Below are 264293 nucleotides of genomic sequence, written 5' to 3'. Positions count from 1 at the left end.
AGGTTGTGTGTAGACCAACATTGGTAAGTATACAGTATCGCAGATGTGCAATGTGTTGGTGATCCACAGGTCCATCAACAGGGAGGTTGAAGTATGAGGGTCTGGACAAGAACATTTATGTGCTACAGAACTATAGAGATGAGAATGGAACGGTTAATCTTTAATATGTTACCAGACTTTAGCCCAGTGAACATTTGTGGGATGAATTTGGACTGAATGTGAAAATTAGAACAGTGAACAGGCACATGATTGTCCAGGCTTTACAAGAGGAATCTCATGTATTGCAGATGTACAGCTTGTGTTGCTCCCTCACACAGTGTAAGCTTGTGACGTTCACAGTAGACATAATTGACCTACTACATAAAATGTCTGTACCTGCTACATTTTTTTCTCGATAAGTTTGTGAATTAGTTACAATTATAAGTGGCTTCTTTTATGGTCAGTATATTATGGAGTGTGTATACTGTGCACTTAAGATGACTCTGCATACAGGGCTTTGCAAGAGTATCCACACCTTGGGTCCCATTTTGTTAAATTTCAAATGATGGGTACACTTGCAAAGTAAATATATTTAATCAGCTATTGAATGCTTAAACTGAACACCTTCATGAGAGAAAAAGATCTGGCTTTAACATTTTAGTATTTTATTTTATGGTGTTTTCTGATAATCATAATTAAAATTGTTCCATTTGAGTGTTAAACATTCTGACAAATGATATTGCCTTAGTCTTGCCACCAGGTGGTGCACATTTCACACTGAAAGCTACCAAAACTCCATAGGTTCTTTTAACAAAAAACATTCTTGATGAGGTTTGTATTATTTAAGCTCTACAGCATTTTGCACAAATCCTAAAAAGGTAATACATTTTCACAATCTACATTTACACAGTTTATATTTCCATGTGCATTGAATTAGATCACCAGTTTAGGGGAGGCAGAAAACAACATAGTTTAAGTAGATTATTACACCACATGATAGTATCATTTTTAAAAAACTTGGACATTTCAAATGCTGAAACTAGGGGATTCTTCCAGGGCAGAATGCAGGTGATTACTTGTGTGAATGATGGATGTTGTCCAGATACACCTTCAGAGTGCAGATGCATTATCTTATATCATATTTTGTCTCATAGGTAATATTTGAACCAGGTCAGGTTTAAAAAAATCTTCACTGTTCATCAAAAGATGACACATAATAGCTGCTTCAGAACATTTTGGGGGGAAAAAAAAAGTCTGAACTCTGGCAAAACGACACATTTTTGCCCTCTCCAACAGATTTTGTTGACTTAATGTGCTGCCTGGTTTGGCTCACAGACACATTTAGGTAGACACTTTTTATGATACATAAATCTCTTCTTGGAAAATTAAGTTTAACACTGTCCTGCTCTTGGATATTTTAAATCCCTTGACCATCAACTACAGAACTGTGTTATTTAGTGCCTTTTGTAACCATGTGTGTCAAGGTGCAATATAATGGCTAAATCACAGAAAGAAATGGGGAAACGTTAAGGCTTATATTTGTAAACATGGTTATCTTTGATAAGGAAGGGTTCTATCAAACATGATGTAGAATGTTTTTTTCCTCATCTGTGAAGGACTGAAAAAAACGTAAAAGATTAACTCCTGCATCATTCATGCAATTTGTTTTTTTTTCAAAGTAGAAGTAAGATATGATCTCGTATAATGAGCTACAGGTGTTAAGCTTCCTATGTAAAAAAAAAACACTGCCAGACAGAATGAAACATCCAGTTTCTTCCCAGCTTGAAGGTTTATGGCATACTCTGACAAAGCCTAAGCCTACCATAAAGAGGCCCAATGTAATTGTCTGGGGAAAAGACTAGATATAGGAACAGGTTTGTAAAATATGCCTCATAAAATTTGATTTTGCTTAACCACTTTTGATTTTTTTGAAAATTAGTTCTCTGCTGTTAACACACAAATAATTTACCAAATACCGAATTCCCTTTTAGTTGGAAACCAAAGCAAAAATAAAAAAATGGCAATGGCAGCCTAAGGGTAGGTTTAAATTGACTCCAACGAGACTTGTAGTGGATATAGTCACTATGCAGACTATTCAGTGTACCCGCTACAGCAGGAACTCCAATCGCATCACGCAACAACTGATTACTAACGTCCTCCCCTCCCCTCTGGAGTAAAACTAGATTGGCTATGTTTACACAGATATCACCGTGAATCTAATAGTAGAAAAAACACTATCATCCTGCTAGTAACACATACTGTAACTGTGGTGAAGGCAAGTTTTGTCGTGGCTGAAGAAATGGCTAAATCAGGGAGACCATTCTGTGAGGGCGATTTTCTAAAGTGGCGCCTGTTAAAAGTCAGTGAAGTAGTGTGTCCAGAGACAGGGTCTGCTTTTGGAAACATCAGTCTCAGTAGAAATACGATGGCTACTCAAGTGGACGAGATTGCTAATGATATACAGGAGGGGCTTTAAGAGAAAGCGACCAAATTTATTGCATATTCACTTACCGTTCAGGATTTATGCCTTTATGATTTTTAGGACTTTCTTGCATCAAAGAAAAGAGCTCAGGTTTCTGGCTTGGCAAAGCAACAGTAGACTAAGTTTGTGACCTATCCTTATTTGTGTGTGTAGTGTGTGTAGACCTATCCTTATTTGTGTTTATTTTTATTTCACTTCATGTATTTATTTCAATTTATTTTGTGCAATATAGTTACATTGCCCAAAATTACCTAAAATGTTTGGTCTTATTTTTGTCTTGAATAAATTTTCTTTTATGAAATGCTCAGCAATATTCTTTAATAGAGGAATACTGAAGCAATATTTTGTTTGTATAGGCTACATTCACTTGCATACAGTATGTAGAAAAATTTAAAATAAAACTCTGACATGATTAAATGTTTTTAGTTTGGCCCCCCTAAAAATGTGTTTGACACCCCTGACCTAGATAGCTGTGCATTATTTAACAAATCAAGGACAGAGAACTACATTTAAATTTGTTTAAATTGTTCACTACCACAGTCTAAAGTTTCCAAACACTTTCTGTGTGTCCATGGACACTGTGCTAAGCGTCAGTACCGGGATGGTACAAGAAAAAGGTGTTTCCTGGTTTAGAAGGTTGCCCAGAGATGACTTGGTATTGTGGAGACTGGTGTTTGGAATGGGTTCCGTTTGATTTTTGTTCTTCAGATTTTCTCTTTGAGGAGACCGAAGCAACCGGATCTCAGGCTTAGAAACATGTTTGTTTAGCTTCTACCTTATAATTTTAAGAAAAATACCAGGGACCTGTAGAAGGTTACCACAGTGAAACCACTGGGTAAACTCAGTTGAATTGCATTGAAGTGAGAGGACGGAATACCTGTCACATACAGTATTTCTGCGATTGCCTTTGACATAGTTCAAACTGATTTTTGGGAACTGCTTACCCTTTTCATATTACAGAAATCGATAGACATTTGCTAAATGCTGATTTATTGCATGATCTTACCTTTACATTGGAGTTTTTGAAATGAAGACCCAATTTCCACCTGTTGACAGGCATTTCTATGAATCACTTTCAGCTCAAAGACTGAGATTAAAGACTTCGGCAAAATTAGATAACCACAGGGCAACATTGTAGTGAACCCATATTTATCTATTATCTCCAGAGTACATATAAACTGGTAAAACACGTTATTTAACAAACGGTAAGCCTGATATTTGGACATGTTATATTTAATTTTTTTGTAGTCCTGGATGCTAACCATTCCTGCTTACTACAATCTTTATTGCCTGATGTCTTGTACTTTTGTTCTGCAATATTGTGCAACTTTACATGCTCCATTGGCTTCATTTTAACAGAAAACTTGCATTACATTTTGCTTGCAATCATTTATGCAGTAGCATATAGCACAATGTAATTTCTTGCAGGTATATACAATGTGACTTTACTGTATATATAATATGAAAGTTGCCCTGATAACAGTAGGGATAAGTTAGAATTAGATGTTACTTTATACAGTATACATGTTTTAGATGTTTAAAATACAGACACTGTATTATCAAATTGACATCAAGTGGAGAATCTCCACTGAAATGGTTCTTTTTAGATATAAGCAATACTTCTATAGTAAACTGCTTGACAATTCATGTGGATTGACTTAAATACACACAGTATACAGATTTAAATGCAGTCATTGCCCATGTAGGTGTAATCTGACCACCTGAATGTTTTTGATACATCTTCTAAAATATCTGAAGTGGAAATCCTGATCTGTTAAGCTGTGATGATTATTATTAATACCCTTTGTACAGATGAGATGGAGTATTGGTCTATAATTCCTACATTTTGTTATAAATACAGATCTGTACCATTAAAAACGTGTGCTTCCAATATTTTCAAAAGTTAAATACATTTCATTTATAACACAAGAAGGAAGTCGAGCACAAAGGATTAGCCAGGAACCTGCGCATTTGGTATTTCAATATAAGGCCATTTTATACTAACGTATAATGCATGTTTCCCACACAACTGACATTACTGACGTTGTAACACATATATCCCAAACATTTAAAGAAATAAGCCTTCAGGGGAATGAAAGGATATTGCAAAGAGGAGGAACCTGTAAACAAATGATACATTAAATTTGTATTTTCTTTAATTTTTGCATGACATGATTTGCTGTGGGATAAGACTCTGCCACACATGAAAGCTTAGAAACTGATCACTGAACAGCTGTGATGACTAAGTCTTAAAACAAAATTCGATTTGCACTCCTGGGATAAACCAGTATAATATCCTCTTTAACAACGGTCATAACTAATATACATTTTCACTTAAGGAGCAAACGGAATCCTATAACCCTCCATTTCCAATTAAAATCAGAAGGAACATTAAAGGAAACTAAGCGACGGTATTTTTAGCTTTCCGATTCCAACTTCTTAAATTGCAGTTGCTGCACAGTGAAATTTTATTTTGTTTTTTGATGCATACATTTAACATGTTTGTATACAATCTGAATTTCAGTCATTTTCAGGTTACAGGTTCTTGACATTTTCATCAAAAAGTTGCAATAAAATAAACAAAATTATTTTTAGGTAAGCGATCCATGTTCAAAATACAAAATTTAACAGAAATGAACACTGTGACCATTTGTGCAGAGTAATTTATTGCACATGGAATAAATTATGATTTTATTCACATGGGTTGTAATAAATTTGAACAAGTATTTAACTTCATATAGTTGGCATACAGTGATTTTAAATTAATTGCATTTTTTAATTCAGTTTATTAAATGATGCAGAAATTTAGAGTGAAATTCAGAAGCAGCTATGCAGGTAACAAGAAACTATGGTTGTCAAAGTATAAAAAAAATAAATCTGGCAATAGAAAAAAAATGTGCTAATTAAATGCTTCTTTTCAAACTATAAAAACATGGAATGTAAAGAAAAACGGGATGTCTTCTGGTCTTGTCAGATGGTCATGGTAGACTGGATGAACTGAAAAAGATAAAAAAAATTAAACTGCTTTAATGCATCTTTCTTTTAAATAGTTACATATATAGACATTTCTACTCTACACTTTTAACAGTTAATTAACCTCTGATCCACGGCCTGCTGAACCTCCATTAAAGTACAGGAAAGATAGTTTCTTCCAGATCTTTAAGCAGAGAATGAGAAAGGAGTATGCTGACAAGACTTATCTGCGGCTCACCCATGATGTTGGGAAGCCATTCATGTCACTCTGGCTGAAGACATGGGTTGCAGTCTGGGTAATAAGGCAGTCACGGTTTAGGGTCTGTGAAAACTAAGTCAGTTTTGTTCTAGAGGGTGTTCTACATGGCTGCACAAGCTGTCAGTATAAAACCAGGTACTCCAGCCCTCCAAGCTCGAACACAGAAACAAGGTATCACCAACCCTTCATTGTAAAAGGGTTTCTATATACACCTGTCAAGATAAGATTAAACACCCTTACATATTTGTCAGAATCCCCCCCAAAAGATTTAATATGATTTAATCAGTATAAAAATGTTCAGTCTTCGGGGCATTTTTGAAAGATTTGTAAATGTTATTTTTGAGGCTCTGGAGACTTCTTCCTGAAGGGAGGAGATCATTCGCTGCCAAAGATGTGGAATAAACTTAACACTCCAGATTCCCTAACAGTTTTTCCATCTGGAATGAAAGGGGTGCATATTTGTTTTGATGCTGCAAAACAATGCTATTTTTAAAGTGGAGTAAAATTCTTTGTATAATCTTGCATTCACAATCTCTGAAAAATATTTCAGCCATTAGTGATTTTTCTGACTTGTAAAGATTTTTCCATTCTTTCCTACTTTTAATATACCAATTTCTATAAATCTGGAATTTCCAAGTACTTAGTCAACTGAGCAGCAACCCACATACATGCAAAGGAGAGATTACAATTTTTTTTGTCGGTCTATCTAAATTGCAAGCCCACAGTGTCAGCGACAGAGCAATAGCATCAGTACAACTGTAACCTTACAGTGCCTGGCCGGTCATAGCAGCTCACTTCCAGTTAGGTATTATACAGTATTTATTAAGAGTTACAGAGGGAAGTAAAGAATTTCTCTTTGTTCACAATGAAAGGACTAATGTCTTATCCCTATATCTTTTAATTTATCCTTTCATTTTAAGTGGACGTCCACTTTCACATTTCCTACAACTTTTAGGTGGAATTTACTTAAAATGAAAGGACAAATTAAAAGATAAAGGGATAAAGATTACTTTAATAGGCTAAGGCACATGCATCTGAATATGTCAGTATGTGCACAGAGAATGTTGCTGATGCCTTGGTGCCACTGTGTATTTGCTGACATGCAGGAGAAGCAGGTTTAATACTTACGTCATCATATGAAAAACTGGCCACACCCTGTTGACTTTGATCCCTTCTTCTAAACACATCTGTACGGAAAGACAGAAGATGTATATTAATTAAATTGTTTCTTGAATTCATTATCAGCATTTTTCTAGAGTACAATACTTTCCCCCAGTGAACATTATCCATACCCAAGAACTAAAGATGACCATGTGGTCAAAAATCTAAGTATACTCCCAAAAGTGTGAGTGAATGAATCAGCAACAAGAAATCAAATCATATTCTAATCAAATCAGATAAATTAAAAGGAACAAGAACAACAAAATCAAATGATTCAATCTAAATATTGTATCTGAACCAAATTCTGCTAAAAGACTGTTTCCCCATCTTCAGCATGTGATAAATCCTTACCTGCTACAAAGCTTTAAGATGGCATTCTAAAAGGTACCAATTTTGTATAAGCATACTTGTAATCTAACACAGCATAAATTTACAACAGATTGAAATGTGAATATCAGTTCATTAATTTCACTATTCTGCTTTAAACATGAATTTTGACTGACAAGCCGCTCAGAGAAACTTTATATCTGCCAATACCTTCAGTACTTTAGATAGTTAAGGTATTTTTTTTTTTAGTTCTCAATACATGTAATAGATGGGTTTGTTTTGAGAGCCACAAAAGACATTATAGATTAGTAAAGACTTCAGACTTGCAAAGACAAAAACTAACATACATACCAGTCAGAGCTCTAATTTTTACGCAGCAAGCCACATAATCATCAAAAGTAATCTTCCCCTGGGTACTGCAACGTTTTACAATTGCAGTCATAGCCTGAGGACTTAGTCTATAACCTGCAGAGATGTAAAATAGACAATTTCAGACATTAAACATCAGATGTATCAAGAGTACCATTTTCAAGCAGATACTGGGAAAAGCTACAGTTCTTGTGCATTTGTGTTTTCAACACAAATAAAAATTAAAGCTGAACAGTTAAATTTTGAAATGCATATAAATAAAAGTAACTTTTTATTTGTTGAAAATTTGGCTAACTTTATTCCATCCTTCTAAACAAGTATGTAAGGTATCAGAACAGAAATTATATTACATTTCTGGAAATTGAAAAGCTTTTTCCACAGGCAAGGAAAATAATGCAAAGTGCCATCTAAAATGTCTCAATCTTTTTTTTTTTTAATACATCTATGGCGACGTGGAAATAAAAGGCACAGAACTGTAAAGCTGAATAACAACCTTCATTAATGGGATATCACTAAATTGATGTCGGATTTTAAAAGGGACTTTTCCCAAATTTGGGGCCAATACTACTTCTCATCTTTATTAATTCGCTTGTGTTTTTGTCTGTCACTGAAGAATTACAGAGCTGCAGCTGTTTGGCATCAGTCTGCAGGCAAAACTGTCATGCTACCCACAATCTCTGTGAAATCTACTTCAACAACTCAAAACAAATGTGAAAAATTAGCACACTTGGAGAAATAAGCATGGGTTCCTTAATACTAACATTCCCACTATTTAATATTTGAATAATTACTGAACACACATGCTTTTCAAGAGATCAAGATTCATTTTGAGCAAGTGTCACTAAAGTGGGATTCCAGTGCCAAGTGATCACTAATAAACCATATTCTCTACTATTATGTTTGTTTTTATAATCATTTCTGTATTTGCATTATTTTTAGGATTTATATTTATTATTGTAATGTTAGGATACAAAGATAATGTCTTAATTGCTTCAAGGTGACAGGTAAGTGTTTCGTATTCAGGCATGTTGGTACAGGACATTATCAAAAAAAACTTTTATGAGCCGACAGAACCTGGCGATTTGTAGGTTGAAAAGAATTCTATCTTCACCATAGAAATTCAATATGGACCCCTACATACCACTCGTGTTGCACAACATGCCAGTGCCATGGTCCTGCAGAATCTTCTACGGCCACATGCATACCATCGGAGTGTAATTATCAAGGTAGCATCTTACAGCAGTGTGCATCAAGTTGTTTTTTTTTTAATCAGAAAATGTACCTTTTAATTCAACCCTAACATGCATGTTTCTTAGAACAGGCCCTCTCTCAATCTTTTCCAAAGCCATTCACTACTATCAAATCTGTGAATGGAAGGCGTTTGGTTGTTTTTGTCCGTGTAATCACTATAAAATATGCAACTCTTAACTAGCAGAATATTCCTGTTGGAGCCCAACATGTCCAGCAGAATGACTTTTGTCAGGATAAGTAGAAAAAGCACAAAATTACTCCCTTGATATGGAAATGTATTTCTAAGAATATATTAGCACTGGAATAAATTTTGTGACTAAGCAGACGATACCTACCCATGGAAGCAACCGCTTGCTGCATTTCTGTGTGGTCTATAGTCCCACTCCGATCTCTGTCCATGCTCATGAAGTGCTGTTTCCAGGCATGCAGTATGCTCCACAGCTCCTTGAATTCATTGAAGCCCATCGTACATGACATGTCTCTCTATACTAAAATTAAGGATAAATCCAACAATGACCTGTGTTCAGTAAACTCAGCTAAATCTTATATCACTAAATACGATCACAATGGACTTTCCCTTAAAACAATTTTATGAAAGCTTCCCTCAACTCATTTTTAAGATCCATAAGGTAATACTGTACTTAAGGTTCTCCTACACACTTAATGAATGTAATGTAAATGAATAATGTAAAATTCAAAACACAAGCCAAAGTATTTTTTGGTAAACATAAGACATGAAAACGGCAACAGAAAAATAAATATTACTTTTCACTTATGATTCAAATCAATGGCTTGAACATGGGATTCAGCACTTCCACGCTTGTACCTTAATTACAGCAAAAGGAAATACAGCAAATCAGTCTTTTAATACTCGGCAATTGTATTCACAACATATCAACATTAGACATTTAAAATCAAATAGAAACATCTCCCAAAGATGTTTGTAGAGATGATTCTCAAGTTATAATTAAACAATTATAGTATGATTAATAAGAACTAACGGTAATGGCCATTATGGCAGGTACCACTTACAGTGGATATAAATAATCTACACACCCTTATTGAAATTGCAGGTTTTTGTGATGTAAAGCCAGAAATCAAGAGAAATCATGTCAGACATTTTTCCATCTTTAATGTGACCTTGCAACCAACAAAATTCAAGAGGAAAACAAATAATTAGGAAAAATAATTTAATCATATTTAATATGGACTATGGGATATTATTATAGTACATTTAATACTATTAAATATGGACTTGCTTTTACATCATAAGGGTAGGCTAGAATGGTAAAATAATGCCTCTAAGCATATCAAAAGGCTTTGACTATTGAAAATGGAAAATGAACTGTTAGATTCATTGTACTTACTATGCAAGACTCCTAAAAATCTTTTATTTCTATCAATTTTTTTTCACATCCACGTTTGCCCCCTTTTAAGAAACTCTTACTCTACACACGCCTGTATGTTTACTTGCGCAGAAAAAGGATACATCCAACATGCTGATCATTAGCCTACAAGTCTCCAGGTTGAATGCTGCAAAAAAAAAATGAAAAATGAGGTTAAAAATGTGAACTCACTAACAGGTAATACTGACCATACTCTATTAATATCAATATTTATAATGTCATCCTTTCTAATTTACAATGCAAAGTGGATTATTTTTGCATCATACAAATCTACGAACCTCTGAATGTTTTAATTTTCAATTCAGCGCACTTATATTCTACATTATATACAAGGGTGACAGATATAAAAATCTCCCTCAAATAATAAACAAAGGAAAAACAATAGCCTTCTCCCCTTTCTCGCACTAAGCAATATGTCAGTCTGTGTCGCCTGCTGGAACACATTTTCCCTCTCAGGGAGATCTAGATCAGGAGAGTTACTTATTTTGGCATATTCTTTTTACCGTTATTCATACCAAGTAATCAATTTGCTATTGAAACTGGTCCAAACAGACCAGAAATGTCCTTTATTTATTGCAATACACTAGGATACATATCATATTTCCATACATAGTATTTTGTCACTTTTTTAGATGATATTGGTGTTGCAAGACTATGTACTAAGTGCTGCATTTCACCCACTGTGGATTTCTATGAGAAACAATTCACTGAAGGTGAATAGGATTCCACCTAACAGAAACTGAGATGTAAAAAGGGTTAGAAACTTACGTTTGTAGCCACCAGAAAAGTTTGCCTGAGTGAGGCATCTTTGGAGCTCTTCAGCATCTATTTGGCCATCCTAAAAATCAAAACATGAAAATAACATTTGAACTCACTATTCTTGTAAATGGCTGACCCTGCACTCTGACCGCAGGCTTCTCTCTCCCCGTCTGTGTGTCTCATGGAGAGCAAGTTGAGGTATGTGAAAAGACAAATTCCTAATACAAGAAATTGTATAGGGCTAATAAAGTGATCTCTCTATTGGGTTAATCTCCCTAGCTGAAAGAACGACAACTTGACCATAAGAATGACCCCCCCCCCCCCACACACACACTTTTCTTATGCGGAATGAGCCAGGGAACTGCTACAGTGGCAAAGATGAGTTGGAAGGAACAATGTGAAACAAAACAGGCAAGTAAGTGATCAAGAAACATGACATTTATACTAAATAGGCTAAAGTGGTCGGGATGAGGGTTTGAGTTATACTGCAAAACTGTTGTCAACACAATGTTGAAGATTTTCTCAAAAATATGCACCTCATATATACTGATAGATATAATTAAGAACACCTGGATTGTGTTAAGAAACATTCTGCAGTATTCTGTATTATTATTATAGACCTGGATCAAATTGCATGTTTGACCTACCTTTTAATTGAAAATTGCAAACCTGGTTACTCTTGGATTTCTTGTTTCTGACCAATAAATGAAAAACCACTGAATGTCGATGAAGCTGCAATAGGTGGTTGTGTAAAATGTCTGTCCCCCCCCCCCCCCCCATCTTTGATGCGAATTTTAAAAAGAAAGAATATTCAAAATTGAACTCATTTATAATCAAGCAAAATAATAAATTTACAAGTTAAACTTTTACATTTCTGAATTCTAAAAATATATGACTGGAATGGATCTGATGGGTAAAAAAAAAAAAGGACAGTCAAATCGCAAAGGAAGTCCAGTAGCTGTCTGACTCATGTGGGCTGTAAAGGGAAGACTGTGAAATGCTCTTACCTGGCCTGCCACACCAGAGAAATAACCAAAAAGAGGGTCCTGTGCCTGACCAGGGAATCCTCCATAGCCAGGGGCACCAGGGGCACCACCATACTGGGGAGACACAGAAGGAGAGGCACTCCATCATCACTGCAGCGGACAGTACGTACTCTCTACAACACGGACGTCCTTCCCATTGAACCTGTAAGCACTTTCATTATATTAAACTGCAGAAGCATAGATGGCTCAAAACAGAAACCTGTTTTCTATTTCAGCCAAGGGACCTTACCCTCTTTTTCTCCTGAGTTACTTTAAGAAAAAAAAAGCCATCTTGAAAGGAGACCATAAAAAACATTCTGAATTCCCTCAAGAGGCAATGTTGTTTAAGAAAATGTCATATAAGATAAGAGTTAAGATCACTTTATTAGCCATATACAATTTCTTGCATGAGGAATGTCTTTTTGCATACCCCAGCTTCCATGAGACACACAGACAGGGAGAGAAGCTTGGGGTCAGAGCGCAGGGTCTGCCATTGTACGGTGCCCCTGGAGCAGTTGGGGTTAAGGGCCTTGCTCAGGGGCCCAACGGAGTAGGATTCCTTTGCTGACCGCAGGTTACAAACCGGCAACCTTCCAGCCACAGGCGCAGATCCTTAGCCACAGAGCCACCTCTCCGCTCGTTGTGTACATTTCATGAGTTAGTGACAAAATATTTTGAGAAAGCTTTTTTTAAATATCTTCTAGTTTACATTACTCTTGCATTGTAAGAGATGTATGACTCATCAAATACTGCGGGTATTTAAAAGTAAAACACTGATCAAAAAGCACCACACTCAAGTAGAATGCTCTGATGTTAATCAGTGAGTGTACCACTGTATCCTGTATGCAGTGTTAGAATTTCTGAATTATGAGGGACAGAATAAGTCACATTATTTTATTTTTTACGGTGTTTCAGTGTGTGTGTTATACATTTTAGAGGTTCAAGCGGGCAGCTGCTTTTGTTTTCAAGTAGGCTAACTCCAAAATAAAAACAGGAAAAAAAATGTTTCAACTGCTGAATCTTCTTTAGGAGTCATCTAAGGAAAGAACGTCGACATCTTCAGATCACACCTAAAGAACACTCAAGTGCATTTTCCTGCTTTCCACTTGCCAATGTGGAATTAACTGCATAGTTTGTCTCATAGGTGCATATTTGCATTGCTGGTGTCCTGAAATCCCCGTTATAGTCACAGAACCACCTTTTGCTTAGCAGAAAATGGTGGATGTTAGGCCAACAATACATTAGTTATTTTTTGTCAAACCAAAGGCAGTTTGTCCTACATTAAATATCCATTAAATCACCCAAGGGAAGACTACAGAATGACATCTCCTCCCCCGTCATTAAAATCAAAATGCACTTTCACCTCACAGCAGCTAAACACTGAAGATAAATTTAAGGGTTACATTTTTTTGCTACGAAACCACCAGTAAACATCACTGAGAAAATCAAGGCCTACATGTTTCAGACAGAACCTGATCCATCACACAAATATGTCCAAGTGAGCATTTCCATGTTGAGGACCTGATGCAAAACTGAAAGATAACTGCTGGATTTTTAATAGGCAGTTTCTATAAATCCAGATGTTATATTAAACCTTAACTCAGTTAGCCACATAAGAGATTTGAAGCATTAAGCAAAAGTGGTAGGAACTGCATGTACTCAATTCAGGCCCACGCAGGGCAGAACATGTTTATGCTGTAGCTAGAGACAACACCCACTCCTTTGTTCTGGAAATGACGTACTGTTTCTCTGGGAGAGGGAGGGAATGAAAGGAAAAACAGAGCTATCATAGAGACAGCAGTGCTTAATGCACAGTGCTTTTTCCATATTTATTTTACAAAAACATACTGATTTTAGCCAAACACTCATCGCCCTCTTGGTGTAGATATTTATCTTTATTAAAAGGTAAAAAAACAAGAGCAGACAATTCAGCCCATCTGGCCCAAAATTATGAATCATATTTGTACAAAAGACTGTAATTGTGAATGTTGTAAGCTACATAAATGTCTAACCTGTAGAAAATAATACTGTCTCAAATGTCTATGTCAAATGGTATAAATAAATATGCAGCTATACACATTTTAAATGACCCTGGGATTAGTTATCACTAGTCTCTAATGCTTAGTGCTTATGGAACTGATGAATAAACAATACTGATGAATGGCATTTAACTCAGCAGCTAAGCTGTGAAGTGAAAATTGGATCAATATATACTGGAATTAAAAGTGTTTTTAACAGGAAAAAAGAACTGACCAAAGCTAAGTTTAAAGGACAAAACAATGGCAGAAAAACCTTCATATCATAATACTATAAATAACACAATAAAAATTCAATGAAGATTGAGAAATCGGTTACATTCAGTTTCAACTGTTACCAACTTTTCCTTCCCTTTTCTATGCTGTTTCTGTTTAATATGTCTGTCCTACCTACAAGTTCTTCAAACACTAAAACTACAGGTATCCTTTTGATCTTGGCAAGTTTAAACAATTTTATTTGAGTTGCTATCAGGTGTACATTTACTTAGACTGCGTACTTCATAAAGAAAAAAAACATAACTGCACTAGGCCTATTTTCAATACACGAACAAATATACAGTACTGTTAGACTTTGAAAACATCACAGTAAGATTCCTTTCTGTTTGAGAGCTACAGGATCTTGCCCAAGTGTTGCATAATGCAGAAAAAATGTTTTATCATTATGTAACCTACCCTCTATCTGAGCAAATTTCCTCAAATTACAAGCATACTACATCTTACAGCTCAAATATTGTGAATCCTCAGATGGATAAAAAAAAATCTCCACAATCCATTTTCCCCCCTATGGAAAGATACTAACATTTTAACAAATGCAAATCAATTCAAAGCAAATTTCACTCTGTTATTTTTACAGACAGACGGTCAGTAGTGTAGCTGACTCCAAACACACAGTGACACTCCTGACACACAAGCCAATCCAACCATCTGCATCCATGATTGAGAGGATCACACTGGACTGAGACGTGTGGGGAGAGCAATCATGATTCAGTTCCAACCACCCAGCTCCCCAACTAAACTGCGTCACTCCTGGTAGAAATCTTTCAGTCTCCTCACTCATCACCGTCACAGAGTTGTTCAGTAAAATGTCTTTTTGTGTCCTGAGCGGTTTGAATCATAGACAAGAAATACCTACTTAGGATACATCCCCAGTGGGGGATAATTGAGGATTACTGTGGGAACAACAAAAAGGTGGGAAGAAGGCTGCTCTATCAGGGAGATTCAAAGCAAAAAAAAAAAGAGGCTTAAGCTAAGAGCTCAGCTAAACAATATTCTCGCAACCCGAGTACCCAAATGAATTTAGGGTGTCTAAGTGCTTGTGTAAAAGATGCTCATCCAACAAACTGGTTTAAGACTTATTTTACAGCATTATTTAAGGCACCGAAAAATGTGATTTTTATATTTGGAGGATGTTTTTATTTTAAAGAGTTTATGCTGCTTTCGTTTCATAAACAGGATTTCAGTCGCTACGTGTTACGTCTCTAAATGGTGGGAAATAAATTGTTTAAGCACCTAGGTGGTTCTGTACACGGTAGAGTGAGTTAATTCAGAGCAAATCCACATTAAAAGATCACCAAGCGATGTGGCAAATGCCTTTGCTTCTCACAAATATCCAGAAACCAGGAGCCGGCAGGTACCCTGTGGCGATACTGGAGATGGCGAGAACTGTCACCAGGTTGGGAAATGTCTTTGGGGTTTGGGATTATTGTGCAGGTATTGACTATCCATCTGGCATCATTTTATCTTTGTGCTCTGTAATTTGTCCCTGTTAATTTTTTTCATTGATGTAGGAGTTAAGCAGGATTAGCAAGACAACGCCTTTTCTTTACCATGTTTTAGATAACTGAGTTGATGTTAAGATGTACTGTGTAACAGTCTTAATGATCAGGTTATAGAAAGCGTAAGCTCCTTTTTAGCTGTTATGTGCTTCTCAATGGCACAATACCTCCATCCATTTTCAAACCGCTTCTTCCAAGTCAGGGTGATGGGCGAGCCAGAGCGCATCCCAGCAAGCAATGGGTGCAAGGATACACCCCGGACAGGACACCAGTCCATCGCAGGACAGACACAGGCATGCCACAATACAATTCTAGCTCTACTGGTACTGCACACATGCTGCCAGTCAAAGGCTTTGAGCGTGTACTTTAAATTCAGGAAACCCACACAAGTAACTTCAACTACTATGACTCCGAGAGGATAGCAACACTGGACTCTTACCAGTAAGGATAAAAAACACACAGGACTTAAAACCTGAACTTCAAGAAACCGTTGTGACCAGTGCCGGATTTTCCATTAGGCACTGTGGGCATAGTGCCTGGGGCCTACGACATTTTTGGGGCCTACGAAGGAAAAACGAGCTGAAACACCACGCTTGCGATCGACTGTAGGGGCTCCAAATCAATAATCATAAGCTATCTAGCGGCTGTTCTAGACACTAGAAGTATCGAAGCGATGGTCGCTCGACTCGCTCCATCAATCACGGGGTTTGGCATTGGAATAGTTAAAAGTGCATCATGCCCATCGATGTAATTTCACATGGCGTTTACCCCTCGTTTTGCACATTTCGGAGTGGAAGTGCCTAGGGCCTACGAACACCAAAAATCCGGCCCTGGTTGTGCCATGGGCCATCTTTCATCTATATTTACTGCCCTGTAGCAAGCAGTTTTTAGATAGTACTACATGACACAAAGGAGCCGATAACGACATTTTGGGAGGGATGTAACTGCAATCTTTCCTGACGTCATTCACTATAGAAAAACAGAAATACTGCGCTGTACTGGAAGTCTTTCCTGCTCCACCTGGCGTGCTGCCCTTGGTTCGCACTGTAGTCGACATGGGGGTCTCGGCCTTTTCTTCTTACTGTCAGGAGGCGAAATTTACAACGACGAAGCCCTCAAAACACCTTTTTTAAAATACATTCAGTTTTGGGTGTTGTTACTCCTGGTACGATGTAAATTAGGGAATTTCTGTCCTGACCTTTCTTCTTACAGACTACTAACACAAGATCGGCCAGCTTCAGCTTCAAAGAAACATAATCCGCCAAGCGCTGAATTTCACGTTGTTAGTAAAGCTTCTTCCGCGATAAAGAATGCAAAAAAAGAGAAAGTACGAAACTCTGATAATTTTCTTTTCAGACGAATTCTTGCTACATCACATCATTACATGTTCAAATAGTGTTATGTGCGTGCAACTTACCCCTCCACCATATCCGCCAGGTGCTCCCGGATAACCTGCGTAAGACATTTTTGTACAGTACAATAACTAACGAGAAAATAAACGTTGTTAGAGACAAGCAGCTGCTAATTGCTCATTCCCACTGCTAGAGGCAGGTGTGGCATCAGTGCGAGTAGGACTGTTCTACTGACCGTACGCATCGGGGGTGAAGACAAACATCGTATTTGGTAGCGTTACTGAAAGAGTGCTGTCTGAAGTTTTAGAAAGATGCATCTTAAAACACTGTGAATTAAGTGAAATGCACTGTGTATTATGTTTGTTTGTTTGGTTTCATTTTATTAGTAAAGGAGTTAATACAATGGTACAACCCAGTATCACTTCCTGTTATGAAAACACGATTATTCCGGAATTTAAGTTGGGGGGAGGATACTAATGACGAAGAAATTAAGTTTGAATTACGATACTTGGGGCGATACAAAAAAGGAACTTTTGTAGCAGGGGTTTTGAATGGATTGAATTATCTGTTGCAGAAATAATGACACTTATCTTATTTTCAATGTGTAATATACTCCCTCGTGTCTCCTTCCGGGTGATGATTTAAATAAAGAAATCCTCTTTAAAGAAAATAATCAACCGTGCCACTGGAAATCTTGGGCTGAGTTTTTTCCTTGTTTGTTAATGTATTTAGACTGATTCGTAAATTGCATTTTGTCAAATGAAAATAAATTCTCAATTTTAAAATGTCGACAGCAGGGCTCCTCTAGAAATGTGAAACCACGCCTTTCTCGTCCCGAGTCCTAACCAAAAGGCCAGGCGTAAAATGGTATTTATTACAGTATATGTTGTACTTTGTACATTCCAGATAATTAAAACATTCTCTGCTGGGGCAGGGATTTAAAGAATTTTATGTTGCAGTTAATTTGATTCTAGGTGATTTGTCCAATACATTACGTCAATACGTCGTTTAGATGTTATTTCATTTGATAGACCCTGCAGGTCTCTGTGACAGGGTGAGGAGCTCGGCGGTAGGTCCTACTGGAGTAGCGTCGCTGCTCCTCTGGATCGGGAGAAGCCAGTTGAGGTGGTTTGGACATCTGGTGAGGATGCTTCCTGGCTTCTCCCAGTGGGTCTGGAGCAGACCCAGCACACTCTAGAGGGGCTGTATCTCCTGGGAATCCTCCAGGATTTGCTGGAGACTCTTGCTGGGGCGAGCAAAGTCTGGTCTGCCCTCCACTGCAAACCTGAGCAGGAATGAGCAGTTAGAAAATTGATGGATAGATCCTGTTAAATAAAATTTGCCAAACATATTGGTCTTTACACAACACAGGGATACAGTCCAGTTATAAAATCCTGGAGTTTTTCCCAAAAAGCTGGATGAGATCCATGGATCAAATAGCTGCTAACAGCAAAATAAGCAAAATGGGTTCAATGGCCTTCTTAAGTTCTTAGATTCTTTCTTACCCAGTCAGATTGGTGTGATGGTGATGCTCCTATTTTATGGTTACGATTCAAAAAATATTTCCCACCTGAGGAGGGTTTCTGTGATGGGGGAGCAAGGAGAGATATTTTGATTGTTTTTCTGTGTTTCTGTGCTTTTTCGAAAGATACAAAATGTAATCACAAACAAATCTTGACAAAACAGCTGTATTGTTATTGACAGTGGATTTAAGTCCTAATCCTTAAATTTTAGTATAGTTTGCAACTTACATTTTAGAAGTACAGTATTTATACAAAATATGGTCTGTTTTACAGGTGGATGTGTATAAAATCATAAAATCCAAGATATTTTTTTGTTATTGTTTCAAATGTCACTTTATCTTTTCTAGTGCCTTCTCAAAAGCAGAATATTATTAACATATATGAAAGGATTTTAAACTACTATGTACACCAATTCATTCTTTCAGGTGGCCCAGATGAAACAATAAGTAACAGGTTTAAAAAAAACATCGTAGCAATAGTTTATCTTAATGATTTTCAATATATTTAATTTAATTTTACATGTTTATTATGCCAAAAATGCATAAAGATATCCAGCAGTTCATCATTTCTAAAAGTAGTCATCCATCCATCTTCTGCCTTTCCAATTCAGGGTCATGGGAGAGCCAGAGACTATCCCAGCAAGCAAGCAGGCACAAACAAAACAAGCACAAGGCAGGATATACTCGGGATAAGACACTAGCCCGTTGCAGGGCAGACAGACGCAAATACAGACATGCACACATCCATACCAGGACTGGTTTACCCAGACACCAATTAACCTGCCAGTATGTTTTTAGACTGTTAGCACTGCTAACCACTGCATCACCATGCTAACCTCAAAGAATGATCGATTTATGAATAATTTTGTTTTCTGTAGCTCGGATTACATTGAAACATTTTATAACTGAGAAGTACTTTCACTTGCATGTATCATGTATGCCACAGTTAGCTGATGAACTTGTTAGAGTGTGATTTCATGAGCAGCTCTGATGTGCTTTTCAAAAATATTAAGGCTCTTGTCCTCTTTCTGCACTTTCTGTTTTGTTATTCTCAGGAAATAAAAAGACTGAAGTGTGAGCCTGTGATTTTGCACAGGCAAAGGTGATGTATGCATGCGTAAAAAGAAACCTGCTTGTGCAGTTTCAGGCACACGGCAATGATGCTGACATAGACATACTGATGCTATCTGAAGGTAGAGTGCGTGACTGGAATGCACCATGTATGTCTACCCTTAGTTTGAACAGAAGAATTGAAATAGAAAAACAACTATGACTTTTCTGTCATGAAAGCATTCTTTTTTTTTTTAAATATGTCATAGCCAAATCATACAGTACCTTTACCCTGCCCAACGCTTACCTTAATACTGCGGATGTGCTCTAAAGCCTTTGTCTGTAGTATCTGTAAACTAAATACGTATGAAGTTTTTGGAAGTTGCTACATGTACTGTATAAATGTCATTTCAAGTACAAAAAATAACCTATCTTTTATCTATTTATTGAGTTCAAGCATGACTTGTGTTTTTCTGTCCTGTTAAATGGTTCTTTTCACAGTGGCACACATAATACTTACATATACAGTACAGGTGCATGTACTTTGCCATTTTCCCAAACGATGCCTGCGCTTAAAGCTTGCATTCAACAGATTGAATGCAGATTGATGTGATTTTCAAGAAAATGAATGAACAAATTTGCAAAATGTTCAATATTTAGCTGTATAATAGTGGTACAATTACAAAGACGTGAGTATGAAGTTGCTCATTACTTAGCAGGCATCTATAAACATTCAAATAACATTCAGCTGACCCACACATTGCATATTTAACATGACAAAAAGTCTTATTGAATGTGTACTTAATAAAAACTGGGATAGAATGCTGAAGAGAGAAAAAACTCAGCGGCCTTCAGTGAATAATGAAACATATCCTGCCGAGATATGAAAACTCTCTGAATCCCTGAACTGCAGGTAAATGGGTAATCTGTGCCTGAAGACATAAAGCATTTCTTTAGAACAGATTTGCCCTTGAATCGTGTTTCAGTCATTTTACGTTTCTTTAGAGTTACCATTACTACAAAGATTTTTCTTTACATTGGCCTTGCTTCAGGCTTTCCTTGCATCGTGTAAACTGCCAAAATGTATCCCATGAAATACCAAACCAGAAAGCATTAAAACCATTATGAAATCAATTTCCCTACAAGAAAAAAAGAGATCTGATCTTTCCATTAAATAGAACAGGAAAGACCTTATTTATTTAAAAGAATTTCAATACCTGATCTGTCACACCCCTTTGGCATCCTGGGTGGGGATATGCTAAAATTAAAACATGATAGAAAAGCACCCAGTTAATACTGATTTTTGCTGTTACATGATCTAAAAGACAGTAAAGACACATACAGTGGCATTTCAGTTCCATACAGGTAACACAATGCTGAAAGAAAATACTATAACATAGAAAATATACCTAATTGTAAGCCATTTACATTATAACTGCTTTAAATGTTAATGTATTCTAAATGCTTAAAAAAACAAACTTTTGTAAAGGAAACAGAATCATTGCTCTAATATTAAAGCAATATTAAAGTATTTTATTGAAGGCCAGTCTTTAGCCTTTCTGCAACAAATACAGTTTCCATGTTTTTCTTATTTCCCTTTTCCTGACAATATAATATGAATGATGAATACCTTTCACAGTACAGAACAGTCACTCTGCACAATGGGTTATCTTATTACTGTCCTTTAGAAGATTGATTAGTAGGGTATTTGTAAACCAGTTCTACATTTAGGGCTTTTAAGGATGGTAGATGTCACTGGACTCATGTGAGTACTAAACACCACAATGTGTCACAGTGTTATTATCAGCTAAGGTGAATCAATTGCTAAACACGAAGAGATGCCCATTAGTGTGGGTAGTGTCACTCCAATAAATCTTAAGGTATCATTTCTCATTACAGAAAACACTCATAGATTACATCAGTTTTAGATTAAATCTCCTAAAGTATCTAACAGTAAAACTGGTATAGTTTAGGAGAGAATTTACAGATCACCAGAAAGGCAAGGTTCAGTGTGTCATGAAATAGTAGCTAAGAAGTACCTAGCTGAGCCAGCAGAGAGAGCCCTTGCTATAGAAACAGAGGGAAAAGATCATTTCTAAAAATACTGTAATTTGAGGGTGAATCGGGATATTGTGTTTTGTAAAAGACTTATCACAACAAAGGCCACAACTAGACAATAAACGAAAAAAAAATCATCTAAGAAGGCACTGTAGTTTAGCCTTGCAATAAGAGTGTACAATAGTTACATTTTGGCAAAGGAAAAAGGCTACATTTGTGAGCAAAAATATTATATTAGATTCAGCAAGGTCTGATATGCTCCAAAGATAAAATTCTTCATACATTTCGCATTGATTAAAGTGGCAGACTAATGTTAGTCCTGTTTGTTCACCCTGAGATTTGATGTCTGAAATGTACAGGGGCCTACTTAAAACACTTTTGGGCTGTTGAACCCAATTGCTTATAATTTCTGTACAACAGTGCCTTCTTGATTGCATTAAGAGCCATGTCCTTTTGGTATTTGGTCCTGGGGTGCATGTCTGAGTCACAATGCCCCCGTTCTCTTCTGTCAATGCCTATGATTATTCTGTGATTAATTTAAAAATTGTATGAAACACTTCAATGGTGTCAGGTCACAGGGACAGAAAGGACAGACTGTATGTACTTTGTGTCTGTGTACTGGTGCATATGTACTGGTGTTGGCACTGTGCTCTGGAATAGTGTGGTTCAGATGCAGTGCATGGGGAGCTATGGGGCAGTGAGGGCTCTTCTTTGTGGAGAAAGGACTAAGCTGAAGTGAGTAGTGGCAGGAGCTGTAATGGTTCAAGAACGTCAGGAACCTACTGTAGGGTGGGGTATTAAAAAGGAATTCCACTCACTGGTCAGGACGTCTCTCATTAGTTAATGCGGGGAGACTTGGTGGCATTGTAACTGTTGTTACATCCGATCCCATTTCCTGTTGTAAAATAAAGGCTGCACGCCCATATTCTAAAAGTCTAGGACTAAAATTTCTATTGTCTCATTCTTCAGGACCCACATGAGTGCTTTGCTGGGATTCAAAATTATATGTTCTGTGTCAGAAAACATGCTATCTTTGCCACATCTGGTCTGAAGTGTGGCTGCTAGTGAAGTATCCATTCAGATGCTTGTCTGACCTGCAGTTGGCAAGTTCTTTAGCCCAGATAGCAAGACTAGTCCACCAGTAGGACTAATTCTGGTAGGAATTTATCTTACAGTGATCTATCTTTCAACATGTGTCAGATTGTAACCTTAATAAAATAACTTTTAGAGAACAGCATTTATTTAATAAGAGAAATTCTGTTCCTTACATGTACAGTAAGAAATTTCAAGACATTACACATATTCACCTTTTCCTGTCACTATTCAGTGCCATTTCTCTGTTCATCCCAAATAATGGCATTTAAGAAGTCATGGGGTTGAATCAAACAATTAGCACATGTGTCGCAGCACATGGTGGATGAAAACACTTCTGAATGATTTTTAACATAAGGCACTAACACTCTTGACTAAGCCTATATTTGTGTGAGGCTATGTGTGATCAAGGACGATATGTGATCCACACAAAAGACACATAACCAATTCTAACACATCTGTTATTCTCCTCGATGCTTTGAAGTATCAATGTCAAAAGCAATCTTCTTCTCAGTGCTTTAGCAGAGGGGCTTAGTTATGTCTTGAGACAGAGCCTTTTGTACTGAACAGCCTTAGAAATCTAACATTACTTAATGTAATATTCCTCCAGAAAAAGAGATCTACAGTAAATTACACCGGGCTTTAATTGTTTAGGGAGGAGTTGTATTTAACACGTGTATTTTAACACTTTTATTTATAATTTACAGTCCAGCCTACCCACGGCAATAAATGATTGTAACATTTAAAGTCAGAAAGGATAAGAAGCTTTAGTTTTATTTATTTAGTTTAAAGGAATTCTACAGAAAATGTTAATAGGCATCCAGGAATGATTTATAAATGGACTTTAAGGTGATTAACATTGTGGTGACACTAAAGAATTAAAACTTATATAACCAATTAAAATTTCATATGTCCCATATCTTCTGCTTCAGTTAAAGTTTAGAATCCATGTAGAGCAAAGGTTTTATCCTCAGAGAGGTGAATGATGTGATAGTCCAAATTTACAACAAACAAGCAGAATATTGCACTAAAAATAGGAAAAGGTAGAGATCCTGTATTTTAACTGTCGAATTGAAAATTAGATTAGTGTCAAGGAGCTTAATAAAACAAAACCTCTATTACTGTCCAAATGTGTTTTACATCTAAATGAATTTATATAAAGGTGAAAATCCCAAAATATATAAATCGTTAGATAATGTAAATATATTAGTCATAAATAATATATAAATCATTGTCTAGCATTTGTCATCTACTGTATATCAGGGATGTCTGCAGTCTAGGAGGGCCTGAAGGTTTCTGGTTTTATTTCCACCTGTGCCCTTAATTAATTTCCTAATTTGATCTATCTTCACCCTTGCAGCAGCTCCCTGGCTTATTCCTCAAAAAGGGAAGAGGGAGGGGGAGGAGGTTTTTTTTGTCAGCCTCGACTTTACTGTCAGGCCAGAATTTCTTCAGCCGGAAGGGTTATGCTGAATTTTCATACGATATCCCTATAATCCTGGGATTTTGTTGCTCTTCTTAGAGTTTGCTCAAACTACTGAAAATATGAAACGGACATATTTTAATCCCATGGTCAATAAAAACAAGTAAGTGCAAAAAGTAAAAACAGTTTTAAGAAAGGTTTTAAAAATATTGTCTTGCAATATTATGTCTGTATTCAAAATGTTTCTGAAATACAGAAAAACATGGCTAAGTGGAGCTGATTTTACTCTTCGATTGTGTTACTCCTGTTCACTTCCAAAAGTTTACTTTGGAAAGTTGAATTATTCTGTCTGTTAAGGAGCTGCCCTCTACAGCGTTTCCGTTTGCAGGCACTCTCTTATTGGTTCTCTGTGCCCTGCGCACAAGCACGAAAAAGAAGAATACAGGGCCAGTATCGCCTCTTTTTGGTGAGAGGTTGCTGTGTTTCATCAATCACTGACCAGTTAACAACAATTTGAAACCTTATGGTCACTGGAGCTGTCGTACATTCAAGCCACCCGCAGGACATTTTAGAGGAGCAATAGAAGTGCCAGGAATATGGGCCCATAAACCACCGGTAGGTCGGAACCTTTTGGTGCTTTTTACATTCCAATTTAAAGAGTAGAGAATGCAGACTGCTCCTGAATGTATTCCTTGTTCACCAACCTGCTTGTGACCTGTTCCACAGTCCGCAAGTCTTGCCTTTCTTTTGTTCACCGGGACATTCTCACCTGTATTTCTTAAGCACATTGAAGATGCAAAAGGCTGTGAGGGTGAATGTGCATCAGGCCTTGTTCTGGGACACTGCCATTTCAAAGATGAGTGTTTGCCACCTGAAATTACCTTTTTTGCTTCGCTCTGAAGTACCGTGGTGTTAGTTATCTCGTCTGCTGAAGTCTTGCAAGCTTGCAATATACTATAACAAGTGTAGTTTTACCATTTATGATAATGTTATTTTTAGTCACTCAGTATTATACCTTGTGTGTGAGAAAGGGATTTACACCCTCTTTCTTGACATGCCATTTTATTTTAGTCATTCCCTTCCTGTGATGTGAGGATTTATGCTTTGTGCAAAGTGCTTCATATTTTCACACCAATGGTGATGAAACCATCTTAGAATTTCTAGCCTAAGTGTAACAGTCTTCATCAAAGTTATATTGCTGCTGTCTTCTTCACTCTTTTCGATCCTTTGCCAACATTTTATAAGGGTGTTGATCTTTAGTTCTTCATCCTATCCTACTGCTATCAATCCTCTTTTGTTTTTTCCAATTAAAAGTTTAAGTAAAGTTACAGGATGAATGAGACAAAGCCATTTAACCCATCTGTAGGTATATAATCAAATACACCGGCAAACAAAAAAACACCCATCAAAAGCCTCACTAAAAAAATAAGCATAAAAAGCATTTGGTATTTAAATATTTCTAGTAACATTTGACAAAAAGTAAACTTTGACTTGATTTTTTATTTTAAAATATATAATATAAAATAGATAAATAATAGTACATACAGTACGCATGCCAAGAGTGTTTTGCATGTAAATACAAATAATGTAAATGAAAGAACTGAAGAGGAAGGCAGGGTGGATCACAGTGCCACTTGTAATACTGAGGCCAGCACTACTGTACATGAAAAGGTAGATTTTATACTGTACCTGAAACAACACAGTTCATTAGGACAGAGCTCATGGCCTCTGTAGTGTTATACAGTCTGGAGAGTATGTGACTGCCACACTGGACTGGATATGTGTCCACAGTATGGATTACCCCCTAGTGCTGATTTCCACTTATACAGCTGGATGGACTGTAGCAGCTGGGATAAAATACCTCGCTCAGCACAGAGAGGGCAAATGAAATTTTCCAACAGGGTAATATCGGACAAACAATGAAGGAGGGTATCTTTTCCCTACTATTTAAAGTGGGGGAGGCTCTTAAAAAACTAGAGGCTAATTATGATGCTCTGCATGGAAGTAAAGATACTGTCCAAGCTCCTGGCAAGCAGGTTAAGGACAGCCCTGCCCCACATAACAAAAAGCGACTAGACATGTGGGGTGGAGAGGTGATCCATCCACTGGAATTTACAGCTCACTTGGGACACAATCGCCTGGGCAAAAGACAATAGAAATATGCCCACATGCCCACGATGGTGTTGAGCCTAGATCAGGAGAAATCTTTAAACACAGTTAACCACAGTTATCTGTTCAGAGTGCTGGAATGCTTCAGTTTCAGAGAGTTTTAGCCGAGATATTGCACTCTGAAATCTGCAGCAGAGTCAACATTGGGGAGTTTACAAGAACTGGACTGAGATAGGGATGTCCATGAGCAGGACAAAAAAATCTCTCATTATATGGATAAAACAACACTGTTCCTGTGCTCAGACAGCTTGAAGAGAGCTTTGCGGGACATGGACCAATTCTCCCAGGCCTCAGGCTCCAAGCTCAATGGGTAGAAGTCCAAACAGTCTCTGGACCCCTGAAGGACAGGAACATGGCCCCAAATGGTCTGAATCCTCGGCAGAGCTCCTCAAGATCCTCAAGATACTGGGGGTTTTGTTTTAGGACCATGACAATGAACCCAAAAACTGGATAGGGAAAATTGCCAATGAAATTGGAGTTATGGCTGAGTAAAACACAGTCACTATCCTTCGCAGGAAAGATGATGGTATTGAACACACAAAATTCCTCTGGCTTTGGTGTTACTGGCAGTGCTGTACCGGCTACCAGCCAGATTCAAACAAGGTTTACAGATGATCATCTTCGTTTGTGGAGGAAGGTATTAGTACATCACCAGGTATCAGATTTGCCGGGCAGTTAAAAAATGGAGGGAGAGATATACCCCATTTCCCCCTGAAGCTGGACTACATCTTCTTCTGCAACATCTGCCAGGCACCACAGAGCACAGTCAAGCATTAGAACACTTTGTCAGGCTGTGGTTCTTAATACCAATGAGACATCTGATCTAGTGGTCAAACACTTGAGCAAATGCAGAGAAACAACCAGGACCACACACTCACATTGTCAAGTAGCACTAAAAACATCAGACCAGCTGACAGCCAGGACTGTGCAACAACCAATACGTTTTGTATTATGAAAATAGGGATGAATTGGTCACCGGAGAGTTTCCAGAGAATTCTGTCAAAGAACGCAACCACAGGAACTGGACAACAAGCTGAGGGACTGGTTGGGAGTCTACAAAACACTTGCAACAAGACAGGTCCTCTACAAGCACTCACTAACTAAAATCCCATACTGCCCCTGGGGCTCTTGCTCAGCTGAGGAAGCACAGGGGCATGTTTTCTGGGGGCCCCCTTTTGCCAAAGAAGTGGGGAGTTAGCACAGTGCTAACTTACAAAGCATAATGATAGGTAGACAAGGAATACCCTCATGCTAAATAACATGGAGTGGGGAGTCAGGAGGTGGAGGGAAAATTCCTTGCAGACTGAAGTAAAATTATTTGCAAGTGGGGATTTTCCACTGCAAAATAAGGTTAGAAAGGACCGGGGGCCCTATAATCCACTCTGTTTGAAGTGGCTCCTGTGAACGATCAGACATTAATAGTTTCAGGATGAAAACAAGTGGAAAAGGACATACCAGTGGGTAAACAGAATCCACAAACAATAGACTCCTGTACTGCAAACATAACAGCAAATGATGCAGGAAGCCAGGGAACACTGTTCTTCATGACATGACATGAACTCTTGAACTCTTTTCATGTAAAGAGAAAGACTTTGTGAAATGACACAGCACGTAACACAAAAACATTTTGTACATATTTTAGAGCGATAATAAAATTTACAACGGCAGTGTCTGCAGTGGGGACACAAACCTACAACCTGTTATGACTCTGAAGGCTTAGTCAATGTGCTGTGCCACTCCCTCACCCCAACAGAAATGTGACATTACTGGACAGCCATATTGGACATGTGAGATTAAGAAAGTGGAAGATATTGTTTTAATCTTAAAAGACTGAAATTCTAATCTCCCAAAGTAAATTCTGTTAAAACTGAACTTAATGGCTTGTAGAAACAGGAGAAAATGCAGTGAAATCTAATGGTTTGATGAAAGGGCACTCCATGTGCTGTACAGTATGTATCAGCCAGTCGGCTAATTATTTGTCATGTGCTAGCTGCCTCAAAAATTTCAAAGTGAGAAGTTAGTTATACCGTTCAGTGAAGAAAAAGAGAAAGGGTTGTAGAGGCAAAATCACCCCTCAGAGCTGTCTTACTTTCGGTACATAAAGAAAAAACCTTTCAAGGTTTAAAGGCCAAGACATTCAATAAAGCTACTTCTTACGAGGCAATTAGGGTCCCTTTGTAAGCTACTGTCTGTGTTTAATATTAGCCTCAGTGACCTATTTCCTCCTTCAGCAAAATTACACTTTCATTATATTCGTATTTTTTAAATGGATTTCCCTATTTTATCTGACAGTATAAAAGGTTGATAAAGGTGTTTTTTGTCGTTATGTTGAGAATAACATCTGACAGAAAATAAATTGCGTTTTATTAATCCTTTTAGCAAGCTGTTCAGAAAGACAGGGACTCCAACACCAGCAATGCCGTGACACTTGACAAAGGGTAATAAAAATGACCACTGCGTTTTTCAACTTTCCAGAAAATAGCTTGGTGTGGGGTACTGAATACTGGTGAAAGCACTTCAGACTTGTAAAGCTTTTAAAGTAAGACAACCTGCAATGCTTTGTGCAACAGGGATTCAGAACAATAGCTTTTTTTTAAATTTCAACTGTAAATATAGTAAAAACTATTAATTTTTAGTACTTAAGTTCATTCTTTATTCTTACGGACAGATTACACAAATACACAGAATAAAGTGAATGAAGAAGCCACAATAAAATGATACTCGAATCCAAAACATTTGCATTAACTAAGAAAACCACACAGTACCAAGTTTGTGTTTTTCATCAGTGCAAAAGCTTTGCATCTATTTAGTTCACAAAGGGCGTAGGTGCTTTCATCTGCAATCTTGTACTATAGGTCACCCCATCAGACACTAGTAAGAACAGCAAGAGAAAACCAGGCGTTAATTAAGGTAGTGGGGGAGGTAGGGTAATTTAACATTATGGTCTCAGATTGGCAGATATCAGACCTGAAAAGAATGCAAATCTGTGTTTGTACAGTATGTGCAGTATTGGAACATCTTGTAAAACTGCTAATGACACACATTAAACAAAACAGTACACACAGAAGATACCTGCCAGTACAATAAAATCATCAGAATATGCCCCCAGTATTTTGTCCATTTACTTTAGAAAATAAGCAAGAGTGAAAAGGAATATGAATTCCTTTCATTAGAGTCTGGTAATTAGGGTATCTACGCTTGAATTTACAGAAATTCTCAGTGTTCCTGACCCACTGTTATGGTAACATATGTGCCTTATCAGAAAACATTTTTTTCTATAAGCTTTTTCAGGGAACAGTAGCTTCCGAAATAACGAAATGACTTGCATTTAAAGTGCACAATGAGGTGGGTAATGAGTATTTGTATTTAATTCTTGGATGCAAATCAACTTAAGAATAAGTAATTGTGTGAAACAAGTCAGTAATTTAAAGACAAAACAGCCAAAATAGATACAATTATATGAATTATTTATAAAATATATTTTTTATAAATAGATTTGTAATTTATATAAAATTATATTTATAAAAAAGTAATGGAAATCCTTTCCATATGGGTATAAACACTTCCTTTATTAGTTTAACTTCATAATTGCCTCCCATTCGTATGTAAAAGTGTAATAAAAAAACTGTGATGCTTATAATATAATTAAATATATTCTAATATTATGAATTAAAATGGGTGTAAAACAATAATACAGGGTCTTGTTAAACTTCCTTACTGATACACGAAGAAGGTGGCAGAAATCAGGAATGTAATATGTCATATGTCGCATATGTCCTGTACTAAAGCCTCAAGGGAATGCTTAAGCAGTCATACAGTACATGTAGCCCAGTATGAGCCAAGGAGCACTGTTGCTCTGTGCATGCCTTCTGGGGAAAGATGATTTTGTTTTCATTAGGCAAAAATGTCAGATAAAAGAATCAGTTCTACAGGTAGGCTGGAATGGAATCTAGTCTTGGATAAAAAAGTTACTGACCAGTATTATTTTATTCATACATGACTATTAAATATGAAAAGACATTTCCATTAGTTATTGGTCTTGCAAACTGTTTGTTTATATTGCTTTGTTTTTTGGTCTATTATTTCATATTGGAAGAATTTAGAATTTAGTGGCTGTAAATTGTTAATAATCTGGTGCTTGGCCAAGCAAATGTATTGTGTGTTTCTAGCCCCAGAGACCTCTCTCCGCCCACTTGCAGAAAAATGCTTTCTAGTTTCCTCTCTTGGACTAGTACTGGCTGTAGTTTTGAAGGGAGAATTTTTTCAGGCTTTTGAAACTTGAGCATTTTGACCTAATTACGAGTAATAAAAGTAGTTAGGTGAAAGATCATGCTGGGTATGACATTTTCTCTTTTTCCTCTTTACTTGAAGTTGAACTAATTAAAGCAAGACTAAAATATCACCTAGCAGAGACCCACTTACTCACAGTCCATGCTATTTTATGACTGGTTATTATTTTGAACACACAGCAGAAGGATCCATAATTTCACTGATGGACAGATTTTATGAAAAAGACTTTTCTACATGTTCTGGTTAAAGACATGACCCTATGTATAATTAATACATTAATAGTCTTTTTCAAATAATGTTAATTAATTTCTTAAGCAGATGGAAATACTCTTAAAAACTGAAAACAATGTCTGAAGTAGAATTAATGGATATTTACTATAACAGTGAACTGATTAAAAGATTATTGCGAATGTTTTAATTTAATGGAATTTTAACATTTTCATTATAATAATTAATTGCTTACACTTATATAGTGCTTTTCTGGACACTCCACTCAAAGCACTTTACAGTACAGGTAATGGGGACTCCCCTCCACCACTACCAGTGTGTAGCCCCACCTGGGATGCATTTCCTTCAAGTACAAAAATTAATTTTATTAATTCATAATGAATTAGGGGCAGGGTTGAATAAAATCTGGGACAGGGCAGATGACATTTTTAAGAAGGATAACTACATTATTACATTGATGTTATGCCATGATTACATTCAGTGCTGAGACTTTGCACAAGGATTGCACAATTAATAATTCTACAATCTATTAGTAAGACCTCATTTAGAATATTGTGTACTTTTTCAATCACCATATCACAAAAATGTATTGCCTCTCTGGAATTATCCCATAGAGGAGAGATAAAATACATGCCGAAACTTAAGAGATCGTCCTGAAAGTGCCAGTGAATCTTTTTAATCTTGAAAAGAGAAGAATTTAAAGGGAGCCAATTTAAGTATTGAAAAACCTTAAAGTCAGCCAGTGGACTTCTAGATAATCAACAAAGAAACAATAATCAGATGATATACAGTAAATGGAAACTAAGAGGAATTTATTCTAAAAATGAGAACAAGGTGTAATTTTTACTCAAAGGGTTGGGGGTGTCTAGAACACAGATTAATTCATTTTCAAACGAACAAGCAGAAGCATTTGGGGCATGTGTGGATCATTTAAAAAATACTATTATCCTAAAGTGTGAACTTCTTATTCCTTCTGCATGATTAGGCTCTGAATACATTTTTCCCTCAGAGAAAATCTTACATGAAGAATAGGTTACATAAGGTTATGCCTCTTCAGCTGTAATGTGGATTGGCAGTGATAATAAAAATAAAACTCAATGAAAAGCACAGATGTTTGTTGGATTGTCCTGTATGCTAGCTCATCTGAACATAATTCTGGCAATATGTGCTGCTCTTAACAGATCTGTCAGATAGATGCCCCTTTCCATTCGCTGACATATGCCAAGTGTTCCTGTTGAGCTAAAAAAATAATCTTGGGTCGTGTGAGGTGGGCCTTCAAATCACTTCAAATGGAAAAAATCCTTCATCCATGGCAGCTCATACCTGGCTGTCAGGATTTTGATAGACTAATAACACCAGAGTCTCTGTGGCTTCACCAATGTTCACCATCTTCTTCTGGATCTGTCTTCACACACCTCAACAAAATATTTGAGAGCTCCATTGCATCACAAATGTTGGTGCTGTCACTGCTGATGAAGTGAGAGGGCCAGGCTGACTCCATGCCTCCATGCAGCATTAATGACTCCCAGCTTTTGTCTGATACTGTTTGCCAGTTAGTGTGAAAATCCTCCTTCTAGAAAGTAACTTGACACCCAGAAATTCAATATGCAGTTTCATACTTTTCAATAGTGTCATTAGCTCAAACATTTTGCTGGCTGCAGTCCCTCAAATGATTATTTAAAAAATAGATTTAAAGTAATGGCAAATTCAACTATTACTGCAGGGTTGCATGAAACATTTCTGGACCATTAGTCTAGTCTAGTCATTTTTTTGTCCTGTACAATATGTTAATGTCATGACAATGAGAGAAATCTAAAATGATTTTTGATGTCTTTGCAACTTTTTAGGGGAGGATCACTGAAGTATTCAAATCTGGACACTACACAGTATGGCATTTCCAGTTCAATAAACTCTCAAAGCTTCAGATAAACTACAATTCCTGACCCAAATAATTTTAAAGATAGATTGGACATTTAAGAATATTAATTTTAGTGGGTTAAACTATGTGCACTTTAACTGGCCTCAGATTACAAAAAACAATTATAGAATTTGCACAAACATAATATGAATTTGTGTCATTGTTATTGTTTTTAGAATCAACAGAACTACAGGCTATTGATACTGACAAGAATATAAAAACAATATCAAAGGCTGTGGTAGATTCTTCACAATTATCTAACCACCCTGTGTGTCCTTTTACAACAGTAGAAGCCTTTAATGGCTTCGAATGGCACTTCAGCTGATAAAAAGTGACCTTTAGGACTGGTCTCATATTTGTGTCCCCTTAGTTGAACTTTATGGAGAGAGTGTTAGTAAACTGCCTTCCATAGGATAGGCTGGAGGAAGTTCAACCAATTGTCCACCTAAATTAAATGCCCTCGTCTGTGATGCAGGGGGCAGAGCATTGTGTCATCCAGGGCAGCAACAGTAGACTGTCCTCCTCCCCTGGAGGTTCTGGCCTCCGTACGGATACCTGCCTTTGGTGATTTGAACTCTATCTCATTTGCCTCTGGGTCATAGGCTGACGAAACCTCTCCCTCACCCCCAGGGTCACTTGGAATGCAGGTATGGGCCTTTTCCAGCTGGGCCATTTCCAGCTGGTTTTGACACTCAGCTATCTTGGATCTCCAACCCAGCTCAGGTCGCTTCACACTTTTCTGAAGTGGCTCCAGCATGACTTCAGTTGCAACAAAAAGGCTTCTGTACTGCTCAGGCTCTGCCTTCTAAGGTTTCGTACGACTTATCAGCCTCTTCGAGGGGGTTCTAGTAGGGGCAGTGTTTCTCTGCTGTGTTGCGTGAGAACGTTTTGTGCTTTCTAGTAGAATTCCTGTACCACTGCTCTGGGCTATGCAAATCTAAGGGAAAATTATATCAAGAGCCTCCCTCATCTCCCTTTGCCATTGCCTCTGCTGCTGTTGTTTTGACAGTCTGAGCAGAAATTAACTTCTCTTGACACTTCCTTTTAGCATACAGTAGTGATTCTATAATTCTTCTACGTGTTCCGACAACACATCATGGATCTGGATCTTTTGTTGCTCAATTTGTTCTTTCAGTTAGAGATTTTCCCTCCGACTTCCCACTTTCCACTTTCCCCTCTAGCTAATCTCCAGCAGGGTTTCATCTCCTCTGTCTCTGCTCAGTAACGTCTTAGCTGAGTTGGGGACTGTAGTACTTTTAGCTTGAACACCTGGTTCTTCACTTTTGCCTCTGTGCTGAGCATCCAGTACTGAAATGCAGGAAACAAACATTTCCTGCTTGTGCTTTGCCATATCGTTTCTCTTCTGAGACTCAGGCAGGAAACCATCTCCTGCTTGGTCTTGAGGCTGCTGCTCTGAGACATTTTCAGCTCATGGCTCACTTCTTTCAATTGCCTTTGAAGTGAACATTTGCTTTGTGTCTCACAGGTGGCCACCTTGAACTCCAGCCTCTCTGCTGTTCATTAGCCTGCAGGGGCTCAATCTTTAAGTCACAGGTCAATTTGGTGCCCTCTTGGCATAGTTTTACAGAGCTCTGCATCTTGCTAGCTAGCCCTCTGTTTTGCATTTTTTGAGAAAGGAGTCTCAAATAGGTGCATTTTCTGACTGTGGAACATCCCTCAGAAAGTCCAGCTGGTTTCCCAGCAGCTGGAGTTGCTCCTGCAAGTGCCAGGCTGGGCCTGGCAGACAGCTGCTGAATCTAGGTTAATTGGTCCTGGCAAAGCCCTTCAGCACAAGTGATTTCATGGTCATGCAAGGTCAGCTAATCTGGAGACTGGGCTTCTGGGACCAGCGTCAGATCTGGTACTTTCATGTTTGGCTCTCTTTCCTTATTTCACCCTAGAGACTCTCACTAAGTGGAGCTCAGTATACTCTGGGGTGGATCTGTGCTTTCCTACTGCCTCTTCCTACTGGCAATTGATCCCCAACATGGAGTTCTTCCCCTTCTTCCTACTCTTCCCAGAGTTGGAGACTTCTGGCCAATGCAAGGAATCTGGGATAGGAGTAATGTGATCACTTGCACTAGACCTGGTCAGGATTCTGGCTGCTGAATTTTAGACATTTTAGATATACAGTTTGTTCAATGTAAATTTAGATACCTCTGCGAGCAGAGCATTACAGTAGTCAATTCGGGAAAACACAAATGTGTTGATAAGCTTTTCAGCCACAGTTAGTGATGACATAGGGCGTAGTCTAGCGATATTTCTGAGGTGATAGGGTCCAGGGCTGAGTACCAATCAACGGTGTGGGCCATGCCAGTCCCTCCTGGCGGGTCAAGAAACCTGAGCACAATAGAAGAGGAAGTATAAATTTTCCATCTCAGAAAATATATTCTTTATAAGCAGAGGGTGACATAATAAACAACCTGTACTGAAGAATAATTACATTTTGGCATCAAAAACCTTATTCTGACTGTAGCCTGAACCATATCCTCAAGTCTAATCCTGCAGTTATTTGTAGAAGGTAGCTTGTTCCACATGCTATACTTTATAAACGTATTACCGGCTGTTTTATTATCTATTTGTAGAGTGTAATTTTGCAACCCCTAAACTAAAGTGTGACCCAATTTTCACTCTGTCGCTCAGCTTGCCTTACGGATAATATGTGAAGCTGTTAGTTTCCCTTGGAGCTGAATTATTTGTAAGCTGTGCTGGCTGCAGCAGTGACAGTGTTTCTGGCCTGTGGGGTGTTGTGTTGCTCTGTTCACTTTTCTGCAGTTTTTTGCTTGCCTGACATTTTTTTCACATCTAAAGTGTCTTTTTTCCAAAGAATCTTGATGGTAATTTGCTCCCAATTTTCAGTTTCTCACTTGTTAATCCATGTTTCAATAGCTAGGCAAATGCCTCCTCTTTGTATATTATATTATTGTTTTAAGAGCTGAAAAACGCCTTAAAATGGCTCCTACTACCACTTCACATTAGTGGCAGTTTTTTAATTTAAACAATTTGTCGAATCTGCTATCTCCCCTGTACTCTTCTGTTTGCATATTTTATACTATATACATAATTGACATGAAACCCATGACCCTGTCCTGCCTTGGTAGTGGTCCTTGTGTGGCCTCTCCTCTTCCGTCTTGTTCCTAGGGTGGAAACTGGGGTGACGTGCATATTCAGGAAATACAGTCAAGAACCAACATGTATCAGCTCTGTGTCTTGAGACAAAGCTGGAACCCCACAGCTTGATGTACTGTATAGTCGCCATGCAGTTACAAACCGCATGTCTCGCCATGGGCGAGTGCAAGAGTGTCTGAGACTTGTGACGTAAAAGCGTCCCTTCCTGCTCACTAGTCACTGTAAGCAAAAAGGGAAACATGGTCTTTTTTGGCTTACTTAATTCATGCAGAGATTTTAAATGATACCCGACTGTTGAGCATGTGGTTCTGCAGAACAGATTGCCTGCACACAAAACAGAGGATAGGATCAGCAGAAAGTCAAACAGTTTCCTTTTCCAAGAGATACACAACTAGCCAAGAGATGGGTAATAAACATGGGCACTGGTGCTGGTCCCATCAACAAGTTTCTCAATGAGATTTAGCACAGTGTGTGAGCGAGTAAGTACAGGTTGTGCAGCAGACATTTCATCACAGAAATGTTCCAATGTTATCTGCATGCGGAGTTAACAAGTAAGTACTATTTGTTGACTGGATTGTTCTATCGCCTATGCCTCTGGAGATCACCCTGGTTTTCTGCATAGGGTCCTCACTACTAATTCCTAACAGTAATAGGGTCATGTTCATGTCACCAGATGTTTTGTTGCCTTGTTCTGAATCACAGACAATGAAGGCAATATGGTGCTCTGCATGCCTGGAAATTTTGTCTATTTTTGATGTAAATTGGACGTTTTACACTTTACTGTGTACTTTGTGCTTTAATTCGGGTTTGAAATGAAGTCACCAATGCTGATTCTTTATAATCTCAAAATTTAAATACTGTATAGTGATGAAATTCCCCTTTAAAGAGCAGACCAATAACACAGCATGACACAAGCTTCTATTGTAGCTTCTAGTATAGTAATCCAGGTTTTGGCAACAGCTACATGGTGGCCGAGTAAAAATGAAGTCCAGAGTTCTTCTTAGGCACCAGAGTGAGATAAGATAAAGAAGAAGATGGGTGAAAAAGGGAGAGACGTTGGATTTGATGTTTTAGAGGAAGTCTGACAAGATACAGGGTGAGAATAATAGCAGAGAAACACAAGACTGATTGTGATAGTCAAGACAAAAGAGTAACAGAGCCAGACAGCATGAGCTTAAATACATGCAAATAAAAAGTGCTAAAAGGGAAATAAGACACAGAAAGACAATACCCAGATGAAGGAAAGCCAAGTGTGATACAGTCAGTGGGAGTGAAGTAATCATTTTGTGTAGGAGCAGAAGTTGTTGTCATAAATCTAAATTCCCAGTGCCTTGCTGGCAAGTGTGTGTAACTCCTGTGCACTATCCTCAAACATGTGTTGTAATGTTTATGTATACAGTACAACAATTTGGTCAGGACAGCAAGAGTGGCAACCAGTTGAAGAATTAAGGGTGAAACTTGCATAAATATTGCCACTTGATGCATATTGGCAATATGTAGACTGTATCCTGTTGTAGGACATCCAAATGCTCCAAGGGAGATTAAAGCCTTGTTTTTGAGAAGTAAGGCTGGAGCCAGTTTGTTTTTCCTAGAGATGTATTCTGTCCAAAGCATTCCTCAAGGATTTGTCAGTGAGATGGAGTGCTGAATTTGTGCCCAAGGAGGTTCCAAAAAAACAGAGGTTAGTGAGACCCTGAACGTCTCTGTGAATGAGTAATCAGTTCAACACAACCAAAAAAAAACCCCAAATAAAACTGATACCTTTATATCATCAAGCATTAACTGATTATTCAGGTTCATTTAACTTTTTACATTTGATTTTTTTTCTTTTACAGTTTTGTAGAAATTTCTTATGGCGCTGCCTGAACTTCTCAACATGAGAAAAAACGTTTTCAAAATATTTACATAGAATATTTATTATAGTACATATTTAGAGTACTGATTTTTCATTTTTAGTCAGGATTTATGACTAGGTGTTCTAAGTAATGGATTTCTGGACTGCAATATATAAGCAGTTCTATTTAGCACATAGTGCTGTGTTTGTTCTCTAGGTGAAAGTAATACATTTTAAAGGAAATTATTTTGACAAAATATTACTTAGAGTCAAGAATGTGATACATGCCTTGAGATTAAGCATTTTCAAATGGATTGGAAATGGAACCTAATAACAGACGTATGTAATCAACCCACTTTATGCCAAAACAAAACTTTGTAACTACTGTCATTGAGTCAAAAGATTGCTTGTGTGGTCACCTACACTCATAATGTAAAACACATGGGCACACTTTGTGAATGCTGGGTGTTGAGGTGTTCTAGCACAGCAAATAGTTGGCTCTCAAAGCATGAATACATTGTGGATGGAAATTTACGTAGTAAGGACAAGCAGTTAAGAAGTATTTTTGCTTTTTACACAGACAGAATTACATATTTTAAATATTTAGACGTAGTTTTCAGTGCAAGAAATATTTCACCTCAATTTTATAAATTCAAACTGTTCAATTGACAATGAACGTTAGGACTGCGGAGAAATATTCCAGGTTTGATGTTCGACGTACAAGGCCTGTACACTCTTGTACATCTCATAAAAAAACATAGACTATAGTAGGTGTACTATGGAATTTTTCTTTTCTGTCTGGTCTTTTTACTATTTATTTAGCTTTTATATTAAAATAATAAACTAATTAATAAGTATTGAAAGCAAACCACAATGCAACTATTTACTGTATATGTACAAAAATGTTGCTTTGCCAAAATATTAAAAATCAGATATTTAGATTCAGAGTTCAGTACTTGAACCATGTTTGTTGTTGCAATTAGTGATTCACCAGTACTATGTCAAAGAACAATCATACTTTTTGCTGGGTGGCAATATCAGACGTCTTTCCTATAGCATACTATGCTAAGGAAAATTTCTGGTCTGCTACTACTTGAGAGTCCTCATTTATAATGGGTTAACCAAGTGCTAGACCGTTACCACTAATTGGGCCACTATTACAAAAAATATAGAAGTCATGTAATATTTGGTAGGGCAATGTACATATGCAAAAAAATCTGATGTTAGTAACAGAAATGTAATAATAACAGACTCATTTTTGGAGGAACACCTTACAGAGCATAGGAAATGAAGACATGATCTTAAAACGAATTTAACAGAACTTCATAACAGGTAGTAGTTTAGATACATTGTATGTGTTCAATAATATTAGAAAAGGCTTCATTAGTAAATATATTTTAATTTATTAAACATCATAAATTAGTGAATAACCTTGGTAAAAGTACAGAGAGATAATATTTATGTCTGAAACTGTACAAAATACATGCAAACTAACATTGGAGAGGATCTACAAATCCACTCTGGACAGGTGTTTTCATGATACATAGCATGCAAGTTTCAAATGAAAATCACCCCTGGACTTTCTTGCAGAAGATATGAACTGTGAAAAAAATCCATCTTAGCAAGTGAATGTGATGCTCATAACCCCGAAGAAATGACAAGAGCTGACAAACAGAAACTTTTGTTTCTTCAAGCTGTGCAGGAGAATTCAGCCTGAATTCAAATCAGCTACTATACAACATTAAAATACTGCAATTAGAGAGAGCAACATTTAATTCATAGCTATGTTTGTCTACCTATCACAGCTGCCTAATAAGACAATTAGAAATCAGATGCACTGTAGGAAAGTTCCCCTTTGCATCAGTTGAAGATCAGATTTAAAAACACTCCATGCAAACTGGAACAATGCCTCTCAGGTGAATAGTGTTTTTTTGCTAGGACATTCAGAGGCCTAGAACTGTTTTTTCATCTGTTTTGTAAAATGTAGTTGTTACATAATGCGTTATTTCTGCTAGTCTTTATGTGGCTCTAACACAGTAATACCTTTTTTACAGGAATCACCCACACACAGCAGTACACATAACATAGGAATCAAGGAATTGTTTTTTTCTGCATTTTCATTATTCTTTAGTCCCAAAATATAAACTGTACCTTTGTCATTGGTAGAAGAGTTTTTATGATGCTACAATGTGAAGGCTTTATTACTACTTGCACATTAAATTATTACTGAAGTACTGTACACCAACAAAGTGAGTACTTGTAGACATATTTATTTTGAAACATACATTATATACATTATGGCATACAGTAAATATAAAAACCATTGCATTATTTCCATGACCACATGACTGTCAAGTAAACACACTTCTGCATGGAATTTCAATGCAGAATTAAGATCAGCATGTAAACATGTATTTTTCCAAACAAATGGAAATGAAAGAGATGTCTTATCCTTCTTATTTTGTGTTCTGATGTTTCTATAGCAAAAATAAGTAATGAAAAAATGTACAAAAGCCATATACTTTATATCCTGTGGTTAATAATCTGGGTGGCACTATCTGATATAAACTAATGATATTTAACTCATTCCTGAAATGTTTTTATTAGCATTCCTAAAAAAAAGTTTATTCTCAAAACATACCATACCAGTGTAACATGTCTTGCCAATATTAGGTGCCAATATCTATTAATTTACATGCATCTTTATGTTTAGAAATACACCAACTAGTGAGTGCTAACAGCAGGCTATTGGATGCCTTTGTAAGTGAAAGTATGCTTTTATCAAGCGCTTTGTGTTGTGATAAATGAATGATGGACTCTAAGCTTCCCAGTCTGAAGACAATTGACAGATAAACAAAGAGGAACCACAGTGATCAAGATGGACAGTTGGAAAATTGGGGACATTCATTCTGTTTCGTCTCTCCATATAATTTGTCTTTCTGTCAGGTGGTTTAAATCCTCATGATATTGTGTCAGCATCTGGGAAGCATACATATATATAAGACGTCACTGAGGAGCGTGGAGTATTCCAGATGTATTTTTCATGGCACTGCATGTGCAGCATTAATCAGGTATGTGTTGCACAGGCATCCCACCATGAAATACATCATGACAGTACTCTAGAAGCTGTCAAACATTTATTAATGCTTCAAGATTACTTTATCGGCAGTGTCATTATTGTCAAGCCCTCTGATTTATCAGCTTCTGGGTAAAAGCCTTCCCTCACCCATGCCCTCTCGGGGTTTTTCAGGACTTCCATCCTTAATATATTTCCTGGCAAATGCCTTGCCTAGCCATGGTTTTACATTTTCAAGGATTTAGTTTTCTTCCAAAAACTGAGAGGGTTCCAGTAGCTGTTTTTAAATGCTGAAGACGTGCCCTCTCTCACTTTAGATGTGCTGCTTTTTATTTATTCAGAGACTGTATGCTTTTTGATTAAGAGTCTGTTGTTTTCAAGATGAATGTTAATTTTTGTATTGATGTGCCTGCAACAGAATAACCAAGGCAGACCAAATAATCTACCACGGTCTGAGCTTAAAAAAAATATTCTTCAATTAGACTTATAGCATCTTCTTAGTGTTTTTAAAAAATAGATTACGTGTTAGGTAAGTCTTTACTTTTTGCAAATCTGAATTGCAACAAATTCAGATTCTCAGCTACAGTATTTATCTCTCGACAATCTATGACATGATGGTTTTTGAAAATAATTATCCCAGTTTTAACAAATGCTATGCATTATGCATATTGAAACACATGGTCAGATTTTTTTTCCTGAAGTATTACTGAGAATCACCATCTACAACTGTATGAAATCATCTACTAAATGAGTAGGCAGTTTAAGAGCAACCTATGAGCAATATCGACCAGAAAGCCTCTTCTCATCAATAATCTTTCTAGTATTCAATTCTCAGTCCTCTGTCTGCCAGCACTTAGTTTTTATTTGTGTCCTCTAGTCATGACTTAATTGTTTAGATTGAAGTAGTGTTCTGGGATGATATTGTCAATTCCTTTCAGGATTTTCAGTCAAGAATCTCCAGAGTCTTCTTTGTCATAGCATAAAGATTTAAAAAAAAAATCTTATCTGTCTTAGAAACAGCTCTCAGAACTGGGAGTAGCAGGTTTCCGTCTGTCCCTCTCAGGAAATACATTTCCGAGCTGAAAGTCTCATAGTTTCAATTCACCATTTCTGGACATTTTCCAACAGTAGCAATATGTTTTCTGCAGTGAGATGACTAGAGCTGGAAACACCATTCTAGATAAAACTGTAGTAGTTCATAATCCATTTTTACCACCCTCATTTACTATACATAAAAAAAATTCTGCAGGTATTTTTAAATGTTTATGTGTACAATTATATATTTCCTTGTAAATTACAGTCAGAAACACCCTGATTCATTCTGGCAGGTATCATTAACATAGTAATTTAATAGAATTTAACAAAGAGCCTTATATACAATGGTACCCAAAAAGACAATGAAGTAAGCTTTAAAATTTTTGTTTCCCTTTTAAGGTACATCATAAGTCAACATATAAAGGTGCAGTAATAATCACTTATTTAAAAGGAAGCAACTTACATTATAGCTATTCAGCAATATACCAAATACATTGTTATTTTTTTATCAAATAATTGATAAATATATCTTGAATCTGCAGTTTTCCTCCATGCAAATTATTATGTTGTATCATAAAGCAGATTTAGCTTAAATCATTTTAATGAGCAAGCATCAGAGATAAATTTAGCGTTTGTTTTCGATCCTCGATTTGCCTTTTAGATGCTAGATTTATCCATGACCAGACATGGTATTGGATCAGCATTTTCCACCTTTCCCCCTTTTTGTAATGTGCATACATTGAATACAGTATTTATGGTTGATTATTTTTTTTAGTCATGTAATTGATGATCAATGAAGCATCTTAACAATACCATTTCTTTTTATGTGTTTTTTAATATAAGTGAGAATTCGGAAAATAGAAAAAAGTGCATCATGTCCTAAGAATCCTGAGAAGAGGTGATGAAATCCAGGCTTGCTTTTGTTCTGATTATTTTTTCCTGCCTTTGCTGCTTATTTAATCTTTAAACACATCTCATATGGGCACAAGGTAAGCCCAGGAATTGCTTCCTGGAGGTTTTTATCTTGTGGCTCTTCTGAACATATCACATCAGAAACCTTCCTCTAAGGTAAGCTTCTCTGTGATCACATTAAATGACTCTAAGCACAGCGGCAATGGCAACAGACTGAAGGGCTTTTGAACATTAAGAAAGTTAGAAGATTGTGTAGTATTCTATAGTACATTGTTCACGAATTCAGAATAAAACAGGGAATAACAAATCTTAAACCATTTATGCAATGTTACAAGAAGAAAAATATAAAAACGTAGCTTGTGTTCAATGTTGGAGTGCTGAAAGTATGTTGTTGTGAATACTGTATAAAAGCTCAGCAAACTACAGGCTATTTCCTGTCTCTAGATATTATATTTTATGTATTTATGAGATCATGTGAGCCTCTGAAGAATGTGCTTCTGTTTAGCTTGCCTAATACATGTTTGTCACATGACTAGCCTCACTGTCAAATATCTAATTCATGACACAAATTATCAGTAACAATGAAAAGAGATCACTTCAGATATTACTGAATTATAGTGCCATGATGGCACCTTGTAGATTTACATATTGTAGCAGTGTTGTGGGCTCACCAGAAACTGAATTTATGCTCAAAGCACACCACTTGGGATGGTCACAAGTTGAAGAAGCAGCATGGAGTGCACCCTGTGAATTCCTGGGCCACAGAGCAGCATCCCACTACTAACACCAATGTAGCACTTAAACATGTTATGGATCCTTCAGAAACCAACTTTTTTCACAAGCTGCTTCTGCTTGATTGATTTATTTAAAGAGATTAAAAGACTCACTCTGTCCCTGGCAGGATTCAAACCACCACCAACTTTGCCATTAACAACCAAACAAGCTCACTGATTGCTCCATAAAGATTCCTGCTTTATTGCAACTGAAGCCACCAACAGAACAAAAGCCACATCCCCAACTCTCACTTCCACAGCTGCTTACACCCAGACTCACCCAGAACTCCCTGCTGGAGTCCCATATAAGTGAGGATGGCAGCTTTACTCACAACAGGGTTACAAATGGGGGAACCTAAATGGGGAGATGAACTGGGGGAAGAAACAACAACACAAAACGGGGAAATACAACACTCTCAGTCCTTTCAAAGCAGCTTCCTGGGGCAGGTGCAGCATACGTAATGCAGTATACTTGTCTGCATTAGCCACCCAAGGCTTCTAGGTGTCACGATACAAACTACACTGTGCTATACACGTATACATGCTGACTGTATGCTGGCAGGCTCTATGCAAGAAACAGTAGCAACATTGACATTATTTAGTTTGATCTTTCTGTACCTGACAGAGCTAAATGTCTTAAAACCTGAACTTTCTTAGCATGTAACCTTTGCTATATTGCTTTCTTTTTGTTCGAAAGACTGAAGAATATAACTTTTACAATCACAAAGATGGCAGAAAACGCACATAGCTCTCAAAAAATCTAAAAGGTTAGAGAAAACACACATAATCTGCCTTTCAGTTCTTTAGACTGTGTTATGTGCAAAATAGATTTCTGAGAGACTCTAATCATCATGCTGTATGATTGTTAGCAAAAGGACCTGATGTGCTTTAAAATAAAATCAGTTATCCTAATATATGCATACTATTATATACTAGTAGGGACTAGTATATGCATTGAAATCAGTCACCTGGGGCATTGGATGGGGATTTAAAATCACAATTTCCACCATATTGAGTAAAGACTATGGTCTATGACATACAGTAGTATAAACAAATTGCCTAGTGGCAGATGTACTCTAATAAAAAACTAAGCATGGGATTTTCAGTTTTCTGGCAGTGGGTGCAGAGCAGGTAGAAGAATTAATTAGGTCCAGAATTAAAACCTCTTGAGTGCATGTTCACAAAACTCTCAGATCGGAATCATCAGCCATTGTTGTTTAAGACTTTGACAAAACAGAGCCAAGCGCGGGCATTGTGTTCTGATGCTAAGGATGTTCATTGCCTGATTTTATTCTATGATCAGAAATTACACTTGTTAGGCTAATGTACAAAGTGCCTCTCTTGGGCAAGGCATGTTTCCAGATTTCTGAGTTAAATCTGATGACTGATCTGACCTAAAATGGCCAGGCTACTCCACACAGTTGTTTTCATGAGAAAGGTGTGTTTCCACATCTATATGGTCAATCACACAGAAGGTGACATGTAAACTACACGGGATATGAACAAAACAAGGAAGCTAAGATGTAAGCAATTAATGTACATGTATAGGATGAAGAGGAACAGGGTCTTTGAAAGTAAAGGTTGGTGCTGAGGCAGTAAGAGATTCAATACATCCAGAGATTGTATCTTGTGTATGAAAACAAATGAAACCCAGCACCTAAAGGACAGAACACACCTGTTTTAAAATGACCCACTTCCCATTCAGCTTGTTTTTCCTTCAAGTGCTAACAAGATGGTTGAAATGGAAGGAAAACATGATATAAGAAGATTAAGCCAGTTAATAATTTATACATACAGTACAAAAAGCCTGACAGGAAGAGGAATCCTCCAGATGAAAGAATCTCTCTGATAATGACTTGCCTGTCCTTCAAGTGAAGAAGGGCAAACAGTGAAATGAGTTGTGAGGGCAGTGCTCAAAGGTAAAAAACTAAGTTAGAGTTAAACCTGATATACTCTGCATACTTTTAAGGCGTTCTTGAGCATGTAAAGATTAAAGAGTTAAAATTATACTTTTTATTTCCAGTTACTTTCTAAAATTATTTTTCACAAGGCTCTGCTTAAATATTAGTCAGCAGTTTACAATGTTCTACCCGTATGAGGAATTTATTCTGGTGTACTTGGTGCTGTAAAATCATTCTACATATACCATACATAAACCAGAATAATAGATGTCATTAAGACAGTGCGCATAGGACTAGAAATTCTGGTTAAGCAAGAAGACTGCCCTAGGAAAGAAACTGTTCAAAAACTGAGTGCTTCTGGTTTTAATGGGCCGGTAGGGTCTTCCTAAGGGAAGTTTGTGAAGCAGGTGGTAACCTGGGTGGGGGGAGTCATCAGCAATCTTTTCTGCCTGCTTCTTTGCTCTCTTTAGGAAAATACTTGAAAACTTTTCAGATCTTCAAGGACTTCTAATTTTACTTGTAATTTCAGTTAGCATGGGGTTAAGGTTACATACCAAAAATGTGTCGGTTCAAATTATTTTTACAGTCTGTGCCCTGTGTGTTTTAAATAATGTGTGCTTTTCTTCCTTTTCATGTTTCAGGGCTTTCAAGGTGTATAAATAAATTACCCTTGTGTGCTGCAGTAAACCACAACTTTGCACATCAAGAAGAAATTTAGTTTTTTAAAGCAGCCTGGAATTAAGGTTACAGCAGGAATGATCAGATTTGAAGGGACAGACCACATATCTGATTATTTTCAGGAAAAGGGCAGTGATGTGGAAAAGCATCACATCAGAGTAAATGGACCCTGATCAAGTTTTAATCATTCAGGTGGAAGTGACATCGCTCTTAATATCCACACCTGAGACCGTGACTTCAGGCTCTTGGCTGAACATTTGAATGAATTCTTATCATGTCCCTTTATACGGGATAATGGTAAGTGGTATAAGCATCTAGTTGATTTTATATTTTAAAAAATACGTCCGTCTTTCATGGGTATATTTGATTAAAAAAAACTAGATCAGTGAAATAGGCTCTAAATGTTTTCCATTTTCATTTCAGCCAGTTGTGTTAAAGATATTTGTCACCAAATCTTGTAGCTGCATGCAAATCAAGAAAAAGACAGAAATAACATTGGCTTTCTGTCTAAGGCAGTATCTAATTGTTTCAGCATAATTTCACCCTAGAATTATATAGCACAATAAAGCCACCCTCAGAAAATTGCTGTAAATTACACTTTCCAGAGCGTAATTCCAGATTTCTCCTACCACACACGTTACCCCTTTTGCTTCTGCTGTCTCTGGTAATGAAGACGGCAGTCCTTTCATTTCTTCTTTTAGTAATCTCTCAAATTTATTCACTTCCTTCAACATCGCACCATTCTTTTTCCTTCACACCCACTCTTGTAATCAACAGCCAGCCTCCCCCCCTTTTGTCCCTAACAATAATGTTACTCCTGCAGTATCTTGGCTCAGCTCTGACATACACGTACATTTAAAAACTAATTTTCCATTTGCACTTTAACTTCTGTCATTTTGTTTAGTTTTAAGCCCAAGTTTCTCTCATTTTCAAATTTTGCTCGGGCATACGGAAGCACTAATACAGAAATGATAGCAATTGTTCAAGTGAACCTCAATGGAAGGACACAGTGCAAAAAGGGAAATCTTGAATGTCTTTGATGTCTATGCATTTACATTGAATTTTTTTGTAATTTTTGTCTCTACCAAACCATAAAAATAAAATAATTTTTTAGCTCGTTTAAGCGATCCATCCAGGGAAATCAATCTAAGATATAATCTAGTTGAAAAATATTTGCAAAATATTCAAAATCTCAAGAATGTCTAGTTTTAAATCACTGCAGCGATTAAATGGATATTATTAACTAAGAACTTACTTAATATAACCTTTTAGAAAATAAAAAAAGAAATTGACAGTGCATTATTTTATTTCCTTTTTAACTTTATTTTTTTAAATACTGTGTGAAAAAAGTAGTAGATAGAAGGCTGAAAATTGGATATCAAAACTCTCGTGCTAAGCAAAGCATTAATACATTTTGTTACACAATATTCAGATAATGTGTACAAAATTGCTATCCACAGAACAGGTGCCCTAAAAGTTAAGTATTTGATGGAAAATGGGATAATGTATTTTAATAGCTGATTTATAATGTAGTATGTTATGTTGTAAATATTTTACATTTAACTATTCAAGCATAAAAAACAGAAACTGCATCTAAATGCCTTTCAATTTTGGAGTTGAAGGGAAAAACAGATTTATAGAGCAATATAGTCATGATTGAAGCGCTTTCAGAATTAAAATATATATATTAAAGAAGTATGACATGCATATGAAATTGAATTGACCAAGATAAATTAAAGTCAGTCAATTCTAAATACATTTCTCACTTTATTAAATAATAAAGGAATCCCTTAAGTTTCTAAAAGAAATATTTAAAAGATTTAAGCAGAATATCTCATTTTAACATGCTTGTAGTAAAATATGAGAAACAATTTGCTTTTACTTCCTCACTAGATGTTGAATCTCTGGTTGGCTGGCCTAGTTAATAGCTGTTTGGTGTCACATTAATGTTAAACTCCAGTCTGCTGCTCTGTATGGGACTGCATGAGGGAAAGATACTGTATAATTGTGGATGTTATCTTAAACAGTGGCTACATAAGTAGAATTTTCTATCATGTTGGGGAACATCTGTTCAGAATATATACTGATTTGCCTTTCTTGGTGATATCCATTATTTCATTCTTGCTAGGATGTTGTTTTACGTGTTGTTTTATATTTTAAGTACTAATAACACTGAGACCAAAATTCACTGCAGCACTGGGACCCTGGGTACAATCCCTGCTGTCTACGTGGAGCTTGTATCTTCTCCCTGTATTCTTGGGAGTTTCTTCTTGGTGCTCCACTTTCTTCCCATAGTCCAAAAACCTACTGGTAGGTTATTAAGTTTCTGGGAAAAATTGGTGTGAGTGTGTGCAGTTTGTGTCTGTGTGTCTGCATGAACTGGCATCCCATCCAGGGTGTAGACTACCTTGTACCTGGTGCTTGCTGAGATAGGCTCCTGCTGTGTGAACCTGCATTGGAAGAAGCAGTTAGAAAACGGATGGAACTATAAGAGAGAATTGCATAATGAAAACTGTGAAGTGAATATACAATCGAGAACTAACTTGGTCATGATTTGCAATGTCGTTGGGCACATTTCTCAGACACGCCACGAAATAATCAGTGCCACATTACATTTGATCAAGCAGGGCTGTGTTTTCATGCGACATTGCAGGAGTGCATAAAATAGGAAATTACATCAGACTTGTGTTTTGATTTTAGTACTCAATGATCAGCATGATTAGTACTGAATTAATATTGCTATATGTTGAAAATATAGGTCAAATATATGGTTTTAGAGGAGCCTGAACTGCAGTACACAAGTAACAGACTGAAAGAGGAAATAGACACAAGATTTCTGTGCTAAAGAAATTGTTAGTTTCAACTGAGCCTCTGCATGAATGTCGGTGTTAGGAAGACACTGACAGCATGCCTTAGGCAGGAGAAACACAAAGCTCTATTTTAAACAGTACTACTATAGTAGAAATGGATGGCTAGGAGTATTAGGGGTATTTAAAATAAACATAGCTCCAGGGCCTGTTGGTACTCAACCAGATGTGTTAAAGGAGATGAAGGAAGTTATTTATACACATTTAACAAAATTATTTTAACAGAAAATCAAGATAATACCCATTGACTGGAAACTTGCTTTAGTAACACCTCTACAAAAAAAAGGAATACAAAACCAAGTAATTACAGACCAATATGTTTGACTTCTATTACTTTTGAAGTTCAAATGATCATTAGAACTAATGATCATTAGAGCTAAATCTCAGGATCATCTCTATAATAATGTGAGACTAGGGGAAAGTTAACATGGATTTAGAAAAGATAGATCCTAATGAACTAACCTGTTACAGTTCTTTGAACAAGAAATAGCAGTAAAAGAAACAGAACATATAATATAATAAGGTATATTTAGAGCTTCAGTAGGTCTTAGAAAAAGTTTAACATATTTTTTTTAAATTGCGGGTCATAGGCATTCAAGATAATTAGTGTCGTACAGGGATCTGTATTAGAACCTCTGCTTTTCTAAACTGATATCAGAGAGCCAGAGTCTGGTATATTTAGTAAACTAGTCAGTTAATCACTTGATAGTAAAACACGATAAAGACAAAAGAGATATATAATATACATATGTAGGTTGGCATGGTGCACAGTGATTAGCATTGCTGCCTCACAATGCTGGGGCCCTAGGTTCAATTCCTGGGGTGCTATCTGCACAGAGTTTGTATGTTCTCCCCATATTCTTATGGGTTTCCTCCCACAGTCCAAAGACTGGTTAATTGGTTTCTGGGAAAACTGGCCCTGGGGTAAGTGTGTGTGTCTGTGTGTGCCCTGTGAGGGCAGATAAATTCAAAACATGACAAAACTCTGATGGCACTTAATGAATACACATACAGACCGTTCCATGCATATACAGCCAACTAAAAAATATAAATGCATGATGCGAAACATCAACCTTGAAGAGCCTTCTTATAAGAATGACTTAGGTGTTTATGTTGACACATTGTTCACATATTCTATACATTTTGTAGCAGCGTTATATAGACTATAGGATACGAACGAACCTCATTTAGGATAATGTAGTTAATTTTGATCGTCACAACACAAAAAGATATTGCTGCTCTGAATCAGTCCAGAGGAGAGAAACCACATCCATTCCTGGGATTAAAGGAATGTCCTACTCTGACAGTCTCAAAGAAGTGAACCCTTTTATTTTTTAACATGTGACGGAATCTGATTCAGCCTTTCAAAATTCTCAAAGGCATTGCTAAAGTCAACTCAACGCACCTCTTCATAATCATCAGTAAAAGATGAACCAGGGAACAGAAACGGAAAAACTAGGGGGAAGTTCACTAAAAACTGAGACCAGCTGGCACGCTTTTACAGTACAGATTGTGGATATCTGGAACAGGCAACCCAGCTATGTTGCTAAACTGAAACCCTGTTTGAGATACAGCTGAATGAGATCCTTAGATCGATTAGCTACTAATAGTGAAATTGGAAGCTTGGGGCAAATGGTCTTTTTTCATTTGCAACTATTCTAATGTTAGAACGTTGAAAACAAGTAACAAACACAACAGAGGAACAACTGTTCTTTATCTCCCATTATATGTATTTAATTCCTACAGTATAAATAGAATAAAATAAGAAATAATAACTGGAAAATACAGTGTGCTGGTCATGGAAAATGGTTTTGTCCCATATCTCTTGTTAATTATCATGCGATGTATTTGCTTTTCTGCCTCAGATGCTCCACAGGTTATCTCTTAAGCTACCCTCTGTGTGTTTGCACATTGTGCTGCAGACTTTGTCCTGTGTCTCCAGGCTGTGGCTCCCATCTCTGGTTTGTTCTTCCTCTATTAGCTTTAATGAGTTACCAGCAACTTAATGCAGTAAACAAGATTCCTGCTTCCTATCTAATTTATAGCAAATTTTGTATTCAGGCTGCATTCGTCTGTTGGAAAGAGCATTTGCAGAAGCTGTTTTGTTTCTATAGCATACTACAATACATACAGTATTTTACACAGAGATGTTGCAATTACTGCTTAATTACCATTTTTAAAAAGGTTTGAAGGTTTCAGTTTAATAGAGCCAATTGTTTGATTTTTAATTTTGCCATTTTTACATTTTATTTTCTAGCAGTAAAAAATAAACAGGTGTATATTTCTCCACTTCATCCATGACAGAGTAGCTCTTTGATGGAATGGCATTTTGTCTAGAGTAGCCCTGCCTTGAGTCTTGTGCTTTCTGTGTTTTTCCAATGCCTACCAGGAATAAGCAGCTTCCTGATGTTGATTGGAAATATTGAAGATCACAACACAATATTATAGCAAATTAAGGGATCTATGAATATGAATAATAAAAAACATGTGGCACTCATTTTAATTACTAGGGACGAGACAACGTATTCTGAGGAAAACATGACATACAGAGATGTGTTTTAATATGTACTGTGAAACAAAAATAACCAAGACTACAAATTAATACTAAGAATTACTACTTATTAGAATAAGAATTTCCTTACTATATATTATTATTTAACTCTGTTTACCACATGGTATGCTAGTGTTAGAGCTCATCTCATACAGCTGCAGCCTTCATCTGCTACAACATCCATTAAGATATTCCAGGTGGCACACCTGTCATCTGTTCTGCCATGAGATTTGGTTGCCAGAGCCCCATTTTCAGTGCACGGAGGATGCAGGAATCCGAACATTACAGCACGCAGGAGTTCTGAACTTAGCCCTGCAGGTGCTCACCCTACATTACTTGTTGTCCCAGGATCCATGGCAAGAACAATAATAAACAAATAATAAGGAATAGTAATGAACAAGGTGGTTCCCTGTTCATGAAAACAGATTGGAGCTGTCATAGTTGGCATCCTAGGCAGCAACAGGAAATGTATTTGATTTGTTTGATGCCCCTAAATATAGCCTTGGGGTAACATAGTAGAGATTCTGTTGTGATGCCCTGACGAGCTCCAGGGTGCTCCTGCATCAGCACCCTCAATCGCCACAGCGCATTCCACACATGCAAGGAGCTCGTACTTTTTAACTGTGATTCGACTGAGGCCAGGGGTTTCTGTGATCAGCCAGGTTTCGAGGTGATTTTAAAATCCTGCTGAAGTTCAAGGTGCCGCGTGCCTGGGCTCCTCCAGTATCTAGCTGAGACGCTATCTGCTTACTCCCCTGCACGTGACCTTTGCTCACCTGTTTCTGGATTGTTATGCACTCCCACTTTCCATTTACACTCTCGGGGTGACAGGTCCTGTTGTTGCTGGGCCTCAAAACCTTGGAGCACCAACCCCAAAAGAAATTTGGTGAGTCATCTACTTTTAGTCTAGACTTAAAACTGGCTTTCTCAGGGAGGCATTTTTTTTTATTATTTTATCTTTCATGTCTTTACTACTAGTACTTGAGACCCGCCCAGTCACTGCCTAACTTTTCCTGTGGTAAGATGAGCTCTGAGGTGGGCTTGGGCCAACCAATCCTCCCATTGTGTTAATGCCCAACTGTGTACAAAGCCACCTCTGTACGGTGAGCATGCGCTTCAGGTACCTACAGTAGCTACTGGTAACTCCTCCAATTCTGCAAAGTTTGTGGTGTAGCAGAGATCAGCAGGCTGTGGCTCAAGGCCATGGATATTCCATTTACAGTATAAGCAAGGTTGCATTCAGCCCATTCAGACCATTCAGCGTATCTACCGTAGCTCATTTGGTAGTTAGTACCTAATTTATTCAAGAATATTGCCATAACCCTTTGGGTAGAAAAGAGCCTCCTGTTCTCAGTTTTAAATGCACTTCCTCATAGTTTTCCACTTGTGCCATGTGGTTCATGGTTCAATGCTCATTGTGAAGAAATCCACTGTGTTGATACTGTCAGTGCCTTTGAGGATTTTGATTACTTGTAACAGGAGGTGTCCAAGTATCTGACAGTTTACAGATGAAGTCTCCCTGGATGTTTTTCCACCAGAAAGCCAATCATCCTGCAAACCCTACACTGCAATGGCCTCATACGGCTATCTGTTCTCATCTATTTATTAAGTATGTTTTTAACCTAGCAAAACCTTAGAAAAAATAAGTATTCAGTTCATTTATAGATCATAAATGAATATTCTACATAAAAATAAGGGTAAAATATGAATAATATTAAAAACAGTGTATATGATCAATGCAGAAAGTACTTAAATACTAAATGTGGAAAACAAAATAAAATTTGCAATACCAGTTTAAAAAAACTACAATAAAATTTTAATTAAAAAACATTATTTCTAATTTTATTTTATGCTTGTATGTAAGGTACTGTAGGTTAGTCTTAATACATGTATTTTCAACTGAAATAGACAAGACAAAGCTAAATTGTTTTAAACAGCAATCAACAAAAAGTCTTCCTACTGCTAGATACTTTCTGTCTGTACAACACCAATCTGCATCTTCAGTAGTTATATTCTTAATGTGTGAATACTTTAGGGTTCATTTCTGCAAAAGTGCATTAATCTATTAGTGATACAGGGCGCAATAATGTACTTAAAATAAGTGAAGGGCTTTGTAAAGCACACTTGACATTAAAACTGAAGTGGAGTGTTTAATCAGGCCTCTTTCCATGGGGCTGGTGGTAGTAGCAACAGGAACTGCTCTGGTATAATAGGTCTGAATAAGACACTTTATTATATATTTTTCATTGAAATAACTTTCTATTTAATTTTCTCTTTTGAGGGAAATGCAACAATAAATGCTAAGCTAGAAGCACAAAGGGAAATACTACACATTCTGAAATAACTTTCTGAAGTTTCTTCTGTAGTAAGTTTCACTAAGTCAGGAGGACTGGGAAACGTAAAGATCTATCTAGCTTCATGGGTTTATGTGCTATGAGTATATTATATTGAACTCTTTGGAGCCTCAATAGAATATTCAGAACTATAGGTTTTTTATCTTTTATATGCAAAGCTTTACTTAAAATGCATTTTAATAAGTGGCTCATGGTGATTCATAAGCTGTAAAGACGATAAAATTAATTAATTTCTTACTGTATTTTGCCATTGCTTTGAGTCACACATTTTCAGTTTTGAAATCTGCATATATTGTTACAAACTGTTTTTTAGGCTATTAACAAGTGGCTTTCACGGATGGTTTGTTAACCACAATGTTCTCCTTCATCAGAGAAAACTTTCCAGTGTTTCAAATTCCTGTTTTATTGTTGTCAGTTTGAATCTGGTCAGCACCTTGAAAAGTGAGAATCCTGAAAAGCTTTTATTACTTAAATATTCTGCATATGAGTCTTTTTACAGTGTATCAGCATGTCCAATTGTATTTTGTCTCTTAATGGCAAAATCTAGTTTATAATGACATGCAGTGTTTCCTCTTCAATGTTATTCTTTTTTGCATTCATTACATTTCTCTGGGGTGACACTGTGGCATGGTGCTCAGCAGTATTACCAGTGCTAAGCCAGGTTAGCTCTTTGGGCCATGTGTTCATTTGCAGATGTGGGCACATTCACAGTAGTCTCAGGGGGTTTCCCCCTTTTTTTCCAGCTTTCTTCCACCTTCCTTCCAGCACAGAGGCATGCTGGCCTGGTTAGTACTGTAGGTGTCACTAAAATGCCCCTTTTGTGCTTTTCCTTGCATGTGTATTTGTGGACTGTGAAAGACTGGTGTTCCATATGAGGTGTGCCCCTCGTCTTACCCTTTGTTTCTGGGACAGTTTCTGAATTGACAGTTTTTTTTACCGGGAATAAGTGATATTTCTGATTAAGCCTTAATGGATTCTTACTCTTCACTTTCTTGTATGTAACAAACCAAGAAAGAAAAATCAGGTAATAACTGATCAGATAAAAATAAGCTAAAATTAACATTAGTAATAAGTAGGAGATCCAACAATTGAGTAATATTATGAATGGCACCACCAGGAGGCATTTAATGTATAAACTATGTTAGCTTGGTAAAATGAGATTGAGGAACACATTTCTGACCTTGTTTGTAAAACTGATTCAATATATATATATTATTAAATGCTTTATTAATATATTCAACACCGTTTTAAAGCCTTTAAAAATGAATACTGTATATCTCACTATGATATAAAATGTTTCTGACAGTGCATTCTGTTGTAACCAAAATGTGAACACAGTGCTATTTCTCAGTTGATATCAGAACTTGTCATGTTATTACTATTCACACTTCCATGCTTTTTATTTCTGTTCATTTTTGTTATGTTTAACAGTGGCAAAAAGGCCCTCCTGAGGAAATACAAGGAGATTCAATATTAATTTACAGACAGTATTTATTTGCATCAAGCCAGAGATCAATTAATTTGTCCTGTTATCCAGGCAGGTTAAGTAGATTTATTAAGAGAGAGAAATTAAATTAAAATGAAATACTCTATTGCCTGCAGTTATAGTGAACTCGTCAACAGCAATCATTTTTTTACTTCTATTAATCAGAATGTCTCACTGAAACATAACTTAATTGACTTCGTTTGACGGTATGCATTTGCTACAATTATCAGGATTCTTTTCAAGTTGTTGTTCAGTGAAAAATATAATATTTCTTCTTGCTTTTTTAGTGTCTGACTATATAAGGAACAGCCTCTGTTTCATGAAATGGAAGCTAACTACTTTAACACTGCGGAGAGTGAGATTTTGCTTTAGTTTTTTTTCCTGACTTGAGAGTGGAACTGTATACCTGATATCACACCATGTGGAAATTGCTTTAATTTTAGTGGCTTTATCCAAGCGCATCATTTCATAGTGTTAAGACTCAAAGAAAACCTCCGGCTGTCTTTGCTGTGGTGTTGACATTGGCTGATGTGACAAGTGAATTAAAGCAGTTCACACAACGAAGGAGAACAGAGAGGATTATAAAAGTATGGAGACAGGAGATGTGAAGAAAAATGGAGAATTGTTATTCTCCTTGACTGTAATTGTCTCCAGTTCTGTTAACCAAAATAAGCAGAGTCTTATAAATCTTTCTTTTTATTCATATCTTCTTTTTGTTTGTTAACACAGATGGGATAAAAAAAACAATTGCAAGCCATTGAAATACAGTACAACTCAGTTATGTAAAAAAGAGAATATTCCATGTCCTGTTGACCAAAAGTAAACAGTGCAGTTTCTTCTTCTCTCATTTAGCACAACATGTTTTCACGTTTATTAATATTATAAGGTCCTGGGATCAATTCCTAATTTGAACAGTTATCTGTGGATTTAGTGTGATTTTTATTCAGTAGCAGCCATATCACCCTGCAACTCACAACTGGCAACCCACTGAAGCTAAGCAGGTGTGAGCCTGGTCAGTACCTGGATGGGAGGGCTCCTGGGAAAAACTAAGGTTGCTGCTGGAAGAGGTGTTAGTGGGGCCAGCAGGGGGCGCTCACCCTGCGGCTCATGTGGGTCCTAATGCTAATGGGTCCTAATGACGGAGACACTATACTGTAAACAGGCGCAGTCCTTCGGATGAGACGTAAAACCGAGGTCCTGACTCTCTGTGGTCATTAAAAATCCCAGGGCGTTTCTTGAAAAGAGTAGGGGTGTAACCCTGGCGTCCTGGCCAAATTTCCCATCGGCCTTTATCAATCATGGCCTCCTAACAATCCCCTTCTATGAATTGGCTTCATTACTCTGCTCTCCTCCCCACTGATTGCTGGTGTGTGGTGAGTGTTCTGGCGCACTATGGCTGCCGTCGCATCATCCAGGTGGGGCTGCACACTGGTGGTGGTGGAGGGGAGTCCCCATTACCTGTAAAGCGCTTTGAGTGGAGTGTCCAGAAAAGCGCTATATAAGTGTAAGCAATTAATTATTATTATTATTATTATTATTATTATTTTGCCTATGTTCAGGTTTCTTTTCACCTCCCCTGGCATACAGGTTATGTTTGACTGACTATTCTTAAAAGGGAACTGCAAAGCTATTTTTATACCTTGGAATTAGAAAGAACCAGCATTGATGACTGCATTTCAAACCACAATAAAAGTAAAATGTACACAGTAACTTGTAATGTCTCCAATTTACACCACAAATGAAATTTCCAGGTATGTGCAGCAGATATTCTGCGATTTAGAACAGGACATGATGCAGCCCTATTACATTGTAAACAAGCAGGCTTGTGAATTAATCTCCTTTAATCTGAAATATTGCTCTTGACTTCAAGAGGGATTTGCTGATAAATGGAACTGTATTTATCAGCAAAAGCACAACCTGTATTTATTCGCACATACATTGCATTGCATTAGTCATTATGGTGACTAGTGAGCAGAAAGGGCCACAATACAGTACCTCACAATTCTTGTGAAGTCTCACTCTCGTCCTTGGCAAGACCAGTGCTTTTAAAGTTGGAAATTTCATCTTGTGGTGTAAATCTGGTTTGAGAAATTTGGACTGCAGTTCCCCTAACTGCCTGTTTAGAGTGGGTAGGGTTTGAGGAATAGTCCTGCTTTGTCCTGCTTTCCAGGGATTTGTTCATAGTACAGCCAGTACAGACTATAAGATTACAGAGTAACAGAACCAAATAAGAATGATGGAGGAAATGGTTTTCTTCTTTGTGGCCTTTCTGATGTTTTTTTGATATTTTGAAGATATGATATTTCTATAAAAAGAACATAACGTACTTGTTTTTAAAAAATACATTTTTATACGTGCGAATGCTTAACACAATAAGTAAGATTTTCTACTGTAATACGGTGCACTCTCTATAAGCTGTATAAAATGTTTTCTTTCTGAGGTACTGTAAAGCAAATGTTTTAATAGTGGCCAGTTCAACAGTAAACATGAAAAAGCTGCAACATGTACATACACAACATAGCTGCACATTTTCACTAATTTGAGTTTCAGGATCCAAGATATACTGTATCAATTGTAAAGGCAGGATTCAGAAAATGTTCAACAGTAATTCATAGAATTAGAGTTTTTCTGTTCTCGGAGTCCTTGATGTTTGGCGCTTTGACTGATCTCCTCTCCCAGCCCTGCCGGATTCTTGTGACCACTCTGTCCACACAGGGCGTTATCAGAATGAATTTGAGGACCAGGACAGTGCAGGGCACAATCAGGGAGAGCATATAGGCTGGAGGAAGATACCATGGGTAAGAGGAAGGATTCAGGAACTTGGTCCAGCCATAGAGAATGGTGTGAGCTGTGCACAGCAACAATGTCATGTGGCCTAGTTTGGACTGTGAAAACAAACAAAAAATAAACACGCTGTTTGAAGTTGAAGTTGTTACCACAGAGCATTTAAAAACATCCATCAATGTAGAACTATTAGCATTTATGATTTATAGTTTGATAGTGTTGCTAAGCAGCCCTGTGTCAGTTGGGGGTCTTACCTCTCAAAATTCAGGTTCCTACACACATGATGATGTTTTTGAAAGGTTAATGATTTTTAAATCACATTTTTGATGAACACCATAAAAATACAAAATTACTATTCATATTTATATTTTCTTAAATTAAAGGAATGTGCTTCAGTTTACAAATTTTCCAGTGTTCATAAAAATAACGGCACTAAAAAAAATACAGCTTGTTCACTTCTCTCACCAATTCCAATGTCTTTTTGCTTGTTAACACCCTTATGTGATTGAAAAATTAAATTAATAAAAAGTAAAAATTATGGAAAATTACTATTATCATTACATACTTAATAATTTGTTTCGAAAGGTTATTTGAAATTAGTTAGATTACTAGCCTAATTTAATACTAACAAATCAGTGCCTCAGCATGCATGTGATGGTTGCTCCTGTATCTGTAATATTGTTTTGCAGAAACACAGTTATTCTCCCTTATCTTTCTTATGCACCCTTTTGAATGTGCATCATTGGGCAGAATCTTTGTCACATTAGCATATAGAACAATGTTTTGCACTGTGATACTGTACCTGAACAAAGCGAAACTCTCTCCAGTTGACTGCATTACTGACGGAAGGAAGAGACGTTATTCCTAGCAGGACATAGAGACCAAATCCCAGAATACCACAGGAAAGATATGAATCACTGTACCAGGCTATAGTATTGTCAAATATGTCCGTTTTGTTTTCCTTAATCTGAAAAAAGAAAAGTCATTCTGATGAGCAGAGTAAACAGTATGAAAATGTACATGTATACATTGTCTTTTATCACTAAGAGAGAATTATGAATTTAATTTTAAACTATGGATCAATACAAAGTTGTGCATAGGAATGATCTGCCCTCTGCATTTAATATCTTTCAATCAATGCAAGTTATTTTTTTGTCCTCGTCCAGCGAAATGTTCCCACATGTTCAGAGGGAGAGCATGCAAATTCCACAAAGAAGGCGAGAACGAGAACGAGAATGAGAACAAACCTTGTTCTTTTCTACTACAAAAATTCCAGATGTATTTATTCTGTTTAGACACAGCTACCACAGAAAAAAGAAAGAGGTTTTCACATGTTGATTTGTTCCTACCTGAGAAGCGGTGTAAAGTGTTATGCGGTATCTCACATAGTATCTTATGGGGATGATTAATGTATACAGCACATGAAGTAAGGCAAAGGCCAAAGCCACCAGACCAAGCTGCTTTCGACAGAGCATCCATTTGTCCAGCCAGTTTGGAAATCTCTTGTACTTTGTGCCATTGTAAAGCTGTAAGAATCCTGCAATCACGCCTGGCAGGTAGCACAGAGCCAGCATGTTCAAGGACACAATCGGAAAAACCCGGTTGGTGAGGGAAATCATGATCCGGAATGAGTTGTCTTTTCCTTTAGTGACACGAGTATAGACGATATCTCTTATGACACAGTATATGAACAAGCCTGCAGTAAGGCCTGTGGCAATGTAGATGGGGATTCTCCATAGTGGAAAGAGGTGCAGGGGGAAGTCTTCAATTTCCTTGGCAGCCAGGAGAGATCCTTTGTCTAGGGCCGTGAGACCGAGGCTGCGGGCAATGTCACTAACCAAGTGCTTGGCTTCATCATCATCTCCACAAATGAACACCTGCATGAGAAAGGACATGACACGTTATTGCATTATACTTAGGAGTCTTTCAACACAGCAACCTGGTTAAGGCATAGCTGTTTAGTGTGCAAGGTTGCCAACATGATCACAGGTCTGCTGATAGAGCTGGCTTAGAAATCTTTGCATAGGATCTAGGAAAGAAGGAAGCTGAGAGAGTTTCCCCCACAGACAGAACAAACAAAACTTGTCACCATAGCAATATAAGGTGATAAACTGATCACCTCAACATTGCTACAGCAATACAAGATGATAAACTGATTGACTCCACATATTAGTAGGCTTGATATGGTTAAAGATTTAGAAATATGATTAAATTGAGAAGAATTAGTGATCTACACTACTTTCAGCAAAAATGATAAAGACAAAAAACATTTGAATGTATAATTGTCATACCAAATATCAGAAAATATGAATCTGTATGGTGAAATAAGACAAGAAAGCAAAACACCAGCATGTACTATAACAGAAATGCTGCTTTCTTGCATAAGTCACAGTGCTTTTGCTCTTGTGTCTCCGCTGGGGGTTGTCTGGGGCTAATTACTACCATTTTTGAGGAAGCAGTTGCTCTTTTTTTAGTCCAGCGGTTCCTCTTGGATTCCCACGAAAAAGAAACGGTGGAAAAATATGAAGTGAAGTAACTTTTAATGTGCTGCATTTACACCTCTGCAAATGAAAACGGAGGGTGGTGTCACCTTTGTCAATTCGACAGCCTGGGCAGCAGAAGTCATTGCAATTTGAGCATTCAGAGCTGTGACCAATGAACCAATTGGCAAGAGCTTTTTGTCCAAGGGTGAAGATTTTCTTTTTATGCTTGGATTTTGCCATCAACTAAAACATAAACCCAATATTCAGCAGCGGTAGGTAAAAAGAAATATGTGCTAAGTTGTGTCAAGATACATTGCTCCCATCATGGCTGGTAACCACTGGGCTACCACTGCTTCACTCATTTATTATCTTTATCTTTCAATTGCGCATATGGGAGGTTGGCCTCACTATTTCCTCTCTTCATGATCTCTTTTTCACTGCTATACTGCTATTCACCTGCATTCTGAAAACTAAGCTATTGGTTAAGATAAGATCAGATAAGATCACTTTATTGGCCATATACAATTTCTTGTATTATGAATTTGTCTTTTCACATACCCCAACTTGCTCTCCATGAGACACACAGACAGGGAGAGAAGCTGGGGGTCAGAGTGCAGGGTCAGCCATTTATATGGCACCCCTGGAGCAGTTGGGGTTAAGGGCCTTGCTTAGGGGCCTAATGGAGTAGAATTTCTCTGCCAGCCACGGGATACAAACCGGCAGCCTTCCAGCCACAGGCGCAGATCCTTAGTCACAGAGCCACCGCACCGCCCCTAGGTCAAGACGTAAATGCTGCTATGCTGTTAATCCTACTGCAGCCAAAACATTAGTGTATTTTTTTAAAAAGCTGACGTCAGCCGAGTTAATGTGCTTCTTTTAGATTTTATACCATTACTAAGAAAAATCTCTGCAAATAGGTGAACAGCAGCCTCTATTATACTGTTCTCCTGACCCAAATTTGATATTAAATGATGCAAAGTAAAACTGAATAGAAAAAGATTATTGCTACAGTAAAAAGTGAAGCATACATGCATGGGAGCCAAAACTGAGTAAACTGTTCTAAAATAAGAACGTGAGAAGGGTTACAAACTAAAGGAGACTATTAGGCACATCTTGCTCAATGGGCTGCTAAATGTTCTAAGAATTCTAACTAGCACTTTCTTGTTAATTACTTGTTTCTGTCTTTTTGCTCACTTGTAATGATTACTGTGTGCCTGTTTGTGTGTTATTGGAGACTCGTGTATTCACTGTACATTTGTGGGTATGAGGAGGAACCTGTGGCATGCTGTTCAGGAGTCTCAGGTCTCCTTGATATGCTATGCCCCAATGAGTGGCTATTCTTAATAAAAATTCTGCTGCCTTATTTTTCTGAATCCAGACAAGCACTTGTAAATAACAAATACATTTTGTTGTGTTACCTGTGTAAATTTATGCTGCTATCAATAAATATAAGATTTATATTTATTGATAGCAGCATAAGTTGAAATCTACTTCCATTCTCTATTGTAGAAGTAATAACCGGGTAAACTGTAGTGCTTAGCAAAGAAATATGTGAATCTGCAGTCCTTAGTGTGATTTTACTGCTTAGGTTTGAACTCAAAAATGGCAAAAAGAAGCAATGTATTACCTCTAGCACATGGTAAATAAAGCTGGCCATCTGACCTTCCATTATTTGCCTAAAGACCAAGTAATTTATTCCATCTGTGCAAAGTCATGGCATTAGCTGTCAATAATGACAATAATGCATGTAGGGGAAGAATCCAAACAGAACTAGTCTGTCACTATCTAAGCACAATCAGCTAATGCAAATACAATCTATTGACAAGTCTAAGGCCTCCCTTCTTAGGGTAATAACCCCAGATCTGTGATGTAATATTCAGAATCCTCATCATGCCTGGGTCTCCGGTGGAAGACATGCTGTCCCTTGCATAAAGTTACAGGAACAGCTGGCACGCGTACAGTAAAATACAAATGCAGGTTTGCAACTTCTTTGGGGGGAGTCTGAATGCCATGCTGTTTTGAAAATTTTAGCTTATAATTGTACCAGAAGTGCTTGGAAAAAAAAATCAGCCTAACTACCGCGTGAAATGAAGTATTGTGAAGTGCGTCAGCAAGTACTAATGGAAGGTCTGATACACTAATTAAAAAAGGATGTCAAATGTATGAGGATCTTGACGGGCTGTTGCTGATATTTTTTTTCAAGTGGAAACATGACAACAATTGACATAAACATGACTGCCTGGGGATATCAACACCAGCGTCCTTTGATAAGCTTATAAAGGGATGCCACACTAACATCATTACAAACAGCTTGCTTCTTAAGAAAGAAAAAAATATATACTGAATTAGCATTCAAGGCTGAGGAGAGGCAATTCTTCAATGACAGTGCAGGTAATTCTTCTATGACAATGTACTCTGTAATGAGTTTTTATTTTCTCATGTTAAACAGCAGCTCATCTCAAGGGGCCCTGGTACCACCTGCAGACAGCTGATTCTCAAGGCAGTGTAAACCCTTGCAGTTATTTTGTAAAAGAAGCTGCTGTTTGTCTTTGTGCAACTTAATGATACTGTCTTAAGGTGGTACAGCGCACTGTATGTCGCTTGCTAGCAATCTAGAAGAGTATACAAAACATTAAAGGAATAAAACACCTGCAGCACTAATTATTCTAAGTGACACCACTCAATTTGCAGTTTTGTTTCTTGATATATTTAATTTAGACATAAATCTTAAAATACTTCAAGCATTACTTTGTTCTCTAACAACTATAATATACCAAAATAGTCTTGGTTATGTCAGAGACAAACATCATGCATGGTGTTTTTATGAAATCTTTCATTACTTATAAGATAAGATCACTTTATTGGTCATATATAATTTCTTGTATTAGGAATTTGTCTTTTTTCACATACCCCACCCAGCTTGCTCTCCATGAGACACACAGACAGGAAGAGAAGCTTGGGGTCAGAGCACAGGGTCAGCCATTTATACAGTGCCCCTGGAGTAGTTGGGGTTAAGGGCCTTGCTCAGGGGCCCAACAGAATAGGATTCCTCTGTCAGCCATGGGATACAAACCGGCAACCTTCCATCCACAGGCGCAGATCCTTAGCCACAGAGCTACCGCACCGCTCAACAGTTTATGGGATAAAACACTACCTGTCGGTTTGCATCCAACCCTCCAGACTGTAGGGCCCATGCTGAGACTGTGTTGAATGCCTTAACCACATTGGCTGCCGGAACCAGTCTTTTCAAGTGCTCTGCATTGGACTCGGGGTACTGGTTTTTCCTCAGGTTGTTGCTTACGTCCACAAGCACTTTTCCCGAAAGTTCTTCGGAAAACTGGCTGAGGAATTCGTAGTTTTCTCGATGCACAGCTATGAAAATGACCCTGGACATCTGTGCTGCATCCACATGGTTCAACACCTGAGCCCCTTTGGGAAGCAAGCTGGAATTTTCTGGTTGGCGGCTTCCAAATACTACAGAATACCCTGCCTGCAGTAAACGCAGCCCCAATGATCGGCCAAAGTCACCAGTTCCAAAAATACACACAGTTCCAAGTTGATGATGGGTTCCTGGACTGAGTGGGGTCATGCTGATGGAGTTGTTCTTCATGTCTGCAAAAGAATCAAGCGCACAAGAGGATGTGAAAGGACCAGGCGTACTCAGTGGTGATTTTTTACCGTTATACCCGATTCAAAGGGAGCAAATCAGCTGTTGTACGTGGATCACAAAATTTGGCTGCTCTTCTTGCATATTAACCAGAAAGGAGGAAGGACTAGGAAAGACTTAAGTGATTTTTAAATTGAAAAGGAAAAATTGTCAAAACAGTTTGAAATGAAAAGTAAAAGTTCTGCTAAACTAAAGACTAAAAGACTAAAGACTAAAACATCGGAGATTCACAAGTTTCGCATAAAACATCTAGTTTTTATTTCTAAAATATGTGACTTTTATTTATATTGGGACTGTTATTTTTTCAGTTATAGTTTATGTATCTGTAATGCATGCATGCACAGCTGAATATACTTTTTATTTTTCTTGTTCTTCTTATTTTGTTATTAAAAGGACTGATGGGGGAAAAAAGATATTTAAAAATGAACTTAAAGCCTTTTTGTGTATTAATAGATTGGCACAAATCTTCACACACCACTGTTAGTGGTTATATTAGTCAAAAAATAAAATACCATTAAATCTATATCATATGGATATATTGCTGGGATACACAGAATAGAATAGTACTGTTTCTGTATTTTACCTTTTAACTTCCAGGAAACGATTACACTATATATATTGCTTAACCAAGGCTGATATAAGAAGATAGTTTTACACTTTTACTAACTCAAGAATATACATTTTGCAATATTTAACATGCTGGTGATTCCACAAGTGTCCAGGATGGGTTATGATCTAAAGTATATAAAATTGTCTCTTGGATCTTAACTGGAGCTCAATTACATTACCATATGTGGAGAGTTGCAAAGCCTCCAGGAAAAGAGATATACTGTAATGTAATGACAAAATATAGGGAAGGATATTTGGTAAGGGAAATTGCACTAACGATTTGCTTAAAAGATTTACTACCATAATTCGTAAAACTAGAAAAAAACATCAATGCATAATAAAGTAGGCAAAATGAAAAGGAGCAACAAAAAAGTATTATATAATGGTTCAAAATGCAAAACAATTTATTTTAGTGCTTCCTAAAGTACTGTTTCATTCACATATAAATTTTGAGATTCAATAGAAAAGATACAAAGGAAGAAATACATTGTTTAAAGATTAATAGTATCTTTAGGGTCTCTTTTAACTAAAAACACTAGCACGATAGTGCAGCTTCAAAATCTTTGTCAGAAAAGCAAACTCATTCACTCCTGGAATGGTCTTTAAACCATAAGGATTGGTCAAAAATGTATTATGCTCTGTAAAACCCAAGGATTTACAATACAGTTGCAGCAACTACTACAGTATGTTTACATGGTGTTCCATTAAATCCTGATGTAAACATTGTCCAGTAAAGAGTGCACAAATAATCAGTACAGCGCTTGTGATAAAAACTGGCGTGACAAGAATGGAAGGTCAATTTTTCTTTTCACAATTAAAAGACTACTGTATGTCTGTGCCTAAAATGATGTATCACACCAACTACAAAAGTTGCACCATACTGGAAATAAATCTCAAACTTTGAGAAACTTATACAATGTTAGATCACATCAGGTTATATGTGTTTTCTAAGGTCTGAAAGATACACAGAAGCACGGTCAATCTCAGATGAGTCTGCGTACTTTGGTTTCATGCTTGTGTCGGTTAAATATAGCTGGAAATGCGCCAGAGCGCAAAGGAATGGGTGCACTAAAAAGGACTGTGAAATCCTAATACAGTACATTCCTATTCGTACTGGATTCTGCAACCAAAGTAAGGCAATATGACAAGTGCAGAACTCTTTTCAACAGTGATATCAGTGCAGACACATGCATGTCTATTATCTTAATAATGAAATAAACTGCCCCACCCTTCTGAGTATCTCCTAACAAGGCAAATGTGTGATCTCCAGGGAGATGTCGAGTGCAAATGATTGTCTCCACATTCCTATGCCAGCTCATCAATTAGTGTCTCCCTGGAGACAACACACCTTACTTATTTAGAGGGCCTTAGATAAAAAATTCTGTATTATCTGAAACAAGTTATTTAGTCTGCTAAAAGCTTGAATATATCTGTAGTGTACAGGAGGGGTTTTGTAACTATTACAAATATCTGTTGGAAATCTGACAGAAATTAAGCTAGTTTCAACATGAAATATTATTATTTATTTTTCAATGCCATTATTAGACAACATTGTTATTTGCTTATTAATTAATTCACTCCTTAATTCGAATGTATTCAATATTTTATTTGGAATATTATAGGCACATGTCCTGTTTTTAAAACTCAATTATTGGTCAAAATGACTGTTCTACAACTTTATTTTCAAGGACACAAGTATGGGTAAGTTTTGACATGTGTTGAGTTATATTCCTTTGAGCTTGCAAAGGACTTTACACGTAAATGCAGTTTATATTTGAGAGCTTGTATCAGACTTGGCTGACAAGAACAAACTTCACATCTCTCCTCCTCCAGTTTTGCTATTGCTAATGTCATTTATATTTAGAAGTAAGTCTCCAGGAGAGAACATCATGGAAACTGAATAAAAAGCAAATTCCTTTCCTTTTATATTTAGAGTTAGCTATTGTCGGAAAATTTTAATTTACACAGGAAACTATGTGAGAAGAAACACAAGGAAGATGTTAAAGTAATGTTTTGAAATGCAGGTAAGTGGTTTAATTTAGAAAGATTAGGTTTTAGAAAGAATGCGCTTTGAAACTAGTGTTCTGGCTGGTCCAGAATGTTGTGTGGAAGATGATCAGGACTGAATGTGCAGAAACAGATACAGTAGCAACACACTCTGTTTTCTGGAACAGAAGGACTTAAATACAGCTTTTTAGGCTATGTGTACTATGTATTGGATATGTTAACGTGTTTTGTTAAGATATTGGACATTATTCTGATTTTGAATGCAGAAAATAAACTTTATTATAGTAACCTAATTTTATTTTTTACCGAACATCTTATCCTGATAGATTATGCACACAAAACAATGTTTTGCTGATAAAGTTTTGTAGTAGTGCACTAACAAAATATAGATAATATGATGTTAATTCTTCTTACATCATTGAATTTCAATAAATTATCCTCACAATTTCCCACCATTGTATATACCTGTACATAGCTTATTCTCTCTGTTGATAATTTCCAACACTGTTTCTAAATATTTCCATTTCTCAACCAACAGTAATATTAATACAACATAGTCTAAAAGTAGCAAATGGAAAGTGAGTAAGAACTAGTAAACAAATTCAAATCCACAAGAGGTAAATATCATGGTCAAGCTGAATATTTAATGTTAATGCTGGAGATCATTAACTGAAGCAGTTATGTATAGTATATATACTGTATGTATCATAATCAATGGATAAAGACTTACTTTCCAATTAAGAAATTCTCCTGGAGAATTGTGATATCCTTCAAACAGTCTTCTCATTCAATACTGACAGAATAAAAAGTTCTCAGATGAGAGTCAACACAGTAACGTCGTCTGCGCTGGAACACTGTTATTTAAATCTGAGATTTGTCCTGCCTCTCTCTGGAGGACTGCCTACTGGAAGGGTTCCAGAGTTGCATGTGTAAACCAGGAAATTCCCAGTGATCCTCAGGGCAAACGCACTGTCCCAAACAAACTGAAAAAACATATTTTTATTACTTGAAGGTTTTAGCCAGTAGTTTCTAAGCCAAACAAAACAACAAAATAGAACTCCTGCACTCTTGTGTAAACACATGTCTTTATTCTAAATTTTGATTAAGGTTAATTAATACAAGTTTTTCAGTATTGCCACAGCAAGAAAGCAGTAAATGCCTGTGTAGTAATAGGGGGAAACATACAGATGATGAAAGAGAAAGGGCTGATGTAATAAATTAATATTTCACTCAGGTGTTTACCAAGGAATAAATCAACAAGCCTCAGGTCAAGGAAAGACACAATTTCACATTAACAGCATTAGCATAGAAGAGGCAGAAGTGTTACAGATACTCAAAGCACTTATGATAAACAAATCTCTAGGGCCTGTTGTTATTCTACCAATTGTACCCAAGGAAACAAGAGATGTTATTCACAGGCCTTTAACAAAACGCTCCCTACAGTCAGTCAAGACACACCCACCCTGGAAAGGAAAATTGTTAATGTACTATCCATCCACATAAATGGTGACAAAATTGAGTAATTCTACACAAGTAAGTCAACTTCCATTAGGCGTAAAGGCTATGGAAATGATAATTATAAATGTAAGGATTGTCTATATGGAAATAAGTACTGAGAGAATAGTCAATATGGATTTAGAATAAGCAGGTCTTACTTAACTAACATGTTAAAGCTCTTTGAACAAGTAACAGCAGCAATGGACACTAACAGAGTGTACAATATAATTTTTTAAAATATTCCAAAGGCTTTTAATAAAGGTCTTCATAAAGCTGAATTCTAAAAATATAGACGTTCATGATAATGTGTTTCTTCCGATCGAAAGCAGTTGAAACGCGTAGAAAAAAAGAGTATGGAAAGCACACAAATTAGCGTGATGTAATTAGATGGAGTACCACATGGTCTTTATGAGAACCACATCTCTCCCTAATTTATACCAGTCTTATACTGTAGATTCTGGTATAGCTAGTAAACTAGTGAACTTTGCAGATGATACCAAGATAGGAGGATTAGCAAACACTATAGAGACTGAAATGGAAATTCATATAATCATAGACATAAGACAAATAAAGAAAATCCAATCAAAGCATCTCTGAAATCAATAAATGGAAAGCAAACAAATACATAAAACTGGTTTATATGGCCTTCCCTTTTTTTCTTAACTTTTTTGTAAGCATGGATACACTAACTGCAGCTCACTTGTGAGCTGGCTTTCTGATCTTTGTCTCTCAAATAAGTTCCCTTCCAATTTGGAACTGAAAATATTTCCCTTCCAGAAGGAACCAGACAATTATTTTTCCATTCCACGTTACGTGGAAACTTCAGGAGAGTTGAAGTGTCACATGTTCATCCTGCAGACAGGTACAGCACACTGCCAAGATCTTATGTTATTCTAAGACCATTTAGGAGCCTCCCATGTCCTATTCCCCTTTTAGTTCTTGTTTGTGAATAGGAATGCCTAGTATTCTCACAGCTCAGAACTGAATACAGGCAAAGGTTGCTCCTTCTGAACTGCTGGGCCTTTTTGTGGAAGGGCAAGTGTTACAGAAGCCTACTCCAGGGCTCTAAGTTTCTGTCAGTCTGAACCTGAGGTGAATGGTTAAATGAATTTCATCAGTGAAAATAATAGTAAGTCTATCTTAAAAAAGATAAAGCTTGCGACCCTGTAGAAGAATTAATTGTTCCCACATAAATAGTTTGATTACAGTATATAAATTCGGCGATAAAGAATCCAAGCAGGGTTCTTGTCAAGGATGAGGGCAAATTATCAGATCTACAAACTACTGGTTGAAAAAGTGATCATCTCACTGATGGGCTGCAAAAACATTTCTTTGTTGCTGATGACTTCATGATGCCTTTTCAAGATTATAATCTTCCAGACACCTGTAAACGTGAATGTCATCCCCAGATGCTTTTCATTAAAGTCTTAGAAGCACCTTTTAAATGACAGCATTACTTCTTGACATCACTGTCTATTTCCATTAAGCATGGTAATCATCACACCGAAATGATGTGTTTCACACTGTGTTTGTAATTACCTGCAATTATTCTTGGTGACTTTGCTGCATTACTATGCTGGTCAAAAACCACTGTTGCCTGTGACATCATTCCCAGTTGTATCCTATTTGTTACATTCTGTCTGTTTGCCTGGAAATCTCAGTGTAGCTGGATAGAATTGAAAATTATTTTAGATTGCAAAGTTTTATGTAATAATTTGATAAACTTTATTTTATTTAGCACCTTTAAAGGTAGCTTCTCAAAGCGCTTTAAAGAATAACAACAACAATAAGAAAATACACAAAATCTGCACAATGAGAATACACAGTTATTGTTACGGCAAATATTATGGACCTCTGATGGAGTCCGAGGTGAACGAGTCAGAGAAGGGCGAGGCGGGAGAGCAGTCGATGGGTACAAGCTGGAAAGGGATCCGAGAGCGCAAGATGTTGAAGGTTGTCAGTAACAAGAGCTTAGGAGGTGACAAGATTCCTAATACCAAGCAGTGAAGAAGGTGAGCAGAGGGTTTAAGTAGTGAGGGAAGGGGTGTGGTACGGTAATTGGGTAATGGGAGTTAATTAGGGCCAGCTGCGCTCGTAACAATTATAGGAGACAGTAGATGGTGGTACTAAATACAGCAGGAGCAGAGGAGTAAAGACCAGAACCAGTTAAGTAAAGGCTCTTCTAAAAAAGAAGGTTTTGAGTACTGTATAAAAACCTACCACTACTATTTTTTATTTACTGTGTTTGCTGAAATGTCACCATTATCCATTAGGGAACTTACAAATATACAAAAATTATAATAATGTTTAATTATTGTTTAATGCAAGTACCACCAGGTGTTTATCACATTTGTTGCTTTTCTTCATTATTATGAACCTGTTTCTCCTTCATCAGCTTTGAAAGATGAAAAAATGAACTGCAAGGAGTAGAAGAATGAATTGTAATACATAGAAGACATGAGCAGCAGGAAAAAAAAAAACATCAGTCCTTAATGCTATATGAGCATAATTCTGGTGGAGTCACGATGTTGTTATAATGACCAGTGTGCCAGGTTGCTCTTCTTGAAAAGTGTGTTACTTCAGCCAGGGTTCAGTTAGGGCTGTAGGCTGGTGTTTTACAATTCTGGGAATATGCAGCTCTTATTTACAGAAAAGATAAAGGGGGTATGAGCAGTATTTGGATTGTGATAACTTATCTGTTTCTTATACAAGTTTAGCATAGCTCTTGTAGTCAGTATTTCAGAAATCAAACCTGTTTTATTTGTATGGACTGGGTTCCATACATTTAGAATGTTTTTCTTAGTTTTCAGGTCTATTAAAAATATTTTTTAATGCAATTAAAATTATAAGTCAATATGTTTGGGGTTTGCAGTCAAACCTTTATCTGATCCTTCTCTTAAGAACAACTCTGATGTACAATTGAATGCATTATACAACATTTTGATCTAGGTTGGGAATGCATTGACACATAAATGTGCAGAATAATTTTACCAGCATTTGTATTGACATAGGATCTGGGTGAAAATACACAGTGTGGTGACTAATTATTTTGTCCATGAAATCATTTTAGATTTGTAAATAGAGTCAAATTACAAACACATAATATTTAATTAGTATCTTGACTTTCATGTACACGGTCTTGCTACCAGAACTTAATTTCTAATCTGCACACATCTATTAAGTGTTAGACAATACATTGTGTATTTTTAGTTACATGTAATTGCACAATAATGGGAAGCATTCTTGTAAGGTATTCAAATTATTTTTTAAAGTCAAACTGTGTATGCCTTCAGATGTTTCAGCAATTTGGTGATGAAATGCATCACCACTAAAGTATATTATACCAGCCAGAAAACAAAACACAGGGAAATCATGGAGTTAGGAATATTATAATGGATGTAAACAATGGTTTGATAGTTCAGCAGCTCTGTTAAACTAAAAAATCGTCCAGTGGTTTCTTAAAAGTACTCAGTGTTCAGACCTCAGCCACCTGGCTGGAAATCCTGTTCTACATCTCTGTGTGTAAAGAAAAGGTTCCTTTGCTCTCTCCTAACTGAATTTCTTTTGAGTTTCCAACTGGGAAACCTTATGTTCTTGTTTCATTACTGAGTGTGAAATAGTCCCCTGGGCTATCTCTAGAGCCTTTAGATCATATGTACATGAATCAAATCTTCCCTTAATCTCCTTTGTTCTCGACTGAAGACATTTAGCTCCCATAATCTGTCTATATTTTACGATGCCCTGAGGCCAGAATTCATTCCTATTGTTCTTCGTTCTAAGGTTAAAAAATCTTTAGAGGTATGGTGATCAAAACTAAACACCATATTCTAAAATAGGTCTGACTAGTGTGTTGTAAAAAAATAAACGTTTTCCCTGGATTCACACATGGTTTCACACATTTTTATGTATACCCCAGCCCTATACATTTTTCTATTGTTTTTTTGTGACTAATACACTAAAAACAAAATGTATTGCTTTATGTGTTCTCTTATCCAAGCTGGCATGAGGTTGTCTTTCGTCACAGCAGACAATAGCAAAGTTTTGTCTCTAGGGATAACTGTCTGTTGGACAGTTTAATGTAATTAATTTATGAAAACAGGTGATTGGCACCTGTGAATGAATTCTGCTGATATTGTAAAATACAATCAATTGCCTAAAATTTTACAATATAATTTAATAAACGAATCCATGTTTTCAAGCTTGTAACAGCTATTATATGGTTTTTTGTGCCATGTACTGTAATACAGAAGTTTAAGCCAACTGACTACCACTACATCTAAGACGATTGCTGGTTTCACAGTTCCACAATGATCAGTGTGTAGACTAGTTTGCCTCAAGATATGTCATGTTTTAGGTAGGCTTTCCTCCATGAAGAAACCAAACATTTTGTTTGTTGTCTTCATGGAGGGAGGCCCACTGAAAAGGCATGGAACATGAGGTACAGTACATATCAGATTTTGCAGAGACGAACTGATAAGGAATTAAAAAAAATAAATCTAAAAATGTAGGCACACGTTTGCCTTGTGTTTATTCAGGTAGTATGTTCTTTTTGATACGAGATCGGTTGGTTTTCTCCAGTACACTGAGATAGACTTTCTAAATCATGGCATGTATTTTGTACAGTTTTTGTCACATTCAGAAACCCCTCCTCTTAAGGAAGCTCCAGCCCTTCCTTGTTTTCTATTCATCTCCCACACCTGCTCCCTGTTCCAACTCCCTTTTCAGTTCTCCTTAAAAGCCTGGCGCTCACTCTATTCCAGGCTCTGCCCTGGTTTCCGTACCAGGCGAGTCCGGGACTTGGAAGCGCCTGGTCTCATCAAGTTTTTAGTTCCTGTTCCTGCAGGTTCCGAACCGATTCCCGCTTTTATTCTGTTCGTCTTGGATGGACTGCCCGGTTTTGGATTTTCACCTTCTCTTGGATTCACACTTGGACTTATTCCTGGATTGTTTGCCTCGCCCACATCTCCTCCGAACACCAGCGCACCATGGACACGCCCCCTGTTTCCATTCCCGACCCCCGCACGCTTTTTCCCCGTGTTTTCCTCACTCTACCCTGGATCGTGTCGTCTGCATAGGGTCTGGAAAGAACACCTTCGTTACAGTTTTGGCTTCTTACATACACCAAGATGTATACTGACTGCCATTTTATTCTTGTTGATACATATCTAGGCATCTTTTTACGCCACAACATTAACTTATTGCAAATAAGATTATTTTTCTGTAAAGTCAAATTGCTTCTGACTTAGGAAGCATTCCGCCAAATGAATTGAAACTCAAACCTACTTCAGATGTGCATTTCCAAGGTTGCAAAGATACATTTGTTCCCCACACTGGTTCATCATGTGCTTGGCATGTTACAGAAGATGACATCACACCCTTGTTATAGCACTGAATTCACCTGCAGCAGAATCCACTGTTTGTGTATTGTTCTACTGCTGTTCAAAACTTGTTCCAGCTACTGTACCTTGCTTTTTTGCAGCATTTCCTAACATACAGTAATGTAACATATTCTTGGTAGGAAGCCTAAAAACCTGCATGCAGTTTTTAGTTTTTAGTGCAGAATTATCACTGCTGAATTGCATGCAAGTTAGAACAGTAGCTGCCTTCATTGATGAGCTTAAAGACAGTGCCAGTTTTTTTACCTGTCATCTCAAACTTATGCTGTTATGCATCTGATGCTCTGGAATGTGCCTGGTCAGTCCAATTAGCCTGAAATGTGTGAAGTCTAATCATGAATAGTTGCAGGTACAGCACAACAAATCCTGCCTAAATGTTTTGAACCTGACTCCTCACTATTCTTGCTGCTAAATATATATTCTGTAAAGAGTTCATGCTGATACAGGAATGCTTTAATGAGTTCAAGCATGAAGGATTAGTCTGAATGGAAATTAAGCCCCTGAAATTAACCACATTACATGATAAGTCTTGAATTATATTTAATATTATTATACCCTAACCTCATGGCTTTACTACTCATATACATTTGCAATATTCCAATATTCACTCACAGTTTTGTTTCTTCAGACAGAAAGAAGCTGGAATCTGCTGTTTAAATCAAGAGAACCTGATGTTCTTTCAGCAAACATTCCACAACTGTGAGAGAAATATTGCACAATCAGGAAATTCCCAGATTTTTTTCTGCATTAATATTTCACAACACTTCAGTATAAGGTTTTTTTTCTGGAGTTATTTTACATTGTCTGTGTTGCCTACAACAACTTCTTTATATTTTTTTAGAAAAATATTCAAATCTAAAGTAAGTTGTGCAGGACCTGCTCCAGTTATATACAATATGCACGTACAGTATGTAAGAATTTTCATTTCCATTTCACATCAGTGATGAATTTTGTGGCAAACATATCTCTTACACAAACATTTAGAGAACTCTCATTTAATTTCAATTACAGAAATTGGCAAGGGTGGATTTGACTTTGTATCCTTTCATAACTAAAGAAAAAATCCTAGCACATTCATTATTCCCAAATCTATAGTACAGACAGAAGGGGGAAATCATGTTTCCAGCAACCTCCCTCAAAAACATCAAATGTTTCTAAACACGTTTCAAAGTTTACTTTTATTTATACCTCAGTGAGTACATAATGTTAAGAAAATGAAAGAACCAGTGAGTTAGGTTTATGTTCAGAGCACACTATTATTCTACTTACTGTCCTTTTTTTTAAGTTGAGGTATTTGTATCTTAAATGCATCACACATACAGTATGTATATGCATGTAGTTTTAAATATTATTTTTTTCCCCAGGAAACTCATCCATTTGCCATTTTGCAGACTGTATTCCAGACTGTATTCTTGTATTTTTACAAGCTGAAGCAAAATGCACCATGCACCCTTGTCTTTAACATAGAATAATATTTTTTCTGTACCTGAACCCACTCCTTACATAAATTAATTAATCAAACTGAATTCTCCACTGCATGGAGGCATCTTATGTTTAACTGTTTAATAATATTACCATAGCCAGCTGAGCAGAAACAGCAGCAACCAATCTAAACATGAACTGTGACTTAAGAAATAAGGAGGGAACTAGGGTGTGCAGCTGATGGAAAGTATTCTTTCTTACAGTAAAGTCAAAATCTGAAAAACTCCTAAAAATCATAAAGATTTTACTATATAAATGCCATCTCTGCACTGCATCTGCTAACCAGAGGTCTGCATGGAATTTTAATTAAAATGTAATAAAGCCGAAGACTGCAAATGTTCTTTCCCAAACTATTTTGGAGCATGTGTTTGGGTTCAAAATTTCTAACTGTCTAGAAACTCCATGGAAAAAAACTGAATGGCCTGATCTTGGTGTTGTGCCCAGGTCCTGTTAACCTGATTATATTTCTCCTGTTCTTCACCACTGTATCCCAAAAGAAGACAAAGTGGTATGCATAAACCTAGAACATAGTTTACAGTATTAGTCTTGAGCATTTTAATGTGCAAAAAATAAAATCTCCCTTCTATTTTAATGAGAATCCTAAACTAATTCATGGACTTCCTGTAATGCTATGTGTCATTGTTTGTTTTCAACCCTGAAAGAATAATCTTTTGTTTTTTTTTGTAATTAGAAAAGCATGGATCCATAAAGCTGTCTGGATTAATTAGAGTACAGAAACTGGGAATTTGGCACAGTAAACAAATAAATCCTGCCATTTGTATAATTTTGAAAAATTGGAAATGCATGTTTGTGTGTAGGTTCATAGAAAAGGGCAGCTCTGATCCCAGCACAAAGACTCAAACTATATGAAACCTGATGGATTAATTTGTTAATGATTTGGCATCATGTTTCTATGTTGTATAATATGTAAATATTACATATTAACTTGAGCAAATATCTTGATATTCACTTCTACGCAGAATAAGATTTAACAGGAAGACTGGATTGTACTGTTCCAACAATTATATAGTTGTACTACTTCCAATCTTTCGTAATCTATACTGAACAAAATTGATGTATAACAGTTATTCATCATAATTTTGAAAAATGGTAAATCAGGATAACAAAGCATCTCGTCAAAAGAACACACCTTGTTATACATTTAAATAATACTATAGAAGGTGTTTAGTAGATAATTATGTTTGAGAAAATTGGAATATTTTGTGACATTAACTTCCTAACTACCCAGTGCTTAATGTGTAGCCTGGGATGCATTCCAAGAACATGACAAAAACGGAAAATAGTGTTGTATTCCTACCTTACTTTTGATTTAATTCAGTGCAATGACAGTTAACAAGCCAGAATACTTACAGAGATATTTACCGTAAAAGTGTGTTACATGTTACATCAGAAATGTAAGACACATCTTGCTGATTACACAGCTGTAATTTTGTGATTTTGCAGATTAACAAGTGCAAAATGATTTGAATGCTGTAATTAGAAATCCAGTTTCCCAGCAAAAACTTACATCATTTCTTGACATTAGTCCAAACTCAGTCTTATTGCAGCCAAAAATACTTAATAACTTTAGAAAATTGTGGGATGGTTGAAAAGGGTAAAGCTTATTTATAATCTGTATTGATGAGAGTTGTAGTTATTTTATGTGTTACGCAGGGGTTGTAAAATTGCTTAGTATATATTGATTTACTGTATACAATCATGGGTAAAACTATATGAAATCTAGTTCTATTATGTTTCAGGCTACTGTATAATCCTCAGTATTTTGAAATAAAGAAGAATTTTTCTTTTGTGTTTTGTATATCCTTGTTCATAATAAGATGAACACTATATTTTGGGATCATAGGTAAAATACACTTATAGTCTTGAAGGATACAGTGTTTGGGGTCTAAAAGCTCATCTTTCCCAGCTGTTTTTAAAAGAAGTAGATGTTTTGGCTTCAGGAACACGTCTAAGTAGCCTGATGCAGACTAATACAAACCTTTGTGTAATGAAGTGTCTGCCTTTTTAGTTTTGATGTACTTCAATTTAGTCTATGTCCTCTAGTTGTCATGTTTTACTGTTGATTCTGAAGATGTCCAGAAGTTTTTATTGAGCAATATTTAAATAATTGAATTCAATTATTTATTTTCTGTTTTTTATTAAAATTATGTTCAGTTCAGTTCTTTCAGCCCATCACTATTGTATACCTGGGTGTTATATCTGGTTGCTCTTCTATAGACTGATTCTAGCACAGTATTATTTTGTTATACAGTGACCAAAACGTAACACAAAGCATGGGTTTTTTATGAGCGCATTGATCAATTTCAACATCCACTAATTAAAAATACTATGTTTTTAACTATATCATAAAATACTGTTGGCATTTTCTGCATTCCTTTTCATGATTGTTCTGTCAACAGTCTTAAAGTTTCTTCAGACTCAGTGGTTCCTGTTTTATATTTAATGCCTGTATTTAATACTCTTCACGTGTCTACATAAAACATTATCTGCCAGATGCTTTCCAATCTATATCTAATCTATATTGATCTATATCATTTTAAATTATCTTTGTAGCTTCTACAACATTTTTTAATCCTGCTGTTTTGGTACCATCAGTGAACTTGATTAGTTGTGCCTGCTAAAGCTAGAAAGAACAGTGGTCCTAGTACATATCCATGTGGTACACGGTTACATACAGTACATGTCCCCAATTTGAGCATTCATCCCTTTTTGTGGAGTCTTTTTTGTTATGTCATGCAATTCCTTCATAAAGGGTCCTTCTTGCCCTGCATGACCTTTCACTGTCAAACCAATGAAAACAATACGTGTTCAATACCTTATTCCCATTAAAAAGCATACTGGCTTTTTCTAGCTATTTCTTGTTAAAGTGAGGTTCTCAAGGTGAGTGTGGTGATCATTTAAAATATGGACTGTGATTTTCACAGGTAAACAAGTGAATTAAAAGCAAGATATACACACTGCCATCTTCATTGTGATTTTGTTGACCTGTTTAATCCCAATAAGTTATGTAAATGTGTTATTTACCAGTCAGACCACTCCAGACACCTGCTATCCCAATTTATACTTGCATGTCATATGTATCATGTATCTTTTCAGTTCTTTCTGCTCTAAAATTATTTTTGTCAGGATGTGTCAACTAAATTATTAACCTCTGCTACTTGTTTTAATAATACAACTCATTCATTGTAAAAACTCTCAAAAATGAAATACATTTTTTTACTGATAGCTGCATTTTGTACGAATGGCCAGCATGTTTGGGTGAACATTTTTATTTACTGATGTGTTTTTTCAAACTCTCATCATGTGAAAAAATGTTTTTTCAAATTGGCTTTTTGTGCAGTCTTTATCTACCTTTATTCACCTGAATGGGCCTCAGAAACATACCCTCCCTAGATTTACAGTAACTGTTACACATTTTTTCCCCGTCTCATTTTTCCCACTTGAGAAAGAAATACTTATGACCTGTCTCCCCAAGCAGTGCTATTATATTGACTCCCTAGATGAAATTCCGTCAGTCCCAGCAGTTGACTTGATTTGCAATAAAGTTCCTACTGTCATTGTGGGGCTTCCTCCTGGCACAAGGTAACTTTTTGTGAACCCTCAAATTAGATAAAAGCTTCAATACTTCTGATAAATGAGGTCACTGATCAAGCTTCAGAGCCCAGAAAATGATATACCTTTGTTCACTCTTTTTCCATCAAGCCATATTGAAGTGAGAGATGTACGCTGGGGTTTTTAACTTCAGGCTCTCACCATGTGGGCTGTTATGAAACAGTACGTGACTTGCTTTGACTTACCATACAATCACCATGCCCCAGAAAATACATTATGTATATCTGAATCTTTTCGGCGTTTCAACATTTAATGAGATGTTATGCATGCATTTACTTTTGCGAGTTCCTCATATTTCACTAACCCCTCCTTTTCCAATATGCTCAAAAAACGCAAATTTCAAAATAAAAAATTACTAAATAATTGGGTTGTGGGGAAGCAACTAACCAACTTGCCAAGAGTAAAAAAACAATATGATATAGTGTGTAAATCTTGCATCTGCTTTAATGAGTGCTTTTTCGGGCTATGTTAATGTATTTTCAAGTCCTGTTTTATGCAACAATGGGACATTTTGATAGATTTCTGTGACCATGTTTTTTCTTATACAGGTATATTGTTCAGTGATAAATAATTAAGGCAACCATGGAAAGAAAAAAAGAAATATAGTACATTTTTCCTACTGGGGAGTCTCCAGGCGTTCAACTGCAAATCACATGAAATACTCCAGATGCATTCACCAGGCAACGTCTTCAGTTTGAAAGTGTGACTGGGTCTCATTCAAGCAGATGAAGTATTAGCTAAAATAAAGAGCTACACAGCCTTCGTGTTTTCACTTGCACCAGTCTCACAAATTCCTTGCCTGAACAGATTATGGTCTTTAAGGAAAACTGGATCTTTAGTCACCTATAAAGGTTGAAAGACAGGTTCTTCAGGACCAGGTCAGAAAACACTCACAAAACTATCCATGAACATGGTTATTTAAAGCATACAGTATATCCATAAGAGACAGCCAGTAAAGAACCCTTTGCTGTGCCTCCTAATGGAATGTGGAAAACAACTGGAGCTACCTTGACAGCTCAAACAGCTGGAATATGATTAAATCAAGGTGGAATTAAAAGATTTAAGGAAAAAGATCAGCCACAAAAGTAGATTAGCCTGGACAGAAGAACAAAAAATGTAAACACATTGACATGGGTAAAGGTGTAGTGGTTAGGCAACAGTCTGCGAATGAGGCCTGAGGTATTAATCCCATAAAAGGGAAATAAAAGGGAAGGCTTTTCTATCTTATTTTTCTTTAAAATCACCCATTACTTTTTGTGATATGCACACAATCTGGAAGAGCTGTTTGCTTGATTTTTTGCAATAAGAACCACATATCCCCAGACACTGGAGACCAAAGAGGTGCAGGCAGAGTCCTCTGTCCTTCCTACCTTGTCTTTAAAAATGTCACAGGTGACTGATGCGTTCTTCACCAGCAGGTCTGGATTTCTGCAAGTACCCGGGAGACCCACACTACACTATTGGCAGAGTGTCAGTTCTTGAGGAATCTTGGCCACAGTCACATGACCCCCTTGAACCCATGATCACAGGCCGCAACGTGAGCACATGTGAGAGTTCTTGCCCTTCTATATGGAAGCCATATACCATTTACATTCATTTTCATACTGCTCGCTATTTGTTACTTGTGCATAGTTTGTTGAAATCCACAAGGATTTATATCGTATCCACAAGGATAGCTGGAAAGGCAGTTACTGTAATCCTGTGTCCCATCTGGACTTAGAAAAATCATGGTCTCAGGATTTGTGTCATTGGCAGAGGTTGGCAATCTGTTTTTGTGTGTGGACCTGATCATGAGTTACATGGTCGGGAACAGCCCAAAATCCCACAACTAAGTTATCAAATTATATGTTTGTGTGAGTCTTGAACAAGCTGCTTAGGTCATGTCATGTCATTTGCCAAACCGCTTCATACCATACGGTGTCACAGGAAGCTGGAGCCTACAAGGCAAGCAACGAGCTCAAGGCAGGGAAGCTGCTTAGGTATGTTGTTAAAACCGGTAACTTGGCTGCCTTCAGAAAAGCAAACCACCTAGGTGGCTTCTCTTTTTTGTAATTAATCTTCATAAACTGTATGTCTGGAAATGTTACACCTTTCACTCATACGCTTGTTCTAATGTAATGCCTTGTGATAGACAAAAATGCCTTTAAAAGTGTATATGTATTAGTTTTTTTATTAGACATTACGTTTGATTGTTATTCATTCATTCTGGTGTCAGCAGAAACAGTTAGGCACAGTTCAAATGCTGTTGCTGTAAGTCTCTTTGTTACTAGGGTGACTCTGTTTTTCTATGGGCTGAAATCCAAATCTTTATTACACTGGAACTTCCAACACAAAGAATTTAGATATAGTAATTAACTTGGATTTAAAGTACGTTGACAGGATTTATTACTTGAAAATACTGTGATTGCAAAAAGTCTTTCTCAGTTCATGTCCTTTTGTAATGATTCAGTATGTTGGATTGCTCATGAAACACATTAAATACTAATTAAGTCCTGCCTCACCACCTCATCATTTACAGCAATTTATCTTTTTGAATATGGTTACTTTTACTGTTTTAGAATATACAAAAACTGTAAAGAACAACTGTTTATTTATCGTGCTTTTTTTTAAAGTGCTAAATCCCACATGCATAAGTATAACCATTAAAAAGTTGCAAATTAAAAAAAATATTTAAATACTAAACTTTTTTGAATTTTTATTCCATTTCTGGTATAGGTGTTTGTTATAGGTAAAATAAGAATTGTTTAAATGGATGTTTTTTAATCCAAAATAATTATATTACCTTCATTAGAGAAATGTTCAAGAATGAAGTGTGTTGAAATTCAGTTTGAGGAATTTGTTTTTGTTTTTTTTCTCAACGAGAAATCTATTTTAGCTACATAACTGAGTGAATGCAGCCAATGCAATTGGACTGACAAACAGAAAATGCCATCATTACTGAAACAACACATTAGTGTTGCCTGTGGGGTGCTGTGGTCTCACTTTATATGACCTACTTACAGAGTGTTAGTGAGTTAATACTCATATATTCTGTGATGTTACAGAGAAAAATTCATTTATGTTAAAAGCATTTTCTTGTGGAGCGTGTCTGATAAAATACTTCAGTACCAAATTACTCCTGGAAAATCCCTAGTGCCAGTTCTGATTTATTTTCAAATACTGAAGACGCATTTCTAGTATTGCTTAATAATTCTCCCTACCAGTGTGTTTTCCACATAGACCTTTTCATTATTTTAGTGATGTCCCAAAGGGCACTGGCCCTAAACAGATCATTTGTAATTCTGAAATTATGTAACTACATTTTACTATTAATACATTTAAACACAAGAAAGGTTGCAAAGGAGGAGAGACACTCAGACCATCTTGCTCATTTGGTTGCTATTATTAATCAAAGAATTTTCAATTTTAGGGAATTATCGTCAAATCCCTGACAGGTTGTTCCTAACCCCAACAATCCTTTCTGTAAAGACGTGCTCCTTCTTATTTTGTTGCTTGCATTTCAGCACAAATAAAACCAAACCTGTATGGTAATATACCTGCATGCTGGCAGATTCAGTGATCAAAGACGGTATACCTGCACACCTTGCCTTGTATTGATATGATTATTAACCACAAATGCAATCAACTAACCAAAGGAACTTCATCTAAACTGTTCTTCTCACGAAAATGTGCTGTCCTATTTATAAAAAAAATGAAAATATACCCACAGACAAGATGTAGCAAAGAAAGGGATGTTGACAAAGCACAAATTAGTAAATGTAGCCTGTGTCGTTTGGAAAAGAAATGGAGAGATTGGGTTCTGGAGACCACAAAAAGCCTGAAAAAGCCTTGGTGACCTGAATACATTGAGATTTTATATTTTCAGGGCCTGCTTAAATATGATACAAGAAGTAGCACTGAATGCCAATAGTTGATCCAAGTCCTTTGAAAATGGAAAATTCAACTGTTTGTGAAAACACTTTCAAAACATTTTGTAAACATTACTAATATGTGAAAAATGTCTATAAGATATAACTCATCAGTGCAAGAACAGCACATTGGATAGAAATAAAAGACTGGAATTAAAGACATGGGTTATGAACTGAATTGAATTTTAATTCCTCTTTCATGTGTGTTCTGAACCTCATTACACATTCTTTGATGAATGGAACTTATTTTCTTTTCCAAAGCCTAAGCCAGTCATTTCTTGATTAAGAACATGTGGCTGCCTTTAAATCCCCATTTTTAAACAAGAACATTTTGTGCTCTCCTTTAGACTTTACTCTCACCGTAATACTACTTTTAATACTGCATTTTTAAAATAAAAATAAAGTACTTAACTACTTGTTTCAAACTTTCATTAATATGGCTTGTCTTTATGGTTATTTATCAGAATTTTGGAAGGAGGTCTAAATCTTTTTTTGCACTTCACTCTCCTATGTATAAATACTCATTGGCTGCAAACAACTCTGCACACATCTTTTTTAGCTCCACTCCTTCCACCCTAACTTCATCCTTGCAGCTGCCTCCCTGGTTCATTCCTCATAAGTAAGAGGAGTTGTACCAGCCAAACGAGTATTAATCGTTTAAGTATTAAGTATTAATTGGGTTTTCCCTTTACATTCATACACTTGTTTCTTTGTTATTAGAATTTGACCAAACTACTGTACTGTAATATTCACAACCATACTTTATGTTTCACAGAAGAAAGGTATCTTTTAATATGTATTTTTAGCAACCTGAATTTAACATTTCCCAGGACTGTTTCACCTTAGACTTAGAAACATGACAATGTGAATGTAAGAGCAGCCCATTTTTCCAGAGTCAAGTATATGTTACTGGCAAAGTATGAAATTAGGTATAGTGTGCATGTACTAGGTATTCTATACAATGCCTAAAAATCCTAGGCAATCTGTTCTTCCATAGATTGCCTAGGCATTTTATGTAATGCCGGCTTTGTTTTCGCCTGTTCATGAAACAAGAGTTGTTTCACCCACACCCTCCATTTTGGCTTATTCCTAGCACACGTGGAGCATATGTCACTTACCTGTACATGTGCAGTACTAATATTTTTTTGTAGCCTTAAGTACCCAAAATGGAGAAAGAAACAACTATTGATCACATCTCTGCAATGAAAGAATGGTTTTATATCAAATTATTTGAAACACAATAATTCGTTATTATGGTTATTGTTACAAATGTATTGTTGGACCAAAAAGTGTTTTCCTTATGGATGAATGTTATCACCACTTAGTAGCCGAAGTGGCAAATGTTAACAGTGCATGGAAGAAGTAACCTCAGCACTACTGCTTACTGAACAAGTTCAACGTTATGGCTGTAGAACAGAAAAATAACAGCATTGAGTTGATCAAGGAAGGATCTGATGCAGTCCCAGCATACTACCACCAGACAGCCCCTAAACCTCTGGTGCCTTCCTTATCCACTTAGAGGAGCCGTATATCAACCAGACATTATTAACCAACCCCGCTGTGCCTAGTAGTTTTCCATCACTACACCTCCCCTCCCCAAGCCTACTTAAACCCTGCTCTCAGTCCTAACTTTGCTCAGTATTGGTTACAACTCGTGAGCTCCACATCACATCCTCCTCTATATTTCCAACCCCTTGTTGGAAATTTAGATTTTGGCCTGCCTTTTGACCTTGATTTCTGGATCTTGTCTTTGGAGTTTTATGCTTAGTCTCTCTCCTGGATTTTGGACCTTTTGCTAGTTTATAGATCTCGGCCCCGGATTTTCCGAATTTTTCGGCTTGCTGATTTATCTTGATCTTGTTACCCAAATAGAGTCCATTACTTTGTCAATTGAGCGGGTCCCCAGCCTAACAGGATCAAGCCACGTGCTGTGGCTATAATTTTAGTGAGAATGAGGAGGAGGAAGAAGGATTCAGGTTACACGTTTTGTTGCTTCTGTGTACAATCTGAACCATTCCTGCCGATGACCGAGGTGCGACACTTCGAGTTCCTGTTCCTGAGGTTGAGAGAGGTAGAAGATATGCTCACAATGTTTTGACCTTCATCATGGGTGTTTGAAGTGATGGGTTTTATAAGTTGTGTAATTCTTTTAATTTTTCAATGCTTTTGTAATCATTTCGATTCTTTAATACAGTATATTAATATATTATTTAATTAATATGATGACAACAAACAACATTATTTACATATTTAAATAATATTGAGTCATTAAATATTAAAAAGCCACATATTTTGCTTTATGATACTTACGTTAATCTTGGTGGTCCATATAATGCCTAGGTATTTTATGTAATGCCTAGTTAAAGGATTGAACATAATCTGAAAATACATTTTTTCATAGTTTTCAGAATATTCTCAAGGATTTTACAGAATGGTTAGGAATTTTACACATTGCCTGTTTTCTATACTTTTCTAATAACACAAATATTCTTTTCCCTGTTCTTCCTTCTGGAACATTAGAAAAGATAAGAAAAAATCATTTTCTCCTTTAAGAATGCATCCTATTTGAGATGTTTACAGATATGCTGTACAGATATTTACATATCTAGCTAGACAGATATTCCTTATTGACTCCTAAATGCTAGAAAGAAATACATTTGCAGCTTCAATGCCAAACTCTATTTGAAGAAATGATCAATGAAGTCTATAAACTGGCATTTTGTCAGGTGTAATTAAAAAAATCTTTCTTCCTCATAAGTTCGAAGATGTTCAGGATTTTGTAGTGACAAGCATCACCTCCTGTTACAGTGTTTGCTTGGAAACAGATATCCCAGAATGAAAGAAGAGTCTAAAAGCTTTCCTTCATGGTCCAAACTCAATAATCTTATAAGCCTTTGCATAATCTAATTCATAATTAGAAGAAACAGCACATTTCATCTGTAGAAACTTCACGTTGTATTTTGTTTTCTGATCGTTGTGTTTGGAATTAACCTCGGCTTGTTCCATTGTATCCCACAGTCCAGAGCAGCTCCCCGCTCTAATCAATCCGTCCATCTGTGTACTTGCAATATTTCAACTTAATTACATAAAACATGTGCTTGATGAATGAAGTAAGCTTCTTCCAGGACTGAGAATTATGAGCTACGATCACAGACATGAAAAATTGTGCCTACAGCAGTAGGCAGCAGCGGAGAAGAGCCTTGATTGAGGACTTTGACATTTTTAAAGGAACAAATAACGCTGTCCCTGCAATTTTTCAAACTCATGACATAGAGAATAAATAAATTTGGTCCTGAAAGGACCAAAACTTCATTCCAGTTTGCAATGCCTAAATCCAAAAATGTCACTCAATGGCAGAGGTCTGTTTGCTTGAGGCCTGTGGCATCCATATAAAGGCAATACTGTTTACAAACCAAGCACTGGTCCAAGGCTTGACCAAACTAAATTCTTTACATAATACTGGACTTACTAGAATATTTAGAATCGATTAAAATTGAAGTAACTTTTAAATTTACAGGGAGGTGTCCAAAAGCTAACGTTGATTTTCACAGAAATTGCTCAGACTTCCACATTGTCCTTTTTGTTGCCCTGGTCTTCTACTTTTTATTTCATACTAGACCCAGAGGTCACTGTTAGTTATTTTAACGGCAAGCAAAAAATGTTTTGAATATGATTTTTTGATAAGTGACAGGAAAAAAAGGCAAAAAGATATTTTAAAGAAATATATTTTGGGCAGTACAAAAAAAGAATGGAGGAAGCTGGCTTTGATCTTCTGCATGCTTTTTAAAAACGGCATGATGATTAGTTTCAGGGGTGATATAAAGCAGATCTGACATTCTCACTTTATACTGTAAGTACAAGAACTTGTTTCTGAAGATCACAGAAAAACATACGAAATAAAATTTCATTCATTGGATCTCAAAATAGCAGCAAACCTACAACTTATTCAGGAAACATAAGGCACATGGTGAGATGACAAACTGGAAGATGTGGAACGCCAGTCCGTAGCAGGGCACACACTCACGATCATGCAGTGCCAATTTAGAGGCACTAATTAACCTAGTCAGCATGTGGGTGGCAGGTGGGAGGAAACAGGAGCACCCAGAGAAAACATTGCAAGCTCCACTAAGAAGGAGCACCGCTATGGAATCGAATGCAAAACCCAGTGCCAAGCACTGCTACTGTGCCACCCATTTCCTACAAACATATACTTACAGTGAGAAGCATTAAACATGCAGTAAATTGCCTTTTTACTGAGTTATGGTTGAGTATTGGAACGAACAGCATTTGTTGTGTTTTTAATATAAAAGATCAAAGAATGACCACACTTCTATTAGCTGGCTTAATGTTTCAGGTATTTTTGGAGCCAAGAGGCCAACAGCTACTGCAATTACACAAATTACATAATTCAGAGCTCCTATCACCCGTAGTTCAATTGAGTTTATTATGACGGGCTCCTTTCACTTCATGTTGTAAAAATGTACCTCCCCACCTATAATAACAAATTCAAATTAGCTTCAGAAAGAGAAAGCAGCCATCTGTGGCCATCAGGTGTGTGAGGAATATTAATTATATTCTTTCATTTAAATTTCATTCCTGATCCAGACACAACCCTGAATCCTTTAAATAGAAAATCTGATTTTTCTATGACTCCCAACACATATGGTACATTCAGGATTTTGAGTCTCATTTATTCCTTATCTTATCATGACACCATTTCATTCCTGTGCACAACATACAGTAAAACTGTATAGATGCACCATTTTTTTTTTCTTATAAAATATACTTTATGCCGAAAAAAAAACATCTCAAAAGGAACATCTCACACATATTAACACTCTATGTAATAAAAACAACGGTGGAACGGCGTTAATTGTCCGTTATCAGTCCTTGCAAGTGTGGGCGGATTTGCGCTATTATGAGAGTCCCTCCAAACCCTACCACTTGCTATTTTCCATTAATCCCTGTAGAGGGCCCAAAGTCCTTTCCAGCGCTCCCTCGCCGTAGGGAAACCCCATTTGGGGACGTCACGCTTCATCCTCCTCCTGAGGTCCGCCAGGATCCTCTCCTCCAGCTCCCTCGCTCCCCACTTGATGTTGTGCCGGATGAGATTGTTCCTCGCGTCCCACAGGCCTTTTTTTGTGAGGGACAGCAGCAGCCACATCAGGAACTGCGTCCCCTTGTCCAATCCGGTAGGTGCCAGCCCCAGCAGAATGTACTGGTAACTGAGCACCGCACCCGTTCCCAGGAGTTGCATAATGTTGTCCATTCTGCCCCACACCGCCTTGGCGAAGGGGCAGCTCCAGAACACGTGCTCCTGAGTCTCCTCGTTGAAACGACCCGGGGGGAATGCGGGTTCCTGGTGAGCGAGTGTCTATAGAGGACCTCTCTGGTAGCCAGTCTCTTGTGTACGGCCATCCAGTTGAGGTCCTTCAGTTGGATGTCCAGTTCTTTAGGCTGCGTCCTTTTCCAGACTTGTCTAGGAACTTGCAGCCTTTCGTCGGCGACCAGATGCCCCCTCACCTCTTTGTACAGGGCTCTGTGGTTACACCATATACAATACTTGCAATGTATTCAAGATGTGAAAAAGTATAAGTGTTTTGGTCTGAACTCTATAGAAAGCAGATCTACTTGTACAAGCAGTTTTACAGACTATGGTGTGTATTATTTTTCAGTGCAGAACCATTCTTAATTGTTAGAGACCCACATTTTTATATTTATTGAGAAGTATCACCATAATCTCTCAAAATTCTATGCAAATGTCTGCCCATCGAAATGCTGAAATTTAAATTTAAATACTAAAAATCTAGGTAAAGTAGCTGATTAGGGAAGTCGTGAGTGCTATGGAATTTTAAAGTTGGTTGTAGGAGTTGTTCAAGGTACTGCACTTATATATCTTATATATCCTTTGCTCAGAGCTTCACTCAGATCTCTCCAGTAAAATATCCAGCTGTTTAAATAGCTGCAAATGTAACTCACTTTGAAGAAAAACATCAGCCAAATAAATTACTACTAGATCTGGTTTCCATAGCAAATTGTGTCTTTAAAATTCCCTTACAGTGAATGACGGGCTAATAATACCGTCCTCTTTTGAAAGTCTCATTTTTTAGATGAAGGGTTTAATATCAATTTCATGAACTAAGGTTAATTGTTCATTTTGAAAGATCTAAACCCATTTTTTTTTCTTGCAGGACTTGGATTTTATTGGAACCCATTTCAAAAGCGTAAGAAAGGAATGTCTTGTTGACCTTTCAAAGAGCTAGATAGCATAATTAGCCTTGCAAATCATTTAAACCTCACAATTCAGAAGAAACTTTCAATCACCTCTTGAGATATATCACTGCATCTAACCTGAGGCTAAATAGATGCTGATGGACTTAATACATAGAAAATTCTGAAAGTTTTTTTTCCAGAAATGTCTCTTGCCAATCTGAGCTCTCAAAGTTGGCACTGTATCATTATCAGTTACCATAGCTGACAGCTTGACTTGCTGAGGATTCTTAAAGGAATGTACACTTTTATCTGAACTGCAAAAGGATTCAGTCCTAAATTGCTAAAGCTTTTTTTTGTAACAGTACTGATTATCAAAATAAGATTTTTTCTATGTTTTAGGTGTCTTCATTACATAAACTCACTTCCTTTTAGAGATTAAATCTTAATTCAAGGGGAGAAGCAGGGGTGAGTAAAGTAGAGAAAAGAGCATCCGGACCGCACTGGGGGGAACCCAGGTGGCCGACTGGTTTGGCTGACTCGGCAGCCTCCGGGGCAGGAAAATCAGAGAGTCGGTAGAGAGGCAGTGCCTCATGACTGGGAGCTAGGCCCTCAGGGGTAGGGAAGGAAGAGGAAGACTCCCCTGACTCGCTGAGAGTCGTTTTGAGAGGCGCTGCCTCATGACCAGGCTATGCCCTCAGGGGATACAAAGGGAAAAGGAAGACTCCCCTGACTCCTTGAGAGTCACTTTGAGAGGCCATGCATACTAGCAATAGATAATGAGTAGCTGAAATGCCTGAGAGAGTGGTGTTGATGTACTGTAAAGGTGGACTGCAGAGGAGGACGACTGGCCCGTTGTTTATATAAATTGAATATCCAGGATAGCTCGGGCGGTGGAGGTGGCAGCTCCAATTCTGAAGAAACGAGAAGAGTAAACTGAGGGTTGAGACCAGCGTTGGAGATTGAAACTCATAGCTGAGGAGAAAACATGTACAGTATCTGGGTACTGAAGTATCCACAATGAAGTGTATCGGACTAGCAAAAATGAGAGGCTGAGATACAAGTCAGGTCATTCAATTCTGGAATCGGAATACAGACAAACTGGTGAATTGCGGCTCTTAGAATCTGGGGCAGTCAAACACATTGCATCCAGAAGAGCATCCTTGAAGGGGTAAAATGGCCTTGTCTCAGTTAATGATTATATCTGTGTCTTGTAAGTATCACACAAAGTAGGTAGGTGAATATTTTGTACAGTTTGTAAGAAAGGTAATATTATTAAAATTTCTGTTTGCAATCTCAGAAGGGTTTAGACTTTTACTACTCCTTTTACCTCTATTTCTATTACTACTAAGTGACCATATAATGATTTTAAGGTTTTTCTCAGGATTAACAAATTTCAAGGCATTACCAAATCATTATCTGAAAGCAACAGGAAATGAGTTGAAAGAGAGACTGAAGGCCAGGCCACCAGCAACTAATGAACTTCAAAAGCATGACTAAGCATTCAGGAATGTTTCTTTCACACCAAATAATATTATTAGTATCAAGAGATAACCAATATTTTTTAGCAGATTTTTTTCTGATTTCCTTTACAGCTGATAAAAAATATAGCTAAGGGTATACAGTTCTATAGTTAAAAGAATCTTTAAATCCACGATCAAGCATCTATTATCAGCCTTATTCTTTTTTTTCCTTGTTAATGATTCCATGTTATATTATAATCTTTATTATAAGCCTTTCAGTATATACCGTTATGTATAACTATATCCTTGGTTAGACACCAGTCCATTATGGAGCATTAACTGTGACATTTTAAAGGTATCAGTTATCCTAACTACCATCTGCAGTCTCTAGCAGATGGGAGAAAAGTGGAGCCCCAGCGAATACCCCCAAGAACACAAGGAGTACCTGCAAACTCAAATTAAAACCTAGAATCTTAAAAACCATGGGGCAATATTGCCAGCCACTGCACTTTTGTTTTTCCTGTAATTTCTGTAATGGTGCAGTAAAACTCACTTTATAAATATTTTTAATAACGTATCTGATTCTAAAACCGTTTCATTGAGAGTTATGTAAAAGTTTGTATTTTCACAACAGTTTTGTGCACACACAGTACAATTTAATTGAACGATACTGACTCCTATGTTTCTGATATTAAACTGCTTATTTTGATTACAAATGGACCACACACAGGGACGTAACAACCATCCACTTCTTTTAAGTCAGGGTAACTTCCAGAGTGTGCCTTAGTTGCTTCTTCCAGACTCCTTTATCCATTAATGTAAGCAAAGGCTTCAAGCCTGAAAGCACTTCCTTACAGTTCTACTTACTGTATGTTCTCTGGTTCGAATTTTGCTGTTGATGTTGAAGAAGAAGTCCAAATGGGTTTGCCATTTGTTGACTCCACTAAAAAATGAAAGATATTCAGCGGACTCAGTTTAATTCAATTCAGATTTTAAGGGAATGTTTTAACTTTAACTTTTGATTTTTTGGATGTTGAAATGAAAATATCATGAAACATCAACATTCCTTGTAACTTTGCATTTGAAATACATAACAAGATACCCTGCAATTGTCTTGACCTGTTAATCCATTATCTCTTTTGATCTATGAATCAACCTGTGAAATGTAATTGAGTTTTGGGTGAATTAATGTTATCTCCTCAGATAAAACTAAACATTATCACGAGAAGATAGACCAGTTATGGAGTTTTCACGCAACCAGTGTCAAATTGCTGCTATCAAGGCTCAGTTGTGACAGCTTCCCAGAAAGATGAAATGTTGACTCAGAAATGTTAACATACACCTAATTTATGAAGTAATGTATTAAGCAATTTGTGTGGTAAAAACAATATCTGTTTCACCATCACACAGGCAGAATCATTGTGTTCTGAAGGCTTACATTTTCTTTAACAATTCTTTTGCTAGCAAGAAAAAGCTATAGTTTGATCTATTAAAGTATGCTTATGTAGCAGCCTTCACCTGTTTTTCACCCTCATGTGCCTATGACCTACTGTACACACATTTTTTAAGGTGCTGATGTACCTTTGCTCTAGGTGAAGCATGAGATGATTTTACTGTACACTAAATAATTGGTCTTGTATTTTAAGTGTTTGATGGGCATGAGTATACATGATTGGTGCGAATTTCAAAAGATTTGTCATTATTAAATTAAATAAATGAAAATGACCTAAATCTCTGATTTACTTTGTGAATACAGTACATTATTTTCATTAATTTATATTGTTAATTAATGCAACATTAAACAAACTTGAGGCCGTGGGAGCCAAGAGAGCTCAATCAGCTCTTTTAGGCATTTTCTTTCTCTGTCATCGGAATGTGAATTGCATGGTTAAGGCAGAAAATACAGCTGTAATAACACAACAATAAATTAAAGCCAAATGGAATCATTTGTCTCTCAGAAAATAAGGAACAGAACTAAGGGTTTCCAAGGCTGGTTTAAGAATTCAGCATTCTGTTTCTCTAAAAGTTACCTCACATTAGACTTATTCACATACAGTAGCTACTACTAATACTTCTTTGCTGTTAGATGATTATGAAAAGTTTGGATGACTCCAAAAATAATGGGATGAAGCAGACATAGCGAGTTTAAAGTGACAACAAGCTTTATTGAACAAAATTAGCATCTGGTTGCTCTTTTAGAATGCCAGTGTGTCACGATTATAGTCCCCCCTCCTAAAGGGTGCTCCAGCCCTTTCACTCAAGACTTTATTCTCTGCACCTGTTTCCCATTCCCAGCCCACCTTAAAAGCCAGGCGCTGACGCTCATCCGGGCTCTGCATCTGATTTCCATATCGTGCGAGTCCGGGACCAGGAGGCGCCTGGTCCCGTTAAGGTTTTAACCTCGGTTCCCGTTCCTGTTCCCTGTCCGCCGGTTCCGGCCCGGCCTTCGTGTTTTAATTCCGCGTTTTGATGGATCTCCTGGTTTTGGACTTACCTTTCTGTTTTGGATACTCTCTAAGGACTTCTCTTTTGGATTGTTCGCCTCGGCCACACCTCCCCCGTGCACCAGCGCACCTTGGACACGCCCCCCTGTCTTCAGCCCCGTATTCCTGCATGACGTTTCCCTAGTGTTCCCCCCACTCCGTCGGACTGTGTCGTCCGCATAGGGTCCGGAAAGAACTGTTCGTTACACAGTGGAGTGACTCTTGGGCTGCTCACATCCTCTACAGCAGCTGAATGAAAGTAGCATGCTGCATGTGCCAACCAAATGCAAAAACCATTTGCAATGACAAAACTCACCCACCACTACACTCCAGTCAATTACACGGCAAGAGTTTTAATGACAGTCCAGGTCAGGAGTTGGTTAAGTGATCCATCTGACTAGAACCACAGAGAGCAGTATCTACTTATTTGGCTTACACACTTGAGTGACTAGGAAATGAATCATGACCATGTGCAAGTTTTAACCCTGCACCATACTGTATTTGTATATTAATCCAAAGTCACTACTTGGATTAAAAGTATGGAATCTGTACATTATATTTTTAGAGTGCTCAAGTTGCAGGGGATGATGTTGTAATGGCAGCACAGTCCTGACTACCGTGACCACAGGCAGAATGTAATTGCAGAGTCCTAGTAGCTGTCATTACAAATTCTGTTTCATTACTGGGAATGTGCATTTCTATGTAAGCAACATTACTGAAAAAAGACAGCACTGACAGTGAAATTTAAGCCTACAATTTAAATGTTAGGTATGCAGTGGCTTTTTGATGTGCTTTACAGTATGTGGTAAAGCACAAGTATGTGTGATGTATTAATGTTTTTCTTGACAGGTACTTTTAGAAAAATGTGATGTGTTTTCTGTGCATTTCGTATTGTAACTTTACTGATAATAAATCAAATGTATTCATTAATATACTGTACTTTCCAGTCTGGCATCCGGATTCCTTAAATGGAGAATTCGGAAGTAAAGTTTAAAAAGCTTCTACTGAACAAATTCCTGTTTAGTCTTGGACTGTAAGACTTGAACACCAAGAGGTTTTGTGCCTTCATTGGTAGAGCACATTAAAGGCTCACATAAAATATATATATATCAGTCACAAAAAGATGAGTTGCAATATATAATATTTATTTATTAATATGTTGTAAATTCTACTTTTGGTAAAGTTCCATTTAATTAAAACTGGAATTTTGTAGCTCTGAATAGGTTTAAAACTGGTTGATCAAATCTATTCTCTCCACATTCTCTCCACCTTCATTTCTTAAAGAATGCTTTTATGTTTCTATAGAAATTGGTAAAAATAAATTACTTTAGGCACAAGGACTTCTCTTAAACGATAAGAGATGAAACTGTTCACATATCTTACTTAATGTAAGTATAAAAATACAGTAGTGCTTCATAGCAGTTATAACCTGAGCACAGAGAGGAAATCTATAGTATGTATTTCAAGTTTAATATAGCCCCTGCTGAACTCTAGAAAGTAGAACAACAAAGTGACTCAGTTCACCTTCAATTTCTGCCACTTGTCATTCCTGTCATGGACTACAATGAGAGCCCTCCCTCACTGACAGATTTTATGAAAAAGACTGCTAAAAGCACAGTGTGAAACCCAGAAAGAAATACTTATGATACTTTGCACTGATTCTGTGATAATCTGTGCAATGTATTTGAATTTTTCTTTTAGGCAATCCTGGGAGATATAATAATGTGGAAAAAACTATGTGTTTTATAATGAAAGTACTGTATATATACAGTTATGTGGTAAAGTGTCCAGAATTGGCTAATGGCCTTTCATTATTATCCTAATGTGAATTTAACGTGTATTATTATGCTAGTAAGCAAATAGTCACGACAGATACCAAGTATTTTAGTTTATGTGTGTGAGTTCAAGGCCCGTGTAACACATATTGTGTCTGTCATGAAAGAAAAACAGTTATCATGATGAACATACAAGAAGTTAGACATCAATACCTGTGTGATAATAACGCCTTGAAATTGAAAGTGTACACTGAACAAATACACTACTCATTTATTAATTTGAGACACATCTGTTTTCCTATTTTAATTTTACCTAAAACTGTGGTCTATACTGAGAGACATCTGAGGAAGTGAGACCATTGTGAGGTTAATATGTGTGTTTGGGTACATTCCTGAAACTGAACACTCAACCAAAGCAAAAATATTAATTAGGGCAGAAATTAAGAATGAGATAGTCACAAGGGGGAAACTTATCAAACTCATAATTAATTTGCAGTACGTATATATTGCAGTTTAGTTGTGATTTTGTTTATTTTTAATTATGACAGCTACACTTACAAGGATAAATATACAATTTATAATAGAAATTACATAAACCAGAAATATAATACTGTTGAAAACCTGAATGTATGAATGTGACTATCAGATGAAAGTAGAATTAGAAGCATAAAAAAGAAGTGTACGAGAGTATAATTAGTTTGCAATTCCTTTATGCTGTTCAAACTAATTTAGAGATGTCTCTAATGGCACAACATGGGTAACAAATCACAGCATGGTATCATCTGCTATGAGCCTAGGCTTCCATCAAGCTTGATAACATCACTGATTAGATTTATTGTAAAAAAGATAAGAGGGAGGTGGTAAGGAGGATCTTGTGAGATTGCATGATAGGGAGACAATCATGAATCTAAAGTAACATGCCATTTAGACGACAAATTTAACAGTAAGCAGGAGTCAGGCATATTATTATTATCAATGGAGATTTCTTCAAAACTGAATCAGGTGCCTGTCATTCAAAGTATATTTTGCTTGTTGTAAAAATAGGGTGGTTGAAGGAAGAAGAATATACAGTAAGGAGAAAATATGATAGATAATATTATCATTACATGGATATGTGGAAAGTAACAGAAATTTAAATTATTCTGACTAAATAACTAGAAATTGTTTCCAGACATGATCCTGCATTTCTTAATCATTATAGTCAGAGATAAACAGAAGCATCCACTTTCTTCTAAACAGGGAATTTTAATATATGTACAGCAATACTCTAAATATATACTATATATTAGCAAACACATATATGAATGGGGAATTAAAGATAATATAATTAATCACAGATTATTTTCTGCTGACACAGGCTTTGATTTCTTACAGAAGTCTTAAATGTGCAATAAGAAATGATAAATGCTAATATTTCCATGTCTACAACAGAAAGCAATTTCCTAGAACTTTTATAGTTTACTATTCCCATGAAGAACAGTTGTAGAATGTTGAATGTTTACACTGCAAAAAAACAAACAAACAAACAAACAAACAAACAATGATTTTCAAATGTAAAGATACAATTTTATTTAAATTGATGAGCAAAATGAGTAGCCTCTTTTTTGTGGAATTTTGATTGTATAATATTTTTACAGTTTTACAGTTAGTTTGCTTGCATCTTTTCTATGGTTACAAAGCCCTGCCTGTGTCACTATTGAAGGGGTGTTGGTCAGAAAGTATTTCAAACCCCCTGAAATCACAAGCCTTGATTTGCTCTGATGGCCTTGTCTAAATACAAGAATGTCTGGCCCCTTGTAGTTGATATACTGTATATGGAAGTGTAGCGGAGCTAGTTTGGATACGGTGACGTCATCGCCCTGCCTGGGCTGGGGGAGGTCTCCTTTAGCTCATGCGGCTGGTTCCCTGTTGCATTATGCCAGAGACAAAACGGGTGGCGGAGTGCACGAGTCTGCGCGGAACAGCGATGGTCACAGAAGCACAAAGCTAAGACTGAACAGACTGAAAAGATAAACAGAGAAAGGAATAGGCTCTGCACAAGGAGCTAATGGATGCATCTGCCCCATTATTTTCATAAAGTCCATTGAGAACAAATTCTCATTCACATCACTGAACTGGAGGCTCATTTATTCCGCAGGACCACTTTGAGTGATCTACAGTACATGCTTAGGGGTACAAGAAAAACGTATTACACTTGGGATTTGAACCCGCAAGCCACCAGTCTAGAGCCCTAACCACTGCACCACAGCATAGCCATAACCAACCCTTTTAAACAGCGCTTTGTCAGGTAAAGGGAAATTGCCAGTCTTATATCTGCAGCGGCTCCATTGCCATGAGGTAAGGGGCAGCAGCTTGGATATTTAATGCCAAGTGTAAGAGGGATGAGAAGCCTGCGGTTACTGTAAATTCTTACAGGAACTGGGTTTGTTACGGTGACATTTTTGCAATCTTAGGGATTACGAAGTGCATGAAATGAGAAAGAGACCAGACATGTTTGCTAAAATTAAATCGGAACAAGCCAGCTCAGATTTTCCACTTAAAAATTTATCAATTCTGTGGGGGATTTCACAGTATTTATTTCATCTCACCCAAGTCTTAGCATTGCAAACAGGATGCATATGTCATGTCAGGGTTACCCAGGGTACATTAAAGCTGCATTACAAAATAAAGGTGAAGCTAGTCAAAAGGATCATTTTATGAGTAACATGCTTTAAATCTGACCAATACAGAGCTGTGATAGTTAGATCAGCTTCCCAGGGGATTGTAGGAGAGAGAACTGAAAGGGCTTGTGAAGTCTCTTCTGCATAATATATGAATTTCCTTTTCATGTGGGCTCATGTGGGACATTGGTGAGCTTTAAAAGTCAATTGAGTTTCCATCAAACCCACATCAGCTGTCATAACTCCTGACAGTAAAAGCTCATTTTTTGCACCATTTTTTTCCTTTTCAAAAGTGGTATTATTTTACCGAAGGCACGCATTCAGCTGTAACTGCACACCCACCCAGCTCAGCACTGCAAAACACTCACTAACTAGATGACTGGTCCAGAAAATCTTGTTACTTTATTTATAGTGTGTCATTGTCTGTGATTATTCTAGGTACTCTTACAGCAGTTTCAACTCTCAAACCCCTCTTTCATAGTGATGAAGATCACAGCCTTAAATAGCAGCAAGACTTAAAAGGATTTGATCTGTTAACAGTTTTCATTTTGATTTAGATCATTTTGATCATCACCTGTTTTATTTTGCGGAAGGTTGTTCTGTGCATCCTCCTCATGTATTTCTGCCATTTAACATTAGAGGTCAGACTTTAGCTGTACTTAGATTTCCTACTTGTTTGAACTGATGAAATTTAAAATGATGTATTTGGGATAGTGAATCTGTAATTGCACACACCACACACCTAGTAAATAAGAACATACTGTCACAATGAAGGAAATTATAAACATTTCTCAATGACCATCTCTCACCGAAAAAAACATTAAGAGAATTAAGAGAACCATTATGAAAATCAGCATACTGTGTATTATACAATGCTGTTTCTGTTCTCATTCACACCCCTACCGCCATTTTATGGAAGGACGTAATGATTTTGTTTGCCGGTAGTTAAGATTTAGGAAAAATGCAAAAGATACATTTTTTAAATGTTCAGGTTTAATGATATAATACATTTTGTATTATCTTGCCATAGATGGGACAAGACACCTGAAAACAAAGTAAAGAAAAATGAAATTTTTTAATTACCCATGAAGTTTTATTGGGCCGTCTGTTGCTTGTGTTATAAGGCTTTTTCTTGTTTAAACTCAGTGATTTCAATATAATCCTAACATTTCTGAAGTGCCAGTCCAACAGTTACTTTCAATTTCCAAAACTCAATTTAATAACAGTGTATTGACAGTCCTGTGGTACAGTACTAATCCTACTACTAAAGGCAATAGTATACCTATTCATCCATTCATCTAACTGCTTCATTTAGCTCAGGGTCACTAGGGTGTTGGAGACTATTTCAGCAAGCAACTGGAGCAGGCAATAGTATAGTAACATGCAATTACGTTTTGCATGGCTCCTCTATAAAGCTAAAATGCTGTGTTATACTAAACTTATTCAAATACACATTTTACATTACATTACCGGAATGTATTTTGAGAAATTGTCATTTGACAAAAATATCTTCACTTCTTTTTAATGTACAAATGAAGATTAGAAAGTTATTTAGGGAAACATTTACTCATTGGCACCACTTTTTCTAAATAATCCAAAATTATTTATAAAAATATCCAATTTTTTCCCGTATAAATTGCAGAAATATTTTGATGGCTCTAACAGGAGCATAAACTCAATTTATGAGACTGCGAAAAAAACCCCATTTAATTCTACATGTATTCTGCATAGCATATTTGTTCTTTAGACAAAGAACAATCTTGATGATTTGTATTTAATATAAGGCACCAAAAGGGGAATTTGAACTTCAGAGTTTCATAACTGCTTCAAAATTGTAATCATTTAAGCATTTGTTTTGTCATGAACAGGCTATATTTAAAAAAAAAACAGGTAGGTGCAGAAATAATAAATATTAATTAATGCAGCCTACAGTACATACAAAATCAAATGTTCTGCAGACTGTAAAACATAAGAGCCATTTTGAATTGTTCCATTGTCTATGTACCATACCTTACTGAAGGTACTTAGGATGTTTATTAAATAGTATTTCATAAAATTCTATTTCTAACTTCCATCTGAGAGTAATACGTTTTTATTTTTTATGATAGAGCACATATAAATAACATATCTTGGCAACATTAGTGTTTATATTGAATGTAATGCTCTCTTTTTTAAGAAACAAAAATAAGTGGAGAAGAACAAGAGAGTAATGTTTTTCAGTTTAGTCAAATTCTTCTCGTGGCTTTTAAAATAGATTATAATTCCTGTCGCCTTCAAATCATTTCACTTCACAGTGGAATGAGAAAGAAACAATACCTACAAATTCAATGAGAAATCTTGTATAAATTATTATATAAGTTTATTATCCCTCTTACAGTTTAGCCCTTTCCTAATGATTCTTATGTTACAAGAATGTATTTGTAGTTATATAAGGTATTGAGGAGTTTTGTATTTGTCACATGAACAGTCTTAAGTTTAAAACACATTTTCTCTAAAGCTCAGCCCTGTTCTTACTTAAAGTTGCCCGTGAAGCTTGCATTTAAGCAGACTGGCATACACATCTTTTCATCTTTTTGTGTGGAGTTCCTCTAATCCCTTTTTACGATACATAGGATTAAAAAATGGAGTACATTCCAAGTTTTCCTTGAACACACAGAGAATGGAATGTTGGATGGTCTTATTATGTACTGTGTAGGTAAAAGTAACATATTTTGTACCAACTGAATATTAGTTTACTCATAGAAAATGTTCTACTGAGGTTAAAGAACACTCAAACACTGATGTGATACTATACATGAAAAACCTGGATTAAATCAGAATTTTGACTCACACGTGAAACACGGTTTCCTTTTCTCTAGCTAAAAGAAGGGTCCCCTCAGTCAAACAGAAAGCTGACAAAAAACAGCATGTGCTTATCTGTCACAGTTTTTCTAAAATTTTATCAGGGTACACTAAAATAACTATGTAACAGATAGAAACGCATTTGCCAAACTCTTCTCATTATAATTCTCTGTTGGCAATCTCTTTAGTGTAACTATAAATAAACAGTGGAGTCTACACAGTTGCAAAGTGCAACTGTTTCCACAATCATGTCTGGTCTTATGAGATGAGTCCACAAAACATTGACATATTATATCTTGGAGTACCAGCTAGAACATGGATCATAGTTGTTTATAAATTAGCTAACAAATAAGAATTAGTGTTACTCTCTTAACAGTGTTGAGAGAGTCTGATCATTTGTCTGAATCTGAAGATTATCAAAGCGTGGCTTTTGCACTGAAATCCTTGAAAGGACATAGAGTCTGATTTAACAAAAACTGAGCAAAATCTGTTGAGCTCTTGGTTTAGCTGCGTTTGACTGAAAATGTACCAACTGACTTAGATAATCTGCTGCAAAGCCCAGCAACATGATATCAGTTTATCTTTGAAAACAGTGTAAAATAAAATGACGATAACCTGTGGATACTCTCAATAGCTCTTATAAGTATACAGAAACAGTAGAGTATTTCGTAATTAAGAATGGTGAAAAACGAGAGGAGACCACTTCACCCGTCTAGTCTGTTTGGTAGTGAGTAGTAAATTGATTTGAAGATCTCATCCAGTCTCATTTCTTGAAAGAAGCCAGGTTATGGGCTTTAACAGCATGGCCAGGAAGCTTGGTCCATACTCCTACAGTCCATAGTCCTTTGGGTAAAGATTCAGTTCCTTCAGCTTGTCGGTATAGGGTATTCGCTTACTGAATTGATTTTAGAGCAGCAAAATATTTTCTGTAATGTAGTGATGAGAACTGTACACAATATTCTAAATGAAGCTTTTCTAGTGAGTTACAATTTTAACATCCCTTGATTTTAATTCTACACTTATAACGATATATCCTAGCATTCTGTCTTCATAATTACTTCCATTCCTTCCCCACATTGTCTAGAATATGTAAATAATGTGTCAACATAAACACCTTGTCATGTTGTTCCTTTTTGCGGCTACTATCATACAGTGGAGCTATATAGATCCACCAAAGCTCTATAGTGCACCTGTAAGTGATATAATATATAAGAAATTTCACTTTTGCCATACAAAAGTTCCTCATGTATAACATTTTATATATGAGGAAAGCATACCTATATATATGCTTTGAAATACAGTATCATGGTATAGGATTACCATCTCCAGGAGCAGACAGAACACATGAGGAAGGACATTGTCTACAACAGCACATACACTCAGTACAGAGAAGCAGGAGCAGTTGTTGTACAGGTAGAATTTAAAACAATTATCCTGCTTAATTTCATGTATCCAGAAACCTGGCATTGCATGATGATGATTCCTGTCTTACTGGAAATGAAATTTCACGGTGATTAATTTCAGGTGTAGGTGTTCAGGCAAAAGCTCTTGAGGAAGTCTGCATTTTTAATGAAATCTTTTCTTGTACAACACACAAAAAAGAACTGTGTCACAGACAAGATGTAATATTTAGTACAATTACTGCTGACAGCAGATTCTTGCCACTTTAAATATCTGTTCTTTATAAAAAAGTGTTTTAAAACCTTGCAAATGCTAATGAAAACAGATTGCTCTTTCTTTCAACGTAAATCATCTTAGAAAGATGGCACTGCAGAACAATTTCTTTCAGAACATGGTCTGTGAAATATGATAACAATAACCAAAGATAATCTTTTCTTTATTCTTGTTTTTATACACTAAATAATCTGTTACTCTTTCCTTGTGACATCAAAACAATTTCTGCATTTTGCTATTTTTATATTTAGATTATTTAAAGATCCTGCTATCAGCTATGAATTGGCTTCATTACTGTGTTCTCTCTCCCACTGAGAGCCGATGTGTGGTGAGCATACTGACACACTTTGGCTGCCGTTGCATCATTCAGGCTGTTGAGACACACTTGTGGTAGTGGCAGGGAGTCCCCATTGTAAGGAACTCTGATGTTGTGGTATCTGATTATTAAGGTTTCAAAACAATAAAGTCAACACTGCATTTTTCTACATTGTGGAAATGCAAGTATTGTGGTGCCTAAATCTGGCTTGTTGTGCACATACATCATATGTACTAAATTAATGTTCTAAAAGCAAACAATGACTTCAGGCTTTACTGGGATAACATTTAAATAAAGCATTTGTCGCTGTTGTGTTAGAGAATATTCCTTAAGGATGTTCACAAACCAGTAAAAAAACACAAAATGCCCATTTTGCATTAGAACTATATATATTTTTTCAAATATCTCTTCATTGTGCAGAGCCTGCATCAGTAAAAAAAGCAACACATGCAAAACAGCTCATTATCTAGATAAGCAATTTGAATACTAAGTGAAATAGGTCCAACTGAAAACTGAAGTTTTTGAGCAAGAGCAGGAGATTCAACTAAAGATAGGCTTCCGCTGACCAGACAGCGGTAATATCTGTGATGTCAGTCTAGAAATTCTTTCTTCACTTACAATCCTATGAGAGGTAATCTGTAATAAGACAGTCAAATGCATGGGTTCATAGCAACCAGCTGCATCCCTAAGGAACGCATGTATACTTTAATCTTTCTGACAGAAGAAAGAGTAGAGAATAAAGCAAGACTTTTTTTTCTTTCTGATATGAGACTCTTGAATTAAAACATTTTCAAATAGAGAGTATAGTAGAGATCTGAAGATTATAAACAGAATGAAATATCTAGTTTTGGAGTCCTTACATTTTTAAATTCTGGCAAGGATAGAACCAGTGAAATGAATCATGAATATTTGATGAGTAAGTGTTTTGTTACTGAAAGTGCTGAAAGGTTTAAAGTGGAAATTGTGATTTTACAACCCAAAATATCCAAAGAATTGCAGTTACAACACAAGCATTGTAGGAAAGTGCATCAAGGTAATTCATCACTATTATTCGTTAAGTACCAAGGTCTGCCGTTATAGGAGGAAACACCACAATGAATGTATTCCAGCTTTTCCACAGTTATTTTCTTCCTGGATGTGTCAATATATACATTTTTGGATATTTTAGAATAAAAGTTTCACGTTGTTTCTTAACCCTGGTTGTGGTACTGTAGTTGTGCATACTACTTACTAGAGTGTGAACATAATTGAATTATTCTCCCATCCTATCATCCCTAAGCTTTCTTAACTACGACATCCATATACTGTATACTGTACTGCATCAGAAAGCTGCTTATTCCTGGTATGATTAGCTGTAGCCTAGAACCGTAGAAAGGACCAGAGTGATGGGGTTCAGAATTGTTATTGAAGGCAGTGTGTCCAAATGCCAGGTGAGACACTGCTGTTGTACCTGAGCAATGATCTTCACCTGAATTGTTCCAGCAAATACCCAATCGTCCAAATGGGTGCAAATGGAGGCCTTTTGAATAAAATAACTTCATCTTGGAAAGGATGTTAGTCCATTGCAGGGCACACTTTGGGGTGGGAGGAATTGGTGAACAGGCAAATCCACAGGTCCAAGAGCTGTGAAACAGTGCGATCAGTCATGTCACCATGCTCTCATAACTAGGACACATAATAGAACATCGTCGACTTCCTGGTTCCAAACATCACACCTGAACACCTTTCCACCACATGTCTTGTTTCAGTAAAACACCTGGTTATTGTTTGAGAAAAGGGTTGGTTTTGCTTTGTCAATCCTTTTTCATAAGTTTGTAATTCACTGAATAAAAAAACAGCACTTTCATGATTTGTGCTTCTTAAACTTTCCAAAGACAAAAATTAAATGTGATGCTGGTGTTTGTGCAATATATTTAGGTCAAATGTGATAGGTATAATGACAAAAAAGCAAACATTCAGCCTTTGTGTAAGCAATATAGTCAAACTGCACATTGTGCTTAGAGATACTACAGTTCCCAAACTGATATTAAAAATGCTGCTCAATCTGCAAAAACAATTAATTACAGAATAAAATAGGCACTAGGTGCCGTACAAAATTTCTCATAAAATACTTATTTGAGTTGAAGAAAACATTGTAACATACTGTAGCTCAGCGGTAAAAGTGCTGGGTAAAAGTAGTTCTAACAGCGTTATACATTACTATTGGCCCAACTCTTTTGTGTTTTTATTTCACCTAGTTGTTCCTGAATTCTTAGTGTACAGAATATTAAATACAGTATAGATTCACATTGTGGCATATGAGGAATGGACATACTCATTATAAAGGATTTTTTTTAAAACACAAAAAACATTCTGTCTCAATTAAAAAACTAACAAAATAAAGTGCAAAAAGGTGTTTTGCTTTAAAAAATGTCCATGGGTGCTTGAGATATTCTGAAATTAAATGTTACTTTAATGTTCTATGACAGCAATTTATGAAATATTGTCTTCCATTTATGCTCCATCTAGCTGTGCAAAACGAGTTCCGCTTACAGACAAAAGCAATTTTCTTCATCTCTTGCATTACTTTAGATACTGCAGGGTATAAATTATCCTCAATCAGTTTTGGCACTACAGTATGCTTGCTGTTTAGATAAAGCCTTTCTTTGACGTTTATTGCAAAATGATACCTTCTGAAGTTCACGACTCAAAGGAATCGAATCTGGAAAATCTTGAGGCACCTGGTCATGGCTCTTCTCAAGTACTACAGAATAATTATCTTTCACCATGATGTAGTGTTTCATAGCCGTTCAGGGACGCCAAATATGTAATCATAGTGGCTCTCTGAAGGCACCAGTTCTGTAGGGTTTGGGCATTTACTGAGACAATTATTAATTGTAGCAGTAAATCACAAAGTTGATTCTTTTGATGGCTTTAGAATCCAACCACGCGACATAACTCAAACAACGCGCACACACAGGTACTAATACACGAGGATAAATTTATTAATACATAGAATATGCATATAAACCTAACAGATCTTATCGAGAGGGTTATCAGAATACAAAAGGTATATATTCAATCAGTTACGAAGTGTTACACATCAAGAGGACATACGTTCAGTATATCATTCATTAAGACCGTTTCGTAAAGTGAACTTGGTTACAACTTCTACATTAGATACTCAAAACAAGTACATAACCCTTAGGAATTAAATTGATATCAACTGGTTGGGATAGCAATTGAATTCTCGAGCTGTAATGCATTGAAGTTGAATACTCATCCAATTTCTGGGGATTCAGATCTCCTGCAGGCACAAACAATCAGCTGCAGGCTTGTTGCTGTCCAATCCGCGCTCTCTGGCTCCGTGCCAGGCTGTGCTGTGCGGCTTGCGACGGTGCGCTGCTGATGCTCACTGACCGGCTAGTTAGTGTTGGCTTTAACTAGCAAAGTTTGTGCACAGGAGAAAAGATGACTGTGGATCCCAGCAAGTCAGGAAGAGGACCGGTTCGTTCCTGATGAAGAGCTAGTTCTGAATAGTGATTCAGCTGTCCACAGTTCCGATCTGTTCACGAGGCCTGCTGCTGGTTACTCTCTGGCAACCTCCACTCTAGACTCTTAGAACAAAGGAAAGTTCTGGCACTCGGACACACTGGCCGTTCCGTGGTTGTCCGGGCTGAGTCTCAGGATGGTCAGGAGGCGCGCTGCGAGAATGTCCTGCCCTTGGGAGCCTTCTGCTCCTGGGCCGTCCTGCCCTGGAATTCTCCTTTGAACTCCCTTTAGAACAGTCCACAGAATCCTCTCCAGAATCTTACTGAATCTCCCGAATCTGAATCTCGTTGAATCTGAATCTTGTTGAATCTGAATCTTGTTGAATCTCAATCTCCAGGCCTGTGTTGCCTGTTTTTACCTGGAGGAACTTCAGCTTGTTGATTGGCTGAAAGTTCCATGGGCATCAGAGTCCCACGTGGGTTACTCAGCCCTACCAGTCCCTGATTGGTTGATCAAGGTGAGATATGAGTCACTTAGTCCTGACACTTAGTAATGCAGTCCAGATGTCCATCCGGCACTCCCTAGACTGATAGGCGCCAGTGGATGACCATTGATCATGATAGCCAGGCTTAGCTAAGTGCACCCCCCTTTGGGAGCTGTCCTAGGAAACCTTAAATCACCCTAATGGTCTCTCTGTGGCTGCACCACAGAGATGAACAGAGAAATGGGGCCTCATTTGGGAAGCTCAGAAACACTTAATTCTGCCTTATTATTAAGCCTCGCCGCTACAATGATAATAGCAATTTCACCTTAAAGTCTATTTTCGAAGAGTAAATTAAATTCTGCCTCCATAAATTGAGAGAGGAATAATAATGTTTATGCTTTTTGAGCACCCTTTTCACACTCTGTCCTTAAATAGAGGTAAAAAAGCTGTAGTCACAGGAGGAAACAAGAAAGAGTCACTGCATAGAAGAATTCTCCCCTGTAGTAAGTTAATGATGTTCAGAATTGGTTACCTAATTTTCAAGGTTAACCACCTAGTAGGTAAACGAACAATAAACCCACTCTTTGGGTTACTTAAGGGGTCTGTTCTGCAAATCGTTATGGAACCCGGAGTTGTTGCAACTCAGAAGTAAGATTTTCTTTGTGGTTACCCCAACACAGAGAGAGAATTACCCTTCATGATATTGCAGCAATCCTTATTTTCCCTAGCTGTGCTGGCGAGTAAGGATGGAGGAATAGGAGAGCAGAACTGCAGGTTCACCTGGGTTTATTGTCCTTTAATGGTTAACAGGTACGTTATGTGTGCTGATGACAGGGGGGAGTAGAAAGCAAGAGAGTGTAACAGCAGTTCCACATGAGGTGGAGAGAGAAACGAGAGAAACTTCCCCGGTCTATACATAGAGAAAAGACATAACAATGAATAAAAAAAAATGTTTGAAAACCATGATTAGCATAATTAAACATCAAATACAACATACATAAAAAATACATGTGTATGCTATATTTAGTGTTTAATTATTTCTGCATTTATAAATAATTTAGAAACACTCTGTATTTAACAACCCTATTCTCCACCGCTCAGTCATTAAACACAAAATGAAATACACAGTTAATAATAAAAATAACACAATGAGGTGTGTGCTTATCTGGCATGAGTTCAATACAGGTTACCCACATCTTTCAGTGTAAAAGCAAGAGATAATATGCAGAGTTTGCCACGTGTGAGGGAAAACAAAGTGTGGCTGTGTGGAAAACAGAGCCCTGGTTGATGCTGGTGATGACCACATAATACTCCGCACTATTCATCCGTGTTACGTCCCAGTGTGTGGCCCATTTGTGTTTTTGTTGCTATGTTCCACACTCCCTGTTTTTGATTGTTCTCCCTCCCCCATTGGTCCATCATTACACCATTGTTTCCATATTACATCATCTTTCACTTAACTCTAGACCAATTAGAACTCAGCTTATTCAGTATATAACTTGGAGGTTATCAGAATGAAGTCGTTTGACTTCTGTTTTGTTCGTCTCCTTGTACTTTCGTTTGTTTGTGTTATTCTTTAGTTCACCTTTACCTTGCCCTAACTTGTTATCAATCTCTGTGTTCCTTTGTACCCTATTCCTTGTGGCTACTCTCGTTTTCCGTTATTTATATTTGTGTGAACTTTTGTGTAGAGGGTTACTTTAGGTTGTCGGGTACATTTTGTACACGTACAGTAGTTGGTCTTTATATTGGTAACAATAGTTAGGATGGGTGAGTGCCCTTTGTCTTGTATGGGTTTTGGGTAGTCAGTGAAGGTTAGCTAGGGCGTTTGAAGACGCTGAAGACTGAGTGTTTCAGGTTTTCTTTTGTAGTTAAGATGTTACACCCCTTTACCCCTAGACACTTGGGGTCGGAACAATCCGCAGCACAAACCTCCCACACTACCTGTATGTGCTCTTAACACTTGTAAAATATCAGCTCTCATTAACTTGAAAATTTTGTGATGGGATCCATGAGACGTCTTTACGTAAGTTGAATTTACACAAGTCGAGTCATTCCCGGAGCGAGTGTACACTGAAACATGCACCAAGGGTCATACAGTATGCGCAGTTAGTCCCCAGAGGCAGTACGGAACGCAAACTCTCCGGTGTCTCTTAACACCTGAGGCCACATAGCCCCCATTGGCTGCAAAACCTGCCACCTATCCCAGCAGGTCCCCCGCAAAGTTCCAGTACCAGAGTTCTGAACCAGCTTACGTCAAATGATCCTCTGTTACATAATTTTTTCTTGCCACTAAAATGAAGAACTGTTCAGAACTGCACAGCAGTGTGCAAGTAATAGTACAAGACGGTAGCACCCTTGTCAGGCAGTGAAGGGGCATGGAGCAGACAAGCAGCACCTGGGAGAGCATGCTGGGATAGATGGGAACTTTTCAGGGATAGCTGGGAATTATAAGACACACTGCTAACTCCTGGGATCTGGGGGGATGAAGTTTGTGTACATGGTATGCAAGTGCAGATTGAGAGAGCAATTACCTTCTTAAATACACTTGTAATATAGTAGAGATTGCATGACTTGTGAGAGTGTGTCCTTATTGTAAGATGTCTAATATAAATAACATATTTTGGTAAAAAGAAAGGATTGTGAAACAATACCATTTTAATTAGTAAAAGAGCATTTCAGTTCCTTTTCTTCTGTGTGTGTATTGTCCGCGCTACTATTTGTATCGCAATACACTATATTAATGTTTATTTTGTTATACGAGTTGTAGTATAGTGAAGAACCTGCACTCTAAGAAATGCATATTCAAACAGCCAAAGGTGTTAAAAATTTTAATTTGAAACAATTCTTTTCAATGACGTTATAGTTATATGACAGTTATAAACCAAATGGGTGTTGGAATTTCCTGTTTGAACTGTTAATTTGTCTGACTTCTTGCCAGTACTCATCGAGAGCTTTCAAGTTTTCACTCATAAACTGTGATTTTGTGAAACTATACCTGAAACTGATGTGGTTGAGATGGTTAACCCAGTTGGTAAAGGCACCTAGAAAGGAAGTTGTGGTTCTTGATAAAGTCTTAGGAAACAACCATGACACAATTAAATGAGAGGATACTGTATACTGTAACTGAACTACCAAAAATGATGTGCATAATACTGTATAGTAACTTTTAATTTAAACTTTAAGTCTTTAAATCCTGAGTCTAAAATAAATGATTATTTATATTGTAAAAGCAGAATGTAAAGGAATGAAGCAGAACTTAAGTGGTGAACTGGAAACAAAAGAAATAAGTTTGTTTCATAAATATAATGTTAAAAGTTCAAAACAAATGATTCCTTACACCAGATATGTCAGTCTGGGAGAATAGGACCTAAAAGGATGGAAAAAGGTGTAGCTGAGCTACAGGCATGGCTGAGAAGTAATAGATAATGGATTTACAAAAATGATTTTACCTCTAGGCCACAACATGGGTGACTTCTAAAACTGGCATCTCAAGTCTTGAATGGATGTTAAAAATAATTGCACGTTCTGTTCAAAATGTTAGACATCAGAAGCAAATTTTAGAAAATGCCACAGTTAGAGAGCTTAAATCAATTAGCCTGTTACTAAGAACTTGACTAGAGCAGCAACAGGAAGATACAGGGGTCCCTTTGAACCAGGAATGGTAGACAATGGGGGATTACTATTGGCGTGCCAGTTCCAGCTATTTTTGCCTTTAAGACCTTACTTGAACTGATGCATTTTTACTGAGCTCAGTAAAACTCTTAAGTCTTACAATTAGGCTCTGCTGTGTATAATCTCCAGAGTGCTTTCAGTAAAAAAAGAAGTATTGGCTTTTTATCTGTTCTCTGATGCATTTAATGTCTTCATATTGTGATCTCCAACACAGACACGCACTACAGACATAAAAAGAAAAACAACAGTGCTTTACATTTTCCACTGGGGTTTAAAAAAATATTTTAAATTCCTCTCAGTCCAAATCTCATGGTTACAATTATGATGTTGGGGTTTAAAAACTTTTAGGATAAATGAGATGAGCTAAATTCATCTAATGATAATTGGCCTCTGAAAGGCCAACAGTTCCTTTTAAATTGACATCACTCAGTTGACCGCACACAACGGCCAGTTTATAATTTAAGAGCATCAGTGTGTTCAAAAGAGAAGTGTGGGTTCAGAGAAGGTCTTGACAAACTTACAGTACATGGAACAGCAAGATCTGGCACATCCCTAGAGTATAAGGAGATTTAAAAGTTATAGTAAATGTGCTCAATGAATTGTTCACACAGAAGACAAATTATATGACCAGTGTTGTAGAAGGAGCTCTGTAAGCATTGGCCAATTTTAGCAATACTGATACTGAGGATCTTCAGGGGCTAGGTGGGTTTTAAACCAAAGCATCTAACACCCTCAGAGTCTGGTGGTATTTTTCCACTTGAAGTTTAGGAAATGAGGGATGTTCTTCACATGCCCTTAGCTTGGATATTTCAAATCACATTTTATATAGCAGCTACACCTGATTTAGAAGGGAAGGTTTTGTTCAACTAACATACTGGAATTATTAAGCCCATCGCATGATAGTTAGATTTCCCAAAAATTTAAAATCAAAAGCCATAGTAATTCCAGATATTGAACAGTGCCCTCAAAAGGATGAGGAGAGCAAAGGCAAAACTGTTATTTGTGCTTTACAGTCAAGTCACTTGTATTTGTACAGTAGTTATGAGATTAATGTGAGTAATAAGTAGTTTTTGGGTAATTCCATGCATAAGTTTGATCATATTACAATAAAACGTAACATTCATTTAAAGTAAAAGTATTGGGATGCATTCACTTTAAAGTGAATTTCACATTTCGGAAAAATAATTAAATTGACCTTTTAAGAAGCAAATTACATTTGCTTTTTAAATCATGCTACATTTTGTATTAAAGTATGAGACATTCAACCATGTTTTTATACATACAGTAGATCTAGAACATGAGAAAGGTTATATATGAATTGGCCATTTAGAGATAGTAGCAAATTGGCTGCCTCTTTCATACTCCCACAACTCTATATAAATCAACACTGAATTCTTATTATTTCAAAGGTAGCTGAATCAGCCATTTCTGGAACATTTGAAACTTTGAAATGAATAAATAGTTTGCAGCTATTTCTGTGGTTAGATAAACAGGAGTATGGTCAGATCCCATCTTTCTTATTCTAAATTCTACACCCCAGACATCTAATATGACCTGCAAAATTGTATAACATTTCCCTAATCCCTTTATTTAACTTATCTGTCTCCTGCAGAGGCATTTGTCTGAAATTTATCTGACTTTTTAGTGCCAATTAAATCAGCTCCTACTTTCAGTGACACATAATGCCATTGAGAAGAGTTTATTTAAAAATATTAATACTGCTGTTACATCTTTATTATCAAAGATCCTGCACTTTCTGCAAACTACAGTATCATCTAATCTCTTTGATTTGCTTGATGCCAAACTGTTTGCTAAGGTCCCATACTGAGACTTATATAACCATGTTAGTACACCACTGTAATAATCTAGCTCCAGGGAGCATCACTAAGTCATAAGGGTTGAGATATTGAGGTTATTTATTAAAGAAATATTGAGAAACTGTAATGAATAGGTGGGGTGACCCAGTGTTAAGGTTGATGTAAAAGTGCAGTTCAAAAGAAAAAAAATGTATAAATAGTAGATTTATTTCAAAAAAACATTTACATCTTAGATGATAAGGACTAGTAAGGACTATGAATATGCTTTCTGGAGACAACTAAAAGGAAAAAAAAGATAGAGGCATAAAGCAGCCAGAATAGCTTTAGGTACAAGACTCAGTCCAGCAAAGGCTTATGATCCATCTGCCCTAGCCTAGTACAGCCTGAACTCATATACTGTAGGCTTCAAACCTCACACACTGGCATACACTACATTTAGGCAAAAACTACTTATGTACAATATAATTATATATTAAAGAATCTGACAAGAATATATGTAAAAACAAACCTAGAAATTACAAAGAAAATGCAACTGAAAAACTCCCTAAAGAATAAACAGTTTCAGAGTTACAGTAAGTCAAAATCAGACTGACCTCCCTGGGGTGTAAATTCTATATCCCAACTCTGGGTCCTCCTGATGTGAAAGGCAAGATTCCATCAACCCAGACAGAGTCAGAATCTGTAACACCAGATAGACTGAGGCAAATGGGCAAATAGGACAAGAGACAAGATGATGAGATCACAGTACATAGTATAAAAAACAGACAACGTCGAATGATACAAAGGAACACAGATGAGAATGAACATGTACGTCTGTAAGGCAGTGTGTACCATCTATCCTTCACCTCACAAGAGGTCATGAGGTGAAGCCAGAGTTTGTCTGCATCACAACCACAATCAGACAGGCTTTCAGAGATCAGAGAGGGCCATGTATTTGATAATGTTTCCTTCTGTACCTCTTCACATGAGGCTACAGACCCGTCCCCTTGCCATAAAAATACAGCGTGTATGATTGACTTGAATATTAAAATCTATTGCAGATACAATATCTCTTACCTCTCTGCCTGCTTGCTTGAATGTTTTTATTTTTATGATTCCTTTTTTAAGGCCTGGGACAGAATGCATACTACAATTTCTAAATTTATAAGGAAAAGTAAGTGATGACATATTCTCAATTTTTCAGAGTTGAAGGTGCGCCCGGCTAGACTTAGAATTTTATTTCTGCTGATTTGTTTTGCTGTTCGGTTTAATCCTGACATTTTTGTGTCTTGACATCCACTTGAAGAACGTCTTCTCTGGCCATGCAGTCTTCGAGATTTAGTACTGTAAATACTGGAGCAACCACCTGAGACTTGTTGTACATTGTGTGTTTGGTGCAATAATTACGCACTTAATTACAGCTTGGTGTTTGGTGGAAAGATTCATGTGATCCCAGAAAAAATGGCATTTCCACTCTCCTATTTTCAGTAGTCATCAACTCTCTCCATTCCTCAATGCATACCTGTAATGTGCCCTGGGGAGGAGGGGGTGAAGTTGTCTATTTACCCAGTATAAATTCTGCTGTGCCTCCTCTGTTTATGTTTTTCTGTTAGAGGATTCATATAAGCCTTTAGCAGCTGTTACCATTTAAAGGTGGGATTTCCATATTAGAGATGAAGTTCCCGGGAGAACATTTGGGACAATATAAGTTTGGCTTAAAAAAGATCTGCTCATCCAATATGATTCATTTAAATGTTTTAAGAAAGAAGGGGCGTTTAAGGATTCTTTGTAGATGCTGTCACATGAAACATTTGCCTACCGTGTTGTTTATACTCTATCCATGAGGCACCTTTGAACTATTTTTACAGACTTCCATTGTGTGTGGAGTGTCCACAAGTGACTGCAATTTTGGAGAAGAAAAAAAAGTATTGCTCTACCCAGAGGTCCTGTTGAATGATAATTAGATGTTATTTCTATGTAATTTTCTATGCTCATAACTCTGTATTGATATATAGTGTTTTGTGGAGCACTGTTGTAGATATGGCCAGGATATGCCATTTGGAGATACCAGTGATGGAGGTAGTAGTGGGGGTGTTTTCACATATATTGTACAGGTTTTATTTACTAATAATAATATATGTTCGCAAGTGTTAAGACCCCAAGTGTCTAGGGGTAAAGGGGCATAACATTTAGGATGGGATTGGATGCAGGTGGGTTTCTGGTGTAGTACTGGTACGTGTTTACAGGACACAAGAACACACAGGGAAAAGGCATTTGAAGCATTATTGAATCTCATTTAATTGCCAGAGCTGTCACGGACGTCCAAAGGGACTAACCGTGGGGAGCAGGAGAGCGGAAAAAGACCCATATGCGTAGCGGCGAGACGGGAAAAAGACCCAGGCTCATTAGTGCAAAGAGTTCAGGAATGCCGTATAGAAACTTATGCCCTCAGGGAGCGGACGTGGGGGGCCCTGGTGCTAGGCGGGTCTCAGGACATCCGAACGTCAATGCTGAGTGAGGGCAGAGTGCAAGACCCGGAAATATATAGCCCAAGGGAAAGAGAGGGACCGGAAGGACAGCAGGCAGGAAACTAGGGACAGGACAGAGAAGGAGCGCCCTCTGGCTGCAGAGGGCGTGACAGTACCCCCCCCTTCATGGGCAGCTCCTGACGCCCATACAAATAAATGAGCTGCCCAGCACTGGGGGGAGGAAAAACCTCATTTAACTGAAAGGAAACCTCCGGGAGTCCACGGCTGAGAGCTACCCCCTCCTCCGGGGTATAAACTATTGGGTGGAGGAAGGGGGGGTCGAGTAGAGCTCCAGAGACTTAAAACAAAAAAGTACACATGCACAACCACAACAGACAAAAACCTGGGAAAGACCAGGGAGACAAACCACACAAAAAACAGATAGGAACCAAAGTTCCGAGATACAAGGAGCAGGGGGGGAGGCAAAAAGGAGGGGAAACCAGGAAGAAAAAATCAAAACAAAAGGCAAAAGCATGAAAAAAACACAAAAACCCCGGGGAAAAATACCGCAGACTGGGCAATAGGCACGTTCACATTCTAACGCTGATATCGGAGAGAGCAAGACCAGGAAGAGCCAGGCACGAAAACCCGCTCCAGACACAGAAGCTCGGAGTGATATCCAGCAATAAGAATGGAGGAACGGCAGAAAGCTTACCATTCTATCACTGATATCGGAGAGAGCAAGACCAGGAAGAGCCAGGCACGAAAACCCGCTCCAGACACAGAAGCTCGGAGTGATATCCAGCAATAAGAATAGGAAAGCCAGCTCAACATTCAATCACTGATATCGGAATGAACAACCTGAGGAGATCCAGGTACGAAAACCCGCTCACAGACACAGATGTTTGGAGTGATATCCAGCGATTAGAATAGAGGAACTGAAAAAAAAACAGCCCAGAGAACAAGAAAAAACTGCGGAAAAACAAAAAGCGCCGCTCGCGGGGTCGAAAAAATGGCTCAGCATTCTGTCACGGACGTCCAAAGGGACTAACCGTGGGGAGCAGGAGAGCGGAAAAAGACCCATATGCATAGCGGCGAGACGGGAAAAAGACCTGGGCTCATTAGTGCAAAGAGTTCAGGAATGCCGTATAGAAACTTATGCCCTCAGGGAGCGGACGTGGGGGGCCCTGGTGCTAGGCGGGTCTCAGGACATCCGAACGTCAATGCTGAGCGACGGCAGAGTGCAAGACCCGGAAATATATAGCCCAAGGGAAAGAGAGGGACCGGAAGGACAGCAGGCAGGAAACTAGGGACAGGACAGAAAAGGAGCGCCCTCTGGCTGCAGAGGGCGTGACAGAGCTTTGATCGACGGTTGATTGTTTCCCACTCATGCCTTTAGGTTTGGGAAACATGTCAAAATCCGATGTCCAGAGAGGCTCAGATAAAGGTAGCGGAAATGCTCAGTTGACACCCCAGGTAGGGTTAGGGTTAGCATTCACCCTCTACTTAGAAAATTCTTAACCTCAGTGCTGGATTTTGGGACCCAAGTCAGTTTTAGGACGGGTGTTTTTTTGGCCTTATCTTACATTTTTTTTTCAGAAACTCTGTAGGGCCTAGGTGGCGTGGTGCACCATGCGGTAGTTGTATCCCAAAACTGAGTCGGTGGGATCAAAAGTTGCCTCCAAGCATTATTGAATCTCATTTAATTGCCAGAGCTTTGATCAATGGTCTTGATTGTTTCCCACTCAAGCCTTTAGGTTTGGGGAACATTTCAAAATCCAATGTCCCATTGTTTTTATCATTTCCTCTAGATGCTTTGGTTTTCTCTCACCGTCCAGAGACATACTAGTAGGCGAATAGGATTCTGAGAAATCTGGGCCTAATGGGAGTGTGTGTGTCTGTGTTTGCCCTGCGCTGGACTGGTAGCCCATCCAGGGCAAAGAGTCTTGTGCTTTTTGACTGCCAGGATAGGCTCTGGATATCCTGCAACCCTGTATTGGATAAAGACGTTAACAAATGGATCAACGGGTACAATCAGTTTCAGACTTAGCTTTGGCTTGTTTCTTAGCTTAGTTTTGGTGTTATGAAGACGCTATTAATTAACCTAATTAAAATATAGCCATAAACTACAAGGCTTGCACATGCACGCTTGTACCCCAAACTTATTTTCATTTGACATGTTGTTCTGGCAGTCTTTAAAAATCACAGTACTTGAGAAAACAATGTCATATAACCCAAGGCACAAGTTAAAAACAGTTTCAGAAAACGGCAATTTCCTCAATAGGTTACACATGGCCAAATCATATCTATCATTCCTCGACATCCGAGAACTGTGTAAGAGGGATATAACCTGGCAATCTCTTATCTGTTTGTCTTCTTTATCTGAGCAAAGAAATACTCATAAAAAAGTTCCTGAAATGAAGTCTTGATGCATTACAGCTTGCACATAGTCCTTTCTGACATAATTCTGGGAAGCAGAAAATAAGCTGCCAAGCCACAATTCATTTAAGCAATTTCTGTCAGTTTTCACTCAGTAAGTCCAGGGAGTCATTGACTCCAGCCCAGGCTTCTAGATGATTATGTCACTCGGCCTATCAATACTGCCATGGTTTTGTATCTGACATTGGAGAAAAACATATTCTGCCATAAGAAAAGCAAAAATACCCAGATATAAAAGAAAAATGAATTTAAATTGAGGATTAACCCCAGAATATCCAGAACCACATACAGTATCTGTAGTATCTTATTTTCCAGTCAATAAATATTTATAATGCAAGTAAAAATAAATAATTGGCAACATACATTTTACACAATAAATAACATGTGTGTGTACTGTAAATATTAAAGCTTTGATTTAAGTCTGAAATATACTTAATGTATCAGTTTCATTTCGGTTTAATTCCTGAGTACTTACTGTATTGAGCAGTTCAACAACCCATTAAACTACTGCCATAGCACTACCATGCTTCTATTATAACAGTTTAATAGTTGTGAAAAGTATGTAACTGACTGTAGTGTAAAGTAGTTAATTAATGTTTTATTTAATAAAGAGATATTCAATAAAAGTCTAAAAAGGGAAAGTGCTCTGAGTACATGCTGCAGTGTAAAATGTTTTATTTGACTTTTAGATATAATAAAATGCAGTCTCTGTAGTTTTATTGTTTTTCCCAGAACATTTATTGGCTTTATGGTTTTCCTTTCCATCCTTTCCATGTTATCTGTCACTCAAAGCATTAGTGATAAGCCATTGGCATTTCAAACTAATTGGACTTGATGATATTAAACCCTGAATTACCCCAAGATGCTTTTTACATCTCAATGCACATGGACAGACATGGTTGCCGATTTGCTGAACTTTAGGTTCATGTAGTATCTTAATGGATTTGTAGGCTATGCTGCAATGTCACTCTAGAGATCACATGCAAAGAGCATACACTGTAAATTAGCAAAAGAAAAGTTTGATCTGTAATGACTCCCACACTGCAGAAAATGCCCTATTTATAAACCATGCTTAGCGTTTTCTATATATTCGAGCTGCAAATACAGAACAGTTGTGTGCCTGTATATGTTATGACCTTCATGGACTGCAAGATTTGCAAGAGGCTTACCTGCCATAAACTGAATAGATTTCGGTGTTTAACCAAGGATAACATGATACAAAACAGCAATGCTTAAATGCAGCCTTTTGTTATATAGTTAGAATGCAGTATTACATTCAAATGAGCAGATGACATTGCTTTACTCTGACACATGACTGTAAATGAAAAGGATTTAATGTTTTCTTTTTTATTTAAATGTCTATTCTGAACAGATTGCAGGTGTTCAGTGTATTAAAAGCAGTGGAACGAATGACTCCTAGGATCAATCAGAAGCTGGCTGAATGCTAAGATTTGCTTCCTTGACCTTCACTTTATGTATTTTTAGTAAGTGCAACTGGTGTACCAATAAAAATCACACTTCAAACCTTATTGAAGTTATAACCTGGGGATTTTTCTCTCATTGCCTTCATCTACACAAAGGCTGTAATGAAATTCCAAGGTAGTGCAAACGTAAAGCCTTTCAGGGCCACAACAGAATTAAATTCTTTAGCTCAAATCTAGTCTCTTATCAGGTGGGATTGAGTAAAGCCCCACAAAGCTCCATGCTATGATGCTGAAATCCACAGGATGTGAACAAAGGGCTGGGCACAAATTATCTAGATATCCACAAGCTGGGCAACAAATAGCTTGAGCATGGATCCTTTGATTCTGCTAGGTCAGCGGTAGATTCAGAAGAATCAGAAGAATCAGAAGAGCCTTGCATAGAGAAGAAAGGGCCTGATACAGCAGTTCATCAAGGTGTTTAGTCATTCTTAATAGGGTTCTCCCTGTATGCATTGCTGAGCCTCAGGAAGCCTTATTAGAATTTTCTAGTACTGATCAGTTACACCTCACTAACATCACTACCTTTATCAAACTGCAGTGGATGACTCTACAGCCGGTCTTTTCTAAATCATGTCCTTTTGAAGATCACCTTCCCATTTCAAGCAGAAAAGCGTTTTCACGCAAAGTTAAAAATGAAATGTTGCGCAGTTTAAGGTTGAATCTGGCTTTATAGCTGGTGATAATGCTTTAAACTTAGGCTTTGCACACCTCAATGGTTACCGCATTTGATAGTACAAAACTTTCCCTCATTTATTTTAAAATTAAAAACATTTAACAATCTAAAACAACAATGCTCCAGATACACCAACAAATGCATACGTTTTTGAATAATGCCAGTTTAAGTGAGAATGAGAAAAGAACCTGATGTTCATTCACAAGTGACAAAATAATTGATTTTCATAGAACTGCTCCCATAATTACTCATGTATGTACAAAAAAAACTTCAGTTTACTGGTTGTAGAATTACAGTTTATATATGGATAATGAGCCAACTGTTGATACAATTTTGAAGAATGATATACTGTATGGAACAAACCTGCTTCTGCAAATAAGTCTACAGTTAGGTTAAGGATGTGGTCTAGGATATGGTGAGGATCAGGGTTTTGTTACTTTTTCATATTCATGACACTATTAACATTCAGTTTATGAAATATTTATTTATACATGGCTTTTACAAATACTAATCTAAAGTGTTGCTAAATATCCTATCTGGTAATGTCATAAATAGTAAATATGATAATAGCAATAAAAAAGATTACGAAAGAAAGGAGTCCATTCAGCCCGTCTTGCCCATTCGGTCGGCGGTAGTTAAAAGTTGTTATCCTACTTCTGTTTTTATCGCAACAATTGTACACAAAAACTCTTGATAAACCTCAGAATGATTTGTTGATGACTGTTGTTTTTGTTCTTTCTTGTCCTGCTAGACATCTGAGCTGACTTTAATCTTCTCAGCAAGATCGTGTGATCAGCAGGTTCGAGACAGTTGTTGGTACTGCCACACTGCTGTGACGTGGTACATTTTCACATAGATTTGACTGTTGTGGTGCTTTACAACTGGATAAGAGGCCTTGTTCATTCTGCTTCCTTTATTTACCCCAAGGGCTTGGTGGGTTGGTAAGAATATGCTCGTGATGTTTAAACCATTTTTTGACATTATAATTCAGAGAAATGTCAAAAGTTGAATTGCTCAGCGGTCAGGGGTCAAGGCACCCAGGGACAGGGTTTCTTTTCAAGAAGGAGATCCTTTGCTCTGCTCCTGTATCCACACAGCTTTCTGCCGCACAGACATACTGTATTTTGCTCTCTGTTCCATTAAACCATTTATATGGGTTGAAGGTGGGTATGATGCATGGTGCTTACACCAAATTATACAGTAGTTTTACATTTTTTTTAAATATATATTTTTTATATATACTGTATGCATGTGATGGGGGCCATGGTAGCTCAGACGGCAAGGGCATCTAGTTCCTGACTAGCGATGGACCTTGCTCTAATTCCTTCTAGACAGCTCCCAGGGCCACTCAGCCTGCTTTCCAAATGAGTACCAGGGGTTTATCCTTCCGGGGGTAATAGGCCGGCTGGAGCGTGATGCTGACCACATCACCTCCACCTCCAGTGTCGGATGGTTGAGAAAAATGGTGGCCCTTGCCCCCCTTTCCCCATGGGCCTTTATGGCCTGAAAAGGGACCTACCTGCCAATGTACTGTATCTTGTGAAAGGTTTTGAAGGTTATTAGAATGCCAGTTCTGGTGTCAATGACATCAATTGGATAAGGATCCCCACAGAGGCTGTACCTAGTTTAATAGCAGCAGAAGTGAGCTACAACTTTGTCTTGGAACAGCAGGAAATGTTCAGGTGAATTACTTGGTGGTGAATGTGAGGCCAACAAACACTAACCCTTTTCTGGCTAATGATCCTGTTTTTGTTTATTCTGATCAGTTGTTTCTGTTGCAGCCTTGTTCAACAGAGTGTATTGTTTTTAAAACAACAACCATAGACTCTCCTGCAAGGGTAGGATTAGAAAGAGTACCAAAACCCTTTCATTCATTGTTGCCAGAAAGTATACAGACCGCTACATCTATAACAGTGGAAACCTGTTCCAACTTTCCAGTTTTAATATAACATTTCTATATAACAGTCTGAAGTGGTCCCTGGTACTACACATATGAGCTGCTGCTAACAATCTCATTTGACTTTGACACAGACCTTAACATGTCCTTTGATCCTTTCAGCAGACTTCAGTAAGAACAGATTTGTTTCAAACCACACAGAAAAGGTTAGTCTCACAGTTTTACAAGGAGGTCACATTTCATTTCCGGTTAGATCCCCAAGTCTTGAACTCTGTTAGTTGGAAAAGGACTTCTGTTTTAACCCTTGACATGCCTTGACCCACTCACAACAATGTTACCCTTTCATGTTGGCTGTGTTGTTGACTTGCCCTGTCATCTGAGTTGCATAAATTGACCTAATGGGCACTGTGCCTTATTAAATCAATAAACTAGAGAACATGGAAAATCAAACTCCATCCTATAGACTACAGTATAACACAGAACCTGTAGTTACTCCATAATGCCCAAGCAGATTCTGCTCAATACTTGGAAGTACAGAAAAAGGAAAGTCACACAGATTGCAGCAAACTACCAGGACATAGAGGCTTGCAGTTCTCCTGTCTCCCTGTATTTTATTACAGACAGTACCCGAAGCCTTATCAAACAAACGACACTGACTTCATCGTGGGCAGGGGTCAGAACCGTTCCAATCAATATCAGACATTTTTGGAGAAAAAAAATGGCAGTTTTTCCACAGGCCTGCAGGATAATGGGCAACCTTTTTATATTATGGGGTGGATTTTTGGTTTCATTGGATTTGCTGGAAAAACTCTTCTTTCAAAGTTTGTTTTCAGCTAACAACTGGGAATTTAAGAAAAAAAATACTTTCACTGCCTTATTGGTGTCTTCCAGCAAGGACAGCGAGTCTGTGCACGGACAAGTTGCTGATCCCTGACTGTGGGTCGGGAATAGATTCCACAGAAGGAAACAAAAAGACACTACATTCCGAAATTGTGTTTAGATACTGTATAACTTGGTGATCTGTAATCACCTTTAGTTGTGTAATCTCATGTTTTAAAAATTACCACTAGCATATATTTTTGTATTTAACATTTCTGCTATCCTAGTGCCTGAGGGCCAATCCTAAGCATTTTATACAGTAAGTACATTTACAAAGATACCTGGAAAAACAGTTAACCTGTTAATGTTAATACTCTGATGAGTCCAATAAAGTCTTTCCCAGCTAGAGTGTGGCTCTGCAGGCCCTACAGTGTTCACTGTGGGGTTTGGTGTACAATAACTGTCTCCAGCTCTGGTTTTAGAGAGCTATGGTATCAGCTATAGAGAGAATCTGGTTGTTATTCTTGGGTTATTATTCCTCTCAGATGATTTTAAACCAATGACTTGCTTGACATAGTCATGTCTGCTTCTGGTCCTGAAGGATCAGTGCGTCTGTCAGAAGGTTTCCTAGATTTCATTAAAGAACCAACTCCTGAAGAGCTGGGAAAAACCCACCAAGTAAGCCAACAATAAGCTGGATAATGTCATTAAGAATTGAGTTGGAACACAATCCTATTGACACATAAGCGCTCCAGGACCTGGATTAGATAACACTGCATTAGAAGTTTAGCTGCAGGACTCAGAAGCCCCAGGCTAAAGAATGCTTGTGAAGCATCTTTTTAACTTTTTCATACAGTAGTATTGCGGTTATTCGTGAGAGCATGGACAAGTAAATATTCAGTGAAAGCTTTTTTATCCTTCATAACCTATTTTACTCGCATGCTCTTACATTTTAAGTTTCATACTTTCTATTGTTTTTTTAAATTTTGTTTCCAGTCTTGAAAATAATTATACAACAGATCTTAATAAAACCACGTGACATTCAAACAAGTACATTTTGGCTCTGTTATTATAGTTTCTGAAAAGTTTGTAGTTGCCGATGGTGAAGATAATTAAATCATGATGTGGATCAAGAGAGGCTGCCTGTAATTTAGTTTAGATAAGGTTGCCCTTTGCGTATCTCTTTATCTGCAACTTGAGATCAGTTGCTTTACCTATTAATTGGCATAACTCTTCCAAACCATTACAACATTTATAGGAAATGAATGCATGTTAGATTTCTCACATGGTGCAAAGTGATTGAGCCAGTTATGAAATCCCAATGGCAGAACATAACGAAGGTTGCAAATGGGTTGAGGCCATTTGACCTATCTAGTGCATCTGGTTTAATATAAGAAAATTCAATACCATTGAAAGTGAAGATTAGAGGACAGTCTTACTCAATTTTAGATGTTGCAATAATGCTGGATGTCTTATCTCAACAGAGCGTGTTAAACCTGTGTCTTGTCCATTCTCCAAAAATGGAATTCTGCTTATCTCAGATTACTGTTTTCTTTTTCATCTATTTTTTTTCTAACAAAAATCAGTCACCTACTCGATGTGAGATCAATGTGCAAGATCAAGATCAACGCAAAAAACACAGTACCACACAATTCTTTTGGGACCTGCTGTGCCTCCAGCAGTATGATTTATCAGCTTGTGGACTTGCAGTGAGACAGTGATCTTGTGCATTTATGGAAATCTTTTGAACAGATAAGAGGAAGAAAGAGAGAAAATATATCTAAATTGGGAAATAGAAGAGTTATACCAGGATCGGAGTTACTGATCAGTGAGCCTTCCTGAAGGTGCTTTAGCCTTCTCTAGAATCCTGTGTAAGGATTTTGTTTGCTACTAAAGAATTCAAATAAAAATATGTAATACAGAAGACATATTCGAATGTTCTATAAGGGATACTTGGTGCCTATTTTTTGTATTTCAACTATCCTTTTAATTTCTGTGTTGTCAGGTTTTGTAACACTCACAATATGTTTTATTTTGTTGAAAATAAATCATATTTATACAGCATTTAAGTGTTGCAGTGCCAGAAATATTACACAAACTAGCAAGCAAGTGAAGTATTTTTTTCCCTCTAGTTTCACTTATGCCATTCTCTACAAAAACAACAAAAAGTCTTGTGTTTGCAGAAACATATTTAATTTGGAATTGTGTTGTATTCATTTTCTTTCTTAAGATTGTCCAATAATTTAAAACAGGATATTGCTTTAGTGTCCTGAAAAAAATTTCAATACATTTTTTAAATCAAACCAAAATTTATTTCGTGACCTTCCTATGATCCTATTAGCCCATATGGTTAACTGCACCTACATACTTTTACACAAATTAATTGTGATCATTGTTAATATATGAAAGCACATGGCTTGGACACTATGTTTAATTAAAAAATGATGTAAGAATTTTTGAAGCATGACTAAAAGTAGATTTTAAACTTTGACTTTGCTCTTGGTATAACGTGTATAAAGGAACTCAATAAAAACATTCTATCTAGAGATCACTATAATGAACTGATGAACTATAATTCAAGGTTGTCTTTGATCCTTTCAGCAGTGTGAGTCTGCGAAATTCAAACAGGGTAAGGTAAAGAACTTGTTAATATACACTGAATGGTTCACCAATTTTCTGAATCTCCAATATAGAAAGCACAAAGCAGAAGGTTCTCTCAGTCAAGTGGAGACAATTTAAGAGGCCTCATCATTAATAAGCTCCTCGTTAGGTTATTAATAAATTGAGTTGACAAAAGTTGCTTTTTGTAGAATGAACTTCTGTGCCTTAAAAAAATCTTTTAAAAATGATCAGTAAACAATGGATAGCATGAAGATGTTATTTGAAGTAAAATGCCCTACTGTGCTGGACTAGGAGAAGTAAGTTTGTAGCTTCCCTGATAAAGCCTCTGCGTGATTTCCTCTTTCCCAGACAGACTATTAGTTTTAGAATCTTTAGAAAGGTCAGCGAGTCTCTGGAGTTGTTATTACTTTCCCTATTTGACATTTATTGATCTCATTACTTTTATACTCATATTTCAGGAATTTTTGTAACCCTTTCTTGAATGACAGAATGGCTGTTGTGCAGACAAGATGCTTTTAATTAAAATCAGCTTTGTGCACGTCACTCACTGTACACCCCCCGGAAACAATATGTTTAAATATACTGTATAAACCGCTTTATCTTTTAGTGCTAATAAATTGTCCTCATTGTAATTATGTAGGAACACTGCAGTAAATTTTCACTACATTTACATTTAGATTGCAAACTCTTCTATTGCTATCAATTCAGAAAAAAATCTGTCTTCTGAATACATTGTTTTATCATGATGTGGAATCTGTATGGCCATTTATTGTGGTTTAATTTTCTTATCATACATCTTCACACCATAGGAGTATGATAATAAATAGAAGTAGCAATTGTTCTCCTTACACCCACCACTTAATACAACCTCTCAATAAAACATAAACTAAAATACCCTGCAACCCTCACCAGAGCAAGGTGACTTAAATGAAGGAATGGAAGGAAATTTCCTGTCTATAAATTAAAAGAATTATTTCTGATTTTCTGCTATGACGAAAGTGCATTTTTGTTTTCTTTTTGTCCAAAATCTGACAATATACTAACTCGTAAAAAAATTGACATTCAGGACTGTTCAGCTTTGACTCCTCTTAAAAGACCTCTCAAATTATATTATATCAGCAAACCAAGTACAGTAGTTAACTGTTCAAAAGTGGCTTAGGTTACTGAGACTGCATGTATGTTAAGGTATTCTTGTAGGGAGATTACTTTAATCTCTTTGTAGCTTTGATATCGAGAAATGTCTTGGAGGATGTTTGGTATTAAAACAGAAGAAATGACATGAAGCTATGCGATAGTACATTTTGAAGTAAGTGTGATTTTACAATAAAAAGAAAATATATGCCCAATGACTAAATTTAAAAATTTATTGCATTTTAAAGCCTATTGAAGACGTTAGAAACCAGAGGGAGAAAACTGCAAATAATAGATACAACTCCAGCAGTATTTGCTTTCCATTTTATACTGGAAATATTCCTCTTACAATTATGCCACCACAAGCACGTTTGTACAAAAAACAAAATATGGAGAATTAATTCAGGCTAGTCAGAAAAGCATGCAGTATTTCACAAAGAAACTGGAATAAAAATATAGGAAGGACATAAGCAGAGCAAATATAGCTGATACTGGAGGAACGTGATGACTTTCTGATTGAAACTTAAAACATATTTAGCTCAGGGTTGCATATCTTCTAGTAAGCTATTTCAATCTAAAAAATCATTTTAAACTCATTTTAAAACAACCCTTTAAAATATATACAGTATATGTTTAAATCTATCTATGACTTTACATTCACAAAGCTGAGGGGCCTAAAAATACAGAAAAAGCTGACTACTGCAGCTAACTTTGACTTTCCATGTACAAAAAGCATCTGAATTACTGTAGAAGTGTCTTTGGAAGGTTCCACCCCACTCATGCATTGTGAAATGACATGCTTCTCTGTACTGCAAGTTGAAAGTCACTCATTCTAAACAAAAAGAAAGCTGCAGGCCCTGACCATGTAAGCCCTGCTGTGTTCAGCCATTGTGCCTCTCAGCTGGCTCCAGTGTATACAGCTATTTTCAACAACTCTCTTAGTTTATGTGAAGTGCCACAATGCTTTAAAGTGCCAATGATAATTCCAGTACCAAAGTCGTCCAAACCAAGTTGTCTCAATGATTATAAACCTGTTTCCCTAACATCTGTGGTTATGAAGGCATTTGAGCGTAATGTCCTAGCCCACCTTAAGTCCTGCACTTCCTCACGGCTTGACCCACTCCAATTTGCCTACTGTGCCAATAGGTCTGTGGAACACCCCATCAACCTGGCCCTCTGCTATATACTACAACACCTAGAGACACCAAACACCTAGGCACGCATTCTGTTCATAGACTTCAGCTCTGCTTTCAAAACTATTAATCCTCTAAAACTTTTCAATAAACTAATCAATATGGGTATCGACCCTGCCATGTGCTACTGGCTGCTGGATTTCCTGCAATGCAGACGTCAGTCAGTCAAGGTGAATGAGTTTACCTCCCATCTTCTGACCATCAACACAGAAGCAAGACTGGGTACTCTCCCCGCTTCTCTTCTCCTTGTTCACAAACAGCTTCACATCACATCACAGTACTGTCAAAATCCACAAATACACAGATGGCACCACCATCATCGGGCTCATTATGGAAAACAATGATGCACAATATCGGCTGGAAGTAGATAGAGCTGTCACTTGGTGTGCTAACAATGACCTACAAATTAACACATCCTCACAAGATCTCAAATCCCCCATCTCCATCAATGGTCAACAAATAGCCATAACCGACTCATTTAAATTTCTGGGCACCTGTATCTGTAGTTCTCTAAAATGGCACATCACCACAGACCATCTCATCATGAAGGCACATCAGAGATTGTACTTCTTCAGACAATTAAGGAAGTTTGAAGTCTGTCAACACTTCCTTGTCCGATTGTACACAGCCATTATAGAGAGCATTCTGTCATCTTCTATCTCTGTGTAGTATGGAAGCACGGACATCCTAACAAGGAAAAGACTTCAACTCATTTTTACAAAGGCTTCGAAGGTCACTGGCACTGCTCTCTCCTCAGTCAAATCCTTGTACACCCAACGTACCACCATAAGCACTAACAAGATTATTGCGGATCCATCTCACCCCACATACAACTTATTTCAGCTGCTCCCCTCAGGTAGATGTTTCAGATCACTGACATCCAAAACTTCACGTTTCAAGAACAGCTTCTTCCCGACAGCTGTTGGGCTGCTCAACAAGTAATGTGCCCTCGACCATCAAAAACTTAGTATTGTGCTTCATGACCTGTCTCACATTTAAATTGCACAGATTTGTCTGTGTTTACATTTGTCTATTTGTCTGCATTTACATTGTAGGGCATCAACTCTACTTTTTTTTGCATATTCAATTATAGAGTGAATTTTTATGTTCTGTATTGTGTACTGTCTCTCATCGTCCTGTATTGTAATAATATGTATTGTACATTGTGCATTCTGGTCCTGTATTTATATTCTGTATGTTATTGTCACATGTCAAATGTCTGTAGCAAAGCTGTACCAACAACAATTTCCACCGGCCTCGGTCGTGTGGCAATAAAGATTCTATTCTATTCTAGATTCTATTCTATTAAAAATATTAAACTTTTTTCAGGGCCTTTTGGTTCTTCTCCTGCTGTTTAGAGAGAAATATAACAAATACTTTTACATTTCATTCTAAACAAGATTATGAAACATCCTGAAATAGGTGATTATCTGTCTATCAATCTTGTACCCTTCATTTGTAGATTGTAATTGAAACACAATAACAATCAATAGCTGGGCTCAATTTAGAATTTATGATTTAACAGAGTCCTCCTACTGTATATTAGAATTTAATGATATATGATAATTGAATGTGATTTGCTGTTTAGGGTACATGGATACAAAACAGAAAGTCCACATAATGGGTGTGGCAGACCCCAAGGATATGTCTTAAATTGTTTATAGCAGTTCTCTTTCTAATTCATATCAATGATCTAGATCCTGGTATATTCCAAAAACTAGTCAACTTTTATAGATGATACCACAGGAGAATCTGCAAACACTAAAGAACTTGCAAGGAAAATTGAAAAAGATAAAGACTGAATTCAAAGCTGGGAGAACATCTGGAAGATGACATTTATTAGAGATAAGTGCTGAATGTTGTGCGCAGGTAGCAGAAACAAACTAGACATTAAAAATGTCAGATGCTGAGCTTGAAGAATCTACTTGTGAAAAAGTCTTTTTAATTTTTTGGTCTACAGTATGTGGCAAATAGAGTGTTAAGATATATAGTCTAAAGCATACTGTAGCATTTCAATCTACCCTTTAAAAAAGGGATGTTAAAATTGCCATGTACTAGTAAGACCATATTTGGAATGTTTTGTTCAATTTCGGTCTACATGATATAAAACATGCTGTATATTGCTACACTGTTAAAGAGAAGAGCACCCAGTGCACTCCCAAGCTCAAAGTAACATCCTACTGTGACCGGCTAAAAGAATATAATATTTTTACTCTCAAACTGAGAAATGTATGAAGAGACCCGATTCAAACATTCATAATTCATAAAGCATTTATAAAATCAACGTAGTGGACTTCAGAATCAACAGTAAAACATGAAACAGCAGAAAAAAGTGGAAACCATAGTGAAAAGCATTTATACCATAAAGTAGGAGGCACTTTTTTATACAGTTTTGTGGGAGTCTGGAACAAACAACTCAGGTACATTGTTGAAGCTGACATTATTTCTTCCTTCAAGAAGTGACTTAAATGAGGTTCTTGGATGAATTAGCTTCTAAAAACCGAACATGCAAGATGGACCACATGTCTTCCTCTTGTTTTTAGAAGGACTAGTAATACCAAGCAGGAGCAACAACTGCACATCAAAAAGATCGCAATAAAATAAGTGAGCAATTAAATAATGGGGTAATTTGATTAAATTTACTACCCCTTTAGGCTTGTGTTGTTAATTAGACAGAGTGGTTTGTTGCTTCCGTAACTCTGGGACTATGAATGGTCCTGTGGTGCCTTTTGTCCTAATGCGTAAGATCAGAAGACCAAAGAAGAAAAGCAAAGAAACACACTTTTCACTACTTTAATTAATGAATCATCTTTATTGATTAAAAAGAGCTTAAATGCCTTGGAAAAATAGATTTTTCCAGCCCATAGGGTCTTTTTCAAAGCCTGAAAGCAATTCTCCTCTCTTCTGGTAGATTTCATGGGTATATCTAGTATGTAATTGTCTCTGCAGTTTTTTTTAAATCCTTCATTTAAAGACTCATATGAAATATTCATAATTATGCAGTAGGAAAGCAAATGCTTTACACAAATTTGAAGGAATTCAAAGATAAAACAGTACAATCCACTTCATCTCTGAAACCTTTAGTTTGAGAGTTTGTGATGCACAGATTGAAAAGAAGTTATCTTGCAGAGTAACAAGTCTAAATTGCTTCGTCTCTTACTTGGATAAAGCTTTTCTATCGCCCATGCTTGAGCAAGCATGATAATACTATGTTGCTATTCCACAACAGCATAAGTGACATATTTTCATTGAACTGTGCTTCTCTTTTGCTTCAAATGTTTTTTTTATCGCCATAACTACTGATGAAATACTGACAGGTCAACTTTCAAAGCATTTTGTTCCATTGTAAAAATTTGATCCACCTTGTTCTGTCTCTTAGTAGAGCACATTTTATGATATACAGTACCATGAAGCACTGGAGAAAATAAAGGTGTTTTTTTTTTTAATTCCAAAAGTGTGTTTAAACGTAAAACATGATTTTCCCCACCTGTTTTAACTCCAGTTTAAATGGCATTATCATGTGCTGTTAATGCTTACATATGCATACCTTAGTAACCATTAAGTGTATTAGCATATGTAATTAAAAGGCTTTTAAGACTTCAGGCACATGATTATTTGTGTGTATTCTTAATGGTTGGTCTTATTTTTAAATATTGCTTTATGAACAAAATCCCAACTAACTACAGCAGAATGACAACAAAATAATTAGGCTTAACTCCAAAGACAAGGTTTATTTTCTTGAAGATAAGTTGGCAGGGACAAGGGGCTTTGCTCAGCAATGTATATACCCAAGAGCTTGTGGCATGGACAACATATTTCCTTTGTGAGCTCTGGGATTTGCTGTCCTGGTATCATGAGAAAGTGAGCTCAGCAGCCTGAGATACTGCTTGAAAATTGAAATGGAAAAAGGAATTACAGGAGCTCTGAAAGAGTATGTAGTGAGGCAGAGACCTTTATTAAGGTATTTTCAAGGTAAATTAAAAATCTTTTCATTTTTATAGATAAAAAGTTACTTTTCTTAAAGCAGCAAAAATAAATGTCTCCCAGTGTAGTGCCTGTATGACAAGTCATTTCTTCCCCATATTACAGACTGTATCAATCACTAAAATTCTCCTTGATAGTCTTGCCATTTTGTATAGAATATAATTTACTATAAAAAAGGTCTTCTCAAAGAAATTTGATAGCGACAGCCATTATTCTCTTACCTTCCTATACTATGTACCACCTGCATGACACTTTATTTTTCAGTATATTAAGTGCCTTTCTTTTTCTATTATGTTGTTCTGATTCCAAGAAGGACTGATAGAACTCCTTCCACCTTAAGGTATTTCCTGGACTCTTATCTTACACACATACCTTCTTACACATCATACACTCTTGATCTTTTGTTCTCCTGCACACACTGTACATTAAACAATGGAGTATTCCCTCCATTTCACTCCACAATATCCACTTCATTGTCACACATCACTAGGCGTTCAGTTATCATCCAATATATGCTGTGCCAACCAATTCTTTTTCCTTCACTAATTCTCTTCTTACTTCTCACTTTTGTCACAATAATCTCACTCTTAAGTTATTTCACCTATTATATCTTCACAAGGATGATCCTGTTTGGCCAGACACACTTCTCTATAACAAACTCTGGTGTCTGGTTACAGGTTTAAGGTTTCTTTCTCCAACCAAAAGTACTCATCTACTAATCTTTTTGCAAGATACTGTATGCAGACCTTGCAACCTTGTCAGGTGCTCATCCAGGTGCCAACATCATCCAACAGCCCTAATGCTGCAAGCCATTCCCATTCCTCAGGAGTGCATTTCTTCACCTATTCATCAAGCCATCCCAATTCGCCAGATCCCACAGGTCTGTTACCCAGCCTAATCCATTCTTATTAAGAAAGAATAGCAGTAGAATCCTCACTCTTTCTCCTTCCCGGCTCTTTCTGCACAGGCACAGACTGAATTCCTTGCTTCACTGGCCTTGTAAGCTTCCTGATTACTCAGAAGTATGGCCAGTTCCAGAGAAGGCATAACCTTACAGTTGTGTAGTTTCTGGATTTGAACCCAGACCCTCTCCAACCTCAGCATAGTCTGGGGATTTGAACCCACACCCTCAACGATCACAGACCAGCACACTACACAAAAAGCCATGGCGTAGCATATCTTTTCCAGTTCGTGGTACTCCATTTCTTCCAAGCACTCTAAACTCAGGCAGCACAACTGTGTTCTGAAACAAAAACATTAATCTTATATTAAATTTCATATAATAGAACCTATTTTGTCCAATCAGTTGAAGTTTCTAATGCAAATATGAAAAATTTTGAGATTTGTTTTATTTTTCCATATTAAGTCTTTACTGCACTTCAGCACTTGACTACATTCTAGTATAAACAACACTGCATCCAAGGCAACACAAAACTTTTTTTAAAAATATGAAAAAGTTGCATGATGTAGACAGTTATATTGCATGTTACTATTGTATTTAGACTGTTAGAAAATATATTATGTTGTAAGGCCTGTTTGTGTCTGTAGGCCTGCGATGACGTCTTGGAGGGAAATGCTGCTCCTCCAGTAAGAACATAAAAACATAAGAAAGGTTACAAATGAGACGAGCTAGCCCCTCTGGTAGTGAGTACAATGATCTCATCCAGCACTTTCTTGAAAGAAGCTAGAACTTTGGTTTAAACACTATGGCTGGGAATCATGTTCCACAACCCTTTGCGTATAAAAAAGTGCCTCCTGTCCTCAGTTTTAAATGCATTTCCACTTGTATCCTCTAGTTCATGTTTCAAAACGCCTTCTTTTTTTCAATCTGCTGAACTGCAGGGACTTTGAATATGAGTAACAGGTTCCCTTCTAGTCTTCCCAGTTCAGGATTTAAAAGTTTTTTCTGTCTATCTTTCTCTCATTTTTTGCTCTCTATTAGTTTTGGACATTCTTTTAAGTCCCAGAACGCGTCTGGGTGTTTTTCTCTACAGTGATTTGAGAGCAGCAATATCTATTTCGAAATGTGGTGAACAAAATTGAACACATTATTCTAAATGAGGCCTAACCTCCACGTTATAGAATTTTCACATAATACCCCTTGATTTGAATTCTACACTCTTACTGTATATCCTAACATTTTGCTTGCCTTTTAATTTTTCCCTCAGTTTATATGATGCGTAAATGATCTGTCAGCATAAACACCCAATGTTTTTTCATATGTTGCCTCTCATAGCTTAGTATTTGCCATTTTGTATTTATAGTTCACTCAACTAGACAATTGCAGTAAAACCCTGCACTTTTTTACATTAAATGTTTCCTATCAGGTGTTCATCTAGTCTTGAATTTGATATATTATTGATATATAGTATATTGAATTTAATTTGGTGCCTCTACAGTGTTTGCTGATTCTTCTGTTTTGGTATGATCTACAATCTTGACTACTTTACTAACTACACCATCTTGAAAACTCATATAAATTAGGAAGAGCAGTGGTCCTAGTACAGTCCCTGTGGTATTCCACTAATTACATCTCCCCTCTTTGAGCATTCACCCCATATCTGTACTCTCTCTTTTCTACTTATTAACCAATTCTCAATCCAAACACACATTTCCCTGAATGCCTATCGCTTGTAAATGGAGAATTAATCTTTCATGAGGAACTTTATTAAAAAGCTTGTAAAAATATAAATACAACGTATTATATGCTCAGTGTGCATCCATTACTGTTATTACTTGTTCAAAGATATCTAACAATTTGGTTAGGCAAGCTCTGCTTTTTCTATATCCATGTGGACTATTCCCTGGGAAATAATTTCCATAGAGATAATCCTCTAGTTTAGTTGTCACGTAAAGTAAGCCAGACATACTGATGTATAAGTACTTGAATCACTTTTGTTACTCTTTCTAGTGCACAGGCACTATAGTAGAAATTCTCCAGTTCATGTACTGTACGTTATGAACATAAGAAACATTATGAATGAGAAGAGATCATTTGGCCAGTCTAGCTTGTGTGTTAGTTAGTAGTTAATTAGGATACAAATAAACAATTGGTGTCTCCAAAACTGGGTGGTTATAAAATGAAAGACACCACAACGTGATCAGTAGAAAAGAACTTCAATGATAAATAAAGGATTTGGGGCTAATTTCACTCTGTCGTCATGTCATGTAATAATGGTTAGAATGACCCCAGTGAAGTGTATTTCATGTGCAGAGTTTTAGGAAAAGTAATGCTCAAGTGTTAATACTGTCCTTTCATCTGTTGTTGATCAGGTGATCAAAGTCAAAGTCAAAGTTTATTTATCAAATGCACAATAATACGGCGTGCAGCAGTAGTTGCTGGCAATGAAATGTGTTTTTCTGCGAGCTCACAAAAATCACAAAACTGAGGTTACATTTTTGAAATTGAATAAAACTCAATATGAGTAGAGCTGTTATGTGTCCATGGTGTGTGCAATATATACATGTAGTGCAGTTATGCTGAATACAGTGAAAACTGTGTGTCCATGTAGCCATTACAGGTGATTTGCTAATGGAGCTGCAGGTTGGCTATTTAGCAGTCTTATTGCCTGGAGGTAATTGTTCAAAATGCAGATTTCCCAGTTTTGAATCCTTTTGACTACCGGGGGGATACAATATGCAGCAAACTGATAAAAGGAAGCACTTTTTTTTACAAAAAGAGATGGAAGAGTCTTGAGTCAACTATCCTTAAATGTTGCTGAAGCTAGTACATGAACCTGCCTTCAAGAAATGACAGGATGAGATCCTCTCAGATCTATCACCTAACAAGCTTGACAGGCAGAATGACCTCTTCTTATTTGTAACCTTATTTGTAAATCTTATGTTCTTAAAGTGCCAGACACAAATGTGTCCCCAAATTCAATACAGTTCAGGAATGTAACCTTACATTACTCCTGAACAGTATACCTGTCCCGGAAAAAAAAAACACTAAACTGAAAATTCACAGAAAAATAAATTCTAACATCTGTCATCATCACAACGTTATATACTGTACTGCAGGTTGGCTCAGTGCATATACTGTACAGCATTCATGCATTATCATATACAGACTGTACAGTTGTCTAATATAACAGACAAAATATACATGAAAAATAATACATGTTTTTGTAAGGTTATGTTTCTAAGGCTGTTAAAATGTCAGTTTGCTTAATTCCCACAATTCATAGCATTTTTAATTGTTTGACTTCAAGTATACATTGTGCTGTTATTATGTACTATAATATACATAGGACTATTATGACAGAGATGAGTTATGTGAGTTATGTGATAACAGCCCATCATAGAACTGTGCAAAGCGTCCCTCACGAATTAGTCACTTTCAATATATCAGTTTTAGCTGTATATATCAGTATTAGTTGGGTGATATACAGTACATAACGATATACGTGGGTTCCTGAAACCCACGAGTAAAACATGGCGAGAAAGTGAGCAGTGATTTAATGTAAAGCCTTCTGTAAAGCCTACTTTTGTGCGGAGGTATGTGTGAGTAGAAATGAAAATTACTGATAACAGACAATAACAAGATAAGGCACTAAAAACAGTTAGCAGTACAACATAATTACCGAAAAGCTGATTAGTTGTAACAAGGTAAGGAGCAAATTATAAAAAAAAACACACACATCGGTAATGTGTAGTTAGGGGAATTGACAAAATATATCACGAAAAGCATTTTTATACTGTTTTCAGAAACCAATGAATGGCTCAGAAACATTATAGTAGTTTATCTGTGTAAAGCGAGTTAAATTCTTAACAGAGATGTACCTGTACATCTCCTTTATTGTCTGGTTAAACAGAGATGCTACAGTAGCTGTTGAGCTATACTGTAGTAGAGTTTCACTTGTCTGTAAAATAATGTGAGTGCCACTGGACTATTTTCTTAAAAGGATGTTTGTTCAACATCCTAGTGAGTACTAAATGTTATTGATCTTCGGCTTTTCCTCTTTTTTAAAAAAAACAGGAAATTGAAAAATTGAAAAAGTCTTTAATCCTATTTTTTCCTTTCCCCCTTTCACTCTGCCTGTGAAAAATTATACTATTTACATATGTGATTAATTCGTGTTTAATATATGTTTTCTTTTTTCGTATTATATCTTTAAATTATTATTTAGGTGTCGGTAATTCTATTATTAGACAGGTGTTTTTCTCACAAACCCCGAGATCATTTCATAATAGCTTGTACCTTTATTTTGTATGAGAGCACAAACTGCACTCTTTTATTATGTGTGTGAGTACAGATGTAAAAAGTAAGTTACAGTACATAGAAACCTACAGTACGTAATTTCAATTTGATTACCAGTTGAACTATTGCGAGAGAAGTGGTGCCTCATAAACGTCTCTAGTAAATTCGTCTGGTTGGACACAGAATTACTGTATATTAGCATATATTCGGTGCCATTTTCATGCAAACGATACTGATATTTACGAACATTCAAACAAACGGGATGGACTGGCGGAGAAAACCACGTATTTATTCCGCTTATTCTGCTAACACGTTTCTAGGCCATGGACGCGGATACGCGGGAGATATAAAGTCAATGCCTTCGGAGCTCAGTTTTGAATAATAATTATAAATATTGTTACCTTTTTTTTTTAAGAATATACAAAATGTAAACGATGGGATTATTATGGCTCAAAATAAGGTGGGGATTTAACTGCATTCTTGTCTTTATTAAGGACGAGGTACTGCAGATGATCAAGACTAACGAGGAAGTTATGTTCTTCACTGTTCATTCGTTACCCTTGTGTGTTATAAACAATAATAACATTCCCCGCTATCTATTACTTTTGGCGGTTTTGCTAGAAAGGTAAAGCTACATAAAAAGATGCAAAATGAATGACCTGGTATTTAAAAACACACAAAACACAAGTGGCAGAGCAAAGAATAAACAGTCACCCATTGTTGTAAAACAATGCCTTTTATTTCTCAAATAGCACATAGAAGTCAAAGCACTTAGAATAGGAACTTCAAACAGGTGACCATTCTGTTTGAACAGAACCGCTAACAGCCTTTACTGCTTTCTTGACTGTCCCTTATGAAGTCTCTCCTAGAGTTCTCCTCTGTGAGAGGAAGACGGGTTTGGTATGGAAAACGTGTACATTTAAAAGACTTGGCTTTTGCAATTTCATCAGTTTTCTGAAAGACTGAATTTCTTGAATTTAAAGCAGGTGTTTTTCTCACAAACCCTGAGATCATCTCATAATAGCTCATACCTTTATTTTGTGAAGTCTATCCACGGACAATTGCTTCAAGCTTTTTTCCCCCCAGAGAGAACACTCACATACAATATACTGTATGTCAAGAGAATGCCACCCAAACATTTTAATATCCGAATTTCCCTTCAGCTGGAACGTAAAAACAATAAGATTGAAAGAAATTTGTTTATGCTTTCATTTCTAAGTGACAGTGTTTAGGTTATTTGTGAATTCATTTTAATTATTATTTGGTGTCCAGGACAAATTGAGCTGGGTAGCCTTACGATATCTGTTTAGCGAACATTAATATGAACATTCAGTTTCATCATGAAAACACACAATAACTTGTCTTATGATGCTTTTGCGTGTTCAAAGCAACATCATTAAATAGAGAAAAAAAAGTTTTTTAAACGGACCGCGTTCCAATGAAAATAAGCCTTGTCCTTCAGTTTCACAGTGCTGGCGACAAACTTTCATGTTTGCGAGCTAGAGAAGGTAACACAGTGTCGGTGATTGCTCTAGACAGCATCGCATAGAAGCATCCAATAAAACAAAACAACCGTGTTTTCGATGCTTGGAGTGATTTAGTTTTAGCGCTGAGCAAAACCTTTTCGCTTTTTATTTTCCGTAGTGTGCTCCCTAGTGGTGCTGTTTACAGCCAACGAGAAAATCCAGTTAAACGCACAATACCGAGGAGCAAGACAGAGGGGATGATAAAGTGTTATTCTTGTTTCCTGCTTTTATACCCTGTTTGGAGGCTGGATTGATGACTTTCACAAATCCATCTGGGAGCTGCGGTTGATGCCTTGAACAACCAACGACTCACAGAGGTTGGGCTAAATTAGAAGCACGCAGGTACAGTACACCTCTGATGAGACTCGTTGGAAACTACGACGAGACAGAAAATAGTCGGCTCCTGGACATCAAGCGCACGGACTCCCAAGCTTAGGAAGCGACAAGGTAAACGCACACAGACAATTAAATCCCTCTAAAAAGTGGGACATTGACCATGTGCAGATGAAGCTGTCTCTCTTCAACTCCAATTGAAGGCATCAATCTGGGAATAAATACCTGGACAGCTAAAGGGCTTAGAAATCGCTTAGAGAAGCTTTGTTTTTTGAACTCTTTAAGAGATAGTTTGCGGTTTCTGCAGAAAACATACCATTTGTCACTGTTGGATCTACCTGCATTTAAAAGATGGTGTTTTTCTTGTAATATCTGTATTTGTGCCGCTACCTAGTCAGTGGTGTCCGGTGACAAGACCTGAAAAACGACGTCCCACGGCCATTGACAAATCACACAGACTGCTTATACGTTGCATATACATACAGTATATTTCACTCTGACTGCATGCTCAGCTGGTCTGTCAGATCCAGTGCTAACATCACCGTCGACTGTGTGTATATGGGGAAGAGAGGGGAAAGGATTTGCGTATTAATTTTTAGCTCCACGGACAGCATAATGGCAAATGCAAAGATTTCCTGCTGACTGTTTCTTTGAATCGTATTAGCTTTTGCTGCATGTCCAACTGTTAAGGTGGCTAAGTGCTTTCAGCGAAGCACAGAGCTGAAAACAGCAGTTTCTTTGGAGAAAGGCTTCATGCTTACTCCGCTGAGCGAAACTGCCGCTACCACCGAGTCCTCCTGGCTGGTGAGTAACCCTCGCTTGCTTCCAATCTCTACATATGGGAGACACTGGACCGTATGGCGTGCTATTACCTTGTCATCAGCTCCACACACCTCAGCAATGGCCATTTCCGAAGCATTAAGGGAGTTTTCAGAGGTCCCCTCTGCAAGACTGCGGGGAGTGAATCACTGGTAATGTAAATTTGTTTCTTCCATGACTTTCTCTTTTTTTTCAGTTAATGCATGCACTTGATAATGCACTTGCATGTATATACTGTACAGTGTAACGCGTAAGGTTATATGATAACAAGAGATGTAATTGCAGCACTTAAGTTTTCTTTCTTGTGACCTCTAGAATTTTGTAATGGTTTTTTTTAAGTGGCGGTATACTCAAACGTCGTTATCATTCTATTAATTGGTGCCGTGTTGCTATCCTAACGCTGACCGTCCAGCATAACAACTGTTTTTTAATTCGTGATGTAATTACAAAACAATGCTATTTTGAGAATGAACAAGATAAGCTTTTGAAATACAAGCTTCACCCCACGTGCTCCTGGTGTTGTTTTGGTCATTTTTAAGGTATAGCATATGTACTAGAGATTTTATTTTGTGGTCATTATAAACGTGCAGCCAAATGTACTTTACTCACGCAGACCTTTATTAGAGTTTTTAAGTTTGAAGTTTTTCATTGTGCAGTGTTCATTTACTGGTTGTCCAGCACTGATCTGTAGAGGTATTTCATGTAGAATATAAGTGTTTAAAATTTGACATAAGAAATAGTTGCGGATTTTGTGCCTTTATATAGCGAAACCCCTAGGACCCAAGAACTTACAGTAAACCTGTAGTTTTCTCTTAGACCAACGGAGAGTTCTGTATTCGTGTGTACAGTATATTTGTATATGAATTAGCGGATACGTACAGTAAATAAAAAGAGGAAAAAGTCCTTTCTTATAAGGAAAACCACAACTACTGTGTATAACACAATTGTAATATATGTGTAATTCAGGCTTTCTATCTTCATACATTGAATGTGTTGCATTTTAGCTAAAAGACCAATGTGTAATTGACCTGTATTTAAAACTATTCAATCGTGTGCTGGTATTAGCATTCATTTAGGATAAAGCAATGAAGCACAGGTGTTTGCATTTCAGGAATACTGACATTAACAATATCAAAATAGTTTTCCCTTTGGTGGGAAACACTATCAATAGTAGTTCTCAAGGTTGCTCAGACTAGTCTTATTTATTATTTAACATCCATGGTTGCATAATTCCATATTTGAAATGCTCTGTGTTCACTGAGCATGAAATGCAATATGAATTTGTATGTGCTTTCACAATTGGCAACACTGTTGAACATTTTAAACATCTTTATCAAATTTCATGGTTCTGCAAGCAAGACTTGTGCAAATTGGGTTTCTTTGTGCTGTTTATTTAGGTTAATTATTTGAAATGGAATTCCTTGGTTATTGATTGATAACATTGTGTTTAATGGTCTGAAATAAGTAAGTTCATTGGTGCTTTTGCTTTCTGACATTTATAGCACTTCAGGCGCAAACGATACATCATGGCCAATATTTGACTGCACTGAAGAATTGGATTTTATAGGCTAGGCTGAAAAAAATGATTTGGACAAATGGAAGGCGTTTATATCTTGTGATATCTGCTTAGCTAACAAATTGTGATGCAACACATTTAAAGCATCATATACAGTACATTACAAAATAAGACAATGATATCTCTTACATGAAGTTTTGAAGTTTTAGCAGCCTCTGCTATAGTCTCACAATTATATTATATTTAAATATAGCTCCTTAATAATATAGCATTTTCTAGAAATTCTAAATTATGTATTTGGAAGTACAGTTTTAATTACAAAATACATTGGGTATATTTTGTTCTAAATGCCAAGGTGTAATTTGTTGTTTATGTTATTTATATTAAAATATTGATTGGAATAGACTGTATGACCCCCTCCCCAACTCACATAATTTATTTAGTTTATTCAGCAGTCAGAATAACTTTCTGTGAAGTTCTGCTGCCGAAGAACAAGCTATGCATCTTAATCTGGAGTACCCTACTCTGTCTGCAGTTAGTGATTTATGGATGGTTGCTCTGTTAGGATTTGCCTTTACAGTTTGGGACACAGTATACTGTAACTTTAGTGTCCTGCTGCCTTTTCATATAGCATTTAATCACTGCTGCACCATGTGCACATAGCTATTCTATGGGCATTGTCCACCACCAGAGGGCTCCTACCACCTGTGCCTTGCCTGTATTGTGTTGGACCACATGTTGCAAGAATAAAGCACAGGATCTGACTGGCATTTCTGTCCTGCTCATTTAGTACTGCTTCTTCCCTCCTTGTTAGACTGCGAGCTGCTCTTTTTATTCTTCGTACAGAACGCCATAAAAACACAGCAAATGCGATAATGCCTAGAATGGGAGCTCCCACTGAAAAAGGAGAAGGGAGATAAATGAACGAGGCCCGAAAGAGGAAAAAGCATCTGACTGCTGTGTCAGTTTTTTTGTATTGGAAAGCTGAATCCAGTGCTGCTTCTTTCCATAAGAACGACATCTACAAATTAGTGATAATGAAGTACATTTGAAGGGTTTTCCAGTCTCCAACCAATGACAGAGAAGAGGACTGAAACCCATGGTTTTCATGAATCAAAAAATGCTACAATAAAAATTGTTCTAACAGTCTGTAACACCTTATAGTACAAACGTCAGCCGTTACTTTTTCAGCTCCAATGTAAACTGTTTCAAAGGGATAGAGATCTATCCCAGATGAATGTATGCGTTTTTTCCCCCTTTTTGTTTTTTATTTTGTATTTGAGTCTTTGGGCCTGTGGGTAACACAAAATTATATATTCATGTATTTATTAATTTATTGTATCATTTATCAGATCACCAACACATTCTGTAGCTTATTAAGGAACAGAAATGCAGAATGAGTTGTCTTTTTAAAGAAGTGCAAAATCATCTGTGTCTTTTGTTGACATATTTAATTTCGTTGTTTTTTTTTTACAAATCAATCCGTTTCTGTGATTGTAATGGGCTTTGATACAGGAGTTAAAAAGCAGGGACCCAGTATGCTGCATATAAAAGGTTTGCTTTTTCATTAGATTGAGTGTTGTTTTTCTAAATGTGGCAGTACAAGAAATCACATTACAAAATATGAAACATTCATTAAAAAGGAGGCAGCATGAAAAAAATCTCCATCTGCTTCTTTTGCATTTTTCAAAGCTGCATATTCTTTCTAATTTGAATTATTCTAAAATGTTGGCCAAATATAGGTCCCTTTGAAATTGACTGTCAGACAACATTGGTTGACATAAAAAAACATGAGCAATAAAAGCTTTGCAACATTTCACAGCTTCTTTTTTTTAAATCACTGTCAAATGGGAGATGAAAATACGCTTTTCACCCCAAAACACTGAAAGCTGAGATAAAGAACAGAGGCAATACATTAAGCAGGGAATTATTTATGTCATAGTTCTTATAAATATTGCATTACAGCAGGCTGCATTCATTAGTCATCAATATTTAGAGAGGTGAGTATTTTTTGTTATTTCTGCATATTGGAATTTAGTATTTGGTATTTTATAAAAGGTATCAAAGAAGATCATGCTTAAAGTGTAATACAAGCATGTGTGGGCAAAGAGAAGCTTTCAAAAGGAAAATTATAGTAACAGAGACAAAAAGATACTTTTATCAGAATGCACACTTAAGTTAAAGGACTGCTGTGATTAATACCAATGAGTTCTCTTAGTAGTAGTCTAGGTACATTACCCGGGCTGAATTGAGAAGCAGTTTCATTATGTTCATGTCAGTAGCAATGCTTACCTTTAACAGTATTCTCTTCAAACAGGGCTGAAGTGGTGGTTCTGGCACAGCCCAAGTGAATACAGTGAAATACTTGGTGGCAGTGGCATTCTGCATAGTATGTCTTCTGTATATTTTTTGTCATGCTTTTTTAAGCTGTATGTACATTATTTCCTAATTAATGATGACTGGCAATGTAGAGTGAAATCTATTTCATTTTGAAGCCTTCTTGTAGCAAAAGCAGTATGTTAGGTGTTAAACATAGCCATTGCTGACTGTTAGCTCTTTTTGGTAACTTTGTTCTTGTCAGCCTGCAAAATCTGCTGGAGCAGTTCATTGCTGAAGCTTGGGGCCTTCTTCAGGATCTTCAATCACAATTATTCCTCTTGACTAGTGGGCCTTGCAGGAATTATCTTAGGAGCAACTCCACAGTTACTGTTCCTTAGCGGCCATAAACCTGGGGTAATTATGCAACATTCACTGTGAAAAATACTTTATCTTCACTTTGAGCTAATTCACCTGCTTTCTGCTTCATTGGCATAAATACCAAGACAATAATATCCAGATACTAGTTTATTCTATATTATTAGTGGAAACATGACCATATAAGTTTGTCGGGTAACAAAGTAATTGAGAGGCAGACAAATTACTATAAATAATTTGTAAATACAATTACACAATAAATTATCAAATAATTATTACACTCAGATTCAGGGATTCCAATTAAAGCATTGATGTTTAGGATCATTGTTTGATTTCTTTTATTTTACAACTGAAGAAAGAATGCAATGCTCTATATACAAAAAGTAATACAAATCTGATTATTGATCCAGTGGTGTTAGACAAGGAAAATAAAATATACATATAAAAAAATACAATTTCTAAGCTTACTTAGAAAACTGGGTGTATGTTACTCCTTTGAAGAGTTATCACAACTATGATAGATATTGTTTCATAAACGTCGAGTAGGGTTGCATTGCTAATAAAAAAGTAGATGTATTATGTGAACATATAAATACATTGATATTAATCCCATGTTTTATTTAAAAGCTGTTTTTTTTTACAATTAGCTGACCAGTTTTGTGTTTCTAGTATTATTTATTTCAGTGGGTTTTTCAGAGCAGGAAAATATGTGTAGCAAACTTATTAATTTGTACTGTAGAAGTACTTGATATGGATTTACAATATATCACTAACCTCTATGACCAGTTTCAGTTAGAAGACTTGCGTTGGCTGTAAAACAAAAAAGAAACACTGAAAATAAAAAGAGGCTAGAAAATACAGGCATATCTTCATAAACACTGAATGATACAACACCAAGCATAAAAACCATATAGCAAAATAAAATTTCACATAAACACACCACGACCACAGTTAATGAGCTGCATGTGCAGAAAGCCCTTGGCAGCTCTCAAGTCCTTAATGTTCTTTTCTCATTATTTTCACCGGACTCTTTCTACACGGAGTTCTGCTCTTAGCTTTCAGCTTTAGCTTTTATGTCTCATTATGAACCATTCTGAATAGTTGCATGCCTGTAAACTCATTTGCACAAATGGTTTTAAAGGATGATGCATGGTGCTGTGCTGTGTAGTGTTGATGAAGAAGTTATGATGGTGCATTAGCTCCCTTCAAGTCAAGTGCAACTGTTGTACCTAACTTCTACTTGTATTAGTAAAGTGCTTTACTTTATCTACTCTGGTTTATCTCATAAGTACTCTAACAAGAAACACTGTTACACACATGTACATGTCAGAACCTTCTTTTCTTTTAAGTGTGAAAATAATTTTGTATATGCAGTATAAATGAATTTGTTTTTGTACTTTTGGGAATCATGGGTGGAGTTTGTTTTCTAACTCTAAAATGTACAGTAGTTTTCATGGTGCTAGGAAAGTCTGAAAGCCTCGATTCCCCATTTTGTTTTTTGCAATCATAATAAATCCAGGAGAAAAGTCTGAAGAATTGAGCAAAGAAATGCCCGTTCTTTTCCTTCAACAATAGATTTGTGTTCTGTTTTGACCCATATGTTGCATGCTGGCCACATTTTATTCTTTGCGTTGAAGTGTTCAAATGTCGGCAGCAATATACAGGTAAATGTTTTTTATTTGTGATCTCAACATTAATGGGTATCAGTAGTGGCATGTTGCTGAATCAGCTGGAATGGCTGGAATGCTGTCAGGGAAACATTAAGGGATAAAACCAGGCTGAATTTAACATTCAAAGCAAACTCAGGCTTCTACCTGTCCTTAGAGGTTGGCTGTCTGGAACCCTTTGTATTAACCCTGAGATTGATGCATTGAAGGATCACCGATCACTGAATAAGATACCACTGACAACTCTTTCAAGATATTCTGTTCTACCAGTAGGGTTCCTTGTTAAGGCTTATTGTAGAACAGTCAGACCAACTCTGCTTCAATTGCAGGACAAAGCTCAATATACAGACAGTACCATCAGCATTGTCTAAGACAGACCTTTTTATCTTATGTATTTTTTGAGCTGTAAAGTTGTTCCACAAGTAAAATGGACTTTAAGTCTTTTTGCCTTTATGTTAAATAATAGACAGTCTTCATACGTCCTTTACCCGTTTACATGAAATGCAGTTTCATGAGCTACAATACACATACTGTAATAATATCGGGCTCGAAAAGGCACTGCCTGAACACCGGCAGAGCGCTTCTTATCCTTGGTCAGGGCGTAATGTGTGTCGGTGTATAGTGGTCTGGAAGGCCGATCCTTCCTTATTCTACGAGAGGATTGTATATTTAAATGAAGAATAATCATTCAGCAACTGTTTCGTAAACGCTTCAGTTCTACGCTTGAACGCCGGCCGCGAACGCGTGGGGATCTTAAAGCGCAGCCCTGATTAGCCTCAGGTGTGGTAGCGGCGCATTCCCACGCGTCGCGGAGTAGGGAGTGCAGTGGGAGGTGTGCGCCCCTGTCACAATACATAAACACACACTAACAAACGGTTTGGAGATTTTTTTTAGTTGAAGAAAAAGATATTGATGACATTTTGAGATTGTAAATATATATGATGTTACATATGATATAGCAATCTACAAGTTTTTAATACAATTAAGATCTTTCTAATATATTTTGCTTAGCAAGACAGGCAACAGTCTTATTTTACAAAATAAATACAGGAATTTTTCTAACCATAATAAGTTCTGAATAAGGACCAGTGATAGATGGAAGCATGCATTATCTAGTGATTCACAAGGACTTTTACATTCTTGTGAATATGCACATCATGAACATACAGTACATCCATCTCAGGGCTATTATCATTGACTTAGTAGTTATCTTGTGCTCAAACAAATGAAAGGAAACATTAACAGTGTCAATGCTTATGGTATCTATTTATGAGCAGCAGCGTACATCCAGTTTAATTTGACATTTCTTCTTTTCAGTCTTTTACAATACCCTCATTTAGACCAGCAGTTCCACATATAGGTCAATTTGAATATTTTAATTGGTTAAGAAGTGATTTAAAGGTAAGTCTGATGATTGTGTTGAATGACCTATAAAATCTGTTTAACCTGGTTATTGATCCATGACTGCTGTACACAGATGGGCTACTTTTTCTGTGGCTGACTCCTGATAATGGTGTTGAGGAAGCAGATGAATTTAATAAATTAAGCTCCACTGTAGTGTAGCCTTGCCTTTCTCCAATTTCTTTCTGTCCTTTTCATATGGAGTTTTCAGTATTACTCTGGCATTGTGTTCTTTTATAGAAGAGTGGAAAATGGCAAAAGAAATTGTAATATCCGGAACAGATATTCCTTGAAAGAACCTAACATAAACAGGAGTTCTATAGCCTTTGTTTCTTTCTTTTTTAAACATTTACTGTACTTTAAAGTCACATTATCCTGGAGCAAAATGTTGTGGTCACTCTTTTTTTCTCAACGTTCTGTTTCCTGATCTGCATAGCTGGATCCCTTGGCCAAAAGACAGCATGTAGAAGCCAGAATGAGCTGTCGGCTCTTCAGACCTTAGAGAACGAGATAAAAGGTTCTACAGCCCACTGTGTCAACCCAGCTGGGTTGGCTTTGAACTAAACAAAGCAGAACACATTTGTTTATTTCAATACCGTGTCTGTGGGTAAGTTTGTAATGAGCTGTGTGAAGATGAGTTAACAGAGGTGAAACTGCCCAGGCATGATATTTGAGAGATCTCAAACAAGTTTAGCTTCTAATTAAATGCTTTCTCACAGAATGGATTTACTGAGAGACGCAGGTGTTTCATAGTACAGTATTAAATAAACATTTTGGTTCAACATCTGTCTTATTGAGGACACGTTTAACATAAAAACAACTTTTTACACTTTATAATTATCTGAATCTATCTGGAGTATATACATGTGTAAATATCTGTATACATTTTAAAAATTGAAGCCAACATTTACTTCTTTCAAAGTAATATTAATGAAGTTCTATAGAGGAATCAGCTTTCTGTTTTTCATACAGTATTTAGTGTCTGCCATGCTGTGGCATTATTGGCACAGTATCTTAATAATTTTCAGTTTTGTCTCACTATTAGGAAAGTCTTTATTCCTTTAAAAAATATTCCATAATCTACATTTTCCTATACTCTTCCTATAACATTTTCCTATAACTCCTATAAGATTTGTTTTCTTAATTTTCTAGTCTGTTGGTTAAAACTTCCTTTCAGAAAGTTTGGGGGGAAATTTAATTTGACCTAAAAAGCTTTTAAAACAATTCTATCACATTTCATAGCGTAGCCTAAACGTTTTAATGTTTCAAGCAAACATTATGATTACATATATACAGTGAGCATATGATATCATGGGGAATTCTAATATGAACATTGCTGAAGTATTTCCGCACAGGTTTCAGAAACCTGCTCTGGGCATTTGAAAATATGATACTGTGATGGATCAAACAAAAGGATATTAGGTTTGGAACAAGCTTTTCAGCCATGTTTCTGAAGCCAGTTCCCTGAAATGTTTAGAAACATTTCTGGATGAGATGAGTACCAACAACCAGCTGAGCAATATGAGCTGAATGGGCCTTTTCTCATTTGTAACTTTTCTTTTTTTAGGTAATTCTTTCTGTTTTTTCTCCTAGACGTAAACTGAGCCTACACCAAAATTCACTGTGCACTAACAATTGATTACTTAAAGTAAAAACCTTGAGAGAAATCTCAGGTTTACTTTATACTTGCTCTGTACATTCAATACAATTTAGATTAAAGAAGGATGGACTAAATAATATACAGTACGTGATGGAAGAGTGCCTATTATTATATATCAAGCTATTTTGTCTATTTAAATGTTATTTTTGTACTGTATTATTTAGCAGGCTAATAGATAGTTTAAGAAGTGATCATTTATGTGTCCTCAAATAACGGTCTATCCAGAAAGGTTGAAATCAACACGAATGATTCAATAAGAAGAGATATTCAGGTAATGGCTGTTTTACATCTTGAATCAGCACACTCACTGCTCTTCGATGTGCCTTCTGTAGGGCACACTGCAGGCCTTCCTCATCACAGGCAGGAAGTGCAAGTGAGGACAGAGCACATTCTACCCTCTAGTTCTGAAATGTTCTCGTTTTGATGAATAAGAGTAGCCAGAGCTTAAATGTGGTATTATTCTGTTTTAAGCTACAGTATTTCCATGATAAAGCAGATTTTTTTTTCATTTTATTTTTCTAAACATATTTCATGTTTATTTAAAACTTGAATGTAGAGCTACAGTAAAAACACTCTCAGGTTTCATCCCACTTGATCAGGTATTCCTGAACTATCATTGCCTGGAGTGAACAAGACCCATCATTGCACAGTCAGTAACACACTTAGGAATCAGGGCTCCTGTCATATGAAACACATTTGTAGCAAGAATACAGTTTGAATTATTTGTTCTTAGTTACATTTACAGCAGCAAAAGATCTTCACATCTCAAATCTGACCCGATAGGCCATAAATCACACAAAGTGAGTTGGGCCTTATTCAAGGCAAATACCTTGTAGTGCAAGACTGAAATCACTTGGTACTGTAGCTCTCTCTCTGCACACCAGTCGACTTCAGCCCTACAGACAATGGGACAATTCAACAATTCAATCAGACTTGGTCAGCATGTTGTTTGGGAGGTGAGAGGAAACGAGTACTGTACGTGGTGAATATCCACTTGATCTGGGAGAACGTTCAAACTCCAAGACTGGAAACTTACTGTGAGGTAGCAGCACTTACTCCCATGCCACCCTTCATAATATGTCATTGTGTGAGAATGATCTGCTGTGGTATTACAGTATCTGTCTGCGGTGTCTTTAAAACATTATTATTCAAGGAATGTATTCTAAATTCTTTGGCATTGACAAATAGATATTTTTATATAAAACAATCGAAACAGAAAACCTTGAATTAAGAGGTTCATTCACCTCAACCTTTTCCGCTATTGGTACCAGAAGAAACTTCACAGAAGCTGTAAAGGAAAATTGCAACCTCCTGTTCAGAACAGTGATTGCAATTGATCTCAACGTCAAAATTGGCATGGCTTTGGTCTCATTATATCTTTATGCTCCACATGAATTTTTTTAAGAGTTGTATTACTAGACCTACTGGAGATTAAAAAGCATGAAGAAGTGCTGTCACCACGGTGGGGTATATTTTTGAAAAAAACATCCTTTATCTTATTGTAATAGTTTATTCCGCTGAATCATCAGACTGCAAAATACTGAATTACAGTATTTTGGGCTTGAACAGTTATACCTAAGAGACAATGAGCATATCACAGGTATAGATATTGAAAGGCTTCGATTCATTGGCGTAGTTTGGAGGAGCACAGCATCATTAATACAATGATCAGTGTATGACATCAGTAAGGTAATGATCTGTTCTTCTGGACAATATTAGGATTACTGTAAGTAAGGAAAAAACAAAAATTGTAACAGTCTTTTGAGATACAGTATGGGACAGTAAAAATGTGAAACCAGGAACTGAATATTCAACCAGGGGATTCGTGTATTTGCTTAAATATTTAGGGATTTAATGAAATCCCAGGTAAATTATTAAGCAATTTTGTGAAACCCCTCATTTCACCTTCCTAATGTAACATTGCGTACAGGACTTATATTTATTGTTTATATGAATCAATATCTTCTTTATTAAGCATTAATCATTTTGCTTCTTATATTTTGGTGTTTAGCATCTCTCATTTGTTAAAGGGGCATTATTAAAAATGAGTTAAATAATTGAAACACTAGCAGCTCTTAATGCTTTTGAGATCTACTGAAAATTTTGAATCTTGCTTCACAACTCCAGTAGCAGGCCCCTTGATATTCCCGTAGCTTGAGGCTGTGCAAGTGAGTTGTACCTGAGTCACAATACGAGTGTTAACAAACCACATATTCTTGTAAATGAACACTGCTAATACAAAACCTGGGAATTGCAGCACTTAACTTACAATAAAAATGTGAGAGTTCTTTTATGCTATTATTTGGTAGCACTGAGCTATTAAGATTTGTAGAAAGGAAGTATAGAAGAGTTTTAGTCTCATTAAATAAGAAGAGGCAAGATATTTCAACACGAGAGGTTACATTTTGACATTCAAAAAGTTGTCTTACAGCACGTTATTGGCTTGTGCTTAGGGAGTGGTTAGAATGTACTGTTTAATATTTTTTCTTCCCCCAAATGCAGTACCAAATATTACAAAAATTAAAATTGAAAGTTAATTATTATCTGATTTATCTGGTTTCAAAGCAGCAACATAAGGATAGAAGATCCTACCAACCTTGATAGGATCAAGCTACTGTAGACAGGAACAACTTCAATTAACTTTTCCATTCTTCACTGTAGTAAGGTTTAATTTAAAAAAACAGCAGAATATCCACTGCCTTTTTTAAATGCATATTATTTATTTTATTGGGGTGACATCGATATTGCTCAACACTGGCTAAAATCGAGTCTTTTGCCAGGTGAGTTTTATTGCTAGAGAATGAGCTGTGGCCATGCTTTTGATGCCCATCCATTTGCAATATTTTTAATATGAAAGGTCACAGAGAAGATAAAGCTATGATTAACTGCTATAAACCCCAGAAAGCTCTATTGGTGGTATAAATTAATATTTAGTACATTGTTGTGTATAGTTTTGTTTGCTCCATTTTGTGTCTATGTACTGTACGTAGTATTTGTTCAGATATGAGAGTGCCTCTTTCCTTTAGTATGTGCGTGCTGCATTGTGTGATTGTACAGTAGCTCAATTATTCCTTCAGTCACGATTCTACTTTTTCAGGGATTTGAAGGCTGCAGCACATGAAAAACTGAGTGCTGAAAAACATTTTATTTTTGGAAATTTGGTTTGGAAGAAGTTTTTTTAAAGTTAAATACTTTTCAGTTATGTTTGATTTCTACTCTGATCATTTTCAGTTTCACATTAATACCTATGTAATTGCTTATTAGTTATGACAGAAAGAGATGGAAAATTGTGTTCTTTAATTTAATTTGTATATTTTATGAATGTATATCTTCAGAAAAAAAGTAAGGAGAGTAGAATTAGATCATGTACATCCCAGAACTGAGTGAATGTAATTTTAAAATTACTTTATTAAAATATTAATTTAATTGACATAACACTCAATCAGCCATTTCTTACTTTGCATGTTGAAAAATGTTGTCACATAACATTAAACCGTATGTTTGTTTTTGCAGGATATTTCTAAATATCATCATTTGGACAGTTGTGTACAATGAAATTAATTGTTCAACAAACTAAAATCAACTGTGCTCTAAAAGCTATACCTTGGAAACTATTAGTTTCGAAACTTTAAAACTAGTCTTAAAACTATTAAAGACTATAGTCGTGTGGTTTTTTGAGCATGTTAACAAAACTGATACCAGAGTAATAGAGGTAATTGTTAGTCAACCAGAATGCAAACAATATTAAGTATCTTTTGAATTAAAAATGTATGTTTTACATTAAACATATATGTATGCTTTGATATGGCCAAGATTATTGCTCTATGCATTTGTGATATTTTTAATTTTGAAATTAATGTTATTTTGCCCTTTTCTTTTAGTCATTTTTTGACAGGATTTGACAGTATTGTGATACAGGATGCTTTAAAATTTAAAACCCAATTAAGACAGCTACAGGCAATAACTTAAAAAATGTAATTAAAAAGGATGGTCGCATGGCATGTAAATTATAATATAGTGAGAGCTGTCAGAACTAAATTAGAGGCAATTCTGAAAATGGAAGAAGAGAGAGAAGTGTGATGATTTGTGTAGGTGTAAAATAAGCATCTCAAAAATTTAAAATAGAAGTAAAACATTTCTCATTTATGGGGGTTGCAATGATTATTGGCCCAGATTTACAAAGCTGAATTGCTTGTTATATCCATGTTGTAGTCACAAAAATGTAATTATATAAGATACAGTATGAAATACAGTATAATAAGTCATTCTAAATATCCTGTTGAGGTCAACTATCAATAATGCTTAAAATAATGAGAAACTTTATTTTGTATAGCGCATGTAAAGGTGGCTTTCTCAAAATGTTTTGCAAAGTAGCTTTTGAATTTTACATGTTAATATTAATCAGTCTAAAACATGTCTTGTCAGGCCAAAATGTTGTAAAAAGATCTGTGTCTCTGTTAATATTTACTAGTGAAGAAGAGCAGGTGTAGTGGAGGTGTTAGTGTTGGGATATTTGTATACTGATGCTTTTACACCAGCGTTTTGTGCATTGTGCTGTTTGTGCTCTTTTTGTGTGATATGCTTCATGGGATTTGGTCTGGTGTGTACAAGGCTTTTAAGAGGTGGAATTCCATTTTTTTTCTGTATTCTGATAAAACAATAAAACAATATTCACTTATCAATATACAACTCAGGCAAACAGGAGGGAAATCATCTTTCCATATCCACTGATACATGTCTGAAATGACCTTATGTCATGTCATACATATTTAGCACATGAGTAATGATGCTCATCCTGGTCACAACCCCAGCTCAACATATGACTAAAATTCAGTTTATGGCTCTGGGGCTGCTGACTAGAGTGAAGCCATCGCAGTGAAAACTGCAGGCATGCAGCTGAAAACATTCACTTATTAACCTTTAGAATAGTAAGATGCAATCTTTGTCCATGTTATCTCAATAAATTGGTCATGTGTTAAATGGGGATGCAATTGTGTACAAATTACTAATGAGCTTGTCGAAGGTGAGACGTGATGGTGAGAATAAAGCTGAAAGCTGAGGATACTGAATTTCAATAAACTAAACCTGCTGTAGAGCTTCAACACAAGGCCCCTGTTTCTGATTTTCTTCCATAATTGCTAAATCTTGGATAGACTATCCATCCAGGGTAAATGAATTAAAGAGAGATTAATGACTGCTAAAGACTAATTGGGTAGCAAACCATGGTTGGAAGAGTTTCTATATGAAGTGTGTTCTTAAATTAACATCTGGGTGATGAGACTTATATTGCCTGAACTGGATGATCACAGATTCTACTTTAATGTCACAGAAGCTAAAGGATTAAAAAGAATTTGGCTTTCTCTGTTGAAATCAGTGCATCTAACCAGGAGACAGGTGGAGGCAGCCCTTTTCTAAAAATACAGTGTCACGTAAATTATTTGAATTAATTTCAGAGAGGAGGAGGTTTTGCAGACTGTTTAAATGACCTAGTTGTTTATACGGTAGTTAACAGTATTAATTAGGTTAATATTAGTCCTGGGTTTGTGATAATTATCATCTATGAAACCAGTGGAAGAAATACTTTAAAATCCTGTAAATCTATTTGTAGTCTTCAAATAATTATCTGACATTAACCATGATTATACATGCTACTATTGAATGATTTCATTAATTTTCAGAAGTATGACTTTTGTGCTTTGCCATGCTGTTATAATTACATTATAATATTATGACATGATTAGACATTTTTAAGTAAGACACATTATTCAATCTGCAGCTCAGTCTGCAGTGTGATGTTTTTTTTTCCCGTCTCATCTGGAATATCAATAAATCTTGAGGGTACTGTATGTACAATTAAATCTTTCCAAATGGTATACTTTATATGGGAAAATGTGGACTTCGATATATTGGTTTTCTTTGCTTTCATGGAAGGCTGACTGTAGATACAGTACTACAGTAGCCTGCAGCTGCAGAAATTGCATACCTTGTATTTGACCAGACTCACTATTTTTGCACCATGGGGTTCTTTAGCAAACTATAAATACCAAATGTATAGTTTAACTTTGGCACGTGTGATAGAAAGATGTAATCCAGTGCATATGATCGCTGTGGAGTAATGCCTTTGAACCCCCTTTCTCTTTGAAGTGAGCTTTTCTTAATCGCAAGGCATCGACCCTGTGACAACTCTATTGAGAAGCTCTTAAAAATGCAGTACCACTTTTGTAAACAGGCTAGTAAGTTATGGGGGTTGTTCGCCGATATTAGTTTTAGTGATGGCCGGATGCAGTTTAGTTCCAAACCCAAAACCTCAACAGCTGTGAAGGAAAAGTGCCTGTTTCTTCTGTGGATCAGCATACTAAAGCAAATCAGGATAAGCGCATCATTAGTTTGAGAAATGCTTGTCACATTATTCCATCTGTACACATCTGATTCCACATTTTAAACCCCAAATTTTATTTACATGTTTTTTTTTATTTAAAACTGTTCTCCTGTCAAGAAACAATCATTTGCTTTATTTTCCAGTTGTTGGGGTCCTTCTACATTTGATAAATGACAAATGCGTTTTTACTTTCTTTTGCTATTCCATTACCTTTTAAATGTTAGATACTGCTGCTGCCACGGATAATGTAGAAAATAAAGAATTTGATTTGTTTGATGAGAAAAATTCTTGCTTTCACCTCAAAGATCTTCCCCAAAATGCATAATATATAGACAAGTACATATTAAACAGTTTCAGACTGCTCGGAACAACCTCTTGCAGGGTTAAAAGGACACAGGTATAAAAAGTGAAGTAGCTCTTACATTTATTCACTCAGATGCATATTGCTTAGGGGGATGGTGGGTGTTGACTAAATAATGAAAATTCTTATTTGAAAGAGCTTAGGCTAAGCTGATGCATTAAAAAGTCAGAAAGCTTTGCATAAAAAATGGATAGTTCATGTCATGTCAGTTTGCATTATATTATTATAAATTCATTTAAAATAGTAGACAAATTTGATTTTTTTTTGCCTTTTCTCATTGACCAAATAATATCTGGTGTACCAATATTGAGAACCACGTGCCTTCAAAGACATCTATTGAGTGAGTCTCCTTCATAATTATAATCCATTCGGATTGAGTATGTGATGTTGGCCACTTGCATCTGTTAGAGACGTACGCCAGTTTCATGGTTAAGAAGTTAATGAAGCCTGGAAGGAAAAAAATGTCAAAGGCAGCTCAGCACACTCTCAGCATGTTGAAAGTCTTTCTTAGCTAGTTCTCATTTCTCTAACTGATCTGTTGTGGAGTGGATCTGCTGATGTATAGTGGTTTCTGCTGTTGCTCTATAAATGTAACATTTGGAACAAATAAAGGTTTATTCCATGCTGAAAAGAGAGGAAAAGAAACACAACATGTCAGCTGTGGAGCCTTCTTCAGGTGTGTAACATTTTTATAAATGTAACATTATTATAATAAATGAAATATTATAATAAATTTAACATTATTGTAATAAAATTATAATTGCTTACATCTCATTCACCGCATTTCTTTACTGTTCTTGCATTCTGTAGCTTGGTTTTTAATGTAACTTCTCTATCTTCCACAGCACAGTCACATTGGCTAGGTATTGCACACATCAACCAGGCTCAAGAGTCATTTTCAGTACCGCACACAACAACAAAAAAGTCACTCCAGTGTACTGCTGATTGTACTTGGTCTTCTTCCAGTATGTGTTTTCCAGAGTTAAGGTGTTCTACAAAACACAGAAACAAGACATGAGACAATCGAATGTCTGAAGTGGATTGTTGGGCACATACTCTGCAGAAGAGACAACACCAGACACACATTCTATACTGTAGGTTAAGTTAGAAGACACCCTTTTACAGGTCAATCAGAAAGAGCTGATTTTTTCAATATGATAATCCTTTTGATACAATTTGATTTTAAAATATAAGAACATAATAACAAAGGATACAAACCCAAGGAGGACATGTAGCCCTCGTTTTTGTTGCTAGGAGCTAATTGATCCTAGGATCTCATCCATGCATGAAAGAAGGCAGGTTACTGGCTTCATTAATTCAAGTGACGGTGTGCCACCATTTATATGCAATGCATTTTACTTCATTGGCAAATAGACAGCTCAGGAGAGTGGTTTCTCACCACTATACTCTCACTACTTTAGTGGAATATTATGGTAAATGTTCCTTGAGACTGACATCTTTAAGTGATTCTTAGAATATCTATATTTGTATAAACATTGATATACCTGAAGAATTATTCTTCAGTTGTGCTGTAGAATGACAGGAACATAGGCAAAACACTTTAAAGGAGAAAGAAATAAAGGAACCTGGGGCCCAGCACTTGTCCTATAAGAACTACTATGTACTGTGTGTTGTACATAAGATGAGTCAGCAGCTATGCTTATCATCTAAGTAGGAAATACAGTTTATTGCAATTCATAATTTAATGTCTGTGTGAGGATGTTTCTTGTTGCTGCAGAGCATCCTTAGGTGATATACTGCTGAATATTATATAAAGGGTTCAAATATAAATGTGGTGTTATGCTAAGACTAACTCTTTTAAAGAAAATTAGTTGTGACTTTTTAAAAATATGAATTACAGCTGTATACAAATGCTGAATTAAAAATAGGGGCATATGTTTTAGATCCAGGATAGATCATATTGAATCTTATTGAATCTAGGTTTACATATTGAATGCTATGAAAGAGAATTTTGCCATTTATATTAAACACAATTTAAAACAAAATCTTGAGAAGATCTACTGAAGATATACAGTACAGTCCTTGATCAAGAGGAAACAATAAACCCTGTCTTTACTAACTGATAGTAATGTCTTTTTTATTAGCCTTTTCTCCATTACGTGAGTCTGCATGTGTAATTAGGGCTTGGCAGTCCTTTACCAGCTACAGTATGTGGAATGGATTCCTCTGTTTTGTAACTTTTCTATCTTCACAGAAGTACAGTATGAACCATGCTTTCTGTACAACAGATTAAAGGAATTTAATTCAACGGGGTGGGAGAAAATATTGATCTTTGAGGGTGTCCATGTATCTGTTGTTCCTATGTACAGTACTTGCATCCTGTCCAGGGTGAACTCAGAATTGTCTGTAGCTCAGCAGTGTTAGGATTATTTTTGTTGCCCAGGAAGAGGGCACTCAGTACAGCTTCAGTACTAGACTGGAATGCCAGACTGTATCATAGCCTGCTGTTAGGTCGAGGAACATGGAACACAGCAGCACCTGTCTTCCGGTTTTTCTGAAAGCCATTTTCAGTGAAGGTGTTGAGGACCAGTACCTGTTCTGTTGTGATCAGTATTGGCTCACAACAGAACACCCGGTTTAATCTGTACAAGAATGACTTTCCTGAAACCACATTCTGAAAGTTTATATATGCTGATGACATCTGTCTGGCAAATAACACCAAAAAACTCAAACCAAGGTACACAAAAACAGTATCCAGCCTATTCTACCTCCACATTACAAAAGCTACAAAAAAGCTCAATATTCAGATGAAATTGCAGCACCATACTTTTCTAACATACCTCGGAGTGACCCTAGACAGGACACTGTCATTCTGGAATTACTTAAAGACAACAGCTGCCAAGTTCAAAACAAGGAGCAATCTGATCTCCAAACTTGCATGTGCAACATGGGGCACTGCCACTACCACTTTCCAGACCTGAGCCCTCACATTGCCTTCCTTAGCAGCAGAATACTATGCCCTTGTCAGGTCAAGATCATCATATAAAGAATACACACCCAGCTGAATGCCATCATGGGCATCATCACTGGAACTCTACACCCTACTCCACTACCCTGGCTCCCTGTCCTAGCAAACATTGAGTCCTCTTTGCTCCTATGGGATGGAGCAAACTATGCAGCACAACCTAAATTACTGTCCAATCCACAGACACATTGCAGGAGTACACACCCTCAACACAGCTGGACCAGAAGCTTGGCTAAGAGACTTTGCATTCACTAAATAAATTATGTTCAAGAAACGCTCTTTTCTTAATGACAAAGCAAACCGGGCAACAAGCATGGCAGATGTTTTGTCCTTGGCCAAGTTTGTGTTGTGCTTCAGAAATGTTCCAATAACCTGGAAACCACACTAAAGAATAGAGTGTATACATAACAGTCTTCTTTAAGATATTAATTCATTCAGAATATTTGGCAGAGTACTTTGCAGAGTATTTGAGAGTAATTTTATCTGTTTCTTTTTACTTCTGTAAGGTCTGCTGGAAATAGTAAAGAAGCAACACGTTTTCTTGAAATAAATCCCAAGGCAGGCAGATCAACACAAGCAAGCAACTGCATGAGTGCACAGCATGCTGTTTGCAGCAAGCAGCAGAGACAGGCTGGTGCAGTTAAGGAGAGCACAGGCAAGCATGGTCCAAGCAAACAGTCCAGACCCTTAACCAGAGACAAGCAAAGTTAAACCAAGAGTCACAGTACGAAGCCTCAGAGGAGAATCCAGACAACTAAGTCGGAGTATAGCTGGGTCCAGAATCCAAGGAACAGACAATGAGAACTCAGAACTCAGGGCAATGCTTGAGACATAGCAAACTCTATGACAGAGTTGCAGAGCACTGCGAGATCATGGCTTATGTAGTCTCGAACCACCTGAGGAGAGCATGGTGGTAACTGCCTGCAGGTGGTACAAGACTCCAGTTGAATTAATTACCACAGTTATCGGCGCCAAATGGCAGGTAGTCAGCTACCGTGTAAATACTGGTTTGCCCCACTGCTCATCCGCGGTGATGAGCATGACAACTGTGCACTCAGTCCACTCCAGCAATTCAAGTCTGGTGTGAGGATTTACAACATTTATAAGTTAAGACAAGATGCAAAAATGGTAAATCAGAATACTGTATTTCTGCTTTCCAAATGAGCTGTCACTTTTTACTTTTTGAATAGTTATTTCTAATGATGTGGGAGCCAGGATACATGAGCAGGAAAGCCTCCTGAATTCTTTGCTTTAATTTTAAGTTAATAAGAATCAAACAAACTAAGCTTATCAAAATAAATAGTTGTATTCCAGTGTTTCAAAGTAGCTGTGCAACTAATCAGGCATTTGATTTACAGAGCATTTGAAGATGATTAAAAGCCAATGAAATTATCTTTCACTAACAACCAAAGATGTGATCTACTAACAAGATAAACCATTCCTAATTCATTTTTCAATGCCCTGCACCATCAGCCTCACGGTGAAGTGAATAGTGCTGTTTGAAGTCAACAGTTTAAAAAGCTGCAGGAAAATGTTTGATGTTACTATTGCACATTCCTGCTTTCAGGACAGCTTCAGGGAAGCTAGATTTTTTAACTTAAAATTTTAGAATATTATTTTTTATTAATTACAATACAGATGTGCTAATTGAAGATCTTTATGACTATATTAATAGTATGTAAGTATATTTCTATATTCGCATGAACTACTGCCCACTTTTGTGTAGCTATTATGCTCTGAGACCTACCGGCCTTGTCCTATGTTGAAAATTGTAATTATAATCAAGTTGTAATTTGAATTATTTTGAGAATTTTCAAGCTGGATGTTACATTTAATATCCCAAAGGATTCTTTGGAATTTGCCAGGTATGTTTCCAGTTTTTTATCCATTATTTCAGAGTAGTCAGCTATTCATTGTGACTTTTGGCTGCAGTCTGTCACAGAGTTACAGACAACAGTCATTTTTCAGGATGTAGAATATCAATCTTCTTCCTTCATGCTAGCCTACAAGCATTTGTTGACAGAATGGCCCTCTGTAGAGCTGCTCACCCAAGTGTAGGCTGAGCTCCGTGATCACGGGTTCAGGCCTGACAATTGACTGAGCTAATATGGATTAGCTTGTGTGCTTTGTTTTCAGAAGAAGAGCAAGTATTGTCCCAGATGGCATCTCAGTCAGGGTTACCATCCAGCTTGAATCGTTCCATGCCCCATTATAAAGCTAACTGGGAGGGAATTGGAGACTGGAGATGAGACTCGTTGAGAAAAGACAAAACCCCTTGGAGTTACTGCTGAAACAGTGAGATCAATCACTGGCTGAGGAGGTACAGTAGCTTACTGTATGGAGGGTGTTGATTATGTGGTGTAAAAAGGAAATTATAAACGATGCAAAATTATAAGTGTATGACTCATAAAAAGCACAGCTTTTTCACGGGCTCCTTCCAACCACAACAGTAAGGAAATCAATCCTAGTGCTGGTTTTGTAATTTGTATTTGGTCAACTATTTCATTTAATGTGGATCACAATGTATGAAAATATTTTTCGCAAATACAGGCATGTTGTCAAATGCACTGATTGTGCCAACTTGTGGAGCTGTCTATTCATCCATTTTCTAACCACTTCTTCCAATCTGGGGTCAGGAACCAATCCCAGGAGGCAACGGGAATAAGGCAGGGTACACCCTGGATGCTCATCTAATGCCATCACAGGGCAGACACACACATAAAAACATACACGCACACACCTGGGTCCAGTTTTCCCAGAAGCAGTTTAACCTACCATTATGTTTTCAGAGTGTTGGAGTTAAATGGGAGAGAACATACAAAACCCACACAGTTAGCACCCCAGGTCCAGAATTGAACCAGACCCCCTGCACTATAATATAGTCATGCTGACCACTGCACCAACATGCTGCCAGTTTGGGACTGTATCAGTTGTAATTGTCACATTAATAGTTATATTAATTGTCACCCTGCATGAACATGTGATATGGAGCTTTGCCCATCTTTCATACTGCACAAGGCATTCAGCCTGTAAGTTTTTTTGTTGTCCTTTTGCCTGTATATTTTAAATATTTAAATGTTATTTAATGTAATTATTCTTATATGAAACACAGATGCATTACAGTTCTTGCTGTCATCTACTCATTTATTTGAATGGATTGTTTCAAATAACTCCCATTACATTCAATGCCATATGCATAATAAAGGAACTGTCTTTTTTCACAAAACCTGATCTTCACCACTCATGATCTGTATTATCTAACTGTAAAAGGTTAATAAGAGGGCATTAAACAATTATTAATACATTAATCACCACTTGATTATGGAAATAATGTGTCATAGCTAGTTGACTGCATTGAATTAAGGGCACTCTAAACTGTTCAGATAATTTTCTTACATACTTTAAAATTCAAAGAGCAAATTAGAAAACTACAGTAAATCTGGCAGACTGAAAGCTACAGTATGATGAACAACAAAGGAATATAAGAGTCTGTTTCTTATTGCATGCGTTGCATAATTTCCAATTCATTGTAAGCAATGGAAATGAGAATCTTCCCAATCATAAACATTTTTTCTGTTTGTCCTTATTTAAATGGAATAATTAATTCATCTAAAAAATAAAATTAGTTGTTCTTGTTTTGAAGTTTGCTGTATGTTTCGCTATGCTTAAAAAACAGCAATTTCTGGTTCTGTTCCCTGGTTACTCACTCATTAAATGAGCTATATCATATGCCCCCTGTGTATGATAATGAAAGCGATATAATAATTATTTTTTGATACCCTGAACCTAGCAAAAGCAAATTGGGAATACATAAAGCCTAATTGCAGATTCAGATGCATTTTGAGTTAGTCTTGTGTAAAATCACTCTGCATAAAGTGTGTGATTGCTCACATAACCTAATGTGCTACAGTTTAAATCCCAGTCTGTCAGTGTAATATCCTTTTAGTTAGACAAAAGGTCAGTAAAGAAGCTTGAAAAATGTGTTTGGGGGGTGGGGGTAGGTAGGTAAACAGTTTTACACTGTTAACATTTTGATTATGAAAAACTTATGTCCTTTTGCTAAATTTTATTACAATCTTTTCAAATAAAACATTTTCATGACTGCATATATCGGATTATTTTCTGTGTACACAACATTATGCCAATTTGTGCAGCATTGTTAAAACATAATTTCACTAATTAAAACAGCTAAAGAATTGACCTAACAAAGTCACATGACCCAATTTTGTGTTTTTGTTCTGGTGAAAATGAGAGTAATTTGTTGAAAGTGGTACTTTGATTAACAGTCGTCACTAAAACAAGGTTATGTGATTAAAATGCATGAGCGAGGGGGCCAAATCATGGGACACAACTCAGACAACAGACAATGTAGTTATAAAATGCGACCCTCCATACAACAGATATGACTTCAAGTTGCCAGCAGGTATAACTATGATATATTATACTGCATAACACAGGGGAGCTTAAGGTCTGATCTATTCATCCATCTATGGCAGGTGAATTCCAGACAGAAGAAACTGCCATGAGAGCAGAACCAGAAAAAAACTTTTACTGCTTCTCACAGCTACTCAAAGGCAAACAAACCGCTCCTCTAAGTCTGTTAAAATTAATCCAGATGTCTTGGGAATGGTTGCATATCCTACTGAAAAATGGAGCTGGAGGTACACTAGTATCTGTTCTGACTTTTTATTGCCTTCATCAGCAATCTCAGAGGGAGACAAGCATAGTCATTTGTCATCTCCCTCACTGAATGTTTTGTTTTTGGTAGCCTGTATAATTGTTTCTGTAATTTTAGCCTGGGCTTGAAGGATAAAAGTTTTTAAGGAATCTTATTGACTTCTGATCCGTCTTCTTTTTTACATCTGTTCTTCTGTTGTCCTCCCATTTTATTCTTATTTTTAAATACTGTGCAGAAGCATAGGTTATACTTAACAACTCATTTTTTATAGTATGTGACAAAACTGTAAATATAAATATAAAGCTGTCAATATAAATATAAAGAGAATAGTGTGCTTAGACCTTCTGTTTTAACTCACCTAGCTGTCCTGGACAGAGATCAGCCCTGTCATAGCCTCCCAAGAGTTACCACCGATCCAGACATCGAACACTGAACTAAGAGTGAGTCAGTTTGGCTGCAGTTTCTTAGGAACCAAGAAGAACATGAATGAGGACAAATTAAAAACGTGTATGATGGTGACCTACGTATGTTTGAGCAAGTGGATTTGGACTGGTGGCAGGACTATTGGCTAGTAGTGGTAGCAGGACCGACTAAGCTTGAGATTGTAATGCTGTGGTGGGCAGCAGAAGATGCTGGAGCTACAGTACCAGAAGAGTAGATTCACATGGAAAACAGAAGAAAGCTACCGCTTGTTGACATCTAGCTGGAGGATAAGAACATATTTCAAGCTAAAGCTCTGAAAAGAGAAAGAATATCAGCTGCGGGAGAGGGAAGGATAGAGGGTTAACACCCACCGGGTGGACTCCAACTTAAAAAAACGAGGGTAATTCTGGGGGGTAGGTTGAACACATTGCTGTAGCGTAGAACTGTGCTAGGGACAGCATGGGGGTGAAAGAGGAAGACTGGAGCTGTGTGCAGACTGGTGCAGACCGACATCATGTCACGATCGTCATCCCTCCTCTTCAGGGCACTCCGACCCTTTTGTATTTTAGTTGAGTATGTGCACCTGCCCCCTGTTTTGTCTCTCATTATTTAAGCCTGGCGCTCTCGCTATTCCTGGCTTAGCATTGGAAGATGGACGCCACAAGGCTTGCCTATTCCCTGGGCTCGCGAGTAGCCGGAGGGCAGGCCTTATTCCCCGGCGTCCTGACCGTCTGAGTCCAGGGCTCGGAGCGCCTGGCCTCGTTACTCTGTTTTAACTCCTTGTTCCTGTTCTGGATCCCGTTCTGGATTTTAACTTTGTTTGTCTCGGATGGATCCCCCGGTTCCTGGACTCTGGACTGCGCCCCGGTTTCCCCCTTTGGACTGTCTGGATTGTTTGCCTTCGCCACAGCACGTTAAAACATTGTGAATGTGTTTTGAGTTTTCGTCTAAAGTTGGATAACAAGTGTAATAAATGTAATGTTTAATTGGAAAATTGCTCTATATGATTTGTACCATTGACTACTATGTCAGTGTACTTATGGTTGTTGATTTTTTTATTGGATGTTATTATTTATTATATATTTATTATTGTTTTTGCTGTATATTATTTATTTTTAAGATGGGTTTTCTGTGGATTCAGATAGTTATTTACAACCTTTGCCCTGAATGTACTGTTGGGTTGGTCACATAAAAAGTTGTTATAATAAATTTCCACGACTAATATGTCATTTTTCTGATTGCTCTTAAGTCAAGTGGTTCACAAAACTGGTCAGAACAGAGATGAGGTCAATGTCTTCCCAGACATGGGACACTTCTGCAACCTTGATAAGGTGACATTGTGATTGAAGGTGTGGGCAAGAAATAAAATCACAGGTCGTTTAGTGTGGCACCTAGAAGAAGATTTGTTTTTATTTAATGTACTGTCAATTTGACATTAATAAACTCAGTCTAAAACATTTTAAATGTTGCCTCAATAGTTGTAAATGGGTGTTATCTCAAAGTAATATTTGTACAGTTGTTAATATGGTTGAATTGTTTTTGGCTCTCTTACATACTTTCACATGTTACAGTTAATTCAATTAAGTTACTTATTACTGTTTATTATATAAAAATTTTCACCCTTTTATGTCTCAAAAATTAGTATAGGGCTGCTTAATTGGCTCTTTAGGAAGTCCCCTTTAACATCTGAATGTTTACGGAAATTATTCTTTAAGGTAACGTAATGAAAAGGGAGAAAAAAGCAGTATGGCATTTTGCGCTAGTCAAGGCCATAGATTACTCCACATTGATTAAAAGATAAGATTCATGAAGAGGTTGTAGGCTTGGTATTGCCTCTGGCTGTAAATTCACAGTACATCAATACATCTTTACTTTTACTGCTGTCCATAAATTACACACTGTCCATGTATCAACGGAGATATGACTCTACAGAATAAAAAGTAACAGTTTTGTTCTTCCCTTTTTGTTACACTGTAACACATACTCTCATGTAATGTAGTCAGATAATGTAGAAAGAAAGGATAATAATGTTTTCTTTGTGGGTACTGCCTTTTCTAGAACATCAGGTATGACAATAATCTAATCAACAATTTAGTAACCTTCACTACACTTCTTTAAGAGATACAAGAGTGTGGAAAAAAGTACCGAGCCATGTTTTTGAAGATGACACCCTGGATTCTTTCAATAAATGGGTGTATGAGATCCTCTGACCAATTAGTTACTAACTACCAAAGCAAACTAGAAGTTCCATTTATTTATAACCTTTTTTACATTCTTAAATATGAGTTCTCTTACTATTAAATTGCCTAGTGAACTAAGAACTACATTTTTAGCTTTTTCTGAATAATAAGATATTTGTTGTGAGGAGTCTTGTAATCACATTTAATTAATGACTCCTAAGACTTGCTATCCAGATCCTCTACGTGTTAGTTTTGGCAATGGTGCTTTAGACATCAGACTGAAGAATATCATTTGAAGAATTCCTGCACTGCCTCTAATCGTAAATGCCTTTTGATGCACTGTGAATAGAAATCTGATTATAGTCAAATTTACTTCTTATTTTTGGGGGCACATGATTAATCAGACTACAGGTAATCTTTGCCTTGCCTGTGTCTGAACAGTGGAATGAAATGAAAATCTTGTTTGCATTACCATCCAGCTGACTGCTGTGAAGTGAAAAAAAAACAATCTCTGTGGGAAATTGCAGGATGCTTCCCTGCTCGTGTGGTAGCATAGAAATAGCTTTCTGTGATCCGTCATTATAAAACCCTTTATGAATCAACTTTGACCTCAGTTTCATGCAGACCTGCTGTAATTCCATATTGTATCCTAGCAATTTGAAAACATCAGAAAGATTGAACCAGACATGCAACAAACAAGATACTCTGAATGCTAAAGAGATTACCTTGTGAATTAAACTCCATTCTGGTATTCACGCTGTTCTCCTTTATTATCTTATTTGCTAGCATTTTGCAGGGAGCTTCTCACTTCATCAAGTTTAGAAGCTTGCTCACAGAGTAGAACATTTGAAATACTGACTGTGATCACAGAGACATGACATCAATGCAGATCTCCTCTCTAATAATTCAGCATCACAAGGATACTGTTGACCGACTGTCCTGACTTCAAAACATTGAATATACTGTATTTTTCTGGTTGAAATAAATCAATCGGGTATCAAGAGCTGGAATCACATGCAGACGAAAAGGAAAACTCAAGTCACTGTGATAGTTCATAATATCCTAACTGTTCAGGTGGGTAGCTGCATGAGCATGCATAGGCTGCAAAGGAAAGAGTAATAGGTTTATTCCTTGTTGAAAAGAGAAGAAAGAAAACACAACGTTTCGGCCTTGGTGCCTTCTTCAGGTGTTATTAAGTTATTAAACTCCATTACAATATAGTTTCATTATACAATTTTACATTTATTATCTGATCTCTGGAAAATATAGAGTGTAAAGATTAAAGAGTGAACGAATACCCCATAGTGTTGATAGAAAACACTACTTGCCATTCAGTAGTTTGGTTAGATACTAATTAAGACACAGACAGAATGTATTTGGCATAGCTCACCTGGCTGAGGTTATTTGGCTGCCTCACTGTAAAGATAAGGCTGCCCAGACTCCCCTCAAATACCGAGGAATGAGTCAGGGAGCTGCTGCAGGGGTGTGGATGTGGTGAAAGATGGGGTATGAGAGAGACCTGATTTGGGAAGTTGTGGGTGTGAGAATTAAATGCACAGGCAAGTGAAAGTGTTCTAGATTAGGATCCAATCTTCCTCACTAATTTCAGTTATAAGTTTGTTATAATTCCAACAGTTGTTTCAATTTCTCCAAATTTAATCTTAACATAATTTAACACAATTTAACACAATTTTGATCTTTTAATTGACAGAACATCAACTGGAGAATTATAATCAACTAAAGAATGGAGATAAAATCAAATCATGGACTTTTTAGTTGTGGATCAGTATCTAGTATAACAAATCCATGGATTATGTCAGAAACAAATCAAGTACAGTATAGGAACCAGTGTTAGTTCATGTTTGCCTTACCTGGAGATCATAAACAGGCAATATATTACACTTGAAGTGAACTTTTTGTAATGAGTGAGGCTCAGCATTTTCAAATTAATACTTCAATGTAGACTACTTATTTTGACAATGAATACTGTATGTAACTAAACTTAAAGGGTTAAAATAGGAAATGTATAACAGGAAACTGATATTGTCTGGTATGTGAATTGTCTGATAATTATAATATATTAAAAATAAATATAGAATTTTATAACAGGTCAAAGTGTTTAATGTGGGAACTTTTTCAAAAATGCTTCAGACGGCAATGGTAAAATAAATGTCTGTATGCTGCATTTCAGAAGTTATATTCATACAAACATACACCCACACATGGTAGCAGTGATTGCATTGCCCATCACATTCAGAAGTGAGTTTAAAAATAGCTTTACTGCAGCAGATGTGTGCTAATTAAGTTTCTTTTATTCTCAAAGTGACATTTTTTATAAATGCAAGTTTTTTCCAAGTCATAAAATTTCAATATAGCAGTATTCAGAAAAAAAACTAATCTCAGTGGTGATGATTGTTTAATTATTTCTTTTCTCTACTTATTTTATCACAACTACTGCCTTAAATGACCACTGGGGCTGCATTTCTCCTATTATTTACAGTGAATGTTCGAAACCGGTATCCTTTTTTGCCTGTCTGTCTATGTATTATTTTCATTTATATAGTTATCTCGGGCCCCCATCTCCATTTTAAAATGATAGCTTTAGTACTTTTTTAAGACTTGTGTAAAACACTACATTTTTTAAGGCATTTGAAATCCATTATACCATCTTTACCTGCCCTGCAGGGGAGGATTAGCCTTTACTAAATTCCCTGTAATCCTAGAGCACAGTGACAATGAGAAAGTGTGGATTTTCATCATTTAACACTAACTCATCTGTTCAGACATCCCACCAAAAGTGTTCTTCTTGGATCAATTATGAATGCTAAACTCTGGATTGTTCACGTTTGTAATACAAAGAAACATTTATGTGGGTACATTGCCTCTGACTAGTGGAAAAAAATAAAATATGTGGAGATGTAAGGAAGTTAATTGGTTCTGTGTGACAGTCATCTCTAGCTGTATGAACAAATACTTTGGAAGGTCCATTACTGTCACGATAGGCAGTTTTTACCATTACGTGCTTGTAGCTAAACTCTTTTTTTTTTGCTAAGACATTGTGCTAAACAGATCTTCTCTTGTTTACAGCTGGTAAACAAGTAGGCAGGTCTGAACTCAGACTTATTCAGGTTCACATTTGTATCCTGAACCAGATCTTCCAGATCAGATGACAGTCACTGTGCTACCGAGACAATCATAATCGTTGTAGCTTGCTACAGGCTACAGGCTGTGGGATACTATTATTAAAGTAACTCCGTTTTGAGCCACAAAAATAATAAAAAATAAAAATGAAAAAACTTCACATTTACCTTGTTTGTTGACAGGCAAGTTCTGACCTGGGTAACAGCAAGTCAGTGATGTGTAAAGTGACTTACATGGTACTTATAAAATGTAATGCTGTCGGTTAGGCCCTAACCACATTATTTTATCAGTGCAAGCAGTTCACTAAGGACTTGTTTGAATGTCTTCAGACGATCTATGAAATATTAATGAGATGGTTTCCCCACTCATTTGCTGCCAGGGCCTTAATCTTATTCTGTTCTTTGCAGGTGCTTTGGGCTGAACAGCTTCCAAGCAGCTGCATAAGTAGATGTAGTCTGCAAATTATTCAGCCATACAATTTTGTGGTTCTGAATTGTCAGTTTATCTATTGTTGCATCCTTGCCATCTTTATCGCTCCTTGTAGTGGCTCTGTAAAGATAATTAAATCTAATTTATTTCTGCTTAGCCTACATCTTGAAGAACAGAAGAAAAAAAAGGATTGCATATATCACTAGTTTGTTGTGAGAGATGTTTGTGAAACTCAGATTTATGGAAGGATTTAAAGAAATAAGTTGTTATTGTGCATTCACTCTGTCAGAGAATGTCACCTTAAAATTATCTAAAGGAAGTAGGTGTATTTTGGTTGGATTTTCATGTTGCTTTCCTATAATACAAAAGCAATATGAATAATAAACAAACTTATTTTAAACTGTTGTATGGATTAGTTCCCCATGTGAGTTTTAAAAATATACATTGTGTTTTATAATCTGATTGATTGTTATACAGTATAAAGAGATATATTTAATGGAATTAGGGCTGCAGTTGTACTTTAGAGTATTTATTTTGGTCTGTAATATTCTTTGCTTACACCATACACCTGTAGTTTGTAGCTACAGTTTAAGTTATCGTGTTTGCAGATAACAAGCAGCTCAAATGATTACATGGTATGAAACAGAAAGACATCAAGGAAGAAGATAAAGTAAAGCAGTGTGTTCAGAATATAGCAGGACAATACAGGACATACAGTACGTAAACTCTTTAACCCTTATTCAATGTGTGACATTCCTCTTAAAGTAACATACTGTACATACTGTATATATAAAAAACATGTAAAAATATGTAACATAAAATTGCACAGTAAGAAAGATCATTTTTGCCAGCAAACAACTGTATTATTTCATGTAGTTTATGCACAAAATGCTGAGACTTCATTGGCTACAGGACGGAACTTTACTAAGCATATATAACAAGTCTAGATTTTTTACATATACTATTTTTTTACAATACTTATTTTTATGAGTATGCATATCTTCCTTGCAAATTGTTTCAACTTCATCAAAGCTCTATACCTAATGTTGTGTAGGGAAGTAACCTACTATTTTCTTATACCTTTTGAAATAGGAGTATTGCATTGGACTTGGTACAGTATATCTGAATAGTGTCTGTACAATTCGTATCTTGCTATGAATGAATCTTGGTGTATATTTGCTGACAGCTGTGGTGAAAGTGAAAGTAGTAGCTACAGTAAATGCCAGATGCACATTCAGTCTGCATATAATATTTCTCAATAGGAATGAGTTGTTTGAGGTGTCTTCATTTACTCCCATAGATCATATGATGCATTGAGTATGTTTTTGATGTGCAGACCTATAGGCTTTCCTTATTTAGAGACCTGCTCTGACAATTTTATAATTAAACTGCCTGATAGACAGGGAAAAGATTGTATTTCCATGGCTCAGGATTCTGTGATCAGATAAGCCTTCCAAACTGAATGGAGAACCAGGGTCTTGATATCAAAATGCCCAAGTACTTAAATTCCAATGAGTATATAAACTGAACTGTCAAATGCACGTGACTAACTCAGTACTTACTGTACAAAGGCAGACCGCCAATTGGAGAAAACATTTTCAGGGAAGGTGAAAGGTAAAATGATGATTGCATATTGACACAGCAAAAGTCCGTCATGTGTTAAGCTTTAAAGAGACTCAGAATTACATTTAGGGAACGGGGCTGCATTTTTCAGATTTGTGGAATTGGCCAAATTGCTCCTGGCAAGGTTTGTCAGTGTTGCTTATAATTAAATGGAGTTTTGTATGAGGACCAAAGATTGTCCCCATTTTCTAAGAGTGTAGGCTTACCTGTAGATGATTTAGTTGTGTATTAAGGTTGGTGAATGTTTGCCTGCAAGTTGCATGCAGTTGTTTTGGGCTTCGGAACTCATTCCAGTTCTACATGGCAATATTAGTTTGTGTCACTGCATGTGTTTTGTCAAATAAATCCTCGTCTTTTAAGTTATTTATTGTTTATTAACCAAATGGGAAATGAAAGGAGTCACATGACCTCACTCTGTATTCCCTGACTAGAAGGGGATGTTTTATTATTAACGTTCATACAGTAGTTTGCTTGTTCTGAAGCTGACATGTGACAGATTAAGAGATAACCACAACAGCTATCAATATGCCTCCCTTTTACATAACAGCATAGAATTATATAATTATAAAATGCATTTGTGTTAGTATACTTGGTGTCATATTGTTTGGATCATTTAAACTAGTTTTTACTTTGTGATTAATTCTGTACTTCATATGCAAGAACTTAAAACAAATTACCTGGTGCCCTGAGATAATTATTTGCTGTCAGTAATGACTGAATTTCTAATCAATGTTTATTGCATGTAAAAGTGAGGAAAGGAAATTGAAAAACAGCTTTGCCTTTACTCTTCAATATTATTCTGTTTTACTGGTTTAGAAAGAGATGCATTTATCCTCTGAATGAATTTGATTAATGAGGCCTCCACACATTCCCATGTAATAAATAAATAAACAAAAATAATTAAGGATAAAAGTAAATAATTCATTAATAAGAAAAGAGAATATTTTAAAATTAGGAGACATGCAGTTTCCAGATCAGCTAGTTGGGGAATTTTTCATGCTTTTGTTTGAATGAATGATGTTGAGGGGTTAATAAAGGGATCCTGTGATTTTAATTTTAATTTTAATTACCAAGCTCTTCCTAAGAAGCACTGAAATGTAGCAAACCTACACTGGAGTAACTGCATTATGCATAGTCCTGCCTTGTATTTTATATAAGTAGTGTTTGTTAGCATGCTGTTCATTACAATTGCAATAACCACAGAGGGTGTTCTACAGAGCCATATTTTTATGAAACAACCCCACTGAGAAACTTGGGTGAGTTCCGAGAGCTTTAGCTCTGCTGCAGATTGGTTTCAGTGCCTAATATTTGAAACAAATAAGACATGTGCTGAGATTGCTATCCTTTAATAAGACACTGGAGTTCCAGTGGTAAGAGTCTTAACTAGAAAAATGAGTCTTCTGTGAGTCTCAGAGTGCCTGGCTATTGACTATTTGGAGGCCTAACATACTTTATGTGGCACCACAAAATTTTCTGTTAGCAGTGGATAGAGGTTTAACAAGCCTCTTTGTACTTTATAGTGTTAGAAACACCTAATAAAAACATCTTAACATCGTATTGTTTTTTTATGGCAGGTGTCATGCTTATTTTTAATGACAGCTTCACATGAAATTTTAAAATGCTTCCCTTGTCATACATTACCAGTATCACATACAATTCAGGTGGGATGTGTTGTCCTGAGGTAGAAGACATGACCTTATATACTGTACAGTACATGTTCTGTTGGCCCTGCAGGTCTCTTTTAATTGGAGAAGGACTCACTTCTTGTTCTTCTGTGACTGCATTTAAACTGAAATGGCTTGTGCTGCAAGATTCTGCCTTCTTAAGCATATGCAATTCTATTTGTGATAGCGTTTATATACAGTATGTGCAATATAGTGTAATATATAATAAAAGGAATTAATAATAAATTGAAAACTACTGTAGCCTGCAACATGACAGCAACTTCATTGTGTGGTCTTGTGTCACTACTCAGTGTGTTTTATCCTCAGCTGATATACATGTAACACAAAAGATTAGACCTTTGAGAGTTATGCGTCCTGCACAGCACTCATTGCAAAGGCTGATGGAATATATATATATAGACATCCATATATTTAAAAAACTGATGTCACGATTCAGTGATTATTGTGCTGTCAACTGCAGTGTCCTTTCCATCATCTTGCTTCCAGGAAAGGGTACTTACTGTACATTCTCATGTTCAGCATTTGTCGAGGATGGGAAGAATCTCAATTGAAATCACTTTTAAAAGCTTCTTCCATTTATTAAAATTGCTTCTAAACATTACAACCTTGAAAAGTGTTAACACTGAAGGATTGGTACCCTGCCTTACCGAGAGTGAGTACCAGATTTACTGTTGTAGCTTTTGTGGCATCTGAAGTCAATTTAATTTTAATAAAGCACCGTCGATTCTCTTTGCAGGCGGTGCATTGAAATGAAAACACATTCTTCACTTGGTATAAGCCTGGTCATGGTAATATGTTACTTGTTTAATACTATTATTTATAGGTTTGTATAATGATTTTTAACTTTTCATATTTGCAGAGGTTATACATCTGAAACCAAACAATGTTGCAGTACAGGCCCAAGACAATGAATATGTTGGATTGATTGGCCTGTGGTATCACACTGATCACATCAGTGAGTATGGGGCCTTTACAGCTGTTTCAAAGAGACTTATTTACATACAAGATACAGACTGCTCAGAAGTTTATTGACACTCATTACATTTTTTTTTTCATTTCACCATTCTTCTGGTGTGTTGTACATTCAGGAGTCACAGAAGTACATTCAGAGCCACATACCTTTTACGTTAGGCTCAGTCATTAAGAGTGAAGCCAGCAGGCTTTTTGACTTATTATACACTTTGATTGAAAATAGCTTTATTGTTCAAAATATCATACTGTGCAGATTTTGACAGTAATTTTTGTATATATTGTCCACTGGTCGTATCTTGAAATGCAATGTCTAACTGTACCTATTGCATATTGTAGTTCCATATTGGTCATTAAGAGTGTAGCCAGCTGTGTTTTTGACTTATTATAAAGTTTCATTGAAAATAGCTTTATTGTTCAAAGTACCATACAGTGCAGATTTAGACAATCATTTTTGTATAGATTTTCCACTGGTCGTATCTTGAAGTGTAATGTCTATCTGTAACTATTCCATATTGTAGCATCCCAGTGAGATCAGCTCCCACAAGCAGGCAGTAGCAGTCTAAACCATTTCTTTTGATTGATTCTGCTCTTTTCTGAAAATTGGAACCTGCAGTTGTACCAGCTCAGCTACGTGCTGTGTAATTGGGGTGAATGTGCTTTTCCAAGCAGCCCCTGTGATCTGCAGGTATGCTGCATTTTAATATGCCTTCTGTGGGATTCTCGGCTTAACACAAGTGCTGGAAATAAACAAGTAGCACATGAAATGGGCTTGATTTCAGTTGTCAGTGAGAAGCGATGTGGTGGCATGCCCAGGTCAAGTAGTGCTGAAGTGATGCATTAGATTGGAGAAAAGAATTCAATCAACTTGAGAGGAATCAAAGAGTGTAAAGATTCTGTACAAATCCTCTGTGTTCAGGTAATACACAGAGAAAATGTGGTTTAGGCAGATTTTTGGAGTTTCCTGATGGTGTTATCATGTACCAGGTATAAAATAAAGGATCTTTTCACAGTGCATTTTCTTAAACTTAGAAAAGCACAGAACAACAAACAGAAACCCCCAATAAACAATCTCAGTATTGGCAGATGGGAATACAGTGTTTGGTAGGAACGTGTAATGTAACTGGAGCATTATTTTAACCAATCTGAAATATTTGGCTTTACAGCTCCACTAAGAATGTGATGACGTAAGCCTGCATCACTCCAGAGTCCAGCTGATTTAAAAGATTGAAATGTTTTGGTTAATCCAATTTTGTCTAGGAAAGTGCACTGGAAGCAGTAATCTGTATGGGAACCTTTAGTAGAAAATATTATATATATCTAGCAAAAAAGACTGAGTGCTTTGTTACTGCTGAAATATGTATGTTAATTAACTGCCACCCAGTATTTAAAAAAAAACAAGTCCATTTCCAGGTGTTGTTATACTGCTTTTTAACCTATTTTTGGTATTCAGCAGTTTCTTATACACCATACAGCTTGTATTTATCTGCACTTATTCAGAGCAACATGAAACAAATATGCATTAGAATTAAACATGCATATACAGTATGAACCCACATTGTAATGTTTCATTGCTTGAATTGGTATTGTCTCTTCCAACAACAACAGAGGTAAACCCCACTTTATTACCTGTAACATCAACACACTGCTACACTCATTGACTACACTCAGGGGAATCATGTCAACCCAAGAATATAGTAGTAGGTGCTAACATTCTGTAGACCATGTTTTTATATTACAAAAATAACTCAGATCAATGGTGTTGTGAAGTCAACAGATGTGCACAATTATGAATTCAGTGTTGGCTACCAAAAGAAACAGATGACAGCGTTGCTCACGATTAGGAAAAATCCAGTGGATTTAAGTTTCCTTTATTATAAGCAATTTGCTTGATCCATATCACCTCTCATAACAAGCAAATAAACTCTAGACTCCAGAAGGAGGCTCTAGCTTGTTTAAACCTCAGGAAGAGAAGTCTATTTTCAGAAAAGGCATTTCAAACTATTTTAATATTATCTGTGATAACAATATTACTAAAATTAATAAATATACTGAAATCAATCTTAAAGTGATGAATCCTGTTTTGCGACTGATGTGTCAATGATCTATTCACCAATTCTAAATAAACAAAATCTAGAAAACTGTGTCACTGTCCCTTAACCCAAGAAATATGTTTTGTTCATCTGTCTTTGAGCTGTCTGTTTAAATGTAAAAATGTCCTTCAAAACATTGTACATCTACAGTATCTTCAAACGTTAAGGCCCGATTTAGCAAAAATAAATCTCCCTTATCAAATGCAGTTGTTCTGAAATATTTTGTTCTAGTAAATGTGCAGGCTTTTATCAGTGCTTGTGCCTGACATTAAGGACTCATCATCATGATGAAAATAAAATCCTACAAGTAATACTACAAGTGCAAACATAAATGAGTTAGCTAGGGTCATATACCTTTTGCACTAAAAGTTTCTTGGGAATTGTAGTTCAAGAAACAGAAAAAACTGTTTCTCATCTATAAATAAAATAAAATAAAAAATAAATCATGGAAGCATGAAGATCAATACTGTATGTTGTTATCAGAATAAACAGTTTCTGCCACAAATTAAACCCTTCATTAGAAAAACAAGAGGAGGCCATTCATCTGTTCACTTTGGTAGCTAGTAACTGAGAAACTCATCCAGCCATTTCCTGAAACATACCAGGGTACTGGCTTTTTCAACAGTTTTAAAGAGCACTTTCAAAATTATTATATACAAATCTTCACGTTAAGGAAAGTACTGACCAGATGTTTGTGGATGCATGCACCATTCCACCTGTCATGCTGTTATTAGTGTTGGCGTGAGAAATATCAATGAAATATTGGGATTTATATAAACTAGTTAAAGTTAAAGAATTACACTTTTAATCATTTGGGGTTTCATTTTACATGACCTATTGCTTGGCTGCCTTATACATCAAATATTTATGCCTCTGCATCCAGTGTGATAAATCATTAACCAGGAAGCAAGAATTGAGAATTCTCAATCTTAATCCAATGCTGGCAGACATTACCATATATTACATGGTAATGTTTCATACAAATTACCTGAAAAGGTTGCTTAAGTGCAGTGTATAAAACACATGAAATGTACACCATGTGAAGCATACTTTAATGAAAAAATTTGATGGTGCTGAACATATTGTGTATTTTAGATGGAATGCAATGTACCAGATTTTATTTTTCTTTTTAACATACATCTTCCTGATGTAAATGTGGAAAGATTCCTGGTCGATAGTTACACAGTTACCAGGAATTATCTAAGACTGGCTTTATTGAACTCCTGCATTCTAAAGCTATTAGTGAAAAAAATGTTGCTTAGACCACGGTCAATATCATTTAGCATACAGTACATTAACGTATATAAAAATACACTGTGACAAAATAACATTTCCATAATACACCATTTCATGAGATATGTTAAACTTGCTTTATGAAGACTGAACCGTTGAGGTGTGGCATATAAATGTAAGAAAGTTTGAGAAGGAGGAGGCCACCCAACATCTTTGGCTTGCTTGGTATTAGTTTTCAGTCCCGGAATATGTTCATTCCAGATCTTCAGACACTGGCGGTTGTGCCAACCAGCTCATGCGTGAACGGGCTCCCCAGCCAGCAGTGGGGTTCTGCTAGAACCAACTTCACTTTTTTTCTACAAAGAAATGGAGCAGGGTGATGGAGGAGCAGCCTGTGATGAACTGAGAATATAATGACGAAAGGAAACAATTCTGGCTTCAGATGAAAAAAGCCATTTTTTCACTCTGTGGAAATGTGAAAAATGCACACTTGCTTACCGATTTACTGTACATGTAACAAGCAGATTGTTCAGTTATCGCCAGATTTTTACCGTATGTTTTGTGTTTTTTAGGCAACATTTAACACAAAAATATTTGTGTATCAATTATAACAAGAATGTTAGTATGTGTGAGGGTGGTTACTTAATATTTACAGTACATTTTGTACCAATAGTCTTTAGCCTATTCTTTCCACTCACCACCAGGAGTGTCTGACTGTTTTCAAGCCCAGGGGACACAGTGAGTAGGAGGGGGAATAGAGAGAAACACCAGCATGTTACCAGCAGGATTCTTTGTTGTTGTTTTTTTAATCCGATTGGAATTTCAGTGAAATTGAATGTAATTTCTATTGTCATTTAAATTATTTTTTAGAATTCTAGTACTGTGAAGAAGAATTACGTGCATACAAGCCTGACCAGAAATATTATTTTCAATTCCAAAGCACAGCCCTATTCTGGACCCTTGTTACATTCATAAATGACAGTTGCAGCCCCTAATGTAAAGTGTCACTAAAATATCTTGTAATTTTAATTTTGTGCACTTTATAATTCTGCTTAAGTATTAATAAGTACAATACGTTACCTAGCTGTACATGGATGAAAGGAAATCTGTTAATGCATATTGTACATAATCTTCAGAATAAAGGGAATTACTTTTCATATTACTATATTTTGCTACTGTATATTGCAGTTATTTTAATAATGGTATGTTGAATGTGGAGGTACCGTATATAAATATGAAAATAATTTATGTTTCACATGATCATTTTCAGATTTGCCCTACATCTCATAGCAGTGTACACCGTGTCCATCACCACTCTGGGGAAAACGCTGAAGATTGACAGTCAGCCAAGGCAGTTTAGATCAGAAATATAGTACACAGCTGTTTGTCTAAAGTAGGTTGCATAGATTATGATGTGTGTGGGGGGGCAGATTAAATCTGGATGGGATGAGACATTGCAGTGTTACTGTATGCACATATTTGAATGAATAATCACTTTAGACAAAATGTTTCTGTACTGTATATGTGTTTTTTGGGGTGTGGGAAATTTACCCAGACTACATTCGCATTCAATTATGATTTTATGTTGTGGCCAAAATAAAATCACATTTAGAAGATGGACCGAGATGTCAGAGATGGACAGGTTAGTACAATTATGCAAAGCAAAGCTTTAAAAAACCTGCTTTTAAGGAGGATACCAAATTCCCTGCCAGCTCGATTAAATTGGAATTTCTGATCTATACACTGCTGCTTAGAATAAAACTCCACATCTGATTTGGGGATTAAAGAATGATACAACGCAAAATCAAGACATCATTTAATTTCTGTTATGAAAGTTCCTAGAAGGGATTTCCATGAACATGCCTTGATTGTCACGATCCGGTTCTTTCCGGGCCCTATGCGGACGACACGATCCAGAATTGTGAAGACACAAGGGGAAAAATGGTCATGCAGGAAAAGGGTCTGGAGACAGGGGGCGTGTCCGGGGAGTGCTGGTGATCTGGGGAGGTGTGGCCGAGGCAAACAATCCATGTAAAGTCCAAACGGGGAATCCAACACAAAAGCAAGAGTCCTTAACCAGGCGATCCATCCGGGGGTTAAAACCATGAACCGGGTCGGGACCGGCAAATGGAGGGGAATCAGGAACTGAAGGTTAAAAACATAACGGAGCCAGACGCAGCAGGACCTGGGCTCTCACGATGCGGAAATCAATGAGAAGCCCCAGATGACGTCTGCATCTGGCTTATAAGGTGGAACAGAAGAGGGGCTGGAATAAGGAACAGGTGTGGGTAATGGGACAGAACGAGGAAGGGCTGGAGCACCCTTAAGAGGAGGAGTAACGATCGTGACATTGATGGAAAAGTATTCAATTCTAATAATATTTAATAATAATGGTGATAAAAAGCAGGCTGATGATGATTCTGATGTTGATTATAACTATAGTTAACACAATTGACTGTTCAATATCATTCTTTGATGAAAGAAAAATACAAAGCTTTTTGTCACAGGGAAAGAAAAGAACACATTGATCACTGTTACTTATAATGGATTGAGTAATCAAATGACCTCCTTTTATTTTGTACACTTTCTTTTGTCCATTGCTATTGGTTAAAAGTGAAATTATAAATTAGGCGGCGTAAATTAGTTGATTATTTGTTTCCATTTTGATCTTCATTTATATACAGTAGGCCTTAATGCAGTGAAATGTAACTACTTGCAATTAGTATGCATGTATAACTAATACAAACATATGTTAAGACCCCTTAAAATAGTTTTCATTCAGATTTATTAAGCACATTTAAAAAGAACTTTCTGATGTGTGTCACTCTCTCGAACTATTTACAGCTTTCATGAAGGTTCTTGCATTGTTGACCTCTTTCTGTGTGTTGCACATTTTACAAGCTCTTTGATTCAAGTACCACAGCCTAATCAACCATTGATGCTTGTTAGAAGTCTCTCTAGCTGGCAGAAAATAAAATCGGGACTGAGCAAACTTTGGATGACTTTTAATCTAGACAAGTGCAGAGTTTCACATGCAGATTGCAGAAACAGATTCCAAAGAAATAAGGTGGTAACAAGGCTGGCAAAAGGCTAAGGCTAAAATCAAGAAAAAAGGCAAAGGTAATGCTAGGACACATTGCAAAAAGTATACAATTTAATTTAGGGAAACCAGAGGGCTCAAGCGGAATCTATAGGAAAGTGTTTTTTAAAACTGAACTGGAGACACGTTTTAACCAAAGGATTGAGGGAGTCATATTGACCTCTAGCCCAGGCCATTCTGTTGTTCAATTTCTGTAATCTGTGCCACCCACAAATGGATTAAACAACATAAATCTCTATTTTTGCAGACAGGCGATTGCACTGGAAGTTGATTTAGGTATTCAGCATCCTGGCACACACACTGTAGGATTCCTAAAACAGTGATTTGAATTCAGTTTTAGATCAATATGGTACCAGCAACCACACAAGCAAGATGGGCTTGTATAGTCTCTTATCATTTGTAACCTTTATATTACTGTTTGTTTATTTGGCTGACACTTCTGTCTGACACATCCAAAGTGCCTTACAGGGGTTTGCAATGACCTATTTTTCTTATTATATTCATACTATGGAAGCCAAGTGTGGAGCAGTCAGGATAAGGCAACCTTGTGAAGCAGTTGTGTTCAGTAGAATTTAGGGCTGTTAAAACCACAGCCCTCCTATATGGAACACAGAACTTCTTTATCTTTTTGGATGAACTTTCAATATCAGACAGACTCACAAAGAAAAGTGTATTTATCAGAGTCCGTATCATCTTTAAAGTGAAATCTCTTTTCACTTTAAAATAAATGGATGTCAACTGTTTGGATTAATGTGATATTAAAACACTTTATTTGATTTAAGCACATTTAAGCTTTGAATCACTTCATTTTGGTTTGTGTATTTAAAGTAACAGAGGAATAGTAAGTAACTTAAATCACAATTTCAAATAGTTATGGTTTTGACAGATGGCCTAGGCACCCCCTCCCAGTATTCAAATAGAAAGCTAGAAACATGAGTCATGAACGTTTTTATAGATCTAATAATTGACTAATTTTAGTGCCTGCCTGATGCATATCTGAGACATTGGTAAAAAGAATTCAGAAGTGTGTCAAAATTACCTTTACAAATACTCAACAAAACATAAAAGAAACTTTGTATATTCACTGTATGATAATCATAAAAAGTAAAAAAAGTAGCAATACAGCAATTCTGTGATAATATGTCCTTAATGTATTTTGGCAGTATATGTTCTGATCTGGCATACTGTATGTTAATCTTGATGTAAGGGAGCTTTGAAATCATGCTTAAAGAAATATACAGTAGATAGCTTAACTGTTATAAGAGGAACTAAAAACTAATGGGGAAGTAGTAACAATGCATTATGTTAAATCCATTGTTAATGTTGAAATGATACAGTATCTTTGAGTTTTAACCCATAGTGGTACAGTATTAATTTTCTGGTAGAACATGTTTTACTGTTTATATCTTTGATCTTGTTTTAAAAATAGTGGTAAGGTAACAATATCAGCTTTAACAAGTGGGGCACCATTTTGATACAGCATGTTGTTTAGCACAGTGAGTCCTGATTTAAATCACAGCAATCTCAAGTAGCATTTTCATGACTCTACCCTGGCAGATGCAAGCCCTCTCGCTCAATGGCCTGCTCAAACATCAAGTAAAACTGTTGTAAAGCAAAGTTACATTTTTCAATGCACAATGAGGGGTGGGTTATTAATGGAAATATTTAGCACAGCCCAGGCTGGAAAACATGCTGCATTTGCATTTGATGACAGTACTGCTCTCAGAAGACGTATAAATAATTTCTAGTAAAGAGGAGTTTTCTATGGCAGCACAACTGTAAAGAGCGTAATGCATCATCTTTTCATCGCTCACTGGAGACAGCTGAAAACCTTATACCAGGCATAGTAATTGCGGTACTAGCCCACAGGCAATCAAGCCTTGTATAAGATAGACCAGGCTAGTGTGCACAGTGTGAGAGTTATTTCATAGAACATGTGGAACACAATAGGTCGCTATTTCTTCCTGTGTAATCGTAACATTTGTTCTCATCACTCTGTGATGAAAGAAAGATAAGAATGTGAATAAGGAGAATCTCATCCTCTGCCTGACAGCTAACAGGAAAAGACAAATATCGGTAATGACAATTTTCTGCTTCACCTAAGGAAGACTGTATGAATTATGTAAACCAGCAAAAGGCCGGAAATGTTTAGTCCCACAGTTTGTGTTCCTAATAAGGATAGATGAAATAAACAACAGTTGCAGAGAAAGTGGAGGTTTAATCATTTGTTTATAATGATCCTACAAGCTCCTAATTAAAACATCACTTCAAAACTCAATGTGTCCAAGAGCAGGCCTGTAACATATCATTTATTATTGTTTTAAGCTTGGAGAAACTGACATTCCTCAGTTCTAGCAATACCATTAGAGATTAGTATGGTCAAACATCAGCTTAATCTTCTGGAAGGGCTCAATCACTGTTAAAAATAAGGATCAGATTGAGCACACAAATGTTTGCAATGACCCTGTTCCCAACATTCAGAAACAACTGAACATGTATTGTATTGTACCCCTGTGTAACTCACTGTGAAGAAGCCGAGACATTAAACTTGTTGCCTGGAATTTTCATCCAATAAAATGACAAGAGCTCTGTAACACTGCAAGTACTATAAGATGCCCTGAACAATATCATTTTCAAAAATGTTCATAACACTATTTACCGATGTAGAAGGCATTCCAATTGATTCATGCTAAAATTTCCTCTTGGCATTTGCACAGCCAGCGTATACTTATCTCTATTGATCGGAACACAAACAAGGTGTTTCTGTGAGTTGTGAGAGCAAAATGTGTGTATTGGTGTTTTTGAGGGTATTCATGGCTGCTCTTTAATGACCCTGGTAATTCAGCACTGGGATGTCTATGCATTTGTTGACTTTTAGCAACTTTAACACCACTACTTCTTTATTTAAGCTTACAAGACATATCCAAGGGTATGTGTTTACTTAATCAGAAATGTACATGCAAAAAACAGCTGCAGAATAATGAACTGAAACTAACCCTGTTTTTTATGGAAAGTAGAATGCGGTTCAAAATTGCGATTAATACATTTTAGAATTAGAAAAAAAACATGAATTTTGCCTTTATGGGTCGAAAATGTTCATTGTTACTGTGAGGATTAAGTTTTCAATTTGAAGATTTCTTTAACTGACATGAGTAGTGCGTTAGAATTTTTGTGTCTGTGCTCAAATCAGCAGGGATCAGACTTTTAATCATACTTTGTTAAATTATGTAAAGGCACTCACATACTAATGTGAATATAATAAAGAATAAAATTAAGAATTTACTCTACAATTGACAGGAGACAGGAGTAGCATGTATGAAGCAAAGTTGATAAAGTCTTATCGAAAAAGACCTGCAGCTGTAATTGCTGCTACATCAGCAATAGAAGAATTACTTTTATCAACTCAGGGTGGTAAATACTTATGCAATCAATATATTTTAGTTTTGTTTTTTTCTTCACAGTTTTAAATGACTTATCTTTTTGCACCCATAAAAATGTTCAGTTTGACATTCTGTTTTTGATTGAAAATATCAACTTAAAAATATACAAGTAATAGGTTTATTCCATGCTGAAAAAAAGAAGAAAGAGAACACAACGTTTCGGCCGTGGAGCCTTCTTCAGGTGTGAGCTCACCTTTGCAGCCTACGCATGCTGACGCAGCTACCCACCTGAACTTAAAAATATGTACAGTATACAGTATATCATTTTTAACTCAACAAAATAATTTGAATAAATTGGAATATTTGGAATCTGCTGTATATTTGAGTACTGCATTTGTATTTAGAAAGCCTTACCATAATCAAACAAGAGATAATGGGACCAAACCGTAACTTAATTTTACAAGAGAAATATCAGACTAAAAGGTTTGTAATCTGTAAAGGAAGACTGTATCCATACGGTATACTAAATGCCATAAAACCAGATTTCCATCGGGTGCAATGTGAAAAACCAAAAATAAGTTTAAAGTTATAGCAGCTTGTATTCCTTCTTTGTTTATTAAAAATGGATATTCTAATTCAGCCTGAACAACATGTTATTCAAGAAATTGCGGCACAGCTACAGAAAGAACCAATTGATATTGTACATCTTATACATTTCAAACAACACTCCTTTAAACTGAGCACCTTCTAAAAGTATTTGTTTTAAACAAATGAAGAGTCATGACCAAATGAGTAAGCATTTTTTACGTAAGCTATACACACTTTCAATCCAGGGTTTATGAGGTTAAAGCAGTGTATTATGAAGACAGAGCAAAAGACACACATGGGAAAAACTAGTACACATACTGTACATCTACGGGGTTGTTTTTCAGAGAAGTGGAGAGCTGTGACAAACAGTGCACTAAGAGGCTGTTATAAGGGGGTCCCAGGAGAGATGAGTTCCTGATAGAGGCATTTTTTATCTGCGATTGAAATATGAGGGCATCATTCGGTTATTGGTAATAGCTCCAGGTTCCAGGTATTATGGGTCAAAAGTGTTTAAAAAAGTGAAAAGGGTGAAAGAGAAATGCCGAGGCAAACAAAATTAGCTCAGACCCTCTGCCTTTCCTCCACTTGCTCTCATTAGCTGAGTGCTTAACATGGAAATGATAACAACCATCCCCTTTTCTTCCTAATATTTCACTGAGCTTAGTTTTTTTTGTTTTAGATTTTTGTGCCTTTTCTTAAAAAAGCATTTTCTTTTCAGAAAAAAGCACTGTAAGAGGTATTGTTTTAATAGGTGTGCATGTAATGTCAATTGGACTTTGAACTTGTGTTCAAGTATTATCCTAGGTAATATGTGACAAATCAAAGTTTCTCATCAGAAAGAATACAGCTACTGCCTATGAGTAAAGCTCCTTTCTTTCCAACAAGAACTTGTTACTCAAATCTACTGTAACATAAGCCAATACTGACATGAACCAGTGCTCAAAAGATATTCTGCATTGTACCTGTATAATTTCCATGTCATACTGTACACACTGGCTTGTTAAAGGACAGATAGGTGAGTCTGTTCTGTCAGTCTTGTGCACGCAGGTGGATCTTGTATGCTTCCTTGGATTCAGAGCAAGCAATAGTCGATCCACAGCACGAGGAGTATCACTTTGACAGAAAACTGGTGTTTTAAACAATCAGTCACTTAGATGTGCTGTAAAAAGCAGACATTCAATGTAAGTGAACACTTTTTTGCATTTTAGCACAAAGGCTGTAGATGACCCCAGAAAGCTTTAAATAAATAATTACATAAATAAATTTAAATAAAAACATCCATGGGTGCTAGACCCTAGCACAGAACAATGAAACCCACAACTATACTGTATATATCTCCAGTCCAGACATAGAGAAAAATAAAATGGATTATAAATATTGCCTTGAAGCTGTGCATTGAAAATGTACATGTGGGTAATCAATAAGTTAGTGTGGTAATTTGAGGGTTAATGTGCTATATGAAGGAAAACTGAATAGTCGCCAGATAATCTTACATAAGGTCATGGATTTTATGTTGTTTAAATGATTGAAGCATTTTAAAAACCAGTGAGACTTACAGCAGTGAAAGTGAAGAATAATAAAGGAATATATAGGAAAACAGTCTTCCAGCCACAAACCTAATCAAGATTGGGATGAGCCGTATAACCGCTGTAAGTACAGGGAGAGGAAAGCCTATGTATTGTACAGCAAATTGACCTTAACTACACACCTCATAAAGACAAATTACAAAATGAAATCAAAGCCCTTGATTCACATGGGTAAATGGGAAAGAAAAAGGTAGCTTTCACATTCGTTCATAGATTTACTCAGTCATAAAATGACTTCTTTTGTAACATGGTAAAATAAATCCTGATAGCACTGTGAAGAAAAATTAGATAAAAGTAAATGACATATTGAGCCCATAAAAACTGATAAAGTGCTGACAGTGCCTCGGGCTATCTGTGCAAACAGCAGACTTAACCTGAGCATCAGCTTTATCTGCTGCTATTTTCACTGGGTCACTGAAGGCATTCTCTGTTCCTTAAAAGTAATTTTTGGTCAGACGAGATAAGCAGAGAAATCTTTTCCAATATTTATGATAGTTTCTGACACAAAGTCATACATTGATTAGTCTGTGGTCAGGTCTAGAGAGCAAGATACTTCATTCCTGAATAAACTTAATAGTTAATGCAGGCCAGGGAATTTGAGCGCATTTCCCTCCTATCTCTGAGATGGGAAAAATGCAGCAAGCTATCATCTCCCTCTATCACATTAAGTTCAAAATAAATATTTTAACGTATAAATAATCTTAGAAACGAATTCACAAAAATGAATGCCGAAGTCTAGGAATGGAAACAAAAATAGCAAGATGAAAGACAATCCTTTCCTTATAAATTATTGTGAGTGGTAAAACAGATGCTTATCGGGTATTGTATATTCTCCAGAGCCTCTTATCTATTGTTATTAAACGAAACGGTTGATAAAGGTTTGGTCATTCAGCTCAAACAGTAAAACTACTGTAGGTGTGGGAGATTTAAAAAGGAAAATGAAAAATCACCACAATGTATCATGCTTTGAAATGTGTTCGTAGGCAATCTGACACAAAAGCTGTTTTTTTGTGGGTGGTTGTTTTTTAAGTAGATTGCATTTTTTTTCACATGACTTCATATTGATGGCTATAACATCACTTAAAAGCATCTGTATTAGCACCACTGCTTTTGGAATTTGTGTCAGTGATTTAGCTTCTGGTATACAGTGGTTAGTACACTAGTCAAGTTTGCAGGTGAAACCAAGACAGAAGATGAGTAAACAGGGTAAATGTTGAAAAGGAAATGACCAAAAAGAATTAGACCAAGTTCAAGAGCAGGCTGTCCTCCAGACAACATTCCCTGTGGGCAAGTCCAAAGTGTTACATGCAGACATCAAAAACAAACTAAAATATACGATGGGAAACAGAGAGCTACTTTTAAGCTACTTATGAAAAAGACGTAAGTGTCTATGTTGAGGCGTCATTTAGATCTTCTAGAAAATGTGGGGAAGGTATAAAAATGACAAACAATATTAAGATATTTAGGTAAAAGTGTAGAATTTGAGTCATCAGATGTTATATAAAATAGTACAATACACTAGTAAGACATCATTTAATATATTCTATACTATTTTGGTCACTATACTACAAAAATATTACAACCCTAGATGAAGTCAAAAGAAGAGCACATAGAAATTATACAATGCACATTGGGAGGTAATGGAGAACAAAGACACTTTTTTACACAATGTGTTGTGGGAATTCAGGAACAAGCAACCTAGCTACTGTACTGTATGTTGAAGCTGAAAACCTGGTTGATAAGCAGCTGGATGAGATTCTCATATCAATTATCTACTAGCAATCAAACAAACATGATGGGCTGATGGGCTCCCACTTATTTATAACCTTCTCATGAAGATAGCAGCATATTTTTAAATAACCGAGTCCTATTTTTTAAAACTGGTGTTGTAGGACTGTGCATAAATTCCTGTCACATCCCCGCCTTTATATTATCAGTAATGTACAGTAGAATGTATGAGCCATAATCTTTAGAGTAGAAATAATTATTGTACCATTATTTTTTGTGTACATTGTACAGTTACTGATTTGTCAGGATTTACTTTACTATAATTTTTACATTTGTTTTACATTATATATATACAGTATCAAAGTAAAGCTTTGTGGTAGGCTTGTGTCTACATATTATACAGCTTAGTACTTATGCTCAGATAAGTCTCAAAGTGAGATGTGACTAGCTGATGCGGCAACTGTTTGGGACAAAAAGATGATGCAATAGGGTGAATGCATGAATGCACATTTCATGTAGAAAATTAGCAATGTGCTCAGTTATAATGCTGAAATCCAGGGCTCTATTTGTGTCACTGTCAGCTCCTCACAGTCTGGAAACAAGGAGATAATGTGACTTAAATCCACCGAACTAAATTTACAAGTTTTTTAAATAAGTATTATGTATATTTTATGTGCATGCATGTGTGTCTAATGCTGCTTATGCAAATCAGAATGTGAATCCTTTTTTATCTCCATTTTCCCACAGTGTAAATGTGTATACCAAAGCTAATTTCTATTGGTTAGGTTATGCAAGATGCTTGCAGCTATCAGATTTACTGTGAATATGTTACTTCAATAAGAATTTGCTGTAGAGACTAGATTTATCAGAATCTCAGTTACGAACATTGAGACATAAGAAGTCAGACGCAGAGGAAGCCTTTTGGCCCGTCTTGCTCATTTGCTTGTTGAAAGATTAATAATTAAAATTGAACACAATTAAGGAGAAAAATTGGCAAACATATCTACCAAATTGATGTGCCAAGTACTGAAACTGCATGTACTGTATTTTGAGGAAAATACAGAACAGGGCATACAAGACATTGCAGAAACAAAGAGAATAACTATCTGCTGAATATGGGCGAAAGGCAAGTCACTGGCTTGATTGAATAGTAGGAGGTAAATGGAAAACTGCCAGACACCTTGCATGAACTGTAGGCAACAGATGGATGAAGATGAAGCACAGAGTGACAACTAAAAGTAAGACTGGATGATAGAATTAAGCTGGAAAAACATGACGGAAGACGTGTGATTGCAATGTCAGGGGGTTTTAACACACTATGGTTCAAATATGGAAAAATCAGCAAACTGAAGGTCTGGGAAACATTGTATCTATGGCAAGTATTTACTGCTCTGTTAATATACATTATCTATTGGGTTAAGGCACAAAGCAGGTGTGGTGACCTGTGAATGGTTTCACCTGCAATCTGCTCTTTTTTCATACCCCAACTTGCTCTCCATGAGACACACAGACAGGGAGAGAAGCTGGGGGTCAGACATTTATATGGCACCCCTGGAGCAGTTGGGGTTAAGGGCATTGCTCAGGGGCCCAACAGAGTAGGATTCCTCTGCCAGCCACGGGATTCAAACCAGCAACCTTCCAGCCACAGGCACAGCTCTTGAGGCACAGAGCCACCACACCACCCTCACTGCAGCGGATTCACTTCACAGCCACTGGAGCGAGGGCTGAAGGGTGGAAAGATGAAGGAAAACTGCAACCAAGGAGGACAGACACCAGAGGAGAAACAAAACAAAATGAGGTGACTGGGCATGTGACCCAGGAAAGTTTTTGGTGCGTTTGGTTCCTTTCTTCTCATCTTCTAACTTGTTTTGTCTTATTCCTTTCTTTTGCCCAGCCCTGCTTTTCCTCTGCTCTTTGGCGTTCCTGGCAGGCACTGCTGCTGTTTCATCTGATTCGTTTCTCGGACAGCTTCTGCTTCTCAGCCAATTACTCTTTGGCATTCTGTTTTTTTCCATTATTACTGATTGTTAATAGAATGCCAGATATCACCCCCCATCAGTTTTCATCACTCTGCTTTCTTATTTTACTGCCTCTTAGTTAACTTGAGCCACCCAAGTTGGTCACAGAGAATATACTGATATCTGATGGCTTAGTTTTTAAACACCATTTGAAGCTTTTGTTACAGTATGTTGTCTACTGTTCCTTGCAATTTACATTACAGCTGCTAATATTTCATTTAGTAACTTTCATTAGCTACTTTCAGTCTACTTACTGCTCATAACCAAAATGAAGCACACCTGCTTCCCTCTCTACAGTACTTTTCTATTCTGTGCTATGACCTTTAAATGAATCAGGGGTTTTAGGAACAGGACATTATTCATTATGAACACACCACTGACAGTTATTAATAAAAAATGTTACTTACATTTTAGGAATTCCATATGAAACTCAAAGTTTCTGGATAGTGCTATGTTGTACTGTTCTGAGATTGTATTAAAGTAAACAATAGTGTGAAAGAAATATATCATATGTTATGTTTGTTCAGTATTTTATATGAAGCTTTGATTCTGAACCTGATTTTCCAGTTGCATTTTCTTTAAAATTAGGATTTTCTACTGATGTTTAATGCTACCAAGCTCTGATTCATCCTATATTTAAGTGGATATCCATTGCATATCAGTTCATTGCCCTCAGATAAGCTTTGTTTGCCACATATAATATATAAATTATCTAATTTAATTTGAATTATAATTTGTAGATGCCATATTTTCAGAGCTGAGTGATTGAACGTTGCAGCAAGCAATGAACTTTATCTACAAAAAAGATGCTCATATCATTCAATTGTGGAATTTGCATCATAAACATCTCTCTACCAATGAAGAGTTTCTCCTCCAAAACACACATCATTCGTCTCCAGATCTGTATTAGATCCTTTCTTCCTATGCTTACTTCCAACATTTCTCTCTTTTACAGAAAAAGTCAAGGATGAATGTGCCCTTAAAGCAAGCTTATACTGTATGTCAATCCTACTGACTCTGACTTTAATTTCTTTAACAGAATTTAAAAATGGTTTTGGGTGGTTTATATACGGACATGCAAAATAAATGTAAGATAAGATCCTTATTGGCCATATACAATTTCTTGTATTAGGAATTAGTCTTTTTCGCATACCCCAACTTGCTCTCCATGAGACACACAGACAGGGAGAGAAGCTTGGGGTCAGAGCGCATGGTCAGCCATTTATACAGCGCCCCTGGAGCAGTTGGGGTTAAGGGCCTTGCTCAGGGGCTCAATGGAGTAGGATTCCCCTGCCGGCCGCGGGATACAAACTGGCAACCTTCCAGCCACAGGCACAGATCCTTAGCCACAGAGCCACCGCACTGCCCCAAATGGAATACCTACAGTAGGTTTAATGAATTTAAATCAAATATTCTAAACGTACTTACTGAGTTTTAAGTATGAAAGATGTGCTATCAAAATGAGGCCATTAAAAATGTATAATCAGGAATGCCCTCTGTGTTCATTAACACAGTTGTGGCACTTATCTGATCAGCCCTTGGATAGGCTACTGTGCGCTGTTCCTGTGCGATTCCACCACTGTTCCTGTGCAGCTGCAGCCTGGTAGAGGATTTTGGTGTGTCCAGGTCATTTCACTGGAGATTCGGGCCTAGAAATCTGTTAAGCTGCTTTGTGTAAAAATAAAACTGAATTAAATGTCTTGTTGATGATACTGGTGAGCGATTTCCAAAGATGGTCTATTGGAATCATCGCAGGAGAAAAGACTGGCCATGACCTTGACATTGTTTTCTTAAAGTTGTGTCATTGCAAACCTACAGTAGTTCTATGTGGTCTGGCATTGTCCTGCTAGAAAATCAACATTTCTGGGGTGGCTTGCAGAAACTTAATGTATCTCAGAGTATTAGTTCTTTTATTATTAGTACTTTTATTTGCATATGATGTGTTCTGATGTCAAAAGAGAATCCTACTCACATTATCACACATCTACTGCCCCATCAGTTGGTTTGAGGAAGGCAACACTGTATAATATTCACTACATCTCCATACACATTTTCAGTCAGGCCTGCTAAGGGCAAAATGGCATTCATCTGTGTATAAAACACTTTACCACCTTCTGTGCTTCCACTTCAGATGTTTTTTTCAAACCCCCAGAAAATGGAGATTTAATCTCTCAGTTGTTGAGGTGTTACCCCTGGATAGCCCCTGAATGTGCAGATCATTTTTATGCATACTGCATGCTGCAGTCATTTGGTTTATACTGTATGTGGGTTATTTCTTCTTGGAATTTCTTACGTTGTAGCCAGTGCAGTCTGCTGGCAGATCAGATGAATGTGATGTTTGTTGAAATGGAGTATCTTGTTCTTTGGGCAGTTCCTCTCACAGACAGACTGACTTGAGTTATGCTGACACCAATTAGGAGATCTTTGTTACTGAAGCACATACACGGTTGTCCTGTCTGCTCAGTCTTTGTGATATAAATAATAATATGCATGTGCCAAATGAGGTATTTGACTGTTGTGTTATCAGTGTGCATCAGTATATATTTATCTGTCACTAATTGTTTTTTTTTACAATATGTGCAGATATGACCTCCATTACTTCCTGTGTTCTGGGTGATCGTAGACTCTTATCGTCAGGTTATTGGGACTTTGCATGTAATACATACACTTAAATATACCACTCAGAATTCTTCTCCTGATTGAAATGAAAATGTCATTGATAATGATAATCAGGAAAAGAAACTTAATGCCAGTCACTCATACCAATTCAGAGTCAATCAAAACAAAACGAAGTACAGTACCTCTCATCTCTCACTTTGTTGTTCCCTCCCCATGCCTCGTCTCCACCTTAAAGCTGTTGCTTGTCTCTAGAGGTAGTTCTTGGCTTCCTGCCTGAGGTGTTTCCTGACTGCAATGCATGTTGTGTAACTCGATTTCAAAATGATTCTATTCAGAAAAATTCATTCAGCTTGTTCTGGACATTTTGGGCGATTGTGTTTTAGCACATCTCCTTATGATAACTCCTCTCCTATTTTGCAGGGTTAAATTATTGAAAAGAAATCGACTGTTTTTCCACTAAGTAGCCAGTAGTGTCAGGGAACAGGACACTTGCTTAACTGCATTGCACAGGTTGGTAATCTCATCCAGCAACACAGCAAGTTATTATTTTTTTCTTGTGTGTTTTTTGGGGAAATTGGATTTACTGGCAGATGAAATGCTTGTAAAATAATTGAGCCAAAAGTAAAAGCCTCATAAATGTCTGCCTACGTTAAGAACCATGTCATTTTAATGGTATTTTTCGAAATGAAGCATTGTTTACTATTGAACACTTCTTGGCTTTATCTAACACTAAAACATCAAAGTCAAGCGGGTACTCTTTAGTTGATTAAATTTATAATTAGGATGATAAGCATCCCGAAGCTTAAAGGTTTACTTGAAGATTTACTTAGAGGTTTAGTTTTCTAAACACTCATTCTCACAGGGCTTTGTGTTACTGTAGGTTGTGCTTTGTGCTTGCTTTTCAGTGTTCTTACTTAGGAATTCAAATTTAAACAATTAATTTAAAACACTTTTGCCCATTATCAGGTATCCCTTTGTATTTCTCTTTTCATTTCAAGAATGGTTCTTATATAATTTTAAGAATTACAAATGGAAAAACTTTAATTTGAATGTGGTTATGGAGTTGTTCCTGACTTTACCTCCATTGAAATACTGTACATATTGACAAAGAATAAAGGAGGGTATGCAGAAATCTGTTCAGCAGGAAATTGAGTGATTCAAAACTTCTTGTAAAAGCTAACAAACATGAGTGTTGAATTGGATTTGGAAGTACTGTCCTTGCCATCTTGCCTAATGCCTAAATTGTACAGTATATAACAATAAATAAAAGAAATTCACAAGCATGCAATGTCCTCTAAATGCACTGGGACAACAAAATCAACCCTTATTTTAACTTTACAGTCAAGCAAATTGTATTTGTGATTAAGAGATTCATATAAAAGATAAGTACAATATAATATGTATTTTATATTTGGGTAAGCCTGGTGTGACAGAGGAGCCTGTCACGAGGTACAGGTAGACGGGAAATACACTATTCATTAACCTTCCGTTGAGTGGTTGCTAGATAAGTTACTGAGGGTGCACACTCAGGGCTTGACTAGTAACTTCTATTACTTAATTTCATATACATTCACATACATAAAACACATACTTAAACACAGGTATGAGTGAGTATTGTGGTGTGAACGGAGAGCACTCTCAAAATGGAAGATACTCACTGTTTGTTTGTTGTTGGTACTTCCGGGGTGGGTCAGCCTATGGTGGCCTCAGAAGGCCAAACCTAACCCAAATTCCCATAGAGGGAAATGTTATTGTTTGTATTGTTTATTTTCTGTATTGTTTATTTGAACCAGGATCAAAAGAACTGTGTTATTAAGTAATGTGATGTTCTTTTGTTAGAAAGGAATTAATTATGAATGTATAATTTGTAATAATTGTAGTAAAGTGATATATATATAAATAATTACAAGTAATAGTGCATCAGATGGGTCTACCCCATTTTCCTAAGTTGTATTAGTCACCCGGCTGTTATAGTTTTGGCGCAGAAAGCAAAGGAGAAAACCTGGAAGAACTGGGGAGCTTGAGGTCAGTTGGGGGGAGCTAGCATGAGAGTGAGAGGTTGGATCGGTAGTGTAATGTTCTGTACAAGCAAACTTCACTTTAATATATAGCTCATTGTTCCACACCCGCCTCCCTGTCATTCTTTGCTTCATGTGAAGATACAACAATTATGAATTGGAGAAATGGTTTGTTCCAGAGGTGGAGGGGCTTTTATGCTATTTAGGGGGGGGGTTGTTGTTGTTGAGTCAGGTAGTGTGACTTAAATCAGAGAGAAAGCAATAAGAAAAGGAGGATTTGTCTTTATTTGAAGAATTATTTTTGTTCCTTTTTGGGGTTTTGTTTTTCTGGTGTGGGGGACTGAGAGCACTGTAAATAAACTGCACTTATTTTACTTGAGTGCTTTGCGGCAGAGCCATTCTTTTATAAAACAGACCTATTTTGGCCTTCCTCAGGCCATTGTGTGACACCTGTATTTGCATTTCATTATGTTAGAAAAACATACATTTGTATTCATCCCTGTGCTTTCAAGTGTTCAAGTGAGTTAGTATTAGGTCGCCTTATCTTTAAAGAACTTTCACAGTGTAAAAGTCAGTATATCCCTTGTATATCCCTTTGAAGAAATAACTCAAAGATGTCTGCAATCCACCGAACTCAACAAACTCTTTGTGCAATGATTTGAGATGCCTTGCTGAATTCAATTTGAGGTTGTACCTATTATTGGAGTGTTCTGATTTCAGTTTTTTCTTTCAGCATGTTAAATGCATGCACAATAGGATTTAAATCTGGAGAACTGGCCAGTCTAAGATTTAATATTTTCTCTAGATTCACTCCTTGGTTGCACTGACTGTACGTTTTGGGTCATAGTTAGGCTGCATAGTGAAGTGCAGTCCAATATATTTTAAAAAAATGTAGAATAAGCTGGATGAAGTCATCATGTCAGCAATCAAGAACAGATTCATTAAGCAAACAAATAAGTAAAAACCAACACTGATCCCTTAGTATTATATGCTATAGTATTTGTAGAGGAAAAACAAAAAATAAAAAAACAATTCACTTAAAAAAACACTTATTGGCCAGGTAATAAGAGGTCATAACAGAAAGGATACCTACTGTAGTAGTTCTTAGGCTAGCCATTTTGGTAACTCTTCCTGTATTTCCTCTGTGTATTGTTCCAGCCTATCATGAAGGAAATATCAAATCTCCTTTTTTCCATTGTAGTAATTTCAGTTAAGAAATAAGGGTGTTCCTCTCAGAGGAATTTCACTTTCTGAAATTTTTGTAAAGTAGGATGGATTTGTTTCTGACCCTATAACATAACAGCCTCTGCAGCATTTAACAAGTTGTTTATCACAATAGGGCTTTCATGACATAGTAAACACTAAATATTGCAATCACAAAATTCTGAGTGGTTACTGTATCATTGTTTTGCCCATGTTTGATAAAGGAGCTACAGTACATGCCTTATTTTGTTGGTTAAGATAACATCTATAAAAACTGTACAAAAAACATCAGAAATGTAGAAGAAAGACCAGTCATCTTCAATATTTAGTCTCCTAGATATAAATAAATCTTAAATTGACAGATTTTTTGACATCAGGTGACAGCACATGTATAAAGTACTCTTGGGCATGAGACAAAGACAGCAGTATCATAACAGGTTATCTCCAGGCAAACCTCACTTAAGAATCAGTTTATATATACACAGTACTGTTATATTCAAGCCATGCTTTTTCGGAACCATTTAAATTAGAGGACTGTAATGCTGTATTCTTTTTAACCCAGCTTGTCAGATTTCACTGTCACAGTAAAATACAGTAAGAAAGCAAATTGCTTGATGGTATGGTAAATATCAGTATCTTGGAAATGAGATGAAAGTAGATAAAAAAGCTGAAGACTCAATTCAAAATATCAACCCTTCAGAACCCACTTTCAATCCTCAATATCTTTATTTCATGAAGTCATTTTTGTCTTGATGTAATTTGATGATGGTGAAAATTGATTTAGCTTGTATTACCCCTTGACAAGCTGTAATAGTCATGACAATTATAGAATTTTTCTTCAACTTGAGTGGCAGTTTATGACAGAAAAGCAATATTGGGCATAACTGGGATGGCATAACTAAATGTGGTTTGGGCTGGAAAAAATAGATGGAGAACAGGAACATCTCAGTTCTCTGGCTTTTCAATTTCTATTAAAAGGAAAATAAAGTAGGACAAGTAAATTAAACATGCTCTGAGAATATCATGATCACAATGCGGTCTCATAATAGATAGCTGAACCAAGAAACTTCTCTGTTTTGAATTTTGAAAATGAAACTTTGCATAAAATGCCTTTGCTCTAAATACACAAAATCAGAACGCTTATTGTGTTTATCTGCAGAGGCCTATTTATAGTGTGGATCTTTGACAGATATAGATACAGCTAAAACACAGGGAAAGATAAAAATAGTGTTTTATTTATCACATAAGCATATTTTTTGTTGGCATTATATTTTAATTTCACTCTCAATGTTAGAAGTCAGGAAAGGTATTTCTGGACAAGTTCTTGGGTCAAAACTATTGCTTTCAAATACTTCAGTCATTGTTAGAATAATATCTGTAACCCATTATGTATTGTGACAGGGCCTGGGGCAGAGCTGGCTAAAGGGGCTAGATTTGGGCACTATTTCTTGTTAGCCTTTTGTCCTTTCCAAGCTTTCCCAAGAACAACTGCTACTGTATCCTCCTAGGAAATGAGCTTTTGATTTCATGTCACAAGTACCATTTGATTTGGTGGGGGAAGTTGCAGTGATAGACTGCACAAATAAAATCCGACTGGTTAATAATAAAGCACTTTCTTGGGTATTACTCAAGGGCCGATGAGTAGTTTTTAGTTTGGATTTGGTCACCCACGCACAACAATCAGTCTCTAAAGCTATCTTTGTACCTGTGAATGCTGCTGAGTTTAAAGCTGTTTAGGTGGTGGAACTCACATAATTCTGTCACATTCAGCTGCTCTTTTTATCCTCTTCTATGCAACAGCACTCATCAAAACCCTCAAATGAATCAGAATAACATTTCTAAAACCTAAGAGTCATCGCTGAAGAAAATTGCTGTGGGCTGAGAATGATCATTACAGTGGCACAGAACATACAGATCACTTAGTTGTTATGAATATATTTTGACTAAAATAATGAGGAGCTATTCTTTATGACTTTTGTTGCATAAATACTCATTTTGTTTGGACTGAAATGTTTAGGGGTTGAGAAGTATTGTAATCATAAAGCACAATTGTTTATGTAAAAAAAATCCTACATGAAAGGAAAATGAAATATTGTTCAAACATAGGCTTGACCTGAGCAAATAGAACCCATATCTAGAAAGGAATTGTTTTATGTTGGCATCATACAGTACATGACAGTGCCAATATACTGTATGAATATGGATCATTTTTTGTAGCACTACCTGTTTATGCAAGACAGAAACTTTGAGCTGCTGTACAGCACTGACCCCTGAGAGAGTCTGTATGAGAGTTTCAAGAAGTGGATTTCTGGGTATGCTTTAGCAGGGGTTGTTGGATGGTCAATGTCTCAGCTCGCGTTAGTGTGGTTATGTGAGTCATTGGGACTGTGCCACCTGGTGATCAAAGAAGTTACTGTATAACTTCAAGACTCAGCAAAAGGCATTTCTACTTGTCTAAGCCAGTCTTTACAAACTATGAAACATTTCTACAAAAAAAGGAGCTTGAGAATATGAATTCCATGCAGTGCAAGGAAGTATAAACAGGATACAATTCTCTTCCATAACTTGGCCAGTAACCAAATATATATCTTACAGGGTATGTGTCATCTGTCTTGAACCAATCCATGGGAAGATGTCTCTGCTAACCCATCTCCTGAGATTTGTTAATACCGACAATGTATCTTCTGCACACAATGTGAGCATTGTTCTTCCTTAAGGCAAAGGCCAGCATGTATTAACTCAGTGCTGTATTAAGTATTAACTCGGAGGGTTATGTGTATTTTCGCAAACAGAACAGGTGTTCTTACAAACACATCTATTTACTTATATTCCTCTACAGTGGCGGTGCATCCTGCCACCACATCCCGAGACATTTAGAACCAATATGTTTTAGAAAAAATAATCTAAAACAACTTCTTACACTGACCTTTTTATGATAAAACATGTGAAGTGCTTTGCAGTAGCAATATTCCTTAAAGCATTAGTACTGTAGCTTCAGCCTTTGACTATACAGCAAAGATGTCATTTTTGCTGGATAATATGTAATGTTGCATATGTTACTGAGAAGTCAGTAGATAAATGTGATCATCTGAAGTTTTTTTTTCTATTTTTATGGGAATGGCTACAGTGCTTTTTATACTAGCAAGTAAGATTGAAACAGGAGCAAATGTGAATGAACTCCCTCCTCACCCACACATTGCCTGCTTTGTGTCCTCCCACTGAATTGTGAATTAGATGTGTGATTATGACTGTGTACCTTGTGTCCCCTCTCATCAGCAGTCGTGACTTCCATCTGTCGCCCGTCTCCTGCAAATAGTGTCATTCCTCCTGCTACTCGAACCTTATGTGGCACTTTGACCTGCAGAAGGGTTTTTCCTTCAGTGGTCCTAAGGCCTGTTGCTCTGGGAGGCTGTGTATCCCCAAGTCTCCTGTCCTGAAGGCGCGGAGTCATGCTACCACTAGAACTGATACCCTGTCAGAGGTTGCTGGGGCAGTATTAGTTTTCTCCCTGAAAGAACCCTCCAGTATAACTGATAACCATATTTTTCCTTTCATGCAAATGTCTTAGTTCTCGCACTGACACAGGGCTTCCTTTCCGCTAGCTGTCTTCCAGGAGCTATCCCTTCCTACCTCCAGTTGTTGGGAGCACTGCCTTTTACCAAGGCAACACAAGATTTCCTAGCAGATACCACTTTTATAACTAGGGAATTAATGCCTTACAGGTGCATTTTCACTTCCCCTCAGTCAGCCCTCAAACCCCTCTGAAATTTGTAAACCTTAAACCTTCCCCTTTCAGAAACTGGTCTCTGCTCTCCCTTTTACTTTTTCAACCTTCAACCTGCCCGGGTGATCCTGTTGGGCCAGGGATGTTTCTCAATAACCAGCACTGGTACAGTACGTCTGGCACAGCAGCACTCGGGTTTGCCGTTGTCTCCTTCTCAAACTGGACTGTTCGGTTGAAGCTTTTTTTACGTCTTTAACCACCAGTTACACCAGAACAACCTGTTCCTTCTCACCTCTTGGGAACGTACCATCACTCCTAACCATGGAGTAAACATGGGGAGAGCGAACCATGTTTCTTCCTTTCCGACTTCTCTTTCGGTCTTAACCAAAATCTAACCAACAAGAGTTTAATGAGAAACTCCTTTAACCTATTTTAAGAAAATCCTTGTTGTAAACAGCTGCAGCAGATTGCTCTGCTTCCAGGTCATATAAATGCCTGCAGTCAACCTGTGTATAAATACCCACTTTCTCTTTAAATCATTCAAACATTAAAGCTGCTCTCTAGACACCTAAAACAACAAAGACCACTCAGGGCAACAGCTTCTGACTGTATTAAGACCACTAAACATAGTGTTGAACTATATACAGCAACAATTGCAAACCGATTCTCATTAATAATGCTGCTGCAAAGCTGATGAATTCTGACAATACTGAGAAAGTGTTATGTCTCTCTATGGGATGGTGAAAGCAGGCTCATGTCAAGGGACTGCTTTTGCAAGCTTAACAAGATGTTGCTGGTTGTGATTAGGAGTACTGTTTCTCAGCTCTTAGTGTCATAATGAGAAGCATATCAGAAAAACATAGTTCTTACAGGTATTCTCCATACCAAAAGCTTTACTCTTTGTATTTGTGCTCTCTGGTATACCCTGGAATGTGTCACGTTTGTGTCACTTTTGTTCAAGATATAGATTGATTACACAAAAATGGACTCTATATTTAGGTGATATTTACATGTATGCCTTAATACAAATGTCAGTGCTAAATTAGAATATCTTTAGGACATCATGTCCTGAAATAGCAGCTAACTTATTATGCATCCACTCATCCACTATGCATTCAGTTACCTTGAAGGCTTTTTGCTTCACAGATGTGAATGTAAAGTTGAAAGAACCCTGCCCTTGTTTTAGGGCACTTCTTTATCCTTGGGACTCAGAATACTTTGTTCACAGTAAATATGGTGTTCTCTTTCATGTGTAATAGTGTACGTCTTACGTTCTCCACAGGTGAAAATAGTTAGACCTCAGTAAATTGATCTTACTCTGAAACACCCTCAGGCTTCCGCCTTATATTGAACAAAGCAACCAAATCACAGCTGGCAGGGATCGAGTAAAGACTGGGCATTTACGGTAAACTGTGTCAAATATAGTACAAAGTAGTCTTCCACTGAAGCATTGTATTGCAAATACACCCTGGAAAAAGACCATACAGAAAGTGAAAGAAACCCCACTCCAAAAACTGTACGGTAACACAAAACAACACATTAAATAAAAAGCACAGTTTGAAGTTTCTACATTTATAACTGATATTAGTGCCAGTTTAATTAATGTTGATGGAAGTCATTCTTTCAGTCACTACTCAAAGCTCATCACCACAGGCAAGGATGGAGATGTAGATTGCCCGGAAAAATAAGAGCTCTGTCTGAAAGCTCAGCTCGCGCTTCACCGCCATGGTTTCGGTTCAGCCATCCAAACTACTGCAGCCGCCGCACCAATCCACTGGTCAGTCTCAGAATCCCCTCTACCCTCGCTTGATTCTTAAACTCCCTCTACTGGAGAGAGCAATCCACTTTCCAGCGCCCCAGAGATTATGGTCAGATGAGGCTAGGAGAACATCATCCATAAATAACAGAGATGCAGACCTCAGGTCCCCAGACACTCCTGACCCTGGCTGTGCTGATCATCCTGTGCTACAGTATATCATTAGATAGTTCATTATTGGACACAGTTTTATGATGCCTGCTATCAAGTGGGCCACTTAGCCACATTCCTCTTTATTTACACATGGGCCCAAGCTGCTTGGTCAGGCACAGAAATATTATTTAAAATCTTAAAATAATTTATTTCTAAGTGAAATAATATACCTTGCTTCTACACATTGGTCTCCTCCCACAGTCCAAAGACTTCCTGGTAGGCTTCTGGGAAAATTGACTCTGGTATGAGTATGTGCATGTTTATGTCTGCACGTGAGCCCTGTGATGGACTAGCATGCCAGCCAGGGTGTGTTTATCCTGTATTGGATAAAGTGGTTAGAAAAAGCATAGATGGATAATTCAGAAACAATTACTGGCATTATTGTAATGTTTAGACTGTTACTGTTTTTAAGAGAATAAACACAGACTAAAGGATTTTTCCAAGTTAGTGGACAACTCACTTGCTGTATCGATTTTTATAGGCTGGAGTGACGTGTGCTCAGATGCCACAAGCGTTCCAATACTCATTTATTGTGTTTTTAATGTCTCTCAGTATTATTATAGCCAAATAAATAACAAAGCCATCTGCAAAATCCAACCATTAATAAAATGCACATGCATTTTTGAAAATCTTATTTTTTTAATTCCGAAAAAGAAATGGTTGTTTTAAAAAGAAATCATTATCAAATCCTGTACAGAAAACCAAGGTACCTTACCCATCTCAGTCGGTTATATTGTTGTGTTTAATCTAACAGTCTTTGTCAGATTATTATAGTTTCATATATCAAACAATATTATAGCAACGGAAATATGAAATATTGAAGACAGCTCAACCTTGTGAATTTTCAGCAGGTTTAGCTACAGATTATAATTATATCTAATTTATCAAGATCACATCCCTAATGTATAGGGAAACTAATATTACAAAAAATGCTATAACATATCACAGATGTTTAATTTTCAAAAACTGGGAGGACTCCAAGTTTAAATTTTTTCTCATTTGTTTCTTCACATGACTTTTTTAAAAGCACATGCACAATCCCTGATGCAAAATAACTCATAAATGAAGTCATTTATGAGTTTCAAGGAAATAAAAGGGAAATGAAGCCATCTGTTTACACATTAACTTTCAAACCGTACACAGTTCACAATTAATCCGTTGCATTCCAAAGAACACTATAATAAGGTATGATTTTCTCATATGAAATATTTGAACTTGTCATGCTTAAATTGAATTTGAAACATATTTTGCATATTTTATAAGCATTAATTAATATTTAATTTAATAGAATTAAAATATATTGTAGTTTTATAAATTCTTTGTAAATATTCTTACTATAGTGAAAACTGTCAACACACTATTGCATAATGTGACTGTATACATTGGAGTATGAAATGCGAAACAGGAAAAGACCTTATTGTAGAAGTGGAATTGTGATGAATGAGAGAAAAAGGTTTTGTGTTTGGTAGAAAACCTGAAGGTAGATTATGTTTTATACTGTAGGTAAAGCCTGTTGATTAAAGTAACTGATATATTGTTTTTGGTTTGAGTGTGGAATTCCCAAACTTTCCTCAGGTCAGTAGGTTTGTATTTTGAGACAATATTTAGTGACAGAAATAAAAATGGAAGTTATTATCTGAATGTTTGGATGCATTGTACATTTTATGTAAAGTGAGAAGTCAGGCTGTATTGATTACATGTACAGGTTTTCTGCTTCATGAAAAGGTAACCTTGTCTCTATAATAATCAAATAGTGAAAGATCAGATATGAATGCATTGGTTGATCTGCACAAATGATCAAGTTGCTGCAGAGTGTTTTTTTTTCTTTATGAATGTGAACGATATTGTCCCTGTGTTCTTGGACCAAGTGCTTCATTGGGATTGCATATTCTTCCCTTGCATCATTGTACAGTATATTATTCTTATATTATATATCTGTTTAGATTTATCTGACATCTGTAAAGCAAGCAACAGTAAGCAAGAGTGTTACTGTTCATAGCAAAACCTTTGAGCAGGTATTTGGGAATAATCTGCACACTCCCTTAATGAGGAACCACTATCGTTTGGGGGAAAAAAAACTGGTTTACTTATGTTTTAAAAGCTTTGTGGAGCAAAATTTGTTTAATGTGTAGATGTGGGTTACTGAGGTCACCTCAAATGCTGTGGAGTACATCCCAGTGCTAAAGACCAAGGTTAAGTTTATAATCATTTGGAAATAAAGAAGTGTGGATTCAATGCTCAAATATGACATAATGGCAAGTTACACTGGCTTCTGAGAGTTGGAATGGACTTGTAAAAATAATGGAACAGAAATTCACTCCGACTCCATATTATAATGTTTTAACATGTTTCAGCTTTGAAATAGCATCCAATAAAACTGTGTAGCGGGTATACTGTACATTTAAAATTAATTCAAATCTTTCAAGGGATTGACTTCATAAGTGCATTTATTATTACAGAATGAAACACTTTCTCTCTCACAGTAGAAAGATTAATTTATCATCAAGAAGGAAATGAGAAAGAAATGAAACACATTTTGACTGTGAAGCCTTCTTCATGTGTGAGGGAGAGAGGTAAACGAGCAGATAAATAAAGCACAGGAGAACAAAACAGAGAGCAGCAAAGAAGGGGTGAGGAGCAGGGAGCCAATGGCCATGGAATGAGTGGTATAAGAATGAGGGTCCAAATTCAGGAAGAACAGGAGGAGAGGCATGAAACAAAATCTGCAAATGAACAGAGAGGGTTTTGAAGGAGATGAGTCTGTGGCTGACAGAAGGGGGGAGTATAACCGATGTTTCAGGATAATTTTGGTTTCAGATGTCTTTCTGGAACAGGAGTTCTGAATCCCATCTGTCAGGACGCAGGCTGAGAGATCAGAAATATCATGGCCATTAGAGGTGAAATTAGAGGTGAAACAGCATTGACATGTTCCCTGAAATGTTCTGCCAATGTTCTTCCTGTCTCACTAATGTGAAATACATAATGTCACCTGGGTGACCTGCATTGTCCAGAGGGGCATTTAATTGGCATGGTATTGGATACTTATTTGCAGGTGATGCAGTGGGTTCTGTTGCAGGGGAAAGTGCCTTGTGTGGATGGTGGCTGCTAGTTGTGAAGCTGTGAACGAGGTTGTTCAGATTAGGTGGTCGGTAATAAGGACAGTCAGAAAAGAGGGCACCAGTGTTCAGGTTACTGTGGGATGGAAGTTGTCATTTATGGTCCTGGGAATAGAAAGGGTGTTATGGTGGTAAGGAAGCATCAACGGAATGTGGTTGTGAGTCCAGGGTGTTCCTATTTGAGTTGATGAGGGCACTGTCAATAACATGTGTTGGGTGGCCCCTGTCAATGAAAAAAAGAGTGCATTGTGAGGGCATGGTTAAGAAAGTCAACAGTATGTTGTCACTGCATAGTTGTCAGAGCCTGAGGAACTGTGAAAAAGGGAGAGGGTTTTTAGTATGCAAAGGAACACATAAAATTTTATTCCATGTTGAAAAGAGAAGAAAATAAACAATGTTCGGCTGTGGAGCCTTCTTCGGGTGTCATTTTAGTATTTAGTATGTTTTTAGTATGTGTGGGGTGGAAGGAGCTGTACAGGAAATATCCATGAGTCAGTGGGTTTGTGATAAACAGAGGTTGAAAGTCATAGACTGTATATTCTCATATTCAATTAAAATGAATTTACCTATGTTATGTCTGTTCAATAAAATGTCAGCATGCCCGCTACACAAAGTGTCCTTTTTTATCTGATAAGTTTTTGAATTTGTTGTAACTATTGGTGGTTTCCTTAGATGGTCAATTTATTTTTAAAATTTTAAGACAAAGGGACCGACAGACAGATGTCTGCCTTTTTGTCCTTATCTTTCAACAGCAATCTCATCCCTATGTCTCATGGAAGCTCTGTATAAATTCAGCCTGATCTGTACATCACAGTGTTCTCTAGTAAAAAGGATCTGGATAGAGCGGTACTTTACTCTTGAGACATCAACCAGGTGAGTCTGTGACAAGGACATGATGATATTGTAAAAGCGCTAAAAAGGAGGAAACATTTTGACCTTGTTTAATTTGCGTGTGAGTGATTCTTATGCACATTCTAAATTCTGAGAAAAAAACATAACCGTTCAAGCGGACAGCAAACTGTTAGGCTTGTTGTTTCAGAGGTTTGTGAGCATAAAATCAAAGAAACATTCTACACTCTAAAATTCCACTGCAAATGGACTGGTTCTGGAATTTTTTTTGGAGAAGTGAACCAGGAACCTGTCACATTAATGCCACCTTAGTTACTTCTATTTGTTTTAAAACATTTCAAAACTTTTTTCCATTATAATACAATATGCATCAGGGTCAAAATAAATAGGATTTTTTTTTGTTTTAAATTGCTAAATGTAATAATCCCTGAATGTAACTGTATAAGTGTTAAAGAGTTAATATACATTCTAGGTTTGTCCCTACCTAAAGGTCCAGTCTAATAAAATTATAAATTTAGCGTTTATTAATTTTTATGAATGAAATCGTTGAACTCCAAATGACTTGCCAATATTAAAAATGTTTAATACTCAAACTCATGATATTGTTACAGCTATTGGAAGTGACTATTGAAGTGTCCTTAAGAGTGGTTAATGGTTCCAGTTAACTTATTAACTGTAATAAGTTTTAGCTTATCCCACTTGGTTAAGGGATAGCTTCCTGGCTACGGGATGAGGCCCCTTCAGAGAGAAGAGTTTACTAAGGAGCAGCTGCAAAGGTGGAGATGAGGTGGAGGCAGGATGCATGTGACAAAATGTATGAAGAGGCATTTGTGAGAAAACATATATCAAAAGTCAGTAATGATTCTGATTAAAACAGCTGTATGCAATTGGCTAAGGGTGCCATTATCCTTCCTGATCTTCAGTTAAGCATTCCATTATTAAGCAAAATATTTTCAATTTATTTCTCACTTTTCCATAAAAGAAACACCATATCTTTGTAGCCTAACTCAGTTGAACAACGTTCGTTCCAGATCTTATCTGCTGAGCTAGCCCATGCATTTGTTACTTCTTTCAAGGGTCAATGAAATAGTCACTTTGAAAAGTGACTCTTAATTACCCACTTCCTGACAAACTAGCCTAATTCTTGAAGGGTTAATTATGAGGGTTTCGCTTTCATACAAGTAATGACATACAACTTTAGACGTCTTTATTTTCTCATTATTATAATGATCTTTGGCTGTGAAAGTAAGAGTGGGTCGCTTGTATTATCTCGTTAGTCTCTAGGTACACCTAGCTGTTGTGCCTTAAAAAATTCTGATGTGAGTGAATCATAGTGTCATCAATCAAGAGGCAGCCACACACTAACGGTCTTCATTACATGTAGTATAATATTGTTCTACAGACTGTACAGCTAATCCATAGTAAATACGTCATTAGAAAATGTTCTACTTTGCTGATGGAGCCTGCTTCTCACTATTTTGAGCTCCACTGCACGTAAATCTGTACCACTGTTGGTTTGCTTCCACCTTTTTCCTATAGATAATCTGCTGTATATATCTAATATACATCTAATGTGGATTAGATCAGCCATATAAAAATGTTCTCAACAGCAATGGATTTGTCCAGTTTCCTCAGAGTTCTTTTGCATTACTTCGAAAGGCTGGAATTACGTCAGGAGACCAAACTACCAGATAAGGATGCCTTATTTTTGTGCTTTGTGTCAAATCTGTATTATTGTATGTCATTGCAATTTACTGTCATTTTAATTGTCTTTCTTCTCCAGCACTCTCACTTCATAATGTCCTTCACCGGCTGTTAATAGGTAGTTGATAAAATTGCTCATTACAAAAGCAGGATGCTTGCTGCTACCTTTCTAAAGTACTTCTAAGATTTGATAGAATTCATTAGCTCCCTTTACACTGGATGTCCTCTAGCTTTTGCAGAGAACAAAAGGTGACAGGGCATACGTAACAGTAGGTGTAAATTCAGGTGCACCAGGGTGAGTCTGACCCCTATACTTGTTTGTACGGTGTGTGATCTACAAGAATGATTGCCCAGGATTTTAGCTCTCTATTGTTTCCTGACAAAAGTTTGCCACAAGACAGATGGTAGCTGAGCTGCTCGGATTCCTGGAAGACATTACCTCAGCAGGGATTAGAATATTATTGATGCTCTGCTCAATCTCAAACAATGAGCGGAGCCTACCTCACCAACACTCACCAGAGGAATGCTGTGCTGGAGTCCACTACAGGATGTATTGAGAATTTGATATTTTTATACATTTTTTAACCACTGAAGCTACTCGGCACATTTATATAAAATCATACCCCATGGCTACTGAACATTTATTTAAATCATAACAACAAAAAAAGAACATGTACTGTAGAATACCATCATTTAAGTGTCACGTTCTTGGTTGTTTTATGTAAATCATTAATTAAATGTGCAATCATGCTGTCAAAATACCTAGTGAACAAAGCTCTAAGATTCTTTACCATACTGCAAGAGAAAGGATGATAGTTTGTATCTCTTATTTATAAAAAATTCTCATCTCTGTTTGAAATTAAATATCTGTAGCTCCACTTTTTCCCAGGTAGAAAAAGAAACTTTGTTAGAACTAAGAATACTGTTAGGTATTGATCTCCAAACCTAAGCTTACCACAAAGAAGCAAATATGACAAGAAGGCCTTTCCAATTTTAACTGAAAGAGTAGAAAAAAATCAAACTTATCAAGATACAAAATATCAAGGTACAAAAATGTAAGGTAAAGGAAGACATTCTTGAATTGATTATGCTCTCAGTTGTTGACTAGATGCATGCAAAGCTGATATTTAAAGTTGTGGAACTTCACTCAGAACATCTTTTATTATGTGTGCCTACAAAATTATGTTTCATCTCTAAATTGGATTGTAATTTCATTACAGTTTTATGATTGTAGATCTCTAAATATCTCTACTCAAAATACACTTTATATCTAATTTTGGCACACCATTTTTATAAATCACCTCAGTGTTTTTTTTTCCTTTTGTCTCCTGTTATTTCAGGACTCCCTGCAAGTTCTAGTCTTTTACATTAAACAATTATAGTTAAGGGATTACAGAATTACTTGGAAGTGACAATTATTTTACATGAATACATGAATTTAGATGCATGTGAGAAGTTTAACTTGGATGAAAAGAAATCCACCCCATCTTATTAGAAGCTACATGACAGCAGGAACACTATTAAATATGCTTCTCTTACTTCTATAATGATTTAATTCAGTAATGTTTTTGATTAATACCTGCCTTGCTTGTAGTGCATTTTACAGTCATTTAAAAAAGCATCATTTAAAGAAGCAAGCCAGGAGCTCTGTTGAAAAGATTTTGTGGTATGCTGAATGGTTTTTGAATAGTATTCTGTTCAGATACAAATCACTACGAATCTGCACAAGGAGCAGTAGTGTACATTAAGGAATGAAAGGCACACAGTTCTTCTCCACTCAACCTCTCTTTTGAAGTACAGTATTAGATCAAAGCCCAGTGTATGTGAATGAGGAAGATGGGGAAAAGGGGCAGGAAATACATTAAATATGCAAGTTGCAGAAAGGTAGACTGTGCAGAAATCTAGTGTGCTGTACTGTACATAGGCAGAAGAGGAAAATAAAATTTTATCAGCATTTTTGCAACTGTTCCCTGAAGGAAGGGCAGCCAGAGGTTGTTGTCAGCTGTTCCATCAGTTTGAACTGATTTGTCCTGCTTTCCCTGGCCTTTTCATCTTGATTGCTGCTTTCAGTAGCCAATTTAGGTTATCGATCTGCCAATCAGGAGTCTCATTCCTTAAATTCTCCAGACACCTAATCAAACAATTAGAATCCTATTAGAAAGGTATATGTGAAATCTAGGACATTTACAAAAGAATCAGGAAGAGATGGAAGTTGTGCCTGTGTTGTTGGCTTGCAACCTTTCTTAAAGACAAAGGTAAACATTTAGCCTTTATAAAATTAGAAAATAAAAATATGGTTTTCTCACCTATGCAAATTTGGAATTTCCAGTTACTGATCAGCTCAACCTGTCTCTGTGACCCCTATGTCAAGAACAGAGAAAACAGGGACAGTGAACATCATAAGCACTCTCTTCAGTCATATCCATTATCAAATCCACATACCATTCAATGAGCTGTGAGCTCATCACAGTACATAGTGTCTTCCAGTAAATTTGGCAACAAACGGACTAAGGGTGCATCTCTCACTGATGACATGGAAAGGCCAAAGACACCCAGCAAGTTCAACAGTGTACTACAGTGTTGCAAAACAGGATACCCTCAGCATCTGAAGTCCACCGCATTCACACTGCTTCTTGGGGAATCCTGGTCAGAGCTTGAGGATGACAGTTGGGGCTGGACTGGAAATGCAAGGGCTTTCGGGTTTAACATGAACATGAATTCTGACTGAACTGTGTTTACTGGCAGAGACACACAGAAACCCCTCTGGATTTTAAGTGCTGGCTTTTGCAAAAGGGTGATGAAAAATAGAATGTACAACAGTGATAAATATAGAAAGTAGAATTTTATGGGATTTTATACAGCCTCACCGTTACAATTCCTTCATCAGCCAAAACAAGAAATGTTCTTTGCCTCAAGATTCTTATTAATTTTAAACGCATTTCAGTATCAGAATTTTGAGATGATCAAATGTATTAATAATGCATTAAAAAAAATTCATCATTGAGCAATAAATTAGAAATATGTTTCCCCAGAAACACTAAATCTGATTAAGAAAATAGGACTAACTATACTACAATAACCAATACTACAATGTGATGTGTAAAAATGTTTATTTTTACATTAAGAAATGTCAGTACTTGGTTCATTCTACCTTGTATGAATGATGTTCAGATTTTTGCTTTTCTCTTTTATGAAAAAAGGAAGTGTGAACAAATTGGTTTGCTTTTGTCTCCTTATTTTGCATTTCAAGGATGGATGAGATATAACACCATTAGTGGGAAACTGAGAAACATTAAAGCATTTTTTTTATTTAGGTTTATATGTGGTTATGATATTCTTATGAAATATATTTTGTTCTATGTGTACATGAAGTTTCATCGCCCTGGTTCAATTGATGTTTTTAGCCAGACATCCCTAAATGTAACAAAATAGTTTCTTTGTACTGTATTTCTGAGGTGTTATTCATTAAGATAACTTTTGTTGAAGTTGTGGTACTTGATCCTAAGACTGTTGTTATTTAGTCTCCAATCTATTGTTTGTTTTTTTCTTGATTTTCTTGTCTGGAACTTCGGCTCTCTTCCTATTGAAGGAATGAAGTGAAGCAAAGCCTCAATGTTATGAAACTACCCCAGGGAATCCAGTCAAATATACTGATTCTCTGTGGCCAAGCTGCACAGATAAAAAGACTCAGCTGCATATTATTACAACACCCCAGCACCACCACAAAATAACATAATTGTCATTCAAGAGGGAAAGGATCTTTTGTTTTCTTTTTTCATACTTGGCATGATATCCTGGTATCAAACAGGACTGATTATAACTTGTATACTGTTGTTCAAATAAATAATAATAAAAACTTCATGTTTCTCCTTTGAGAAATCGTGCTTGTTTACTTCCTTAATATTGAGTTTTGTAATTCACCATGTGTCGTGTCATCATGCCTGATTGCTGCTGAAATGACTAGGCTGAGAGCTCAGAGTCGGAGGGTACAGCCCTAGCTTATTACAGCAGCTGTGCAGAAAGACTAATTATTGAACACTTCCCCATGTTTGGATGTAAGCTTACCTCATAATAAGGAAGAATGGTATTTGTGTAGCTCCTCAGATAAATTTTATAAATATTATAATAGTATAAATGCTATATGTACAGTATATACTGTAAGTAAACATTACAATTAGAAGCCCATTCTATTTATAATAATTGTTTCAGTATATACCGTGAAACTAATAAATGTTTTCACTGATGGGGTTTTCGTTGCACAAATGTGAAGTGACTTGACTGAGGTTGTTGGAGTTAAGCTGTCATCTTGCCAGAATTTTTTGCATACATATTACATTGCTTTACATGACTTGAAATATGGCACCGTATGTTATTTGATGTGACATCTTCAATCAGATTCTTCAGAGAATGAATAATCCAAATGAACCTTGCTTAACATTCCTGTGGAAAGGTGGTAGTATCAGATATTTCTCAGGATCAAAAATCAAAGCACTAGACTGATGTGACGGAATTCTACTTCCTTCAGAATTCTCTGAGAATTGTGTTTCCTTATCTGCTACCCTGGAGTAGTCAGAAGGCCTCAGAATGTTTCAGTTCAACTTTCGTAGATAGGGATTGCTGCAGATTTTTAAAACTGTTGCTAAAAGTGTCAGTCACAAGTATTGTCATTGAGCTGGTGCATCTAAGCAGCTTCATTGCAGAATCCAATTAAGACAGGCAATACAGTTACAGCCGTGCTGTATGTTTTAAAAATAATGTATGTCTGCAGTACATAATATATTGCATGGATGTTATACAGTATAGCCAAATACTGCATATGTACAGGTATGTATTTTTATATATTAACATACAGTATACAAGATGTGTCACATAGACACCCCCTGGCTGCGCTCTTCCACAAACACCCAACGCAAGCTTTTCGCCTACCATTATTCTGGCCACATGCATTTCTGATTTTACAGAAAAAATTCCCCTTTAGCAGATTTTTCACCTTAAATCCGCAGTCTGTTTAAGTGAAATCTGTTAAGCAGAAGGTTTACTGTATTTAAAATCCTGGTGAAGGAAATTTAGAACCCTGCCATATTAAAATAAGCACCCTGAACAAAATGGATTTGCCATTTTCTCTCAACAGTTCCTCACTTGTGATGTGTAAATGGTAAGACATACACATGCACATCTGCATTAGTCTCTGTATGACACAGAAGGCCAAGCTGCCAGACCAGAAGAATGCATTAGCTTCATTGCTCTCTGTTCTTTTCTGAGTTTTTCTGAGCCACTGTTCCATGCAGGAGAATTAAAGATAAAAGGCTTGAGCAGAAGGAAGAAAGCAAAAATGTCTAACATCTTGATCTATGTTATTCAGATAGAAATCAAGATTATGGATCTAGCTAAGCTTTTCTGATCAATTTAACACCCAATTAAGATTTAAAAGCATACTAGCATTCCCAAATAGACAAGAATAATGAAACTCAGAGTCAAACCAGCATTTTGAACTGTTACTCAGGAAATATGAGGTTTTAGTTCTTTGTCTTTTTTTCCATATTGAAATGCGTCAAAAATAATCATTTGGAAATTGGTCGATCTCTGGAATGTAGTTACGATTGGTATGTTATTATTACAAGAAATTCCAAACGAGGTAACTATTAAATAAATTAGTGTGATTTTGCTGATGAACTAATCAAGGCATTAACAGCAATAATGAAAACACAAACAATGAATTTTGATTATGCCACACAATTGTATTTTACCTTATTCTATGTTTTTTTTCCAAATATAATGTTATCACGTCAAAATGTCATTAATACTGTCATCCTGTTTAGCAGTTGAGCTAAGAAGCCAATAAACAGGTTTCGAATCAAAACATTACTAGGTTGTATTTCTATAACTATTTTACCTACAGTATCTACAACAGATGTCAAATGAGAGACATAAGAAATATACTGAATAAGCAGTCAGTAGTCTATTCATTATCCTATAGATGTGATATGTGATTAACTGCATTAGATGATTTCAGTTATGATTATGCTGCTATTGAAATTCATTTTTTGTATTGTATTTCTTATTCAGAGATACTTCCATTACCATCGCTATAGTATTAAGAAATAGAGGATCATGATCTCACAAATTATTGTAACTCTACAAATTGAACAAACATTCCCAAAAGACAAATACTTTTGAAATTATGTTAAAAATGAAAAGCCTGCAATTGGATATTTGTTTTCCAGCACTTTTCTGAATTCCACAAATGTCAGCAAATGCTAAAACTAAATTAATTAATTCAATTAATTAACTAGCTAATTAAAAATGTAAGGCTGTTATCTCTAACAAATACAAAAAACAACAAATACTTCAGCATTCTAAATTATCTTTAACAACGAAAGGTGTTATACAAAATTAATAACCTAAAATAAGATTATTTAATTTTATCACATTTTAAAATGTTTTATCTCTCTAATACACATTGTGGCTGTGGGAGCACTAACAGTAACTTACTTTGAAATAATTCCCATTTCCTGTTAGTAACTGGAAACAAAGAATACAGTTTAGTTTAACTGTAATTCTATGGTGTGGAGCAAACCTATTTAACTGCTCCACACCATAGAATTACAGTTAACACCTAAAAGAAGAACAAGATAACTCTGAACCCATCTAATTTGCTGCTTTTTATTTCCTTTGCTGTTTTTTGTTCCTAGTAATGTAGACTATTAAAGAATTTCCAGCAGCATTAAAACTAATACATGCTGAGATGAAAAAAATATATTTGATGTTTTATGCATTAAAGGCAGATGAAAGGTCTTATTTGATTGTAATGTCATAATCTTTAGCAATAAAAATAGTTAATCACAATTTTTATTGTGATTACCACAATTTATTCCCTGTGGAAGCAACTAAAATAGTCTAATTTCATAAGAGCCTAGGAGTAAAAATCTTACCCAAGTTTAGGTGATGACAGCCCATAAAAAAACTGGGACATGCAACAAATTACCCAAATCATGTATATAGTTGTAGATGGTTCAGATCAGTACAAAGTAGATTCATTGTAGAGGTGTAACTGTAGCCGGTCCAGGCTCCCGCGAAGCATAGTTCAGGACCCTATGCAGACAGTATAATCCAGAAGGTAGTGGAGAAGGAGACGACGAGGATCAGGATGGGTTGACAGACAGGGGTGTGTGACTATGGTGATCCGGTGCTTGGGGGGCATGGCGCAGGCGAACGAGTCCAAAACAGTCCAAATAGGGAAATGAGGGCACAATCCAATATCCAAAAACCGGGAGGTCCATCCAAGAGGAAGACAAGAATAAAAACAAGGATCCAGGAACAAGGAAGTTAAAAATGGAGCAACGAGGCCAGGCGCTCCAAGCCCCGGACTCAGCTGGGTCAGGATGCCGATAGGAGACCTATGCCCTCAAGCCACGGACGTAGGGCGACTTGATGCTAGGCGGGCCTCTGGGCGTCCGTTTTCCAATGCAGAGCCAGGAGTAGCGAGAGCACCCGGCTTAAATAAGGAGGGACAAACAGAGGGCAGGTGCACATAATCAACTAAAATTCATAAGGGCCAGAGCGGATTCCGATCGTGACAGGAGGAAGGTCATATAATATAGAATGGTACAAAATACGAAGACATATTCACTGATTTAATCACACTTTCATTAATATTACTACACGCAAAGTGTTTCCATAGATTCAGGATTAGTTTATAGAAGATTAAAAGGATGATTTAAGGGAAGGTCAATGTGAATTGTGACTGCAAAGCTGCTGTACTGCAGCCACAATGGTGGTAAAATCTCCAATAATGAGGACCTTGGGTTATTACAAAAAAGAGCGGCAGATGTCATAGATTGGGCTAACGTGGCTTCCTGTGCTACCATCAGACTGGCACTCCATCATCATTAAACTGTGAAAATTACTTTGAAAAGTGTGAAATGGAAGAACACAGGGGTCAGGAAAAGCAAGAGAAACAAACATGAATATGAGATATTAAGATTATGCCTTGTGCTAGGGCAGGTCCGGATAATTTATACCTTTATTTCAAAAGTGCAAACTATTGCAGGACGAACTAATCAAAGGCACACGCTGATGTGGGTGGGGTAAGCACCTAAAATAAGCAAGGTCAAGAGACTAATTTGGGAAATTGTCTTTAGATTCTCTCACGATCCTAGTCTTCCTGGATTTACCAGAAGCAGCTCAAGAGTTTGCTGAAATAGTTTCACCATGTGTTGGAGTGTAGCCCTCTAGAATGATGCATATCAACTCAAGGTTAAAACATATCTGTTATACAGTTATAGTGGCATGAACAGTGCATTATTAATATAGTCATTAGCTGTATACAAATGTGCTAATATAAAATTGAAGTACTGTAAACCTTTGGCCAGGTCAGTTCTTGCTCTGTAACGTATTTGTTGAACAGTGGATGAAAGTTTTTCTGCCTTGTCAGGTTTTGTGGAGGAGGAAACTCATGTAATACAAGTTTAGCTAAGAACACCCGTGATATTCTTTGTATTTTTGTATTTTTTCACCACTTTGCACATCTGTAGAGAGCTCTGTTTGCTAATTTACTGTACATTAGATATATGTTGTTACTGCTCTGGCACTAGTTCAAATTACATCTTGTTGATCTTGATATAGACAGACATAGCCTACATAGAGGCAACCAGTCACATTCGTAATTATTTTGTGTTTGCCATATATAATGATATTAGTTAAAAGTTATTATGTGCAGAAGTGAAAACTGCTTAGATATGCAATTATAAAATAAAGAACAGGCAGCACTTCTTTCCCTAAAGAATTTTAGCAGTATGATACAGGTTACTGGACCATGTTGTTGAAGCTGATACTTTGGCTTCCTTCAAGAAGCAACTGAAAGAGATCCTGGGATCAATTATTTACTAACGGCCAAACTGGTGAGATGGCCCAAATGGCCTTCTGTGGTCTGTAACCTTATACCGTTAACTCCACATTAAACTGAGCATGGCGCTTTGGACAAGTCAGACCACAGGGCACACTCTTCAATATGCTCAGGATGCATATTGTTTGCTCCAATTGCCTCTCCAGTGGTGCCAGCTGTGCTGTTGGTGATGCCCTTCCCCAGTTCCTGACGCAGACCCGGGCTGCATTGTCACTTTTGCTTTGGTTCTCTGGTGAAGGTCCTGCTGCTTTTTCCTGACCTGTGCCGCACTCCTCCTGGTCACACTGGAATGCATTGACCCTCTCCAGCACAAGGGAATGTATAGAGCTTTGAGAGCCAAATTTGTGGTGGTATTTCCAAAGAGTTCTTTTTCCTGCTGTGTTACTTCTGCCACAAGGACTGTGGGAAAACGAGCACTGCATTTCTGCTTTCATGTGGCTTAATGACCGGACTGGCTTTCCTGTGTCATTGTAAATAGGTTTGTTATAATCTCCACACTGTTCTACCGGTCAGATCTACCACCTCACCTCAGGAATGTAAAAGTGGCCACGAAATAGCCCCATGATTTGCATTATCATATTTGTGGCTCCTAAACTACTGTATGAGTTGAACAATTATCATGGCTATTAAGCTAGCACACAGCGCTGTGCAAGATAATTGTCTTGACCCTAGGCAGTTTGGATTTTGCAGCTTAATTTTTTTTTGCACTGCACCTAACCTGACATCACCCCCTAAATACATCTTCAAGGAAATGCCTTTACATGTAAATGCAATCAATTTCTAGTTTACTGGATTCATATTAGAGGTTTAATTATTCCCCTTCAGTTATCATTTAATGAGTTCTTGTATATATTGGGTGATCACCAGGTTATACTATACTTGCTTTGAACATTATAAATTGCCCTGATTGCGTGCAGTAAGTTCCAGTTTGTTTAGAGCAGATCTAATGTAGAGAAGCTGATTGTCATTTCTGAAAATGGATCTTGAAGCAAAAATTGAAGTGAGGAAGTACATTCATTTCACATCCCTCAAAGGATGTAGAAAAAATACATTTTGCTTTTAAATTTGTCCATTGATTGTTAACTAACTGTGTGATGTGTAAAGTCCTCTGATATTTTTACACTTTGGCACAAAAATGACTATTTTACAAATAGTGAACTATCCACCCTGAACGGTTCTGAAGTAGGAAATCAAATGATTGTATAATATGAAGAGTTTTAGGTACTAGAGACTGATCAGATTAGGAGTAATACATTCTTTGTCATTTAAAATTAAATTTTGCATAAAAGATTTCCAGAAAACTAGAAATAAACAACAAAAGGTAGTAAAATGCTAGAGGAAGGATCAATGTGCTTTGGGTTAATTAACCCACTTTCATATTTTTTTTGTAGTAACTACTTGATGTTGTCATAATCTCATTTGGTTCACATAAATGGCATCTTGTAAGGGAATAAATTGAAGAAAATGAGGCAACATTATTTTTGCTTATCACTTAAACCTGTAATGTGATTGAAATTTCATTACAGTAAGAATCTTGCTAAAACATTCACAGAGTGACACAAAGCCTTCATGCCACAGAGCAAAACCTGCTCAATTTTGTGGAAGGCACTGAAACAGTTTCTTGAGATGAAAGTGGCAGTACCTGGCTAGATATCTTTTTTCCACTTAATTACAAAATGTATTATTTTAGTTGGTCTGTATATAAAAGTGGAGTTTATTTGAAAAACAAAACCAAAATGTCAGGCTTTTTTCAGTGAAAGAAGAAAACTAAAAAAAAGATAAATGGATAAATGGATAAATCAATATTACTGTATCTATAGACTAGAATTGGGGTTATTTAAAGTTTAGAAACCTAAACGTTACTTTATACTGCATGTGTATTATAATTAAACATACAGGACTACATTAATGATAAAAGACATGTTAGAATAAAGGAAGGATGTACAGGAGTTAAGTTATGTTAAGTTATTTTAATAAGATGTACAGTACTGTTGAGATTCCAGAGTAACTCAAGCACTAAAGGCACACAACACTCATTAATAGCCCATGTCTAGCCTGTACCATAAGATGAGAGTAACATGTATCCCAAGTGGCACAGTCCTGGGGTTGGCAGGTTTACATCAGACAGGCTTGCTGGGCAGCAGTGACCCCTGTGACTTGCTGGACACTTGGGATCTTGTAGTGCTGTCAGTAAGTGCTGTGGGTGCTGTAGGGCATGTGTTGTGAATAGAGAGAGAATGACTGACAGTGTATTCTTTATAAGAAAGTGTGATCAGCCATTGCCTCTCTGCCTGTAGTGGTACAACTGTCAATCAGCCATTTCTTGAAGGAACAAACAGCCCCATCGTGTTAGTAGAGCACATTCCCAGAACTCCTTCAAAGAACGGTTTTGCAAGATCCTTAGATAAATAATAATATGCTTGCAACCAAATGAGCAAAATGGGCTGGTTGGCTTCCTTTCATTTGTAAGCTTATGTTATAAAAGTACATTCTAAAAATAAAATGTCAAATGTAACTGAAATATCCATAATGTAGTTGCTATTGTCTTACATTATTATTATTTCTCTAAAACCGAATGGAAATGGATGTTCTAGAGAATACAAGGGAATTTGGGGATTTTTTGAGGATGTTTTTTTGCCATTTATCCTTCTATTACATGAATGTCCTGTATTCAGCCTGGAAATTGGATGTGATTCCCCAGTGGTGGTGTCACACAGAGAGGATGGAGTCAGTTAGCTGATTCTTAGCCGGCTGTGAAACATTGACTCCTGTCACTGGCCAGGCGCCTGTGAGGCTGACACCTGATCGCTGGCATTTCCGTTCAGGGTTTTCAACATGAAAAAAACAACTTCCTGGAGGCTGCGTGTGAGTGACTTCAGATGTCCTAGGTCAAAACCAAAGTGCAGTCAATTGGCAAACTGGCACAAATGCCAATTACTATTTTCAATATATATACTGTATATACAGTAGGCTTCCTGTTTTCTACAACCTAATTTTTAGACTCTGTTTACATTGGCATGTTTTTTAAAATATTAACACTAACACTGAGAAGTAACAAATATCATTGTCTTTTTTATTTCAGTAGTTTAGTTTAGTTTAATTTAAACTGCTTTTGTCTCAAAACTCCTGACAGATGTTTAGCCACTTTCAGTTTAAAGGTGCGTAAATCTGGAAGATCTTATACAGTACTTTGCACACAGTTAAACTGCATACCCTAAATGTAGAACAGTTGAAGTAGGCTTCACGACAGAAAGGATTTTTCTTTCCACAATTGCAGTGTGGAATTAATCCTTGTTCCTTTGCAGCCAATTCATGCTGACAAAGGGGTACAAAGCAACACCATATGATTTCTAGTTGTTTACCAATATTTGACCATCCAACACTTTTAAACATAACACAGATTGCGTTGTGGTATGTTTACCACTTTCTGATGGTTTATTTACTTTCTGACATTATGCTGCTGCACTGTTCCTGCCTTGAATCAGAACATGCTCATTTTACTTGGAACTACAATAGGAACTGAGCGGAGCAAGGTACTGATGGGTACAGCTGACAACAAAGTAAGAATATACAGAATCTACAACTGGAAAATGTATGCAAATTTTCTGTATGCTCCCACTTTATCCTGAACTGTGGCAGTTTTTTTTTTTTCAAGTACACCACATTTCAATGGGGATAAAATACCACAATTAAAGAGAAGCCACTAGCGGTTTGGGACCGTTGGAAACTGATCTGACATAAACAGCAACTCTTTATTTATTTTAGCAGGAAACAACCCCAGAGAAAACAGTCTGATTTCCAGTGCACCTCCAGAGGGAATGCTGCATGTGTGTTATGTAGTGATAGAAAGATGATTTTGAAGGTTTGCTGCAGGCATACTCTCCAAATACCTCAGGAATATTATGAAAGGATGAAAAGCACCAACCCAGTGACTGAAAGGACAAAAAGTATACAGTATGTTCCTGAAACCTTCATGATTGTGTGACTTCTGTTGGTACTTTTCCTTTATAGAACACTGCAATTTCATGAAGTAGTTCCTGAAGAACTCTGAAAGTTATTTTAAAAGATCGAGTGTTCTACATTATAAAGTTGTTTTTTGTTTTATGTTATAATTCCTCTCTGTATCAAACATTGGGAATACTGTGTCTTGCAAAAGTACTCAGACACTTCCTATGGTGTTCCATTTTGTGAAATTATTTAATGTTTCATGCACATTGTTTTCACCTGTAAGACTTTTTTTTCCCAATACCTGAAAGTTCAAATTGAAGACTTCTAAGGGTAAGATAAGTTATAGTAATTGTCAGCAAAATGTAAAAAGAAGAAACTTGCAATTAGAAAACTTGCATATGCAATTAGCATATTTCTAATATTTTAGAAATATTAGAAATATGCTAATTGCATGAATGTTCAGAACTACAGTATGAACTTCATACAGTATTTGGTTTGTTCATTCTCCTGCTGAAAGGCAGTTTGCACTATTCATTTTGCATTTAGACCAAAATGTTCCAATTCTGTCTCATCTGACCACAAAACAAATTTTGCCATAAAACTTTTTTTATTTTTCTCACAGGCCATGATTCACAGACTCCAAACCTGACCATTGAACTCTTATGGGTAGCTTTTTCCCTCATAGTGGCATCCCTAAGAAGTTTGTCCATGCTCAGCTCCTCAGTTTGGAGGGAAAGTCTGATCTAGGCAGTCTGGGTAATATGAGCCACCTTCCATTTCTTATTGACTGAGTGTACTGTGCTCACATGGAAATTCAGAGGTTTACATTTTTTGTATTGTTCTCCAGATCTGTGCTCAATACTGTTCACCTGCTCTGTGCATTATCCCTGTCTTGCTTTGAAAGCTCCTTAGTCTACTTTTGTTGAGTCTTCACCTGAAAGTTGTCAGAGGCCACTCAGCTAAATGTGTGGCTCATTAAGGTAAATTTGTGTACCTTAACTATTTTTGATGTGCCACAGTAAAGAGTTTGAATACTTATGCAATCACGACATTTCCATTTTTCTTTAATTTTGCTACATTATTTTTTTTTTGCTTTGAATGTGCGGAGTATGTTGTGTATATAAAAAAATATGAATTGCTGCTTCAAAATGTCATGACTACAAGCTTGCTTTTAAGCAATAAAAAGTGTAAACTGTGCAAGGATATGAATATTTTTGCAAGACACTGTACATGCAGAACTGTTCTGCCTGTGCGGGTTTGTTAAACTCCAAATTTCATGAATGAACAGTCTTAATAATTTTCTGTGTTTACCTTAGCTATTGTTTTGTCTTCGCACCCAGAGACTGTTTTTTTCTTTTACCCCAAGGTCATCTAAAACAGCCTCATTCTACCAAATAACTTGAACTGAAAAAACATTGGTGCTTTTTATAAGTCTGCTTCAAATGTCACAGAGAAAAAATGAATGTAGGGTCATAATGTTTGCAAAAACAGGTAAATACTTTTTATGTATATCTCTTCCATGAATTCCTCATTCATACTAACAATATCCCCACTCACAAAAAAGCAACAAAATCTCTTTTGCCCCTCTTTCACTTTGAGGTAATTCATCGATATTCAATGCATTTGATTGCATCCTTGAATTCAAAATCCCTAATTTCATTAATTAAGTTTGTAATTTAATTCTCAAATAATTATCCACCTCCTTAAGTATATTCAGTAGCAGGGATAATTTCGTTACTGTTACAGTTAATTAGGAGTGCTATTATGACACTAATAAAAATGCACAGAAGGCAGTACTGTAAGCATTCTCTCTTTAAAAGAAGTATCATGAAATGCTAAAATAATTAGAGTCACCTAGGACCCTACTAATACAAAGGCAACACTCTGCTTAGTCCCTGATATTAATGTTCTTCATAGAGCATGAAATAAAATAGACAGTGACAGCTGTTAATCGACAAGGTAAGTAATAATCCTTTGATTACAGTAGCTAAAGGCTGTCCTTTAATGGATTTTACTTGTCACTTTTAATTCTTTTTAATCTCTGTCTGCATTTCATTAAAACAGCTTTATCATCCTGATGGCCCTCATGTTGGTATTCTGATTGTGTTAATGGGTTATCTACATACCACAGAGATCGAATAGGAAATACAATAGAGTCATGTTTATGTTCTCTGAAATACCTTATTCAAAGTTGATTGCTTTGCCAATCAGCTTTCCTGCCTTTACATCGTATATTAAGGCCGGATCTCAGAATTCCCTCCCCCCGCCTCCCCCCAACTCTGTTCCGCTCTGCGCTGGAAACCCAAAGCACAGCTCGGTCCCTCTAATCTGCTAGCAGTTAATCCAGATAAAAAATACAACAGACCATGGGCTGAGTGTTCACTGCCAGGCTGGTTCCAGTCTCTACTTTCATCCCATGGCAGATCTGACCTGGTTAGAGGCTACAGGCCTGTGGATATTCCCAACAGATGATACAGGTAGAGTGATATTATTCAGAAATTATGCAAGTTATTCAGAATTTAGCACCGCGAGGCATCAGCTAGACCTGTGTCTGTGTTTTAAGTTTGAAGGGGTTGAATGGGTGAGGACACTGTCACCACTAAGGCAGAATAATCTATGTGAGCTCAGCAGAGAATCAACAAAATCACAGCCTCTATATTCAGTGTTAATACAAATAGTAGTATGCATACTGTAGTATTTTGATTTCATTGTTTATTCTGCAGTCATTTGTTTTTACTCAGGGAAAAAAAATGTCTTGTGTGGACAGTATTTTTATTGCTTTGACAGTGGTTGAAGCACTTAATGACTTCAGTTTTAAGAGTAGTCTTATTATAAATTAAACTCAACATAATTTTGCCTGTTCAAATGTAGCCCTTTGAATGCAGAGTTTGTTTAATCATTGGTAGATATCAGCAAACAAGTGTGACATGCAACTACTGTAATTGAAGCCTCATCTTCCACCAATAATTATAGTATTAGTATTACAGTTCTTCGTATTGCTGTCAGTGGTGCTGAAGTAATACACTTCATTGCAATTTCACCTGATTATTCTCAATCTTTAATACTTGATGTTAATGCTTTACTGAAAGCAGTCATGTATTGGTGATACGCTAAGTCTTAAGGTCCATGGAAACTGTTAAAATTAATTATTTAGAACCGCATTAAAATTACCTTGCTTTCCTGAATGTTATTTTAGGTAAGCTTGAAGCATTCTATGTTTTTACTTTTAGATTTTCAAATTATACATGGTTATTGGATTACTGTTTCAAAAACAACTTCTTGTAGAGTAATTCAATCCATTGCCTTTGCCAGAAAGAACTTGGCAACCCTGTAAGGTTAAGGTGCAATCACTGTGCTAACGTGTCATCATCATCATCAATAATAGTAATAATAATAATAATAATAATAATAATAATAATAATAATAAGGTCTCCTATTTTCATAGCAAGAGTAGCTGCAGTGGACAACACATTTTATGTTAAAGCATCATTTTCCATTTACTTTTAAATTTTACATATTCCTGATGAATATTAGTTAATTTATTAGGAGCGATATGAAGTATGAGGCAGGTTTTTACATTATAATTTTCTACAAAGCAAGACATACTGTATAGTATAATAAAAATGTTGATGTGTCTTAAAACAACAAAACCAGTGAGTCGAGCTAAAGAATAAGGAAACAAGGAAATACTGTTTCACAGTTGGCTCTGCTCCATAAAGATGTGTCAAAAGAGCAATGCAGAAATGTGAACAGATGAAACAAAGTTTGAACTCTATAAGCAAGCAATAACTGAAAAGAAGGCACGATAGGAAGAATACTGTACAGTGAATACATTATGTTGTAGAGTTGATAACATAAAAAGGTACATTTGTAAAGAAAAAAATATTCCTTTCTTCAATAAGATGCAATATCCTCAGAAAGGGTACTTTTAGGTGGTATATTATTTTCTAATCACAAAAAAACAGCTTCAAAATACTCTGATCCCCCCAGCTGTGTCATATCAAGTTCAGCAAATATTACAGAGATTGATAAGACAGTGAAGAAGCAGGAGTGCAGTCAGCACAGTGATCAATTACAGAAAATTAGATGGCAATTCTATGTCAGAGTTGCTGCAAGTGTTACTTTAATCTAGGGGGTATTCGAAGAGTCGAATTTGTGGTAGAAAGCCAGCATAACAAATCTTCTATTTAATCTCTTGGGGCAGTATGGGGAAGCAATAAAAAGGCAAACAGAGAGTTAGCATATATAGTAGATAATAGGTAGAGTAAAAGTCAGGGGATGTGATATTAAAATGGAACAATGCACTAATAAAATTTCATTAAGAATTCAGTGTACACTTTTAATTACCAAGATATAAGAAAAATATTGCTGCTCTGGAATCAATTCAGAGAAGAGCAATCAGAGAAATTCCAGAGATCAGAAACATTCTTTACTGACATGGTAAAAGAACATAATTCCTAAGATTTCTGCAGAATTAATAGTGAAATCTGAACAGTCACATTTAAGATTGTAGACAGGAAGCACTATGCAAAGGGTTGTGGAAGTATGGCACAAGTTGTCCTTTCATGTTGTTTTTACCCAGCGTCCTCCAAGAAATGACTGGATTAGATCCTTGGATCATTTATCTACAGAAAAAAAAAACACAAATCCGTTAAACAGGGCAAATGGCATCCTCTCATTTGAAACCATTCTCATCCTCTTATTTTGTTTTGAGCAGATTGATGTATTTTCCTATAAACCAGCAGATTAAACTGATGTGTCTGTTCTGAGGTATTTTTCCAAGTAAAATCTTATAGGCAACAGAAAATTCCGAAAACACAGTCAAGAGGTGTCCTGTCCATGATATTGCAATTCTCCATTACATTTATGACTTACAGTTTTGTATATTTCTGTAAGGAACTTGAAAGAAGAACATGATTAAAATCCAGATTTGCTTTTATTAAGTGCTGCAAACATTATACATATGAAATATGAGATATGCCTGTCAGTTTAGCAACAATACTTTGAAAAGGCATCCTATTCATTTGCACATTATTATTATGCAAATTTGCATGGTACAAAATGGGATAGATAAAAAAGAACTGATCCTATAGATAGATAGATAGATAGATAGATAGATAGATAGATAGATAGATAGATAGATAGCTAGATAGATAGATAGATACTTTATTGATCCCGTGAGGGAAATTGCAGTGCAACAGCAGCTTAACACACACAACACAGCCACAGTGTAACGAATTATATAATAATAGTACAATACATACAATACAATACAAGAGTTACTCACAGTCCGGACGCACAAGAACAAACTAGAACAGAACAGTACACAGAAAATCGTATCACACTCATATCACACATATGAATATAAATATAGATGTAACTATAGATATAAATATAAATGTATTGCACAGGTCCCTGGCATATATTGCACAAAAAGTGGTTGTAAACGGGAAAAAGAAAAAGAAAAAGAAAGAGAACAGATGTAGCAGTAGATGTGTAGATGCGTTTAGTCCAGAAACAGGTCACTGTCGATGTTGCCTCTGCCAAGACGCAAGGTGGATGCATTGTACAGTCTTATGGCAGACGGCAAGAATGACCTCCTGTAGCGCTCCCTGTCGCACCGTGGATGAATCAGTCTATTGCTGAACGTGCTCTTCATTCCTGCAAGCCTGTCATAGAGGGGATGGGAGAAGTTGTCCATGATGGCCTCTAGTTTAGACATCATTCTCCTCTCAGCCACTACCTCCAAGGAGTCCAGGTCAAACCCAATGACAGAGCTTGCTCTCCTGATGAGCTTGTTCAGCCTTTTGGAATCTGCTGCTCTAATCCCAGAGCCCCAGCACACCACTGCGTAGAAAATGGCACTCGCTACCACCGACTGATAGAACATGTGTAGCATCTTACTACACACATTGAAGGACCTGAGCCTCCTCAAGAAGTAGAGTCGGCTCTGTCCCTTCTTATAGATGGCCTCGATGTTCTTAGACCATTCCAGTCTATCGTCGATGTGCACTCCCAGGTACTTGTACGAGTCCACCATCTCCACGCCACTCCCATGGATGTAGACAGGAGTAGGTTTGACCTTTTTCCTCCTGAAATCTACCACCAGTTCCTTTGTCTTTGTAACATTCAGTTCCAAGTGGTTCACCCCACACCACTCCACAAAGCTGCTGACCAGTCCTCTGTACTCCTCCTCCTGTTCACCCTTGATACATCCCACAATTGCAGAGTCATCTGAGAACTTCTGCAGGTGGCATGACTTTGAGTTGTACTTAAAGTCCGAAGTATAGAGGGTGAAGAGGAATGGAGAAAGAACTGTCCCTTGAGGTGCCCCTGTGTTACTCACTACCTGTTCAGACACACAGTTCTGAAGTCTCACAGACTGTGGTCTGCCTGTCAGGTAGTCAGTGATCCACGAGGTCGTGGAGGCATCGACTTGCATCTCCTCCAGCTTCCTCCTTAGAAGTAAGGGCTGGATGGTATTGAAGGCACTGGAGAAGTCGAAAAACATGATCCTTACAGTGTTGCCAGCCCTGTCCAGGTGTGAGTAGGCCCTTTGCAGCATGTAGATGATCGCATCCTCCACACCAACACTGGGCTGGTAGGCAAACTGTAGGGTGTCCAGTGATGAGCTGACCAGGGGTCTCAGGTGGGATAAGACCAGCCTCTCCAGTGTCTTCATGATGTGAGAAGTCAGCGCAACTGGTCTGTAGTCGTTGAGGACAGAGGGGCGCCCTTTCTTTGGTACCGGGACCAGGCATGATGTCTTCCAAAGCACCGGGACTCTTTCCAAGCGCAGGCTCAGGTTGAACAGTCGCTGGAGCACTCCGCTCAGCTGATCAGCACAGGCCCTCAGAACTCTGGGGCAGATGTTATCTGGTCCTGTGGCCTTACCCTCGTGCAGCCTCTTCAGCTCCTTCTTCACCTGGTCAGCTGTGATGGTCAGCCTGGCCTGGGGGATGGTGCTCATAGTGCTTTCAGTGCTGCAGGTGTTAATGGCGGAGGTGTTGGAGAGTGGCAGCTGTGGGGGATGGGTGGGTGAGTAGCCGTCGGGGGTTGTGGCTGTAGGCGGCCATGTTTGTGGGGGGATGGAGGAGGTATTGGGCAGTCGCAGCTGTGAAGGGTTAGGGAGCGTGTGGCTGTGGGGGGATGGGTGTTGCGCCACAGAGGACCCAGAATCAAACCTATAGTTAAAGCTATGTTTGTCTCTCCAGGAGAGGTCAAGGGTAGGCTTCAGAATATGTCTGAAGGTGACCTGCTGGAAGTGATCTTTGAAATAGTAGGAAAATTGCTAAACCTAATAATTGGCTTCTTCCCTTTCTGAGTTGGTGAAGGTAATCAATATCTTTAATCACGTTTACAATGTAGTGGCTGCTCTGAAGTCATAAAGGAAGAGGAATAAGATGAATATCAAGACCCTGGACAGAGTGTCTTGAGCTGTGTGACATCTATGACCCACAGCTTCAGTCTCTGGCTGAAATGCAGCTTGGAGCTAAAAAATAACAGAACAATTGCTGACTTAAATCAGTCCCAGGGTCCCTGAATTAATTGTACCAGATGGCCTAATGTCATTAAAGACTACCTCCATTGAGACAGGTATTTTCATTTAATTAAAAACTCAATTAACATAACATAACCTTTTGGAAGTTTCAGATGCTACTTTCAATGAAAAGATAGCAAATATTGCTACATCAATTTTTTACATGGTTCTAGCTACTGTATGAAGCTACCAAAACTTACAGTGTGATTAGCAATGTATGGATAAGCTATGCATATTTTACAGCCTATTTAAATGATAGTTTCAGTATTACAGTTTGCACAGTATGCAGAAAATAGTACAGAATTGAAACTGAAATAGAACCAGCCAAAGTATATTAGAGCGCCATTGACTTATTCAGTCCAAACAACAGCAGACTGAATAGGTCAATGTCACTCTCACATAAACTGTGTAGCAAGGAGTTGTTTATTTGTTGCGGTTCTAAGGGAAACATTAAATAAAATAAAACACACCAAACATAATAATAAAGAATCTAGTGAATTGTAAAGACTAGGATCATCTCAGATAGCAATGCCAGATGGCATACATACCGTTTAACATTGCACAAGACTGTAACTCTGGGCAGAAATCACTAGCAGGGTGGTTTTGTAACATTTTGTTTATTCACATTAAAAAAAAGAAGATAGGAGCTGGAAAATTGAGCTGAAGAATTGCAGCACAATATTTTCACTTTCTGTGCATAATAAAGTACTAGACATTTTTGACCCCATTCAGAAGTGTCATCCTTGAGAAATAGGCAGTTCTTTGTAAACAACACCAACTGTCTTTTCAATTGGAATATTGACCTTTGACCTCTTTAGAAAACCTAAAACAAGCTACTAGAATAACATTCTCCATTCATATTTGTCAAAATGCAAGTGATGCCTGGTGCCACTGAACCACGAATAAAAAACAGCTTTTTTGACTCTAGCCTTTTCCCTGAGTGGCCTGAATAAGTGTGGAAATCTCCACCAGAGAGAAAGCATAGCTAAATGGACACGGTTATAAACACACTTTCACGTTCTTTAAAATTTAAAATCGCATTTTCACCAACCAGAGCTTTCAGTCTGGGAAAAATAGTAGCCTAGAGGGAACTCAAGCATGGCAGCCAATGCCTCAGAACTGTTACTTTCTTATACTGTATGTCAGCAAATTGACAAACTAGTACATACTTTTATTCAGAACCAAGATGTGAAGTAGTCCATTTATTAAGGATAGAGTGTAGTTCATTTCTTTGATTGCATTTCCATTATGAAAAAATAAAATGTTTATGTGATCTTATTTTACCGTTCCTTTGAAAATTAGACAAGCATAAATCTGAGTGGAAGAACTAACAATATAGCATGAAACATATTTCAGAATCACAGCAGCATTGATCATGTTTGTCATCCTAGAAAAATCATAACACAACTGGGCTCATAGAACTGCTGTACAAATTATTTCAGCCTGGCTTTTAACAGATGGCCAGATGTCAGAAATAAATGCGTATTTATCGTACACTAGCTTTAATATACAGAACCTGGTATTGCAATTACATGAAAGGCTTAAAACAAAATTGCATTGCACATTATGTATAAATTCTTACAGCTAAATATGGATTTTTGATTTGACATTGAATTCTTCAGCAGTCAAAGCCATAGTTTTCTGATTTAACGAATACAAGTTTTAAACTGTAGAATCTTGTCTTTCTGCAACAACAGGGGACACCACCTCAGTTGCTTGTGCAATGGTGCTGGAGAAATTCTCTTTGCAGGAATAACCTCAGGAAAAATGACATATTCGACAGCTCTGTATGTCTAGATACAAAAAGCAAAATGTCATTGTTATTATATTGTAGTACCCTCTGATAGCCAAATCTGGATATCTAGTCATGAATGAATGAATTTCTTGTAGGAATGACCCTGTATGTACAGGGTTAGTACTAATCCTACTAACATGCTATATGGATTGGCAGTACTAAGAAATGGAGTGCTGAAATAAATTAATAATTAACCTGCAAACATAAGAGACAGTCAATGTCGTGCCACATCAGCAGTCTCCAGAATGTCCATATCCAGAAGTTTCAAACAGCAAATGATTTTGTTTAATTTTTCAAGTAAAACGAGGACACATTTTAATGTCATTTCCTTAATCATTTCTGCTTCAGTATAAAGTGCCCTCCAAATGTTTAGTTGTTTTATATAAAAAGAGTAAAATCATCGAAATGTACAATAATTAAATTTTTGGTAATTCCTTTCATTTATTGGATTATATTTAAACAAAACCAGACGTGGGTTCAACTTAGGGTTTTCAAGTGATCATAAAAATTGGACCAAACTCATTATAAGTAAATGTCAAGGTGTGAAAGTTTATATTTAGTTGAATATCCTTTGTAAATCCTATAAATCACCAGACATACTGTATGCTACAGCACAATCGATGTCATATAGGAAATATTAATGGGACGTATATGTCAGAGCCCAGAAAGTAGGAAATTAAGATTATTAAAATGTCAGTCAAAGTACATACTGTAAAGGATTCCCAAGTGGCTCAGACGGTTAAGGCAATCAGTCAAGTGTAGGTTGATCTCTATGATCCACGCATCACAGCCTTAGGCCTGGGTCACGTCACTAGCAAGCACAATGCAGGGGTTCCCCAAATAGTGGAACACAACTGGCTGTGGGTAGAATTAGTCAGACAGACCTCTTTCAGTTCTCAGTGATACAGCAACACTACTGCAGTTTGCTGGGTGCTTGCAGGCTTGTTGTGCTGTAGGTGAGGAACGTACTGTAACTCCCCTCCAATTGGTGCTGAACCTGCAGATCTCTCACGACAACGAGAGGCTCAGAGGTGGGCATGACAGAGGAGTCTACCTACGCTTCCTCATGTTTCCCAGTGTGTGACCACAGGGTTCATAGCCCTTCCCACTGAGGTTTTTTTATAACAAAATATGGGTATACATTGGTATAAAATAGGTATACCACAAAAAAGAAAAGTTGGTCATTCTAGATATAAAAGAAAAACATAAGTATATTTTACTTCATATTTACTTCCTATTTCTAAGGTTGGAACTAAATGGGTGGGAAAGCTAAAGGTATCAGTCTTAATGAGCGGGATACACTTTTCCACTAGACTTTGCATTCATGCTGGATACCTCTTCAAAGTTACACAGGCTGTCCTTGTTTGTGATGAGTATAGTTCAGCCAAAGTTCATGAAACTAAAAGAACCTACAGTATGCTTGAGGTAGAACTCCTGAAAAGTGTATTGAAACAAAGAAGCTTAACCAAATGTTGAGCAAAATACTGTATGTTTTCACAGTACCAATGAAAAGGAGCCGAACAGTAAATTTACTCCATAACCATATATTCAAATTTATACCATGTATAATTCAAATAGAGTTGCTCCACATCTCCCTTGAAAAAACTGCAGCACTGTTGCTTTCCCTGGAGGGCACTGCTTATGTTTAATGAATAAACTGGGCACATCCGTTTCCACCTGCATTCAATACATTAATAGGGAAATTAAGACAGGGCAGATTGGTCCAATGATTTTTCCCTAGATAAAAAAAAAACACAGCATTTTACCCTTGGGTTTCAGATTAAATCCGTATCATGTCAGAAGGAACAGGATTCAATACTGTTTATTGGCAACTCTTGGCCTGTGGGAAATTAAATTCCTCTGCCTGTTTCATAATAGACATCCATTTCAGAAAGCACAACCTCAGATGGCCATAATGCATTATGCTGCCCTGTTCCAGATCAGAGGACGAGTACTGTGAAGGTAAAATGATTGAGCAGCCAGCTGCTGTATTAAGGATTTAGAAAGAGGTGTTACACTATACGTACAATGAAGCTCTCTGTAGTTACAAATCAACATGGCTAAAGCTTCTTTTGTACACATGGTGGCATTTTATTTAACACTTGCATTCCTATTACAAGGAAATATTTCTATTACAAAGTTAAACAACTGGAGAGTAGTCCAGAAACACAGGATACAAGGCTGGACTAAAACGTGGCTAGCCAGTAATTTGCAGGGCAGGGTACACCAACAGGGACAATTTAGAAACACCAGTTAACCAAGCCAGTACATTTTTGGAACATGGAAAATAATCACGACGTCCAGAGAAAACCCACACCACCATGGGGAGAATAGGCAAACTGCACAGCGGTGTTGCCCGGGGCCGCCTGCAGCCCAGAGCCTCAGAGCTGTGGGGCAGCAGTGCTCTCTGCCTCTCCTCTGTGCTGCCACATAAATATATAAAAATCTTAAATATTTAGACGGCATTACTTCATCCACTAAATTAAAATTGCAAAAAAGCAGGCTTTCAATAGAATTACAAAAAAACGTGTTATTTTGAAATTGTTTTACCAAACAATTCCAGATCATTTGAACTTCTATCATTTTTTTTTTGCGAGTAAAGGTGCATGCATTTATTCCCTCTCTATACGACGTGCAGTCTGTAGAGTCACTGTGGCAGGAGACACTTGGGTGAGGAGCCTGGGGCAACTTTTGAGCCATGAATATTTCAGTATCTCAGCAAGCTAAGGCAATTGTAATTCATGAATAAAAGGAATACCAGCCTCTGCAGGAAATACGGCATACTTCCAGTCAGCTTAGGAGATTTTGTGTGTCTAAGGATAATTAGGACGAAAATGTGAAAAAGAAGCTATGCTTATACTGTATCTGACATTATTTCTGAGATCATGAAAAAATACCACCTGTTCCAATTTTACATGGATCATCTAGTGTGAGTGAAATGCCTCTTAAGATTTACTTGAATGGCCTCTGGGGACATAGTTGAACATTATTAGATGGAATATCAATATTGCTTCAGTATAGACCAACATTTTTAAACTGTCTGCTGTTAGTATGTGCTTAAGAAACATAAAGAGCTTGTAAGTAGAATGTAGCATTGCCCATTACTTTGTTTATACTGTGGATTGCTCAAGAGGTCCATGGTTGCTGGTGTTATTACTGCAGTCTAGAGAGATCTATGCTGTGATAAAAAAGAATAACATTGTCAACAGTCAATATTACATAAGACATAGGATTTCTTGGGGAAAAGGTTGTACTCAGGAGCAGGGCAATTCAATTGAATGGAATTGTGTCCACTGTTACTGACAGGTAGATTAAAAGAGAGGTGTCACGCCATACGGCAGGTTATATAACTGACTGCAGATATTTCAAATCATGTTGATGGATGTGCGACGCATTGCCAATGGTTATTAATACATTGCAGACAAGATACTGTGTCCACAGTGTAGATCACACTATCTTTACTTTCCTTTTTTAATCTTGCCCTGTTAATTAAAGTCATTTTCATTCTGCTTAAATTGCTTATTTACCACTCTGACATTTTCACTTTAATCAAAGCAATGCAAAAAAAAGTTTGCTCAAAGTTCAAAGTTTGTGAGTCCTTTTGCACATTAAATATGTGCAGAATATTTTTTAAAGTCTATAAAGAAAAATGTAAATATTAAAAAATATATTCCAATACACTCTATACTATACAGATATATACAGAGTATATTGCAAATGTATTATATAACAATATAACGTATAACAATACGTTTCTGAAAAAGAAATGAATGAATATATACTGCAATAAATATAAACCGAAAGGAATTTTCAGTATATATAATGATTAAATGCATTTGAAAATACAATACAAAAGAATGTACATGAATGACAATGTAAATATAGTCCTTTTAAATAATAATACAATACATTGGCAATGTAGTTATAGTTTATTCTAGTCATACAGTATTTTGAATCTATTATTTTATTATCTATTGCTGAATATAATACTTCATTTAACAAATCTATGTAAAAAGTGTTAGGAAATTAGCAATAAAATAATTAATTTTGTACCCACATATGCTATGCTGACCATGATTTGGACTCTGTCCTTTATCCTATACTCATGGTCCTTAGGTTTTCACTGGTGGCTTCCAATGAGGACAGGGAATCCTGCAAGCCAAATGTTTTCCTGGTGGCAAAATCGGCCTACACTCATCATCTCTCTGCACAGTTCCTTTGAGTGAATTGACATGAAGTTGGTGCCAAATTCTACTGTTGTCTATACAAGCCCTTACAAAGTTCCCCCTTAAAGCTAGAATTTACGACCTCCATGTCTTTGAATGACATAAAACACCACAGAATTTTGGTCCTTGACCTTGAAGATAGCATCTCATCAAATGAATAGGCTGACTGTCAGCTCAGCATTCAGGCCTCCATCTGCGGTTGCAGACCTGATGCTTCACATGTGCTTTGCCCAGTTAGCGCACTGGAGACATATATCTTGTACATGTCACAGCACTCCTCTCCTATGACTTTGGTTTCACATTTGGATGCATGATGGTAGGATTGGCACTCTCTAAACAACACACAGACATAATCTGCCTGCCATATGAGACCTTGTGTCGCCCACCTTCAGGTACATCTTACCTAAGCCCTGTCTACTGTATCTTTTTCTGAGGTGCATCCTTGATGTTTACAATAGTATTGTTGTCCTGTTCTTCAACATTTACTAGAATTTACAACCTCCATGTCTTTGAATGACATAAAACTCTCCTTTATAGCCACAGTTGTCCATGATGCTTCACTTTAGATAGGTCCTTAGGCCCATACCTGACTGGTAGGTCATGATTGGTCGGGCATTCTTATCCCCATTGGTCTTGGCTATTTTTACTGACTTTCCTCCTAAACTGGAGTTCAAAGTATCATCTAACTATCAGCAATTCCAGGCATTGATATATGTTTGTAAAGGGATCCAGCACTTTTGTAAGTGTGAAAGTCTGGAGTTGGTGTGCCTTTAGATACAGATAGTCATGAAATGTTTTGTTGTGAATTAATTGAACTATTCTCATGCAAAAATGCAGTTGGTGAATGTGTACGATCAAGCCTGTATAATGTACTGAATCATCTGTACACGATTCATGATTTTATTGCTAATTTCCTAACACTTTTTACATAGATTTGTTAAATATTAAGTATTACAGTATATTAATCAAAAACATTGCTCCTGCTATGTAACTTTGCTACATGGTTAATTTTGCATGAATTACTTACTGTGAAACACTTAAGATTATCGAAAAAATCTGTAATTTTTTTATAATTTCATCAAAGAACTGTCATTATTTCATTTAAAAATAATGCAGTTTTTTGTAATTGCCAGAATTATTAAAGATTTTAACAGAACACAACTTTCATAAAAACAGCACATACAGTACTCTGTATTTGGTATTTGAATTGAGTTAAAAATGTCAGAATACCTTGGTTAAGTATACACATACTGTACATATTCAGAAGAATTTGAAAAGACTTGATTTAAATGAGTGCGAGATCAGCAAAGTAATGAAAATGGAGAACGAAGGCTGTCTGCTAGAGAAATTGAGCAAGCAAAGTAGTCCTAAGAAAACAGAATGATGTCTCTTTGAGGGACAGAACACATCCTGAAAGGCAGTGAGTAACCTTGCTGCTCTAGGGGATTTCTGAAACCCTTGCCTCCTCGATGTTATGATCTTGTGCCCGAATGCTCTTTTATATATAAAGACACTGATTCTTCTATCTTTCCTGTCTCTTCAGAACACTGTGAATCCACTAATGTTGGATTCCTCACCATCATTCTCTGTAAACCATGTTTTCTGACTCAAATTACATTAAAATTGCATACTAGTACAGTGTTTTTTTTATTTCTAATATTTTTGTGCCTTTTGCTATTTTCTTACATTTAATCACCTGGCTCATTGACATTTTTTTCCCTGGGGCTCTTTTTAACTCTACTCCCTGTGTACAGTATATGGTTTGCAGATTTTCTTTGGATTCTTCCCCCTTCCATTCTAATTTAAATGGTTCTGAGGTGCTCTGCAGATCCTGGCCCCAGGCCTGCTTGTAGCATTTGTCATAGAAGGGTTTCCGGTAGCCAAGAAGGTTGATGCTTTCTTCTTAGCACACTATGTTGTTTATGGATGAACATTTGCAGTTGTTCACCTTTGCAAGGTGCAGGATCCCCGAATAAGATGCAGTTTGGCCCTGCACGACAGTTTTTTGTTTTCAAAGGCCTTTGAATTTCTTTTATATGGAAAGCGCACTGTTCATGCCAATGTTGTTTGTCCCAACATGATGAACAACAACTGCCAGAATTTTGATAGGTGACAGACAATGTAAGAGTGTTCTGTGGGCCATGGAACCTCAGAAGTGGCAGCAGAAAGAGAGCTGGGAAGTATTTTATTCAGTGAAAATGCCAATTTCCCCTTGACAGACCTGACAAACAACACTAACTTTATTTTTTTATTTTAACAGTCTGTCACAGTTATTGTTTTGTCCTGTAAATGTGTTCACGTTTTTTTTCACATGTTGAAAATATTTGATCATGTACTTTAGCAGGATACCTGTTGCATTTCTTTTGTGCATTGGTACAGTATACCATTTTCTGAATAGGAATTGCAGCGATAATGATTATTTCTATATAATGTCATTATTGGTTTTCTGTAAGTCTTTAATACTCCAGAACCGGTTCTTGGTGAGATGCCCCATTACACCCAAACAGCAGTTCTGGCTTTGGTGTTTTTACTGTTGTTTTAGTGAATTATTTTCTTTTCTTCACCAGAAGACATGAGAATGAAAATATATATTCTTTTTTACAAGGGAAGGCCAGAAGAAGAGCAGTTATAATTTTTGATAAACTTTTGTACCAGAACAACTTGTGTACCAGAATCAATTATCTAGTTTCTTTTCCAAGGAATGAACAAATTACTTAGTTTTAACAATCCTATGCAAAACCACAGAGAGGAACCCTATAAAACATCGTTTTCCATGTTAGCATTATAAAGTGACATTTATAAGCTGTTTCAGCCGTTAACTTGAACAGTGGGTTAAAGAAGTCAAACTTTATTGACCACAATTGATGTGATGTGGAGCCATGTTCTCCCTGTCAGATAGAATGAGGCAAGGTTGAAATGTCTTCTTTGGATGGTGCTGCCTCTAGTCTTCCATTTATTGCACGGCCTTTCTGTAAATAAATACAGCCGTGATGAGTTCACAGGATTAATTACTACCCCTGGGGGAATCATGAAACAGCATCAAACTGTAATCAGCTGCATGAGTTGTTGTCTCAGTGAAGCCTTGGGACACTATGCCTTCACTAGTAATGCTCATTAACATCATGGTAATGTATTCCCAGTTAGAAATCATAATAGAATTAGCAGCGCTTTTCCCATGTTTATTCTTCTGAGTGAAAAAGACAGAAAAATGCTCCTTTTTTATCATGCGTGTGCTGCCACAGCTTCTGCAGCACTCACAGTTTAACTTCTGAAGAAAGGATTCTTGTGAATTTTAATGAATTCATTACAGATGATGAACAATAATGCCCTCATTTATTTTTAAACATGTAAGAACTTTGAAAGACATTAAAAGCTCTGGCATTTATTTTTATAGCCAACTGTGCAACAGTTTATTTAGACACCCTTTCCTTTTATGAGAGTTATTAACAAAGACTTTTATGCCCTTCAACAAAGAGCAGGAATCACTGCTTCATAATACAGATCACAGAACGATACCCAGAAGGCTTTATAGCAGTTCCCAGAGGAATAGAGCTTTAAGATGTGAGTATGCTGAGCTTTATGAGCCTGGGTTGTGTGTGATGAGGGATGGTCACATAAGAAGGTAAAATCTCTAAGCCACCAACACACAAGAACAATCCAAATGAAGTGATTTGTCATTCCTGAGAGAAAAAGCATGACTGGTCAATTTCAGAAGGCACTTTTGTTTCCACTGGAAATTTTGAATTGTGTTTTGGATTGAGAGTTGAGCTTTAAATGATTATTATACCACAAAAATGTCACTGTATAAATGTAATCATAGAGGTATAAACATAGCATAAAGTATATTCTACAGAAAAGCAGTGAATATACTGTATCTTGATAATAATGATTCTTGTTACAGAAATGTCTAAATTTAGAACATAAGAAGAGTTAAAAACAAGAAGTACAGTAATTTTGCCCAATGAGTCATTTAGGTAGTTAATTAAGTAACTGTCAATTTCATATTTTCTAGCAGTCTCGCAGTTTTTATTTTCTCAGAAGGGCAATATTAGATGAAACGATCGACAACCTTTAAAATGTGGACTAGCAGAAGCTAACAGGCAGTGGATTTTTTAAGTATCTTATATTAATGTTATTAAAAGTATTTTATCACAAAAAGTCATCACAGAAATGAAAAATGACAGCAAAAAAAAAACACACAACAATCTCCAAGTTGTATCCACAGACCTGTAAACAGGTGATGAATTTAAAATTTAAATTTCTACTTCAGGTGACATATTAGTCCTGTGTGGATAAAGGAGTCAAAAAACAGGCATGTAAAATATTAAAAGTAGCTGCACTCTTGTAACCATTTACAACAGTTCTTCAAAAGAGTTTATTATTATTTATTATTATTAGAAAACAGTTTATTATTATTTTTACTATACATTTAAGTAATTATTTATTATATTATTAAATATATTTGATCACATATTTATTTTTATACAAGGATACAAAACATTTTGATAAGAGTTTCAGAAGGAACTTCATAAAAGGCATCATGAAAGCTTACAGAGGCGAATATGGTAATGTGCATCTGTTCTGCTTAACAGTAGTACAACACAAATTTCATAATTCACAAAATATTCTTACAGAGTAATGTGCAATGTGTATAAGACCCTCATGTGGATTGGGCCCAAAATGTCTTCCAGCCAAAATTACCTCGTGGTTGGAATGGAAGCCGGTGTTTCCTCTTGCTGGGTGCGGTGTGTTCTCTAAATGCTTTTGAAATACTATTGCATAATTAACAGATGAAAGAAATCTTATAACTCGTCCCTTGATGTAGTTGTGACAGCCAAAGAGCCAAAATAAAATAATTAAGAAGTTAACATCTGCTGTTTCACATATAAAAGATAAGCTTAAATAAGGTAGTCTACATCACACATACTGTACACTGCTCCTAGATGCCCCATGTTCTTTACTTTACTTTACATTAAGGGCATTAGACATTATGCTATGTTCTTGTCCCTCATTAGACCTCCTATAGGAGGGGGTAATTACTTTAGGGTCTGTTGGACTCTTCCCAAAGGCCTTGTGAGCATTGGCCCATGCTTTGCAGTTAGTTAAATTGTCACTGTTAAAAAGTACTGGATGCATTAGATACTGTGTAGCACCATAAAATCTGTCTTGCGTGCAAGAAGCAGAATATTCTTCTAGTTGGGATTGTCTTGCTAAGACTAATACAAATTGGAATTAATCAGTGCAGGCTGGGAAGGATAGGATGGGAAAATGTAAACAACCATAAAAATCATTCTTTCTGTGCTGGTTAAGTATATATTTGCTTAGCAACTGAGCTAAATGGGCATTGACAAGCAAAGGCACAGTAGAAATCCAGCCTGTCTTTTCATTGTTTCAGAAATAATGGCATCTCAGTCAAAAGGCAGGGTCATTCCAGGGCCTGGCTGCTGTAAGTGGCTCGAGAAAGTCTTTGGTACCCTTGATGTGCTTTTGATTTGATGGTGAATGGCTTACTTGATTCAGAAAGTATAGGAACGTCCTGAAGAAAGTACAGGTATCTGTAAATCCAGGTCATTGCCAGGTCTGGTTATGCAAACAAGGCAGTGTCATGCAGCATGAGAGCATACTGTATTCCACAAGCTGGAGAAGGATGTCGAAATCAGAAACTGGTTTAACTCAGTCTTTTGACCAAACACAACTGTATATAGAATGCAGAGATATGGGAAAATTTTGCCAAACACAAGTCCACATTTGAAATGAAAGGTTCAAGATTCATAGGTTTCTCCTATTTGTTTTTCCCTTTTTTCACTAAGAATAAACATGAGCCTTCCCACCCCTAAAGAAAAAAGGCAAAAACAAGATCAATAAAGAGCTGTACTGCTGAGAGTAAAGAGTGATTTAAAGGAGATCAACATTTGATCAACCCACTGAAGCTAAGCAGGTGTGAGCCTGGCCAGTACCTGGATGGGAGACCTTCTGGGAAAAACTAAGGTTGCTGCTGGAAGAGGTGTTAGTGGGGCCAGCAGGGGGCGCTCACCCTGCAGTCTGTGTGGGTCCTAATGCCCCAGTATAGTGACGGGGACACTATACTGTAAACAGGCGCCGTCCTTTGGATGAGACGTAAAACCGAGGTCCTGACTCTCTGTGGTCGTTAAAAATCCCAGGGAGTTTCTTGAAAAGAGTAGGGGTGTAACCCCGGCGTCCTGGCCAAATTTCCCATTGGCCCTTACCAAACATGGCCTCCTAATAATCCCCCTCTATGAATTGGCTTCATCACTCTGCTCTCCTCCCCACTGATAGCTGATGTGTGGTGAGCGTTCTGGCGCACTATGGCTGCCGTTGCATCATCCAGGTGGATGCTGCACATTGGTGGTGGTGGAGGGGAGTCCCCATTACCTGTAAAGCACTTTGAGTGGAGTGTCCAGAAAAGTGCTATATAAGTGTAAGCAATTATTATTATTATTATTATTATTTCTTGGCCTGCACCCACTGATTTAACCTGCTAAGATTGGGGTGAGCTTTGAGATGCAACGGGTGCTGTTGGTGACATTGCTGGAAGGAGGGAGTGGCCTCACATTATTTTGGGACTCTTCTTTCATTGAAGGCTGTGCATCCTAAAGAACATTCAGCATCCTTTCAAAACATTCACATTTGAATCCTTTCGGAAAACGTCCATTGATACAGACTGAGGTCACTGGACTATAAAAACAGAGCTTTTTTAATTTGAGAAATATTAAAGCTGTTTTTTTTTCATTTATTCAGGTTCAGGTCCACATCATCAACTGCCTTTAATGCTTTAATGCGTACAGGATCTAGTAATTATTAAATTCTATTACTGTAGAAGAAAAAAAATAAAATCTAAATAAAGTAACACAAATTGACCCTGACTTAATTTAATTTAAAATTGGCCTTAATTCAAACCAGCCAAGGTAAAATAAGTGTCAGTGTGTTGTGGTCCAACAAGCTGGGCTGTAAGCATCAACAATAGTACACTAGTTTGAAGCACACATAGATTAATGATCACAATTCAGGTGGGAATCTCACAATTTGTGTTTAGTATGCAGAGATGATGCTTGATGTACACTGCAAGACGCATACACACAATAGATATGTATATATTTGTATACAGAGACAAATAAATTATTGTCTTCATATTTTAGGTGGGCATTTAGAGTTTTCCAGTATAATAATAATAATAATAATAATAATAATACTGTAATTTAAGATATTATTTATGAGTGTGGATCAGGAGAATGTTTTCTTCCAAAGCTTTCCTTATTGTAATTGTAAGATGAAGGACTGAGAAGGACACCATGAACTGTTCAGTCAGTGATTGCTTTGGTTGCTCTTTTGTATGGACTATTGAAAGTAGAAAAGAAACTGATGTAGCATTTCAAGGAAAAAGAAGAAATGTTTTTAATTGTCGACATTTCACATGATGGCTGGACTTCACAGCTTCAGTATGAAAGATTAATAATTAAACCGCAATTTACCAATCATTTCCTCTCCTTTATTCCTTCAGGATTATGCTGAAAAGGAGAAAGCCATAGCGAAGGCTCTGGAAGATTTGAAGGCTAATTTTTACTGTGAATTATGTGACAAGCAGTACCTCAAGCACCAGGAGTTTGACAACCACATAAATTCCTATGACCACGCTCACAAGCAGGTAAGTGTGGGAGCTCATCCTCTTTAATTGACACCCCACAATTTACGTGCAAGGGGAAGAGAGATGGGTTTGGGGGTGGCAGGGTGACAGCAGGAACTGAGCAGCCGCTAACTGGCAGGAGCTATGTGTTAGGGTTGCTGTCTCTGGTGGAATCTTTAATTAAACATTGTGTTTCACAGTTCATTCCCACCTGGGAAGATTATCATTTTATCACTTTCACAAGATCACTATTCGTCATGTACAATGTGAATCAAGAAAAGTCTCAGATGTTGAATATGGCATTAAACGATTCCTGTCATCACTGTAGATAAGCTGGTGTTACTGTATATATATATTCTTTTCAAAGTAGGAGTTATTTTAATAATACTTTATGTATTTCGTTGCTCAGATCTGTGGCAATGCTGTTAACCACATTACAGAGCAATGTGTACATATTACACTTGCTCTTTTTACACCAGTCTTTATCAAATCAAATACATCTCCTTTATTAAATTCCTGTGACACTTTGATCAAATTAAAGAACAACTTCACCATGGTGAGGAGTTTTGCAAAACAGAGATGAATCTATTATAAATATATCAAAAGTGAAGTTACTTGTGACTCATAAGAGTTGATTGAATTCTAAGCCTGTCCTGGGTATGTCTGATTGTACTGAATGAAGTGGAATTGAGACAATATTGATGCAAGGTGCAGTTTCTGCAGCACACTGTATAATCTGTGACAAATAGATGTCGCAGTGCAGCATAAGCCCAGACCTCAAAGTATGTAATTGCTCCTGATGGAAAAAAATAAATCAGCTATTATTTCACATTTTTGGAAAACCCAATCTTTAAAAATAAAACATTAAATACTTCAATGTTAACATATTGCTGTGTTCTTTTTTTCATCTGTTGTATTTGATGTCCTTTAACATGACCAATCAATTGTCACTTGTGTTTAAAAGTGAAAAATCCTTATGGCATCAAATGTTACCTACCATTCATTAGCTCTAGGAAAAACATTGCTAATTGTAATCTCTAGCTGTTTATTAACCATGTGATGCTAAAGGTAGTGCTCCATTCTAGTTCATGGTGAAAATTAATGTACCGTCAGTACATTTCTCTTGTCTTGGAATGTCAATTTCACACCAGCCATAAACCTTTAAAGTTGAAAACATTGCCACTGTTAGATGTATAGTGCACAGAAAAGGCTGCATTTAGATCTTACCAAGACATACGTATTGCTTCAAGGCTTAGAAATGCCATGCTTTTGGCATGTCCAGTATGAAATCTAATTTTTCCATGATAACAAAAAGAGGGACCAAGGTATCAGGTATCAGGTATTCAGTATTATGGATAATAAGTTATAAAAAGGAAGAGAAATGTTTGATCTTAATTAAAACAAAAACTATTTCCAAATATCTTTTTTCTTGTGTTCTCCTTCTGTATGTGCTTTGAAATAGCTACAGCAGGTTTTTTTTTTATCATTTGAATAGATGCAATCAAACTTACAGTTAATAAGCTTCACCCAAAGGTTTATGGGAGTTTGGAACAAGCTAACCAGCCATGCTGCTGAAATTGATAGCCTGGCTTCTTTCAACCAAAGAGTGGATGGACCAATTAGCTATTCACTACTGAGAAAACTACTGTAGATGGTCCAAACGTCCTCCTCTCCTTTGATACTGTATGTTCTTATGAGCCTTAATTTAGCCTGTTCCTAAGACAGCAACAAGTTTAATGAATAGGCCTAAGTGGTTTTGACATCTTGATTAGTATTTCTGTTCTTATTTGTACATTTACTGTTTAGGTTTGTCATTTATTTTTTCACTTTACCATGACCATTGCACCTCAAGTAGGGGTGTTAGGCATGTGGCAGCAAAATAATCATTTTAGTCACATTAATGACAATAATGAATATTCGTAATTTTACACAGAATGTGATTACATTAGTGAATTCTTAAATTACATGCTTGAGTCACTAGCAGAAAATAGACAGAACAGAGTTGTCTGCTGCAATTTTATTTATTATTCTCTAGAGGTAGTTGTCACTAACGTTCTCTTCATTAAATGTGCTTTCCTTGTTAATTATGTGATGATTGCAGTAAATGATAACACCATTCTGAATTATATTCTCAATGAAATTAATTGTCCTAACAAACACGCAAATCTTAAACTGAGCATATTAGTCATAATTATTCTAAATTTACATTAATTGATATTGTTTTATTAACAATTTCCTGTTATTCAGCTAAAATATTATCCCGTGAATTGTTTTCATGCGCCTGTTAATAAGTGCATCTGCTAGATATTTCTTTTTAATTTTAGCTCAATTTTACAGCTTTCATAACCACAAAATTTGAGATTTCAAGTTACAGACTCACAAGCTCTCCTCATCCGAAAGTCAAGAGACTGTTTGAAGGGAAGAGAGAATGTAAAACGTACAGATAGTTGAATTATGCCTTCATTTAAGCATCTCAGGGTTGTGATATCCCACCTTTGCTCAGGAAATCTAGGGAAAGGATTTCCTGTGTGGAAGATGCTACAATATGCCTTCTTAACCTTGTGCTCCAGCATATTTAGGAAAATAAGACGATGCTAGATAGATGCTAGGTTTCTATATGCGAGATTTCCTTCAGCATTTAATTGTATTCAACCTTATTTACTGGCAACTAAATTATTTTTTAATTTTGGTCTTTATTTTAATCTGGTCATCTGGATTACCGTTTTCCTTACAGATAGAACTCAGTAGGTAAGAGTCAATAATGTTTTGTCTAATCAGCTGTATTCTTCCACTGGTCCCCCGTAGGATGTGTACTGTCTCCCTTACTCTTTGTTGTGCATACAAATGACTGTAATAGTTAGCACCACTCAAGACACATGGTTTAATTGGCAGGTGACTCTGTTATTGTTAGTTTGTTGCAGGCAGATGAGTGGGGCCATGGGCCAGTTGTAGATGAGTTTGCCACTCGGTGCAAGCAAAGCTATTTGAAGATGAGCGTAAGACCAAGCACATGGCAATCTAGATTCAAGGACTGCTCTGGATGGCAAGTTAAATTTTGAAGCAGATATAAATTCTGTTTTCCTAAATGGGCAACAGTGTCTATCCTTCTCGGGGAAGCTTAAACTTTTTAAGGTTGATAATTCATTGTTGACCATATTTCATCAGTCTCTTATTGAATCTGCTTAATCCTTCATCCTGATTTGCGCATTTTGGAACCTGAACCTGAGGAGTAAGAACAAACTGGGGAGTATTGTCCAACTACTGTATGTCAGAAAGTCGCTGGTGCTGATCTTTCTGCCCTATCCCACATCTGTGACTTACGAGCTTTATATTCAAGAGGACCCTTCATGCCTCTTTGTTTAATGGATTCCAATTTCTCCCCTTTAGATTTTAAAACAAACAGGTTTAAGTTCTCATTTATACTTCCTTAACTATAACCTTCCTTAACAAATTATTCTTTTGTGTACAGTATGTACAGTACATGTGTATTGTTTGTTTGTGGGTTTTCTTTAACTTGTCCGCTCCTGTAAAACAGACTCCTCCTTTGGCATGACAAAGAGTCTCTTGAATAAGAAGGAATATGTTTAACCATTGCACTGTTGAAAGGTGTACTATACTTTCTATTTTAACACCATTGTATTTGTATTAAATCAATTTCAGAAAATGTCAGGGATCACATGGTTAGCATTGCTACCTTACAGGGTGTCACGCCCTCTGTAGCCAGAGGGCGCTCCTTCTCTGTCCTGTCTCTCATTTCCGGTTCTCTGCTGTCCTTCCGGTGTCTCTCTCTCTCTGGGGCTATATATTTCTGGGTCTTTCATTTGCCTTCGCTCAGCATTGACGTTCGGATGTCCTGAGACCCGCCTAGCACTAGGTCGCCCCACGTCTGCTACCTGAGGGCATAGGTTTCTATACGGCATTTCCTGAACAGCTGAGCCCGGGCTAACCCCCGTCTCGCTGCTACGCATAGGGTGTTTTCGCTCTCCTGCCATTCCATAGTTCGTCCTTTCTGACATCGGTGACACAGGGCAGGGGCCTTGGTTTCATTTCCTGGGGCACTACAGTATCTGTAAGGAGTTTGTATGTTTGCTGCTTGCTCATGTGGGTCTCCTCTGGGTGCTCTGGTTCCTCCTGCAGTCCAAATACATACTAGCAGGATAATTGGTCTCTGAAAACCAGCTGCTGAGGGTTCATATCATGTGACTGACCAGGGCAAATCGGGGCTTGGACTATGGCTTATTATACTTTTAAAATGAGCATTAGTTCAAAGAATGTTAGATTTTCACATCATGTTTTATGAAAATTACTTGGTGAGTTCAGTGAGGTCTTCAGGTGGAAGCAACCAACATATAGAACATTCTGTTGGTCTTTGTTATTTACTAAAACAGAAGTCCATTTTTATTCTATACACATTGATGCTTTTTAGAAAACACAATGTTCTTAGACAAAAACACAAGCAATTGTCAATTGTTAGATTGATTTATTCCGTAACTGAGTAGTGAAAACAAGTACTGTACATCACTGCACCCTGAGCTCCTCTGCATCATGGTTTTAAGCTCATCAGCTGTTGTTAAGGATCAATGATGATGTCCTCTGTGCTCTGAGGAAAGCACAGTAAATCAACACATGAGCTGACTTCTGTAGTTACATGACTTGCCCTGACTGGTCTAACAGATCATTGACACCAAAGAACTTGTCTTTTGTTTTAGATCTTTTGCAATAAAAGTTATTAAATATGTTGTGAGAAGGCATGGCTGTCTCTTGATGGCCAAAATGTTTAGTGAACATGATTATTTTTTTCTTTTAGGCTTAAGATATGTTATGTAATGTACAGTACAAATACTGTTTTATTTATTATTTCCCAGATGAGCTATGTCTAAATATTACTTTGCTGATGAGTTATCTTGCTTTGCACAGTTAAAAGCTCTAATGCTCTAATGCAAAATGGCATGCTGATCATCTTTGTACATAGGCGAAATGATGTCATATTTAGCTCATGGTGGATGAATGCAGTTAAGTATTTTATAGGGCAAGTACTGAATATTTGCTTATCTTCATTGTGCATCTGTGTGTTTCTTATATTTTCATTTTAATAATATCCTCCTATTTATATAGTTTAAACCTCAATACACAGTAGAGTGGTGACTTAGGATGTGGGAAGACTCAGTTTATTATAAAAGAATTTTGCTGCTTAATCTTTTGAAATCTGAAGAAACCAACTGTCTGGATCTCTAATTATGTGGTAAAAATAGCCATATGAGTTTTTCAGAAATGCGTGTTATAAAATAAATATAAATGTAAAGCATAAATAACATATACAAAATGTCTATTATAATAAACACAATGATGAATAATAAATATACAATGTGTTCAATACCTGTACAGTATATGGAAGTTAATAACTGAAGTTCAGGAGGCATAACAACTATCAGTTATAAGTACACATCAGTCACACACAGCTGTAACTAATCACCTTCATTATGAAATTATCTATATATACTAAACTCAGATGCCTCCCTTTGAATTTGTCTAAAGCAATCCTCTGTCCTACCTCAACCTTGCAGCTAACCCTTGGTTCAAGGGGTTCAACCCCTCTTGACCTATAGCCAGGAAGCTATCCGTTAAGCAAAATCTCACCAAGTACCCCCCAAATTTACAAAACATTCAACTCTTGAATGCTGTTGTCCCCAGTGACATGGTGTATAAAACACTGTATGCAGATAAAAGTCTCCAGAACATACTGTATAACTGTTTGCCCTGACATATCTATACGTCAGAAATATAAAGAAATATACGTCACGAATGTTGGTGTTGTAAAATACTATAAGTCTGGAAAAGTTTGAATGTTGTAAAATTCTGAAAAGTTGCACAAATATAAAATCTCTAGTTGTCATATCCTGTCCAAACAAAGTGCATTTGAAAGAATGTTTCCTTAGCCCAGCCTTTCCTTAAATCTTGGTTTCTTAATACAGTTTCTTTATGGTATCTTTATTAAATAAAACTTTTTTTTTGTTTGGGTAAAAACGTTATTTCCTTAACAATATTATCAGATTATTAAATAGCTAACTAAACTAAGTTGTAAATATTAAATAAATACTGAAATTGAATTAAATTTAAGTAGATTGAGGGAGTGTTTACAAACAGTAATTGAGGTGAACAACACCTTCTCTTCACAAGATGTGAATCTCAATATCCTCAGTCTCAATAAAAACTGCTCTTTTTTAGATATACTTAACATCTGTGTTATACAGCGATTTTAGATATTTTATGTAGTTAATCTGCTAGTGAAAGAACAGATTGGGCAGAAGGATTATCAGGATATTTGTCCTTTTTTAGTAAAAAGAGCTGTTGGAGAATAAAAGAGAACTAGACTTAATTAATTTGAGTTTAATTAATTTTAGCTATGCCCCCATACAATATTACTGAAATTAAATTATAAAAAGGTAGAATCAGGATAAGATATTGATTAATGTGGCAATTTATTAACCTTTCAAATAGAAAATGCCATAAAAGATAATTTAATGAATATTTAACTGAAAATATTTCTCTAAAATGTTCTCCCTCAGTGGGATTATGTTTTAGGGAATTATTGAGTGACTCAGTAATCATTTTAACTGTTTATGGCCTGATTTTCTTTTTGTGCAAAACAATTATGAAGTACTCATATACACCTCTTTCAATATAAATACTATTCAAAAAATGTTCATTGCTGTACAATAACATTTACAGGCAGGCATGGGAGCGATGAATGAGGTACATTCATAGAATAATGATTCAACTACAAACGATGAGTCAAAAGTTTGGTGAAAAAATATTTCATCATATGTGGCGAAACTCAAAAAAGCAGTTATTTTTTCAGTCAAGCAAAGGGAAATTTTAGAGTTCACTTTGAATACAGCTGAGATTCTTTAAAAAAATCTGTTTTTTTTTAACGGCACAGTGTTCACATGTAGCTCTTTGGGAATCAAACTCTAGTCTTTACCATCTCAATTCTGTGGACCAATGTCTGACATTAATATGTCTCGCCAGCCCAGAATCCCAGATTGAGAGTTCATAGACTATTTTCTACTGGGCTGAAAAATGTTACACTTCTTTATTTAAGTAGTTTAATAGTTTATCTGTAGTGTGTTTGTGTGTTCAGGATTGTTATTGTGATGAAATGTAGATGCTCCACCAAATGGTTATTCACCACCTTATTCAGAATAAAATGATTAAGCAGGTCTCTCCATAATTTAAACCATGTGTTTATACTGTATAATATCTATAACTAGTGTGGCAGACCCTGGTTCAATATATCTAAAATCTATGAGATCTTAAATACTTTAAATTGTAAAAAATATTTTAGAAATGTTCACAGGACATGAGACATCAGTTTTGATCAATTTAGTAAACTAATTGATCCAGTGAAATCAGTCTTGATCCTTTGAGAACAATCGAGCTTTTCATTTCATGTAATCTCTTAACATCTTAATTGCACAGATTACCTACTTAAGTGGTCAAAACAAAAGTGTTCCAAGTGTTAAGAGATTGATGATTTAGTGATGACCCATAAAACCAGGACCAAAGATTGCCAACTGACTCAGAACCATAGAGAAGCAGTAGTTAAGGAAGCTATTTGCTAGGGGGAAATGACACTTGAGCTAGCTAAGAAAGGATCCAATTAAAAATTGTACTTCAGTACAAATAGTGACTTTTGTGAAAGACTTCATATTTTGGTTAAAACTAATACAAATACATTAGTAATTCATTAGACATCAATTATGAAAAGATAGTTTTCCACAGATAAGTGAATATGATATATATATACAGTATGTGTGTCAATATAAACACATACAGTAGATGAGATAAAAAGAGACAAAATTTAAAGGAAACGTAGAAATGTGTCCAATTCAGGTACTAATTTTCTGTGTCATAGTTTTACATACTGTACTGTATAAAATAAACATTCACCGTTCTAGGTCCCCTTTAATTTTTAAACTTCCAAAAGCTCTGCAACTGTTTTTAAGGTAATAATATCAGACCCACATACACAGGAATTATGACATCCTCCAGTCTGATACTATTTTCTTCAATTTCCTTGGGGAAACATCTTCATTAAACTTCAGTTTAGCTTCTTTAAGCTCATTTTCAGACCTGCTGTGACAGTAATTACATATACAGTACTTCTTGCTTTCCTCAATGCAGCTCTGGGTTTGGGGCAAACATGTCATCCACAGATTACTGTATATGTGGTTTAAATAGTTTCCATTAATCTTCAAAGCCTTTTGTTCATAAACCTTGGTCTTATAATGAATTCCAATGCAGCAGTAAAGAGCTATTTTGGAGATATTTTGTGCCCTTGACAGACATTATTTTGGATGTTGATTTGATTGCTGTCCTTGTGAAGGCTTATTGATCATGTTCCCTTCTTGTGATCTGTGATGATTAGATTCATGGAGGTAGTTTCGATGCTTTTGTTCCTTCATATATACAGAACAGAATATGAATTACAATACTTTCTTATAATCGATTAATCCTACACATATAGTATAGCTAGTGAAAATGTTTTTTCTTAATTTATCACTATTATTGACTGTTTGATGCCACAGATATAGAAAATAAAAACCTAATGCTACCATCAGAATATCATCATTTAAAAAAAAAACATACTAAGTATCTCCAGTGTGTTTTTATTTGCCTTGGCTGGTTTTACTGCAATATAAAATGTGGTGTGATTGCTCTGAAACAGCGTGGTGTTCTCCTAATTTAATAGAAATCAAATTTCCTCAGAACATTTTATTTCTTTAGGGAATATCTTCTTATAGACTAAATCTAAACAGAAGCAAAATGGTTTTTCTTCATGAAAAAGTCTGAAGTAATAATTCTATGAAGTGAGTAGGGAGACAGACGTCACTTTAAGAGTATGCAAAAAAGACTCTTAGGGCCTTGTAAATTGCAATCTATTTTTGTTCTTAAAGCTACAGAGTGCAATTTGCTGCAGAGAATACATTTATATGATAGGAGCATTTTCCAAGTGAATTATTTGTCTATCTCAATATTATTGGAATTTGAAACAATGTCTTATAATTTCCTGTTTATCCTTAAATTACAGCTGTGAATATAATGAAATAGCTTTAACTCTTATCCACTTGTCAGGCTGAGAAGGATTTTCACTGAAAGCATTTATTGTCTATTGCCCTTGTCAAGCCTCCTGGGCCCACTGGTGCAGCTGTGGTCTTACATATATTACTACCTGACAAGTATAGATAAAGACAAGAATAGATGTGCATTAAATAGGAGATCTGAAAGAAAAAAAGTTATTTTGTACCATTACTTATTTACCAAGGGGTAAACATACAGATTGAACCCTCTCTGCAATACACACAGACATTTGCATGGAGACCATGGATGTGTGATTCAGAATGAATATAGTACACAACTCATTTTATCTGAAATTAATTGTGTTACTCACTTAGGGGATGACAGACACAAAATCAAAATACTGTCTGTTATCCCTTAGATACCACTTTGATCCGTAAGTACCGAAAGTATAACTATAAAAATATTACACATTTTTAGGAAAACCTAATTGGATAAGAAGCAGAATTTGTAAAACAAAAATCAGATTAACATAGATAAACTGAAACAGGAATCGGTTACTTTTATATTAATGTGGTTGGTAAAAGTCTAAAAACCTTATAGTTGAATTGACTGTCCTACTTTTTATCTCCAGACTTCAATAAGGTGCCCATTTAAAGAAAGAAAAGTAAACTATGTCACATGGGATTTATATTGCTGAGAGCATTTCTTTTATGTTGTTTTTCCCTTGTCTGGAGCTGCTATATTTATATACCGGTTGATTTTGTAAATTAATATCAGTTAGTTCAAAAGAATACGTTGGAGTGAACAAAACATTTTTGTGGCCTTTTTGCAAAGAGACTACATACCTTTAGCTTAGACCAGATTTTAAAATATATGAGTAAGGATGTAGCCTGTACATCGCTATTCAGTCTTTATGGGTTCCAAATATGAATTTAAAGAATTATTTCCCCATATAGAGGCGGCAGACTGGCGCAGTGGTAAGAATTGCTGCCACACAGTGCTGGGGCCCTGGGTTTTATTCCTGGGATACTATCTGCACAAAGTCTTTTTATTTTCCCTGTGTTCAAGTAGGTTTCCTACTGGTGCTCCGGTTTACTCCTACAGTCCAAAGACATACAGTACCGGCATAATTGGATTCTGAAAACAATGGCCCTGGTTTGCAGATGTGTGCGTGTTGTGTCTGTGTGTGCCCTTCACTGGACTGGCGTTCCCTTCAGGGTGTCTCCTGCCTTTCAGCTGTTGCTTGCTGGGATAAAGAGGTTAGAAAATGGATATTTCTTCAAACCCATCTATAGAAGGGCTCCTTTGTTTTTTTTAATTAACGCTTTATACTGTAGGTCAGATGTTAGTTAACAGAGATATTTAAAAGGTCGTTATAGGGCTGAGACATTTATAAAGTAATTTAGAGTAATACAAATCTGCTAATCTGGGCTAAATCACACGAGGACATGGTTAGTTTCAACTGTCAAATCCCATTTCACACAGCCTCTTCAGGCTCTGAGAAGATCTAATATTCCCTTGATTGGGGGGTTAAGACCTGAAAATGTTGGTAGCATCCATTTCACTAATTGATGAAAGGCGAGAATTCTGTCAGTTAAAATCGGAAGAGGGAAGGAAATCTGGCTCCAAATAACAAAGATAAGACAGAAAATGTGTAAAAAATAAAGAAGAACAAAAAAGCTAGAAATTAGCGAACCATAAGTGGACCCCTCTCTTCCTTGCATTCATCGTACTGCGTCCCAGCTCCTCGCCATCTCTACTCTTGCAGCCACCTCTTGGTTACCTCCTGCAGCCAGGGGTTTGACCACCAGGCCAAGGCTAAGCTTCTCATGCCTGTATTATCAGTACATGTTCCTCAACGTACAGTATTGTCTTATTGGGTGATGTAATTCCTCTTGAATTTGTAATGGACAGTATAATCTCCAAAGTATTTGGTTTTATGGTTTGGAGTGTGTCATAAGTTGATTTTATTTTCAGTTATGTCAAAGCACTTGTTCCCCTAACACTGAGCTGACAAAGGTGTTTCCAGTGCATAATTATGTGCATAATTGTCTACTAACACATGAAATAGATAATGTTAAATGCAGCCTTCAATTGGCAGATGTCTTAATGCTGACACATCAAATGCAGCTACACTACGTTAGGTGAAGTATACTGGTTAATGGTCTGTTTAATCAACTTTGATTCACATAGACTTCTCTAGACAAAACAGTGGTTTTATTTTTCAGCTGTGTTCAGCTGTGGTGAAGGTATTGTAAATTGTGAACTCAAATACTGCACATATCTGCAAATAGCTTATGGGGCAAGTACAGTTCTGACATTTCCAGGATTCAGCCCTTGCAGCTCACAGGCACACCGCTAGCCAGCACCTCTCCCTAGACAGCAGTGAACTGCACTGTCTAGGTCTTGAGGAGATTACATCACTATAACAGGCTCAAATATGCCCTGTTACACTTAGCTACAATACTGTTTATTCTACACTTTTATATAGCACAAAAAACATTCAAGGATAGGTACATTTTAACACTTAGAACAATATTCAGTTTTTCCAGCAAGGCTTGGAATGTGATAGAAAAACTGTGCTTAGTGTGAAAATCCTGTTAACTGTTGTATTACTTCAAGAGCATGGTGTATGTAGCATTGTGGGAGAGGGCGGACCCGCGGCGAGAACTGATCAAAAGTCAACGCCCCCAACTGAGGGACAGAAGCACCAGTGGGAGGCTAGCAGAAACCGAAAATAACACAAAAAAAGGTGGAAAACAAGAACAAAAAGCAAAAAGAAATGTGTGCCTCTGTGCATTACGACATCCAGGCTGGGCTTCCTCAATTTAACAGGGTCCAGCCTTGGAAAAAGAAGCCAGATGGTGGTGGGGACCAGACTGGACTTGCCCTATAAGTGGAAGCGCAAGGCCAAAACAGGATAAGAACTTAACGTGTGAGAAGGCCAGCGGTAAAGATACGTGAAGGACAGGCAAAAAGAAGAATAACGACAGCCTTACCCGGGTACAGTCTCCTCGAGATGCCGGAGAAATGGTCCTCCCCTTCCGGGGGTGTCCAGTGTGCTTTTATAGAGCCTTCACAGCTGTGGCTCATCCTCAAGCAGCCAGAACAGCTGGGACTACTAAGGCAAGGCATCGCCCTTCATCTAGGGCTCCGCCTCCACACTAAACACACCCCCGCGTAACGCCACATGTAGTTCAGTGTTTAAACCATGACAGGTTACGCTATGTGTAAAATTTATAAGACCTTTGCTTTTCTTCTTGCTCTGTTTAAGGGTGGTCCTCCACAGAATGATGGTGCCTTTAATATGCTTTGAGGAAAAAGTGATGCTACAGTATGCATAGCTCACTATTGTTTGAGATTTTACCATCAGGTTTGAAAAGCATGTACATACCACAGATCCTTACTCACATACGATTTTTCGAGGATGTTGTTCTCCAGGATTAACAGTTGCTTCCTTTAAGTGTGTTTATCGAAACCCAAAATAATTCATTAATTGCTTTCATTTGCATCATAATTTGCATCGCAAATGATTCCAAAGTGGTCGCTTTTCATTCAGCACTGCAGTGCAAGATCAACTGGCTGACACATTGCAACTACTGTGCAACGACCACCGCAGGAGAAGTGAAAAATTAGTTCACCGGTTGAATTAAGGGGACGATTTACCTAAACTAGATTGTACAAGCTCAAAGTGACTTTTAAACAAGACATCTGCTCTTATTCTTTATGTGGAAATGCACAAATTAGGGGATAGACAATAAGGCATACTGTTTACTGTATTTTAAAAAGGCAGGATGATTGATTAACTTGTTAGAGTACTTTGAACAAGCAGCAACAGTAATGGACACATACAGGGCATTTGATACCCTGGTTTAGATCTTCAATAGGTTTTAGATAAGATTTCTCATAAAAGATTTATTCTCAAATTACAGGCAACAGACATTCTGGGGTAATACATGGGAAAGAATGAATTGTGAACTGGCCAAGGGATAGAAAGCAAGATAAGGGATGAATCCTCAAACTGAGATGGTGCAATTAGTGGAGTACCACAGGGCTTAGTGCCAGAACCAATATGCTTTCTAATTTATATCAATTAATCAATTATCAATCTAGATTCAGGTATAGCCTGTAAACTAGTCACGTTTGCTGAAATATATAAACTACTGATACAAAATGGGAAACACTGAGTTTGAAGAGGAGCCTCAACAGGCTATAAAAAACTATATAACGTGGGAAAGGAGTAAAAAAACAAAATGTTAGTACGATATATAGCAAAAATGTAGAAATTATATCAAGGGATGCTATGATAAAATTGGTCAATGTACTTTTAAGATCTCATTTAGAATATGATGTATAATTGTGTATAATTTTATTATGTTGTTACAAAAATGTTATTGCTAATCTGGAATCAATCCAGAGAAGTGCAACATTACCATGACCTACTGTCTTATACTGCTACTTGCTGAAAGCCTAGAAAAACTGAACTTTTTAAGTTTAAAACAGAGAAGACTACAAGGGAACCTTGTATAAATATTCACTGAAAAAGTCAACCCAGTAGATGTCTTAACATTCAACAGTGAAATACGAGCCAGAGGACTCTGGAAACTACAGTACATGTACAGTTAGTACGTTTAAAACTGAGAACAGGAAATGTCTATGAATCTGTCGAATCTGAATGCATCAGGAAGGTCACCATAGTCCTGTGTACAATGAGCGCTGCCCATGTTACTGTCACTAAGATAAGATAAAATATTATCTTAGTTCCATATGACATTAAGATTAAAAATGAGAACTCACCAGTATCCAGATCCCTTGGGGAGTCATTTCTGTCAGCAGTGCTAAAACCTAGTCAACACCTGGTTAGTCAAAATAATTTACTTAAATGAATTTGCTTACACTTGAACATGGTTTTCTAATCAGTTAATAGATCTTTGTTACAGTTGTAAAGATAGGAAAATATTGTAGTCTTTAAATCAAACATTTCATTTTCACCTGCCCCCAGAGTAGATTTGCAAGAGTGTCTTTGTTCTTACCCTAGAATTTTAAATGTCAGGTCCCAGTAAATATGTTTATTGGTGAGATGGGACTGATGAGAGTGCAGAGGCAATTTCAAGTAGCCTGAAGCTCTCTCCCAGTGTGTTTTTTTACATATTTGCTAGCATTTGTGCCGTTTTAGTTTGTGTTAAAGGCAGAGTTTTTGTGTTTAAAAAGACAGGTTTCAGTTAATAAAAAATTCAGTAACTGTGTCAGATAAAAATGACATAATTTCTATTTTGAAATAACTCATGTTCACACTTACAGTATGTTGAATTGAACTGAGTGTGAAAAATCCCCATCCATCACCTCCTTCAGAAAGAGTCACCCGCCATTTGAAAGAGTTGCTGTGAAATAAAAAATTGTACTTGAGCGTTTGTCTTCTTAAATATATACATTATATTTAATTTTATAACAGTTATCTGTTACCAAGTGATAAGCACACACACAGTTCATGTTGAATGTATATAAAGTACATTACAATCTCCATGTATAATGTACTGTACATCCTGACCAAATGAAACAGAGAGATGTACCGCAGCTGCTGTAATTCAATCCAGATTTTTCTCTTCCTGTGAATCAGACATTGTTTTATTACAAAAACGTAATGTTTTGCGAGAACTGGTTAGTCTATTTGTGTTAACTGTTATCAAATAACTGTTATTTAGTTGTCTCTCTTTCATATACTGTACAGTACATAAATATCATATGGGTAAATGTAATTAGGCATATGTTCATACAATGCCTTGCAAAAGTATTCAGTTTTCACATTTTTTTTACAATCTACACATTCAAAGCATAAAACTCTGTGAGAGAGTTAGTACAAAAGACAATGGAAATAATGATAATATAAGTGAATATAAATCAAACCCTTTGCAACAGTAAACAGTAAGTCTGAAAATCAGTTGTGTGATTGCAGTGCTACAGTATGGTTACCGTACCTGTCAGTGTGCATGTTTAAAATCTCAAAAGGCACTGACAAACAAAGGGAACCATATGTAGCTTGTTACAGTGTGGATAGCTGTTTTAATTTTTATCTTGCCCATTTAAGACCATTTAGTTAAAGAATTGCGCTTTTGACATTCATTTGGAAGTGCTTAGTGTGGTGCGGGAGCATTCCTTGGATCTCACAGGACAGGAGGTAGTCTTGTTGTCACATATAATCCATGTGAGTGGAATCCATTCTTGTCAGCCTGTTCATGAATCACATTGTGCTCTCACATAAATCCAGCCTTACCTTATTGGGCTTAATCTCTATATATATTGTATGTTGGAATCAGATGACTTAAAATTCAAACCCCTTAAGGCACCTCTGAGACATAATTGAAGGAAAGCTGGGACTCCAGCAGAGCTTGAGAGTGTGGAGAGTTCATAAGAGTGTCAAATGCCCTCTGTTTAGGTCAGTGAGTGCAATGCGGTTATTGCTGCTAAGGATGGGCTTCCCTTCTTATACAGCTGTTCCTTTTTATAATTAATATAATTTAATTTTCTATTAAATGTGTCATTTATATCATTCTGTATAATTTGTATCTAGGCAAAATGAAGATGTGTGAATACAACAATAAAATTACTGTAATCATAACAATTGTTGTAAATGACTGACTTAAGATAATACTGTGGATTACTGTTGAAAAATAAAACAGCAGAATGCACCTAGGTTATGCATGTCATTCTTTTAGCTGGGCAATACAGTATGTACAATAAAGTATGATACAGTAGTATAGGTGGTAGCTCAGACGGCAAGGTCATCTAGCTCCTGACCGGAAAGTCCCGGGTTCAATCCCAGCTAGGGGCAAGCGATGGAGCTTGCTCTAATTCCTTCTAGACGGCTCCCAGGTCCACTCAGCCTGCTTTCCAAATGAGTACCGGGGGCTAATCCTTCTGGGGGGTAATAGGCCGGCTGGAGCGTGATGCTGCCCACATCACTTCCACCTCCAGTGTCGGATGGTCAAGAAAACCTTTGCCCCTCATTCCCCATGGGCCTTTACGGCCTGAAAAGGGGACCTTACCTATCTACAGTGTCTGCCAGATTTATTCATACCCCAGTTGAAATAGGAACAAAACATATAGCAGAATGAGTTATAGTTAGGATAATCACTTAAAATTCCAATAATGATATACTTTATTCATAATAGCATTTTACAGTACAAAGTCATAAGCGCTATAAATAATTGTAAACTATGTTATCAGGGGATTGAATGAATTTGAGGTCACTGTATGTGTTACATTATTTATACTGTAATTGGATCTATCATAGATCTGGTAGTAACTGAGTGTGCATGTGTGCATCTGTCCATTTGTGCTTTTATTAATATGTATAATCTGTAACTTCTATGATTTATACCTTTAAAGGTACTGTATAAATCTCTTAAAGTTCTTAAGATGAAGCATTATTACTTAAATCTCAATAACCTCATCATTCTTCTTTTTACTTGTTGTATCAAAAAGGTATGTGTCATATTTTGTTTATACATTGTGGAGCTTGATTTTGAATGTTTAATAAATATTGACATTGTTCTGTATAAAGAGGAACAGCTGTAGCTTAAAATGCAGAGCACAGAAGTTGTTTGGCTCTTAAGTGTCACTCCAGCCTGTGTGTTAACACCAGGCAGTGGAACCCTGCAAAGATACAGGCTCAGAACTGTTCCTCATTAAACAGACACACTTGATTATTCATTAAGTGTTCCTTCTTTCTGTGCTGTGTGAAAAACAATGGCCAGACAAATTGTCCAGATCTCAGTCGCAGAAAACTGAAGTACTGTATAAGTAATGCTTTGGATGACCCTGCAACATTTCATGATGCTAAAAAAAATTAACAATCACCCATTTAAAAATACAAATGTGGTCATAGACGTATCACTACATGTTTGTTCTTGGTTGGTAAGTTTCTCTTACAGTGCTGTGCATTGTTTGTATTATTTCTACTTTTTTCTTTCTTTTTTATGGACATGTCATTTTCAGCTGATGTACTCTTCAAAAACATGCTTCTAATTTTTGGAGTGCAGTTCGAAGTGTGAGTTCCTTTAAAATAGCGCAAATAGCTGTATTCTTGTATGTTTGTGCCCTCCCATTTTCTTGACACCTGCATCATTAGTCCTTTTTTTAAAAAACAATTGCGCTGCACAGCTGGATGTTCTGTTCATAGTGCTAGTGTGTTTGCTTTTCTGACTGCCATTCCAGTTGTCAAAGTAGTGAAATGGCAATGTTCTTCACTGCCTGCTTCCTGCAGAACCAGATTGCTTTTTCGCTTGCGTCTTTGACAGGTTAGAAACGACACTGCTGTACTTTCTGTACACTTTCTTGAAGCAATGCAGTGACAGCTGAGTTATGGCAGGTGTCAACTGCGGACAATGCTTTGCAAACATATTTTTCTCTCCCTCTTCACCTAATGACACTCTGACAATAATGGCTTCTGCAGTGGTCAGGAGAGTAGGCAGAATGTAGTTACAAGCATACAGATCATATGCATTTTGTCCTTCATAGTGATGTGATTTCAAATACAACATCTGAAAAAAGCCAACATGGAAGAAATGTGTATATACAGTATACAGTGTGTGTACATGTTAAAAGAATACCTTAAGGAGCTGGGTAGGATTTAAGCCCTTAAGCACAAAAAGCAATAGTTTAGTACAGATGCACAGAACATTTCATGTTTTTATTTTGATATTCAGTGAGGAGCTTTGTGAAAAAAACAAAACAAAAAAATAAACATACAGTATGTTTAATCATTCTATGTATCACATTATCAAATATTACATGCAGGTTGCAAGAATAGAAAAGGCTTTTCAGCAAAAACATAGGAGAAAACACTACGCAGGTCAAATGGAATTTTTAACTCTGGAGGAAGGTCAAACACTAACCTTGCCCACTTTCACTCACCTCCATAAAAATATCATGATTCCAGAGCACCCACTCACACATTATCATTATTCTCCACCTCACTATCACCCTTGCAGCAGCTCCCTGCCTCATTCCTCACAAAACGAGGTGGGGTTCAATCAGCCTCGTGTTCAGGTTATGGTTCCCTTAATTGGATGTATGGAGCCAATAAAGCAAGCTATTTAAAATTATGCATCTACTCCTTCTTAATTAGCATTTGGCCAGATGAATGAATTTATATTTAACAAAGAGGAATGAAGCAGAGAAATGTAATTGATGGTTACTACCAACATGAGAGTGTGTATGACAATAACAATCATTTGAATCAAATTTTCTCTGTTCATTTTTGAATAGATGGTGACTGCTCCCCACCCCTCCTCCATTAATGCTTTCAACAGAAGGGTGCTCTTCCATCTGTGTCATTTCATTAAAAGCATAATTAATCTGAACACCATGATCCCAATTCAAATTGGAAGGCATGTCCGATTAAACTGATTTGTAAATGTGGAATTTAAATGATAACAACACGTAAGATTACAAATTGCTGGACTAATTGCATGCTGGTTTTCTAATGCATTGATTTCTGATAGTGAATAGTTTCCAGTGTCACAGCCTTTCCTTATTGTTTGGCTACAGAGGCTGAAGGAGTTGAAGCAGAGAGAGTTTGCTCGCAACGTCGCCTCGAAGTCCTGGAAAGATGAGAAGAAACAGGAGAGAGCACTCAGGAGGTTACATCAGCTTGCAGAACTCCGGAAGCAGTCAGAATGGTTAGTCCTCTCAGTTACGCAGCTGTCACACAGTGCTGTATTTCTTTGGCTATGAGACTGGGCTCAGATTGTATTTGTTTGAACAAGCTGAGAAATACGTTCTTGAAATATTTCATTTTTTAATGTACAGAAAATTCTTTTTTTTCCTTAACAATCCCCCAAAATAGGATTTTTTTCACATATTACTGTTTAATAAATTGAATATTGAGCTAATTATTGAGTTTTGTTAATGTTGACACCTCATGTTGATCAGCCTGATTTGTTTCAAATCATGAGACTTTATATTTTGTGCTTGAAAAATATCTTACATATACAGTAGATTACACATTGGTAATCTAGTACACTAATCTAGTGCACTCTTTGGGTAGCACATAGCACATGGAGTGACACATGTTGCTCATTTGCAATTAAGGAGACCCAGATGTTTACACCTGTAGAATTTCCTGCAACACGTGTTCCTGCAAATAAAGGTTTTGTTTTGGCTTTTTTCAGCAGCAGGAGTTAGACCCAGATACATCCCTGATTAAATATTGTGTTCTTCCTTTATTCTTATTCTGTTGTAGATAATAACATCATTTTAATTAATGTGTAATTCACATTAGAATAAAATAGAAGAGCTCCTTCTTAAACTCATCATGTGAAAAGACACAATTACAGTTATAATTAAATTATTAAATTCTCATTATGTATATGTTGGTTGAGAAAATAAAATGGGACATTTTTATTGCTGTGTTCCGCAGCACAAGAATAATAAATGTATTCGCTACAGTGGCAGTTCAGCGTAAGTGGGCGAATCAGAATTTAATGAACTGTAACTGACATGTGCATTGTATTCAGTGTTATTTTAGATTACTAACCACAGTGGATCATACAATAGTTTAAAAGCAGGCTATTGATGAATGACTCAATGTGGTAGGCTCCAATTGACTTTATTATTTCTATATTCTCACATAGACAGGACTCACTGAAAGGCCAAGTCGAATAATGATTATCCTGAAAAATGTGCTTATTGTTCATTACACAAAAAGCTGATAATTAAAAGGTCAAATGAAACATGCAATTTTGTTAAATATGTGGTAAACGTGAAAAACGATAGTTGGTAAACTGTGTACTTAATACCAATGAAAGATATTTGATGTTTATGATTAATCATTTCCCTCCTCTAGACAATGAAGGGAAACAATAAAAAAGACCAGCAAAAGATAGGATACTTGGGATAATTCAAATCATGGGATGCCATATTAAAACTGTACAATGGTTTAGTCAGACTTCATTTAGAACATTGTGTACAAATTTGTTCACCTTTGCTGCTGTAATGGTAAAACGACTCTACGACAATACGGAGAATGTTCTATTTTGTTCAGTTCAACTGGCATTCACCCAGCAAGCTTCACTTGAAGAGATTACTGCTCAGTAAAAAAAAAACTAAAAGTTTTACAATGCAATGGAGCTACTGCAGGAGATAGCTATAGAAATCAGGTTTTCAGCAGCTTACATACAGTCTCTGGGTAGATAAGGGGATGAGGCACATATTCAGGAATTTTTCAGCTTCTCTGACCTTGGTTCTCTGACTAATGTTTTGATACCCAAGAACACTTGTTCCTGCTGTCTACAGTACATACTGTATAGTACTCCTTCATTCTTTCCCACTCAAGTACCACATATTGCAGTTCAGCCCTCTGGCTGCTCTGCCTTGCTAGGCCCTGTCATTGCTCCAGAATAGGTCCAAAGCTGTGCAATCAGGTATATTAATGGGATTAAGTGAATATTTGCCCATAATAACTTATTTTTGTGCCTATTTATACAGGACACAATTGCATTACTCAAGCAATCATGGTGAAATACCTTGCAACCATGATACACTAGAGTCATTTTGACTGTTACAGAAGCAATATGTTACTTCACGAGTTAAAGAGTTTATTGGACACAGGTGATAAGGTGATTTAGTTGGTTGAATGTCAAAACAAGAAAACCAAGAAAGAAATACATATAAAGGAACAAATATGCTCCAATTATCATTAAAATAATACAGTGCATTTGTGCCATTTCCATGTTGGAGCAACACTTTAGATGCAACCTTTGTACAGCATGTTACAGATATACTGCTTGTATGGCTTTCAAAAGTGGCAATACACACCATTATCCTGTGATTTTCACAGTAGTTAATAACATTCATGACATGCTATTAGAATAATGAATTTATCCTGTTCAAATGTAATAGAAAAGATTGCATAGTTTTTTGCTGATAACTGTGAATTTCTTGTAGCTAAAGCAATTTATTTTGATGCTCAGGATAGGTTTAATATTATAGCATGTGTTTATGTCTTTACTGTATCTGGAGAAACTGGCTTGTTGATTTACACAGTATTTTCTAAAAAAAACATTTTTGCGCACAGCACAGCTGCAACATTCTGAAGATCCCTTGAGGGACAAGAGTTGCTACAGTGTGATTACAGGCCGTCACCAATTAAAATCCAGTCTGTGCCACAAGCAAATTAATAGGTTGTTCCAGCGGTGCTTCTATATTTCCACATTTCACCTTCAGTGTTGCTCAGTTATATTGCTTGTCCTTTACACCTTCCTTAAAGGTCCTAACACTTCATGCTTCTTTTTATCCACAGTGGTCCTGGAAGTGGCCCAAAGTTCAGGGCCACAACAGTCACAGCTGAGGTCCAACAACAAGAAAAAGTCATCTCTGAGAAGGACTACGGAAATGGAAATCACTACATCTTTCTTTCCCATGAAGACAATGCCCCAAACAAAGCACCCAGACGTTCGCAAGACCTGCTTGTCACTAAAGAAAGGCTCCACATCCAAAATAGCCAGTGTGGCTTAAATTCAGCTTCAGATTACAGCAACCAAAGGGCTGGTGTCTCATTTTGCTTCTCTAAAAAGGCCCAGCTGAAGCTTGAGTCCTCTGCATCAGTTTTCAGTGACAACACAGAAGAATCCAACGACAGAGAAAATCCTCAAACACATAAAGTGAAGCAAACTCTTGAAACATTTAGATCTCCTAATCCTTTACCTGGAAATACTACACTAGATATTATGGAGGAAAGACATACAGAATATCAAATGGACAAAAACATGCAAGAGAGCAAGGACAAATGCCTTGAATTCAACCAAATTTCTTCAGCACATAGTACAACTAATGACCAGTGTTTTCCATTAACAGTACCCTCTGGGTCGCTTGAGAACTCTGCTTTGGACAAAGAACTGAGAGTGTCGAGCCTAGGATCTCAATCAGAAACAGAAAGTAATGAACTGAATAAAATGAACTGTTCTGCTGTGAGTGATATCAGTCTCAAAGGTGGGCAAGCTGAGGGAGATTCAAGGCAAATGCAAAGAAAAACTCTTATACAAGAGACTATTCAAATGGAAAAAGGCACAGAAATTGTCTATGATACAGTCACAGTCAAAATGGAGGACTCTCAAAACAATGCCATGGAGGCATATGATACATATTGTGTGGAAAATGTATATGGGGGTTGTGATGAGCTGAATAAGAAAGTAGGTCCCTTCCTAAATGTTCTTAACAAAGATGGGTCAACTATGTTGAAATGGCCATCAGAGCTTTTACTTTATACAAAAACAGAGCCCTACATTTCATATAGTTGTAATCCTCTGTACTTTGATTTTAAGCACTCCAAAAACAGACAGAATGCTCATGATGACGTGCAGAATTCAAGTACAGAGAAATGTCAGTTGATCGTAACTGCTGATGAAAACAATGATAGAGAGAATGAACACAGCAACTTGGATGCTATAGAGCTACAAACCCAGGGTCACCCAGAAAATAAATTTAATAACCAAACCAAGCCAAAGAGTACAAAACATTACAAAGCATGCAAAACTCCCAATCTTAAATTAGAAGCAGACAATACATCAAGCTCTAGTTGTAAGCACAATGTAAATTCCCAGTTGGAGCCTGAAGCATGCATAGAGTCTACATGGCTTAACATGTCACTAAGCAAAGGTGTGAGCACAAAAAGATATAGATTAGGAAAGCAATCTTTAAAGGATGAAACTTCAAATGATAGTGACCTAATAGATCAAAGTCAAAGAAATATAAAGCGCTTGCTTCCCACAGTACTGGGTAAAAATAAAAAGCAAACATTTCTTAACATCAGTGGTAAAAATTATAGTGAAGAAACCTCTCCAGATCACATTGATTTAAAGGCAAACAATGATCATTTAAAATGCAACTTAAATGTTGGAGTTTGTGAAAGGAAAGGTTCCACTAAGTCTCCTAGTGAGAAGTCTGGCTCTTGGTGCAGCTTTTCAGATTTGGATACTGATAGTGAGGGTGGATCCTATCGATCTGAGAGATGTTCATCCTCGTGTGGGTCATCTTACAAGTCATCATCAAAAAGAGACACTAGCTACTCCAGAACACATGGCAGCACTTCAAGCTATAGCAAAACCTTTTCCAGCTACAGATCAAGTGATGACAGCTCCAGTGGTGACACAGCTCACTGCTCAGCAAGAGAACATGATTCCCATCAGGATTACAAGAGTGCCCACCGTCATAAAAAGAGGAAATACTCCACGTCGTCTGAGGATTCAAGTGAGATTGGCATTAACTTTAGCCACAGCATGAGCAGCAATCGAAAAAGAAACAGGAGGCAGTGGGCAATTTGTAGACGAAGCAGAAGTTCCTACAGTAGTAGCACTTCAGATCAAAGTACAGATCAACACAGTTGTTCTCGCCTGCGGTACAGCTCCAGCAGAAAGAGGCATCATTCTGATAAATCTAGATCTAAATCCAGACATTCAGGCAGTAAAAGCAGATCAATTGATATACAATCAAATAGAGAGAGAGTCAGCTTCTTCTCTAGAGATCAAATGTGTTCTTTTGATTTTGAATCAAGCAACAGCATGGAGGTAGCAAAAGACATTGGAATCCAATCTAGATGTCAAAGCAACTATACTGCAGTGAGTGATAGTAGAAAGCATGCAAGAGCTTCTCCAAATGTCAGTACTGTTGAGCAGTTTGTAGAAAAATCTCCAGACAATAATGATAAAAACATTATAGGCAAAAAACACAACAGTACGTCATCATTACCATTAATAGGAAAGCTTCCTGCTGTCAAAAGAAATGTTAAGAGAGAGGAGAATAACAAATTGAAAAGTAGTAACCGTGAAGCAGCAACAAACAGAACTCCTGTCGACCCCCCAGAATTTCAGAGTCCACTCCCAAATGCTGAGGGCAAATCTATATCAATGCAGAGCAAAAATCCGAAGTCAGATACTCTACAGACTGAGAGGCAACTACAAGACCCTAAAGGAAGAGAGGAACTTGATGCAATGCCTCGGGCTTTTTCATCAGAGGCATGTGTTTTTTCCATTTTTTCAACAGAAAAGGAGAGCATCATGTTGCCAGACTCTGGTCAGAACTATCCCCAGGGGCAGGGGCCAAAAGAGTCAGCTTTTCAGACTGGTACCCATTATGCCGAGGAAAAACAGGCTCAGATGGAAGAGACCTCAAAATGTGTTTCACCCCCTCTGACTGAGCAGCCCATAACCTTCACTCCCGATGAAATTGACAAATACAGGTTGCTGCAGCTCCAGGCTCAGCAGCATATGCAGCAGCAGCTGCTTGGGAAGCACGTGAAGCTGCTCCCAGCTCATTCAGAGGTGCCGGGCTTCAGCCCCGTGCCAGCGTTTCAGTCCGTCCCCCTACCCCAGCCAGGCCCCCTTCCCAGCATTCAGCACACGCTGCTGCAGCAGCGCTCGGTGGCATCCTTCGCTTCTGCCCTGAACCATCATGCTAGTCATCAGCCCCTGGCTCACATTCACCCTGTGCCTCAGCCGCACTTTGCACCCATTTCTCTCTCTCCAATTGCCCCAGCTCTTTTCCCTGCCCACCCAGCTGCTCTATTGGCAGGCCACCCTTTTCATTTCATCCCGGCGTCTACCTTCCACCCAACCCATCTGGCCCTCCATCCTGTGCCACACAGCTCCCTCCTCCCCGCCTTACTGACTCCAAGCTCTGCTATGGCTGCAGCTGCAGCTTCAGGTCTCCATCTGCACCCCTTATTTCACCCGCTGTTCACCGCACAGGACCTGCAGCACCACTCGGGCCCTAGCAGTTAAAGTCATTGCACACTATGAATACAGTACATTAGAAACAGTAACAGAGATAGAGGTCAGTTATACTGCAGTAATTCCTGTGTTGAACTGGTAGTGTTTGACCCCGGACAACCCCATACAGGTTTGAGGTGTCAGTTGACCCCAGTCTTTGAGTCTGGAAGCCAAAATATTCTCTGTGCTTTTTGGTATACTTTCAAATGAAATCTACACACGATGTACAACTTCTTTCCAAAGGAGCAAGGTTTCCTGTGTATTACAGAT

At 36.8% G+C, this 264293-nt stretch overlaps 3 protein-coding genes across 4 annotated transcripts; 1 reads left to right on the top strand and 2 right to left on the bottom strand.

The window, feature by feature from the left end:
- Positions 1-4897: 4897 nt before the first annotated feature.
- Positions 4898-17405, bottom strand: sri (sorcin). 2 transcript variants are annotated; one of them, XM_088929675.1, is made up of 8 exons: positions 17220-17405; positions 11974-12066; positions 10976-11045; positions 10291-10334; positions 9137-9284; positions 7533-7646; positions 6822-6880; positions 4898-5458 (listed from the first exon to the last, which is right to left on the bottom strand). In XM_088929675.1, the coding sequence occupies exons 1-8, from the start codon at positions 17265-17267 to the stop codon at positions 5432-5434; spliced, it is 603 nt and encodes a 200-aa protein (XP_088785801.1). In that variant the 5' UTR covers positions 17268-17405; the 3' UTR covers positions 4898-5431. The 2 variants fall into 2 exon arrangements, with proteins under 2 accessions (XP_088785801.1, XP_088785802.1); XM_088929676.1 differs by lacking the exon at positions 11974-12066 and having other exon boundaries at positions 17220-17373.
- A 38780-nt stretch (positions 17406-56185) lies between these two features.
- On the bottom strand, positions 56186-67867 carry steap4 (STEAP family member 4). The gene is made up of 5 exons (XM_088929781.1): positions 67781-67867; positions 63922-64379; positions 59634-60161; positions 59087-59251; positions 56186-58385 (listed from the first exon to the last, which is right to left on the bottom strand). The coding sequence occupies exons 2-5, from the start codon at positions 64375-64377 to the stop codon at positions 58110-58112; spliced, it is 1425 nt and encodes a 474-aa protein (XP_088785907.1). The 5' UTR covers positions 64378-64379; positions 67781-67867; the 3' UTR covers positions 56186-58109.
- A 70573-nt stretch (positions 67868-138440) lies between these two features.
- On the top strand, positions 138441-264035 carry znf804b (zinc finger protein 804B). The gene is made up of 4 exons (XM_088929621.1): positions 138441-138554; positions 239056-239199; positions 257809-257939; positions 260561-264035. Exons 1-4 carry the CDS (start codon positions 138441-138443, stop codon positions 264033-264035), a joined length of 3864 nt encoding a protein of 1287 aa, XP_088785747.1.
- The last annotated feature ends 258 nt before the right edge of the window (positions 264036-264293 follow it).

Source organism: Atractosteus spatula, chromosome 12, assembly GCF_055471065.1.
Source record: "Atractosteus spatula isolate fAtrSpa1 chromosome 12, fAtrSpa1.hap1, whole genome shotgun sequence".
Classification (NCBI taxonomy): Eukaryota; Metazoa; Chordata; class Actinopteri; order Semionotiformes; family Lepisosteidae; genus Atractosteus; species Atractosteus spatula.
Note: the sequence above shows the minus strand (reverse complement) of the source record. Positions and strands in the feature narration are given on the sequence as shown.

What these genes read in the sequence shown, in the direction of transcription:
- sri (XM_088929675.1), bottom strand. Translation starts at nt 17,267, where the DNA reads ATGTCTTACGCAGGTTATCCGGGAGCACCTGGCGGATATGGTGGAGGG. An exon ending in TCTCTGGTGTGGCAGGCCAG is followed by an intron (nt 11,046 to 11,973) that starts GTAAGAGCATTT and finishes TTTGATTTTTAG; the next exon opens with GATGGCCAAATAGATGCTGA. An exon ending in GCAAGCGGTTGCTTCCATGG is followed by an intron (nt 7,647 to 9,136) that starts GTAGGTATCGTC and finishes ACATCTCTGCAG; the next exon opens with GTTATAGACTAAGTCCTCAG.
- steap4 (XM_088929781.1), bottom strand. Translation starts at nt 64,377, where the DNA reads ATGAAGAACAACTCCATCAGCATGACCCCACTCAGTCCAGGAACCCAT. An exon ending in CACTTTACACCGCTTCTCAG is followed by an intron (nt 59,252 to 59,633) that starts GTAGGAACAAAT and finishes TTCTTTTTTCAG; the next exon opens with ATTAAGGAAAACAAAACGGA. An exon ending in GAGAGTTTCGCTTTGTTCAG is followed by an intron (nt 58,386 to 59,086) that starts GTACAGTATCAC and finishes TTGTTTTCACAG; the next exon opens with TCCAAACTAGGCCACATGAC.
- znf804b (XM_088929621.1), top strand. Translation starts at nt 138,441, where the DNA reads ATGGCGTGCTATTACCTTGTCATCAGCTCCACACACCTCAGCAATGGC. An exon ending in CTGCGGGGAGTGAATCACTG is followed by an intron (nt 138,555 to 239,055) that starts GTAATGTAAATT and finishes TTATTCCTTCAG; the next exon opens with GATTATGCTGAAAAGGAGAA. An exon ending in CTCCGGAAGCAGTCAGAATG is followed by an intron (nt 257,940 to 260,560) that starts GTTAGTCCTCTC and finishes TTTTATCCACAG; the next exon opens with TGGTCCTGGAAGTGGCCCAA.